The 288,358-nt window shown below is 38.9% G+C and overlaps 9 protein-coding genes, 1 long non-coding RNA gene and 1 other non-coding gene across 12 annotated transcripts; 6 read left to right on the top strand and 5 right to left on the bottom strand.

Moving 5' to 3' along the window:
• The first annotated feature begins 20,774 nt into the window (after positions 1 to 20,774).
• LOC114357907 (uncharacterized) lies at positions 20,775 to 21,906 on the top strand. Its single transcript, XM_028311705.1, has 2 exons — positions 20,775 to 20,792; positions 21,439 to 21,906. The coding sequence occupies exons 1-2, from the start codon at positions 20,775 to 20,777 to the stop codon at positions 21,904 to 21,906; spliced, it is 486 nt and encodes a 161-aa protein (XP_028167506.1).
• A 36,891-nt stretch (positions 21,907 to 58,797) lies between these two features.
• Positions 58,798 to 108,163, top strand: LOC114357916 (zinc finger protein 729). Its single transcript, XM_028311719.1, has 7 exons — positions 58,798 to 59,323; positions 59,626 to 59,723; positions 95,751 to 97,678; positions 97,853 to 98,347; positions 103,545 to 103,640; positions 107,394 to 107,550; positions 107,942 to 108,163. The coding sequence occupies exons 3-7, from the start codon at positions 95,751 to 95,753 to the stop codon at positions 108,131 to 108,133; spliced, it is 2,868 nt and encodes a 955-aa protein (XP_028167520.1). The 5' UTR covers positions 58,798 to 59,323; positions 59,626 to 59,723; the 3' UTR covers positions 108,134 to 108,163.
• TRNAM-CAU (transfer RNA methionine (anticodon CAU)) lies at positions 79,044 to 79,115 on the top strand. The gene has a single exon. It is a non-coding gene; the product is annotated as a tRNA-Met (tRNA).
• Positions 108,164 to 108,759: 596 nt separating the features above from the next.
• On the top strand, positions 108,760 to 151,735 carry LOC114357910 (ankyrin repeat domain-containing protein 29). Its single transcript, XM_028311713.1, has 8 exons — positions 108,760 to 109,124; positions 137,341 to 137,451; positions 145,702 to 145,800; positions 146,218 to 146,316; positions 147,131 to 147,229; positions 147,785 to 147,982; positions 150,876 to 150,971; positions 151,460 to 151,735. Exons 1-8 carry the CDS (start codon positions 109,113 to 109,115, stop codon positions 151,634 to 151,636), a joined length of 891 nt encoding a protein of 296 aa, XP_028167514.1. The 5' UTR covers positions 108,760 to 109,112; the 3' UTR covers positions 151,637 to 151,735.
• A 2,876-nt stretch (positions 151,736 to 154,611) lies between these two features.
• LOC114357911 (uncharacterized) lies at positions 154,612 to 156,684 on the bottom strand. Its single transcript, XM_028311714.1, has one exon. It carries the CDS (start codon positions 156,436 to 156,438, stop codon positions 155,662 to 155,664), a length of 777 nt encoding a protein of 258 aa, XP_028167515.1. The 5' UTR covers positions 156,439 to 156,684; the 3' UTR covers positions 154,612 to 155,661.
• Positions 156,685 to 158,113: 1,429 nt separating this feature from the next.
• Positions 158,114 to 161,283, bottom strand: LOC114357914 (lymphokine-activated killer T-cell-originated protein kinase homolog). Its single transcript, XM_028311716.1, has 5 exons — positions 161,017 to 161,283; positions 160,636 to 160,931; positions 160,230 to 160,428; positions 159,357 to 159,563; positions 158,114 to 158,372 (listed from the first exon to the last, which is right to left on the bottom strand). Exons 1-5 carry the CDS (start codon positions 161,114 to 161,116, stop codon positions 158,215 to 158,217), a joined length of 960 nt encoding a protein of 319 aa, XP_028167517.1. The 5' UTR covers positions 161,117 to 161,283; the 3' UTR covers positions 158,114 to 158,214.
• A 1,776-nt stretch (positions 161,284 to 163,059) lies between these two features.
• Positions 163,060 to 165,758, bottom strand: LOC114357906 (lymphokine-activated killer T-cell-originated protein kinase homolog). The gene is made up of 5 exons (XM_028311704.1): positions 165,487 to 165,758; positions 165,106 to 165,401; positions 164,828 to 165,026; positions 164,381 to 164,587; positions 163,060 to 163,064 (listed from the first exon to the last, which is right to left on the bottom strand). The coding sequence occupies exons 1-5, from the start codon at positions 165,584 to 165,586 to the stop codon at positions 163,060 to 163,062; spliced, it is 807 nt and encodes a 268-aa protein (XP_028167505.1). The 5' UTR covers positions 165,587 to 165,758.
• Positions 165,759 to 168,210: 2,452 nt separating this feature from the next.
• On the top strand, positions 168,211 to 183,112 carry LOC114357924 (uncharacterized). The gene is made up of 3 exons (XM_028311731.1): positions 168,211 to 168,660; positions 178,806 to 180,171; positions 180,348 to 183,112. The coding sequence occupies exons 1-3, from the start codon at positions 168,638 to 168,640 to the stop codon at positions 182,058 to 182,060; spliced, it is 3,102 nt and encodes a 1,033-aa protein (XP_028167532.1). The 5' UTR covers positions 168,211 to 168,637; the 3' UTR covers positions 182,061 to 183,112.
• An 8,388-nt stretch (positions 183,113 to 191,500) lies between these two features.
• On the bottom strand, positions 191,501 to 201,595 carry LOC114357917 (nuclear receptor-binding protein homolog). The gene is made up of 10 exons (XM_028311720.1): positions 201,584 to 201,595; positions 201,246 to 201,470; positions 200,632 to 200,762; positions 199,929 to 200,107; positions 199,541 to 199,715; positions 198,990 to 199,108; positions 197,316 to 197,469; positions 195,831 to 196,029; positions 193,694 to 193,813; positions 191,501 to 192,022 (listed from the first exon to the last, which is right to left on the bottom strand). Exons 1-10 carry the CDS (start codon positions 201,593 to 201,595, stop codon positions 191,915 to 191,917), a joined length of 1,422 nt encoding a protein of 473 aa, XP_028167521.1. The 3' UTR covers positions 191,501 to 191,914.
• A 2,324-nt stretch (positions 201,596 to 203,919) lies between these two features.
• Positions 203,920 to 279,453, bottom strand: Madm (MLF1-adaptor molecule). The gene is given in 11 exon segments (XM_028311717.1): positions 203,920 to 204,336; positions 206,707 to 206,826; positions 209,859 to 210,057; positions 211,376 to 211,529; positions 213,247 to 213,365; positions 213,764 to 213,938; positions 214,152 to 214,330; positions 214,855 to 214,985; positions 215,469 to 215,693; positions 278,956 to 279,000; positions 279,002 to 279,453. Coding segments are annotated over 11 exon segments (1,536 nt in total). The 5' UTR covers positions 279,083 to 279,453; the 3' UTR covers positions 203,920 to 204,228.
• A 764-nt stretch (positions 279,454 to 280,217) lies between these two features.
• On the top strand, positions 280,218 to 285,871 carry LOC114357923 (uncharacterized). 2 transcript variants are annotated; one of them, XR_003656339.1, is made up of 4 exons: positions 280,218 to 280,394; positions 281,581 to 281,689; positions 281,930 to 282,350; positions 285,793 to 285,871. It is a non-coding gene; the product is annotated as an uncharacterized LOC114357923 (long non-coding RNA). The 2 variants fall into 2 exon arrangements; XR_003656340.1 differs by having other exon boundaries at positions 281,930 to 282,346; positions 285,793 to 285,869.
• The last annotated feature ends 2,487 nt before the right edge of the window (positions 285,872 to 288,358 follow it).

Below are 288,358 nucleotides of genomic sequence, written 5' to 3'. Positions count from 1 at the left end.
TCTTTGACTATGATGATAAACTACCTACTTAGTTCGTTCATTCGTTTCAGCCAAACATTTCAACAACTAAAAACACAGGATCACAGAAGTTTAATTTAATTTAATTTTGTTTTATTCAGAAAACAAACAGCTTACAAATATATAAATTGCATAGATACAGTGTAGTTGGTCAAAGCCTATAGTTTTCACCTCTATACAACCAAGGGGTATAAAATTTAACAAATTTTAATTATACGTAGAAGTTGCTAGTACTAGTTCGTTCGTTTCAGCCGAAAGACGTCCACTGCTGGACAAAAGCTTCCCCAAGGTTTTTCACAAAAACCGTCTTGCGCCACCCGCATCAAGGCACCTCCCGCGACCTTCACCAGAGGTCTGTCCACTAGTCGGTCCACCTAGTGGGAGGCCTGCCCATGCCCACACTACGCTATACTAGTATCTATTTCATATTCATACCAACAAGTAGGAATCAAATTTGATCGCGTTATGAGGGTCTTTTGCTCAGTAAGCTTCCAATAGCAATCATAAATCCTCTATTTATTTTTCAGATTACGAACAATGGTTTTTATTTTGTTTTGAACTAGTAATCATGTTAAGATTAGGAAATATGCTAATAAATGGTGTTGTATCGTAAGCGCCTGTCACACAGCCTCCGTCTGAGCGCGCCCTACGAGCTAAGCCTCAAATTAGTTACATAATGTGAGTGCATCCATCTAGTCTCCCCCTGCCTGCGACCTGAGTGGCAGTTAATTCGTTGTCTGTCGACATTAAGCCGAGTGGGTGAAGGAGATTTCTTATTAACAACAATAATTATCATCAAAAGGCATTGCAACCCCTCCATATTCATATTTTTTCCTAAAGCTATCTTGAAAACTTATAATGTATGTTTTTTTTGCGAATTACTATTGCGTATAATTAATTATGTAGATAGGATAGAGAATATGACTTAAGGAATCTCATGTAGGTAGAGTGGCTATCATACGAGTAAGTAGACATTTTGAGTCGTCCAGTGACTTGGTCCACTTTTAGCTAGGCCCAAAGGCCCAGTTTCTTTTTTATGTGACAGGAGGCAAGCGAGCAGACGGATCACCTAATGGTAAGTGATTACCGTCGCCCATAGACACCCGCAGACCAAGGGGCGTTACAGGTGCGTTGCCGGCCTTTAAGGTGAAGATACGCTCTCTTCTTGAAAGCTAGCAGATCGTATCTGTCCAGAAACACCGCAGACGACAGTCCATTCCACAAGCCCGTGTAGGCTAAGCTAGAAGTCGGCCAAGTCACTGGAAGACTCGACATTTTAAACATAATTAAGTTTTCTTTGTTTAAGGTAGGTATCCTCTAAAGACATTAGATTATTTGCTAGATGCAGTACCTATCTCTGACACGTTCCATAACTGCGGTGCGATGTTCAGCTAATCCCATCTAGTGTCTCCGCAAACTATAAGCAACTCGCGCGAACTATCAAAGTTGCCGGCGCTCATCAGCGCCCCACCTATGTCCTCGCAGTTTCAATTACACGTTGAATAACTTGGTGCAGGACATTAGGGGCTGTGTATCTAGCCACACTAGCTGTGAACAAGTAGGTTACACTAACGCCCGTATTCACAAACGATGCTTGCTTTAGTGAAGCAGAAAATCGAACGCACAGCGTTGAAAAGAGCTCTGTGATTGGTTCGTCTGTCACCCTGTGTGTCCACCCTCACTGTGAGACTTCATAGTAATGTTTGTGGATACGGGCGTAAGGCTGCGTTGTACCATCTTACTTTAATTTTAACAATCGTCAAAAATCTGTCAAACTCAATACAAAAGACTCCGGTTGTTGTTATAGTTACGGTTAAAGTCAGGTGGTGCAACACAGCCTACAAATTAATTTGCACCACTTGCACTGATATAATTAGATTAATGTATAATAAATCAATTATTTTGAGGTAGGAATTGTTTTCTGCTGTGCAGTAAATATGACACTCTTTAATAAATTGGCAATTATTGACAGTCTGCAAAACGTGATATAGGTACTAACATGAAGGTGCAAAATCGCTAGTTACCTACTAGCTAGGTATTAGAAAAATTTCTAACGAGTTCTAAATTGACAGAAAAATCCTACGGAATCATGAAATTGCTATCCGATAGCTTCTGCAAACGAGATGTTATCCGAATAACAGGGTACCTACCTAAGTCTAGAACTCTTGGACCATCGCTGCGGGCGTCAGAAAAAGCTTTTGGCATTGGGAAAAACTCGGTTGTCTTGTTAGAGTGTGTCGACACGGGTGCCAACTCACTGCGGTGATTAGGAATAAGTATAATTTTTCAAGTAAACTCGGAAAGAAAACAATGAATATTATAATAGTGAAACATAAATTTAAATACGAGTAGCCTAATACCACAGATTAATAAGTATATGTGCACTTTGGTATCTTTTCGTTAAGAAATTCTAAAATTGTTCTATTTGTTTTTTAAAATCTATTGTCAGTTTTCGTCGAACATTTAAAATTGTATATTTGGGATTCTCAAAAACAATCAAAACCTGATGTTTTGAAGACCAACCAAATAAAAATATCTGCTGTAACATTTTGCTATTCTATTGACGAAATTATTGGTTTTATGAATTCTCTTTGTCAAGTGTAAAGTCACAGATGATGAAAACTGGAATTTTGACTTAAAATACTGCTTTTGCCCACGATTTCTTCACTTCATCACATAGCCAGGGTGTCTTAGCACCTTAACCGCCGCGATAAGTCCAATTTGCTCATATCACGCGCGCGGCTGCGTAGGGAGACTTTAAAAATGAAACGCCTAGCCTTAAAAATGCGGCATTCTCTCTCGCCGAGAAATTCGCAACGAATATTCATTGCGGGGAATTCGAAAGGCTTTTATTTAGTGTTCCTCAATCAAATTGTGAAACGGAATGGACTTTGTGTTTTAACCATTAGAAAATATTTGTTAGTGTGTCTAGTTTTAGAATTAATTGTACCTACTTCATATTGTACGTTATTAAGTAATTAGGTACACTAGTAATTACATGCTACTATTATGATAAACGCCTGACGATTAAGTTAATTCAGTTAAAAAAAAGCCTTGAAAGTTTTCTTGACAAATACCTACCTACCCAAAGTGATTTGACAGCAAGTACTTACGTACGAGGAATCTGTACCTACTACGACCTCTGGAACGAGAATTCCGAACTCTCGTACCTACTACATAGTACGGAACTCTAATGGTGTAAGTGCACATTGCACTTTGCCGTTGTTTTTTTTAAATCGCAATGTGTTAAGCGTTCTTGTTATTTAGGAGAGTTGTTTGTTCCGTCGGCATTTAGTTTCAGATGAAACGGAATTCGGTTTCAGTTGAAGTTTCAGTCAGTCATTGTTTTTGCAAGTGCGCTTGTTAACGCTTTTTAAAAGTTCGACCGCTGGCTCTCGCTTCGTAGGTCTAGGTACCTTGGATCTGGAAACTTGGTTAAACATGCAGTTAAATGAAAAGTATTTTAGTAGACTACGAGATAAATCTTTACGTACTTATTATTTTTGTATCACAAACGATGCAATGTTGACATAGAAAATGATTCCAGTGAACTTGTATGTCTAGTTGGAATCATTGATTTACTTCTAAAGGTTGTTTTGTATTTTCTATGGAACTCAAGCATTTAGCTGTAAATTAGCATCTGCGTCAATGATTTGGAGTCTATTATCTATTTTTACTACTTTGAAGGTATCTTATTAAAAAAAAACCTAATTTGCGAACTCTTTGAAGCTCAATAAACTTCCATTATGGCTATAATTCCGCGAATTGAATCCTTCCCATTAATTTGACCTTCCGAAACGCTTCGCAGAAGCAACTTCGGGGGGAATATAAAGATATCTAATTAAAGAGCGACTGTCCGTCGGTCGACCCGCCCAATTGCCTCGAAGAAGCGGCTAAGATCCATTGGACGCCACTCGGCAACTTTGGAATGTTCGCAAACTTTCTTCATATGCCTCTCGCAGCCGTTTCTGAAGAGTCCACGGTGTAAATGATAAACTGATGCGAGTTTAGTCGCCATGCCAGTGTTGTACGTTGTTCCTAAGGAGTTATGATTGTACAATAGGTACATAAATTTTGATTTTCTTGATTGATTAATAATGAAATGATAATCGAAGCAAATTGTTTCTTTCAGTGGAAGCTGTTCATCTAGCCATGATTTTCCGCAATTCCAGAAGTCTTAATAACTTCGTTTCTACTCAAAGTCGATCTGGTGAAAGTTGGGAGAGGCGCTTGCCCATAGGCAGCGCAGGACTGGTCGCCGTTGGAAATCCTTAGCCGCGCATTTGTCCAGCAATGGTCGTCTTTTGTCTAGTTACTTGCTTTAAATAGTAGGTTTTTCAAAAAAAAATTGTGTCCAATTGCTATCTTCCCACACCTTGGGCCAGCCTCCCCTATATTGTGTAGTTTTGCGCCGACTCGGCCGCCATAATTCGAGCCGCGACGCTCGCAGCCCGTTGACAACGCTCGCCAAATATTTTGTTTGCACAATAATGCTGGGTTTTTCTTTTCAGTTTCGGAAAGTCAACTTGTAGTTGCTTTTCGAGCAGACTTTTAAGGAATTGGGTCATGTTTTCTTTTGGATGTTATTTTTGCCATTATTTTGAAAATTAACACAAAGTAACATTTCAGAAGATACATGAAAGAGATTTGTTTTGTTAGCCTTTAACTCTATCGCACTATTTTGCAAATTACCTGTAGAGTATCAACCCACACTGGTTAGGACCATTATTCTGTTTCTTCGTACATATCATTGAGAAAACGGAATTTACTGAATAGGAATTACCTAACACCTAACGCCCGTCTTTGCTTTGCTTTAGTTTCAGTACCTTTAAGCATGATTGCGCTTATACCATAACCATTATCGCAATCCGAGTAACTGTTATTTTAATTAAAGAAACAGGCGCATGCTGACCCTGTCCCGGGAGCTTATTCGCAAAAAAGTATCTATTTGACAAAGACACACGATACTGTTTCGGGAATAGTGGCACCGAAACACCATCCAAAATAAACATTGCGCGGTCCACTCTATCAAACAGAATTTTTTTTCCTCGCGCGAACGCAGTGTAACGAATTACAAAATGGTCGTCGTCCCGAGCTTCACCTGTCAACTGACGCAATCCATCATGGCCGCTCCCGCCAAAATGAAACGCGCGCTTTGTCCGCGTAAAATGGCGACGTGTCTTAAATAAATGCATGTAAGCCGGTTCTGTGGCCCGTAAATGTGTTTTCGATCCAAATCCACGTCTGTGAGTGCAGATTTGTTTTTAATCGTTTAAGTGCTTTGTTTTGTTCTTGCTCCAGTTTCTGGTGTTACACAAGTTTCATTATTTTGAACGTTTATTATTGTGTCATTATTTTCAATGGACCTGGTTTTGGTCATCCTTGCCTCACCCTTAGGGTTTAAACAACATGATGGAGTATTCTTGCTAAATGATGCCTTTTCGCTTGTTCCCTAAAGACAGGAATATCTTATCATCGAAACAACGTAAATGTTAATACTATTAATTGACGTTGTTGGCGACAGACCTTTTTTATATGCGTTTTTTGTATTTTTTCTTTTGGAATGTTTTTTATATTTTGACGCTTTGTTTTTTTACTTTTTTACTTCAGTTGTTCATTAAACACCATTAGACAAAGTCGTGTTTCAATATAGTAAAAGTGAATATCTCCAAATCAATTAAATATATTATATAGGTATAGTAACGGGCACACCCGGTGCCCAACAAATGGTCCTTCGCGGTAAGTACTAGCTTATTTACTTTATAGTGTTGCCTTCAATTTTCCCTATTATGCTTACTAGAAGCAAGAGGAAAATGGCTGAGCAAAGTGAGCAACCTACCGCTACTACTATGGAACCAATGAGTTCATGTTCGTCATCGGCTTTGCCGCAATTGCCCCACACGACACAACCATCATCCGCCTCGTGCCCTTCGGGCCGCTCAGGCCGTTCTAGCCGTTCCAGCGCCACCGTGGTGGCGCAGAAGCTCGCGGCGCAGGCCGAGCACGCACGCCGCGTCGCCGAGCTCGAGCGCGCTGTGTTGGAGAAGGAGCGAGTTGCAGCTGATTTGGAACTGCAAGCCGAACTAGCTGCGATCGATGCGCATAGTGGTTCTAGTAGCCGGTACAGTAGAACAGCTGATTGGGTGGCTTCATGTAACAATGATCCTAATTTGCAGGTGCCTATGCTCGTCAATGACGATGACAAAGAATATGTGCGTAAACCGTCAGTGTCGGTACCCTTGGCGGTACTATTTCCCGGCGCTGCTACCACGGATGCGCCTTCATCGTCAGTGGCTTTCCCAACGCCGCACCAAGGGCAGCCGTCGCTTATTGAGGCAACGACAAGCGTTGCCGCGCCGGCTACCGTGCGGCCGGAGCCGCCCGCGCCTGCCGGACCTGCCCCAGCTAAGCCGCTACGTCAGCCTCAAGCATTACCTACTAGACATGCACATTACTTAGGTTTAGGTACACATACACAACGCGATTTATGTAACAATTTTAATAAAGTTGCTATTAGCCAGGATACACCTACTGATATACAACAATTAGCTGAAGCCATCACTTTTTTTTAAAACAAGCTTTATTCTGAAATGCAGTTGTTGCAGCAAAGGTTCAAAAAATTTAGAAAGCTTGTATCGCGCATATGGAATTTATTCCTCTTTTTTTCTGTTTGCGCTACATACAAGCTTTCTAAATTGTTTGAACCTTTGCTGCAACAACTGCATTTCAGAATAAAGCTTGTTTTAAAAAAAAATATTATAATTTTATTTTACACTTTTTAGTATCTCAATCTCTGGGCCCTGGTGATCGTTTAGCACCAAAGTACTCGAAAAGACAAATCCAACGAACCCAAACTCGATGAGTTTCCGCCGTTTCGTTTAGGAGTTCCTATGGCCACCTCCTGACTCCATCATCAGACCGCAGCTTAGTGGTACCATAACATTGCATTGTCATCGTACTTACATAAGTACACCAAATTTCAGCTCAATCGGTGTAGGAGAACTGGTCTTAATTTCAGTTGCAAGATTTGTCCCACACATACTAACAGGTGAAGTCAATATAAAGCTTGTAAAAAAAGAAAACGCAAAAGAGACGTCAAAATTTGGGGGGTGCTAATCGCTATGATGCGATCTCTTTCAAGCAACCTGGACAGTTTTAATAGATTTTGAATTTGATGTACCTATGTTAGGATAACTGTAAAAGATATTCCAGTTAATAAATAAATTCCAATCAAATGATGTGTAACGACCACTTTTATGTGCCACCATTGTGCGTCCAGCTTCATTAATGACATATTAATTTCCAATTTCGTTACACAATTTAATTGCTTTTAATTAAAACCAATAGAGGATTAAATGAGCGCGCAATTAAAACAATGAAAAATTTATCCATGTAGCAAATTATTTTAATTTCCCAACGAATGATTTTGTGGGAGTTTTAATAATTTTCGCAAACAAAAAATATTTGGAGTACTTGTTTAATATCATATACCTATTTCAATTTGAGTAGCTCAGCCTGTTATTAAGTATAATAAAACATTTTCTTACTCTGCTGTTTTGTTCAAAAAAATATGAGACAATATTACAAATAAATAGGCTTCAATATTCGGAATAGGGTCTATCTGTTCTGGAACAAGCCAATTTGTCAAAGCCTCGAGTTCTTGGTGAAGTGCAATTTATTTCAGATCTTCATAATAAGTTCTAGTTTCTGAATGACCGTAATAAAGGCCCTAAATTTGAAACTAATGGATAATGGGCAATGTTTAAAAGTTGGTAAGTCTTTACGGTTATATTGGCGTGGAATTGCTTTTATTAATTTATTATTCATGAAACAACGACAATGAACGACTAGTAGGCGCCATTGGCGAGTGGCAGGATCTAACTGAAATGATGAAAATGTTTATTCAGTTTCCATCATCATTTTGGGAAAAAAGACATCTTGGGACATCCGGCTCACACTCGACAGATTTGGGCTGGGTTGCACCAACTTACTTTAACTTTAACAAACATCAAAAATCTGTCAAACTCCATACAAAATGCACCGGTTATCGTCATAGTTAACGTTAAATTTAGGTGGTGCAACTCGGCCATAAAGTTTTTCATTTACGGAAATGCCACGTAAACATGCTATCACAATAAATGCTCTAGTAATTACGTTCTGCCTCTATGTTCAGTACATTATTATTCAGCACACTTGCTGTTGTTTCAGCAACAGACGTTTTCAGCGCTGACAAAGAAACATGCTAACAAAAGCAGCTGCCCATCGTGTACAGACAGCAAAACTACCTTCAGATACATCCTTACGCCCTTGATATACGACATGAAATTGTTTGAAAGCAATTCATAACTCTACTTACCTTTAGTTTAAAAGATATGGAGACAAAGTAAGATTCAGGCGTTCATTCCAGATGAAAGCTAAGTAACTCTCAAATTAAGAAGACTTTTAGCTAGATTTTTTCTTCAGATATTATTCCGGGTTGCTTTAACATCAAAGGGAATTTGATTCGAATAATTTTACGAAAAAATATAAGATTACTTATCAGACTCGAGAGTATGGGAAAAGGAGAGTCTATAAAATTGTCTCAAATGTTACCGTTTCGAGCACATTTACATTTTTATTTTATTTCCATCTATAAAATACAATAGTTAGGCTGGTGACACCATCTGTCTTTAACTTTGACGAACGTTAAAAATCCGTCGAACTCCATACAAAAAACACCGGTTATCGAGTTACGGTCAAAGTTAGGTGGTGTAACTCAGCCTTAGTGTTTGTTATGTTGCTAAGCATTTCAGCCGGTCAACTATTTCCTGCAAATAAAATTTGTCACTTTTATTCAAATTGTGTAGGTATTATAGAAATATTGTGCCCCAACTAAAACTAATCGTTGCGAACTGTATCCATTCGTTTCCGTAAGATTCTCACGATTCTTATCTAGGTAGTTCCAGGCTCCTGGGATTAACTTGTCTAGATGTAGGTTAACGAAGAAACATGGTACCTACGTTTTTTCGTTTGCTAATTTACTATAGACGGACCTTAGTAATTATCGAGAGAGAAACGTTAAGTTTTTCCTTAACGACTAGATAAGATGAAAAACGTAAAATTTGAGAGTACATTAATAAACTCCTAAACTGAAACTGAAAGAACGAGTTTTTGTTTCTTTCTTGGAAATTATTATTTATTTCTGTGCTATTTCTGTGTTATTTTTATTGTCAAGCACAATAATTTCAAAGTATTTTCATTAAAGGTTTTTCTTATCTCAAAATCATACAGATTTTTGCTATTTCGTTAGTATTTTTAATCACTAGAAATTACATTTATTTTAGCATGATAATTGTAATGCACATTTAGGCTGAGTTGCACCATAGTAGTCAAACGCTTCCTCACGAGGTCAATTTACACCGTCCAATTCCGACCAACAAACTGTGGAAGTTGGGAGGAAGGGACAGCATTTCTTCTTTACGCCTTGAGCGGTGCTTTGTCTTTGTCTGTCTTGTTGTGCACATTTTTGGTTCCACTCACATACTTTGTCCTAATTACAGTAATTCATCTTCCATAACCACAAACCACGTTTAATTACGTGTAAACGTGTAATATTTGACGTGGTAGCTAGCACGCGGTCAGGGATGAGGATGAGGCACAGACAGAGCAGAGACACGCGACGCGTTTTTCTTTTTACGCAGAGTTCCTCTCATAGAGAAAAGTAATATCTCGTGTCGTCTGCCACAGATTATGTGTGGCGCGAGTGCGATGTTCGGCGATTCGCCCGAGTCGCACACCGAAGTGTGAGCGACGCACTCGCTCGAGTAATGGGGAGATAGATTGTGTTCACACTACTGCGTCTTGGCCAATTTCCTGCGCAGAGTGCCTGCGTGAATAGAGGGCGCTTTTGTCGGTGCTGGATGTCTCCGATTTTACTTTAATATTTATTGTTTTAGTTTTATTCCCGTTCGTTGACTTATTTATTTATTTATTAGTATACACTCAAACACTCAACACGTCACCCACACTAACGCATTGATGGCACGTTCAGGAGCACACACACAACACACTTACATATTCTTAATTTAGTATTTTTCTTGATTTTGTCTTTAGCTTAGTGTCTGTAATTTTATTTTATTTTTATTGTTTGTTTATATGTGAGCAGAGCGCCACGCAGGGCCTCGACTGTTGGGCATCCCCCCTCCGCTCTTTATTATCCTAATAAAGTTTTAATAATTAGTTTGTTTGGCGGACGCGGTTTGGGTCCCAACAGCCGAGGCCTAGGGAAGGGTACTCGCTGAAAATCAGCGTCGGGACTTTCACATAAGTCCCGAGTATCGCTGAGCGGGCGCCTTTTTGGCTCGGGATCTTTACTGGTCTTGCTGGATTATTTTACTGTTTTTTATTTATTTTTTTTCTTCTTCTTTATGTACTTTTTTACACTTGTATTTGTCATTTTTTGTCCCGTGCCAAATAAAGATTTTTATTATTATTATTGCTATCATGGCTTTGAGGCGATTTATAGCTAGAAGAGGTACCCCCTCGCTCATCTACTCCGATAATGGGACTGCTTTTGTTGGAACTAACAACAAGCTAACAGAAATATACGACTTCGCTGCTAGCAATAAAATCGTATGGAAGTTTATACCACCAATAACTCCATCGATGGGAGGAGCGTGGGAACGGCTGGTGAGGTCCGTCAAGACTGCGCTATCGGTAACCCTAAAAGAACGATCACCCCGCGAGGAGACGCTGCACACGCTTTTACTGGAAGCAGAAGCGTTGGTCAATTCGCGTCCACTTACTCATGTTCCCGTGGCGCCGCACGAAGATCAGGCCCTAACACCATTCCATTTCCTTATTGGAACAGCCACGAATGAACCAGTCCTGCGTCCTGTTTCAGACACAGACCTTTGGGGACGCACCCAGTGGAAGAAAGGGTTAAGGTTAGCTGACCATTTCTGGAAGCGATGGGTTGATGAGTACCTTCCAACACTCGTACCAAGGCGCAGCATACCCCCGCAGCCAAAGGTTCAGCTGAAAGTTGGCGACCTTGTCCTAATTGGTGATGGAGCTCTTCCTAGAGGAACCTGGCCCCGAGGCAGAGTGACCGCCGTGTGGCCTGGATCAAGGGGAGTCGTCAGATGCGCTGACGTTGCCACGAAAGGAGGCACATTACGTCGCCCCGTCAGGAAGCTGGTGCTGCTGCCGACTGTCGCCTGACTGCTTTATGGTTGCTTCACACCGCGGGGCGCCATGTTGGCGACAGACCTTTTTTATATGCGTTTTTTGTATTTTTTCTTTTGGAATGTTTTTTATATTTTGACGCTTTGTTTTTTTACTTTTTTACTTCAGTTGTTCATTAAACACCATTAGACAAAGTCGTGTTTCAATATAGTAAAAGTGAATATCTCCAAATCAATTAAATATATTATATAGGTATAGTAACGGGCACACCCGGTGCCCAACAGACGTATTAATTGTCTGCTGCATTTTCCCATGTCTAATTCAAAATAACGTTCTCCAGCACAACACGGAGTAAATTAAAGCAAACCGTCAGTTGGTGCAGTTAATTCTAACTGTAGCTGACTTAACAAACTCGAATTTAACATTTTCATATTGGTGCAATGAATGCAGCGTGTATTTACAACACAAAGCACTGGAACCATTTCATTTATCAAAGCGGCGAGCGGAGTCGAGAGCGGAGACTGTAGGATGATAGCGTCTCCAGCAGTGGTTCAGTTCAGACGTTCCTTTTATGTGTTGCACCGACTTAGCTTCACTCGATGGATGCCAAGTGAGAAATGCTAGTTATTTCTTCATCTTGAAATCATGAGTAAGGAAGAAATATCTTACATTAAACAAACGATATAATCTTTTCTTTCTAAGGAACTTGAATTCATCTCGTTTTTTCATTGCCATAAAAATAGTGTTGCTAATGATGATTAATAGTGCTGGAATAACAGCAATTTTTCCCGTAACTGGATTCGCAAGTTGAGTTTTATTGACATTCTAGCTGTAGATTGACTACACAGAGATTTTGGTGAAGATAACGAAAAAACTAGGGGTGGAAAGAAATAGTTCAGTGGTTTTGGGAGGCCCATAATGTTGACTCAAAGATCAGTTGACTTCAACGTGTCATAGACGTGCAGCAGATACTGCTAATTGTCTTGATGAAAATCAAGAATCAATAAATATTATTAAATCTGCAATACTATTCCAAACCAACTCGTGCAATGTTGGTGTTACACGTGGCACCAAAACGGCACATTCAAAACATTCTCACCACCAAATCTAGATAGGCAGTTGGGGTACATAAACAATCGCAGCAAGTTACTCCGGCATTCCTGCGAACGTGGAATCAGTATTGCAGTCGTGTATTCACAACACAAAGCGCTGGGACTGTTCATTTATCAAAGAGTCGAGTGGAGATACTGTCTCGGATATCTCGCCGTCTTGAACCCGAGACGTGGCTCAATTGTACCGAATGATTGAGTTGAAGCGTTTTGAAGATGCTAAATTACATCACTCGTGTTTTGACTGTGGAGTGTAGATCTTGGCAACAGTTTAATAGTGCAGATGAACAGCGAAATCAATCGACTGTGGTTAGTGCTCGAACAACGGCTGGAATTGGAATCTGTAAGGGGCAAATATTGTGGCTAAAATTAATACTTATTTTCTTTTATGTAAACATTAAGGGTGGATTCGTTTTCAGCCAAATGACGTCCACTACTGGACAAAGGCCTCCCCCAAGGTTTTCCACAATGAACGGTCCTGCATGAATGAATGAAGGGTGGATTGCACCATTTTACTTTGACTGTAACAAACGTCAAAAATATGTCAAACTCCATACAAAAATCACCGGTTATCGATAAACTTACGGTCAAAGTGTGGTGGTGCCACTCAGCCTAAGTCCATTAGAAGGGTATTTTGTCAGTTTAAAAATTTGTTCAAACAAGTATTATTTCTAACTAGAAATGATATTTGAAAAAAAAAACCAGACTAAATAATAACCGTCTACTGCTGTAGGTAGGTAGCTCTAAGCTCTTCGTCTTATTGGTCAGCCACTTTGCATACATCGTCGCTCTGTTATGTGAGCGTTACACCTTACGATTGTCAAGATAAAAATATTTTGTATAACGACCAAAAAGAATTTCTTTACTCTCACAATCATTGCTTTTCAACAAGTGTGATCAGTAAGCTCCTTTTATCTGTAAGCCTAGGCGCGCTGCGATATATGCTTTTATCGCGTTCGCGCCATTTTATCAATTTTAAAGCCTGGTCCGTGAGCATGTAGAATTTCGTCCAATGACCCCAAGCTACCCATCCTTATCGCTCGCGCGTAATTATGTTGCTGTCGCGCTCGCACACTCACTGCGGGTGCCAGTCACACAGTCGCGACAGCAATATAATTACGCGCGAGCAATAAGGATGGGTGGGTAGCTTGGGGTCATTGGACAAAATTCTACGTGCTCACGGACCAGACTTTACACGATAATTGTTGTCTAAAATCAACGATAAGATTTTATCACGTCGCTCATCTTACTTACCACTAACTTATTTAACTTCTGAACAAGTATATCCTAACATGCACGAAATGCAACGAAGTGTTAGTGCTTGTTTTCTCGCATCGTTGGTTGACGACTTGGAAAATCCATTCGCGAATACTCAACAATGAAATCTTGACTGATATGGAGAGCCAGATCCAAAATAGTGCTTATGTTCATTTCTGGCAACATGTATTTATAATTTAATAAACTGAACGAACAAAAATACTTTTTTAGGACAGTTGGCAAAAGGAAAATATTTTGTTCTCTAGAATTCGACGAATTGTTCTTTATACAGCATCATCTATCTATATTATAAGAACAATATGATAACAACACGAGTTTGCAATTTACCACCCCTTCTGCGAAACTTACAGCCCCTACTACGTCAGAAGGTTTCCATGTGTTCTACTATAGCTATTCCTCAAAATGCTGGTACTAATGAAAGAGACGGATGACTTCGATGCATCGTGGTCGTTTCGCGAAGTAGACCCCTGCGTTAAATATTGTTAATCTCCTTTTGTGCGGGCCTCCACAAAGACACGTCACGTCAGCCACAGAGCCTCGATTGAATTTAGTTGACATAATTTGTAGCTAAATTGGTGCGCTTTAAAATTGTTACTGGCGGCAGACCCAGCTTCGCGCGGTGTTTTGTGATTATGCAAGCAATCTTGTCTGTTACAAGATCTTATTTTAGTTGAACTATTTTTTTACAAAGTTATGTGCTCATGTGTAACAAGTTGTATTACAGTACCTCTAGCATGAACAACTTTCGTCTTCGAATCGTTTGCGTATTCGATAAAATTCGATACTCAATATTCGAATTAAACGATAACGTGACAATTTTGATTCTCTAAATAAGTTTCGTGCAACCACATCTCATACTAAGTTCACTTTACGACACGTTCACAAGGGCGCTTTTGTAGTTTTCTTACTAAATCTTTTGATGGCGATTCGAGTACGCAAACGATTTGAACTCGAAAGTTTTTCGTGCTAGCCGTACAGTGCATGTGCATCATACTCGTAATTAGATACCAGTTTTGGAAAAAATGCTGTAATATAATGCATTAGAATTACAACAGTACTTTTATTAGTCAATATTTTGAAATTATATTTTTTGTACTAACATTTTTTTACATTGAGACTCTTAACTCTATTCCTTTGAAAGCGTACCCTAGGGCAGATGTTTCAGTTTCAGTTTTTCAGTTAATAATAAAAAAAAAGAGAATCATTTTTCGTACCAAAATACAAGATTTGAAAATGCTCCGAGATCCTCGATCGCTTAGATAAAATCCGGGATTAGCAGTGACCTCCATCGCGGGGCATTTGGCACGCTCCGCCACTCATTTCCATACTGACGACTTGATTCCGATCGCAGCACCGATTGAGGGTAGTCGGTTAATTAACAAACATTTTGCAGTGGAAAGAGTTTTGTAATTTAAAGACCGTGAAACAGTGCCCTAATTATAATGAAACTAGGACAATGAGTTTGGGGCTGTAATTGGTTGAGACAGATATTTCGATTCATATTTCAGAATCGTTTCATAATGCAGCCATTATAATATGCGGTCTTATGTCAGTCAGGGATTGGGCAAGGGATAAGAGTCGTAGATAATGATTAGAAAGAAAGACAGCCGACTAACGTCCACTGCTGCACAAAGGCCTCCCCAAGGATTTCCACAAAGCCGGTCTTTGTGCTTTCTTCTTCTGCGCCGCCCGCATCCAGGCACCTCCCGTGACCTTCACCAGATCATCGGTCCACCGAGTGGGTGGCCTGCCTACACTGCGTCTTCCGGCTCGTGGTTTTCCTTTTTAATGTAAATTAATTTAGGTATGAGTATTTCATTAACCTACTACAAGTTGATGTGTTATGGACTTTATGTAGGTACCTACGAAGTACATACATACAATGTTAACTACAATCCTCAAATGCTTACGAATAATAGTCTGTAGCTTTTCACGTGGTCAAAAACATTTCACAAGTTAGGTAGGCTATTTCATCGCATTAGAAAAGCGGCAATTTGTTTTTACTTAGCGAATGTACGATTTACTAGATTTGTTTATCCCACTAAGTCGGCCTCCATCCTTTTTTGCGATTTCCCTTTTCGTACAAAGGTGAGTTTTTGCCCATTCATCCCACGACCTTCCATATTACCTGGCTCCACTAATGAACATAGCTCTAAGGAATAAACGCCTTTTTTGAGAGTAATTAACAGCAAGATTATGAATGCGTTTGTTTTGCAAAGAGATTTTCGGCCTAATTTGATGAAAAACTTTTTCCTTGTGAGATAAGTCTTGAATTATTTTCTATTGTTGTTAGAGTGGGAGTGAGATAAGAGAAAATGCTGTGTGGTAGCTATTTTTTGTTTTGGAATTTTGCCTAAATGTTTTTCACTTAGCTTTTCTTTTCATAAACTTTTGTAATATTTACTCGTTCTTACACTTTGTGCCCTTCTAAATTTTTATATCGATAATATGATAGCCAAAACTTTGTTAAAAGTGAAGTTCAAATGACAAAATGCCAGGTTTTTTTAGAACACACGTTGTTCAGTGCCTCGTGACGATACAGGGTGTGCCATTATTAATGCGCTCTCGGGCGGAGCGCGACAGTAAATGTGTTTGTGCGGGCGTCAAAATATTTGTGCGCTATGCAAAACGTTGCGGCGTGTGACAGTGATTTATAATTTTTTGGGCTACTACTTAGAGGAAGAAACATTAAGATTGCTGGGATTGTGACAACTCAGTGTTTATTTTTTGTATTTTAATACAAACGCAGATCTCAACACATAAAGATTAGTTATAGTCACTATGATTTAGATTTTAGAAAATCCACCAAATAAAGATGATGTTAAAGTTACTTTTAGAAGTTATTTATATTAACATATCCCACCCATACTAGAGTCCAATTCAGAGAGACTGAGAATACGTAGATAGACAGAATTACGCTCATATTATTAACCATTTTTGTTACATTGTCAACGGGGTTGGTATCGGTAAACAAAGACAAAGCTTTGAGTTCCAAACTCCGTCCCCTCATATTGAGTGCACCGATTCCTCTGGGAACCTGGTCGCTTATTGTGTCCAACTCCAAGGCAAGGTGGTCTACTATGAAACACGATTCAAAATCAGCTAGGTATATCAACCTCTCTTGTACATAATGGCGTCCCGAAGATCCTGAAATATTTAATGCCCACAGTTTCAGACAAAAATAGTTTTGCGTTGTGATTCCTATTTACCTAATAAGGGAAGAAATGTAGGTAATTACTAGAAAGACGATCGAAGAGTTCACAACACCCTCCCGGTGGCAAGCTGCGTAAAGGAGACATTATTAACACGAATATCTTTATCGTTTTTCAGAGTAGGACCACTTGTTAGTGCGGTCGATTACAATTATAAAGCAATGGGAATAGGTTGCCGTGTACAGGATAGTTTTGTATGGAAATAAGCGATAGGAACACGGAATTCGTTGTTCCATTTTGTACTGAATCCGTAGTTCCGTTTTGTTCTCGATGCACAACGGGGAATTAACGTCTAATGAAGATTGGATACGAAATGGAAGGAAAACTGCAGCTGTGTTCTTTTGCTGGGAGTTTGGCACCAATACCAATGAGAGTGAGGACGATTTTATCATCCGAAATGTCGCTCTGAGAAAAGTTTATTTTAGAACCGAAACTTAGAAAAAAAACAAATCGATTCTTAATCAAAAAAGATTTCACAATCAGATATTTAAGATAATAATTATGGCCTAACTAAAATAGTAAGATACGGGTCTTAACGCGACGTTTATTACCTAAGGAGTTACATGAGTTTATTTATGTGCCTGTCGTGAATATTCGAGATTTCATTTTCAATTTTTTTACTTCAATTTTGATGTAATCCTGGAAATATGAAAATTATTTTCCAAAATTGTACTATGCCAAAATGATGAGTGTCATTAAAAACATATTATATCTACTTACCTTATTAATTTCTAGCGTCTGCCCGAGTGGATTTTGTCTTTCAAGATTTTCCGGGCAATTTTTCAAATTTTCCTCTCATAAAACCTTCCTCGTTACGTTCATAACGTTGGGGCAGAAAAGTTCTCGAGTGGCGACCACGGGCTGGAAGACGTAGCGTGGGCAGGCCTCCTACTAGGTGGACCGACGATCTCGTAAAGGTCGCGGGAAGAGCCTGGATGCGGGCAGCGCAGGACCGTGCATTGTGGAAAACCTTGGAGGAGGCCTTTGTCCAGCAGTGGACGTCATTTGGCTGAAACGAACGAACGAACGAACGAAAACCTTCCTCGGTATTCAAGGTACCTATATGAAATTGAAAAAGAAATTACCGAAACGGTCCTGTTATCGAGTTTTTCGTTAAGCTTCTTATTATTGACATTTTGCTCATAGATTTTCTATATGACTCGAGAGTCTCATTAAAACTTAAAACCAAACTAACGCGTGCAGTGTACCTACCATAATTTGAGTTTACGTTAGGTGTGCTCGCTAGCGAGTACGTCAAAAATCTCTATGAAGATTTTGTTTCTTGAAAGTAGCCGCTAGGGGCGCTGCACAATATGTCATACAATTGATGTCAATTTTTTTACGCAGTCGCTAGCGAGCACACCTAACGTAAACTCATGGTAAGCACACAGATCGCCATCGCCGACGCGATCATAGGCAAATAACTAGAGATGAAAGGAATATCCACATTCATCTAATATCTCATACAGCATATTAGCGCGCCTTACGACTCACGAGACTCACGACTCCAACGAGTCGAGTCGTTTAAAAATTTGGAGTCTTTTTAAATTGACTCAGTCTAAAAATAAAACTCAAGTCATAGTCGAAGACTCCTAAAACACTCAAGACTTAAAGACTCGATTGAGTTGTGAAGCCTCATAAGTCGTCAAAACGAGTCGAGTTTCTTTTAAAAGACTTAAAAGACTAGTTCTTTCATCACTACAAATAACTATATTAATACATCTGGGGTAGTAGACCCGGCCACAATCCTATACGAGCTCTGAGCCCCGATTACGGTAATTTTTAACGTCTCCGATCCAGACGCGCTTCATCGATTCTGCGATACGATTGGTCAGCGTAATGATCAAAACAGCGTACGTCAGCTGTTTGTCGATGAAGCGCGTCTGGATTGGAGACGTTAAAAATTACCGTAATCGGGGCTCAGGGCTTAGTGTGAGTTTATATTAAACGTATTCGATATCGACTGCGAATATAAAAAAGAAGATGTTAGTTCTTGAAAGTTTCCGCTAGGGGCGCCGTACAATCTGTCATACATTTAATGTCATTTTTACGCACTCCATATCGAATACGTTTATGTAAACTCACACTAACGCCCGTATTCACAAACATTACTATGAGGTCTTACAGTGCGCGTGGACGCACTGGGTTTCACATGAACCAATCATAGAGCTCTATTGAACGCAGTGCGTTAGATTTGCTGCTTTGCCTTAGCAAGCATCGTTTGTGAATACGGGCGTAAGCCCCCAGTTGTCAAAGTATGGCCGCTCCCGTCGCCCTCCGTCCGGGCGACGAGCCGGAATCCGGGGATTAACTCCTTCGCCCACGATGACTCTTAACTAGCTTTGGTTACGTGACTCTAACGCCCACGGAGCTTCAAAACAATGTAGAATCGACAGACAGCATTGGAGTAATCAATTTTGTTCCAAAATAACACCTATTACAATTACAAAAGATGTAACAGGGTTTACCTACGAGTACATTAATGTCACATAAAATGAAAACACTTCTAAAAGATTTTCTGATTAATTATTTAAATAAAACCAAATCCATTCCAGTGTATGGCTTGTCTGTCAATTAAGCTTTTTTCCACAATAAATTGGAAATGCTGGTCCCATGTGAGAGACATTTTTTATTATTTGCTGTCTAGACTAGATATTTATGTATTGTCTGTTAAATCTTTTTGTATTTTGTCGGAATTATACTGTCCTATTTCTATCATCGGGGTACAAAGATTTCATAAATGAACATTAGGAAGCATTAAATACTTGACTTTAAAATATGTTGGTAATTTGATGCACTATCTACTGAAATAGTTTCTATATCTGTAAATAGATCGTAGTTAAGTCAATAATGTGAGTGGAAGCAATTTGAACAAGATTTCAATTTGTTTCAGTGACAAAAACTTCAATTAACTTTGTCCTCATAAAGACCGTATGTTTGCTATAAAATACAATAACTTCTAAATCACAATACTCATCTCATGTCAAGCAAATAAAAAGAAATAGTTATGTCAAGTGCCCTAAAAATAAAATACAGAAGCAAACCCGCATCAAAACCAGCCATCCGAAAGATAGAGTCTTTGGCCTCGAGACCTAAGTTAAAGCAGCGGGATAATCTAGGCGGGATAAAGCTAACCTCCATCAAACAATTGTTTGGTATTTTTGCGCTAATTCTACAAGTAGTAACGTTATATTAGCTACTCAACTCCGGGGTTGACGAGGGTAAGAAGCGTCACAGTGTAAATTCAAAGAGTAGGTGAGAGTTGCGTGCAATTAATTTAGGAGTATTTTTGAAAACTTCAAAGAATTTGCCAATAAAAAAAAATTGTGCCAATAAGTTCTTATCAAATAATCCTGTAGGTTTCTATTTGGTTAGAAATTGTCTGCGCTGCGTAGAGTCGACACAGTCTTGACGTAACATTTTACTCTCGTGTTAATTCCTCCAAATGTCTCAATTTTTTCATTGACTATATTTCAAAGTTTAGGTGAGCACTATTATACAGCAAATGAATGTAAAATCATGCTAAGTTAATAATAGTAAACTGAAAACAAAGCCTGTACTTACTTAACCTCTTGTTTAGACTTTCAAAGCTACCGACTTCACACAGTTTGGTTTTGATAAAGATCAAAAAGTGTAGTTACTCTTTGTCCTTGCTTTATGTCCAAGCAGCAACGGGTGCTGGTGCGAAACCATTAATTTCCATTTATTCGCACTGACAGCGGATCGGTAACATGTAAGCTGGCAGAGACCCTGAAAATTCTGTTTTGTGCCGTATTGTGCTGATTAATTGAATCGCTTGACGGATTATAACGTATGAGGCATTTTAAACTGGAACAAAGATATCTGTTACAATGTGTCTCTGCTTCAGTGGCAAGTGGCAAACCGGCTTTTTATCAGTCCGTCGTATCTTTTACATTAGACGAGCCGTTGTACGACTGAATATGTTGATAAATTGTTTGTTATACATATACCCACTGATCTAAACCTAGACATGCTTAAAGATTACCAAGTATAAGGACTTTTACTGGTATGTACCTACCTGCGGTACAAGTTTATCTACCTAGTTTCGTATTCGTGCAATGTCGAACTGCATTTTCCCCCTGATTAAATGACTACAGTTAATAGTGGTTTGCATTATGGTTTCATGCATAAATAAATTTTATTGTTTCTGTATTAGACCACTTCTTTTTTGTCTTTATTCTTCTTTAGACGCCCTTAGGAGGAAGTCATTGGATACAAAATTGCTCTCCGAAAGTCAATAATAATACACGTTATGAGCAATGGTTACTAAAGCATCCTGTTTTCCTTAAATTATAGATGCACCAATCTTTTTTATTGTCCCGGAAAGTCACCTGGCGCACGTTACGAGTATTATTAAGTCCATATTTGTGGGGACCGAATTTTCCGCTCACGCACTTTATTAGCATGCAAATTAGCCAGCCCACAACAACGGGACGGATTAAAACAGTGAAAGACACAGTGTAGCACAATGAGAAAATAAGTTTTTTTTTCGTGAGGGCAGAGCAAGTTAAATATCGAGTTGGTACTTACTATTAAACAAGGACACAAATCTCGTTACTTGTACAAATAACATTGATAAACGAATACCTTAGGGCGAAAAGCTAGGCAGCATATCCCTTTGGGTGGAAAACTAGGCAGCATATCTCCTTGGGCGGAAAGCTAGGCAGCTTATTCCTTTGGGCGGAAAACTANAATTGGACGACCAGCATTATGTCCTGTCGTTCCCACATCCCACCAAGGTCCAGCTCATCTGTTCAAGACAAGACTACAATACGCTCCAGGGAAGCTATCTCATCACCATCCCCGTTGGCTGCCACCTGAAAACTGCGGAATTCACTATAACAAACGACAATGATGAGGTAAAAGGACAGCCTCTCAAACTGACTGAGATACCATTTGATGTAGAAGGACAAGTCAAGATATCATCTCATATGAACTTAAACTCGATCAACCTGCAAGAACTACATAGTATACAAGACAAAATCATGATGCAGACTCCGATCAAGATCGACGACGCTCAGCTTCACACCCTGTACCACACGACTGTACCGTTTTACATAGTACTATTAAGTGCAGTTGCACNCCTTTGGGTGGAAAACTAGGCAGCATATCTCCTTGGGCGGAAAGCTAGGCAGCTTATTCCTTTGGGCGGAAAACTAGGCAGCATATCTCCTTGGGCGGAAAGCTAGGCAGCTTATTCCTTTGGGCGGAAAACTAATCAGCATATCCCTTGGGTGGAAAGCTAGGCAGCATATTCCTTTGGGCGGAAAACTAGCCAGCATATCCCCTTGGGCGGAAATCTAGGCAGCAATGTGCATTTCATGGAAGTAATAAACAGGCGGTCATAAAAAGACAGCTAGGGTGTTTAGGTGTACCTTTGTGTACCTATTAAGTACATTTAATTTCAAATATCTGACTTTGGATATACCTCTGAAACAAAGGTATAAAAAGTCACTATTCAGCCTCTACAAATAAATAACTATATTTTCGAAAACTTTGTAGCAACTGTACTATTTGTCAACCGTTACAACCAGTAGGCTGTGGTTGCTGCACCCACGTTAACGGGCGGTGAGATTGAATCTAATGATGTATAAGTATTATGCTAACGACGTACGCAAATGTGACGCATGTGACGGCCACTGCCGTTAAGTTATGGCAAGGCAAGTTAAAGGCAAGGTTTAACAAGAACCTAGTAAAGGGATTTTACATTTACTTTTGGGTTTGTAAGGATAAAGTTTTCTTTCGCTTATATTGTTGTTACTATAAAAGTTACAAACATTTCTAAAACAACGAAACCTAGAAAAAAACGGACTATACTCAATAGAACAAACAAACAACAAAGAAAGGGCCAATTGCTAAAAAATTGATAGAGCTACAAACTAATGTTTTTTCTTCTTAGCGCATATAGACAAAGATTCCTATCCCACTTCAGAACTTCCATCCATCTGACAAGGCTTTCATGTAATTATTTAATTACACATACCCGTCCTCAAGATCGTCTCAAATGCAATCCATTTGACCAAGGTTAGAAATGCTTAAGAAACTTGAAAGCAGGGATGGGGTTAAGGCTGTTAGATATCGATTGTCGATAAAAGTAATTTAATATTTTGTTATCACCTACCCAGTTACGAGTATAATACATTTACGCCCTTACTAATAAAACTTACACGCTCGTTGAACAGTGTTTTAAAGTGACGTTTAGTATTAAATGTCATTTTAAAACAGTGTTCAACAACTGTGTAACTTTTTATTAGTAAGGAGGTTAGTTATTAAACATGTAGGTTTCAAAGACCCAAGAACAAAAACATTCAATTTTTAGGCGGTTTTCTTGGTGAATGAGGAAATCGTTGAAAAACACATACTTACTACTTACTATTTTACCGCAATGAAAACACTAAAGACACTTCTCTCGGAAATTGAAACGTCAAAAGGCATTTATCTGTTTGTTGTAGGTATTATTGAAATGTTTTCAGTTGTTTCCCATAAACTACATATCGATAACCGCCTACCAGTGACATCACCAAGGCCATACAAACATCCCCTGCACAGTAAGGGCCAAATCAAGTTCCGCTAATTGCAGAGCCTGCCCGCGGCAAAGCCTCATTAGGGCTGCCTCTCGCAAATTATTCGCACGATAATAAATTAAATGGGTAATGCATTACGGTTGCGGGCTTAGAGCAAACAAGCCTTATTTATTTAGGTATAGGTATAGTTGTATTAGGATTAATTGAATTATTATACTTGGGAAACGTACATAATGTTACTTTTCTTTTTCGTTAACGTTATTGGCATTTGAATCTCTAGCAGAGCGGTAAAGTATTATGAGTCCAGTCACCTCCGAATCACAGAATCATGGCATCTTATTCTTGTCTTTTCTTAAAAAAAATGACAATGACTATTGTAGATTCTCTGCTATTATATTTCACTAGCAGAAAGTTATACGACTAGTGTAATAGTGTTTATACATTTTTGGAATAAGTTATGTAATTTTAATTTTTGCTTAGCCTGTAAGAGTGTCTTCAATTTGAAATCTGTATTCATTTCAAGAAGAATTTTCATCAGTCCTTACCTGATTATCAACATTTTGCTAACAACAATCACATCAGTAGATACTGTAAGGCGATTTATATTGCATAATTTATGAATCATACTATTAAAATGTACACTTCAGTCTAATTATGCGTGTATGGCAACCCTAGCTACCCATGACTTGTAAGCAATTTCGACCTGACTGCCACAACACATAATAAGAAAATAAATGAAGGTAAATATCGCCCTGATTCCGTCCACTATGTCCTCATGTGCTCTATATTATATCAGAATAATCATATTTGTAGAATAAATAAACCTAACTACNCTACGTAATTCAATAGCAGAAATATCGTAATTTGCTGTCTTATATTGGCAGTCTGCTTCCAAATATTGGTAATATTTGCACCAAGGTAGAGTCTAGAAGGCAATACACTAATGGTGTGTATTGGCCAACTCAAACCTTGCCCAAATGTTTGGGAGCCAACCCAACCTGCGCAGTTTCGTTTTCCTGAGATGATCAAAAGCGGAAATAGGGGAAGGAAGGCGTGTGCAAAGGTTGTAGTTATGGTGATAATTTTTCCTTTTGAAACTATTGTAAGATAGGTACACACCATAATTACATTAGCATTGTAGGTACATAATCGTTTTGACAGGCTTTTGACGAAGACATATCTAAGTCCAAAATGATTGCAAAGTCAAATTCGATACTACAGTTACAGAGTTATTTTATTACCAAAGTTGAGTAGAATCTCAAAGCTTTTATTTATGTAACCATCAATAAACTTTGTTTCAAATTGTTTCGTAAACCCTTCACCTAAGTATTTAACAAAAGTAAATTAATAAGTCGTCAACAATTAAAAACAGATTTTAAAGCAATCCTCTACCGCGAAATAATCCATTTCCAATTCTGGAAAAAAGTCCTTCATTGTGCCCGACCCGACCGCAAGGGGAACGAATTACGAAGGCTATAAAAATGCAATGTGGTAATTTGGGATACGAACGAACAATGGGGCAAGTCCGGCCGAACACTGAGCGAAATTATCACAAAATGACAACTGCACTCGTTTGCTGTGAAGCGAAACGAAGTAACCATCATAAGTGCACTTCAGCTGCGTTTAAAATGGTTACGCCGTGTAAACTATTATGACGCCGTTTATTTCTAAAGGCCCCACTTTGCATCTTCGTTTTTCTCGTCTCACTCTGACTATAAAATACTAGCCGTGCCTGTGACTTCGTTACGCGTGAAAATAGTTTGAATAATATTTCTCCCATTTTTGCACATTTTTCTTTACTGCTCCGCCCCTATTGGTTTTAGGGTGATGTTATTATAAGTATAGCTTAAAGCCTTCGTCGATAAATGGGTTATCCAATACAAAAAGAAGTTTTCAAATCGGACCAGTAGTTCTCGAGATTAATTAGCTCGTTCAAGAAAACAAACAAACTAACTATTCAGCTTTATAATATTAGTATAGATCACAAAGAAAGGATAACCACTGCGTTATGACTCTGTAAGATGCTATGTAACTTTGTTTTAATTAACCGGGTACAAAGTGGAAGAGAATTTTCTTTGAGAAGGCCTGTAGCAAAATAATTAACAACATAATGTTAGATTTNACGTATTTAGCATGCGAAGTATATTGAATAAATATAAATAGTAAATAAATAAATATCCTTAGACATTTTACACTGCGCTTCTAGTCCCAAACTAAGCAAAGCTTGTACTATGGGTACTAGACAACGGATATAAACACAACTTTTTTTGTAAATACATACTTATTATACATAGAAAACACCCAGTCCAATACAAACAAATATGTTCATGCACACAAATGTTTGTACTGTGCGGGAATCGAACCTGCTACCTCCGGAATAGTAGTCCGTTTCGAACCACTACAAGAAAACGGCCGACACCAAACTCATATAGTTTCACAACTATTTAGTACAATCGCTTTAGAACGCCCTATCATCGTCATCATTTCAGCCACAGGACGTCCACTGCTGAACATAGGCCTCCTCCAAAGATTTCCACATCGCTCGGTTGGTAGCGGCCTTCATCTAGCGCCTTAATCCAACCCTTATTGGGGTCGTCGGTCCACAAGCCAAATCATCATCATCATCATTTCAGCCATAGGACGTCCACTGCTGAACATAGGCCTCCCCTAATGACTTCTACATCGCACGGCTGGTAGCGGCTACCTTTATCAGGTCGTCGGTCCACCTTGTAGGTGGACGTCCCACGCCCAATATTCTCTGTCAATTAACCATGGAATAACACAAGAATAAAGCATGTCGTGTTAAGTAAGGCTTTAGGATTTTTTTACACTATCCAAGTCTACCTAAAGGATAAGATCCTATAAAAATCCGGGTCGTCAGCCTACAAATGAGACCTTTTCGGCACAATGACACTTGGGAATAGAGTAGCTTCTATTGGCGAAAGGGTTAATGTTTGCTGAAGGCACTCTTTGGAAGTACAAAAAAGTCTTGTACTCGTGGCTTTTGCCGCGCTTGTAAGCATTTTGCATATAAAAAGTGTTTCACGGCTGTTTGCATTTATAATGTAAAAAATGTCTCGAACATGATATTTCACTTGTAAAAAGCGACTGCCTCAGGTGGTTTACAGTTTAAAATTCGTCAGGGCAAACAATGTCTCTTGAGTTCGGTGGATGAGCAGTCGTCCGGCAAAAGGTCGGGAGTTTGGTTCACACCTCAAGCATAAATTTCTCAAATAAAATCGTCTTAATTGTTATCCATACTTAGGATTCCCATACCTAGAACATTTACATAAAATTAGGGTATATGGATGTATTGATTTTAAGAGGTCTTTTCTTAGAGCTTCGAAGGCTGCATATTTTTGTCCTTTCCTATTTTCTGCCTGCTAAGCTACTGGCTGATTTCGACCTCCTCTTAGGTTCTTACTGTCCAATGACAGTTTAACTTTCACCGGGACAAACTTAGCCTTCACTGGTTAAGTTTTTATTGGAGGTCAAACTGTAAGTAGATCCTAGCTACACAGGAGTTACAGCGATGGGAACCAGAGGTGGGAATAGTGCCGTACCTGAAACTTTCTGACCCACCACGTTGCCAATTTAGTTCAACGGATCAAAATCATCATGTTCAAAAGGTGTCCCGTCCACGTGAACAGTCCACGCCCCCTGGTGGAGGCTTATCTGTCAGATTGCGGTGTCGGTGCCCGGCATTAGCGACAATAAGGCCGACATCACTCCGACGACCCGGCGGCTATTAATTACCTGTAGCCACATGACAGACGCGGATCTACAAGAGTGCGGATGCGGCAATTGCAATCCTACGGTTACATTTTATTCCTCCAAAGAAACATTGATAAAGTTCTGATTGAAGTTGAATGGTTCATGGCACAGAAGGTTGCACTACTACTCCAAGATAACATAGCCTGATGCTGAGTGGTGGAATAATTCAGTAAGGACCAAGTAATATTTGTGTGCCTAACTGGTGAAAATTCTATTTCAATTTTACATCGTAAGATTGTAAATCAAAGATTTATTTGTGAATGAAGGTATGAAAAACTGAAAGATAACGATTTTCCCTTTCGGCGATGAGATATTTTAAGTGTTGTGTTGCTGTACACATTTTTTTCTTGACTTAGTTATACATTGAACAATACGCTTTTATGTAGTTTACAGGTCCTAGTTTCTCTCCCAAATAGCCGCATCCAACCTTCGTGGCTCCACAGGCATCAAGAGCCGTCGATTGATGGGCTCACCGTGTGCGAGTACCGTCCGCGTGTAAACTCCTCATTACAACGTGACTACCTAGTGCCTACATCCACAGTATGTGCCCAGCCTTATTCACCTAGGTATTCTTTACACGTGGCTACGCTCGACTAGATTTCGGTTCAAACAAATTATAGCTGTGCTTATAAATATTTAAATTATGATGGAAAGATAAGTGAAGTCCGAAGTTGATGGCGAAGAAGTTGTAGATCTATTAGAGGTTATTATGTAGATCTATAGAGGTAAAACTGCTCGATGGATGTGATTTGAGCAGTAGGAGTTGACTAAAGCCTCGTCGATTTAAAGGTCAGGTAGCAGTTTTTAAATAAATATTTTGTATTAATAAATGATGTTTTTAAATTAAAAAGGATTTTTCTTCAATTATTTATTACATCTAAAAAAATTTCGTTTGACTGTACATTTTTTGATTTCAGTTATCATTTACGAGTGGTCCCAGTTGCCGGAAGAATATTATTTAATTTTTACGGATCCGGCGACTGGGACCGCGGTCCCAGTTAATTGCGGTCCCAGTCACCGGAAGCTTCATTTTGACGATAGTAAGTAGTCACCTGTGTCGGGCCCACTTGTCGCTCAAACCTTATAGTAATGTAAAAAAATAATAATTTTCTTTCACAATGAAGTCATGTAATCAATGTAATCGTGCCAGGGAAGCGCTGGACGCAGGCCGCTACCAATCGATCAACGTGGAAAGCATTGGGGGAGGCCTATGTTCAGCAGTGGACACTGGACGTCCTATGGCTGAAATGATGATGATAAAGTCATGTAATGTGGATCGCATAAAAATGATACAGCTAGGAAACCTCAAAACAAATCACAAAATAAAAGCAATTATTTTTGTCTCCCCAGGAATCAGTTCAGTTGTTCCAACTATAAATCTGTGTGGTAGCTGCCGTAGCGACTGTTCCGATCCGTCTAATAGGACAACTTGAAGCCTGCGATCGGCGCAAGTTTCCAGTTTATGGAGAGACTTGATACGACTGACGCTTTTCAGAGGATTCTGGTGTAAATTATTCTAAAATTTAATTTTAACATCTTCATATTAAATAATGTATTCTAACGATCACAATCTCGAATTAAAACCAACTATTGTCTAGATAGGTATGTGTTATGTTTAATGAAGTACTCAAGTTAATCTAAACCAGTATTTCCAAACACTTTTACTTTGTCATGAACCTTGCTAAAATATTAATGCATACAGAACACAGGTTTTTTATTTGATTTTAATTAATTAGAATCAACAACATCATGTTTAAAAATTCATCAGAAAATTCACGAAAGTTTAATGTTTCACTTACAAATATTCAATAAACCGATAATGATATGCTGATTGATACAAATTCATCACCTTGTTAAAATTAAACCAAAAAGGGCAAACTGCCATAAGCTAACATTATTTATGCACGCCCCACATCGGGGCTCGTCATAATTGATAAGTTGCTGGAAAAAACGTAATGAAGAAAAACTAGCTTCGTAAAGGTTGCATAAAAATAACCATAGAATGTGGGAAACCACGTAATTTGTTAGGCACAAGTAAGTATATTCCTATTTCATAGGAAATATTGCGTAAATTCCCTGTATGTAGATTGAATTTTTATTCAATTTATTAGTTAGAAAACCAGGTGGATTGAGTCATATAATCGCCACAATGGATCAGCACGCCTATGGAGGTCTTTATAAAATGTATTTCTTCCTGTTAATATTACTCAAATTCCTCAAAATGAATACCTAAAACTCTACATTATAAATGTGTAGGTACGTAAATATTTAAGTCGTCTTTACTATAGACGGAGAGGAAGCAGGCTGCTACCAACCGACCAATATAGGAAATCATTGGGGGAAGCAGTGGACCTGGACGTCCTATGGCTGAAATTATGATGACTACAATAGAAGCTTTTGAATTTTTTATCATGACGCTTTTATGACATCCTAATATGATGGACGACACCATCAAGTAAAGCGAAAAGCTCATCATCCTAGAAAGTCACATATTCCCAAAAAAGGAAATTCAAGGACAAGGTGTTCGTTCTTTTCTATCTTGTCAAAATCTAGTTGCATCTTTTTCAAGGACCTGCAAGAGGCAACTGCAACAGATACTCCTGCGACCCCGCGCTCTCCCATGCGCGTGCGCACCGGACCGCGCGAACAGCTGACTGACGCGAATATTCGCCGCGCTCCAATGCGCGCGTCACTCGCCGGAAGTTAATATGCAATGCAAGTCTGTTTGTTGCTTCAATTTAATTACTGTGTTTATTTAATTTGCTGGACGTGGAATTAATTAAACGTAGTGGGTATGATGAAAGCTTAAGGTAGTTCCTAAACAAAAAGCAGAATCGGTGAACTATTTTGAAAACCTTCAATCTGCTCTTAAAGTAAGTCAAAAATCTGTCAAACTCCATACAAAAAACACCGATTATCGTCATAGTTACGTTCAAAGTTAGGTGGTACAACTCAGCCTCTCTACCTGACATATTTTAACCTCGGGGTTTAGAGACTTCAAATATTAAGTACATACTTCGCCTCATTGTGCACCATCTACACAATCGAGATTTAATCTGGTACCAGAAAAAGGTCACCAAGTATAATTGTGTTACTGTAAAAATAAAACAAAAATAGTATAGACTGAAACAATACAGTCATGCAAAAAAATTTGCAAGCAAAGTCGCGTCACCCAATAGTGGCAAACGTCACCGTTACTCATCGCAACAAAGACAGCTCTTAAACAACTCTTATACAGCAAGAATGATGGCTGATCACATTGTGTGCTGATTGCTATAAATCGATTTGACATATCGATCCTTGTAATGCGGATGGGATCACTCATCGGTGATGCATTTGACAGCAGTTGCTAGGTCAATAGAACTCATTGTTTATTATAACTAATGACTGAACTATAACAATGTTAAAAGATGGCTACTTACTTCGTTAGTTGGCTTACTAGTTGCACAAAGTAATGTGTGATATGCGGCTGATAAAAATTAAGATAGTGGAGTCTTCCAGTGACTTGACACACTTTGAGCTTGGTCCACGGGCCAAGTCACTGGATTGAATTTTAATGAAAAAATTCTTTCAGTAACTGAACCCACCTTCAATATTTTAATTAATTAATTAAACACCAAATCAACAAAAATCTTGTGTCTAGAATCTTAGAGTGGGCCCAGTTGCTGAAAGAAAAAATATTTGTAAATTCTATGATCTAGTTAGTCAGGAACATTTTTTGCAATACTGTGATCTGTCACAATTGAGGTCAACAGACATGGTGTCAGACATTATGACTGTCTTTACCATGGACCAATAGGCAAACCTGTCTTCCAAAGCATATGTCCCACTAGTGACTAGAGTAATAAACTTAAGGTCATAGCAGACTTATCAACTCGGAAAAGGATCAACGCGTATCGCTTCTCGCGAGCTGTTATCGCCTTAAGCGCTGTCAACCGCGAGCTGAGACGTTACAGTGCAGATAAGTGTGCGTTGCAGTATGGAGTTTCATATAAAGAATACTGTCCGCCTCCCCCAAGGATTTCCACAAAGACCGGTTCTCTTCGGTTTGTCCAGCAGTGGACGTCGCGTCATTCGGCTGAAAAGATACGATACGATACAAACACTGTCCGTCTCGAGTTGATACGGTTACGTTACGATCCCTTTCCGGGCTGATAGGTGTGCTACGTTCTTTACATAGGTTACTCTACATTCCCACTCGATAGAAGAAGACTGAAGACGCATTTACGATCAATTTTCCCAAGTATAATTGTTCGGAGAAAGATACAAAGTAGCTAATTCCAACCTATCGGTCTTAAAGTATAGATATTCATGAATCCGTCTGTCACACGTCGTGCGCCGGCGCCGGTGTTCCGTGACGCCACTTATTACCATTCAAATCAGCTGTTTTTGTTCCAATCGCGTGAGAGAGTACACTCGTCAACAACAATATGAGAGATACATTTTACTCTTTATTGTGTTGATGACATTCATATCAACACACTACAGAACTGATTGGTGCCAAATATGGCATCCAGATAGTCATTATGACGTAGAGAGATCCCCTTAGGGAATTAATTTTGGAAAATTCAAAAAACATTTTTGGAAAATTTTAATTTTGGAAAAGCCTAAGGGGATGAACTGGGGGTCTATACAGTGTGAGTCACGTTAAAGTGTACATATGAAAATAGATGAAACTAGACCTATTTTTATCGACAAAAAAGAGGTCAAAAAATTTTTGAGATTTTTTTTTAATTTTTTATAGAATTTTTTTTCTTCCAATTACTTATTGTAAAGAAAACGTAATAACTTTTAAAGTAAGCGGGATATCCTGATAAAATAAAAACAGTAATAATGCTAAATAACAGGCAATAGTAAAAAAATACATAAAATACACAAAAAATGCCAAAAAATAATAAAAAATGATACTTTTTGAAAAAAATCTGCTTAAAAATTCGTGTTTTTTTGGTTATTTGATAAATTTCTCCAAAAAATGTCCCTATAACAGGTGGTTTTTATTGTTTTGCATTATTCTCTATCGTATTACCTTTGTAAAACCAAAAGTTGCATGTCTCTATCCCTATCACAACATTTGCTATGATAGTTTGAACAAAGGCCTATCACAACATTATTCTCCTCGACAGGTAGGGACAATTTTAATTTTAACTAAAATGCTTATTTTACTTCGAAATCTTTTGTTTTTACTTGAAATCTAACTTGTCTTTATCAAAATTACAAATCTAGAGCCATTTTCAGTTTCGTGGTTAACGATGCGTTGTATGGCGCGCCCGGACAGGCTTAGTTCAAACGATCATAGCAAATGTTGTGATAGGGATAGAGACATGCAATTTTTGGTTTTACAAAGGTAATACGATGGAGAATAATACAAAACAATAAAAACCACCTATTATAGGGGCATTTTTTGGAGAAATTTATCAAATAACCAAAAAAACACGAATTTTTAAGCAGATTTTTTTCAAAAAGTATCATTTTTTATTATTTGTTGGCATTTTCTGAGTATTTTATGTATTTTTTTAGTATCGTCTATTATTCAGCATTATTAGTGTTTTTATTTTATCAGGATATACCTCTTAGTTTAAAAGTTATTACGTTTTCTTTACAATAAGTACTTGAAAGAAAAAAAATTCTATAAAAAATTTAAAAAAAAAACTCAAAAAATTTTTGACCTCTTTTTTGTCGATAAAAATAGGTCTAGTTTCATCTATTTTCATATGTACACTTTAACGTGACTCACACTGTATTTACTTTAGCTGGGTCGCACCATACTTTAACTTTGACAAATTTTGTCAAAAATCTGTCAAACTCCATACAAAAAACACCGGTTATCGTCATAAATACGGTCAAAGTTAGGTGGTGCAACTCAGCCTTAGAGTAAACTACATTATCTTGAATTTAACGTGAGGAAAGCTGTTACACATAAACGATGCCGTTCAAGTACTCGTACTCAGTTCTCAAAATGATTCCCTATCATTATTTTGCTTTTTTTTTCGTACAAATTTTTGAAAAACTATTTTTATCGACACTTAACCGTATTCTGAGCTAGTTAACTCATTTAGCGGTGATCCAGTTGATCATCAGTGTACAATTGCTAATCACACGAACAAATCAATCAACGTCACCCGACGGACTGGTTCTCTTGGAAAACACTTCTATCGAGTTAGCATTAACGTGCGATTTTACACGGATTTCTCAACAATGTTGTAAAGTGCATTCAGTGTCGCGGCAAATTAGATGATTTATTCGTCAAAATCATCAGTCTTACAAGTAAAGCGTTATAATAGTAGCAATCGTATCAAAATTTATTAACTAAGTATTTTTTCAGGACCACACTGCGAGCTATAGTAGAAAATAAAATAATGTAGGTATCACTGAAATCGGATTCTTATTTAAAATACGTAGCTACGTAATATGATTCCGTGCTTCTAGACATGTTCAATGTATGGTTATACTCGTACTATAGCCGCTAGCTACCACGTGTGTCTAAAAATAGAACAGGCACATGTTTGTTGTACGTATTGAAAAAAACAAAGTTATTTTTGTGCATGTTTGATATTAATAACCATAAATAATGCAGTTAAAAGGCCTCACTATCCACAGAATCATAATCGGATATCGTTTGTATATCGTCGATAGTGCATGAATTAGCGTCTGCGCCTGCGCACACCGTAGGGTTGCCAACCGTCATTTTTTAACCCACCGAAAAAACCCATCAATCATTAATTAATTGCAAAAAAGCAAACATATCCCTCATTACTTACCACTGCAGTAGATTTAATTAATTAGTAAGAATAAAAAAGAATTTATTAAGTACCTACTTCATTGTTTTTCTTAATACCCAAAGCAAAGCGATGAGTAAATAAATACATACATAAATGTATGTTTACCTTATTGTTCAATAAATGTTTTTCAATATAAAAAAGATTTTGCCTCAGGTGAGAACCAACTTTTGCATCATTAAATAAAAAATATAAAAAGTAAAAATATTTAAAGTAAGTACGTTTCAAGTCTATAGACAACGAATTAACAAGCTGAAATGGCAATGGACAGGGCACATAGTACGTAAAACTGACGGTCGATGGGGCAGCAAAGTTCTGGAGTGGAGGCCACGTACCGGGAAACGCAGCGTGTGACATCTACCGACAAGGTGGACCGACGACCCCATAAAGGTAGCAGGAAGGCTCTGGATGCAGGCCTCTACTAATCGCGCGATAAGGAAGTCATTGGGGGGGCCTATGTTCAGCAGTGGACGTCCTGTGGCTGAAATGATGAAGTTTCAAGTCACATGGTCCCGAAGTAAAGGTAGAGTCATAAAACATTAACTTGAGACGGTACTATTTAGGCTCTACCGTCTTTCCCAGACCACTTTTTCCGGAGATGTTAGTTCATTGAAATCTATTATATGATGAAAAAAGCGAAAGGTCACTGATTGACTGAATCACTCATAGATCTCAGAAACTACAAGTTCTAGGAGTCTCAAATTTTGCATGGGGGTTCCTTTTAGAACGTAGGTGCTTACTAAGATGGGATTTTCAAAATTCAACTTCTAAGGGGGTAAAACGGGATCCACGCGTACGAAGTCGCGGGCGGCCGCTAGTTATTAAAACAAGATAGTTTATGTACTCGTAATTAAAAAAAAAAAATCATAGCACTAAACTCTTGCAAAACCATGGTCCCACAAACTCAAAAAATACTTTACGTAAACATGTTAATTTTTTTACTACTCTGTTTTTTAAATAGGCAGCCCTACCACGTCACCTCCTGTGGTCCCGACAGGTGTCCCAAAGGTCACCGCCATCATCGGAACGTTTGAAGTCGCCTCGTCCCGCGCTTAATTGTGCACTTTTATCGGCTTCAATTAAAACTAAGACACGACGGTGTTGAGTTGGACGGATGGAACTGGACGTCAACTGTCAACGTGTTAACAGAGGTCCTGTGTTCGAGTCTCGATTGGGACACAACTTAAATAATTGTAGCTCTGAACTTGGTTATGACATCTGTGACAAAGTTAATTAACCATGTCACTTGGCCCATGAAGTTTAAGGCGGAGTCATCATCATCATAATTTCAGCCACAGGACGTCCACTGCTGAACATAGGCCTCCCCCAATGACTTCCACATCGCACGGTTGGTAGCGGCCTGCATCCAGCGCCTTCCTGCTACCTTTATCAAGTTGTCCGTCCACCTTGTGGGTGGACGTCTCACGCTGCGTTTTCCAGTACGTGGCCTCCATTCCAGAACCTTGCTGCCCCATCGGCCGTCAGTTCTGCCTACTATGTTCCCTGCCCATTGCCATTTTGTTGCTAATCCGTCTAAAGGCTAAATGCTAAGTAACACTATCTTATTTTAACATTGACAAACGTCAAAAATCTGATAAACTCCATTCAAAAAGTTATTGTTACTGTTACGGTTACTAACTCTACATTTGTTACAGCTTACAAAAAAATCATACAGATGTTTCACGTGACCAATTCACAAAGCAATCTTGTTACTTATGTGATTCGGTAACGATTCTAAGTAACAAAAAATACAAACCACGATTCAGTCGTTACCGTAACAAAGTAAGCTCAATAATGAAATAAATGTCTTAATGATGTAAAAAGCCCATCAAACCTCATAAATTGGTTTAGAGTTAGCGTGTTCGTCTCAACCACACGGCAACCATAATATACCTACCTAATAGAATGAAATAAAAAGGGCAATAGTAGAGGTCATGCTTGGCCAGTCAAAGTGCGGCCACACACAAACTTCGTGAAGTGACTCCACCTCAAAGCTTGATATATTGCGATAACTCGCACTTTCACTGGATTTTTATAAAATCCAGCCATGGCAAAAGGAAGAAGCGTAGAAAGTTCTCACACGGAAGCCTTTTTTATAGATGTTTGATAGGATTCGTGAAGATTTGTTTGGACTTTGGAGTTTTGAAAATCTCTTTTTTTTATACATTCTAGTCCCAAGCTGTTTTCGCATTATAAAAGAGTCATCGAAACGCTTAGTGCGAGCTGGTGGAATGTCAACAATATAGGGATGGTATGGTACGCTAACCTGCGTCTGGTTCCCTGATAATGGATGGATCTTAAAACTAAGCATATAGGCAGGCCTGTTCATCTCCGCGAGTTTCATCGAAAACAAAACACGCATGATGGCCCACCTACAGGATACTATTCGTCAATGTTCGCTCGTATGGGATTCGACAAGGCCTCCCATACGAGCGAACATTGACTCACGCACGCGTATTCTTGTGTATGATGGAAGAAAATAAAGAAAATGGTGTACTAAATACTGTGCAGTATGTAACTGCCTAAATAATAATAAACACACAGAATGTACTTTTTTAATTTGCCTGAAGACACTAAGAGGTAAATAAGTGGTTAATATTATTCATGATAACATGCTTAATCATGTATACACATCATTTTACCGAAGTCAGCCCTATGGCTTCGGCGCAGCACCGATCACTGACGTTTGTCAATAAAATGGTGCTTGACTCTTGAGACAAGTTAAATTACACCATACTGTTAATGAAATTGAGCATACATTTTTTTAAATACCTTCGCGAAGTAAACCGTCTGTACGTAGTACTTATTATTATTCTGTGACATAGGTACCTAAAAAACGCAAAGCTGGGCGGCGATCAAAATCCTTTTCATAAAAGCACAAACAACCGTGTGATAAGATAATAAACCAAGGAATCAGATATCATATTTGGAAGTTAGAGCTATTTCAACTAATTTCCTGTCAGGCTTGCTCTACCTAAAGAATGCCGACGTCTTCTGAGTGTTTCCGTTCATCGTTCAGTCGATATCGATCAGCAGTCGGCACTAATTAATGATTATATAATTGTTTAATTTAATTCCATAAGCGATCGAATATTTCGATAGTGTGCTACATTCATAAATAATTCATTATAGTGTTTCTTCGTTAGCGAACCATAATTCAACACGTTAATTCATATCAATTCATATCGGCGGCGCATTATACAAATATTTTTATTACATTTATTACGAAATTTGTAATTAATGGTTACAAAATATGTTGGCATCCTGTCCTGTCATAATTTGTAATGATTGGTACGGTAAACAAAGTGGTTTAACCTACATATTCCCATGGAAGATGGTGTTAAAGTAGAAGCTGATTATTTGATATATTAGCCAACTACCTGAGGCGTTTAGAGCGTAAATATTATAATTAAGACTAGCTTTCCGCCCGTGGCTTCGTCTGTCTGTCACAGAAAAACTTTATCGCGCGCGTCCCTGCTTCAAAAACCGGGATAAAAACTATCCTATGTCCTTTCCTGGGACTCAAACTATATCTATGCCGAATTTAATCAAAATCAGTTCAGTGATTTGAGGCGTGAAAGCAAGACAGACAAAGTTAATTTCGCAATTATAATAGGTATTAGTATAGAATACTAAAGGTACTCTCTAGAATTCTTTTACTTTAGGTACTGTTTTATACAACGACATTGCAAAAGTTCTAATGACCATATTAGCTTCAAACTCTTACCGAGTCATGGAATCATCGTATTTTCGATCACTTTGAGATTTAAAAGATAGAAATATCCTTTACAAACTGGAAATATCACACAAACGCTTTACCTGTAGAGGACCAATGCATTGGTCCTCTACAGGTAAATGGAGGTCGATAGCTAAGTCCTTTTAAAACTATGTCTATATAAGTCCTTTTAAAACTATGTCTATATCTACTTATTCACAGGACAAATAGCAAGAATTTAAATTCCATAACTTAGCTCTACAGTTTACATCTTGCTTTGTCTTGTTTCTTATCCTAATACAAGTAGGTTTACAATAAATATTGGAGGTTGTGTATTATTAGCATCTGAGGAGTTCGCGACCTACAACTAAACAACACAAATGCCAAGTGTAACCTTAGCGATAAATTCAGCTGAGCGTCGCAGCGATGATTTGCGACCGTCCATCCCGCGTCAGACATTAGCATAAATTAAATATCAATTAAATTGCAGGATAAATAAACGTTGATTAGAATCGTAACGTCTATTTTCGGACATTACAGCTTCGGATTATCGTTATGGGTGATATAAATGAGTGATTTATACGCCGCGACGCCGTTTGAAAGTCACAGTGACCTCACGTAACCTTATCAACGGATTGACCTCAAAACCAATTGTTGAAGCGTTAGGTATTAATTTTGGAATAACCAATATCAGAATGACATGTTTTTGCCAAAAAGCAGGTTTCATCAGCGCGCAACGTCAATATATAATCTTGCAAACATCTAAATATTACTAAAAGTAAACCTTGACTACCTAGTAGGTGACTCTGAATACAAAACATTAGTTCACCCTCTGTTACATTTGGTTAAAGGTTTATGTAATAAAATTGTTAAATTCTGTCTGTTAATCTGTAAAAATGCAAATATTTCAAGGCATAATATTACTAATAAATAAGATATGTTTTCAGATCAAAATCAACTCGTTTTCATTATGAGATATGCACACGTCCAAAACGTATCAAGTGACTATTGCACTTTCATATTGTCATAAGAAGCCTAGACAATTTTTATTACACATGTTACATTCATTGCTTGGAATTCAATTGATAGAACCCAAAGCTATGTTAACCCACAAATAAAACTGCTGAAACGAATTCTAATCATCTGATTATCCTGCCTACTAAGCCTACGTCTGTAAGCGAGCAGAATAAATTAAAATTATTAATCAAATGATTAGCCGGCGCACCGGCGCGGGCGCAGCGCGAATCGATCAGAGGAATACCAACCATTACTTACTGCCAGCCTTAAGTACAGCCTGGCAGGAACGGCCAGGCCAGTGACATCGTTTATGAAGTGATCGAGAGATGTACACCACAATTATAGTGTCAATGATCTAAAACTGAATTAAGATTTTTCAAAAGCACAGTGTCTCTACAACTACACCATATTTTTTTTTCAGCATTTAAGATTACGGGATAGTGTGGATAGAGCTTTTTGTTACGACCAACTAATGAAAGTTAGAGACTAGGGAAAATAGCCTCTAAATTCTTTTGAAACTGCTTCATGATCATCATCATTTCAGCAATATTATTATAACGTCCACTGCTGAACATAGGCCTCCCCCAATGAATTCCATGTTGAGGTAGCGGCCTGCATCCAGCGCCTTTGCAATTTTATTAAAACTGAGTAATTAAGAAAAAAATTGTCACGAAAGCACAATTTTTATCTTATCTTCGATAGATTTGACATCCATCATAGTAAAGTTCAAAATTATAGAACAATTTACAGCAAAGTAAACAAACGACTTCTTCGCTATTTCTGTTCTATATTGTCTGTGGTCCTAGTCTGTAACTTGTGGTCAGTAATTATATGGTTTAATTGGATAACGCTAGGAACAATTATAGGGAATGCTGCCGTCGAACTAAACGCAAGACGCTACAAGCACTCCTTAAAATCATTTATGTTCGTTTAGTACGACGATTTAGGTCCACTAATGGGAGATACTGAACTAAATTGATCCTCAATTTCTGCCATAAGTAATAAATAAATGAGCCCTTAACTCTCCTTTATCTTTAAAACAAGGCTCTAGCTTGAGATTGTCCGGGACTGCATTTATGAAGGCTTTAATTTTTCATACAACGTAATAAATAGTTTACTTAACTGTTAGGTGATGATGTAATTGATTCGCTGTTTTCCACAAGTGGTGCTAAAAAAGGTTTTCTGACATAGTGCATGATAAGGAATCATGGATCAGGCCTTTCCTGTAGGTAGGTCGCGCCCGTTTCTTCGTATTTTTGTAAACATTATCAACTTTCAGCTTAAAGCTTTCATGGAATGAAAATTTCAGCCCGTCTCATGAGTCATGCTATTTTTTCATTAAATTATGAATTTCACACCATTTTTGGGAACTCCATATGACTAATTCCAAATAAGCAGGTACACGCGAATCATACTGACAAATGATCTTCGCGTGTTTTTTAATTCAGCACTCTTTAAGGGCCATGCGTGCCTCCACAGGATGTCGTCATGACACTGTCAAATGAAGCGCATTTACCAATGTCCTGCGAGTGAGACGTCACAGCTTATCGCTTAATCTTTGAAGGACTCCTTGTGTGTTCCGAGCTGAAGATAAGGCCTTTACGTAATTGAAACGTGTCGTTAACGTGTTATTAACGTTACCATACAGCCCTTATGACGGTTACACGTTTACGTTGTATGTCAAAAAAATGCACATGAAAAATCGCCTAGGTTTGTCTTACAAACTGCAATACCTAGTTTTGTCATTACAAACCCAAAGTGCTGTGGATGATTAACTTTTTAGCAAGGATGTATGTGTTGATGAAACTATGAGGGTGGCAAGGCAACATTTCACGAAAAAAAACTATTCTAATAATAAATGACGACATTATTTCCAAAAGGGCAACACGTGTATAAAAATGGACAAGGCAATCCTAAATCCATCAATTGAATAACTATGAGTAAGTTTTATTTTTCCATATGCCTGTACTAATTACAACAAGCCTAAATCGAATAATTTTGCAAAATTACATTTTTTGGGGCCGATCAAACTTGTTCCCAAGAAAGTAGCATGTTCTGAACTCACTGTTAGAGTATTTGTCAACTGTTCCTTACACCTTACACACCAATGCTTCACCAGCTTACCTGGCTGTAATTTTATACCCTACCCAATCCAACTACCCCGTTAAGTACAATAAGGCTCGCCGCCCAGTGGACTACTTCGTGATAGCTCACGCTCAGTGTACCTGCCACCGCGCGCTATCGGCTCAGCAGCTGTCGGCGCACGCGCACAGTGCGTTTCCATTGTAGGTAGATATAAATCGTTTCATCCACGAAGACGCGCCCCACGAATTTTTGGTCTTGGTCGCGCGGGGTGCGGGGAGTTTGATCCGAGCAATCCGAGCGTCATTATCGAGTGTGCGTGTGCACTCATGGATGATTTAGCGTGTACCGATAACACACAAACATTAGCGGAAGAATGGCTATACTCGACAGCACATCAGGCGACATTTTTGTTGAAAATTAACTCGTATTACAACTCTATAAGATGTCACAGCTTGGCGATTTCATAAATTTCATGATCCGCTTTCAATTTATGATCAGAAGTCTAGCTTGATGCACTGTCGATAGACACTTTTGACAGCATGACGTAAACGCACGATTTTCGTCTAGTCAAAAAAAAAGCATTGAGAAGACTGGTTGATGATCTCTAAGAAAAGACTGCGATTCGTAAGGAATTTCCCATCATTTACAAGTGGATTGTGACAGCAACAACAGCAGCAACAGTTGAGAAGAGTAGAATAGGATCAGCCTCACTCTTCCCGTGAACGACGTAAAAGTAAAAGAGGCGACTAAGGGAGAAATATACGAGCATCAAGCCTTCTAGTAAATTAAAGAGAATCGTTCTCCTGCAGAGAAGTCCTGATGGTGATCTGGCCTACAGGAGCTTTTACCGAGTCACAAGTGACAGTGGAAACGTTCCCAAACAATGTCCACGGTATCAGATGACGAGGCCCGCGTTGGATCTTATTTATGCGGCGTATCGCAACCGCCACTTACACGTTGCGCGCGCAGACAGCTATCGAACTTATGCGCGGACGCTGATTTATGGCCGAAAGCATTCGTTTTTAACTAAGAAGCACGTTCCGAGCGCAATAGATAATTGTTAGGTTATACTTTAGCGCGGAGCTGAAAAAGGCCTGATAAAATTGAGCTACGGCCAGACTAACCCAGGCCAGTGTCATATAAAATTGTAGGAAATTATCTCCGGTGCAAGCAGTAATGATGGAACAAGTACAAAACCAACTTATCTTGTAGGACTGAGCAGTAAAAGTGAGAGTTCGGCACTACACAATAGTGACATGACAAGGACGCTCAAATGTCTGAGCTAGGGGAATCCGACCTCCTATAATTCTACTGGCATAACGTCCACCTAAAACATATGAACATCAAACTAAATTATTGAATTTCTACAGCAATCAAGCGCAGCAACAATATCTTTATCGGCCGTTCCCAGCAAATCGCGTGTTTACGAGCGACAGGTCGCTCAATAGCTGGAATGCGGATTGTGGGACAACAGTTTAATTCAGCCATCAAGCACCGGTTGGCTTCGTGGAGACCTGGCCAGGAGTGGACAGCCTACGGTCTAAATGTTTGGAAAGTATCAACAATAACATCTCTAACTTGACCTAAGACGTCATAAAGAGAGGAAAAGCTTCCACATCTGCTAAAAAACAGTCATGTTGCTATGAATGCCATGGTTAATGGGGGTCAATACTGGTAACACCATTTTTGTAACCTGCGCACTAATGAATCAGTCATCTATAAACCTAATCTCAGATCTGAGCTTGAGAGCTTTTACTTGAGCTTTTTTCAGCTACTTAACTGATACATTTTTTTTCTTCTAAATATGTAGTGTTTCCTTCTAAGACCTACAGTGATTACTATATTAAAGTTCGTTCCGCGTTTCTGCGCATTCGTTTCCGCCAAATGACGTCCACTGTTTTAATGGTACATACATACATACCTAGGCACAACCTATTTGTTATTGAATCACTAAGCCTATCCACAGACTACCTAAGCCTAGCTAAAGCAACAAAGTACCAACCGACTGCCAATCCCTGACCTAAGCCAAACAGTTGCGAAAGCAGTCGCAGTCACGCAAACCCGGGCGGCCGAGTATCTTTTGGGCTCGATAATTAATATGCTAATGGCAGCTTTGCCCACCCCAAAGGACGTGACGCGCATACGCCGGACATAGACTATGCGCGCAGACACGTCATCCCTTTGATGATCGGAGTTAACTACCTATATTTTATCGTAAAGATAAATAGGAAATTTATTTGGAATCACACATTATACGAGATTTGCAATCTTTATGTATTTATAAATTAATCCTATTCAAAATAAATTCCATCACATTATTAATATAATAAGCTCTTAGAACCCGTCGTTTGTGACACCAAAGGTCAATTATGGTTCCGTGATTCAGCTCAATGAAGCTATTTAAATTATAAATTGCAAATATATGCATGACAATAATATTTGTCTGTCACAGCAGGATACTTTAGGCATTGGAAAATAATATAGCATTAAATATCACTAGGAATAGAAATGATTTGGATGTTAGCTGTAATTTGATTACAATAAAGCCAGAAGAATGGGCGTCAGTGGTTAAATGGAATGTAGGTTGAATAACAAACAACTTGCGCGTTTAAGATATTTCAAATAATGTACATTGTCAAATTACTTTCATTGACAATTTAGACAGAAACCATAATAGGTATAGATCGTTTCATCCACGAAGACGCGCCTCACTACTTTTTGGTCGAGGGAACAATAATGACACAGTAGATATATGAGCTACGCTCGGCATGATTGGATCAAACTCCCCGCATCCCGCGCTTCCCTTGACCAAAAAGTGGTGGGGCGCGTCTTTGTGTATAAAACGATCTATAGTTGAATGGTCCTGCTTTCATGTTATAGACAAATAGCCTAATGTTTTTCCTAATAATAGGCATGAAACTATGTTACCACATTACTCTTTGCCCATATGATTTGCGTGCGCGCGCGCTGTAAAAAGTTGTGATTTACGCCCGACATGTGACTGACGCACCACGTGTCTACTCGGCCGCGACCGACGCTATTGGAAATAGTTGCCAATAACACCGATAAATTAGACCGCGGTAGGTAAATATGCCATCATGGCCCCATTAAATTATCATGAATCGGTCACTGACGATCGGCTAATGCTAATGAATAGGTAGGCAAAGTATAAAATTTCCGTCAAATTGGTTTTTTGTCACATGTTCTAAAGCCTTGTGCAATTCTTTTAAAAATAAGCCTGGAATCTTTGTTGTTTAATGTGAAAGCTTTAATTTAAAAAGCAAATTTTCATCTTAAACCTATCGTATTGGTTGAAAGGAAACAATTCATAAGTCTAACGGCCGAATACTGAAACACTACTCAAATCTGTCACTCAGCTGACGGGCTCCTAAATTTAAGTATCCTTCAATTTTAAATGGTATTCTCAAACGCTACTCAACGGATTTGAAGCCGTGATCAGCTAAGCAGCTCTCAAATGTTTACACAATGGCAACATTTACCAAAAAAAGTATGTTTTCATTTACACAAATGATAACTTTACGTCTTTTATGCATTACACGCAGCATCGTTTGGTTATGTATTGTCTTTTATGGAAATATACTCAATCAACTTAACATAGAACAGTTTATTTTTAGTTTCTATTATATATAAATCTCGTTTTATCATATAAAAAAATTAATGCTTGCATTTTTATTTAATTAAAAAAATAATTTTTAAGGTGATACTTTTTATTGTTGAAATCTATTAAGTGGCGATCGTGGACCGAAACGTAGCCACAATTGACATTTATCATTGTTGACAGAGCATCAAATTGACAAATCAACAACTCTTGGAAATGCTGCTATGCGATGTCCCCTTAATCCTCAGAAATAGGCATGTTTATGTAAAGCGATTTCATAGCAGCTATTTTGGTTGTTACTTCGTGCACTATACGATGCACAGTTGGCTGTTAGATTTGGAAGATATCACCTAGTACACGTTCATAACTTCCCGTTGCGTAGAATAGTAGGGTTATAATAAGTATTTGGTCCACTGGTTGTATGGCATTTGGTGAGGGGTTTCAAAGAGCTTCCAAATTATGAATCCAGAAACAACACCGTTTCTTTAGAGACGCGGAACCTCGCTCGGAATTGCATGTCATTATAATAATATTTTTCAATAGCGTTCAGCCTTATTGCGTTCCTGCGATTAGATCTAGGTATTTCCTCGAGGCTCGAAAGAAATGATAACGATGACACACATTATTTACCACTATTTAGGTCGTTTTAGGTATAACAATAGGATTTAAGATACCGCGCAAGCACTCTCAAATTTAACAGCTGCTTAAGACGATTTGACAGTTGTTTGAGTAATGCTTAGCGTTGAATGGCGTTTCAGTATGCGAAAATTCATTTAAGTGGCGTTTGAGTGCAACTTAATTTGAGAGGTGCTTAAAAATTGAGAACTGCTCAGATATTGTTTTGAGTATGCGAAATGTAAGTTTAGGAGCTGCTTAACTATTTGAGAAGCCGTCAAATATTTAAATGGCGTTTCAGTATTCGGCCGTAACTTGTTTAATTTTACTACGTGTGGGAATGTATTTTTCCCCAAATGAACTTTCGGAAGAGCTTTCTTATTCATGCCTGAGATGTCCTAATGAAACTGACAACAATTACACAAAATGATTGCTCAACTCATGTCCCATTTGGCAAGACCTACTTACTTACCAAAAAAGTCTCAAATTCGTAGGTCTAAAAAATAACGCTGCACAGGTAATATTTATCTGAACTGTGTGTGTGTTTATAACCGTTGGTAAAAGTAGACGAGTTCATAAGTTCGTTCGTGGCATTGAATTGCAGACATATTGATTAATTTCTTACTAAATAATGCCCTCGAGCGAACCTGCGTCTTTAAAGTATCAATATTGGTTGATTATGAAAACATCTGCCCAAACCAATTACACCGTACACGAAAAAACACTCGGTACTTGCAGCTTGACAAGTATCAATATAAACTACTCTACTGTACTTCAGGATTACCCTGATTCTGATTAATTGTCGCGTAAAAAGAGGAACCGCACTGCACACAAGTAATTATTCCGTTTTTATACACACTGTATAAAACGTATTCATACTAGGGTGTCCACGCGTTCTGATAGAGTCAATGTTGCCGTCAAAAACAAGCTATCAAGTCTATTTAATAGAGTTCAGCTACTCATAGCATAGGACCAAGGACAGACTGGCACTTTACAAAGAGGAAAACTGGGTCAAATAGGCATAGAGAGAAAAAGGTCAATATTATCACGGAGTAAAAGTTAAACTTTACTAAAATGTCTATAAAAACTCTTGGCCAGCAAACTCTGTTTAGCAATGACCCTCTTCAAAGGAATGTAAGCAAATATTTACCTATCATACAGAAGTGCCGATAAAATTAAACTTTAATATCAGAAAAGGTCACGTCCTCACACACACCGCGCTTGCGCGGCGCATCTACCCTACCCAGCCTCGTAACGGTCTAGTCCAAGCCTTTAAATAATTACATATCATTAAAAAACACCTCATTTGCGCTTATTTGGACTTGTGAGAATATATTTGCTAGCATAGATGCCATCGTTAATGGCCTGCATAATAACCCCAGACGTTGCCCTAAGATACAGAGCAGCTGTCTATAAAATTGCACTTTTATTGCGATTCTGATAATGTTTTATTTAATTGGTATCGAAAATTAAATGTTTACATGCTGCAGTCAAAGGGCGAGTTCAGATAATCTTGGGCTCGGCTAGTTTATCGCAAATATTTCGTTGCGGTTGAACTATTTAATGGCAGTATTCTAAGATTTTGAATATAGATTCCGAAAAAAAAACGGTTGCTTTGACCAATGAAGGTCGGCATGCGAGATAAGAGTGGGTTTTTTAAATCATTACATCAAAGTAAATATTATATTTCAAGCTATCCTAATTCCTATAGTATCTAGTGTGCTGAAAATCGCTCTGAAATATAGCTAATTTTTTTTATGTCCAAAAATATTAAACATTCACCCAGTTCACCTATTTGACGATATCTAGTTCACTCTGCTAAACTTTTAGAAAATTTAATTGCTAAAAAGATAATAAATAAATTTTAGTAAACTTTTGGCGACATCTTTCAACTTCCTCAAAGACTTTTAGCAAAAATGCATTATTTGTTCTATAACCGCGACACAATATTAAAGGTATTAAATACCTACTTAATTCGATGTCCAGTAATAAAAATAATCAAAATGAAGGCGTAGTTTTAACTGCATTATAAATAACGCGGGCCTAGCGGTTGGGTTTCATGGCAGTTAACCTCGTGCTGAGGGTGTTGATGGCAGTTAAATGGTTAAAGTGGTTAAAAGGCCGGTGAGGTGTGGCTACACCGTGCGCTGTGTTCTGTACATGCAATGCTTCTTGTAGTGTCGACAACAAACCTATACAGCGTCAGCCCAAAACTCCGCTACAAGAGTGGCGCTGTCAGTAGCAATAATTAAATCTTCCTGCGTGCAGTTGTTTGAGCACGCAGGGCACGACATCATGTGCTTCATTGACTGAGGAACCAAACCGCACCTGCACTCCAAGTTTGAGCCATTCAAGAATCCCAACCCCACCTACCTACAGTAAATGCAGTCGCGACCTTGACCTCTCTAAAATGTATGCTTGAAATTGAACCAAGTTTTGATCTTATTCTTTTCTTTTCCTGCTATCCTGTATCTTTTGTTAGACTTATCAGACTTACGAGTACATAATGTGATGAATCTGACAATACGGCTAAATAATTTGTTTGCTCTTCGAAGCACGAATCTCACCAAAACGAGCAAAACAATTAAATAATGACGCAAGCATTTGTGTCTTTTTCAATTCGTCCAACTGGGAATCAGATCGAAAAACTGCGACTCATGATTTATTAATCTACCACCACCTCAATGCAAAGTTTTAATTTATACCTCTGCTTCTTTTACTGCAAAAATAAATTGAGAAATTAATATCAAACCTCCCGAAACTACACTCCATATCTCGACGGATGCATTATGACGTAAGCGTGAATGAATTTTCGATAAAAGTGTAATTGGCAGCGAACAATCAAAGCCGCCGCAGTGATATACAGGGTGGAATTTTGTAATGCCATCTGAAGGGAAAGTACTCTTAATACTGTAGATAGAAATGTTTACTCAAAGAAAACATTCCTTTATTTTTGGAAAGAAATGGAACTGCATTCAAAGATTTCCAAAAATCTGCTTGCTACACCCGGGAATCGAACCAACTAAAATTTGTTAAAAATTACACCCTGTATTTTTATTGCATCGATCGTTAGGGTTAAGTATAAGGATGAAATCTCTCAAACAATTGATAAATCACATGAATGGAAAACCATGAAATCTTAAATTATTGTAATTATTTACAGAAAATTGTATGGCATGGGGGTAAATTTTCGAAAATCTATGAATGCAGTTCTTTTTCTTTTCAAAAATAAAGGAATGTTTTCTTTGTGTAAAATTTTCTATCTACAGTATTAAGGGTACTTTCCCTCCAGGTGGCATTACAAAATTCCACCCTGTATACCCCTCAATCTTTCCTAACTAGGTTTAATAATTTACACAAACACTAACTCAAACGAAAAAAACATGGACTTGGTATACAGACGATAAAACACAGTTCCATCTTATGTAGTTACTATAGATGCTATTTTACTACAAACATTTCATTTTGATGACGACTGTACTGAATGTAAGAAACCAATTAAATTTTTAAAGCAATTAACCTAAGTTGGCCGTTCGAATGTTATATTTAGAAATTATTCCTTCCCATTTATCGCATTGGCGGAATCTGACGTTTTTAATATTGAAAAACAGTAGCCTAATGCATTCGTGAATATGTAAAGTCCCTAGTTGCAACTATCTTCCGTGACCTTTACATTAACGTAATTAAATACAGTAACGCAGGTACTTATTTTAGATTACCGGATAACTATTTATTATTTCATAAACTTGAACAAGTTTTAATCGTAAAAAAACACTGCCCACCTAGTCGATAGAAAAATAAAAACATCGCTGAAATTCTAAATTTGAAACCAAAACATTGGGCGCGCGTTATCGACAACCGTCAATTCGCGCTCCGGCCGTCACGTTTGACAAGCGCGCCGTCAAAATCAGCTGACAGCGCCAGTCAAACGCCGGCGCGTTCTAAATTTAAATAAAGAGATTGACGTTGACGCGATATGGAACTGCCAGCGCTGTCACGGCGCTTTCAGTTGCGCGTCATACCGCCGGGTTATTTTCACGGAGATGGTTTTCGTTCAGCTATTTCGCATATTTTATTTATTTTCTGGTTTTATTTTAAACCATTTGGAAATTGCGAAAGCTATTTAGTTGATTGTTATGCCTTTCCTAGTTAAAACACCCATAGTAGCAAGATAACAGATACAGAACTTCGCATGTGGGTTCTCTCGTTTGCGTGCCAGCAAAGGTGCTAACCTTCCCGACAATGTAAGTATCTGATCCTTATAAAGTTCCGTGTGAGCAGGTGAAAGATCTACCATCTCAACTATTGTACTTATTGACGATCGTGACTAGTATATGTAATGCCAGACGTTTTAGAAGATAACTACACTTTGGGGGTCTAAGCAAAAACTAGAACCGATAGGATTTTCACGAAAAGAAACCAAAATTTTTACCTTTGACAACAGTTTATATTATTATGTTAGACGATAATAAGTTATGTGAACCAAGCCATTAAAGTAGGCGCACACCGTTGATTTTTCGTCGGCCAATAGTTTAGTCGGGCAGTTGATCAGTATGGGTATGTATGGGAGTGAGTGTGCACACTACGCCGATTCGATTTGGCCGATTCTTCATACAATTTAAAATCGGGCACAACTATCGGCCAACTAAAAATCAACGGTGTGCGCCTACTCTTAAAAAGAAACTACCCCAAACAGGGTTTGAAATCAAAGACAAAGAAAGCATAGCTTATTTGAAAAATAATCACACAAAACCTACCCTACCGGTCAGATAGAAATGCTTAGAACACAAAGTCGAACGAAAAACAAAAGAATCACTCCAATTCCCAGCGACCATACCTTTCATATTAAAGGAGCATTTCATTATTCGAGTCACCCATCAGCTGGTTTAAATCAAAAATAGTCGCCGTTGACGTATCGGGCCGCAAATCAGGTGCCTTAATAAGGCCCGGGGGAGGGGGGCCTTATGTGAACGAGAACAAAACGAAGGGACAGTGTTGATGTAGAGTTACTGCGCGCTGTGCTCTACTGGACTGACCTGCCTAAAAATGCGTGGAGTCGATTTGGGACTGAGATTTTTTTGGAAAATTATGAATTCTACAAACGCCAGCAATGTTGTATGGAATCATCACGTAGAAGTAGAAGTAAAATGTTAGTTACTTATACAGTTGAGAAAACTCAAACTGAAAATGATGAAAAAACATGTTTCAAGAACTCATTTTACGGTAATTCTGCATTTTTATAAAGCAATTTACTAATGGTCCAGATAAAAGAAGAATAAGAAGATGCATCTTAAAATTTTATTCAAAGGTTAGACTCATTCAATAACAAAGTGATTAGAAGTAGAAACAGTTTTACAGTCAAAATAAGACAAGAAGAAGTTTTGTTGAGGAGACCTCATAGTTAATTACTTCTTCTTTCTCAGCTTTATTGAGCTTGGAATCTCTTGTGGGAAAAAACATAATTATTATCAGTCCATGTCGTCTCCACAGTGCACCCTGTGCCATTATTTGAGACAGGATCGCGGGCGGCGATAGCGCGCCGGCAGACATTTTTTACCGCGTCTTTTTGTTGTGTTTGTGTTTCGTGTCCACATACGCTAATGTCGAGTCGGATCGCAGGATGGATCTAGGAGCCAGTTATCTTGCGGAATGGGCAGCTCTTTAATTAATGTTTGTTTTTATGGGTGTGCTGATGAAAGGATTGCATGTGTTCCTTATCGGAGCTCGAATTCTATTCAATTCTCACGTCCCTGTCGCCGTTTTAGTGCTCGTCTGTCGCTGTCGCTCATGCTAGTATTTGGCTTTGAGTAAGAGGGATGGGGATATCAGGAAATACAGATAACTTATGTAGAGGACGACTGAGAGCTTAGGTAACCTTCTCGAATCTACTACGATACCCTATTTTCTATAGGGGACCATACTTCAGTAAATGTCCCCGACTGTGTTTTCACCAAACCCTTTCCTTTTTCTCAATAACAGAAAGAAGAATAGTGTTTTTAAAATTCGAATTCTTGCAACTAAGAGCATCGTCATCAAACATTTGTCAAACCTTGTTATCTTTATCAAACATTTCTTCGTAGCCACTTCGCCCAACCTTTGCCCAAACATTGGCCCATCTACGCCCGCGCCTAATAGTGGANAACAAATAGACTCCTGTCGTCCCTTTTTTAGAAAATATAATCTGTTAACTTTACCTTGCCTTTACATTTTTGACTGTTGTTTATTTGTCCAACAAAATCAAGACTTGTTTATTCAGAAATTTCAAATTTCAAATCGAAACCTACGCTCTGTATACAGAAATAAACTAGTAAGGCCTCAGACAAAATTAACACTAGCATCAAGGAATGCTTTAATTATGTGTATAAAAATATATAATAAACTACCAGACGATTTTAAAGAACTAAAATTCTCAAAATTTAGAAATGTTATTAAAGAATGGTTAACTAAAAAATGTTTTTATAGTGTACAAGAATACCTAGATTATAAATAAATATGTTTAGATATAAAAATTAAAAATGTGTATACGCCTGAAAGGGTAGGACCAAGTGATACTCTGTAATTAATTTAAGATCTTTCTGTAACCTTGTTTCTATACACAATAAAGAACTTACTTACTTACTTACTTACTCATTTTACGGTAATTCTGCATTTTTATAAAGCAATTGACTAATGGTCCAGATAAAAGAAGACGCATCTTAATTTTTTTTTCAAAGGTTAGATAGAGTCATTCAATAACAAAGTGATTAGAAAATAAAACGGTTTTACAGTCAAGATTTTATAAGACTAGAGTCGAGTCGTACCTTAACGAGAAGTTTTGTTGAGGAGACCTTAGAGTTAGTTAATTACTTCTTCTTTCTCAGCTTTATTGAGCTTGGAATCTCTTGTGGGAAAAAACATAATTATTATCAGTCCATGGCGTCTCCACGGTGCAACCTGTGCCATTATTTGAGACAGGATCGCGGGCGGCGATAGCGCTCCGGCAGACATTTTTTACCGCGTCTTTTTGTTGTGTTTCTGTTTCGTGTCCACATACGCTAATGTCGAGTCGGATCGCAGGATCTAGGAGCCAGGTATCTTGCGGAATGGGCAGCTCTTTAATTAATGTTTGTTTTTATGGGTGTGCTGATGAAAGGATTACATGTGTTCCCTATCGGAGCTCGACTTCTATTCAATTCTCACGTCCCTGTCGCCGTTTTCGTGTTCGTCTGTCGCTGTCGCTCATGGTAGTATCTGGTTTTGAGTAAGAGGGATGGGGATATCAGGAAATACAGATAACTTATGTAGAGGACGACGGAGCTTATGTAGGTAACCTTCTCGACTCTACTACGATACCCTATTTTCTATAGGGGCCCATACTTCAGTAAATGTCCCCGACTGTGTTTTCACCAAACCCTTTCCTTTTTCTCAATAACAGAAAGAAGAATAGTGTTTTTAAAATTCGAATTCTTGCAACTTAGAGCATCGTCATCAAACATTTGTCAAACCTTGTTATCTTTATCAAACATTTCTTCGTAGCCACTTCGTCCAACCTTTGCCCAAACATTGGCCCATATACACCCGCGCCTAATAGTGAACGCGTAATACTTGCAATTAACCGTTGTCATGGCAACTTTACACGCTCGTACGGCCATTATAAGCCCTTCAGGCCCGCTGGCCTAACGGACACCCGCGGGGTTATGGTTTGGCGGTTTTTAACGCAGGTCTGGTTTGTTATCATTAGGTAGAAACAGAATGAGGTTAGATGTATTGAATTTTCAGCGACTGATAGAGCCGAAGCCGAAGTCAAAAGATTACTTTGATTTTGAGATTCTGGGTTTCAATCGTGTTTCGTTGAAGACCTAAATGAGTCAACTTCCGATCGCAATTTTTTCCACAGCTTCGAAACAATAATGTGGACCAGTGTAAAACTAAGCAGCACAAGAAATCCAATAATGATTGCCCATGATAAAAAGATGTTTGAATTGCCTGTCTGGGAGGGTCAGTCAGTCCATGTCAAATGCCTACAGTGCCCCATAAAGTTTCTGACGTCAGGGCAGTTGCTTGTTACTACAGCCCACTTAAATAAAAATGATCGACTATTTGAACATTTTCTTAACAAGGTGGTACGCAAAGTAGCAATTAGATTAAAAAAGAATACTGACTGGCCGTGGATTGATGTGAGCTAATTTATCATGCTAATAAGTTTTGCACAATTTTATAATACATTGTAATGGGCAGTAGAGTGCGTGACTCGATATTGAATAAAACTTCGTTTATTAAAGGTAAATAAGTATTTTATCTAAACATGGAAACTTAAAAAATGAGCGTAAAAACGTTGCATGTGAAATTAATTAGGATTCTCAAAGGTCTGAAAGCTTAAGTAGATGCCATAACAACATAAATGCCGACCACACAGGACTCGCGTGAAGGACAATAAACGTGCCTAACTGGGTACACGATTCATTAGCACTTTGTTTTTATGTACAACTCCTGCGCAAGTAAATGCCATTTACTCCAAACCGGCACCACTTGACTTCACATTAAACATTTCATTCCAAAGCTATAAAACTATATTGGTTATAAATTAAGCAATGCCAACTGCTGTACTCTGCTCATTCAAAAATGTATTCCACATCGACTCAGATAGCTCCAGTACACCTGGATGCATATAAAAATTCCTTAATTTCGCCATTATCTTTCACTATTAAGGGCCACTTATTTTAATGGCCACCGCATTGTGGGAGATTTAATCGCGCGCCGGCCAATACGGAGGACGCGTCCGCTCCCGATGACAGATAGCGACGGAGTGCGTTTAAAATTTTAAACTTGGAACGTGGCGGTGCGTGCGCTTGCGCATCCACTGAAATTCCGTAATGAGCAGGTGACTATGGTATCGCGACGGCCGCTGTCAACTTAGCGTCGCAGAAATGTTAAAACACAAGTAATTAGTGTTCGGCCCGCTCGCGATGTTTAACAGTCGGTTATAATTTAAGTTTGCAAATTGCCCGTTTCAACATCATTGTTTGCTAGCTTCGTTCTAATGGGTTTATTATTTCTACACGTTTCTATTTTTCACCTGTTCTAGTGAAATTTCAAAACTGTTAATTGTATCAGCACTATCTGTGGATCCATTGTAATAAAAAAGTCGATTTATCATAGGGCTCTTTCATTGTATCGTCGGACAAACGTGCCCGAACGCGAGTTAATTTCCTTTATCGATAAGAAAATTGCTGACTATTGCGTTAACACCTTGGCTGACTATTTAACTTTATAATTGAGAAAATAATATCCAAACCTTCATACTTCACTTTTATTTTAATAGATCGGGTCGAATGCTTTTGTGATATTAGTATCCTTAGAGCTACATTGAGTCTAGGAAAATTTTTCAGGCGCAACGTTTGAAGCAATCGGATTAATTGAGCCTTTTCAAGTCTCATAAAGTCTGACAACAATGTAGTATTGTGATTGCAGTTTAAATACACCCCACTCGAAAGAAAAAGATAAAGTGTAAGTAATCAACTAATAATATAACAAATGAGAACATTGTAGAGCAACAAGTTTTCATTATTTTAAGTACTGTTAGTAAACATGATACATTCTTCTTCATCACATGTCATTATATCGCGGATCTACATATAAGAAAAACATCGATAATCAGGTGTTCCTTCACACTGATAGCAGCGGCCTTGGTCTTATCAAGTGACAGACGGACAAATCAATCAAAGTCACGATGCATTTCATCTTCGGTATCAATGTTGATTGATAGAAGAACGCTGGAATGTTGATATGTCAGTGTCATCGTTGATACTAGATTGATATGATGTGGCTAAGGGCCAGTTTCCACTAAAGCTGAGCGGAGCGGAGAGAGTGGAGAAGTGTGGACTGTGCAATCTAACTGACTGACTGATTGACTGACTGACATAGTGATCTATCAACGCACAACCCAAACCACTGGACGGATCGGGCTGAAATTTGGCATGCAGGTAGATGTTAGGACGTAGGCATCCGCTAAGAAAGGATTTTACGAAACTCCACCCCTAAGGGGGTAAAACGGGAACCACGCGTACGAAGTCACGGGCGGCCGCTATCAACGCACAGCCCAAACCACTGCACTGGACGGATCGGGCTGAAATTTGGCATGCAGGTAGATGATATAACGTAGGCATCCGCTAAGAAAGGATTTTACGAAACTCTACCCCTAAGGGGGTAAAACGGGATCCACGCGTACGAAGTCGCGGGCGGTATTCTATAGAATTTGACAGCGGCGGCAGCGCGGCGGAGCTGTACAGAGCGGAGAGAAGAAGTGGAAACAATGAAAATAATTAAATCTGATTGGTTATTATTCAAAGCACTTTTCCGCTCTGCTCCGCTTGGTTCTGCCTTGGTAGGAACCAGGCCTAAAGCCAAAGTTACCTCGTGAGACGAGTCTTAACGTTCTGTTGGTTTGTTTCGAAAAATGTGTTTCGTTTAACTCAGCTCGACGTTTCTTAGAATCGTCTTCGAATCGTTAATTAATTAAGCTGCTGTGTAATTTTCGGAATATGTTCGACTCATTGAGAAATAGAGGGTTCAAAAAGCTCAGTTCAGCAAATAAATGTAATATAATCATAGTTCGTCGTAATCGCGTAGTGTGGTTTAAGCTTTATTAAAAGATGCAATTTTATTAGCATGCTAGCATTTGCCTTCTTTGTTGTTTGTTTTATTCAATTTTAGTGGACTATCCAACAATTATTTTAAAGTAACTATGTAGTAATATTGTCCTTATTTGGGACTGTTGCCCTGGGCCCTGCAAATATCCTATCTTATGTACAAATGCAGGTAGACTAATATACAACATACAAGTATTTCGGATATTATTATAGCTGTAGTAGAGATAAATATATCGTACAGAAGAAAGATCGATGATTCCCTTTAAGCCTTAGGGTTTATTATTGATGACTGATGACATTTCATCAATGAGATAAAGAAAAATATGGATATGTTTCGGATGGATCATTTCATTTTTAAAAGATAGCCAAAAGAACTTTATATGGCTTTAGTCATTCCAATTTATATTTATTAATTTTCAACGATGGAACTGCATATTGCATACGAGTGTACCTACTTATCGGTAAACGAGAGAATCACACTCTAAAACCAAAGATTGAGACTTTCTGACTGAAGCTATCTGAAGCAATGTACGTTAGGCTCTACCTAAAGCCTGAATATTAACCAAAGTGATGACAAAAAAGGTTACCTAAGACGGTAAACTCAAATTCCGCGCGAGTAAACATCGCACAAATTGGAAAAAAAACCGCCGAATTCCAAACTTAAAAACTCGAATTCCGAAAATCAGCGCCAATGTCGCCATAAAAGTGCAACAACTACGCACAGAGAGGCGATTCATTAAAAGTTTGCCAGTGATGACCGCGTATTTATGCGGCTGGCAACACCAACGAGCCAAGTTAGATTGGGCCATAACGGCCGATACCGAGGTGCGAGCTTTTTTGGCCGATGTAATTTGTTGTAAGTGTTGGTAAATAAGATTGAACACGTGATGGAATTTTTGAGGCGAAAAGAGAAAAATAAGACAGTAATTTAGTTAAAGAGATAGGGTCCCGTTTTGAAGGGTGGTGATTTACCTCGCTGCTTCGAAACTTTGCTACAGCAATTGAGTCTATGTTAAGCTCCAGAAAGCATATGTCTTAATAATAATTATAGATTCCTTGTCAGGATTACGGAACCCTAACAAGAAACAGTCCACTCTTATTTTCATTCAAGGCAAATAATAAATTTTCAGTGTCTATTGACTTTCACTTAGTCCTACCTACCGAAACTTTATTAACGATTATTAGGCAGATGGACATAGAAAAGTTTAAATTGTGTAGCACCTAATTGCTGTGAAAATGAATGAATGTCTAAAAAGTACTTTTTTGGGAGAATTTTCGCTGAACTCCTGAGAGTGGCAACACTAGACGAGCTAAGTTAGATTGCCTGGAGGTGCGAGGTCGGGCCATGTAATCTGTTGTAATGCTGCGTTCTACACGCGTGATGAGATCAGGCGAAATGAAATTTTTTGTCCCGAAAAATGTGGAAATCTTGTCCTTTTTTCGAAAGCTTTCAGGGAAAACTGCCAGTTGTCTAATAATTTTGATGAAAAATAAATAAACTACTTTTCTAAGTTGGTCGAAGGAGGTCGACCAAGAAATCATGTCCTCGCAGCCTCTCGTAACCATGACTATGAGTAAACAAAATAACGGTGTAAGTAGTAGGTATTTCGGCAATTATTTTTTAATTGAATAATTTTGTACCACACACACAAATAGCAAGTAGGCAATGTGTTGAAAATGACAACTAAATAATATCTCCTCAAGATGTCATTTAAAACTTATCTCTCCATAGATAAATAATATCATTACTTTTATGCAAGTTGTTTTACTAAATTATGACTTTTGAGCCTCAGATTCTCTTCAAAGAATAACCTTTTGTGAGCCTTGAATTCCAGTTTTACTTTTATAAACTAAATTATTTTTCCGTCTACCTACAATGTTATGTTCTCTTCGTGCGGCATTTGAACTCCACACTTGCGAAATGAGGGGCTTATTACAATGCAATGTTGAAAAAAATTGTTACCTACTACATAAATAAATCGAAGCACAAAAAGATGTACGTAAGTAAATTAAAATAAAGTGAATAATTTTATTCCTTACTTTAATACTTACCAAAAAAATCGAAGTCAAAATTATCAAAATATTAATAATCTTAAATAATTGTTATCGGGTTATATGTATTGTCTTAGTAATAAAATATTCCACTACTAAAAAACTTTATAGACTTCCCTAAACATCAAGTTTACATTCAACACCCCAACTTTGAGAACCGCTAGCGCCATCTATCGGAAAACGGCGTACAAACGGAGTTCAAAGAAACAAGGAAAACTGCATTCTAATTTCAAGATAAAATACGCAGGGACGTATAAATTTCAACACAATAAAGAGGATTTTATAAAATAAAAAAGTTTATCAACGTGTTGGAATATCTAAAAGGTTATTCGACTTACAACAATAATGCCTATCAGCCAGAAGTCGATAGCCTTTATTNCGCGGTACGGATTTGTCAATGTGTGCAATTTGGAATAGCTCGGCACGGATTCAAATCGTAATTTCTATGAACGTAACATATCTATAGTTCTTTAATATCATTGCTCAGACTCCTTTTTATAAGCCTTGACTTCCAGTTTTACTTTTATAAACTAAAAAGTTATTTTTCCGTCTACCTACCAACAATTATTATGGTCTCTTCGTGCGGCATTTAAATTTCACACAAGCGGAATCAGTAGGTAGTCCACTAGTGTTCATTAAAAAATGCAATGTTGGAAAAAAATGTTAGGTAGGTAGGTACTACATAAATAACTTAAATCGAAGTAAAAAAGTTGTAGGTAAGTAAATTAAAATAAAGTAAATTAAATATTGTACATTAATACTTACCCAAAAAAAATCGAAGTCAAAATTATGAAAATTTGAATAAGCTTAAATAATTGTTAGCGGCTTATATTGTCTTAATAATATTGCACTTCTATAAAAACTTTATAGACTTCCCTAAACATCAAGTTTACATTCAACACAGCAACTTTGAGAACCGCTAGCGCCATCTATCGGAAAACGGCGTACAACGTGGAGTTCAAAGAAACAAGGAAAACTGCATTCTAATTTCAAAATAAAATACGCAGGGACGTATAAATTTCAACACAATAAAGAGGATTTATAAAATAAAAAAGTTTATCAAAGTGTTGGAATATCTAAAAGGTTATTCGACTTACAATAATGCCTATCAGCCAGAAGTCGATAGCCTTTATGATTTTGTTTTATTTGCAATGTTTAATTAAACGCATCGGCGTCTGGATGGGCATTGTCCGACTTACCTGCGCGCCGATTTAAATCCGCTGCCGACCGGTTAGGCCGCGTCATCCACCTTTTATTTTCAATAATTTATTTACTTCTCAAAATACACCACAAGCACGCATCATTCAATACAAATACGCTTACAAAATATATTTTCTTTTGCAACAACAACACGCACGGTCATGTTTGTTTGCTCAACGACGGTGAACTGTCATAAAAATAGTCAACATTTTAATTACCTCTTTATTTGGCAAAGGCATACCCACATACAGTCTCGAGTTTACTTCGAGATTCGAATTTGGAATCGTATCGCTCGCATTCCGAGCGTTTGATATTCGCGCGCCGCGTACAAAACATTCGGCGCGTTTCGCGCGTCTGCCGCGATGTCCGTCAAACGCCGGGGGCGGACCCGAGGGCCGGGCCTCGACATCACTCGGCTGGATTCGGAAACGCTCGCTCTGTAGTGCAGCAGGCGAGCTGAGTCACAACCGTTTAGTGCTCCTATTTTTATTCATTATCCGATTACTGACGACTGGTAAGTTATTTTCTGCATCACGATTCGATTATAACAATTAATTAGAGTGCTTTCTGTAATTTATTTGCTTTGTGCTACGCTATAAGTTGACTAATTCACGATGTTTTTGTCAACAACGAGTCTGTACTTTCTTGCATTGTTTTGATTTGTGCAAAGTCCATTATACGATAGAATTTTCTGAAAAATCGTTGCATGATAAATCTTTGGATCTTATTCTAACAGTGATAAGACTTGCGAGGACTTCCAAACAAGGAAAAAGTTTTATTTATTGAACATAACCTCAAAGTGATTTTGTTTGACAGGTGCAGTTGTCGCCCGCTCGCCGACAGATGGCGCCGCGTGGAGAGGCGGAGTTTGTTAACTGCGATCGCTAGACGTATGTCATTCGCGATAATTGAAGGTTAGTTTGGAATTGTCGAAAATTTTAGATAAAACGTAGTTTATTTTATGGCGTCGAACCACGAACCCGGCGCGGCTCGTAAATACGCGGCTCAGTAATGGACTGGAAGTTTTTGAAATCTCTCTTATTTATTGATTCATTTGTTTTGTTAGGGCACAATAGACACTTTATCATTCTACGATGTATTTTGCCTGGATCTCAAACATACAGTTTTAGTATTAACACGACCTTTTTGTTACGTCTAGTCTGGGGTTACTGTATTTTTAAACACTGCAAAATGTTTTGAGTTACAAAATGTTCAGATTTGTTGAAAGTCTTTTTATGAACTTTTAAGATGCTGTCTTTTTCTACTGTTAGCTTACCTTTCTATATTATTTACACTATTTAAGGATTTCATAATTATTCATTTTAGGGGTTAGAAACATGTTTTTAGAAACTTATTGATATAAAACCTACAAATGTATGCTCTTTGAGCGGAACATAGTGATACTACCTAATGTAACATTTCACCATTTTACCTATGATTCACAATAAATGATTTTGTATTTGTATTTGTATTTGAAATCTAAAAAGCCTCATGTGCCAAGCAAACATCGGTTGCATGATTCTTTCGGAATTATAGACATTGTTTATGTTTTTATTTTATTGTCAATAGGTGTTAAGTAGATACTTACTTCTGTAGCTTCACCAGACAAACGTGGCCCGTGGGGTAGTAAAGAGCCTTCAGCCTTTAAATTTCACACTAATGCAATATGTATGAAGTTAATACTTATCTACTTTTTATCCTCTGTTCCATTGTGGTTGATAGAACAATTTCATATTACATTAGCTTTTGCCCGCGCCTTCACCCGCGTGAAATTTAGTTCCACAGATTCGCATAAATTATAGCCTATATGTTAATCTGGGTTACAAATAATAATACTGTAAAGTTTTAACCGTTTAATCCGTTCAGTAGTTTTTGCGTGAAAGAGTAACAAACATCCAGACACAAACTTTCGCATTTATAATATTAAGTAGGATAGGCGTAAACTACTTACTTTTGTAGCTTCACCAGACAAACGTGGGGTAGTAAAGAGCCTTCAGCTGCTTCAGCCTTTATATTTCACATTAAAATCTCCAAAATGCAAAATGTATGAAGTTAATACTTTTTTTCCTCTGTTCCATTCGTCGTTGATGGAACAATTTCAAGTTACATCTCATGGCCACACTGAATGCTGCCCTTCATAAATGGGTCACTGCAGCTGCGAACTCCCTCCGACCTCGGTACACTCAGTCCCTCTTCATCAGTTCTCTGCTGTTGATCCACTGCGGCCTCCTTGGGTAGCGTCGGCAGAAAACTGATTGGAATGGATTTTTTACTTGGACAATTTATTCGGTAGATCTTTATTTTGTTTTTTTTTAATACAGATGTCATCACACATATCTGGATGATTTTTATGATTTTCTGATGCAGGTTAAATATTCAGTCTATCTATGTGCCAAATGGTATGTAGGTAACTCTTTATAATAGTTTTATAAAATTAAANTTATAAAATTAAAAATTGCCAGCGAGAACATAAAAATGACAGGTTTTCTTCTTTCGTCTCAGTTTCTAATTCACCTATCAATCTAGCTTCAACTAGAACTTCTACCAACTTACTAGCTTCTTTCAAGTTCTTATCTAAATAATATGTTAACTCTCATGTGATAATGACATTCAAATTATTTTTAATCCTACCAAACTTACGATGCACTTAAGCCTTGCTTGTTGCGTCCAGCATTTAGTAAAAGCAATAAAATATAAATAGATACGTAGAAAAACGTTGATGCGGTGCGGACGGTCCAAGTCGTCGCCGGGGGCCGCCCGTGACAGATTTATGGCGTGCGTGGCCGTTACTCCACGCACCGCCCTCCCCGCCCCGCACCCGTCTCGAATTAAAACGTTCCATTTTCAAAATTCTTCTAAATCCCGCACGATTGAATTTATTTTATTTATTACACACACCTGAGTTTCGCTGTTGACCGTACTTTTTTTGCGAATTTCAATTTATTTTGATGTTTTTCCAAACTTTTTAGGTACCTACCTACTACGTGTTTTTTTTTTGTTTTTCGACAAGACTTATCCAAATCTGATTGAATCAAGGGTTTCCAGTAAAGTGGTTTAGTAACAATGAAAAACTTGAAACAATGAACAAAGCACTAATTCCTCAAATGATATCCCATTATAACTTTAAAAATTTATCGCCCCAGCCGAGCCGAAAACAATGCAGCCCGCAACGGTACATTTTAAGCTAAAAGAATTAAAATTTATGAGTAGGTACAAACAATGAGGGTAATGCATCACTCGTCATAAAGGACAGATTACGTCTGTCCCGCGTGACAGATTTACGGCCGATTGCATAATAGATGCAACTGCGTGCTTCTATGGCAGTTATGGCACAAAAACATCCACGAGATGGGAAAAAACTTTCACTGCTCATCCAATTTTGAATATTGCAATTGACAACGGAGCGATGAGAAAAAATCGTTCAAAGAGGATGCGATGTTTTCGTTTAGTTTTTGTTTTCTTTTGTTTGTTCAAGATAAAAAAAAAAGTAATCCTAGACTTTGAGACTCAAACTGGCAGAAATTGTGTAGATGGACTAATAAAAACTCTGACTCTTTGACGTAAATAAAACTGTTAAAAAAATATACCTCAAATTAAGAAGTTCACAACACGAAATTCTCCGTTTAAAAAAGTTTTTGAAGATGTGATTTAAAATTTGAAACTTTTTTAGTTAACGTTAATTAGTATTAATTTGTTATTATTCAATTTGACAATATTATTATTGCCTGTTTGGATGCCTGATTTGTACCGTCCACAGAGTGAGTCTCACAAATATACAGGTGGATTAAAATTTAGAATAAATTCGTTAGAATAAATGCGGGCTAATTAATAATAAATCAAGTGTCCCCGGATTATCCGTGACGTGGTAGGACAAATGTTTCCGGCGGGGCCGCCATTTTGTTTATTTTATTATTTTTATTTAGGGAATAAAAATTTATGGGCTGAAACGCCTTCGCTGAGATTGTCATAGACTCCGCGTCCGATCTCCGTTGAATTATGAACGGTTTTAATAGCTTGCGGTGTGCACGTCGAAAAAGGACCAAATAATATATCGACGTTTAAACGGCACGTTTTAAATTCATGTTGGTGGGTCGACAAGTGGACATTCGTTCGGCTTGTTTATTATTTTTATTCCGATATATGGCTCCCACTTCCTATTCGGAGCTAGACTCTCTTCATTTGCTTTCGACGGATTTTTGAAAGCTTTTTTATATTGGGTGTCAGTCAATTTATAGCTTTTCTACAAATGCAAATAGGTACCTACATAGATTGATACCAAAGAAATCTCAGTTCAGTCAGAGTATCCCTGAGTCAGAAGATTATTCTACACCTTGTTGAACAAGTATTCTACAGATGCGATGGAAGTTGGGCTTGGGACAGCTTTAACATGCAATGTACTATATCATCTTCAACTTTTTCAATATAATAATATGTATCTGGTACTAGTATCAAAACAGGGTTTAATAGTGAACATTTCGTTCAATGACAGAATAACCTCGCAGAAATCTCCATCACGGCAGCCATTTGAATCCTCGCTGCGCGCGCGCACAATCGGCTTATTAGNCTTATTAACCAGAGAAAGAAACACTATCTCGCTCAATTTATCTGCAGCTGCCTAGCAACGGAGACGCGTACGCACGGACAAACAATAACTTGTAATACAAGGCTGCGTACAAATTTAGTTATCCTCCCACTCGGCTCGCTCGATTATTTATAATAAAATCTTTTTATACATTTTGTTTCCGATTCAACATAAATAAGATATGTTATTTAAAGCCAATATATCACTTGACAGGTGGTAGGCAGGTCTGCGTTTTCCGTCACGCCAGTTGCAACTCAATCAGGCGCAGGTTAAGGGTGGTATTCGGCTGAGCGACGAGTTGGGTCGTTGGGTCGCAGCGGACGTTTCATAAGATTTACACATATATCAAAGTAAGGCTTTGTGTGAATGTAGTGAGAGATTTTAATCAACGTCCGAGCAGGCAATATGTCGGCCGCGATGCACCGGCCGTATCGCGAGTGTACTTGGAGTAATTAACTTTAAACGATTAATTAACGAGATGTGGTACCAATTCTCGGTATCGATCGATGTGGTACCAATTCGACAAATGCGACGATTAATCCGATGCCAGAGATCACATTTCGCGATCGTCGACCGACACTTGGCTACTTAAACGTCTATAAATTCTTTTAAAATATCCTCTGAGAGACATAAGGACAGTTTTTATTTTAACACCAGTAATGAATGCATTATAAATGTCGTTTAAAGGCACTCGGAAACGTGAAACGGCATCAAATAAAATATTTTATTGGACTTTAAGTCAATGTGAATGGTTAAATATAGAGATGAAACGGATATCCGGCAACTATCTGGTAGGCCGGATATCCGGCCTAAATTTACTATCCGGCCGGATACCGGATAGTAGCTCACTATCCGGCCGGATACCGGATATTAAAAAAACTACGAAAATTTCCTATAATAAAATGAAACACATTAATCTTTGAGTCAAATATCAATAAAATGGCTTATAATAATGACGGTTTTTATCTAAAGTCCAAAATGTTACAAAAAAGCCATATTAAGGCCTTTCAAAAACTAATTTCTTTTCTGAGCTATTCACTCTAATGACGAATACATAAATAGTAAATACATATATTTTAATGTCGAAATATTGCCAAATAAAATAGGCGATCTTTTTTTTCACTGATGGTCTGATGACATACAGGGTGACTTTGAAATCGTTGGACTACTCATGATACATGGTGCATTCCCCAAATATGAGACAACTCCAATGAGATTTTTTGTCATTATTTTAACTATGTATTTGTATTAGTGTGCTCTTAAAAAGAGTTTAAAACTATTGTACAGTCAACAGCACATCATCCTATACAATTTGTTGCAAAATAATACTTAATACATTGAAATAAGATGCCACAATGAAGATTGATGTGCTGTCGTCTGTACAAGATTTCAAATATTGAAATTTTAATTCATTTCATATGACTCATATTTGGGGAATCATGAGTAGAGTCTTATTTTAAAGGGTGAATATCAACAAACTCGATTTTTGCCTAATTCCGGTGGCGAATTTTAATTTCCACTTTCCAAAACTTTTTTGTGGCAGAAATAATAGTAAATAACTTGTATTATTCAATGATATGGTAGAGATCAAAATATTATGAATACTTCTCGAGATATGTTAATTTGAAATTCTCAAGAGCCACCGAAATTGTATTTGAGCCACCGGAATTAAGAACCAATCCACCGAAATTTATTTATACAGCGGAATTCGGAATGTTATGGATGATTGTCTCAAATTACTTATTTATTTGTAATCAAGTAAGTATTATTATCCAGTAAAGATGTTTATAATTAAAAACAATATTCAGGCCTGTGTTGTGACCCTAAAAAAGCATCAGATCTTCCCATGTGAGTCGTAAGAGCCGACTAAGCAATCAAAATACTGGAGGGTGGGCTGCAGCATCTTTCCAGGTATACTACCATACTGGAACTACCAACCAGCCTGCTAAGCATGGTGATAACGGCAAAATCCCTCCATAGAGAACAAATCCAAAACTTTCTGGCTCTAGCCGCCAACAGCCCCGTTATTCTAGACTCATCACAAAGACATCATACATGACCCTCAAACCCAGAAACCAACTCTAGTCCCGGGAGGGCGACCAACTGCCCCAGGTTGGTGTTAGGTTTATCTTCCATAAGTAAAAATGTTGGTCCAGGCTAGCCAAGTTTTCATGATGGTATCATACCTATCCTACACTCAGAATTACGCAACTAATTATTCGCTAAAGACCATGCGAACTGGAGATTAAGTATGAAGATATTTCTAGATCTATACCAGCTACTGAACTAACACATTACATATTTGTGAGTTAAATGAAAGTAGTACAATTAAGAAACGGAGGACTAAATCCAGCCAGCTTCATGGAGAGAGAAGGCCTAGCAAAACATGCCAGAACTGTAAAAGCGTACTGAGCTGCACCCTAATAGTACTGCAAAAATCAAAATGTAGTAATCATTTTTAGACGAACAGGCAATTTAATCACATGTGCATTCTCTGATCACCACACAGCTTATGACCGTAGTCTATGGAGGAACACTATCTGCGGTCGCGATCCTCATCAGTGAGGGACCGAGGAAGAAGAAGAAGTGATCACCGAAATAGAAGAATGCCGAATAAAAGATGCTCAAAAGATGTCGACTGATGAAGTCTAAGCCACGACCAGTGCCAATTCAGCTCCAAAATCCCACGAATTTTCAGCTCGAATGGCAGAATAGATTGCAACCTACGAGACTAGGGAAATTTTAGCTGTTTCAGAACTATTCTCATCTGTTTTTAAGATTCTGCTTAGTATCGATGTATAAATAGCTATCCAAGTCCTCACGCTGATACAAAGTGTATTATAGAGATGATTTTTTGTAATAAATCGTAAGTATGTATTTGCGAGGACCAAATTGAATATACCAACATGAATAATGAGGATAGCAGAACCATTTTGGTAAATGCCTAAGCAGCTAGGAGAGATTAAGAAGCACTACTAGTAATTAGGCTGAAGATCGAGATTATCCCGACACTTTAGCGAAGATATCCTAGACTTAAGCTTGAGCGAGATTAGAATGCCCTATTAAAAACAACAAGGTATGAACCAGGAGATAATGAAATCACAACTGAGCTTATAAAATCAGTGGTCGCTTACTATGGGCCTCATAAGAAGGCTCACGGTTACCCAAAGGGCGATGGAGCGGGCTATGCTCGGAGTTTCCCTGCGTGATCGAATCAGAAATGATGAGATCCGCAGGAGAACCAAAGTAACCGACATAGCTCGCAGAATTGCTAAAATCAAGTGCCAGTGGGCGGGGTACATAGCTCGTAGAGACAATGGCCGTTAGGGCAGGAAAGTTCTCGAGTGGCGACAACGGGCTGGAAGACGTAGCGTGGGCAGGCCTCCTACTAGGTGGACCGACGATCAGGTAAAGGTCGCGGGAAGAGCTTGGATGCGGGCAGCGCAGGATCGTTTATTATGGAAAACCTAGGGGGAGGCCTTTGTCCAGCAGTGGACGTCATTTGGCTGAAACGAACGAATGACCATGCAANCTTAAATGTGTCAACTGTGTGAAGTTTGCACTCGAAGTGGTGTAACAGGGTGTGAATGTGTGCGTGCCGGCCTGTACGTACAGGCAAGCTGGTGTATCCTAATGTCACAGTATTTTGTTGATGAGAATCCGTCCGACTTTTTTTATAGGTCCATGGCTTTATCTATCTCCGTATCAGTTGTTACTTTCCCTGCGTTCCGGTATCACGTGAAAAATCACGTAAAATATCACATGATAAGCAAGACATCCCTACTTCGAGGATCTGCGGATCCACACGACGAATGATTTCAATTCTAGATAAGTAGATTTGGCCGCCATATATTTTTTATTATTAACGGCGTTCGATTTTTAAATCACGTTTATATGAGTGGTAGTTACTTTGCGAAGACTAGCTGAAAAAAAAACGATTTACATTTTTTGGTAAAAAAGATTTTACAGTGTTTTTTTTTTTATTTATGCCGTATTGCGTGTAGTGTTAAGGATCGAACTGCACGAAAGAAAAAAACAGTGAACTCGTATTTCTGACCATATGTCGATACAAATTAATTTTATTTTTAATTGAAATGCATTGATTGATTTCACTTGCCATAATACACAAAATATACAGTACCTACTGTAGAATCGCTATTACTATCACATTGGTAAGATGCCGAACGAAGAAAGAGTTAAGAACGTCTAAAGTTGACGAGATTAAAAATAGTTACCGAGTCTAAGTATTCGATGAAATTTGAAAGTTATTACATTCCTTTGTCAGACTTCGAATTAACTGAGTGGAATTTCATCTATTCGTAAAAGGGTGAGAAAACGTAACTTTCTGCTATCTATAAATAAATATCTTTGAATATTTTGCATTGCGCGAAGTCCCTAACGAATCTATTATCTAAAAATACCGTCTTGAAAAATGTACAGGTTCCTACTGACTGATAGAACTGACAGGCAGTGTACTAAATCAGGACATAGTCAAAAGATCGGTTCTCGCCACGGGTTCACGCTCACCTAAATCATGAATTTGATTGTATTATAGTGGTAAAAAATACTAAAATTTAATAACATTTCGATATTTTATGATAGTATCTTTCCTCTACTTTCAGTAGGCGAAGCTTCACGGTCGAAGTATTTATTGAAGAAACACATTAGCATAACCATATGGCGGGACAAATCCTATTGAAAATGGTCTGAGATTAAAAAATACTTCTGCCGGCCTTCAAGTTTAAGTAACTGGATTCAACTTACATAAAGCTTGTTATATTCTACAGTTACCAATTTCAAGAGGCCAAAAAATACGCTCAAACAAACAAAAATTTAGAAGAATCGCCGTAAAATGGGACCTTACACGCAAAATAGTATTCCTACGAATATTACACGGGGAGTCCCCTTTTCAGTACGGCTCCTTGCCACGTCGGTATAATTTGAATCTGAATGGCGCAATTTACAGCCTGATATTAAATGTAAGAACCGTCACGAGAGGCTTGTTCACGATCATGAGCGGACGCGAGAGCGGGGGAACTACTCGTATGGTACCTATGTGGTACCTACCTATATACATTATACCCAATACATAATGCGTCCATAAAATACATACCCACAATCGTTCGTTCATTTCAGCCAAAAGACGCCCACAGCTGTCCTCCCCCGATTTCCACAACGACCAGTCTTTTTTTACCCAAGAAAATGGAGTCCTGCGCTGCCCGCATTCAGGAACTTTTCGCGATCTTCACCAGATCGTAGGTCCACCTAGAGGAACATACCCACAATGCACAGAGAAACAGAAGGTTATACAACAGTCCTCTCTGTAAAAGCGAAGTTTAGGTTGTTTGTATAAATTTTTTGTTGAGTAAAATTAATACAAGGAGGACATAATAATTCTTAGGTACGTCGCGTCGGTTAATTAACTGACAAGGTCGAGACTTCAGTTTTTGCAGTTCAAGACTTTCCAAATTTGAAGTGTTTTAAGGGTCAATTTTTTAAGTTTTTTCCGACACTATTTATTCAAACAATAATACCTTAAACCCGATATTGGCAGTCTATTTTAATAATATTAACAACTGTATAAGTACATTGTTGGTTATGAAAGTAAATTAAAGTTAAGAAATAATAATAATGAGAGACTTGAACATTTCTGCTACACTTAGACTCCATACTTGCAGTGAATTTAAACTACACATAATGTATGAGGTTTAATTATCTATTTGATGAGTACCTTTTGTTGCGAAGCAGAATTATTATTAGTGTTATACAACGTTAATTAATAGCGATGATGAGATTGTGTGTGCAATCAGGCCCTTTTGAAGGGCCGCACGTCTGATCCATTTCTAATCCATTATTAGTGCGACTTACTTGATTAGAATGTTAAATAACTATTCAATTAATACGATTTCAAAGTCACCCGCTTTGAAATCGTTGGCACCCTTTTAATATAAGACTGTGCTTTATATGTGCATTTCCAGAAATTGCTCAACATTTTATTTCTCAAGTAACAAAGGCAATATATATATGTTCAGCAGTGGACTATGATGATGATGATGATGAAAGGCAATATTGTTAAAAAATATTTTATGCATTTTGTGTGCTCATGTAATCATCAGTTTTATACAGGGTGGCCAGGGAGTTGACGTTCAAAGCTAAAATTTAGATTCCTTGGTGTATCTAAATCGGTTCTATATTGGCTCACATAAAATTCTAAAGCCTATTCTTTGTCTTACTACCGATTTGTGTTCATAATAATCTCTCTTCATAATTTTATTTTTCATACTTTTTTTATTCATACATTTTTATTACTACCATCGGAGCTCATAACAGTTAGTAATCATAATTTTTTTATCAATACTGTTACTACCAAGAACCATTTAAAATACATAATTTTTATTTTCAGATCTTTTTTCTTCATAACATGCATTGATCATATTGTTTTAATTAATAATGTTGTTACTAAGAACATACTTCAACTCATAATGTTGTTCTTCAGAATAATTTACTTTATAACAGACATACTCGTATCTTTAAAAAAATCATATATAATCTAATAGAGTAGATAAGCATGGAGAGCATGCAGCATGAAACTAAGCATGCAGCATGCATTGGTATCTCCTCGTCTCCGGCGCTGCGGGATGTGCAGCCCTTCCGCCCTTGCGTAACGAGGCTCAGGCACCCACGCTTGCTTCCGCAGCTTCGGCTTTTTGGACCGCCATCGGCGCCTTCGGCGCCTCGGCGACCAGCCTCAGCCGCTCCAGCTCGCCCGGGCGCCTGAGCCTCGTTACAGCGGGCGAGGCCACCGAAATTGCGCCACCGGAATTGAAAAACTGTTACAAAATTCAAATTATAAAGAAAACTATAATTCTGATCAATAATTTCTGTATGCAGATACAACAAAACACCAAACTTTAATCATGTTAAAGAATCGTTTAGCATCTAAGTAAGTAGCTTTCACTCATACACTTGTCACCGGAATTGAAAAATTTTGTATTCCTGTGCCGCTGATACAAATATTTACGGGTCTGCTGGAAAAACAATACCACAAGTCGCAAGTCTTTATAGCCCGATCAGGAGGACACAGCTGTGTGATGCAGGGAAAAAGAACTCTACGTCTCTCAAAGATTCTTTGGAGATGTAAGAGAGTGTCGAAATTGAGCCACTGTAATTGCTTTTTTTCGTGGGACAGTTTTGAAAGGCTATTTAAAACACTTAAATTATGAAATATCACATTTCTTTCATATCATTTGGAAGTCTTATTTAATGTATTTTATGGCTATACTATTCTTAAATTACTAGAATCCCCGAGAAAGAAGGAATTACACAATTTATGAGTAGAAATAGAGTTAGGACACGCCACCGCAATTAGATTTTGGGTCTTTGAAAATTTTTTTTGTACATAAAATAACTACCTATTGTCCTGAAGACTTTGCTATCGTGTAAAACGCTGTTTAAACTATATACAGAAAAAAAATCATCGCTCTAGTTACATTTCTCCCATCGATTCTCAGCTCCGCCGCGTAAAAAACGTGCTTGGGATATTCACCCTAAAAAGAATGCCAACGATTTCAAAGTCACCCTGTATAATGCAGTTCATTCAGATTACGCAGCAAGTAAACTAATTGAATTTTCGCTATTCAATCACATACTCACGATGGCAACCGGAATCGCCCGAATTGATCTGCCCCTTAGACGAGTGGCAAAATCATTCTATTCGAACGAATTCGATTTTCAAAAAGTGTGACTTGTATAGTCTACTAGACCTACTGATCGCGTTTCGAAGCACCTGTACAGCGCTAAACTCGTTACGACATGCAACATGACAATGGGACAACTATCCGGCCGCCGGATATCCGGCTATCCGGCCTAGCAGCTCGCCGGATATCCGGTATCCGGTATCCGGCCAAACAACTATCCGTTTCATCTCTAGTTAAATAGCTAGTTTCGTTATTTTTAAACGCAGTTCAAAAGTAATCGCACTTACACACACTATTATGTGCCTAGGTAGTGCAACTATTTGATGTTAAAGCCATTGGAATCATAGAAATAATACTTAGGTAGGTACTCATTGAATCCAAAGATACAGTTTCGTTTTTACATTTTTATGTAGGTAGGTAATATACACAAAAGCAATCGCCATCAATCTAAAAATATTAAGATCGTGCTACTTAAACATAAAGAAACACAATTTTGGAAGTCGTATGTTAAAATATGGATCTGTATAAGACCACTAACGCCATCTAGCGGCGGATTAGCAGCAACTCCGTCGGGGTGCATGGGCAGCAGTTTTTTGGGAGACAATTACCGCCTTTAATTATACATGGGACATCGCTAACGTGTTGTTTGGCGACGAAAGTGTCGGCGAGCGTCGGCGGCGTGCGTCGGCGATCCGACGGCCACGCGCGACGTCGGCGAACGCTAATCGATGCGCGCCACTGCGCTGTCTTCCTACTGCGGCCATTACGCACCTTTATGGCCACCCGGCCCGCCCGCGCCCCTCCAAGGCGGCACATGACGAATCAATATGCCGGCTACCGACTCAACACTTATTTATTTCACACGATTTATTAGCCGAATGCCTGTAAACTTTTATGCGCCCCCTCGACCCCCATGCTTTATGATGGACACGATAAAATTCTATGTTTACCCCCGCCGCGCGGGCGGGAGCAGATGTCTGGAGACTGTCACGAATCATGCAGTGCACCACGAAACTTCTGAAACTTGCCCCGGCTTACCTGGCCGGCAATAACAGTTTCTTTTTACAATTCGCTTCATTAATTACAGTTTTATTTTGCGAGCGGAGCAATTAACGTTTGTTACTTTTTTGCGGGTCGCAGGCGCTCCTCTAGACAAAATGTCGGCCGGAAATGTGTAATTTTTTCACAAATATTGCGGAAGGAAGGCAGCGGCGACGCTTCCGGGCTGTTTAGGTGGTTTTTATGGTAATCGCGAGATTTGCTGGGTTTCTTTTGGAGCGACGATTATTCATGGTGCGCGAGCGCTAAGAAATTAGCGCGTGGTGGGCGCGGGCACAATGGCGGCTCCTAACGTCCGAAGCCTTGCCCTATTTCGCTGGAGGTCGGGCAGCTTATGAATATCACGATCTGTGCAAAGGAACTTTGTAGAAACAATGGTAGAGTCTTTGAGTAGATACAGGATACTGTTGATTGTGAATTTCTTTAAATGATCTCATGCGGCTATTTCCTTTTTTAATACTGGAACTTCCAAGAATCCAACGAGCAAGGAAGGATATAAATTAAATTGGTGCGAGCTTTTTGTTTTCTCAGTGATTGGATGGAATTCGCGCCACGTAAATGTGGAAACGCTCTTTTTGAAATATTTTTTTAATATAAATGTAACACGATTTGAAATTGTTAAATTATCACACATTGTCTAATTTAAAAATCGATGTTACTAACTCGTAAATAAATAATAACTTTTCGAAAAGTGCTGAAAATCTTTGACTTTATTGGGACAAATTACGTGCGTAATCATTGACTGAAATAAGTAGTTCTCACCATTGAGTTATAATCATAGCTGGGCACCGTTAATCAAATAGTTAACTTCGTTAATCGTTAAACCGTTAATAAAAAAGTTAACTTCGTTAAACGTTAAAACGTTACATTTAGCAAGATTTAACGCAAGTTAACGTTAATCGTTAATCCGTTAACACATGATAATAAAACGAAAAAAGTAATTGTATGCAAGGTTCAAATAATTTCGAAAGCTTGTATCGCTCACGGAATTTATTCCTCTTTTATGTTTGCGCTACAAGCTTTCGAAATTATTTGAATCTTGCATACAATTATTTTTTTCGTTTTAGTAACAACTACATTTCAGAATAAAAGCTTGTTATTAAAAAAGTATTTTATTATTATAATTTTATTTTACACTTTTTAGTAGTAGCTGGGCCGAGCTAGTGAACGCCAGACCTACGTCATTTTATACAAGCTGAAAGTTTGTCCGCGTATGTTCCCAATATAGGATAGAATGTTGGTGAATCATGAAGTTTGGGTCATCGTGGCTTTAGCAGCTATCCTAAAAAAACTGTCTGGCAAGGAGTTGGAACTGTCAAAACTGTCTGACTGATGAGGAAACTACTTCTAATTATTGCCCTAATATTTTATATAAAAATCAGCTTTTATGGTAAACGTAAGCCTAACTTTTACGGTGGCTTTTTCTGTAAGTATATTCAATTGTAATTCTACTTACGTTACTACCATAAAATCTGATTTTTATGTATAATATTTGGGCAATGATTAGAAGTTGTTTCGACATCAGCCACACAGTTTTGACAGTTCCAACTCCTTGCCAGACAGTTTTTTTAGGATAGCTGCCAAAGCAACGATGACCCAAACTTATAATCCACCAACATTCTAACCTATATTGGGAGCATACGCTGACAAACTTTCAGCTTTTATAAAATGATGCATGAACGCCAGACCTACGGCGTTCACCAGCTCTTAGTCTATAGTATCTCAATCTCAGAGCCTTGGTTTAATTACAATACAATTTAGCACCAAAGTGCTCGAAAAGACAAATCCAACAAATCCAAAGTCGATAAGTTTCCACCGTTTCGTTTAGGAATTCCTATGGCCACCTCCTGACTCCATAATCAGGACCCTGGACATAGGGTTGCCAGGTCCAAAGACACAAAAGCCGGACTTTGTGCTTCATTTGGTCGGACATTTCACCCTAAATGCCGGACATGTGAGGGGGGGAGGGGGGTGCAAAGCTCACGAGTGAGTACAATCATCATCGGTTGCCCAACCATCCTGATGCGTGCGCCCCATATTATTCTGGGGCTCGACTTTCGCCTGGCGCGGCAGCCAAATAAAAAGCCGGACAGGCCGGATAAGGCAATATTTGGCCGGACAAGACCGTAAAAAGCCAAACATGGCTAAAGCCGGACACCTGGCAACCCTACCTGGACATCATCTAGTATTACAGTGCTCGAAAAGACAAATCCAACGAACCCAAATTCGCCGTTTCATTTAGGAGTTCCTATGGCCACCTCCTGACTCCATCATCAGACCAGCTTAATGGTACCATAACATTGCATTTTCATCGTACTGGTTTCTACAACTGGTCTTAAATTCAGTTGCAAGATTTGTCCCACACATTACTAACAAGTGAAGTCAATATAAAGCTTGTAAATAAATTAAAAAAAAAACAGCATTTTTATATCGTTTCGTTCTGGTTACAAAAACTGTTGTTTTGGGTTCTGCTGGAAGTTCTGGAAGTCCGAACGTACTTGTCAGAACGCGTTGTTCAGCGTGCCTGCTGTATCTTTTTGGTAAATAGTAGGTACTGGATTAACGATTAACGGACTTAGGATAATTTAACGGAAGTTAACGAGTCCGTTAACATTTTTTAAAGTTAACTTAAAAGTTAATCCGTTAATAGAAATGTTAACTTCGTTAATTAACGATTAACGGATTAACGAGTTAATGCCCAGCTATGGTTATAATGTGTTCTTACAAAATAATATGTCATTGAATAATTTGATCAATAATATGTAGCACGAATAACAAATCATTTATACCAAATATCAGTCAGACATTCCGTCAGGTACGACCATGACAGGACACTTGTCTCAGTACCTGTAAGAGAAGGGAATATGTCTGCGCAGCAAACGTTGTTTTTCCAATAATCGTAATCCCCAGAATCTCAAAAGTTTTAAGTGATTATTGGAATAAGTTCGACTTTATTAATATTTGTATCTTGTGCACATTTATTTTTATTTTATATTCCACTTCAATTCTGTCCAAAGTTCCAGTGTTCCAGTATCGATTACAATCTTGCCCTTGCTCCCACCGAATCCTAATATAAGTTGAACTGCGTTCTGCACCAAATCATTTCTTATCAGACTCGTTCGCTCAAATTTGTTGAACATTCAAATGCGAGGAGCCACTTCTCAAAATTGCGCCCAACAATATCTTGAGGCATGCAATACAGACAAACAGGCTAATCCGGCATATCGTAAATAGCCAGTTTATGACGTGCGCGATGGCAGGGAGTTTTCTAATTCCGACCCCCTCCCCCTGATGCGCTAATTCGTGTAAGCAGTTTCTGAACGCGTTGTTTCGACTTCACTCCAATTTTCCCACTGGCAACACTACCCTCCCCGGCCTTATCCACAAAAAACAAAGTCCAATTTCGCACGGACGGCTACCAGAACACTTTGCGCGCTTATCGTCGGCCTTTACATAGAGTTGCGCAATTTACATACATTTGTTTGTTCGGTTTTTAAATTGGGAATTAACTGTTAATCGCGCAGCTAAACACTCGGTGCTTAATTAAAAATTGAAAGTTATGTTATTAGACTCATTGAGATCTTGAAAAATAGTAAACAAATTAACTCTACGGTGATTAAGTGGCAACACAGAGCGCTTTTGATCCGACATACTTTCCCATTGAAATTATGATGTAGTGTAGGATGTTGAGACAAAAAAATAGATAAATCTAACACTAATGAACGGAAACGCCAACAGATACGTCTCTGTCGTCGAGTTTTTAAATAATCCGTAATTTACGCGTGGCGTGACGTTAAGCCATTAATGAAATATTATTTATTTCGGAACGACAACATTAAATTTATTCGGAGTCGATAAATTCAGTGGGTTCGTCGAGGATGTTCGCCGCGGACGGAGCTCGGACAGCGCGTTGTCCGGCGCATATCAAAGCGCGCGATGGGATCGCCGCTCTGCGCCCGCGCATCAGCAATTAATACTCTTCATTTAATCGATTCCTTCAATTATTCCACGTTGATATATGTTAATCCATTCGGGGCCGGCCTCCCGGGATATTGTTGGCTATAATTACGTGGGAGGCATCTTCTATTGACAAGTATTGATGTTTTTAATCTGATATTAGGATAAGACATTAGTATGCGCTCGTCCGCGTTGATTTGTGGCCGGCCGGCTCATTGCCTCGTAATTATTGGATTCGGCGCGATATTTATTGGCATTTCTTCTCACAGCCTTGATTTATCACGCGGCTGTCATGCGCGGAGATATATAGCGACGCCTGCTCGTCGCGGGCGATAATCTGTTTTTTCGTTTATTTGCTGAATCCCTGAGGTACATCCAATACGTCATATTTCAATACGTTACGCGCCAGGACACGTGATCACCGCCATTAGGCGCTCCCGCCGGATTAGCGCGTCACCGCGGAGTAATGAGATGGCGAAAAATATTGGAAATACAACAATAATGACGCGGGCGCAGCTGTGCCGCCAGGGGCGCTGTCGTCGCGCTGAATGATTAAAATCTATCGGCGTGCGACTGTTTATGTTATAATTAAATGTTAATGACGTCGTTTTTGTTTTACGGCCATTACTCATCGGCACTCGTTAGCGTTTTTAATGCCTCCGTTATTGCCGTTATCAGAGATTCTGTGATAGTAATTAGGCGGTAGAACACCATGATAATTTTGTAACGATAATAATTTCAAAATGTTTATACCGTGTCTATTCATTATTCCAGTACTTTTAATATCACCGTTAATTTTATAGAATAGTTTTTATGTTCGATACTGAAATAGTTTAAAGTAACCTTTTTCTCGATCTGATACAGTGTATCAATTGAAGTATAACAAAATTGAAATTATTGTTATCATTAATATTCTAAACGTTAATTTAATTAGTCGTGAACTTTAAAAATATTGATTCGTTCGATAAACATTTTCAACTGCTAACGCCATCTGTTATGTTTTTTCCGCACTATGCACTATTAAGTATGCAATACTTTTTAGATGCGAAATGAGAAAAAGTTTAATGAAATAAGAATTTCACTTAGGTACGTTATTTTTTTAAACTAAACTTATTTTAATATTTTTAGTCACAATCTTAGGAATTAATTTATCAAACTTACTGTAATACCGCAAAAATATCTACAAATTAAATTAAAAAAAAATTTAAGCAGAATGAAGACATTTTTTAAAACTAATAAAGTAAAACGAGTAAGTACTCGTTTTACTTTATTAGTTTTAAAAAATGTCTTCATTCTATTAAAATCTTATTAAAGTCTTATTTCTTCAATTTATAATGTAGCCAACAATTTCCCGCCAAAATGATGGATTAGCGTCAAGCGCGCGCTTTAAAAACGCAAACAGGAGCGATATTGCACACGGCTAATACGCCGCTAGGGCTCGCACACTACAAAAATAAATACACAAGTATTTTTCATGATGAAATTTAAGCATTAATTCCACAAAAACACTGTGTGTGTTACTTAGGAAATTAGCCTTATGATATCAATTATCAAGTCTGACTTAAATGCTACAAACCCTAAAGGCTAAAACCCTAAAATAGTTTTTTTTTCTTTTTGCCATTTTAAAGATTATATTTTTAACTGGTTGGCATCCATTAATGTGTAGTTTCATTGTATGTAGTTTTGTTCAGTGAGAATTGTAAGTATTAATCATATTTATCTAATTAATCTTAAGACTTCTCTTAAAAATAGTTCTTTTGTACGTCAGCAAAATTACGTCTACTGCTGGACAAAAGCCTTCCACAACGATTTCCATAACGGCCGATCCTAATATACGCTGCCCGCATCCAGGTACTTCCCGCAACCTTCAGTATTCAAAGGAACACTGAAAAATTTTGAAACTTTTACTTTAAGAAAGTACTTCCTCCTAAGCCCTTGTGCAAGCCCTGCGCTGCCAATCACGTAGCTCAGTCAATTTTCAATTTTCTCCGTTAATAAGCGCGTCAACGCAGCTACATTGTTCTGTTTTTTATTGCGCGCACAAGACGCTAGCTTTCGCGTTATTATGGCGACATCGACACATCGCAATGTGATTGGTAGGTACACGTATGTCAATTTAATCACAATGTTTTAGGGTGAGAGTAATTTGTGAAATTGTTTGGATTAAAAGCCTCTTTTGGTAGCTGGAAATTCGGATAAAATTGTGGGTACGTTGTAAGAGCTTTAAACTGGCATCAGTAAAAAGTGGCAGTTGACCTATGCGTATTCAAAAATATTTTGAAACCTAATTTACCACTTTTCATTCAACACACAAATATACCTAATTTCAAACTAGAATCTAAAAAGTAATTTTATTCATAAAATACTTAGAATCTTATTGACATTGATTTTAAATTGGCTTACCTACCTTGTTTTTAAACTCCATAAAGTAATTATCCACTAAAAATAAAAAATAATAAAGAATCTGAAAATAAAAATGGTAGAACAGATTTTTTTGTGGTAGAAACCAGGATTCAACACTGACGCCCGTATTCACAAACATTACTATGAGGTCTCACAGTGCGCGTGGACGCACAGGGTCACACAAGAACTAATCACAGATCTCTATTCAACGCTGTGCGTTCGAGTTGCTGCTTCACATAAGCAGGCATCGTTTGTGAATACGGGCGTGATTCTCGTCATAGACTTGAGTCACACAAATACTGTACCTACCTCTAGTAGGAAAAACTTTCGAGTTCGTTTCGTTGCGTATTCAAAGTGTCATCGAAAAATTTTGTATGAAAAATTAAACAGCGCCCCCTATATTATAGCCGCCCTAGGGGGCGCTGTTTAATTTTTCATACAAAATTTTTCGATGACACTTTGAATACGCAACGAAACGAACTCGAAAGTTTTTCCTACTAGACGTACTGTTCGATAATTTCGTCGCTTCTGTCACAAGCAGAGTGGCGCAGTGGAAGCGTGCTGGGCCCATAACCCAGAGGTCCGTAGATCGAAACTACGCTCTGCTAAAATCTGTTCTTTCAAGGTTTCGTTTTTGTTTTTTTTATTTATAAAAGTAAAGGAAGATGCAATTGTTTCTAAGAATACAATCAATTTTTTTTTTATTTAATACCAGTCACTAAGAATAATTTTATCGCCGTCTACTAATGAAGTTAGATGAAAATTGTATTACATACTTTAAATTATATTTTTCCAATCCGTATTAGCCATTGTAGATTTTAATGAAAGATAATTATAATAATAATAATTTATTTTAATTTATTGAAACAATGCTCAATAGATTGTATGAGTGAGTAAGACATTTTTTTTATAACTTAAAAAATTCAAATGCCTGTGGTGTTCTAGGTAACAAGAATCTTGACTTTTTGACAGCTCATAAACTGAACGGTAACGTCAAAATTACTAACGAATCCAACTGAATTCAAAAACAACCAAAAAATTGTCCCTCTTTTAATTTAGAAGCAGGATTATCTAAAATTCTAAACCGTACTTAACTAAACCCACAATAAGACCACCGTGCAAAGCTGTATCTGTCAGTCACAATTTCATAAAGTTAGCAAGTCGTATATATTTTCAACAGCGTCCTGTAAATACTTGCCCGGTGTAGGTTTTCAATTCCTTCACTGTAATAGAGATAATAAATAATAGTAAACAAAACTCAGTAGTAATAACCGCGTATATTCCCAGAGCGCGAGAGATTTATGTTTAATTGAAACCTTCGCGGTTGTGGCCGGTCGCGGTCATTGGGGGAAAGACGGTCGTTCGATGATGTGTCTGATGAGAAAAAATCTGTATCTTTTCTAAATAAATTTTCAGTTTCAAAACAATAAATTTTCTACTGTGTACAGGTAGGCCTAGTTTCTCGACATTTACGTAAGACTTGAGCAAAAATTTGCAGTTTTCCGTTTTTTGAAAAATATACCAAATTAATTTAAAAAATATGAATAAGTTGGGTTTTTAGGAGCACTTAAAGTATAATTAAGTAAAAAAAAGTATAATGTCAGACTCAATGCTTTCATAAACTTGATTTAGTTCCGATATTACACCATCTCTACATAGAGACAGAAGCTAATTGAAATACGAACTGCAAAAGGAAAAGTTTTCTTCTGTACCTTTTAGATGTTTTTGGTTCAAAGCGCATTACTAAAACAGCCAATTCCGCACAATCGCCGCGACATCGCCAAGTGTTGCCGTGTCGCCGGCGGCGGCGCGCAACAATCGACATTGTTTGATTATGACCCACCTAGTGAGATGTTCCGATACAAATCAAAGTCTTCACGAATACCCAGAATACATTCTTGAATGCAAATACAATCCTTCAGGCACAATGTACACTTGTACGCCATAAATCCGTCACGACGTGCTGAATAGAAATCGGCTAATAACGTACCAATATTGCGAATATTATTATCGTGTCTACTTCTCAGCTGACGGCTGAAACATTTAGGCTTAGTTGCACCACCTAACTTTGACCGTAACTAAAACGTTAACCGGTGTTTTTGTATGGAGTTTGACAGATTTTTGACGTTTATCAAAGTTAAAGTAAGATGGTGCAACCCAGCCTCAGTAATTTCATAGCGAGAGACGAATATCTGCCTGATGGACGGATGACCTGATAAAGGACACTCGTGGTCAGCTAGTCGATGCAACTTGTTTTTACCATGGCCTTTTCTTTTTTTCCATCTTTGCCGTCTTGATCACTACACTTTTGTCAGATTTTATAAACTGTCACAGACATCCGATATAGGCACCTAATCTCAAACAGACCGATAGCTTAACATGCCTTTAGGACGTATTACTTACGGAATTGTATTCTAAATACAGAAAATAATTGCAAATTACGAGTATGTAGGAATCAATCCTCCGAAGACCTTTACTGTAGCTGTTGTGTAGCTTATGAAGAAAGAAACAAGTTTTGAACGACATTCACAAGGTCGATAGCTTATCAATATGGTAGTTGGAAAAACAGCAGTCTCAGCAGAGGGTCGAAGTGATATGACGCTTTATGGAAGAGGCCAGTCGTTGCCTTTATCAAAGCATTTGATCTGTCAAGTCTGGGGTTTGATAATTGATGATTAGTTAAGAGATTTACATTATGTATGGTTGTGCGTGAACAAATAGGTGGTTCGCTCTTGCTCACGACTTTGATCTGAGGAGCAAATACTACACTTATGTAAGCACACCGCGCAAATGCATGCAATACATAAAATCGGCCATTACAAGTCACTAATGCCCTTATATATTACGGACAATGGGTTCAAAGGTGGCGATCCGTCATTGGTTTAGTGCGCGGGCGTCATTAGTCCGCGTCGGCGCGGGCGCATCCCGCCAATCAGGGCGCGCGCCCCGTCGCGTAGTTAATAGCGCGCGCCCGCGCCTATATCTCACGCGTCAACGTTCAAAAGCCCCTTTACAAACGTATCTCTTATTCGTCATCGTTACAACACCAATAAATACAAAAACGAGTTATTTATTAACAGTAGTGCTGTCTTTTTTACGTCTGACACGGATTTGTGGAAATGGATGCGATCGAAAGGATGACCTGCGCGAGCGATGATCGATCCTAACTTCAAGTTGGATGAGTTTAAAGTTTAAATTCCTTTGAGGGGATATGAGCGTGTTTATTTTTCTGTAATAAGAAGAAACGCGTGTCTGTAGGTTTGATAATAATATTATTCATACGAGTTAATGAAAAGAAGACGTCGCGATATATTCTGTGGCGAGCGTGTCTCGCTTTATTTATTCATGAATTATGTTAAGATAAATATGTAGTAAAAATGGCTGCAGATAGCTGAGGAGCTGATTAAAGGCTGTTATTTATTAAGATTTGAGAAGTTTGAGTCTTGATTAAGTTCTTTGTCTGGGTGAAGATTTAATCTCAGTTCTGCTGTGAAATAGGTTCGTCTGATTGCTTTATCTCTAAAACCCAACTTGTTTTCAGTGTCTTTAGAGAAATATTATAATATTTTGTATTAAATGACGTCATATTTAATGAAAATTCTTCTCTAAATCTCAGCTCTATTATTTTCTTTGCGTATTACCAAGGATAGAGATCTTAAGTATCGAGTAATCTTAGGATTTATGTGATAAAAGGTTACAAGTTCGTTGAAAGTTCATTTCGACAATTCATTATTTGATTAACTCATTTTATCAAAGGAAAGCCTTAAGTCCTACACATAATAATCACAAAATTACTCTACATTCTTAATATATACCACGCAGATGGTTTAATTTAAGGCCTGCTTCACCACTAGTTTACAAACTTCCCGATAGCTTAAGCAGTTTATCTGCAAGATAAACTTCAACTTTTGGCTTCACAGGTCTTTGATAGAGATATCTGACAGTTAAAGGTAGGCAATCAGCCACCTTTATTTACGTACGTAAGATACTTAAGCTTAAACTGGTTTAATTTTCACAACTACAAATCAAATGCGCACTTTTCCGATAAACCGGGGTAATCCTTCAAAGCAAAGTTCCCTGGGTCCTGCAGTCCGGTAACGGATCAGTCCTGGGAGACCCGACGGTATGCGCATTTTAATTGATCAAGCACGGAACTTGGCTGGACGGTAATTATGCTGTGATGGAGTGACAGGGTCGGGGGTTCCTTGGGCTCTAAAAGGGATGAAGAATGAGCGGGTAATATTGTGAAGGATGGCTTTCAAAAGCCAAAATTCATTTTTATGTAACACACTTACTTCTTGCCTATATTGACCGATATTTGTTTTAGTAACACTATAATCTAGAGACTAATGAAAAGGAATTGTTTTTTAGGAGTTAAAACCAAGCTTAATTTCTATATTAATTTGACTGTGCTCCGTAGAAGTGAAAATTTTATATGTATTTTCCCGTGGGAATGTACTTACCTCGTTGATCATGTGATCTACCAGAATTGCTAGAAATATGAAAATAAACTATAGCGATAGTATAGCTAGTCTGGTTGGAGGCGTCAACTTCTATATTCGCTAGTAATTTCGCACAAGTCAAAAATACGTCACCCCTAATTCAAAAATACGTACGTCGACTATAATGATGAAGATGATAACGCATAAGTAATTTGCATGTAACCGCCTCTGTCTAGTGGTAAGACCACCTGCTTCAGCACGGTGGGCTGATATTAGAGCTTCATAGACTTAGCGTCGCTCAAAAATCAAGTGCCTAATTTTTAAAAAATAAATATGCCTATGTGTTCCTTTACCAAAAAGGAATATTTTATGTTATGTAACGTTTCTTGATAAAGTTATTATTTAATAAGTTATTGACAATTTCCTTTTTTTTTTGTATGGAGCTCAACATTTATTTTTATTTTATTCGTTATTCTTAAGCTTTCTTAAGATATTGACTTTTGTATTACGTAATGCAACATATAAGCTATGTTATCACCAAGTGTCGCACTTCGAAAATCTTCGGAACATTGTCATTTTGGACTTTAAAATAAAAAAAATAAAAATTTTAAATAACTGCCAAATTTTGTAAAAATAACTATGCCAATGTGTTCCTTTGCCAAAAAGAAATATTTTATGTTATGTAACTTTTCTTGATAAAGTTATTATTTAATAAGTTATTGACAATAATTACTATTTTTTTGTATGGAGCTCAACATTTATTTTTATTTTATTCGTTATTCTTAATTTATATTTTTTTTATTTTAAAGTCCAAAATGACAATGTTCCGAAGATTTCCGAAGTGCGACACTTGGTGATAACATAGCTTATATGTTGCATTACGTAATACAAAAGTCAATTTCTTAAGAAAGCTTAAGAATAACGAATAAAATAAAAACAAATGTTGAGCTCCATACAAAAAAAAAGGAAATTGTCAATAACTTATTAAATAATAACTTTATCAAGAAACGTTACATAACATAAAATATTCCTTTTTGGTAAAGGAACACATTGGCATATTTATTTTTTAAAAATTAGGCACTTGATTTTTGAGCGACGCTAAGTCTATGAAGCTCTAATATCAGCCCACCGTGAGACGCAGAGGTGGTTCGATTCTCCGTGGGGGCAGATTTTTCTGTTCAGTTTGGTTGGTAGGGCTTGTTCTAAGTCCGCCCGGCTAGCAACCACCATCTTACCTAAGTCTGTCGCCATAACAACAACAGCATTGTTGTGTTCCGGCAGTTAGAGGTAAGATAGTGGTTGAGGATTCCGAGTGAAGCTCGCTGCCACCTTCAGCCTGATCATCACTTACCATCAGGTGAGATACAGGCCAAGAGCTTCCTCGTTGTGGATAAAAAAAAAAAGTTCGCATGGCTGAAACCCTATCGTGCTCAGTCCCTCGCCCTTTCCCACTACTCCTCGTAACTTTGTTTATTGCAAGTTAGCCCTAGTGTACAGTCGTCCGACAATTTAATTCCGACATTACTATCAAACGTACGTCGGTTGGGAGGGAATCAATTATAATTCCCATTAGGGCAGGGCGGGCCGAATGATTTACGCGCGGTAAAAATCGCCGCGGCTGCGCGGGCGACGCACCTTGCATTCCGCCTGACGACTGTATTAGGGAATTGCAGGGAAAATGTGGAATTTGCATCTAGTTTATAATGTGTATAAATTGCGATGTTAACAGTGAAAAAAACGAGGAAATTGAGCAAAAAACGGACGAGGTAGAATAATATTAGGATAAACTCTATGCACATTTGATTTTGGTTTGTCACCTAAAAACATGAAAAAAAGATAAAACCAAAAAAAAAAATACGATGTGACACAAAATAATCCATAGTAGATTGCATTATTAATTTTGGGTTACGCAAATGCATAATGTACCTACTGATTAATTATTTATACTCACTGTTTTCATCAATATTTTAGAATCAACCTCTTTCATATTTATTAATCAACATCTTTCAGTGTACCTACATGAATATAATTAAATAAAAAATAGCATAAAAGACATCATAATATTAAGTCCGTTCCCGACATTCCCGTTCCTCTCACGTAAACAGCTTTTCTTAAGAAGTGCGGACCCAGGTGTTACGTCACTATTTAACTTGGACTCGAGTTCTTTGTGAAGCCAACAAACGGCTACAACTCATCACAATAATCCAGTCAATAATAAAAGTCTAGTAGATGTCAATATGGATGGATACCTAGATGGATGGAACGCAATTATGGAGGTCAAATCTACAATACGATTACGATATCACTTGACCTTACCTACTTACTCTAACATCCTTCGATGAGTGTAAAATGAGAGAATGTAAAAGTCAATTGTAAAAATGTAATAAATAAATTCCTGAAGGATGTTTGTAGCTCCTAGAAAGAAGACGCTTCATCTTATGCCTTTGCTGAAAAAAAAAAAGAAAACTTTAAAAAATATAATATGTAGTAAAATGAACAAAGGCAGTATATTACCGGGCAGGGCCGGGTGTGAACACTCACGCGTACCTACTATGTAACAATGAGATATTAACAATAATATTGTGTAATTTGCACTTAATTAAGACCTCGCAATTATCTTAGTACGCTCATTAGCATAATGTATGCAAACACAATAATTGCACATGCCTGTTACAATTTATTAGTCGTTTTAATTAATTATAAAGTTGTAAGGAAAAATAAATTTTATTTGTCTAATAAAGTCTTAGAAGCAATTTTTTTTAAGTTCCAAAGCGCCTATTAAAAGTCTACTTGCAAAAAATAAACGACTTTATGGCTGAATTTATGCAATAAAAAAAATATTATAATCTAGTTTTATGAACTTATTATCATAGGCGGATTGAAAAAAAAACACAACTGTGTATAAACACGAAGTGCATTCTTTTGTCTACCTAATGCTAAAACGTATGATACTAATTTACTTTTAAACAGTTACTAGTCAGCCTGGAATCTGGACCTTCATGTGTAAAATTTGGGCCTGTTTCTTATCTTTATTTACTTTTTAAAGAGTTTGCAACTCAAAAAAATAAAACCTCTTCGAGCTGCCAGTACCACCCTTAAATTCCCAAGTTTATACGTTCTACAGCAAAATAAAAACAAAACACCATCCAACCCCTTCGTCAGTCCAAAATGCATGCCTTTGCCTAACAATCGCGCGTGTAACTTTTTAAAGTTTTTTTTTAAACACTTCAATCGCCGAGGTGACGGCGGGCAGCGCGCGCCGATCGATGCCGACGCCGTTATTCGGGCGACAGCCTTTGACGACGCTGGGTTCGCTCCACTCCGTACACTTTTTGTGCCTGAAAGAAAATTTTAAATTTTGAATTTGGAACCATTTTTGCGCATTGGCAACTCATTAGGCGTTCATATATTTCACACCATTTGCAACAAGATATGGCTCACGGGCAAATGGCCCTCTGAATGGTGTCACACAGTATTTGTGCCCCTTCATAAAAAAGGTTCCACGAAGAAGTGTGGCAACTTTCGGCTTATTGCCCTAATAACGCACGCTAGCAAAATAATGCTGCATATCATAAACGAGCGACTGAAGGCATATTTGTCCAGAGAAATTGCGCCAGAACAGGCCGGTTTCGTTAAAGGTAAAGGAACCCGTGAACAAATCCTCATCGTACGTCAAATTATAGAGAAGGCTCGAGAGTTCAATAAGCCGACATATATATGCTTTGTTGATTTCTCTAAAGCATTCGACTCTGTAAAATGGCCAACTTTATGGAGAACTCTACTGGAAATGGGAACCCCGCAACACCTCGTACACTTGCTCAGAGAACTCTACGAAGGGGGAACAGCTTCAGTGCGGACGGATGACCTCCTCTCGGATAGTTTCCATCCAAGTGCGGGTGTACGACAGGGATGCATAATATCACCTTTACTATTTAACGTGTACACCGAGCTTATAATGCGAATCACTCTTGAAGACTGGACCGATGGTGTTGCAATTGGTGGATACAAAATTGCGAACTTGCGGTATGCAGATGATACTACCCTATTTGCGAGTAACGCTGACCTTATGGAAGAATTACTTCTCAAAATGGAGCGCGTTAGCCTTACGTTTGGGTTGAAGATTAACCGATCGAAGACCAAGGTTATGATCGTGGATCGCTCTAATGAAAATTCGCCCGAAGTGACACACATTGCGAACTGTGACGTAGTTCAGACCTACGTATATCTTGGAGCTCTCATCTCAAATAATGGCGGCTGCGTAGATGAAGTAAAACGTCGTATGGCCATAACCAGAACTGCGATGGAGAAGTTAAGGAAGTTATGGAGGAATCGCAACATTACCAAAGCCACCAAAGTTAGACTTGTGCGAGCGCTTGTATTCCCCATCTTTCTTTACGCAGCAGAGACATGGACAGTACGCGACTTGGAAAAGAGGAAGATAGATGCCCTAGAGATGTGGTGCTGGAGAAAGATGCTCGGGATATCATGGACAGAGTTCCGTACCAATGTGTCCATACTCCAGGAGCTCGGTGTCACTCAGCGTTTATCAACCGTAGTACAGTCGCGCATACTGCAATACTTCGGACATGTCTCGAGGCGGGATGACAACTCCATAGAACGACTGGTCGTCCAGGGCAAAGTCGAAGGAACCCGATCGCGTGGCAGGTCACCAATGCGCTGGACTGACCAAGTGAAAGCAGCAGTAGGAGACGACTTATGTGACTGCACCAGAAAGTCTGCCAATAGAGAGAGATGGAGGGAGATCGTGCGGAGAGTTGTATCCGCCTCTACAACCGATGTGAACAACGCCTCAACGTGACCACGACCGCTCTGCCAAGAGCGTAACGACTAAGAAGAAGAACTCATTAGAGCTGGATAGAGGCAGTACGTACGGCAGTAGAACTCTATATCGTGTTGTGTTTACTTTTTACGGAAAATCTAAGTCTTATGGATTCTTTTCTGTTAGACAATGCCCTCTTTTATTCATAATATGCAGCCAGGAAATATAAATTGTGAATAGTTTTTTCTTTGCTTTGCTCCTTGTTCTGGATAACAATTCCCTTGATTGTGCTTTCCCTTCAATATCATCATCATCTACTTACTCATTACAAAGTTTAAGTTTGAAGTTAAAATTTTCTCTTATAGTAATGTCTCGGTCCTGTCCCTAAGTTTACTTAGCCAATGTTCAAATTACTGAACATTTTATTAGACAATTGGTACGACATAGAGTGCCAAGTGGAACACAGCAGTTCGGACGACTGACAGACAGACGCGTCAAGAAGTTCAAACCGTTCAGCTCACAGCGCGGAGTAGTCGGGCGAATATAATAAACACAAAGATCTATTTTATCATAGTGTTGCCATTTATTTTTACTATCTTTTATACGATTCACTCCTTAGGATCTCAGCTCGAATAATTTGTTTGTTCTTACTATAAAACAAAGGATATTGCGTTGACTTATAAAAGAAGTTGACTACATAGCTGATGTAGGTAGGTGAAAAATCTTACTAAAAGTTACTTAAAAAATAAACCTTTCTGAAGAACACAAAATTACCTACTTACTTATACCACTAACAAACAAGAAACTAGATCTAGTAAAGTTCTTCAGTCAAACAATGTAGATAAATGGTTAGTCTTTTCAAATAGTTTCCATTGCTTTTTTTAAACAGTGACCTAAAATAACAAGAGCATGTACTTTTTGGAAAAAAATCCTTTTCTGCAAGCAGGTGATAAAATAACTAGCATAGTATGCGCCCCGCTTTTCACAGATAGCTGAAAGAAAAAATAATCTTCACAAAAATCTATACCTGTACAGTTTGAAGACTGCATTCTGCATAGCTTGCTTTTAAAACTTGAAAATTCTAGAGAGTGCGATTCTGTATCTTTACATTTTAAGAGAAAATTTTAAATAATTTGTATTTAATATGTAGCTTGATCGTGATCCTAAATGAGAACTCTAAAATAAGTTGAATAGATCACTCGTGAATACTGTGCACTTACTTTGAAAATAGATTTCACTAGAAGTTGCTGAAAAACTTTCAAACAACTGTAATGTTTTAAAGAAAAGCAAATGAAAATATGTCCCACTGAGCTACCGGTATTGCCCCGTTAAAAATGCAGGCAATTCCTGGCAACGCTTATGTCACTCGTCACTGCTGTGACCCTTCGAACTGAGAATGGAGAAAGCATACAAACTGCCTACATCACGACGATTTAACTTTTCTGCACAGTTTATGCTACGATTATTAAAAACAAAAACTAAATTATTGACTATTGATTGCGATGTTTTTGTTTCGAAACCAAATTGGCGAAGATATCTTCCATAGGAATGAAATCATAATATTTAACAGTTGAAGTCATTTCCATGAAGGAATATTCCCACCACTCGTTCCCACTGCTCCTGTGTAGCCAGAGCTCAAGCTTGACCGCCAATAAAAATGAAGTAAGTTAAGGTAAGACTTAAAATGACTAGGATAAAAAGGTTTGAAGATATACATTATACCTTCGCAAANTGTCCTTTCGACAATTCATTATTTGATTAACTCATTTCGAAGAAAAGCCTTAAGTCATACACATAATAATCACAAAATGACTCTACATTCCTAGCAGATGACACGTAGATGGTTTAATTTAAGGCCTGCTTCACCACTAGTTTACAAACTTCCCGATAGCTTAAGCAGTTTATCTGCAAGATAAACTTGAACTTTTGGTTTCACAGGTCTTTGATAGAGATATCTGACAGTTAAAGGTAGGCAATCAGCCACCTTTATTTACGTACGTAATATACTTAAGCTTAAACTGGTTTACTTTTCACAACTACAAATCAAATGCGCACTTTTCCGATAATCCTGTGGCAATCCTTCAAAGCAAAGTTCCCTGGGTCCTGCAGTCCGGTAACGGATCAGTCCTCAGAGACCTGACGGTATGCGCATTTTAATTGATCAAGCACGGAACTTGGTTGGACGGTAATTATGCCGTGATGGAGTGACAGGGTCGGGGGTTCCTTGGGCTCTAAAAGGGATGAAGAATGAGCGGGTAATATTGTGAAGGATGACTTTCAAAAGGTGATTTTTTTTTATGTTACACACTAATAATTTTTAATTGCCTATAATATTCGGAAATTAGTAGGTTCGTTAATTTGGAAAAAAAATAACCACACAAAAGTCTAAACACTGAAGCAGTTGGATCGGTTTTTCAGGCAAATTAAGACAAAATAACACTTTATTCTAAGCGCTGAAACCCCTAATGATGCACCTCAATAGATTACATATTACTTGGTAGGGTCGAGTCGATGTAACTTTTTATTGAAATCAATACGAATCTAGAGAGAGTGAAAGAGCGTAATTTGACAACTCATAAAAAGTGCCAATTAATTGGAAGTATTAACTTGCCTATTCGCTTGTGAATTCGCACAAGTCATTAAGTAGTACTAAAACATTACCCCTAGCCCCAGTGAAACTGATGATTATCACTATAACAACACATGACACAACATTCTTCAGTTCACATGGCTCAAAACCCTATCGCGCTCAGTCCCTCGCCCTTTCCTACTACTCGTAACTTTGTTTAATGCAAGTTAGTCCTAGTGTACAGTCGTCCGACAATTTAATTCCGACATTACTATCAAACGTACGTCGGTTGGGAGGGAATCAATTATAATTCCCATTAGGGCAGGGCGGGCCGAGTGATTTACGCGCGGTAAAAATCGCCGCGGCTGCGCGGGCGACGCACCTTGCATTCCGCCTGACGACTGTATTAGGGAATCGCATGGAAAATGTGCAATTTACATCTAGTACAACAATGTGTAAAAAATTTAGATGTTAACAGTGAAAAAAGCGAGGAAATTGAGCAAAAAACGGACGAGATAGAACAACATTAGGATGAACTCTATGGACTTTTGATTTTGGTTTGTCACATAAAAATCCAAAAATCGGTTAATATTCCAAGGTATTTAAAAAGTGTGATATTATAGTTTTCTATTCAAATAACCATCGGCTTTATAAAAATGAGAAATGTAATTTTCATTTCAGTATTTTTTCAATAATTTACTTACCAAGATTTTAAACATAAAAATCAGTATTTATTAATCGGAATAACTTCTTTTTCTTCTTTTCGTGTCGACAACAACCCTACACAGTGTAAGCCCAAAACTCCGCCACAAGAGTGGCGTTGTCAGTAGCACTCATCAAATCCTCCAAATCGGAATAACTATGAAAATAACACAAAATACTAATAAGTCAATGATAAATTATCGAAAATCTGCCGAGGTGAAAAATACTTAAGATCCCGTTCCTCTCACGAAAACAGCTTTTCTTCAGAATTCGTGCGGACCCAGGTGTTACGTCACTCTTTTACTTGGACTTTTTCAAGTTCTCTGTGTAACAATGGCTACAACTGATCATAAAAACTCAGCCAATAAATTCGGTTTAATAGATTTGGAACTTAATAATGAGGATCTACTTTACAAAAATACGATTTCGATATCACTTGACCTTTCCCTCTCAACACACACTGACATCCTTCTATGAGCGTAAGAATGTAAAAGTCAATTGTAAAAATTTCCTGAAAGTTGTTGGCAGCTTCTTCTAGAAGCTGACTGAATTGACGCTTCAATAGACAATTTGACACCATTTCCCATTAATTCGAAATCACAACTTTTCCAAAAAGACACTTCGTTCTGGTCTTAACAACTTAATTAATTTTAAATTACCTGTAAATTACGATTTTTGATCGCATTTTAATTGAAAAAAGTAGTTTATTAAAATTCACAAAATAGTGACGTCACTTGCTTGTAGTGCCATACAAAATCAATGGGAGAGTTTCGTTTTGACAGTTTTAAAAAGTACGTCAATTGATTGGTGGTGTCAACATGTCTATTCTTATGCCCTTGCTGCAACATAAAGAAATAAACTTTTAAAATATTATACTTAAATTAACAAAGGCAGTATATTACCGCCTGCCCTGCCGGGTGTGAACACTCACGCGTACTATGTAACAAATAACAATGCGATATTAACAATATTGTGTAATTTGCACTTAATTAAGTCCTCGCAATTATCTTAGTACGCTCATTAGCATAACGTATGCAAACAATAATTGCACATGCCTGTTACAATTTATTAGTCGTTTTAATTAATTATAAAGTTGTAAGAAAACAAATTTTATTTATCTAATAAAGTATTAGAAGCAATATTTTCTAAGTGCTAAAGCGCCTTTTAAAATTCTACTTGCAAAAAATAAACGACTTTATGGCTGAATTTATGCATTTTATGCAATTAAAAAAAATATTATAATCTAGTTTTATGAACTTATTATCATAGGCGGATTGAAAAAAAACACAACTGTGTCATTGTCTATGTAAATATATCTACGCTTTTCAAAGTGCATTCTTTTGTCTACCTAATGCAAAAGCGTATGATACTAATAATAATTTACTTTTAAACAGTTACTTCTAGATAGCCTGGAATCTGGACCTTCAAAATTTGGGCCTGTTTCTTACCTTTATTTACTTTTTAAGGAGTTTGCAACTCAAAAAAATAAAACCTCTTCGAGCTGCCAGCACCTTATCGCAAAAATACGTGCACCCTTAAATTCCAAACTTTATACGTTACATTTCAGCAAAATAAAAACAAAACACCATCCAACCCCTTCGTCAGTCCAAAATGCATGCCTTTGCCTAACAATCGCGCGTGTAACTTTTTAAAGTTTTTTTTAAACACTTCAATCGCCGAGGTGACGGCGGGCAGCGCGCGCCGATCGATGCCGACGCCGTTATTCGGGCGACAGCCTTTGACGACGCTGGGTTCGCTCCACTCCGTACACTTTTTGTGCCTGAAAGAAAATTTTAAATTTTGAATTTGGAACCATTTTTGCGCATTGGCAACTCATTAGAGCTGGATGGATAGAAGCAGCATTTGAACTCTACATCGTAATGTGCTTATTTTACTCTTTTATGATAGAAAATCTAAGTCTTATCTTATGGTAATTTTTCTATCAGATAGTGTCCTCTTTTATTCATATGCAATATAAATTGTGAACAGTTTTTTATTTTCTTTCCTTTGCTTTCCTTCTCGCTCTTTCAAAAATTTCCCTGGATATTACTTTCCCTTCAATTTCATCATCATTTACCTACTCATGAAAGTTCAAAGTTACAATTTTTTTTTATACCTACATAACAACAAGGTAACAAATCAGGTATTTGGCAGCAATCGCACCTGATGCTGAGTGTTAATTTCCTCTTATAATAATTGTATGTAGTAATGCCTCGGTCCTGTACCTAAGTTTACTTAGCCTTCGTTCAATTATTACAGAACATTTTATTAGACAATTGGTACGACATAGAGTGCCAAGTGGAACACAGCAGTTGAGACGACTGACAGACAGACGCGTCAAGAAGTTCAAACCGTTCAGCTCACAGCGCGGAGTAGTCGGGCGAATATAATAAACACAAAGATCTATTTTCTCATAGTGTTGCCATTTATTTTTACTATCTTTTATACGATTCACTCCTTTGGATCTCAGCTCGATTCATTTGTTTCTTCTTACCTACTGTAAATATGTAAAATACTTTGTGGAAAATTTAACCTTTTCTGCAGGCGGGTGATAAAATGACTAACATAGTATGCGCGTCGATTTTTAGAAGGTAGATAAAGGAAAAAGAAACTTCTTGAAATTCTACCTTTACAATTTGAAGCTTGCTTTAAAAACTTGAAAATTATGTTAACAATACAATTCTAGAGAGTGCAATTCTGAATCTCTACATTTTAAGAGTTTGAATAATTTAAGTATCTCTTAAAAATATATTTAAAATTCATAATAATTAAATGTTATTTTATATGATCTTTTTAATGACTTGTACTTGTATGTGTAGCTTGATTGAGAGGTTTCAGTTATGTTAAATTTATATCCAGTTGTTCTCATCACTCGTGAATACTGTGCACTTACTTTGAAAATAGATTTCATTAGAAGTAGCTGAAACAACTTTCAGAAAAAACTGTAATGTTTTAAAGAAAAGCAAATGAAAATATGTCCCACTGAGCCACCGGTATTGCCCCGTTAAAAATGCAGGCGATTCCTGGCAGCGCTTATGTCACTCGTCACTGCTGTGACCCTTCAAACTGAGAACGGAGAAAGCGTAGAAGCTACCTATACGACGACAATTTAACTTCTCGGTGCCATTTATGGTACGATTATTATAAACAAAAATGAAGTTCATAGTGAAATTAAGTAATGATACGACTTTATTGACGATTGACGAATGTTTTTAGTTCTGAAACCAAATTGGCGAAGACATCTTCCATACGAAAAGGTTTGAAGATATACACCTTCGCAAATGTGAACTGCGAGTGGATTTACTTCTACGCCATTTCTATCTCCCTCTCTAACAATAGTAAAAATCAATACGTCATGTCAGCGGCGAAAGACGCGGGAATAATTAAAAGTTCCACGAATGTGACGGTAATGACGCGTCATTTGTCACCGAACAATGGTGTCAGGCGGCGATTGACGCGCGTCACCGCGGCTGTCACTCGGACTTATGGGGTTTCGCTGGAAACACCGTGAATAGGGTTAAACTGAAAACACCATGTGGTAGAGACGAGGAAAACCTATTGAGAAAAGAAACTCGATGCTCGTTATGTGTAGTTTTAAAAAGGAAATTTTCAAAATCAGGTCAGGTATTTTAAGTGAGGATTCAGATTTTTCAGTACGAGATTTTCTCAACCAAATACAAATGAACTACGAGTCGCATCATACCTATTATGTCATCAATTCCTCGTCAATAGTACGTTCATTCATTTATTTCAGCCAAATAACGTCCACTGCTGGACAAAAACCTCCCCCAAGGATTTCAATAGTTCACTAAGATGTCATTTGGTTTGGTTGGAGTCCCAACGTCTAGTCAGACGGCACAGTGTAAAAATTGTCTAAAGATAATTGTGTGTTCGTGGAACCTCACTTGTTTAAATTGTCGTTTTCATAAAATAAGGTTACTACACGAAGTTCCTTACACCGTCATCATTCATTCCGTTGCAGCTTTGTAGAGCTTTTGCGAATCAATGCTCAAGGAAGTTTACGAATGTAGGTCATGGCAGGGCAAGGCTTCCTTTTATTTGTACTCAGTATATTTATAGTCATTGAGTCTTGCATAATTTATACGTAAACACATTACATACTTGCATCAGCTATGTCGGTCAAGAGGTAAATTAAGGCGCTGATACGATTTACGGAATCTAGTCATATAAGTTTAAGTTTAGACTAATTAAAGCATTCTGTCCAAACGTGAACCTATTTGTAAGAAAGTTGGAAACAGTGTCAGAAAGAAATCACAAGGTAGCGATTCCTTTACTGTTGAATTCGTTAATTAATTATTCTTCTTTGCAACTCTGTCAAACCCATTGAAATATTTACTCGTCGAAACACAAACCACATTGCAGTCTATTAACCACAACTATTCCCTAACACAAAACAAAGAAAACCAATAAATTACCGTTAATAGAGTGATAGATCGCCCCATGCAAATATTCTGCAATCGGAACTTAGTCCCGTAATGAGCCCGCGCCCGTAGCGCATACATTATCGATCATCACGAAACAACTAGGTATTCCGCAGTTAAATAATTCGAAGCGGATTTATTGGCCTAGTTCGCTGACGGCGACGTCACCGCTAATACCGCCTACCCACGCGATTAGCGGCCATTACCGCGCGACGATGTCACCGGCTCACCCCCATCCGTCTTATCTGCCTATCTGCGCCACTACTCACACCCTAACTTCCACGTAATATCAATCACTAACTTCACAGATGCTGTCGCCGAGAGACGACGATGATGACGACAGCCACCTCTGCATCAAGTGCAACGCGACCATCGTCGGCCTCGACAACTACGTCAAGCACAGAAAAGAAAGATGCGGGAAAAACAACAAATCCTCCACTTCAAAACCAGAACTCCCGAGCATTGACAGTTTAGACCCGACCTACAGCCTCGGCGCTGATGTCTTCTTCCAATCGTTAGAACTGCAAAGTAGTGTCAAGAAGTCCTCACTATCAAGACTGACTCCACCTATATCTAAAGCAGTACTTGACACAAAAACAACTCTATCCGAAGCATCCACATCTAGGGATATCCCACGCATCAGTCCTTTGACCAACTTGAGAGAAGAGGACTGGATCGGAGAGCCTAGCTTGAGAATTAACAGCAACGAAGACAACCAAACAAAACTAATCAATGCGGTTGCTAGCATTAGCGGTAACGTCAAAAAAGTTGTGCCGACATCAACGTACAGTATATCAAATTATAATGACTACAAAGCAGACGTTGACTATGACGAATCTGATGACTCAGAGGAGGATGATGAAGAAGAAGTTCATAATGTCAGTGAGAAATGGAAACCACCTCCAAACTATACCGGGGGAAAATGGCGACCGGATTCTCCTGATCATGAAGATTGGGATATGAGAGAGGAACAAGAACATACTGGGGGCAAATGGAAGCCCATAATGACTGATACTCATGACAGAGACGACGATTATGATGCACCACCCCCTGGGCACACAAAGGGCAAATGGGTGCCTGGACACGAGAAAACCCAAATTATGCAAACTACGATTCAAAATAAAGGATCGGTTCAATATTGGTGTGGACCTTGCAATAGACGTTTAGGCTCCCGGGCGATTTATGAAAAACATCTTATGTCCAGCTTGCACATGAGAAAAGTTCTTCCAGAACATGAATTAGAATTTTCTGGCCATCTAGAACCAATTCGTCCCGTCGACAAAAGGCTATTACGCCCTTCGCGATTTACTAACGATACTATTTATGCTGGAACGCAAAAGAAAAAAACAAAGACATCTAAAGCTAAGCTGAGCGTTAAAATAGAAAAGAAAAAAAGAAAGAGGAAGCCGGCTTATGTACACTGCTCTGGTTGCAAGTCGCGTGTAAAATTACATCTAATGGGAAAGCATCTGATTTCACACTACCACTTCAGGAAAGCAAATAACATTAAAAGTGAGGCGTACCAGCAATTGATTCTAGACAACATAGACGCAATAGTCCATCAGGCGCCATTCCAATGCAGCCCATGTAAATTTTACACGAATTGGCTTTCAAATTTCATGCAACACTGGTATTCAGAAGAACACAAATCGACAACATCTTCTTTAGATGGTAGATACTGGTGTTCATTTTGTAAATTTGAGTGTATTACATCTCAGGAAATGTTGGAACACATGACAGGATCTGACCATAGCGAAGTAGTGGCAGTTATAAACAGGTCTATGCCAATTATCATAAGAAAAAGGGCGATATTAAAATGTGAAATTTGTGGCGAGGAATTTCGATATAATATAGAATTAAAGCAGCACAGTAATAAAACTGGTCACAAACTATCGCATACAGCTACTGACGGTTATCAAGAACTTCACAAATGCCAATTCTGTAAAGCTAAGTTTAAAACTTCCTTGAAACTAGCCGCACATTTGAAATTCAAGCACAAACAAAAGGAATTTCTCTGTTTAGTGTGTTCAAAGATGTTTACCAACTCATTAGAAGCGAAACATCACCGATACACGTTAGAGCATAGAATAAGAAAGCATGAAATAATAAAAGAGAAAGGACTATCTACCAAAGATTTGACAAAGAAATGTCCATACTGCACTGACGTAAAGATATTAAAGAATGTTTTGGTACTGAAAGAACATATTCGTCTCGAGCACCCTGACATCAAAAAGAAGTGAGTAAAGTGAAAACACTTAAAGCATTTGACTTGTCACTTATACTGTACCTGCTTAAAATCTTTTTAACGTGACATTGGCGAAATCATGGTTCTCAAAACAAAGCCGTTGCCATAATAAAAGAAGAAGAAGAAGAAATCTTTTTAAAACTTAATCCAGTTGTTTGGTTTCAGTTGTCCCAAGTGTGGAATGTCCTTCATCTTCCCACAAGAAGTGACCTGGCATCTTAGAAACAATGCTTGTCAGCTCCCGAGCACAAGTACTCTGAGTTCCTCGATTGTCTGGAACTGCAGCCAGTGCCTCTTCACCACCGACTCCCAAGCCGAGTGCTACTACCACGAGACATTGCACGGGGACGGGATCAAAGAGTTTCGGAATGTTTGCGGGAAGAACAAAGAAGTCCTAATGTACACCTGCCCTTTATGCCCTAAGGTCTTCAAAAAGCAGTCCCTCCGAACCCACCTGAAGCAGCACACATACGAAAGGCCGTATGTCTGCAATACTTGCGGAGCCTCCTTTTGTAGACAGTCCTCGCTGGCGAACCACAACAGGATGGTGCACATCAAAGGCGCAAGGAAGGCGAAGGTGAATAAGATCGTGATTCCGGTGCCACACTCGCTGAAGGACACTTGGAGCTGCTCGAAATGTTCAAAGACCTTCAGCAATCGGTAAGTCTTTTCAGTTAGATAATATTATTTATTCCATGTTTACAATACAATCATGAATGGAGACCACACGTACGCGGCTTATGTTTCCTTTTCTGGAGGACAACATGTCAATTAAAATTCCATACCACCAAAGAACAATTGTTATTTCGGGAAATCTGACATAAGGATTCAATAACTCCTGAATCCGAGAGAGCATTGATTATAAATAAAGTACGGATCACCGCGCGCGGCGGATGCGGCCATGTCACCTGTCACACAACTCGCGCAAATGTCGGGAAACATTCATAATTTGACGCGCTTTGACTGCGCGCGCGCTGCACGACGCGCCGACGTTTTTATACCCCGCTCCCATAAATTCCCCCCGGATACACTATATTTCTGGATCAAAATATTAGTGGATCCCCACTTTATTGTAGGCACGTGTTGTAAGTGGCGGGCTTTGCGAATTGACGCGTTTGATTCGGTTGCGAAACCGCCACTTTATTGCGTTATTTATCTGTTGAAAGTTCGTAAACACGACCGAGATTAGTGCAGGCCGGGAGAAAGATTACTGTGACGAATATACGACGAGTACTGAAAGATGGATGTATGAACAACAAAGTGCGGTATTTCTGGATGTTACAGTCGTCCTCAGAGACTCATTGCGTTGCGTAGTCATTATCTTTTACCCTTTTTGTGACATTGTTTGCATTTCGAAATAATTTTCTGTTGCCTGTTCGGTAAATTTCACTGCCTGCTGATGTCTTGCCACAACATTCACATGACAACCAATAATAAGGTTTAATTAATTGCCATTGCCAATCAGAGTGCTCGTCACACCACACCTCTGAAGCCAAGTGCGTCATCAAATACGGCACTTAGCACTAATGCAGCGGACTCTATCATAAAACGGACTTACTATCGCGAAGTTGCGCCGTAATATGCAAGTGGAAGCCTCAAAACTCGAAGCGGTCCATTAGAATAATATCAAACCCCATACGGCAACACCAAATGACTTGCCGAGTGCACTGTATTAGGGTCACACTACACCAAAAATAAGTTGTAGTATCAATAAGTTTCAAGCTTTTTCTAATTACATCTTCTTATTCCTTACAAAGCTTATTCCTTATAAAGCTTAGCCGTGTGGTGACGGCAGAGTAGAATACATTTGTCACCAACCCCTACTCTTCCCGCGGGTGTCGTAAGAGGCGACTTAGGGAATACACATCAAACAGAGAATGGGCAGCAGCGCTCTCTGAAAAACATCAATCTTTTAAACTGCGATCTCCAACCCGCCTGCCAAGCGTGGAGATTATGGCAAAATCCTCCACTATAGTGGAGGAGGCTCGTAGTCCAGCAGTGGACTGTAAAGGGCTGTTGATGATGATTCCTTACAAAAATCTATCGTAACAGTACGTAGCGCTGTATGGCATTGCTACAAACACACCTAGATAAAAACGTAGCCTTCGAGATCTATCGCAGAACTGTAGCATTACGGTAGCACTCAAATAGTAGCACGTAGCAGTACGTAGCACTGTATGTAGTGTCGTCTACGCACTCATGTAGCAATTTTATCGGACTGCTACAGAAAAACCTAATGCAGTTATGTACTGTAGCATTAGTTTACCGTAGTTCAACTACAAGTAATCAAATTGTAGCACGTAGCAATACGAGTACGTAGCGCTGTATGTGTGTCGTCTACGCACCTATGTAGCAGTTTTATCCGACTGCTACAGAAACACCTTAATTAAAACCTAGCATCTTGTAGCGAGACCGATCGCAGTACTGTAGCATTAGCAATTACCATAGCATAGTAGTCATAGCATAACGTAGCAGTATGTAGCGCTGTAGGTATGACTGTGTAGTGTCACCTACGTGCCTTACGTTTAGCAGATCTCACTGCTACAGAATCACCTACCGTAACACTTTGTAGCGTACAGCTTCGTAGTGTATCATTGTATTGTAGCCTTCTTCGCCTGCTAATATCGTAGCCCTCGCTACTCCCTAGTTCCGTGTGGTGTTGCCCTTAATGCAGCCATATGGCTAAGATATCGCCCAAGTTGGCCCATCGCGGTGGTAGACGGGCTGCGGTCGCCCAAAGATACGCATTGTCTTCAGAGTCCTAATGCCGCGGTCAGATCCGAATGGGCTCTTAGCAGGAACGATTGCAGTTCCTAACGATGCATTCTTGGTGACGAAAGCTTTGGGAATCTACCAACTACTTCAATGAGGATCAGTACTGTTGTAGAAAATTCAATAAAACTAGTATCTACGTTAATCTTTAAGACATAAGAAAGATATATCTTTTTGAATTATCCAAATCGGACCATTACTTACGAAGATATTAAGTAATAAACATAGGCCGTTTTTGCCGCTAAAAGTCAACGTACGCAAGGCCGCGTGACGTCATTATATCCGAATCGAGCGCAGCCGGCGTACTAATGGGATGGAAAATATTTTTTTCCGGCTAAACTATCAGTTTTAGAAAAAAACTTTTAATAACATTTATTCTTCAAAATAAAGTAACCTATCGACCAGTAATTTTTCAAAATAAAAATTGTGAAAAATAAGTATTGCTATGTCCAAAAACCACATTTTCATAGGATTCGATGCAATGCGGAGACGCGGTTGGGGTGAGTGTAACTTAATGATTGTTTGTATTGAACATAATAATACATAATATGATGCTAATACCCAGTTTCTGGCCTGGGGGGGGGGTAAGTCATACCCAGCTTCTGGCCGAGGGGGAGTCATATCCAGCTTATGCTTATGGCCTGGGGGTAGGGGCAAGCCTTACCTAGCTTCTGGCCTGGGGGGAGGCATTTTTACATTTTTATATTTTACTTGGAAGAAGATATGACTCTAACAACACTTATGTACACTTTATTTGAATAAATCGCCAAATATACCACCGCGGAGACCCCAATCGCGTCTCTGCGTGCCATTGAATCGTATGAGCGTATGGATTTTTTGCGTTATTTTTCACAATTTCCATTTTTAAAAATTACCTATCGATAGCTTACTTTATTCTGATGAATAAATGTCATTACAAGTTTTTCTCTAAAACTGATAATTTGGCTAGAAAAAAATATTTTCTATCCACGCAGTACGCCGGCAGCGTTCGGATCGGATATAATGACGTCATCGTCCCCGCGCCGGGCGGTCAGTGAACTTTTTTAGTAATTTGGCCATAACTTCGTCAATTTTTGTCGTAGAACAAAAATTTTTGCACTGTGTATTAAGGATTTCTTAGCCCTATAAATCTGCATTCACAGCTAAAAATCGAAATGATCCTCATTACCATAATACAGGGTGTTAGATAAATGGGTTTATAAGCCGACACCAGCCCATGTTAACATATGATGCATATAAATGCAAGTCAGAAAATTGATATCATCATTTTAATTATTTTAATTTTCATACAAATCTGATTTTATAAATTTTATTTTGTATGACAATTAAAAAAATTAAACGATGATATCAAATTTCTGACTCCAGCATACCATTTATATGCAATAATGTTAACATGGGCTAATATCAGCTTATTAATAAACCCTTTTACCTAACTAACATCCTGTATATGACAACGAACGACAGATTTAACTTCTTTTTCTAGTTAGGTATTATAAATCTGAGTAAAGTTATTAATAACTACGACCACTAGGTACTTTAATGTCTATTTTATATCACTCTGAAATTAAGTAAGTAAATATTAAGGTCCTCTAGACTAGAAACTAGAAAAAAAAAGACTAATAACATAAACACGTATGACGTAACATTGTAAAAATATGTGTTAGCTAGGTACTTTTAAAAATATGTGTTAGTTACTTTTATCTGTCCGCACAACTTCATACGTTTCTCTTGAAATAAAATGTAAATCGAGTTCCTCATAACAAGTACAAATCTATTACAGCGGTAATCTTGTCACAATAATATAACATTCCGCGGATCCCTGCTACAATGTTGAAAGTGCAGGGGTCAGCCGCGTGCACCGTGCATGCGGAACCCGGCTGAAAGAACATTGTCATCAACCACTCCTACGCAAGGTGCTTAGTCTGGTACCACTCGACTATCCTGCAATTAGTGTTCTTTTCGACTTTTTCATAATCAATGTAATAGGAAATTATAACTGCTTACCTAGGTACACAAATTTTTCGTTTAATATCCGTAATTTTATGTATTCTATCTAATACCACAGCGCTACAAATATTTTCAAAGATTCTAAAGTCTGAACAGTTCAGAAATATAACTTAGTCTTAGTGGGTAGGTAACTATGTAGGTACCTAGAAAAACTGCGACAAATGTAGCGTCACATAGATTCGCGAAGAACCAAGGCAACATGCTAGTTAACAAAATACTAAGACTAAATAATATAATAGATTGTTTATGTGTAATGACAGGTTTTGTGAAAATTAATGGAAAAATAAACCACATAGTTAAATCTCTGCTTCATTACAAACAACTCTAGTCTTTAGAGGCTGAAGTTAGTAACTAAAAATTGTTGAGATTAATCAAATATTAAAAGAAAAAAAATTGCCTACCATCATTCATTTAATTTTTTTCTATTTTCTTTCGACACCAAAATCCCACCCCTAGAGCACAAAAGCATGCAGTGTGAATATCTTGGCTGGGTGTCCAGTGGACTTATGTAATTACTGGCCGCCCCGACTTGTTTATGGCGCTTAAATATTAGCTACTTTTCCGTTTTTATGCGCGCGGTAATGGCGCTAAATGTGTGACGCTGCAGTCGGTCATTTAGGGAATTTAAAGAGATGAGGTCTCGCGCGGTGTGAGAATATTGCCCATTATTCTCTAGGCTGGACGCCGCTGATTTAGCGTGAGTTAGATGGAATGCTATGACTGTGACCACCCAAGTACTTATAAGAAATGGGGAGATGGTGCTAGCTAGGCAAGTACGATTGTCTGGCTGGGGACAAATAAATGACACACAGGAAAAAACAATATCTACTACTACTATACTAGGTACCATCATAACTATTTATTTGAATTAGTACAAGAAATGTATAGTGCTATGATGTAGCTTACTTGGTTGAGCACAAGCAGTCTGTCCAGGTTCCTCTATTGTTCAATAAATAGATACTACCGATGTTTCTTAGTGGTTTTTTTACGTTACATAGCATGTTTCCTGGGGAATATTCTTAATTACATTAATTATTAACTATTATCCGTTATTTTTACCAATGTCCTCTATTTCCAGGAGTGCACTGAGCCGGCACGAGTGTAATTTAGGCGAGCAGAGGTGTCCTCACGAAGGCTGCGAGTTTGTCGCCGCCAACTCTTGCGTCCTAGCCAAGTAAAATTATTATCAAGTATTTTATTAATATCTAACTTTATCGCATGTTTCATTCAACAATATTTTTGAAAAATATTTAGAAATACCATTTTACGTAAATAACGCCATCTATTGTGTAGCGGACGCATGACACACTTAAATGCTAGTGATGCCGCGCGATGGGACAGCGTTGCTATTACTTTTAGTACTATAATTCGCCAATAGATAGNGTCACACAACTCGCGCAAATGTCGGGAAACATTCATAATTTGACGCGCTTTGACTGCGCGCGCGCTGCACGACGCGCCGACGTTTTTATACCCCGCTCACATAAATTCCCCCCGGATACACTATATTTCTGGATCAAAATATTAGTGGATCCCCACTTTATTGTAGGCACATGTTGTAAGTGGCGGGCTTTGCGAATTGACGCGTTTGATTCGGTTGCGAAACCGCCGCTTTATTGCGTTATTTATCTGTTGAAAGTTCGTAAACATGACCGAGATTAGTGCAGGCCGGGAGAAAGATTACTGTGACGAATATACGATGAGTACTGAAAGATGGATGTATGAACAACAAAGTGTACTTATTTCTGTATGTTACAGTCGTCCTCAGAGACTCATTGGGAAGTCATTATCTTTTACCCTTTTTGTGACATTGTATGCATTCAGAAATAATTTTCTGTTACATGCTCGGTAAATTTCGCTACCTGCTGATGTCTTCCACAACATTCACATGACAACTAATAATAAGGTTTAATTAATTGCCATTGCCAATCAGAGTGCTCGTCACACGTCTAAAGCCAAGTGCGTCATCAAATACGGCACTTAGCACTAATGCAGCCGACTCTATCATAAAACGGACTTACTATCGCGAAGTTGCGCCGTAATATGCAAGTGGAAGCCTCAAAACTCGAAGCGGTCCATTAGAATAATATCAAACCCCATACGGCAACACCAAATGACTTGCCGAGTGCACTGTATTAGGGTCTCACTACACCAAACATAAGTTGTAGTATCAATAAGTTTCAAGCTTTTTCTAATTACATCTACTTATTCCTTACAAAAATCTTTCGTAGCAAGCAGTACGTACGTACGCATTGCTACAAACACACCTAGATAAAAACGTAAGTAGCCTTCGAGATCTATCGCAGAAATAATTACTGTAGCACTCAAATAGTAGCACGTAGCAGTACGTAGCGCTGTATGTAAGTCGTCTACGTACCCATGCATGTAGCAGTTTTATCGGACTGCTACAGAAAAACCTAATGCAGTACTGTAGCATTAGTTTACCGTAATTCAACTACAAGTAGTCAAACTGTAGCACGTAGCAATACGTAGCGCTGTATGTATTGTCGTCCAGATACTCACGTAGCAGTTCTATCTGACTGCTACAGAATCACCTATACCGCGACACTTTGTAGCGTACAGTTTCGTAGTGTATTGTAGCCTTCGTAGTCGCCTGCCAATATCGTAGCCCTCGCTACTCCCTAGTTCCGTGTGGTGTTGCCCTTAATGCAGCCATATGGCTAAGATATCGCCCAAGTTGGCCCATCGCGGTGGTAGACGGGCTGCGGTCGCCCAAAGATACGCATTGTCTTCAGACTCCTAATGCCGCGGTCAGATCCCAATGGGCTCTTAGCAGGAACGATTGCAGTTCCTAACGATGCATTCTTGGTGACGAAAGCTTTGGGAATCTACCAACTACTTCAATTTCAAGAAAGACAGATTTATTTTTCTAGTTAGGTAGTATAAATAAATACATAGGTCTGACTGAAGTTATTAATAACTACGACTACTACTTTAATGTCTCTATTTTATGTCACTCTGAAATTAAGTAATTATTGGCATTAAGGTTCTCTAGACTAGAAACTAGAAAAAAAAAAGACTAATAACATAAACACGTATGACGTAACATTGTAAAAATATGTGTTAGTTACTTTTATCTGTCCGCACAACTTCATACGTTTCTCTTGGAATAAAATCTAAATCCAGTTCCTCATAACAAGTACAAATCTATTACAGCGGTCTCTTACCTCTTACAGTATCTTGTCACAATAATATAAACATTCCGCGGATCCCTGCTAGTCTGCTACAATGTTGAAAGTGCAGGGGTCAGCCGCATGCACGGTGCATGCGGAACCCGGCGAAAGAACATTGTCATCAACCACTCCTACGCAAGGTGCTTAGTCTGGTACCGCTCGACTATCCTGCAGTTAATTGCGTTCGCAGCAATGTAATAGAAAATTTGAATAACATCATTTCTTCGTATAAATCTAGTATAGGTATAAGAATTCATAGGTATGAATTCTATCACAAGGAAATTAATTTCCAAAACCTTTCAGGATTACTAAACCATTCCGTTCAGAAATTATAGGTTTTATAGCTTAGATAGAAACACTTAAAATTACGTCATAACATTTTTTAAGAAATTTTTATTTGAGAAAGAATGAAGACTATCTGCTGCTGGTCTGGTCAGCTAAATAATATCGCCCTTAATGATAAAATCTGTATTATACAGTGATCGATATAAGAAAAAGTTTGTAACTTTATTAATTTAAATTAATGAAATATCAGGAAAAAACAGTATTTTTTCCTTAGCATGAACGTCGCTATTTATTTAAACTATTTATTTTTTCTTTCGACACCAAAATCCCACCCTTAAAGCACAAAAGCATGCAGTGTGAATATCTTGGCTGGGTGTCCAGTGGACTTATGTAATTACTGGCCGCCCCGACTTGTTTATGGCGCTTAAATATTAGCCACTTTTCCGTTTTTATGCGCGCGGTAATGGCGCTAAATGTGTGACGCTGCAGTCGGTCATTTAGGGAATTTAAGGAGATGAGGTCTCGCACGGTGTGAGAATATTGTCCATTATTCTCTAGGCTGGACGCCGCTAATTTAGCGTGAGTTAGATGGAATACTATGACTGTGACCACCCAAGTACTTATTATAAGAAATGGGGAGATGGTGCTAGCTAGGCAAATACGATTGTCTGGCTGGGGACAAATAAATGACACACAGGAAAAAACAATATCTATATTCTACTACTACTACTATACTACCATCATAAGTATGTTTTTGCATTAGGACAAGAAATGTAAATAGTGCTATGATTTAGCTTACATTGAGCACAAGCAGTCTATCCAGGTTCCTCTACTGTTCAATAAATAGATAAGATTACCGATGTTTCTTATAGTGATTTTTTTACGTTACATAGCATGTTTCCTGGGGAATATTCTTAATTACATTAATATTATTAACTATTATCCGTTATTTTTACCAATGTTCTCTGTTTCCAGGAGTGCACTGAGCCGGCACGAGTGTAATTTAGGCGAGCAGAGGTGTCCTCACGAAGGCTGCGAGATTGTCGCCGCCAACTCTTGCGTCCTGGCCAAGTAAAATTATTATCAAGTATTTTATTAATCTTACTTTATCGCATGTTTCATTCAACAATATTTTTGAAAAATATTTAGAAATACCATTTTACGTAAATAACGCCATCTATTGTGTAGCGGACGCATGACACACTTAAATGCTAGTGGTGCCGCGCGATGGGACAGCGTTGCTATTACTTTTAGTACTATAATTCGCCAATAGATAGCGTTTCATTTATCAATTTACAAAATATCACGATAGATGTCGCTGCTAGTCTGCAACCGAGTCAAACTATTTTCTAAGAAGTAACGATAGAGGTCTCTAGTTGTTTTAACAAAACTAAAACCTAGTTGAAATATTTTGATTACAGCACTAATATCAAACAATTTCTTTTAAGGCACAGAAGAACTCATGGGGAGAAGGTAAAATACCTTGAATGCAAGCTGTGTCCGTTCCAGACGGACCAGTCCAGCCATTTCAAGCGGCACATGAGGTGCCATGACGGCGAGAAGCCTTATTTATGCCCACACTGTGATTTCACCTGTGGGAGCTTGGTAAGGATCTTGTGATGTTAATAATGAGACAAGTTTTTGTTATAAAATGTTCAAAACGTTTGTAAAATAGGGTGAACACGCTAATACGATATGCGCTCACCAGTTGGCGCTACTGGCGAGTAGACTAGGGTCCTATGATTCTATCAGCCTATCACTACAGATTACTCAATATTTATCTCACTCGCTGGAAGACGTAGTATGGGCAGGCCTCCCACTAGGTCGACCGACGATCTGGTGAAGGTCGCGGGAGGCGCCTGGATGCAGGTGGCGCAGGACCGGTCTTTATAGAAATCCTAGGGGGATGCCTTTGCCCAGCAGAGGACGTCATTCAGCTGAAAGCAAATAAATACAGTACTTAGTAATCATTGATTAAACCACTTGATTTTTACAGGAGAACCTTCGCAAGCACGCCCTCAGAAGCAGCATGCACTCAAACGTGTCCCTGTACCAGTGCAACGAGTGTGCCTTCCACACCAACATGGCCGCCGCGCTGCGAAAGCACCTCGTTGCTGAACACGCTGCCAAGTACAACACCAAAAATGTCACGCACGATGTCAAGATGTGGCTCATGAAGAAGGAATAACTCTCCAGATGATTACAAGAGTGACTAATTTAATTAAGAATGAAAGACTGAAGAATTAAAATTTTGTAATGTATCTTATTACCCCACTTACCCGATATAACATTTAAATTATTAATCTTCATTCATAACATTCATCATCATAATTATTCTGGAAATGTTTTAACCACAGATATGAATTAGGGTTTTAACAATATGATTTGATTTGCTGATAAGGTATATATCTTTTGTCGCAAAAAATATTTCTATTGATTTTGTATTACATCGTAAGTATTTAATGACTAATACCACTAATACTAATAACAAGAAATAAAATATTTGTTTTAGGACTTTTTGTTTCTGTGATTTTAGTCTAGTTGGACTTTAACATAATTAGATTAAGGGTTAAAAATACAAAATGCGAGCTGTGTGCTGGATAAGACCATATTTTCAATAGCGGCGTAAGATGGCGCTAGTGTCTTAGAATAATATTTTTTACGAACTAACCATAAATATTTTAAATGAAACAAAATTAAGTATATAACTATTATTTAAATATTATGTCCAATAACTACATCAAAATAATAAACTTTATATTTTAAAAACAATCTATAGTAGTAAATGAAAATTGATTATGGCAATATTTTTTCCCGCTTCCAAACGTCAAACCGCCGGGCAGCGGACCAATGCGAGCCAAGTGCGAACGGAAAAAAATAATCGAGCAAGCGCGGCAGCCGCGAGCGGGCTGCGTATCGGTGTCTTATTTTGTCAGCTGATTCTGAATTTTCGATCGAATTTCCTCGCAAACCCGACAATATTAATGTATTAAACATTTTACAAATAATTACTGTGAATCACACTATTTTAATACAAGACTTGTTGTACAAATATTGATTGAGTGAGACTTGCAAATCGTTGAATTGTTGTGCAGTGCAAAATTTTAATTGATTTAAGAATAATGACAGTTGTATTTTCCGTGTAGTGGGTGACCTTTTTCCTGAAAATGTCGTTGAAGGTAAGATTTATTATTTTCAGTAATGAAAACAAATGAATGCCTACCTCACCTACCTGCCATTATTTTCTCGATTTCCAGTAGGTTTCCTACCTACCGTTTTTTTTTAACTGTAGGTAAGGTAGGTATCCTAAAGTTTTCAAGGTAGCTATGCCTAGATTTTATCTACTTTTTAATACTTACTTGATTTTTTTAAAGCATGTCCCAAGTGTAAATTAAAACATTCTGCAAACAATAACAAAACTGCGTGCGAGACACATTTTTACTATAATAAAAATTGCGCACTTCAAATTTTCACATTTTCCTGTAGACAGTCTATCTATATATATAAAAATGAAACCCGTTTCGCGTTGTCACGGCATCACGTGTGAACGGCTGAACCGATTTCGATAATTCTTTTTTTTAAATGTTTGTGGAAGTCCAAGGATGGTTCTTACGGAAAAAAATATTAAGAAAATCTCTACGCTAAGGCGGTACGAAGTTCGCCGGGTCAGCTAGTTTTAAATAATTTTGGGCATTACTGAAATAAAATATGTTTAAAGGTTGAACCATGGACCTATGGCAAATCATTATTAATTTGTCTGATAACTAGGTTTTGAAACTGTGTAGCTGTCTGTTTTAATGTTAATTTCTTTGATTTAGTATAGGGTTATATGTACCTATACTATTATGTTCAGTAAAAAAGTAAAAATTCAATTTATTTATTTACTGACATGGAAAAGAGAAGTATTTACCTATTAGGTATCAGTGAAAAAATATCCAATTTGGATTCAGCATCTCATTCAATATCTTATTGCATTGTAGGTAATAATGAATTTTTTAACTGTAATATTCAGATTTACCCATTTATTGTCCCGAAGCAGTGGTAGGGTTTTAATACTAGGACGTGTAAAAGTGCTTTTTAAAAGCCTATTTGCAAAAAATAAATGAGTTTTATGAGTTATAACTGCCTATATTATTTTATACCCTTTACAAAATATGATTTATGTAAGTAGATAAATTATGTGACAGTGAAAATTTATGAAATTATAAATTCATAAACATTTATGGATGCAAAAAAAATGTCTATGTAAAGACTTCTCAGCACTAGCCAATAGACATGTTGACACCACCAATCAATTGACGTACTTTTTAAAACTGTCAAAACGAAATTCTCCCATAGATTTTGTATGGCACTACAAGCAAGTGACGTCACTATTTTGTCAACTCAATCAACCACTTTTTTCAAAATTACAATGCGAACAAAAATCATAATTTACAGGTAATTTAAAATGAATTAAGTTTTTAGGACCAGAATAAAGGGTTTTCTTTTTAAAAAAGTTGTGGTTTCGAATTATTGGGGTATGGTGTCAATCTGTCTATTGTTGTCCTGAAGTGGTGGGAGGGCAAGTTATATTTGGGATGTGTATAATATTATAATTATAAGTGCCCTGGCGAGGGCCTAAACACTGAAGCAATGAACCGAAGCAGTGGTTTAATACTGGGACGTGTAAAAGTGCTTTTTAAAAGCCTATTTGCAAAAATAAATGAGTTTTTTAGTTTTTAATAAATGTTTATTATGATTATCCGTGAAAGAGCTGCATTTGGTTCCACCTATACATATAAAAATTATTTTTCTACTAAGAGGATAGAACATTTTGAGGTGGGTAATTATTACCTATCTAATAATAATTTTTCATATTATTATTTTCATTAATTGCTTAATTAATTAATTATCAGTTGGTGTAAAGATAACTTTTACATGTCAACCTTAATGACATTAACCCTACCACAGCTTAGAGACAATAATACCTAATTACAGCCTAATCAATAAAACGATTATTTTTTTTATTTAAAAAACTTAAAATAAGGTCGCGTCCACACGATGCGTACCTACTTTTGGTGCGGACGCGATATTTGTTATCCAAGACTTTTATGACCTTTATGAGGAGGATATGTTTTCCTTAACGCCGAGCGCATTCAAAAAGCGAATTATTGAAAAACTTTAATTATTATATTATTATTATTATTTTATTTATATACTAAAACTTTGGAGTGGGTCTGTAATATGCATGCTTACGATTACGATAAAATTACTTAATGTGACTAGAATTTGAAAACTAGAGAAACAGATTAGACACTTGAATGCGTGGGGTTTCATTGTTGTTGTCCGATTCAGTGTTGGTACTCTCTTGTTTGCCGCAGATCGTTTACAGTTGGTTCTGTAAGGTATCATGAAGTTCCATGTGGCCTTTGCGTTTTAAATAAATTTAAAAAAAAAAAAAAAACTTGTCAAAATAAGAATTTTCTACGAGTAGTTTCGGCCCTGTCTGACAGGCTGTAAAGCCTTCTTTCTAGCTAAATGTCAATGGGAATTACCCGAGTTATTTATTGATTTATTGTCAAGCGTCGCGTCAGAGGGATCAGNCAACATAATTATCTACACTAATATTATAAAGAGGAAAACTTTGTTTGGTTGTAATGAATAGGCTCAAAAACTACTGGACCGTTTTTAAAAATTCTTTCACCATTCGAAAGCTACATTATCCACGAGTAACATAGGCTACATTTTATTTTGGAAAAAAATAGGGTTCAGTAAAATATTTGGGTTTTTCAGAGTCCACGCGGGCGAAGCCGCGGGCGGAAAGCTAGTAGGCTATAATTTATGACGATATGTGACAAATAAATTTCAATAAATAAATAAGACGTGTCTAAAAAGCGCAATCTATCGTCATTGGTTAAAATCTACAGCGCTGGACAAACTACTGTTTTTGACGTTCGTAAATATTCATGCGGGGGAAGCCGTGAAGCGCCATCTATCAACATGATATCAAACAACATATTTTACGAACTAAGGAGTAAAACGAGGTCCACGCGTACGAATTATTTATAAAATTAATAATATTTGTATTCATCTGGTCTTACTTGACTTTTACTTTATGTATGTCATGCACGATGACATTTGTGTTAATATTTGTGTACGTCACCACTGGTGACAATCGATATTATTTATGCCATTTATCCTCAGTGGCGACAAAGCTAGTGTCGACAACCGAGAATAGACGCCAGTTGCGAGGTGACCATAGGTCCCAAGGGGAAATGTACGTGTACGTGCACCANGGGATCACAGACCTAAGGCCTCAGCCTCGAATTTAGCGGGCCGCGGAGCGGGAGCGGCGCGGCGGTGGCGCGGGAGCGCGGCGGGCAACGCAGACCCGTTCTCGAAACAAGCGGGCAGCTCGCGCGGCGCTTTAGCGGCGAAATGTTGTGTTCGGGGTTGTGTTGTCGAGATATTTGTTTTTATTCGCAAACGAAATGTCTGAACAACGGCGACAATTTTATTTCGATTCTTTATTTCTAACGCTCGATTTATTGTGGGCAAAAGAAGGAGTGCGCTGCCCGTTCGTTGCCCGCTCCCACGCCGCTGCCCGCTCGTTGCCCGCTCCCGCGCCGCTGTTTTCGAGAACCGGTCTATTTGATTTTACGCATAAGATCCTGCCGCTCCCGCGCCGCTACCGCCGCCGCCCCGCTGCCCGCTGAATTCGAGGCTGAGGCCTAAGCATTTGACATTATTTTACGAAACATTCACGAGAAAAGGCTCGTGCTCGTGATACTGAACAAGGAAATTATCCTCAGGGTTCCTTTTTTCTTTTGAGTTTACAAAACCCTAAAACACTAATCATTGTCTTACCCTTGTTGAGTGTAGCAGTCATCTGAAATAACTAATTCATACACAAATTGGATTACCCGACAGATTGGCGAAATAGGAAGGGCGGGAACCCCACCCCATCCCGTTTCACACATCTGGAGACGCAGAGGCAATAAAATATATAACACGAGTTTAAATTAAAATCACAGCAGCTACACTGCTCCACTACTTAAATTAAAAATTCGTAAAAATTACTAATAGGTAGGTACTTGCTCCCTAATTCAGCCCACGTATTCTACGATAAAACCTCTACGATATCTACCTAACTCTTTACTTTTTGTAGACACACCAGTGCATTATACCTACCTAACCAGCCTAATGAGCAGTGCAGACAAGAACATCCCATTAAAAATTAACGAACCACATGTTCGTCTTGTGAATTACAACACGAACGAAGGTAGAAAAGAGGAATTTGCTAGTTTTTGTTTTAATAAAAAATCCTATGCCTTGTCTAACCTATCCATCAACTCATCAACCATCAGGTTCTGTCGACGCGACAGAGGTGTGGCGTAACTGCCATTATTTGAGTCCATCTTTTACGGCTAATGAATTCGCATAATGTATCTGGAAACTTGATGCCGTACAGCAGGTTGGCTCGCATCATTCAACCATGATGTAAAAATGTAAACCTGTTATCTGAAGTGATTATTTTTCGATGCAGGACTCAGAGCCTGTTTTAATAGCATTTGACTATCGGGCCTAGCACGAATAATGTCAAGGTTGTGCTGTCATCACACATCTATTTGCTAGTAAAAAGTTCTTAACCCTATACTTGGCAAAGACGGTTTTGGTTAATATTTGTGATTTACACTATAAATATTGGATTTAGGACGAGTAAAAATCATGTAAAAAATACGAAAAAAAATCTTAGGTATGTAGTTTTGGAAATATAGTATGTATCTTTAAGTGCACATTGCCAGCTTTGTAGTAAATTAAAACATGCTTTATTTGTTAGTAAAAAATAGTTATTTAAATGAAAATTACTACAAAACCTTAAGCTATTCCTTATTTGAGAAATAAAAAATAAGTATCTTCTACAAAAAACTGCTGTTACTTAATGGCAAATAAAATGTTTGAGTTTGTGCTTTTAACTTCACGCTATCAATTGTGTCTGATTCGATAGAAGGAGCTGTTAGTATGTTTCGTCGCCATATTAGCTTAAAATTATTTTTCAATCTTGCTTCTGCTATTATTTTCAAATCACCACTAACCAGCCAAAACAGCTTGTACCTTCCACAAAAGAAGTTAATAAACGTTAGCCGTTACATTATTAATGTCGAAAGCACCCATAAACGTTTTCCTTAAAGATGTCGCTTGCTTGACGTATCAGAAAAATAAAGCCGACATCAGAATGGCCTGTTTTTGCAAGTTTGTCGCATCGGTTCTGCGTAGGTGTGTGTGTTGATCCGCGCATCTTTCGCCGGCGCGCGCGCCGCAAACCGGTCGGGTGCTGGTGGTGCTGGATAATGCCGTGGTCACATTGGTGACTGACTGGCTGACAAAGGTGACTGAGATTCTTCGGTCTTCCGCCACTTCTTCTCACCACCAGCCCATGTCCCGAAGTGGTGGTAGGGCAAGCTATATTTGGGACGTGTATAAGACAGTGTCCTGGAAAGGGCCTATGTACTGAATAAACTATTTCATTTGAGACATCTTTGGTCCTTGGTTCCAAGATTGTCTTAAAAACCGTTGCTCCTCACTTAGAACCCAAGACGATCTTAAACCAAATCTCTAAATTTCGTTGGATCGATTGAAGCATTTGGATTCTGATCTTTGAAAGATACTATTTAAGCATAAATTATGACAGTTGCAATGAAATCTCCATGTCGCCAATCACAATCTAGTTAATGGTGCGTTGGTTGGGCCCGATAATGATACTTGCAATTATGGCTGATGTGTGATCGCGGCACGAGAACCAGTCGAGAGTCACTGAACCGAAGCTACTCATGTTACGTCCCGCCNATTGGTGACTGGCTGACAAAGGTGACTGAGATTCTTCGGTCTTCCGCCACTTCTTCTCACCAACCCATGTCCCGAAGTGGTGGTAGGGCAAGCTATATTTGGGACGTGTTTAAGACAGTGTCCTGGAAAGGGCCTATGTACTGAATAAACTATTTCATTTGAGACATCTTTGGTCCTTGGTTCCAAGATTGTTTTAAAAACCATCCGTTGCTCCTCACTTTGAACCCAAGACGATCTTAAACCAAATCTCAAACTTACTCTTTTCGTTGAATCGATTAAACAAAGCATTTGGATTCGGATCTTTGAAAGATGATATTTAAGCATATTATGTATGACAGTTACAATCGCAATATTCATATCCATGTCGCCAATCACATCTCGTTAATGGTGCGTTGGTTGAGCCCGATAATGAATACTTGCAATTGCAATTATGGCTGATGTGTGATCGCGGCACGAGAACCAGTCGAGAGTCACTGAACCGAAGCTACTCGTGTTACGTCCCGACAGTCCCTTCTAGGGTAGCCTTGCTACCCCAGTTTTAAGTTTCAGCCATGAGCTTGTCATTTTGTATTTTGATAAGTTGAAGTAAGACTACTTGGTCTTGGTGCTAGTCTTCTTTGGATCCTGGTGCGTACATGTCAAATCACCCACCGCTTAAAATCACAGTGTAGGTACCTACTAATATCATTACGCTAAAACATGCTGCACCCAACTGGACATTTTGAAATGGTTGCACAAGCCAATTTTACAATACAGCTTCATACATCACCGAGGGCCTGTTGCTTATGCTTGGCGCTTGCCGAGTGATCGACTACTTAAAGTTTACGTAACGCTAAGTACGGATACCCCCATTAATCTCAATCAAGCGATTATTATATCAGCATTACCCACTCAAAAATTATATCATCGATTTGTAATACCGCCGAAGTCGAATGGTACAAAAAGAACATCGATTGTCTTCGTGAACGGTGAGAATTTAGGTGCTTCTGTTAAGAAATAAATCGGTTGAAAATAGGACGTTGAATCTATGTCATCATCATCATAAAACTTACAGAATTATGACTACATCTTCCAAATGACCACTTGTAATTAATTGCTGAGCTATAAATAGTCAGGTCCCCGATAGAATTTCTAGATTGTAACCTAGATCGATCACGAGATCGGCGAGTAAGCGCCTACGGTCTAATCTGTTTAGATCATTCAGAACTCCATAAACGAGTGATGGGCTGCTACCCACGCTTTTCTAACATTTCGTTACTTACTAGTACCTATTTCGAGAAGTTATTTGTTACAGTACTTACCTCAGTAGTATAAAACATAAATTATGAGCATAATTCAAATAATATTTATATCAGCTACTGTGATCTTAGTTAGGATGTTATTCTTGAGTTAAATTTGTATTATGAAGGTCAAAAGCTCTCAAAAGGGACGAAGACCTCTCAATACAAATTATAGATGAAGCCTATAATAACATGAACATTTAACCTTTACGCCCGCAAAGTGCTTCAAGTCTCGTTTTACACGTTCTATTCCCGTTTAGGTCATCTATAAATACACTGGAACTGCTCGTCTGCCCACACCGTCTGGATTCAGGTCTAGACTGCGGATTAGCACAGATTTCGTGTTACGAAGCAATAATATTTACATTGAATGGCTATGGGGGTGTTTTGATATTTAAAGGACAACCTGACCATGTTACTTGTTTGAAAAAACGTTAAAACAAAAAGAGTTAGATTCTCCAACTTGTAAATTCTATCGTCGTCCATACAATTCAAATGTATGGCCAGGAAGGTTGACACATTCGGTTACAATGCTATGCAAATTATTTTCTGCAATTTAACCTTCAAATAGTGCGATGTCACCTTGCATTTTAAGTAAAGTTTTTGTTATAGTTCTTGTACCCCCAATTCGTAGGAAATTCTCACGCCAAAGAAATCTGCCAGTCTTGTAAAACATACATCCATTTATAATGATGCTAATACTTCCTCGGACATGCGATCTCGCAGTCATTAATACCATTTAACTATAAAAGGACTGCCTCTTTCTCCTCATGATTAATTGGACGTCTTCATTGCTAATCGATCAGTTCTCGGTATGTTAATACATTTAAATGGACACAATCTAAGTTTCATTATGGAGAAATTGGATTCTTGGAAACCTGACGTCTTCCGACTTAATGGAATCGATCTTTCTGCATTCCCTGCTAACGACGCGAGATGAATATGTCTAGACGTTTCAGATATTTACAACTAGATTGCTGCGAATGGTGATCACTTGATCAGCATACCAAATCCAATTGCAGTTATGCAGTACTTTCACAGTCTAATAAGTGTACCTTGTCTTGATGGACTGGACACCCTGAATAAGGCATATACTTGCTCATAAACGAGGCCTTTACGTCAATTCAGGAATCTGGAATAGTTAACTCAATGTTTATGAAAGTAATATAAAAAGCAGGCTACATTAATTTAAATGGAAGACTTGCATGAAAGTTACAATAAGTATTTTTAATGACATTTAAATGAATGAAAAACGTCTTGAATCTTCATCCTCTTCCATGGGGACTGTTAAATCTCTGATCAAACTACTGAAAATACTAGATTTGGTTGTATAATGCTCGAGGTTACTTGTGAGGATAAACCGTCTTCCCACATGTTAAAATTTGCGTCAGCGGGTTGTGATAATGCTATAAAATAAATGAATAATTCAAATTAATTTACACCCGGACTGTGGGCGAGCGGTGGATCCAGCCGAGTGCGGATCGTTGGTAACGATACAGTTTACGGGCCATAACCGCCCGACTGGGGAAATAACCCGGAGACACTTTTATTGTTTTCAGACGGACTTTATTTTTTACCTTATCTGGGAAGCAGTTAAAAGTGTTGTGGCAAATAATAGTTATAGCAAGAATTTTACGACTTTTAGCATACCTAGCGTTCTACGTGATTCAGCCTGCAACAAATTATTAGCAGTCAGATTGAATTAGATTTGAATTGACCAGGATCGATTGGCTTCTGATCTTAAGGCTCATTGAAATGGCTGGATGGAATAATAGCCTTATTATACTAGACTAGTTGCCTATGATTTATACTATGACCACTAGAAATGTGTATGTAGTAGTACATTAAAATTTGTCCTAGCTTTCAGTAGCGATTTAGAGTATTAGACTAACTATCCGAACTGTGACGAAACCTTCGATGTTGATCAAATTCAACGTAAATGTTGATTTCAACGTGAATGTCGTTTACAAGGACTAGACGCGGTCCCACTAATCTGGAGGTGCCCTACTTCAAAGCATGTGTAAAGGAAGCTACTGTACAAATTGTTTGCGACGGACAGCCATTAGTTCTAATTAAAACTGCCCTTAATTGCGCCTTCTCGACTGTTAGTGCTTTGACGTTAGCGGGCCCACGCCACATTGCGCAAGAGACAAGTGACAAGTCTACAGAACATGTTAACCACTTGTGACAGTAGATACAGTAATAGATGAACATAAGAATCATCCGCTTCATGAATATGTATAAACCCTACTTTGTTTTAGGAGTGACATGGATCTGGTGACTGGTTCATCATTCATGTTCACGTGCGACCCATTGTCAATAAATGGAGTTACAGAAAACGTCTAGATTCCATCATAAACTAGTGTAGGTTAGGTAATCTACTTAAGCATCACATCATGCAACTGGTGTAGATATATGGCACTAGTTTAAATGGCTCCTATCACGCTGCAGTTTTAAAGTTTTACTACTGGAAACTTCGGTACAGACAGCATATCTACAGGAGTTGCGGAATACAGTGATGGGATTTGCAACGAGTTGTTAATGGAGGGTATGTCTGTTTTGTCCATGTTCAGGATGTATGTCAAATAATTTCGCTCTTATAAAATGTAATGAAATAACGCTGATAAGAAAAAGAGCAGTGTATAAATTGATATCGTTTTCGGAGTCTGTTAAACAAACGCACGCCGCAGTGTAATCAATGGAGATAACAGATGTTGCAGTGCCTACCGCCTGGCGCCTGCTGACCTTAGTGTCGTGTCGTGACATTGCGGATTAACTTTAATATTGTGTAGGTTATTTCTCTACATAAGCCTAGGCGCACGCAGACCACCGATTTTTAGTTGGCCGATAGTTGGGCCCGATTTTAATTTGTATGAAGAATCTGCCAAATCAAATCGGTGTAATCTGCGCACTTCCATACATGCCCATACTGATCAACTGCCCGACTAAACTATCTGCAGACGGAAAATCGATGGTCTGCGCCTAGGCTAAATGTTAATAATTTGACTGAGCTTCATAGGTAGGCAAAGAACACGAGGGAAAAATATGCAATTAGGACGAAATTAAATCAAGTCTCCATTGTTTTATTTAGAACTTTAGGTTATATCGGTGTTGTTTTTCGCTGTTGGTAAAGTGACAAAAAATAGTTGCGATATTTTGACGACTTGATAATAATATGATAATATTGTGTGCTTGCTAACAAGAAAACGACGTAAATAGAATCATTTAGTTCGTGAGCTGTTTATGCGCATGACGCGATACGTTTATGTAATCCGCGTAATATGGTTGACCCTGTGCCATATTAATAACCACGTGCTTATTCTTCGCGTTGTGAAATATTGTCTTCGTTTTTAGGTTTCAATTCCCCATATAATTTGACGTTTGGTCTTGCTGCTAGTGCACACTGGACTATTATTTATAACTACTATGCCAAAGATTGCGGAAAAACAGTTTTGTATGGTGCAATCCCCTGTCAAAGTCACGCAGTTTTCCTTCAACCGAACCTTGCTGTAGATTCCTTCTCAGATTATTTGCTTATTACTGTAATCGGCTTACCGGTAGCCTTTATGGCGTTAGTTTGAGGAGCTGTTGTGACTCGCTCGGCGTAATTTAAATTAATGGTCAGCCTTGGGGAATTTCGGTAATTAACTTGAGTAAGTATGTGCTTGTGAAATGCTTGGAGAAGCAGTAAACCTCATTAGAATTGGCCGCGACGGACAATAAATACCTGACTACATGGAATAGTAACAGGAAATCACACGAAATACCAAGGTTATAAAATAAATAATAGTCGGTATTTAAAATTTATGATCTGTCACTATTAAATCAGATTTTTTGAGACAAATCAAATCAATAAGCAATTTGTCCGCGCCCAAGTTCGACTGAACGTCGCTGATTACATTTCCGCTCTGCAGAATATTATTTATTATGTTGTAATTCGCAATTTTAAATATCAGAACTAGAAATCAGTATCACTTGAAATAAAATTCTACTTAAAATCCTTGAAAGGATAGCTTGTCGCCTTCAAACAAGTTCTAATTGGAGCAGCCATACGGGTTAGTGAAGGTTGCAATCGATTATGAACGGAGTAAATACAGCGAAGTCACAGGTAAAACATGCTAACCCGCCGTGCAAAAAGGCCTGAATCTTTTCAGCTGGCTCGCGGCCAAGAGCCATGAAAAGCGCTCGCTCGCTCAGCTTTGCACCATTCACCGGCGGCATCAAAGGGTGGTAGGGCGACCACACTAAACAACACAGGAGTATCTATCATCTTTCGCATTCCACTTCAACTAAAATAGAGAAACACGGGTTTGTTTGTAAGAGCCATGTTTCTCTATTTTACCTCACATCTGATTCGGAGTTCGGACCATCCTTTTCACACAACTTTGGTCAACTAAAAGCTGCATTTATATGATTACCATGTCCTTTATAGGTTTTATGCTTGTTAAAGCCATTAATTACTCTAAGCTGTTGCCTAATAAACCAGTAGGACGTAACATTGTAGGTAATGTTGTGGTCACCCCAGTTCTCCATCGGTGTAAGAGGCGTATTACGCGATGCATAGACAGTAATGCAAAATGCAAGTGCAATATTCTCCTATGGTATTAAATAGTCTTCTGTTTCGACCGCCTCGTATTTATTTACATTACATGGTTTATTTTATTTACTTATCCTGTCAGTACCTACTACAAGTTCTACAAAGTAAAATGGTAAAAGGTCGTAGTTTGAAGCCTCAAGGGGACATGTTTGCGTGATGAAATTAGTATTTGTTTATTTTGTGACGTGTTAAAGTAGTTTTAATATGATTGATTATTATTTACTGAGTGCGAGTCACTAGGCCAGACGGCCGTCAAATTGAATATATTAACTGATGTTTAAAGTGCGATATTGAGTTAGGCAGTAAATACCTCATTGATTTGTATTTCTTGGTTATATTTACACTAACGAAATTTCCTTTTTATATCGTCTGCTCTTCTTCGAATTGACGATCACCCTTAAAATAAAGGCCACCCTAGACACACGAGCCATTCCGGATTATCCGACGATATAAACTGCAGCGGATCTTATATCGGCTATAAGACACGGCTTCAGCTAATCCGAATTACAGGTGTGCCAGTAATGGACTGGAATGGACTTGGATATCTCCCGCTTAACGCATTGATGAACCTTGACAAATAGTGTGCATTTTGCTAGTACGTGGATCAAGGACTGGACGTAGGTACCTACCTACTTTAGATACCACCAACCACGCATCAACATAGGAACAATATTCATAAGTAAAAAAAACCTTTGGTAAAAACAATCACCCTCCGTCTGTGTTCAATTAACGAGGATCAGCTACCCACAATGTGATAGTTAATATTCCGACTATCTACCTATAACTTATCCTAAATTATTTTGAAAACAACATTAAAAAACTAGTTCAAAATGGTTCAAAATTGTCTCCATCCGACATAAAAGAACAAAGTGGCCGACAAAAGTCAAACGTCTTATGTTTTACGAGAGGAAGCATTTAGGCAATTTCCTCATTAGCTTGTTGATACTATTTCCAAATATCCTGCTGCGAACGCTTATTCCTTTCCTACTTTGTCTTTAGAGTCGTTGGTGTAAATCATTGGATTAATTTCATCTAAAAGAGAACTTTAAGTTGAAAAGGATTTATATTTAAACTATTTCCACATAATTTTCGTAAACGATTGGTAAAAAAATTAGAGGGGTTGAAGCCACACTCATGTATTGTGCTCTAGTTATAAAGAAAACTAACATAACTTCAAGGTAAACAAACAAATCATACTTGTTATTCGATTTTGGCTTAAAGTAATGCCAAAACTTTCGGCACGATCTTTCGATCTGTCGGGTCGGGAACTTGGCAAATAGCCTAAGCTAGGAGCGATGTCAACTTAGGATTTCCCTCGAACATGCCAATATTACTTTTTAGAAAGTTTTTCTTACATATCCAATAATATCCTCTACCTATACGATTTATTTTCTTCTTTGTTTTATATCTTTTTTTATTGTTCTTTGCATTTTGTTTCTTTAACTTACCTACTCTTGTTAGCAAAATCTAGTAATGAAGCTTTAACAAAGGAAAAAATATTATAATTTCACTATTTCTCTTTAATTCTATTTAAGGTCCTGTCTTGTTCCAACAATATAATATAAAGATTAAGTAAATATGACCTTGTCTGGACCATGATATATTTCACCCCCATTTGGCACCGCTGCCAAGAAAGGAGCTGGTGGGACCGTCTGAATGTCAAGGTTCCTCACTAGAAACTTGCAGACCTTTATCTACTTTTGCAACGAACACATTATGCCACTAATAGTTTTTGTTTGCTTGTTATTTCCTTTGTATTTTAAGCATTTGTTCTGAACACGCAATGTGTTTAAAGAGATTTCGAGATTATTCAAGAACGTACGAAACCCTAGGGTTTTACTCACATAAAAATAGTAAATAGGTATCGAAAACTGTAAACAGTCGAAAGTAAATATGTTAACCAAGGTCGTCTCATTATTTTTCCGACCATTCGAATACAGAAGTGAGTATTTGTTTGAATCGATCGTTCATTACAATAACAATCGACTGTTTCGCAACGCGTCCCAGCAAATCAGCGTTGCAAAACACTCAACGAAAAAATAATGAAAAATATTTTTCAATTATAGGTAGAAAATGTTATTAAAATTTATTGTCATAGAACTTGCGTAGAACAGAAAATAGAGAGTCTTCATCGACCACTTATTATCTTATTAAAACAATATCAAACAGGATATAATATACTCGTAATACATACTGTCAAATTCCAATCGACATAATTTGAAAATATGGACCTAATTAATTATACTTGGATTGATACAAAACACTGACGGCTTGACGGATTTTTATTACATTCTACGTTCAGTAAAGAACAGTGTCGGTTGTTTACTTTTCATAGAAGTCACTTAGTTCAAGGCTGAAGTTTCTAAGTTTGCTTTCGAATGTGCTCTAGCTAGAGCTACACACAGCGTACACAAAAATCCTGGGCTGTCAATTTTATTTATTTAGACGTCACTTCTCAAATCGTATGTAATTCATGGTTGACAGTTGACAGGTGGATCCGAGACCGTACACTTGTCTTCTTAACCGATAAAATAAAATTAATTGGATACTGATACACCTTACGCCTATTTGAACAGAGCTGCACAAATGCATTCGCAAGGCCGACCCATTCGTTCCGTCTTTTGCTCGCCTTTTTTCATTGAAATGGCTGACGCAATGCGGTTGATCCTGGCCCTAGATTTTTCTACGTCTATTTTACGCTACCATGCCAGTCCATCTTGTTTACATTTCAAATCAACGAGCAATTCGTGACGCGCTGTCCGTGTTTTTTGTTGTATCCGTTTATTAGTCGTTCCTACTCTGATATAGAGATTGAGATGATGGAATATAATGTAAGTAATCATTATTGCCCAAGCTAATGATGCACTTACCTATGGCATAGGTTCCTATAGTTCATCTCTCCTCCTCCATCTTCTGCATTTTAAATGGAGTTAATTTTCACATTATCAAATTCGTAAACATGAATTTAATTGCGGGAGGTCACGTTTTCTATTTACCGTTATTTGAACGCCTATACCCAAGATACGCTTCTCCTTACTAATGTTGTCTGAAATCACTTTTCTTATTCCAGTCACGATCTCAACACTTGGCGAGATGTCTTGGCCAATCCTGGCAATATACAAGTCTAGGAATTTATTGTCACCATTAGTGTTTTACGTGTCTCCGCAAGAATGTTCTAGAATTCAGACGATACTATGTAAAGTGGCCATTATTTACGTATGTATGTAGAGTGCTGTGTTTTTGTCTGCAAACAATCGTGCATGCCATTAGGGCTGGTACATGTCAACGTGAATGAAAGCACTGAATGTGTAGTCATCATTGAACGAGCTAAATCATCCGTATAATGAGGGGAAATCCTTTATTTTGCAGTCGCGCCGGTAGGGTGGATCGGGAACACTGGGAAAATATCTATCTATCACTAATACTTACCAGAATCAGTTGACATCATTGAATAGTAATTGCCTTCTAATGAACCTACAATTTGATTACTTGTTGAGATATTTTTAGTTAGTTCATTATAAGGTATTTTTATTCCGTCAAAAATAACATAATTCCTTATCTCATTCATCTCGTATTGAACTCAATTCGAATTACATTGCAGCTATCGCTTGCATTCCATTCCATCACATTATTCGATTGCACCATCGGCGTTACATTGTGCAGCAGTGCAGCTGCCAGACACAAAAATTGGATCCTCTTATGTACTACATATTCAAAATCAGTCGGCCGTTTGGTGTAGTGGTTCGAAACGGACTACTATTCCGGAGGTTGCGGGTTCGATTCCCGCACACTACAAACATTTGTGTGCATGAACATATTTGTTTGTATTAGTGATGGGCCGACTATGGTCTTTGCCGACTAACCGACTAGCCGACTAATCTGTTTTCAAATTGCCGACTAATCGGCAATGCCGATCATTCTAATACCTACTTGTCCGAAGAATAATATTTAGATTTCTTAAAGAAATAAGAATATCTAGATTTCTAAAGAGATAAATATAACTTCTTGAGAAATTAGATTTCTTTAATATGAGAAAAAATAAAAAGCAACATTACAATCACCTAACAGTACCTAAGGTAGATGTCATAATTTTCGACGGCGGAGGGGTCAGAGGAGGTGACAATATGATTGACTCCTGCTAGATTAGGATGCGCGCCGTGATATATTATTCTTACTTTAATTATCGACGTCAAAACGTATGGGCAAACTTGCGCTTATCGCGGCACGCATCCTCGGTCCACTGATTCCTCTCCACCCTCCACGGTGATGGTCAGCGAGCTAGCGGCGTGGGGGGTACCCCCGCCTGCATAGCACGGACTATCACCACCGTCGGATAGGCAGGGCCCGCCATACAGGTGGGCAATTGCCGGGACGGACTGTGATAGTTGATGGCTTTGTCCGGATTTCCATAGTTCTTCACACTAAGGCGATCGACGGAGCTCAGGGGCTATTATTTATGTGGGTATTCCTCATCCTTCCGATGAAAGGAGCCCCACATAATCTACCACTTCCCCGCAGGATAGGTATGCAACTCCATGCATATTTTCCCCGAAAAAAAATGACATAATTTTTATATCGACAAATTACTTAAACTTTACACATTTTTGATGATTTCCTGGTAATTTTAACTAATTTTAACTTTGTATGAATTTAGACTGATTGGTAAAATTTTAAATCTGGTGAAACCACTTTTTACTGATTTTTTGCAGTCAAAATTGGTTTAGACAAACGCCCTTGGTCTACCTCATAATAATTTTCGTGATTATGAGTTTTATTTCATTCACATATTTAATTTTGTAATGCGCCGATTATAATCGGCATATTTTGCCGAGTAGTCGTCACTAGTCGGCCGACTACAAATAATGCCGAATAGTCGGCTTTCCCGACTAGTCGGCGACTAGTCGGCCCATCTCTAGTTTGTATTGGACTGGGTGTTTTCTATGTATAATATGTATGTATTTACAAAAAAAAAAGTATTTAAGTATGTTTATATCCGTTGTCTAGTACCCATAGTAGGTACAAGCTTTGCTTAGTTTGGGACTAGAAGCGCAGTGTAAATGTCCAAGGATATTTATTTATTTTATAAAGTCAATATTATTAGCCCTTGAAACATGCCTTCTTACTACGCTCCCCTGAGAAATTCGCGTTGTAAAAGTAGGTAGGTCATTTATATTTTTTTGAACTGAATAGGTGCCGTCGCACGCGCAGTCGCGTTTGCCTTTAGTAAGGGAACATTGCCCTTTGTGGCTGCGCCTGCGCACGAGAGCAGCGGGCTCGGCTGCATTGAGCTGCATCTGTCGGACCTTGAACGAGAACAAAGTTGTGTAATAACAATGCCTTTATTCTTAAGTTGTAAGCCGACATTGGCGGTGGGAATAAATTTAAGCTTCTACGAGTAGTATTCCCATCTACACCTTTCAGGCTTGCCAGCGGGGTGATGATTGGCAATAAATAGATGGATAAACGCCATTCCCATCTGCCCTCAAATACTAAAACTAAAGTAACGAATTCAATGCTATTTCGGTGACTTTGTTAATCACTGTCTCATCATGTTGCTACTAGGAAACTTCTTACATTTACCTTACTCTTAAACATTCAACAGCTCTGGTCCATGTCCTAACTCCGCTCCAAATCAGAAGTATCCTTTTTAAGGATTGAAAGTGCGCGATTGATGGCTCATTAACACAAATTCACAATTCATAACGCACGAAGAGCGCGCGCGCATCCACTTTTACACTTTCGCCGCTGACTCATCGCCATCACTGACCCGACCTCGAGAATCCTCTCTTGTTCGACTTTAAACGACTCAAGTAGGTAGGTACTACTTAGTATTTATTCTGGAATATTAGTAGTGGAGTTCTTTAGTTTCTTATACATATTCTTTTCACGATAAAATTGTTTACAAAATGAAGCCCTTAATTCGTTTGTAGCGGCCGTCGACTTTGTGAATCACGTACAAAATTGCAAATGCTTATCACGAAACCTTTGACCTTTGTGGGATTCGTAGTTCCGGCAACTGTAAACATCGTGGTTGCTTTGATCAATTTGTTTTGGGATTATTTGTAGGTCTAGGTACTTCATATGCTACTTCGATTGGATTTTGATTTCAACCTTCTTTTCCCAATTTCAGCTTTTGATCTATCTCCTCCTTGGGTTTCGATAAGATCATAAAATTATATTTTTAGGCAAAGAATAATTAATTGAATTCTTACCTCGAAGACATTAGGAAGACATAGCTAAATTAGAAAAGAAAGTGTAACAAAACTAACAACAAACATGTAAGGCCGGTTATTTTAGGAGTCAGAACATGTCTGCTATGACAAGCGGTGATTGATGCTGCTCCCGGTGATCTCTGGCTTTCTCGGCTTGACGACTTAATAAATAGTGCTCGTTGAAAAAGTACCGTTTGCGTAAGATGTGGTAGACCGTATATGAATTTGCTTAATTAATGGTAGTTACGTTCGCTTTTTAGAATTTCTTCAAATAATAATTATATCCATTAGAACAAAATTCCGTTCGTCATGAGAAAGGATCTCTATCGGTAATTGAAATATTTTGTAAGTACCTAATAATAATGTATGTTTTTTGTTAGAGTGATTTGGCATAAAGTATCTTCGAACTGTTTATAGCCAAATCATGCAGCACCGTTACACGTACAACTAACTGTAAACACACATAAGGCATGCTATTTAAATTCTCAAATACATAAACGACAGAAAAGACCAAACTTAGTAGACTTTTAAGCCCAGGCAGGAGGAAAATTTCCAGATATCAGATAGATAAAACTAACCAAAAAATGATAAAAATACTTTCATCTCTTCTCGGCGGCTACAAATGGCTCATAACTCCCCAAGTGATGTCTTCCACACACAACGAGAAAGTTCGATAAGAATCCTTATGGGTCGCGTCGTGTTTGTCCTCGTCGCGTCAAGATTTGCCAATGCTATGCGTTCTGCAAACAAAATGCTTGGCTAGCATAATAAGTCCTGCATGAAAATAATCTGCTGCAGGCTTTTTTATCTAGAATTTTAGAGTCCATAATCTGGACTGGATAATGGAAACCTACTCCAATCCCGTTAGCGGTGTATATTAATTCTAATGGTATCAAAAATACCAACAATGCAAAATAGCACGTGTCGTACTGTCATGTCCACTCCGTTCGATCAATGATGACTTTCCAACACATTGATTGACTGATTGATGCAAGCGATGTCACCTGCAACACCTGGGGAAAGTCGCCCGATAAGGACACCTCGGGTCGTGTTCGCGCTAGATTAATCCACACGTCAGCCCAGTTAGGGCATCGACTCAAGCAAGACTTGCGATAAGTCACAGACTGGTAAATCAGAAGTTACTCTAATAGTTATAAATGAATTAATCATTTAGCTTGATGAAACAAATTACAACCACTTGCCGGGTTTGAAAGAGATTGATATTGATCAATATTCAATTGCAAAAGACCCGTGATTGTCCAATCCTTGGTGATAGAGATATTAGTTCAATAACGTTAGGATAAATAATAAAAGTGTGCGCAGACAGCCTTATCGATAACGATGCAGTGAAGTGACACGTTATCTGCTTGCAGAAAAGTGTAATGTCTAATTAGTTATTGCTCATGATGTTAATCTGCCATGGGAATTTACGAGTTGCTGCGACACGGCACTTATCTCGAATCTAGACAGTCAACATGTTTACTAGCTTTCGCTCTGTGACCTAAGAATTTTAACATTGTTCGTTAGAATATTTCTTGAAGAATTATTTTTTACTCAACGCATGAGTCTGACCAGTTAAAATACTTATACAAAGAAATTGTTGTTTATAGTAAACAGTAAAAACTGAAAGCCTACGGTTTGGCTTTAATTTGGCTGAATCACGGAAAGCCTATTTCAGTGAGTGCTACTAACATTAAAAACTAGTGACGGTAGTTAAACTAATTTGAATGACAGTGACTGTGTTAATTTACTGTACATTTTCACCATCAAATTACAAACTTTTTCTAAGATTAAAATAATGTTTTATTTTAGTTTGTTGTGATGAATTCAGTACCACCCTAAACATTATAATTATTTTCACTAATTCGATCAAAATAAAAAACATGCGTAACATCTGCCTTCTGCACAGTTTCGTTACGATTACTTGAAGCTTTCTCTAAAAATATGACATTATTTGCGGTTACGACAATAATATTATCATCTCGGTGAGGTGTGAAGTCATCAAGCAAATGTTAGCTGCGCCTGCGCCTAACCGCGGCATTAAATGTGTAAGTGCGTGTGAAATCAGTGCGTTGCCGTCCGTCATGCTTGCTAGCGGGATGTTGTCTTAGTGCTTCGCACACTAATTTGTGTAATGACTTATTTCTAACACTGCATGATGTTTTACTTTCAAAATAATCACAGACAGGCTTAGGCAGTGTGTGTGCAAGTATCTAGAAGTTTTCTCATTGTATATTTCTGAAACATGGGGAAGAAATTGAATTTTAATACTCTCGACCCCAATCTGCAACCCCAAAAATCTTTTGTAGAAGGAAGTTTGAAGGGTTTTTTATACATCCTTCGGAATTCATATTTGAGAAATTTTCAATTTATAAAAAGGGAAGGGAGGGNAGAAATTTTCAATTTATAAGAAGGGAAGGGAGGGAAAATGTTAGTGAGGGTTTCTTTTTATAAGAGGGATAGCAAAATAGGAAATTAAAACGCGCCGAAGTTTGCGAGTGTACGGCCAAACATTATGTTAATGTTTAGATGTAATTTACTTTCGATGTTTGGATACTTATGCGTTTTCTATTTGTATTATGTAGCTATCTTATTTCTGTTAGAATCAGCGTCATCATCAGTAATTTGCCAGTCATCTTTGCGCGGCTCTCGTTCTGTTTTCGAGATTGTAAGTGCACTTTTCCTCCAAAGCAAGGGGCTCGTTCAGAAGCGCTGACCTGTGACATGAGTGTTTCTCCGTGATGGAGTGCAAGGGCGCATTTGCTTTAAAAGCTTGCTTTCAATGAGTTTTTAGTGCAGCTACTTTTACAACGCCCTTCTATTCAAGAGTCTTACGATATTGATTTGATACATTGTTTGTTCCGTTATACAGCTACCGTTATCGTTGGCTTTGTTTGAGTTTATATTTATGATAGCAATACAAAACTTACTGAAATAAATAAAAAAGCTTTTCCTTAGTTGTTTACAAAACATCGGCTCTAATCTAGCATAACGGCTACATTACTATTATTTATTGTTCTATCGATCCTCAAAGGCTCCCGCGGCCCGAGGCATGCTATCGAAATAGAGAGTTGTTTACATCCGCGTTTTTGTCTATGGCAAAAAGTTTGTCGGTCACTGACACAACACAATGCCCCGAGTATTGCTCTTCTGCGTCACAACACCATGAAACTGGCATTAAAGTGAAGCATTGACTTTAGCTTCTGTAATGGCTGTCGGTTATTTCGTCTCGATACGAGACTTTGGTTATTACTAATTACACTGACGCAATAGTCCGAACAAAAGCTCGATAGCTTTTTTCTCACTAAGATTAACGGATTCGCACTCCTCCTAAGTATGTTCTTCTGATTAATTTCGTTGAGGGTCCAATGACAGTTTAACTTTTCCCCGGGATAAACTTACCTTCACTGGTTAGGTTTTTAAAAGCGGTCACGCTGTAGATCCTGACTACACACATATGAGTTGCAGCGATGGGAACGAGAGGTGGGAATAGTCCCGTGTGTAAGATTAACCGGATATTACAGCTTTTGTACGATTTTTTATGGTTTTTATGTTCCCAAATCCCAAAACACCATTTTACAGTAAATTGCCATATTAGAATTTCTCAAAAGATTAATTTTATGATAGTGCAACGCCTAATTGCCTATCCAAGTATGCCCTCTAGTACGCCATTACGCAACGAAGCTTCATAATTATCGCCGTCGGTCTGACGGACCTGTGGGAAAATTGTGGAGAGAGTTGGCCACGCCGTCTAAAAATCAAAGTTTCGTGTAATTGAAGCTTTTCAATTACTCCGTGACTCGAGATGTACGTGGATGATTTGTCGGTTCTGAATGTGATTATGCGAAGCGAATAGCTGCTTATAAAAGCTTCATCATCAACAGCCCTTTACAGTCCACTACTGGATGAGCCTCCTCCACTATAGTGGAGGGTTTTTCCATAATCCCCACGCTTGGCAGGCGGGTTGGAGATCGCAGTTTAAAAGATTGATGTTTGTCAGAGAGCGCTGCTGCCCGTTCTCTGTTTGATGTGTAGTCCCTAAGTCGCCTCTTACGACACCCGCGGGAAGAGTAGGGGTTGGTGACAAATGTATTCTACTCTGCCGTCACCATACGGCATAATCCCTATAAAAGCTTACAAATACAATTTCTGAAATGTAATTACCTAATACCTACCTACTATGAATTAGTACACTTGTTCCTTTAATTTTTCTAATGTATCGTATGAGATCTACCTACCTCGTCTGTTCCGTTACTTACGCTTTACATAATAAATGCATTTGATTCATAGGATCTATAAGATACCGATCATGCATATTTAGTTATGATAAAACAATTCACTTTAATATTGCCGTGATCAGAACCACAGCCCGTGGAGCGACCGCCATGGCGTGACCAATCTAAATTCTCGAACATGGTCACAGCTTGTTAACTCGAAGAATTTATAATTTCATTTCGCAATTTAACTTTAAAATCCCTTCCTTGTAATGAGGCATTAATTCCGCGCCGGCTGCAGGAGTTTTAACAAAACAGCATTGTCAGACGCGCTCTAATAACTTTGCTCTTGTGGTTTGTTGTCATTAATCTTAATACCTTTGCAATCTTGGCGAAGAAAATCTTCTTCGGTATTGTCTTCATTATTTGTTTTACAATATTATTTAATGTTTCCTATTTACTTTTTGTCTAATATACTTATTTAATCATTCAAAGACAAACATATTTGATTGAATAGTATCCGATTCTTTACTTTAAATTGTTTCAGAACAGGTGAAATAATTTTTAATAGACTTTAACTTTTGGAAATCCGTCTAATCATGATGATGACGAGAATCCGAATAAATTCAAATGTGTCGGACGTGTCCAAGACAATGCCAGCTTTGATCATAAATGTTGAAGTTTAAATATAAGCTATTACCGAAGACGCCATAAAAACGCCAAGCTATAAAACGGGGCAGAAAAGTTCTCGAGTGGCGACCACGGGCTGGAAGACGTAGCGTGGGCAGGCCTCCTACTAGGTGGACCGACGATCTCGTAAAGGTCGCGGGAAGAGCCTGGATGCGGGCAGCGCAGGACCGTGCATTGTGGAAAGCCTTGGAGGAGGCCTTTGTCCAGCAGTGGACGTCATTTGGCTGAAACGAACGAACGAACGAACGATAAAACGAATTGAGATCTCAGATCTTGGTCTGGATCAAACATAAAATATCAACCATTTGGAGTAGGTATTTCGAATTTATAATCGACTCTGATAGTATCAGCCTGATACATTGTTATAACTTCGCTTAAACATGTTAAATTGTAAAATAAATGCTTTAGTAGCACCTATATTTTTGTATTAGATTGTTTTCATTCATATTTGTTATTACAGTTATCATCTCTTGTTTTATTTATTATTTTTAAAACAAATCAATTTGTTAGTGGCGAAACTGGGCGCTAAGTATTATTTCGAGTTAAGGAATTGTACATGAATTACTTTACTGTAGGTAAATATAAATGTATAAGAATTATTGTAACTTTTTGCCTATCATCAATCGCACTACTCGGATCTTAGTTGTCATTTTATACAACTCAATTTGTATTAAAACATTACACTTCACATTTAATAGTCTGGCATCAGTCTGCTTAACGTCACACAGATGTCTGCACATCCTGGAATCAGCACAGATAACGCTAGCGCGCGCCATTGCGTTGATTGATGGCGCATTACTGTTGCCGGCGATTGACGCGCCGTAATGCGCGTGCGCACCGCGGAAGCTGCGGCAAATGACGGCCGCGCGGCGGGTGTTTAGCGATCAGTGGGCATTTGCCTTTATCGGTTGCGCCGTTAATTATGCAGGTAGACATGAAAGTGCAATTACCGTTTTTGTTTGAAAGCAACTAAGGATATATTTACTACCTACGTTATTATTCAAAGATTGCAGGAACCCGATACTCTAAATTTACTTTAGCCGCTCATAAAAATGTAGGTGTTTGAGAATTTATTAACATTTTACAACACCGGAATATCTGTATTTAACTTCACATTTATGCTTACTTATGTCAAGTATTTGAATTCATTTGTAAATCTTACGCAAAATCGCCTCGTTAATTATATTTATTATTTATAGTATTTCCGACAGGTAACGATGATCGATGACTTTATGATGACTGTCTAATTAAGAGTGATACTTGTGTGATTATGATATTGCACTGACGACAGCACACATTAAACTTTACACTGGCGTCGGTATAGGTGTCAATTTTAACAATGGTTTTTGGTGTGCGCTTAATAATCCTAGTGGCAATGGTAACCATAAATAAAAAAAACGACAATGGCAATGATGATAATATTACTAACTCCTCACCTATCAGTACCGACCGATTGTTACCGAATATCATCTAAATTAACAGGTTGTCTCATTTGATATTATGTGATAGATAATATCCAAGGTGACAAAACTGGAAGGAGTTGCTTTACTAGAATCACTAAAACACGCGTAAAAGACCTTGAACTTGTGTTAAACTGAGGACAAGCAAATACACACCTGACTGGCGAGGACGTCGCTGATCAAATAACTGGCCTGACGGCTTCTGGTCCACTTCCGTGACTTCTAAAATTCAACGTTTTGCCACAATTATTTGAATTCAGTGTTGTTAATCAAATTAAAACTAATGGTGTGATATCACGAAATGTTACAAGTCGTCGACTAGGTATTTACCTACTAATTTCTGCTTTGTTACTATTAATCTTAAAACAAATTTACGCAACAAACCACACCCTGCAACGAATGTTAATCAAACAGTTATTAGATTGCAAATTAACTCGCGGGCAATAAACAATGTTAACGGTTGTTCTGAAGTGAACATAATATTTACATACCTACCTACTTCCAAATTCTACATTTATTATATCCGGAATACTGATTATTATACATGAAAACAAGAAGAATTCAAATTCGTTTGCGTGTCAATGATTGTGGCTATTGCAGTAATAGAGGGTGTCCAGTCCGGTGACCACGCACGAGCGATCATTCCAAACACGTCATTTGCGTTTCACGGGAGATGAAAGCTTTCGATAATAGAGAAATGACAAACGCACTCTAATCATGGTCGTGAACACACGTTTGAATGGAGTATTTCAATGTCACCATGTCTTCAATAGAAGCTTATGACACAAGTTAAGAACCTACTCTACTAAGTACTTCGATGACATCATTGTGTTTACGAAGACATAAATAAATCGTGAAAACTGGTAATGGTAAAACGCGTCCTTGACAAAATACATTAAATTTAGGTACACACATCGGAAAAATTCTGGCTCATTCGAAAACTACGGATATGTGGGTACTTCTTGCAAAATAAGTGTGATTCATCTAGCTCGGCTTCTCACAATGCAACTAGGGTACCAAATATTTACACAGGTAGACGACCTCGTCGCTTTATCTGTATTCCGCTCGAGTTTATCCTCCGCCTCCTCTGTCACATGACACCCACATTTTTTCTTTTATTACGTTCTTTTGCATAAAATAAACTGCAAAACCCTCCTTTACGTTTATTTATTAACAACCGCTGAAATCCGTTTAAATGTAAAATAGGTATACTTTGCGTCCATTTCCAAGAGATTATCTTGAGTATTGTGGTAGCAGCAGTAAAGTCTTTATCATTTGCTTTTATTACTGTTGGCCCGTATTACTTTACCTTTCTTGTAGCTAGCGACTGAAGCATTTAGAATACTATGTTATAGTGTTCCAACTGTGCAAATGGCTGTTTCATTATAATCTTTGCATCTTACAATGTTTAAAAAGTCGTTGTGGAATTAGAAACGACTTGTGTATAATGCAGGTGGTAAAATCAATAAACAATTCTGAACCACGGTTGGAATGATAGCACTGACATCAAACAGGTTCCCTTTTATGGCGCTGAAAATACCCACCTTTAAAGGGTTCAATGTGTTGAATCGAAGGTGAAATCGGGTGCAAATGGGGGACGCCAAATGTGAGGCCGTTAATCTCTTCAGTATCAGGCCTTCGGTATTTTCTGGTTTTCCTCTTACGGCTTCAATAATAGTGTTAAAAGATGGGCTTTTACCTTTGCGGTTTTTTTGGGATGATTTCTTTTCTTAAGGCCCTTCGTATAATATGGGATGCTAAAGACACACTTTACAGTTGATATTTTATGGTCGAAGTGTCGTAAGTTTTTAATAGTCCATTGTGAGTCGAACTGATCAAACACTCTTAGTCTTTACTGTCTCTTGAATTGTAATCAGGCTTTCTCCAACACTTAACGAGCAAACTTTCAATAAAACAAAGGCAGTTTAAGCTTTCGAACAAAGCAGCGGGGTTTTCTTAGCGTCATGTCGGCAATAAATTCCGATACATCACGCATTAGCCGATACGAGCTGATACCGTAATCGCGGACTACAAGAAACCCAATATGCGACGGGAGAAAATTGTGAAGTAGGGCTGTCGGAAGATTGTTTTCTCATAAGCTATGTCGCATTGTATCATCAGCTATGTCGGTACTACATTTGTTGCGATAATTTTGGCAATTTAATAATTATGTAGATTTAAGAATATCCGGTGCTTTAGTGATTAGCCACCAATTTGGTAACGAGTCATGGACGTTTTAAGTCCAAAAGGAATTAAAAGGTCCATGCCAAAAATAACTGGAACAATGTCTTGCTTCAGATTCAGATTTATTTGCTATTCAGCAAGCTGCATCCTTGAATGGCTTCCAAAATAGCGACAGTTTTGGTCATCAATGGGTCACTGGGTGAGGAAATAAGTATTAAATTCGATATTCTGCAACCCTTTGCTCCGGCGAAGTTATGGAATGGTCGGATCGCGTTTCCTGGGTACATTAGCGGCACCGGCCCGGTACACGAAAGGCTGCCCTAATGCAGCCACGACTTGCTCGTTCCAACTTCAGTTCTAATTGATTGCCTGATGCGACCGGGATATTTACAATTTTCTAGGAAGTATAACCACGTCCGCTATAAACTATTATATTCAATTAGTACTAAGCTCATAAGCTTATGGTACCTCCTACTCAGCAGGAAAGAGTAANAATAGCTATGACACTCCACTCCACAGTCCACATCCATTTGCAATAAACATTACGACAGGAATATAATTAATTAATTTGTATTGCCACCACTACCAAGTACCTACTTACCTACCACGGTCGAAGAACCTATGTCCGTTCAAGGCGTAGAAGATTTTCTTTTAAGAATATTCTTTTTGGTTCGCACTTTGTACTCGTAGGTTTTTCTATTAAAACGTGACTGTGAAATGAACTAAATTATACAGGCTTTTTACGATATAGACTAGCTAATAAAACAAAAACGATAAAAAAACTAAGCTTGATGACTCCTTTACAAAAACATAAAATTAACGATGCTATATTTTAGGTCAGAAAATCTTTTGTCTGAAAGTTATTTGAGTAAAAACTGCAATTTGGCGTAATTTGCATGAATACAGCAGTCACGCAAAACTGTTTTCGTCTGATCTTCCACAAAATACTATTATGCGTGGCTACAAAAAAAGAAGTGAGTAGGTAAAGTTGAAGAAAAAAAAGTGCAGCGAAATGATTGAAAGTTCAAAAGTTACCTGAAAACTAACTAGTGAAGTCACGGAAACCGATGTAAATGGACAACTGAAACTTGATTTTGTAAATGCGCAACGGGAGACTAGTTCGAAACTTGAAAGAAAACAGATCCTGCTATTAAACTGTCGAACTCATGATAGATTGGGTTGGATCAATTACTCCGTCCACCAATCAGAGTCTTGGTAACTTAGTATTAATCTGTTTACGTATTCTTGCGTGTCAACGGTGATTGATCCTAAAGACTTCCTTTATATTCTGCCGAGTATCATGACACTGCAGTCTCATGTCGAAATGCTGGCATTGGTGAACAGAAGAGACCGAATTTTATAGCTCCTCTTTTCCCAATTTCATCGGACTTTCGTGGCTATGTCCAAATAAATATTCACACCTCTCGCTTTATAAACAGTTACTTAAGTATGGTTCGCGCGAGTTGATCACGCGAACATACTCCGCTGATTACTGCTCATTTGCAAAACTTAATTAGCAGACAGATTTCCGAGCTCGTACATTCAGCCAATGACGTTTTTTCTGCAGCATTTGTTAAACGCTTCATTATTGCATTTTCCTTATTCTGCAGTTAATTACTTTAATTCTCACTGCATTTGCATTCAAAAAGTTTCTAATTTTATTACCAAACGATGCATAATTAAAAGGATCGTCGTATCGATTAGCGTTATTTATTCTACTATAGGGGTTTCCAAGATATTTTGTAGCTTTTATTTTTGTACTTGAAAAAGAAAAAGTCTGTATCTTCAGTTTTTGGAAGCATGTTTTTGAACAGAAGTGGATATAACCTGCATACGAAAAACACAAATAGAGCAGGAATTAGAGCTACATACTACGTTTGTCTTTTGCAATACTGTTTGTTCAATCTTCATTTGTTTTATCCTTTGTTACAGAAAGAATCTCGCACTGACGTGCAGTTCCACCTGGCGGCGCTTCGAGGAGACTGCGAGCGGCTGCGGCAGCTGCTCGACACCGGCAAGGTGCACATCGACTCCAGGGACAGGGTAAGTCAGACTGAACAAATTCAAATTCTCTATTAGCCTCTTCAGGGCACTTATACGCGTCCCAAACATAGCTTGCCCTACCATGGGTTAGGAACACCCCTTCCAGAATAAAGCAGCAGCGTAGGTACATGGAAAAATTGTACTGTGAACTTCAGACACCTGATTCAAATTCAAATTTTTCGTGTTACCGACTTCAAAAAAAGAGGAGGATCTCAATTTATCTGTTCTTCGTCGAATCAAATTATTTTTCCATGCACATCGCTTATTAGTCTTGGCTATACGTAATTAATTTACCAATAAATATTTGCAATTTCATCAAGGCTGAAATATGGGTTCGTAAGGAGCGTTGAATGACCATTTAATAATGCAGCAGTAGCTACGTGTCTCCTGTATGAACCCTTATTCTTTCCCGCACCTGAGGCCCTAACTGTACCCGGGGGTAGAAAACCATTGCTACTGCTCGTATGTTTCATTGAGTAAATTAAACGTAAAAACTTATTCATATTTTCCAGTTGGATATTTGTAGGTATTTTTCAATTGTTAGATTTTTCTACACAAACCCGTCTTACAATATCCGTACTAAACTTACAACCTTGACCTACTTTTACTCAATTTTCCACTGTCGTTCTTCATTCACCGCGCGAATACTAAAATCTGATAGTAAATTCATTATTAATGGTAGGTACAGTCAACTTAACAATACCGATTGTTAATAAACTATTCTAAATTGCATTATTTCTAAAATTATAAAGTCCAAAGTTCCTCAGCAGTGCTGTTTATAGTTATGGCATAGTAGTGTATTCGGCACTCACGTACTTACTATTCAGCTACCCGCTAAACAATCGAGCTTTCGTACGAAAATAAAACGTGCCCCACTTTCAGCCGTTTGCTATTCTATAAAATTACTTTGAGCTTGGCGCAAGTGATGAGCGGACAATATTTACCTGTTTCAAGATTTCCTTCTCTTCAAGAACGGGACCATTTTCCTCAATCCTATTGTAAACTGAAGTGCTCATTATTAAAACTTTCCAAGTTCCAACATCACGAATGGCTGAATGTTCATTAACATCTGAATAATTATTATCTATCACCATATTTACGGTCATTCCCTTAATGTTTGATGTAATTATTTGAAGTTGAACCAGTTTTACTAATTCTTGTTTTCCTGCTCGCAATTTTCCACCGCTTCAACTCCTGCTTCACCCCAACCCCAAAAGTTCGCAGTTTGTTATTTTGCTAGTTTCTCGTCGTCTCCCTACGCAGGTCGTTGCGTAACCCTTTGATGAGGTTTCTCGTCATAATATTTGGCCTATTGCATAACGGCTCTGGGATTGCCTAGTGAACGGACGCATTGTTTTATTACCCTCGTTAAAACTGATAATGTTCAAGAATTGGCACATTCTATGAACCATCTTTTGTAATACAGAAATTGTAAGATCTTTAAATCTTTTTATGGGAGAGCTTTTTCTCTTCTCTTCTCGGCTCTTTATTTTTTTAGGGTTAGAAGATTTAAGCCTGCCCAAACCAGTAAGATTGGATTTCCCGGGCAAGGCAAGGCAAGGCGATGGTATTTTTCTGTGATTGCTTTTACAAAGGATTCGGAAAACGGATTTTCTCAGCCCTTATTATGCTGACAACACAGAGCTTTGCAAGCGTCCGTGTAATCAATTTCCAAGCAATGGTCATGACGAGAATACTTGAACTACGACAATCCATGAAAGCAATTAGTGAACAATAGTCATCAATCCATTGCATTCAGTGAATGAGACGAGTAAAACCAGAAGCAGTTAATCGCTACAGCGATACGCAGAAGTGGAGCGCACGCGCAGCGGACCGGTTCTACAGTTAGTGCGCTTATGGCGTGTTTATTGCACTGTGAGTGCACTCGTTTGTTCTCGAGATAAATATAGATCGATGCATTTGATGTTAGGTTATAGATTGGCCATGGTTTATGTTGAAAGAGATGTAAGATGAACGCTACAGTCCATTCATTCAGAAATAGCATGAAATGTTTCATCCGGTATCAATCACATCATTCACATCTTACAATCACTTTCATAATTCAATTGTATCACGAAACGGTAACGTTTTGATTAGATAGCAGCGTTGCCAGTTTTTTTTTTTCGCCAAGTCGGGACTTTGGTACTTTTTGAGTGAAAATAGGGTGCAGTCCTGTTGTCCCCCCTGCTTGGCCCCCCTAGGGGAGCCAACAGGATTTCGAAATCCTGTTGTCCCCCCTGGCTAGGGGAGACAACAGGACTAGATTTTTAATCAATGATTTGAGGACTGTTGTCCCCCCTGGCAAAAATGATTTAAAAGCCATAAAATTTTATAACATTTAAGTTTAAGAAGGACGGGAGTATAGATGACCCACGCTGAACTGTCCCGCCAAACTCAATGACAGGGGGGCGCTACCATCGTTCAACTTTATGGTTTCCAACATGGCAAAAATCGGAACCAGCGATTCGGTATTGACGGTGGCGCCCCGCTGTCAATGTCATCGATAGGACAGTTCAGTATTTTAGAACTATACCTGAATGAATGCCAAATTGACAAACTGAATACCTAAACGTATGTCAAATAATATTAACATTTGGATAACGAAAAAAATATAAGTTCTTGGTACCGGTACTATTTCAGACAATTTCAAAATCTGCTTTACTTGCTTTTGACAAAATCGTTTTGAATTATCCCTACTAAATCTTATATATATAAAAGAAAGTCGTGTTAGTTACTTCGCTTATAACTCAAGAACGGCTGAACCGATTTAGCTGAAAATTGTCAGGGAGGTAGTTTAGAGCCAGGAGAAGGACATAGGATACTTTTTATCCCGTTCGACAGCATTCCCGTGTGATTTGACATAAAACGTCAGTCACTATAAAACGTGGTACCTATAACAAAAAAGATTCAGACTTGGAATAACCAACCACGCGGGCGAAGCCGCGGGCGGAAAGCTAGTAATATTATAAATGCGAAAGTAACTTTATCTTTTTTTATTAATAAATACAAACATATAGCGGACAAAGCCGTAGGCAAAAGCTGAGTACCTCTATTATGCTATTCTCATGTATAAAAAATATTATCTAGGTAGGTACTGTAAAGTTTATCAAGTGTAAGTAAAAATCCGTTTAGTAGTTTTTACGTGAATGAGTATCAAACATCCATACTCACAAAGTTCCGCATTTACTTACAACATTAGTAGGTAGAATGCTAAAACTGAATAATTTTAAATCTATACCAGGCCTGGCTCACTCCGCGCGGTACATCCGATAATTACCTACAGCGAAGCGCCCCGCCGGCGGGTATTATATCAGTCGAGTGTCACGCGCGCCCTCGTCAGGACGCTGGCGTGCGTTGTAGTATGATTATAATTCTATGATCGAAGTATTATTTAAAAATGGACATAAAGAGAAAGAAATATTGTGCGGCGTTCGGGTGTTTAAATTCGAAAAGTAATCTACCGGATTTATCTTTTTTTTTCGCTTCCCAAAGATGCTGAAAGGTATGTTGGCCATGTAGGTAATCAATAATTCTTAGGATAGTATAGGAACCTAACCTACTATGAAGGTTTTCCATAATGAATGCATACTTACCTACATACGTACCTCATTACAAATAAGTAGATTAATTATTTTTTCACTAGACAGCAACCCTAACAGCGTAAGAAGAGTTCAGAAGTCCCTAGTTGAGTAGCTTTATTGATTACAATAGGAAATTGTATATAATTTAATAGTATTTACGTGTGGTTTTTTGGCTATTTTCGGCACATCGTATTAAGCATCTTATAATTATTATTTTTTTTATGCTAGCCAAGGCAGGTATTTGACCGCAATCGCACCTGGTGTAATATAAAGTTAATCTGCATTTGTGTTAAGTTTTACTCCAAATCGTCAGTCCCTAGAGCGTCAGGCCCTAGCTTTAAACGGCACTTGGGACTAAATTACTAGTTAGGGAATGATGTTTTTTATATAGTGATAATAACAAAACAACTACATTATGTATATTAACTTATCTGTAAATGTAAAGGTTATAAGTTTTATACTTTATTAGAAGTCATATAGGAGTAATGTAGTATGAAAAAATTGAAAATTATAATTTCTCCTAAAATAAAGCATAAAGTGACTGGCCCTTTTAGACATAACATAATTAATTAATAACCTATAATTTACACTTATAAAGTATTGAAAAGCATCTTAAAAAAGTCACGGATAAAATGACGTCGAAAATATACAGATTTTTATGGAATGACCCATTTACTAAATACTCGTAGTTATATGCAAATATTGCAGGAACCGGATACTCTAAATTTACTTTAGCCGCTCATAAAATGTAGGTATTTGAGAATTTATTAACACTTTACAACACCGGAATATATGTATTTAACTTCACATTTATGTTTTCTTATGTTAAGTATTTGAAATTTGAATTCATTTGTAAATCTTATGCAAAATCGCCTCGTTAATGATCTTTTATTATTTATAGTATTTCCGACTGGTAATGATGATCGATGACTTTGTGATGACTGTCTTAATATTAAGAGTGATAGGTAGTTGTGTGATTCTGATATTGTACAGCTACAGACGACAGCGCATTAAACTTTACACTGGCGTAGGTATAGGTGTCAATTTTAACAATGGTTTTTGATGTGCTGTTGATAATCCTAGTAACCATAATCAAGAAACGACTGGATGGTGGCAATGATGATATATTATTAACTCCTCATCTATCAGTACCGATTGTTACCGAATATCACCAAAATTAACAGGCTGACTCATTTGATATTATTTGTTAGATAATGTCTGGAAGGTCTGGCTGCCGACCTTGGGCACGCGGTTGAAGAACAGCAGCTCCATGCCAGCCCAAGGTGACAAAACTGGAAGGAGTTGCTTTGCTAGAATCACTAAAACACGCGTAAAAGGCCTTGAACTTGTGTTAAACTGAGGACAAGCAAATACACACCTGACTGGCGAGGACGTCGCTGATCAAATAACTGGCCTGGCGGCTTCTGGTCCATTTCCGTGACTTCTTAAATTCAACGTTTTGCCACAATTAGTTAGATTCAGTGTTAGTAATCAAATCAAAACTAATGGTGTGATATCACGAAATGTTACAAGTCGTCGACTATTTAGTACTTAATCATTGCTGATTTGTTACTGTTCTAAAAACGAATTTACGCAACAAACCACATACTGCAACTAATGTTAATCATACAGTTAGCCATTAGATTGCAAATTAACTCGCGGGCAATAAACAATATTAATTAACGGTTGTTCTGAACATAATATTTACATATCTGCTTGCAAATTCTACATTTATTATATCCGGAATACATGGAAACAAGAAGAATTCAAATTCGTTTGCGTGTCAATGATTGTGGCTATTGCAGTAATAGAGGGTGTCCAGCCCGCTGACCACGCACGAGCGATCATTCCAAACACGTCATTTGCGTTTCATGGGAGATGAAAGCTTCGGATAATAGAGAAATGACAAACGCACTCTAATCATGGTCGCGTCGTGACCACACGTTTGAATGGAGTATTTCAATGTCGTCATGGTCTTCAATAGCACCTTATGACAAAGCTAAGAAGAACTACTCTACTGAGTACTTCGATGACATCATTGTGTTTACGAAGACATAAATAAATGTTAATGGTAAAACGCGTCCTTGACAAAATACTTTAAAATTAGATACCCACATCGGAAAAATTCTGGCTCATTCGAAAACTACGGATATGTGGGTACTTCTTGAAAAATAGGTGTGATTCATCTAGCTCGGCTTCTCACAATGCAACTAGGGTACCAAATATTTACACAGGTGAGGTACACGACCTCGTCGCTTTATCTGTATTCCGCTCGAGTTTATCCTCCGCCTCCTCTGTCACATGACACCCACATTTTTTCTTTTATTACGTTCTTTTGCATAAAATAAACTGCAAAACCCTCCTTTAGGTTTATTTATTAACAACCGCTAAAATCCGTTTAAATGTAAAGCATACTTTACGTCCATTTCCAAGAGATTATCTTGAGTATTGTGGTAGCAGCAGTAAAGACTTTATCATTTGATTTTATTACTGTTGGCCCGTATTACTTTACCTTTCTTGTAGCTAGCGACTGAAGCATTTAAAATCTATAATATATAAAGCTCGATTACCACTCACTGACTGACTGACTGACTCACTGATCAGGGGTATTTTTGGGGTATTTAGAGGGGAGAGGGGTAAAATTGTTAGTGTTTGTTTTTTACTAGATTTTTTGACTGACAGCTTTACCACATTTTTTGAACCAAAAAACAAAATGGCGGCACTTTTTGAAACACAAACTTTTCTGTCTTTGGTCCTGAATTTTTTCTTTTTTGGTGGTTGGTTGGGATTGCCAAGGTGTGTTCAAAAATGTGAGAAAAAAACGGAAAAACAAAATGGCCGCGCCGCCATCTTGGATTGAAAATGCGATTTCGAGGTGTTTTTAGGGAGGTGTCACTCCGAGATGCGCAATTGTTTTTGAAAAATTCTTTTGAGTGTTTGTGACTTATATAGTCTGCTTCAGAGCCCCATTCACAGATTATCAAAAAACAAGATGGCGGCTGAGCCGTCGGCCATTTTGTTGCGATCAAAAAATTTCTAAACTTTGACAGCAATTTTCCGGGTAGTAAATAATATTTATTTTATTATTAAAATTGAATATTTTGATATTGATAAAATTGAATATATCTTTCGATTCAAATTCCGAATATTTTTCAATCGATAATAATTATCGAGAATTATTAATAATATTAAATTAAAAGTTGTTCAATCCCTAGTCATGCATAGACTAAGACGGTAACCATGGAGATAGTTAGTTTGGTAAGTCACGTGTTAAATGTCAAGAGTGGAAAGTAAACATAGGATTCATGTTATTTATTTACGTGCAAAATGTAAGTAAGTAAATCATAAAAGTGGAACGCCGAGCTATTTCCAAAACCCGTCCAATATTATAATACAATTTGGCTGCGACAACTACAATACAGAACATCTCCCAAATCGATGTGCATAAAATAATATAATAAAATACTAGTAAGTAAGAGGTTATGATAACAATATTGCTATTAATAAGTTTATAGAATTGGTCCGCCAGGAATAATTGTTCTTACATAAAGATTTGTGTCATTTAGAACCTAGAAAGTATTATTTCGGCACTGTTGATCTAACGGCGAACAATGTATGGAGAACGAACATTGTCCTTTCAAGTTTGTAAGTGTTAGTTAATACCGGCCGGCACCAATACCTATCAAAATTGTAATTATTACCTTGACAAACGTTTAGGTATTCAGTTTGTCAATTTGGCATTCAGTCAAATACTTCAGTTTTTCATAAATTATGCTATAAAAATTTATGGCTTTTAAATATTTTTTGCCAGGGGGGACAACAGTCCTCAAATCATTGATTAAAAATCTAGTCCTGTTGTCTCCCCTAGCCAGGGGGGACAACAGGATTTCGAAATCCTGTTGGCTCCCATAGGAGGGCCAAGTTGGGGGGACAACAGGACTGCACCGAAAATAGCGGGATTCTTCCGTCAGAAGCGGGACATAGTAAAAAACGTATATAATCAAAGGTTTTTCAAATATTTATCTTTTTATTTGACTTAAAATTACGTTTACGTGACAATAGATAGCAAAACTAGCCATAGAAAATGTATTTTAACAAAAAAATAATATTTTAAATCAGATTTACTCTATCGTTAAATTTGTGTTTAGAATAAAAAAAGAAAAAAAAAAAACAAAAATCGAAATAAAAAAATATTCTTTAGAATAATATGGCGTTTCAAACAATAGTCTGGTGAAGTGAGTGTCTCTCTCCGAAAAGCGGGACAGAGCCTGTCCCGCGCGGGACATTTAAATTTGTTTTAAAAATCGGGACGTCCCGCCAAAATCGGGACGTCTGGCAACGCTGTTAGATAGCTACAGCGAGTTTATAAACGAATCACTGAAACAAATTGAAATTGATGATTTACAACCGCACGAATTTCACTAATCCATTAAGAGCAAAACCATTTCCAGAATCTAAATAAAGACGCCGGATTCATACATCACCCTGCGAAACATCCGACACTCGCTCAAGCCATCGACGAATAAATCACAGCTAAGCCGGCTGCAATTTCCAGAAACGTTATTTCGCGAATTCACTTGGGAGTTCCTCAGGGCACAGTTTTAGGTCCGCTGTTGTAAATGTTAATTTAATTTATTCAGTGTTTAATGTGATTGGTATTCCGTTTCAGGATGGCACGACGCCCTTGATCCTGTCTGCCGCGATGGGACACACAGAGTGCGTGAAAGAACTTCTGGCCCAGGGGGCTGATCCCGCCTGTTGTAGAACGGTGTGTAAAATTGTGAAACATATTATCACTTCTGATATTTTACATTTTTATTGATTAAACAAACTGTTAGCTGAACAACTTCAACTAACTTGCTAGAGACTAAAAAAAGGTTATGACAGTTCTTTGAAGGTATTATTTAAGATTAAAGATAAAATCGATCTATTTGTCTTGATAATGTAGACCTATTTATTATTGAATAACCCTAATGAGATGAAATGTTATGAGATAGGTAGGGGAGAGACCGTGGTGAGTTGTGACACACTGTTACGAGTTCGCTATTAGTTAATAACTCCAAAAAAATCGACAATATCACAACTCTCCTCGGTCTCCGCTACCTTTTCGGAAGCAAACCTTAGAACTCTTGCTTTCTTAAATTACAAGAATAGAAGAATAAAGTAAAAGTCGTGTTCCCGCTAGACAGGAACGAGCGCGCTGTTCTTCGCGGCGCAGGGCGGCTTCCTGGACGTGGCGCGTCTGCTGCTCGACGCCGGCGCCGCCATCGACGCGCCCAGCACGGTAATTACACTTTTCAAATTCCATTTCTTTGTCTGGTCCGGGAGCACGTAGAATTTTGTCCAATGACCCCAAGCTACCCATCCTTATCTCTCGCGCGTAATTATATTGCTGTCGCGACTGTGCGACGGGCGCCCGCAGTGAGTGTGTGAGCGTGACAGCAACATAATACGCGTGAGCGATAAGTATGGATAGCTTGGGGTCATTGGACCAAATTCTACGTGCTCCCGGACCAGACTATAATAACTTGAACAAATTGAATTGCCTATGGTGGGAATCGAACCCACCACGATATTTCGCTTGCTGAGCGAATTCTAATTCTTTATTAGGATTTAGACCCTTTCCAGCCGGACTAGGATGCGCGCCGTGTAAAATCTTATCAATGATTTTAGACGACAAACGTTTGTATGGGTTATCGCGTATAATCGATAAAATTACGTGAAACTTATCACGGCGCGCATCCTAGGCCTACAGGACAAAAACACGTCCAAATATAAATTGTCCTACTGCCACTTCGGTAGTAATACTTTGTTGGAACTCTGGAACTTCATTGCTACAGCGAGAATTCTGCTTGACTACGACGCAGATAGGTGTATTAAAGCAATATTTTATTGCTGGGGAGGTTAACACCCAGCATTATTAAATTCGATTGTTTGTATGAAGAGGAAACAGCAATGGTCCAAGAAATGTGCCCTGTAGCACTCCCTAAAAAGTAGTACTTTCTAAGATTGCATGGCTCCTAGAACCCTAAAATATGCTTCAAACTACATTATGTGTTTAGTTCGTTTTCAAAAATGTTCCGTTTATGGTTTTGCAGGATGGTGGCACCCCATTGTTCGTGGCTTGCCAGTGCGGTCATTTGCCTGTGGTCGAAGAGCTTATCCGACGTGGTGCCAACGTGAACGCTTGTATGAAGGTTCGTTTAAATCAAATTAATAGAAATGTGTTCATTTATGGCCAAAAGTCATACAACAATGTTCTGGAGCAGGTGCAGATTATTTTCAATGCATTTATTTATCCCCTTCAATCCGTCTCGCTAACGAGTGTACCTACGCCAAATCCTCCATTATGATTTGCCTCACTGCCCACACTTTAAATTAAAGAGGGTCGTGTTTCTGTAGTGGATACAGTTACCTGATGGTGATGATGACGACATTTTCTAAATACTTTAACTTTCAACTTCATTTACACGTTCGTTATCATCTCACCTTGTAACTTGTCATCGAACTTCTATCCTTGTAAGACCGTCGGTCCCTTTAAAAGACCCAAATTCTAAAAGTAGTTCCGTCCTAAACATTTGAAAATCAATCTAGTGTATGACCGAAAGTCCTTTCCAGTGACCAAAAATGGCGCGACAGGATATAACATATTAGTTCTTTATGAAGGACCTTCGGCCTTACCTCTTATAAAATTTAATCTTTCGGTGTTTCGAGGCTCTCGAACCCCGGCTTAAGACTGTCTACCATTCCAGGACGGTGCCAGCCCGCTATTCATCGCAGCACAGAACGGGCACGAAGAAGTGTGCGTCACATTACTCCGTCACGGCGCGGCCGCGGACGCCGCGCGGGCCGACGGTGCCAGCGCGCTGTGGATCGCGGCGCAGTGCGGGCACGACCACGTGGCGCGCGCGTTGCTCGCTGCTGGCGCGCCCGTCGACCAGCTTCGACAGGTAACAACGACCATCTACTATAGTGGATGTCTGGCAGACCTGTGTCAGCCGCACAATGCCCTACAGGGCCCTACATAAGAATGTTCTACCTAGGTCTTTATAGAGAAAGTTATACATCACACTTCTTTCCAGTGTGGTTTCCTCCACCAATGCCAATGACAAAAGAATCTGTCTGACGCTAACCGCTGAGAAGGAAGGGTTGGAGTCACAAACAGAGAAACTCATCAAAAACCTCTCTTCTGGATTGAGGTTGAAGCCTGTGATGAGTCACTACATATCGAATTTTGTTAGCTGTGTCTGTAGTGACCTAACATAACGGCTACCCCTGGCTAGTAAATGTAATCTTGCAAAGGTCTTTCAGCTAATGTCAGACTTAAGGGGTGACTCAATCCAACTTACCCCTCTGCAAAATAAAATCCTAACGTACGTTTATTGGTCGCAGGACGGAGCCACGCCGCTGTTCAAGGCGGCGCACAAGGGGCACGCCGCTGTGGTGGCCGAGTTGCTCAAGTACAAGCCCAACCTCGGCATCCTGCCGGTAACTACATTCACTACTTACTTGTACACTAACTCAAAAAGCGTTGTTTATTTTTATAACAAGTCATTGCAAACGACTACAATATTTACATAGATTCCTGACATTTTTATAGTTAGCTGACGTTTCCACAGATTGCTGACATTTCCAGAAATCGCTGACTTTTTTTTTATGTGACAGGAGGCACATTTTTTTGTGTCCTTAGTTCGCTGACTCATAGAATAAGAATAAGAAAAACTTTATTTGACACAAAAAGAAAATAAAAAAACAGAAAAAAGGGACTTAAAACTGTACACGCAAATTTTTGTACGTGTACAGTTTTAAGTCCACAAAAAGGCGCCCGCTCAGCATTAATCGTGCCCCGACCCTGGTTTTCAGCGGGTATTCATAGCTTGCTGCGGGATAAGTTTTGAACGTCAGTAGTAACACTAACCTTACTTAACCGTTTCCCTAATGATTAATTTACGGTCACTACTCCTCAGAACGGTCAGTCCGCATTGCACGGCGCGGCGATGTTCGGTCAGCTGTCGTGCGTGCGGCTCCTGGCGCGAGTGTCGCCGCGCGCGCGCTCCGCCGCCGGCCTCACGCCGCTGCAGGCCGCCGCCGCCGCGCGCAAGACCGACGTCGTCGCCTACCTGCGCCGCCTCGAGCACTCCTGATACAAGCGCACGCAAGCTGACGCCTGATCAACGACGCTCACCTCATGCTGACGCCTGGTCAACGACGCTCACCTCATGCTGACGCCTGGTCAACGACGCTCACCTCATGCTGACGCCTGATCAACGACGCTCACCTCATGCTGACGCCTGATCAACGACGTTCACTTTATGCTGACGCCTGATTAGGAGGCTCGAGCAAGACCGACGTCGTCGCCTACCTACGCCGCCTCGAGCACTCCTGATACAAGCGCACGCAAGCTGACGCCTGATCAACGACGCTGGCCTTATGCTGACGCCTGATCAACGACGTTCACTTTATGCTGACGCCTGATCAACGACGTTCACCTCATGCTGACGCCTGATCAGGAGGCTCGAGCATGAACCTCTCTGAATTCAAACCTGTGACTGTTACGCCGCCTCGACCACTCCTGATACCCACGCGAGCCGCATGCTGACGCCTGATCACGACTCTCACCTCATGCTGACGCCTGATCAGGAGGCTCAAGCATAAAACACTGGATTCAATCAAGCCTGTGACCGTTGCGCCGCCACGACCACGCACTCCACTACAAACGGTTTTAAATTGTAGAAGCATAATGATATACTTACGTTACTTTTTACTGAGGTGTGGTAACTGGTATGCCAACTGACACAGCGAAGAACAGCATTTACGCACCATTATTTATTATTATTACATGAATCAAATATTTACAAAACGCACACATTCATCTTTCTTTACTAGAACTATCTCAGTGTATAAGCCAAATCTCAAAAAAATTGATACATTTTAAATTAATATATGGGTAATCTCGAATTCAATGCAATCTTAAAATATCTGATGTAATTTTTTAATGTATTTTATGATATTATTAACACGAACTCTCATAATAATTAATAGGGTAAAATCATAAGACATAAAAGTATACTATTTTGTATATTATACACTTTAGCCACTCGCCTTATGCAAGAATACCTCACACATTACTGTTATCTACTATTTGTTATAAGCAAATGGCGGTAGATGTTACTTTAACTTGTATTAGTATGAACTTAAATTTTATTGTTCTTGAAAATCAGTTAACTTTTAAAAATTACCCAAAATGTCAGTTAAAAAATAATCAATTATTAATTCTATAGCATATTATTAAACTATTATGTTGTATTACAATACCTTGTGGCAATAATTATTGCACATCTACCGCCGTTTTTATCTTTCATGAATCTTATGAGCGTTGATTTGTGGTGCTGGTAGCATAATCATTTTTCGTTCGACTAGTCACACTAGCTATGTATTTACTTGTTACTTGTATTTATTTTACACCAATTGTTCTATTTTAAGTTTGTTTCTTAATAAAATACACATTATATATTTTTAAAATTGATTGATTAAATAAATACTGAGCTTATCACCGAATATACTAAGCAACAGCACTTGTACTTATGTACACTGTGATAAAATAGTCAATTGGTGTGAAATATATAAAAAACTAGAAACATACACTTACCTTTAGCCTAGGAAATTGTATTTTGCATACAAACACATAGGTAAATGTTGCATAATAATCGTAGGTTATAAGGTACTTTGGAATCTGTCTGTTGTATCGATATTTTAATCGGAGCATGTAGTTGTAATTTATTTTTAGAACAGCTTTTGTTATCTATAGTTTCNATCCTAACGTACGTTTATTGGTGGTCGCAGGACGGAGCCACGCCGCTGTTCAAGGCGGCGCACAAGGGGCACGCCGCCGTTGTTGCCGAGCTGCTCAAATACAAGCCCAACCTCGGGATCCTGCCGGTAACTACATTCACTACTTACTTGTAGTAGACTAACTCCAAAGTTTTGTTTATTTTTAACAAGTCATTGCAAACGACTACAATATTTCCATAGATTGCTGATATTTTTATAGTTAGCTGACGTTTCTTTCCACAGACTGACATTTGCAGAAAGCGCTGCCTCTTCCAAATTTTTTGATTTTCCATAGCTTGCTGACATTTTCGTAGTTTACTGACATGTCCATAACTCGCTGACATTCTAATAGCTTGCTGCGGGATAGTTTTTTAACGTCAGTAGTAACACTAACCCTAAGTATTTAACCGTTTCCTAATGACTAACGTCCGTATTCACAAACATTACTATGAGGTCTCACAGTGTGCGTGAACGCAGAGGGTTACACACGAACCAATCACAAGAGTTCTATTCAACGCGGTGCGTTCGATTTGCTGCTTCACTTAAGCAAGCATCGTTTGTGAATACGGGTGTAATTTACGGTTACTATTCCTCAGAACGGTCAGTCAGCGCTGCACGGCGCGGCGATGTTCGGTCAGCTGTCGTGCGTGCGGCTCCTGGCGCGAGTGTCGCCGCGCGCGCGCTCCGCCGCCGGCCTCACGCCGCTGCAGGCCGCCGCCGCCGCGCGCAAGACCGACGTCGTCGCCTACCTGCGCCGCCTCGAGCACTCCTGATACAAGCGCACGCAAGCTGACGCCTGATCAACGACGCTCACCTCATGCTGACGCCTGATCAACGACTTTCACCTTATGCTGACGCCTGATCAAGTCAGCAAAAGGTGAATTGCTGACGCCTGATCAGGAGGGTCAAACATGAACCACTCTGGATTCAATCAAGCCTGTGACCGTTGCGCCGCCTCGACCACTCTCCTGATACCCGCGCGAGCCGCATGCTGACGCCTGATCACGACTCTCACCTCATGCTGACGCCTGATCAGGGGAGGCTCGAGCATGAACCACTCTGGATTCAAAGCCTGTGACCGCTGCGCCGCCTCGAACACTCCTGATACTCGCGCAAGCCGCATGCTGACGCCTCATCACGACTCTCACCTGATGCTGACGCCTGATCAGCAGGCTCAAGCATGAATCACTCTGGATTCAATCAAGCCCGTGACCGTTGCGCCGCCACGACCACGCACTCCACTACAAACGGTTTTAAATTGTAGAAGCATAATAATATACTTACGTTACTTTTTACTGAGGTTCGGTATGTAACTGGTATGCTAACTGACACAGCGAAGAACAGCATTTACGCACCATCATTTATTATTATTACATGATTCAAATATTTACAAAACGCACACATTAATTTTTCTTTACTAGAACTCTCAGTGTATAAGCCAAATCTCAAAAAATTGATACATTTTAAATTAATATATGGGTAATCTCGAATTCAATGCAATCTTAAAATATCTGATGTAATTTTTTAATGTATTTTATGATATAATTAACACGAACTCTCATAATAATATTAATAGGGTAAAATCATAAGACATAAAAGTATACTATTTTGTATATTATACACGTTCATAGCCATATCGTGCAGCTTTAGCCACTCGCCTTATGCAAGAATACCTCACACATTACTGTTATCTACTATTTGTTATAAGCAAATGGCGGTAGATGTTACTTTAACTTGTATTAGTATGAACTTAAATTTTATTGTTCTTGAAAATCAGATAACTTTTAAAAATTACCCAAAATGTCAGTTTAAAAGTCTTCATTTATTAATTCTATAGCATATTATTAAACTATTATGTTATTATTATGTTGTATTACAATACCTTGTGGCAATAATTATTGCACATCTACCGCCGTTTTTATCTTTCATGAATCTTATGAGCGTTGATTTGTGGTGCTGGTAGCATAATCATTTTTCGTTCGACTAGTCACACTAGCTATGTATTTACTTGTTACTTGTATTTATTTTACACCAATTGTTCTATTTTAAGTTTGTTTCTTAATAAAATACACATTATATATTTTTAAAATTGATTAAATACTGAGCTTATCACCGAATATACTAAGCAACAGCACTTGTACTTATGTACACTGTGATAAAATAGTCAATTGGTGTGAAATATATAGAAAACTAGAAACATAAACTTACCTTTAGCCTTGGAAATTGTATTTTTCATACAATCACATAGGTAAATGTTGCATAATAATCGTAGGTTATAAGGTACTTTGGAATATGTCTGTTGTATCGATATTTTAATCGGAGCATGTAGTTGTAATTTATTTTTAGAATAGCTTTTGTTATCTATAGTTTTAGCTGTAATATCTGAAATTGAAGAAAAAATAATAGGTTGTATTATAATAATAAATATTTATTTCTTTTTTTTATATATAAAATTACTAATGTCATCCGTAATGGGCGGCTGAGCGCTCAATTATTATAATAATTGTTGTATATGTCTAAGATATCGTAATTATGAGATATAATGTGTGATGAGGTTTGAATCTTAGTATGTAATAGAAGTATGAAACTAACACTACTTGTTTTAAGATTATAAACTCGCATAATTTTGTTACCAATCGTGTATTCTTTGTCTATGAACCTCGCAAGGATTATAATAATCACATTTATTTTGTTATTTATAATACCACTATTCACCACACGAGGAGTACGCAAATAAAAAAAACTGTTTTATACAATATTTACTTTATTACATACTAATAACTAATAATATTTTATAGTAATTATATAATCTTACTTTTATTGTCATGATATTTTAAATGTCATTTTACATGGTATGCTCTTATATTCCGAAAAGTAAAAATCATACTATTCGTGTAGGCTTATTTTATTCATAAGCATTTGCATAAAGAAAATACAATGTATTGCAGTGAGTGAATGTATGTGTAATAATAATTATTAAGTACACGAGGGTATGGTGTTTGTTGAGTTTTTATTTATTACGAAATATAGTTGTTTATAAACCTATAATGGCATTTTATTAATTTGAAGAAAGTCACCTTACTTTATTCGCTGTTTGTTAAGTTTCTAAAAAGTCAGAACGAGAATTATAATACATTAAATAAGGAGCATCTGTCATTTAGAGTTGGCATTTATTGTAAATTAAACTTAGCCTAAAGATATCCTCGTAATACCGTTAGTCCCTTTAAAAGAACCAAATTCTCAAAATCGTTCCGTCCTGTACATTTGAAAATCAATCTAGTAGGTGTGACCGAAGATCCTTTCCAGTGACCCAAAACTTCATCATACATATTCGTTTAAATTTTCGCGCCAAATGTTGATTGAATTGTTTTATGACTTTGAAGTCTTGAACGTGTATCCAAACGAGCTTCGATTCCTGAACGCACTGACAGCCATCAAGAAATGTAACTTTACTTTGACAAAATGGAGCGACCGCGCCGATGTGTTAAGAAAATATTTAAGTATTTTTACTTACTATAAAATAAATAATAAATAAATAATAAATAAATAAAAGTTTATTTAACAACTTTAACATTTTTTTTAACATTGCTTACATTGCATTGTTGTACATACATTTCCTTAAAGACCCGTTTAATGCTAAGGTTGTACCGACATACGCTTCAGTTCATAAAGTAACTGTACTAACGTAAGAAGAATCCTTAATTAGAAATAGTGATTGACGTCGCAAGTCAATGTTTTTTTGTTTTCATTTAATGTTCCGATCTCTATAAACCTTCAATTTTATAGTTCACTATAAAGGACCTTCGATCGATATAGTTTGTCATGTAAAAAAAAATGTTGGTTGGAAAAATCGTAAAACGATTATTAAAACAAAAACTTCAAATATAAATAACGACTCCTTCACCTCCTACTAGATGGATCGACGATCTGGTAAAGGTAGCGGGAAGAGCCTGGAATGCGGGCAGTGCAGGACCGTGCATTGTGGAAAATCTTGGAGGAGGGCTTTGTCCAACAGTGGACGTCATTTGGCTGAAACGAACGAACGAACGAACGATATAAATCGATAACCTATTCTTGCTAAAACCCTACAAATGAGATTTCAATTTTAACTTTTTAGTTTGTAAAACCATAAGTTCCATATGAAAATATGAAGTAAGTAACAAATCAAAATTTTAATTTGAAGTGCTGGGACTGACCTATAAAATATTAGTTCTTTTTGAAGGACCTTCGGTCTTACCCCCTTCTTGTAAATTTTATCCTCTCGGTCTTACGAGGCTATGTGCCTTTTAAATAAAATATTTATTGAACCTTTAAAAAGTGCATAGCACCTAATAAACTCATAAGGTATGAAATCAATATTTAATTATAAACCGTACTTTTATACCGTATATTTTAATCAAAGTAGACGGATTAATATTTAATTAAAAACAATTTGAAATAACAATATTAGAATTTTATTTATTCCTAAAAAGTACATTATTTATTTATAACTGTAATAACATAACAATTAAAAAATTCTACAAGTTTACACGATAAAATTAAATGTTTGTAACACAAGAAAGTTAAATCTATTAATAGTTCATTTAACATAACATACAATTAAAGTTAATTACCTGGTTTAAATAATAATTAGTAGGTACACAATACTTGTAATAAGTTAGAAGTTACCTAAGCTTACCTAAGTTAAAATTAATCAGTACACTCAGTACTCACTTACAACTAAACGTCTAAAATCACATCCACCTACATATTTCTGCCAGTTTCATCTTCCAAAAGTAGGTACAGGAACAAACACTCTTCATTCTTCCACAACACTGATGCGATTTTTCCAAAAATCAGCCAAATCTCTGAACCTCTCGTTGCACTGCCGCTTCCTCCTCGGGCTACACTTCACCGGGTTGTTCAGAACAGAAGTAAACTTGTGCACGAGGGTTGTGACAGAATCTCGAGTGGCATCATCGAATTCCACGTCTCCGTTGGCCACGCTGGCAATGGTCGAGTTGAGCTGCTCGAAAGCTTCATCGATGTACCGGTCCACGTCGTCACTGTCGCGCTTCTCCCGCTGCGAGTCCTCAGTGTCGTCGAAGGACAGCCCGTCCACCGACATGCTGCAGTGCACCACCTCAGGCAGCGGCTTCTTCCTGTGACGGATGGTGCTGGTCGCGGAGCAAAGCTTCTCCACCGACTTGAAAATATCGTCAATCTTCTCGCAGATCTCCTCCACCGAGAACGCCGACAGTATCTGACCGCTGATGTAGTAAAACTGCTTCTTTGGAGCATCTTCGGGGATGTCGTCGTGCAGTTCCCGGATGAATTTCTTGTAGTCGATGTTGGAGGACTTTTTTGACAGCTGCCTCCCCAGCTTCTTGCGGACGGTCTTCATGATAAACGACGAGTCAAAAGTCGAACGCCGCAGGTCGAGGGAGCTGAATACCGGCTTAAGTTTCGAGGGCGTCAGGTCTTCCAAATCCTCTGTATCCAGGTCGATAGGCTTCCCCCATTTTTCTTCAAGTTTCTTCCACTGCTCGTTGTACGATAGCATCGATTCCGGGTCAAAAAAGTAGGCACCGCTCATTTTTAATGTAATATCGATAACTGGACGTTAACCGCGCAAAAATCGGGTCGGGACTGCGAGCAATGTGCAAGCGCACGTCGTGTCGTTAGTAAACTGTTTAATTTGCGATTTTTTATTGAGCTACCTTCATTAGATTAGTTATTCGAATAGTAGCTTTTTGTTTTGCAAAATATTAACACTAATGATATCGTTATGAATTGGTAGATTAATTTTTAACGCACATTAGATTGTTTAATAATTATATGTATGTAATAATAACTTTTTTGTTAATTTTAAGTTTTTCAATGACTTTCCGAGATAAGTTTGTGTTGTTTTGTTGATAAAAGCATTTCGCAATTACATTTCAAAACTGCTTGATGAATGAATTAGACTTGAAACTGTCTAACTTACTGCTGTGGAACTTGACTGGTTATTAAAAAATATACCTACCACATATTGGGAGTGATTTTACGCCATGTCTCGGAAATTGGTTCAAATTTTTGTCCTAATATGTATACAGAACAGATTTAGTAAAACATAAACACAATATTTATCGAAACTGTGACGAAAATAAATGTAGAAAACTCTAGAAAGAACAAAGTAAACAATAACTTACCTCCTCCTGTTTCACCTTTTAAGTAAGTCATCTTACTAATCTAAAATACTAATGGGCATCTTACTAATCTTACTAATATTATAAACGCGAAAGTTTGTATGGATGTCTGGATGTCAACATGTTTGTTACTCTTTCACGCAAAAACTACTGAACGGATTTTGATGAAACTACAGTATTATTGTTTACTAGCTGACCCGGCGAACTTCGTACCGCCTTAGCGTAGAGATTTTCTTAATATTTTTTTCCGTAAGAACCATCCTTGGACTTCCACAAACATTTAAAAAAAAAGAATTGTCGAAATCGGTTCAGCCGTTCACACGTGATGCCGTGACAACGCGAAACGGGTTTCATTTTTATATATATAAGATAAGAAGATAAGATAACCCAGAATAACATATAGGCTATAATTTATGAACGGGTGAAGCCGCGGGCAAAAGCTCATAAGTATATTAATATATTTTTAGGATTTTTAATGGTTTACAGTTATAAATGACAGATACTCCTTACATCTAGTGCCGATTAGCAAAAAATAAAAACAAAATCACAAAACCATACGCTATTTATGCAATAAATAATGTTATAAGTAAGAGTGTGTTTCACTAATTTTAATGCATATTTTTTTTGTATAAAAGAAAAACACTAGTGATAATAATAATAATAAATACTTACAGAAGTGGTCAGGTCACATAGTAAAAAATAAGTCTGTTACAGTAGGCAACTGTAAAATGATCTTGATCTTGTAAGCAATAGTTTTTCAAAATGTATATTCACGGACATGTCTTCATGTAAATAGATACTGTTGGATCACATGTCCATAATGGCTATAAAAACGCATTAACAAAAGAAGAAAACTTCTGTCTGTCTTCTTCAACAATACACACGAAATAAACATTTTTAATTTTCACATGGGATGGAATGGAATAGGATAGATTTATTTGGTTTTACACGTAAATAATTATGTCAATGCCGAAAACAGTCATAAATGCATCCAGCACTATATCTGTACAATATAATTCGCGAGCATCTTTGCAGAGATGTGATCTAATATTTCTGACAGAAATTCACAGACTCAATCTGTGTCTTTATGCTGTGGCGCAGCGATAAAACGCCACGCTGTCAAAGTGCTAACAATACAATCTTATCACTACAAAACTGCTCATCCCAACTTATAGATAGCCCACTCATCTGTCAGCCTGGTCCAACATATCAGCCGCCGCCGTGGCGAGGTGTCGAGCGCTGGGCCGCATGGATGCCATGGTTTCTGTGCAGCAGTAGAAGATGGCGAGAGCGTGCGCGTACGCCTGCTCCGATATGTTGCCCGGGACTGGCGGACGCGTTCCTGGGGAGAAGAGTTAGAGTAGGCGCACACCGTTGATTTTTAGTTGGCCGATAGTTGTGCCCGATTTCAAATTGTATGAAGAATCGTCCAAATCGAATCGGCGTAGTGTGCGCACTCCCATACATGCCCAATGCCCATACTGATCAACAGCCCGACTAAACTATCGGCCGCGAAAAATCAACGGTGTGCGCCGCTTACTCTTAGGATGAGTTTAGTTAGATGAATGGTGGGTGAATGAAGGGTGAATTTCTTTACACGCGTAGCAATGTAATTTTGGTAATTATGTAAATTTTAATAGTGTACTCATTGTTGAAAAACCAAAATAAATAAGTATTCGTGTGCATTAATGGCTTTATTTTGAAATGTAGGACAATTTAGGTCCATTCCTAGCCTGGACTGGTGGCTGCAAAGACAATTAAAGTTATAGATTCAAGTAAAGTTGGAAAAAGTAAATTTTTACAATGATACATGAACAGAGCACTAGCAGCATAGCTTTTCACCTATAGAACTCAGTATTAATGAGCATATTTTTACATCATCATTATTATTTCAGCTACAGGACATCCACTGCTGAACATAGGTCTCCCCCAATGATTTCTATATCGCCTGGTTGGTAGTTGCTTGCATCCGGCGCACCTTCTGGGATATTTACATAGTAGCACAATATTTTAATTAAACAACAAGATAACAATTATTTCCATATTTGCTAAACATGGCAAAAAATTGGGGCGGTGAGATAGTGGCGCCATCTTGTCAATTTCAATGTTTTGATTATTATTGCTTTCTTTTTTTAATTTAAAATATAGGTTGGAGTGGAGAGCCGCCCGCTGAAAACCAGCGTCGGGGCACGCGTGGCTCGACTAATGCTGAGCGGGCGCCTTTTTGGCACAAAAATATGCATGTATAGTTTTAAGTCCCTTTGTTCTGTTTTTTATTTTCCTTTTGTGTCAAATAAAGTTTTTCTTATTCTTATTGCTCACTCACCATATCTCTCAGAGAAGTAATCTTCTTCCATGCTGGCATCCGTGTCATTAAGCTCCACGACACTAGCGTCCATAGTCTCGTCCTGCTGTGTGTGCGGAGGCATCAGCGCCATCATCTCCCATAGAGTGAGCCCGAGCGGCCAGATGTCTGTTTTGGTGGTGATCTGCCCACCGTGGATCACTTCCGGGGCACTCCATGCTTCAGTGCCTGGAATAATTCAACAATATCTTTTATTGAACCAAAAAAATATTAATTTGATTACAGTAGAATCTCGATTATCCGGACTCATTCTTCATGGTTTCTAATTTCCGATTCAGGATCTGGACCCATAAAAACCGAAGGCGCCGCCACCGTAACATGGTAAGGACGTCTTTTTAGTTCATTGTTAAAAGAAATAGATGACCTATGGCCTAAAATTAAGATTTTTAGACTCTAAAATGATGTAATTGAAAACCGTAACCGTATATTTGTATTGTAAAAAAGTTAATTATTGTTTGATTTTACTTTGAAATCGATTATCCGGATTTTCGAATATCCGGAACACCCCTGGTTTTAATTGATCCGGATAATCGGAATTCTACTGTTAAATCCACTGTAAGTACCTACTTGTGTAATTTAAAGCAATAAATGACTGAATTACTGTTGTATTTGTGTATTTTTTTCTATGTATAGTTCTTATTATTATTGGTTCATACCATAGATCAAAAACTAAAGGTTGATGTGACAAGGGGGTGGGGCTTTTTGATTACTTTGTGTGTGTGAATTTCTAATGCGACACTGGGTTTCGAACTCAGTTCATTAGTTGGCATCTCTCTAGATTTCTATGGTTCATACAAAGAAAAAATATTTTAGAAAAATAGTATTATAACATACCAAAGTAAACTGCCTTCTTCCCAGCTTTCTTCTTGTCAAAGACACCATTCTCGTCAAGTGGCAGAGTGACTCCGAAGTCGCACAGTTTGCAAATTACAAAGTCACCGTTCACAAGTATGTTGTATGACTTCATGTCTCCATGCAAAATCTGCATCTTCGTGTGGAGGTAGTCAAGTGCCTCTGAAATGTCTAGAGCCACCTGAAAGTCATAAAAACAATTATTCAACACAGTTGAATAATCAATCTAAATAATAAATATCCTTGGACATTTTTTTACATTGTGCTTCTAGTCCCAAACTAAGCAAAGCTTGTACTATGGGTACTAGACAACTATAAACGGATATAAATAATGTTACAAAACATCATAATATTATACTGGAGGAAGGATTGTAATTCTAAGACGCACCTTTAAAATTTGTTTAGGAGCGAACGGCTCTCCGTCATTTTCCACTCTCTTCTCAATCATGTCTCCCAGAGACAGGTCACAGGCCTCCATGCCCAAGTACAGGATCTTATTGTTACTGAACGCTCGGAACCCAACTATGTTCGGGTGGGACATCTTCTGTAAAAGGTCTGCCTCCACTTTCAAGCGCTCAGAGTACACTTTGCAGGGTTTTACTCGCTTGTTCAACATTTTTAGAGCCCATGGAGACCGCATTTGACCAGCTCTAGGCGATCTTACTAGTTGCATTACATTCACGCCTGAAATTATGTATTAATGATTATTTCAATAGTCACTTGATATTTAAATATATCTAGCGTATAGACTAGTTAATTTTAGACGTACCTGTGCCATATCCAAGTCTGTTTAGAAAGGGAGAAGGAGGAATGGTAACAACTTCTGACTCCACTGTCTTCTTCTTAATCGGCGTCACAAATTCTGTCATGTTTGGTTTAAATATGTTCTTGTTTATGTGTAATACACTAATTTAAACTTTATATAAATTAGAGTGTTTTGCAAGATATTAATTTCAACAAAAATGTTTGTTTTGTTTTTCACTCCCACCCAACGAACGAATTTTAAAACTTTTTTGGCATTAGCCGGAAAGCGACGCCATCTTTTTTTGTCGTCGGTTGGATTAAGGCTTTGGCTGTGTGTGGTTTGCACATTACCCAATAAATAAAAAATAAGGTGATTCAAAATGATGTTAGTAAAATAAGTTTCTGTATTAATTTCTGATAGATGCGTGCGACACTTGGCTGAGACCTCACGCGAAAATTGTAGTTCGAATTTAAAATGTTGCAACATTTTCAGTTGAAACTTATCTGAATGTTTGTTTTTATAGTTGGTTGGCTATCAACTAACAATAATTTAATCTAGTCTGCGACTGGGTTACGTCAAATTTTGATCGTCCTTCAGCCCGTTTTCTTTCGACTTCGTTGACAAAAAAGGATTGATAAGACTGGCAACATAGTTATTTAATCTACGGCCTAATGTGCGGCGCGGGAATTTAAACGAGGTGGGTACACCAACGCGGCAAAGTTCGAAATGGGATTCAGAGATGCACTTTTAATACTAAAATGGCTTTGGGATATAATATTAGTTTTTGTAAGCTTTTTGAGATATCTAATAGAAAAATAACTTTGTAAACTTCTCCGTAATGAGCATGTTGGTTTATTTTACACTAGCTTTCCGCCCATGGCTTCGCGCGCGTGGACCCCTGAACCCTATGTTTTTCCAAAATAAAATGTAGCCTATGTTACTCGTGGATAATGTACCTAGCTTTCAAATGGTGAAAGAATTTTTCAAATCGGCCCAGTACTTTTTGAGCCTATTCATTACAAACATACAAAAATAGGTAGAAATCTTTCCTCTTTATAATATTAGTGTAGATGTAGATGTAATACCTAACTTAGATATTTGAAATACGATATTTAGGGAAATTAATTTGTGACATCTGACTAAACTAGTTACTGAGTGGATAATTAATGAAGAAATCTAGCCATAAGCCCAAGGATCGGTTGTTGAGACATTTCCGCGGCGCGAGCCCGGCAATGACGCGTGCGCACGCCAAATATGTGGCGTAATGTTGAAAGATATACGTGCGATCACGCACAATAAATTAGCAGACAGACTACTTATTTATTATTAATTTAGAATACATTAATTAATCAAATAAACCTGTTTGTTGGATGGATTCAAACGCTATACAGCTGTACTTAGGTTTAAAGAACTTTATTCTCATAAGAAATTTACATTTCACTTATAATGAGATACTAAAATATGTAATAAATAAGTAAATTACAAATTAGGCACGTAGTTTGAGTTAGTTAAATGACACCTTCAATTTAGCTCTGTAAACAAATCGGTAAAACAATATTTTTCGAGCTAGTCTGGTGAAGTCACAAAAAACCTTTGGGAAATGGGAGGATCTGCTGCACGTTTTTACAACTCATAAAAAGTAAATAAATTATAATAAAATAAATAAAAAAACGTTTATTGCTTTTTAACACAAGAAACAAAATACTGACTACTTAAGTACTTAGTGGTGTCAAATGGCTGAGTTGCACCACCTAACTTTGACCGTAACTTTGACGATGACCGGTGTTTTTTGTATGGAAATTGACAGATTTTAGACGTTTGTCAAAGTTAAAGTAAGATAGTGAAACTCAGCGTAAGATGCCTAAGAAACATCCAACAGAAATAGCCTCGAAATTTGAAGTTATTATACTCTTCTGTAATGTAGAAAAACACCGTTCGTCTGACTAATGAAGTGCGGATATAAGTTTATTTATTATTGCTTGTTCAAGTAATTTCCTTAAGGATGTCTCATTTAGGCACACGCACAACGCAATAATTTAGTTTAAGTACTCGTACCTATTAAATCAATCACCCTGTTGAAATTGAAACCATTAAAAATATGCAATATAAGTGTTATTCTACAAACAAATGCGAAAGTTTGTGATGAATGTTTGTTACTCGACGTAAAAACAACTTAAAAACCCAGCCAATTGCGAGTCGGACCGAGGGTTCCGTACAAACTTGTAGGTATTTTTTTTGTTAAAAACAAGATTATTAGTAATTTGTTATTGGGTACACAAACTAATAGTCCCGTTGGTCCCTCGTACTAAGCTAAATATACTTGTATCACGAGTCAGCTACCTAGATCAGGAAAATTTAGAGAAAAATCTGTATTTTTAGAGTCCGTAAAGAAATTAAAAGACACTGCCCATCGTATTGTGACGACTTATTTTAGACAATGCCCAAATAGGCCTACATTGTTTTAATTTTTTTATCCGAACTATGACTGTTGGTATCTGGGGGCACGGCAGTGCCCCCACCAAGTCGAGCAGAAAAGCGGNACCATGTCAGAAATCGTCTATAGCGGAATGGCCCTGTACATACATGCAGTACATGCATATTTTTTTTAATGTGACAGGAGGCAAACAACAGATGGATCAATGGACGGATGGATGAGATGCATATGGTGTAGACTGTAGACAAATCAATCTGAACTTGACTTTAAGACCTAATAGCTGAATATTTAGCTAATGCTGTAGATTTAAGTCTCTCTGTGAGCTGTAAAAGTTACAGCATAGTGTGTGAGAGCAAAAGCTTCATATTACATAATGTTGACCATCAAGAAGGCTTATTCTGCCACTATGAAATTAAAAATAATTTGATTTTTTTAAAATATTATTTTGATTAATTAATTACAAAGAAAGAAAAAGTATTTATTCGATGCAAGTACAAAATAAAATAACAAATAAATATTATTATATTTACTTATTATATTTATTTATTATATAGGGTGTTAGGTAAATGGGTATATGAGCCGACACTAGACCATGTTAACATGGTCATATAAATGGTATGGTGAAGTCAGAAATTTGATATCATCATTTTGATTTTTTTAATTTTCATACAAAATAAATTTTATAAAATCCGATTTGTATGAAAATTAAAATAATTAAAATGAAGATATCAATTTTCTGACTTCACCATACCATTTATATGACCATGTTAACATGGGCTAGTGTCGGCTCATATACCCATTTACCTAACACCCTGTATACCAAACAGTAAGGTACATACACCAAAATGGCATCTGCTCAGTATAAGCCGTGACAGCAGAGAGCGCGTCACAACCACTGGTATTCTGCGGATGCCAGTTGAGCAAAAGAACATTGTAATTTTATTGCACACTCACCATATCTCTCAGAGAAGTAATCCTCTTCCTCCATACTGGCCTCCGTGTCATTAAGCTCCACCACACTAGCGTCCATGGTCTCGTCCTGCGTGTGCGGGGGCATCAGCGCCATCATCTCCCACAGCGTGAGCCCGAGCGGCCAGATGTCTGTTTTGGTGGTGATCTGCCCACCGTGGATCACTTCTGGGGCACTCCATGCTTCAGTGCCTGGAATAATTCAACAATATCTTTTATTGAACCAAAAAAATATTAATTTGATTAGTTAAATCCACTGTAAGTACTAGTGTAATTTAAAGCAATAAATGGCTGAATTATTGTTGTATTTGTGTATTTTTTTTCTATGTATAGTTCTTACTATTATTGGTTCATACCACAGATCAAAAACTTAAGATAGATGTGAAAAGGGGGCGGGGCTTTGGGGGAAAAATGCTAATTTTATTAACATACCAAAGTAAACTGCCTTCTTCCCAGCTTTCTTCTTGTCAAAGACACCGTTCTCATCAAGTGGCAGGGTGACTCCGAAGTCGCACAGTTTGCAGATCACAAAGTCACCATTCACAAGAATGTTGTACGACTTCATGTCTCCATGTAAGATCTGTATCTTCGTGTGGAGGTAGTCAAGTGCCTCTGAAATGTCTAAAGCCACCTGAAAACCATAAAAACATTTAGTTAGTCAAAATAATAGTAAGTAATATTCAAGGAATTACTATAATTCTAAGACGCACCTTTAAAATTTGTTTAGGAGCAAAGGGCTCCCCGTCATCTTCCACTCTCTTCTCAATCATGTCTCCCAGAGACAGGTCACAGGCCTCCATGCCCAAATATAGGATCTTATTATTACTGAACGCTCGGAACCCAACTATGTTCGGGTGGGACATCTTCTGTAAAAGGTCCGCCTCCACTTTCAAGCGCTCAGAGTACACTTTGCAGGGTTTTACTCGCTTGTTCAACATTTTTAGAGCCCATGGAGACCGCATTTGACCAGCTCTAGGCGATCTAACTAGTTGCATTACATTCACGCCTGAAATTATGTATTATTGATTATTTCAACAGTCACTTGATATTTGAATATATCTAGCGTATAGACTAGTTAATTTTAGACGTACCTGTGCCATATCCAAGTCTGTTTAGAAAGGGAGAAGGAGGAATGGTAACAACTTCTGACTCCACTGTCTTCTTCTTAATCGGCGTCACAAATTCTGTCATGGTTGGTTTAAATATGTTCTTGTTTATGTGTAATACACTAATTTAAACTTTATATAAATTAGAGTGTTTTGCAAGATATTAATTTCAACAAAAATGTTTGTTTTGTTTTTCACTCCCACCCAACGAACGAATTTTAAAACTTTTTTGGCATTAGCCGGAAAGCGACGCCATCTTTTTTTGTCGTCGGTTGGATTGGCTTTGGCTGTGTGTGGTTTGCACATTACCGAATAAATAAAAAATAAGGGGATTCAAAATGATGTAAAATGAGTTTCTGTATTAATTTCTGATAGATGCGAGCGACACTTGGCTGAGACCTCACGCGAAAATTGTAGTTCGAATTTAAAATGTTGCAACATTTTCAATTGAAACTTATCTGAATGTTTGTTTTTATAGTTGGTTGGATATCAACTAACAATATTTAATCTAGTCTGCGACTGGGTTACGTCGAATTTTGATCATCCTTCAGCCCGTTTTCTTTCGAGTTCGTTGACAAAAAAGGATTGTTAAGACTGGCAACATAGTTATTTAATCTACGGCCTAATGTGCGGCGCGGGAATTTAAACAAGGTGGGTACACCAACGCGGCAAAGTTCGAAATGGGATTCAGAGATGCACTTTTACTAAAATGGCTTTGGGATATAATATTAGTTTTTGTAAGCTTTTTGCGATATCTAATAGAAAAATAACTTTGTAACCTTCTCCGTAATGAGCTTGTTAGTTTATTTTACATGTAATACCGAACTTAGATATATTTTGTAATACGATATAGGGAAATTAATTTGTGACATCTGACTAGACTAGTTACTGACAGTGGATAACTAATGAAGAAATCTAGCCATAAGCCCAAGGATCAGTTGTTGAGACATTTCCGCGGCGCGAGCCCGCCAATGACGCGTGCGCACGCCAAATATGTGGCGTAATGTTGAAAGATATTATACGTGAGCACAATAAATTAACAGACAGACTTCTTATTTATTATTAATTTAGAATACATTAATCAAATAAACCTGTTTGTTGGATATGGATTCAAACGCTATACACAGCTGTAAATCAAATCAAATCAAATTTCTTTATTTTCGTAATTCCAGGTACATAGGTACTTTTATCCAAAAATATTATAAGACGTGAAAAGTACGTTTGCAAGTAGTTTTGGAGTTAGTTAAATAACAGCTTCTTTATAACACCTTCAATTAAGCTCTGAAAACAAATCTGTAAAACAATATTTTTCGAGCTGGTCTGGTGAAGTCACAAAAAACCTTTGTGAAATGGGAGGATCTGCTGCACGTTTTTACAACTCATAAAAAGTAAATAGTTAAATTGTAATAAAATAAATAAAAAAACGTTTACTGCTTTTTAACACAAGAAACAAAATACTGACTACTTAAGTACTTAGTGGTGTCAAATGGCTGAGTTGCACCACCTAACTTTGACCGTAACTTTGACGATGACCGGTGTTTTTTGTATGGAAATTGACAGATTTTAGACGTTTGTCAAAGTTAAAGTAAGATAGTGAAACTCAGCGTAAGATGCCTAAGAAACATCCAACAGAAATAGCCTCGAAATTTGAAGTTAATACTCTTCTGTAATGTAGAAAAACACCGTTCGTCTGACTAATGAAGTGCGGATGTAATGTAAGTTTATTTATTAATGCTTGTTCAAGTAATTTCCTTAAGGATGTCTCATTTAGGCACACACAACGCAATAATTTAGTATAATAGGTACTCGTACCTATTAAATCAATCACCCTGTTGAAATTGAAACCATTGAAAAATATGCAATATAAGTGTTACGTATATATCTACAAACAAATGCGAAAGTTTGTGATGAATGTTTGTTACTCTACGTCAGCGGTTCCCAAATTTATTTTGTCTACTGCCCACTTTGAGAATAAATTCTTTTTAGCGCCCCCATTTGTAGTTGAGAGTCGAGTGCTCAGTCGGTGTCTAAGAGACCTCTTAGTAAATGACGCCTCCCAAGCCTCTACACAACGTCCCCATTTTTTTTCTGGGTCTCTTACCGCCCCCCTTTAAGCCTGCAGCGCCCACAAGGGAGCGTTATCGCCCACTTTGGGAAAGACTGGTCTACGTAAAAACAACTGAAAAACCCAGCCAATTGCGAGTCGGACCGAGGGTTCCGTACAAACTTGTAGGTATTTTTTTTTGTTAAAAACAAGATTATTAGTAATTTGTTATTGGGTACACAAACTAATAGTCCCGTTGGTCCCTCGTACTAAGCTAAATATGCTTGTATCACGAGTCAGCTACCTAGATCAGGAAAATTTAGAGGCTTTAATCATAAAAAATCTTTATTTTTAGAGTCCGTAAAGAAATTAAAAGACACTGCTCATCGTATTGTGACGACTTATTTTAGACAATGCCCAAAAAATAGGCCTACATTGTTTTAATTTTTTTATCCGAACTGTGACTGTTGGTATAATAATATTGCATTGAGTCTATGGTGGTGGAACGCACGCACGATTACTTACCAGAATCTAACGTAACAGCAGTTGATCGTGCTTGCTCAGACACGAAATCTTCGTTCGATTCTAAAAATTGCCACAATAAACGCAGTGAAGTGGTAGATAGAAGAACGTATTGGGGATGATTTAAATGAAATACTACTAAATGCCACAAATCACCAATCAGAGAAACTATAACTTTCATTGATATTGTTTGTTACCGATGCGTCTTATGAAGTCTCGTTACTCCACGAACACGCATCAATCTGCATTCGTTTGAATATCGATCGATGTTACAATCATTACGCGCGGGCGCATAGCGGAATCTGAAAAAGGTGCATGCATACATTATGGATACCTATGTCTTAATCCAAGCAATCATACTGTCACAAAATTACTGAATTAGCGGTTAAACCGTGTGTGAAAATGGAAAACCAAGGCTGAGGAACTAGGGTGCTGGAGTTAATAGGTGAAGAGCAAATGTCCTTAGTTCTCTAATCGGTTGGTCAATGGAAGGAAGCTCGGTGCGCGCGCGTCAGTGACTTCGCGGAGCGCGCGAGTAACGGCCGCGCCAGTGTCGCACGCTGCCGCAAGATGTCGCCGTGCAACACTTACAGGTGAGTTGCGCAGGAGTGGCGCCCAACGTTGTTTATGGGGTGTTATTTGTGGTGTGCGGTTTTAGATTAAATTGTGTAATGTTATGGTGTGATTTACTAACTTTAAAAAATTATAGGCAGGGCTCCGTTTTTAGTTTTAACTGATACCTGAAACCTTTGCAATTTGACATGTTAGTTTAGTGTTAAATGTAGCGAATTATTTAGGTTAATGTTAAATTATGTTAAAATACGAGTAATTACGTATGTACTACAAAATTAATTACACATAAATACCTAGATTTGGTATTGTGAATGTGTATAATTTATGGAATTACAATAAAATATTTAGTAGGTAATTAATAAAAATAAACCACCAGGTGCTGTATAAATATTTTAATAAGTTTTTGATCTCTGGATAAATTTTTGAGTTCATTGTTGATTCGAAAATAAAGTAAAAGTACTTTTTAAAAGCCTACTTGCATAAATAAATAAGTTTTATGCGTTTTGAGTGTCTACATATTTTTAAATAATAATCATGGAGGGCAAAGGTAACATTCAAAGGTTTCATTACATCTATATTCATCAGTGAAAAATTGGATTTATTTTCTGTTGCATAAATTCTGACTAACTAAGTATTCGATAAATTAATTCTATGACATACCTAATCGCAGATATTTACAATAATTTTACGCTGTAATCCAGGTAAGTGAATTTAAGTAAAGTTATCTAAACGTAAGTATTTGTACGAAGTTACAAAAAGTTGCTAATGATTCGTAATCCGAGTCCAACGTGCCACTTAATTACATACGTATTGATCGGATTTATCGCGTTTTTTCTTTACGGACAGTTTTCTAGTTTCCTTCGGTTCTCGTTAATTGCCGAGTCGTCGGACCCGTCGGTTACGATGCGACGCGCGCGCAGCCAGCGCGGCAACGCACGGCAAGGATGTCGCAGCGGAGCTTCGGATATAGTATATCTAAGTATATCAGATATACTTCTTTCATTTACATTGATAGGATGTCGACTGTATGATGTTCACCTATTAGTCCACTCAATGAAAGAAGCAAGTATCAAGTTTCATCTGAAAGTCGAAAACAATTCCCTAAATGGTATTCCGTGGCCTTGAAAATAAATCAAGTTCAACTGTCTAGCAGAAAAAAATAACGAATGTAAATATTTACAATGTCTCTTCTTCTTTTGATAGTCACTTGAAGAAAAACACTAGTTATGAACTTAGCGACTAGAGTCGCTTCTCAAACTCAATTAAAAAATAAACAACTTGAAAAAATCGAACTGCCTAAGGCAGGTTCATTAAACAATAGAACAATAAAATATCCTTCAAGATGCTTCTAGAAGACACTGATGGATGAGGTTATGTAGAAGATAGATAATATGATTGAAAATTATACCCGCTTATTTTATTTTTGATTATTACTTACATGTCACATTAATAACTAATTATTTTCTCTACATTTCTTTCACCTCTTATTTTTCTTTGATGTAGAGATGCACTAAGCAGGCAACCCTTGTTTGTTTTGATTAAAACAAGAACGAAGAAGTAAGTAATAAAAACCGCAACACGATTGTTTTAGTTCGCGTGAAATGTTCAGACGCCATCTTTCGGTTCATTATGTCAACATGTGCGCACACGCATGCGTAAACGCTCGTTTTCATTAAAACAGTTCAGGTTTCAAAGAAAATATTGATTTATTCGCATTTATTGAGGACAAATCAAATTTATCCAATTACCTAATGATCGAGAAATCTATTTAAAGATGGAAATCGGTTTTTATTTTATACGCGTCAGTGCAAAATATCGACAGTTAATTGAAAGTAACAATAAATAAGAATATTAATACAGATCTCTAATACTAATAAATTCATAACTACTTACCCACTGAAACACTAGGCATCCAACATTCCTAGCGATTCATCATTCACGTCGTTTAATTTTTAATTAACTTTAGTTAGTTACTTTCAATTTTTGATTTAAATGGTAATAATGTTCAAATACGTCTAAAACTCTAGATCAGTCTTCCGCAATGGTCATGGCCCAGTTAGTGCGCTCGGAAAAATAAGTTGGCTTTTAAAGTTAAATACACAACACAACGAAGAAAAAAGCCAACAGCCTAAAAACACGAGCGCACAAGCTAATAGGTAGGTATAATAATATTGTTTCGTTAGCCACTCGATAAAATATTATGTAATAATGTATTTTTCATGTAACTATGATAGGTACCTCCAAAATTTTCCGATTTCCTAGATGAACCTTGGACAGAAAAAATTTCGGGACACTGCTCTAGATGTTGCATGTAAGGTAGAGACGGTTGCACATCCACTCGATTGTGATTGACATCTTATATGTACTTTTTTACCTAAGATTCCTAAATTGAGCTGTCTTTCTTCAGTATAATATTGTCTATATCACTTTTACAATCCGCTTCAATTGATTCATGTGACGCGGCTCAGAAAATCCGACCCCAGAAGCAAAGACCTCAAGATAATGGATTGCATGTGCTAACTGCAATGTCAAGATTACTGCGAGTAGTATAATCCAATTTACTTTACGATTGTCTTCCGCCTTCCTAACAATAAACATTCTTTTATAGCTTGTCACAAATCATATAGTAAGTAGGTACGTACATATTACAAATTGTTAAATTCTTGAAACATTTGTGTATTAAATTCAAAATAATATTTTACTTAATTTTTTTTCTTCTGGAGCTCTACCATTGATGAAAATTCAAATTCTTAGTTGGATATTTAATTTTCAGAGTCTAATAATAATCGCATCGGCTGGCTGCTCTATTACACCGCACTCGCTAGTTGCGATGCCCTGTCAAAGTTGATTGAGGCTAACAACATACTCGAAAACAAATAAAACAGCCTATTTATTATTGTCTTATAAGTCGGCACTAATTGGGAAAAGAATTGTATTGTAAACAGAGGCACGCCAGGGCTCATCAATAACGCCGACCACCGGATTGCGTCAAACTTGCCAAATGCTTAATAATTAGAACAAAATGGAAATATTGGAAATGCGTGAATTTCACGCTTGGGCGGCGCGCGCGCAGAGAATGCGATTGAGTGAATAATTAATATTATTATACTATAATATTGTATTTTACTACTCGGAAGACGATATAGGCTAAACAAATGATATTATTTGACTTTCTTAATATCTCGAGATCATGTTTCTCTACCCTAGAAAAGAGAATTTGTAGTCTACAGGTCTACTACACGGGAACATCTACCAAACCACACTGCGTCTCATTTACCCTATTACTGGCTGGTCATTTGACAAAAGTTCATATTGCAACAACTAGAGGCAAAATCCTAGTGTCAAATTTCATGGGCCACTTTCTGTCTGACATGGTAACCTTGACAAACAATATGTTACCTTTAGAGTAGGCCACACCGTTGATTTTTAGTTGGCCGATAGTTGTGCCCGATTTTAATTTGTATGAAGAATCGGCCAAATCGAATCGGCATAGTGTGCGCACTCCCATACATGCCCATACTGATCAACTGCCCGACTAAACTATCGGCCGACGAAAAATCAACGGTGTGCGCCTACTCTTACAGATCATTCATATTTGGGTGTTAAACTTTCTGCCGGTTTCAAGTTGCCTAATTTAAATAAGTAGACTAATTGAAATTAAATGGATTCATTTCCATTAAAAATTTGTAAATGAACTTTGAACTGCAAATATCGTGATTAAATGAATTCTACTGCTACTTCACAACGCCACTCTTGTAGCGGAGTTTTCGGCTGACACCAGTGGCGGATTTACAAATTTGCCGCTAGTAGGCCATTCAATTTTTGCCGCCCCTACCTACTGACTTTTGAAACTCAATACGTTAGTTTAATACTGTTATTAGTATGATTGTGAACTTAATGATATTTCTGTCAGTTACTAGATTATTATTGCAACCCGCTATGTAATGAAGAGTTTAATGTTGACCTAAAAACAGCAGTATGAACTAATCCTAAGGTGGGCAAAGGCATGACTTAAAAATACCTACACTATGAACACAGACAAAATAATGTGTTGTGTTTACTGTTTGTTGTTTACTAACCAAACATTGTTTTTGGTAAATATTTTTTATTGGACTTAACAGTTTAAAAACACTACAAACAATTTCTATTAAAATATAACATGTTAACAATTTAGTTATCAAATAAGTTTTACATTATTTTCTTGCGAGATTGTAAATTTGCAAAATCATTAATTATATCGACGTATGAAATCTTTTTCATAGGTTCTGACTGTATGCACAAAAGAGATAAATCATTAATAGGCCAGAAGAATTAGATTTTAAATCGGAAATAATTCCTACAAAAGATTTTATTGCTTTAATGGCTTCATTGGTTGCCCATTAAGAGTTTCCTAGGTTTTCGACTTCGACGGAGTTGTGCTTAAGTGGTGGGGGCCCCCGAAAGGGGCGCTTTTTAGGTTTTCCGGTTATACCGCGTAAAGGACTTACCCTATCGAAAAGTGGTCCTTCTGACGGTTGAAGGAACATTTAATCTTGCATTAAATAAGACCAAATTCATATGTTTTGGACAAACCGTTCTCGTGTAAATGTTCGGCAAAGTAGAAAATATGTGTATAATTAATGAGCCTCTCCACGTCCAATGGCTAGTCACCCGTAGGCTCCCAAGCCTTGTAAAGTGTCGCCTTAACCAGCGTATTCCTGTCAAGGCTCACGAGTTGGATTCGCTTATCCTTGTTCGTCCCAGCCGTTCCTTAACTGCGGTTGCTGCACCTCTTCCTGGCACTCTCCTGAACGACTCCGTGTTACCTAATGTGGCTGCCCCTCTTCCTTGTACCCTCCTGTACGATTGCATTGCTTAGCCATATGCCTGGTCCAAGGTTCGACGCCACAAAATCAACTTCGTACGCGTGAAAATAGTTTAAATACTATTTTCCGTGCTTGCAACATTTTTCTTTACTGCTTCGCCTCTATTAGTCGTAGAGTAATTGTATATATCCTAAAGCCTTCCTCAATTTATGAGCTATTCAACACAAAAATAATTATTTCAATCAAACAAGTAATATTTGAGATTAGCGCGTTCAAACAAACACACAAAATACTCTTCAGCGTTTTAATATGAACTTGTTGTTGTTGTTTTTTTGCGTCGAACCTTAGACCAGGCATACGGCTAGGCAAGTAGTCCTGCAGGAGGATACAAGGAAGAGGGGCAGCCACAGTAGGTAACACAGACAAGGATAGGCGCATCCAGCTTGTAAGCCTTAATAGGGTTACACTGGTTGAGGCGCTCCTTTTCAAGACTTGGAAGCCTGCGGGTAACGAGCCATTGGACGTGGAGAGGGTCATTAATTATACACATATTTAATTTTTACTTAAGCACAACTCCGTCGAAGTCGAAAACCTAGGAGAGTCTTTATGGGCAACTAATGAAGCCATTAAAGCACTAAAATCTTTAGTAGGAATTATTTCCGATTTAATTCATTTTTGTGTTTAATTCTACTGGCCTATAAGCTTTTCTTGACTTAAAGTAGATCGTAGATAGTTATTAACCCGTTTTAAGCAAGAAAAGCTTCCCACCTGAACAATTTGTCACCGGTGTGCACAGCACAGAGCCATGCGAAGTGCTATATCCAGTATAATTAGCTAAGAACTACTTAAAGGTAAATAGAAAGATCAAGGCTTGGTAATACAGGGTGGCCCAGAAGAAAATTTCGTCATTTCGGAATGCGTTCGTCAGAATTACTTTGAAACCTATTTTCAATTTTTTGCCGAATGCTCAGCTTCAGTTGCTGCATGGTTGTTGGATTAAAAAAGTATACTCTATTCCTAATGTAACACCACAAAAAGTAATTTTCTGGAGTGAGATCAGGGCTTCCTGGTGACCAGGAGATGTCACCCCTGCCTGAAATTATTTTTTTGTGGGAACATGTCTCTTACCATCTAAATGCTCTCAGTTGAAGTGTGACACGTAGCCCCATCTTGATGATACCAAGTGCTCCGATCATAACCTTGCAAATCCAGTATAGCACTCTCAAAAATTAATCATCCTTTCAATGCAACAAACCAATTAAGCAGTGGTGAAATCTCACTGCCTCTAAGAAGCGCTAATCTCATTCCAGCAGACTTCTTTTTGTGAGGTTACCTTATGAGCAGAGTATACTCTAATAATCCAAAAAATCTGCAGCATTCATCCATCCTGAATCCATTTTGAGGTAACTCTAAGGCCTCAGCCTCGAATTTAGTGGGCAGCGGGGCGGCGGCGGTAGCGGCGCGGGAGCGGCAGGAGCCGCCGCTCCCGCCCCGCTGCCCGCTAAATTCGAGGCTGAGGCCTAAGGGCTCCTGCACACGACGCTGCCACCGCCGTCGCCGCGCCGCTACACTGTTCATACGCACCGAGTAAAACCGCCGCCACGCCGCCACCGCGCCAACAAAGCATAATTTCGCGCGTGGCCTTTAAATTGCAATAGCTTAAGTTCTACAAAAATGTACAGTTTTCGTTTCCTTGAATTTTCAAAAGTGAATTTTCTTCTGGGCTACCCTGTAAAACAATATACACGAAGTTGTGGAGAGATGCTAGGCTCCGAAGATCCTGTGTTACTTAAGAGTTTTTTATTTTATTTTTATTGAAATCGTTTATTTATACATATATGGATTGTGTAGGTATACGTATAATTATATTATTTTTTTCCTGTAAAAAAAATGCTAAATTTGCCGCCCCTCTAAATCTGCCGCCCTAGGCACTGGCCTACTTGGCCTATTGGTAAATCCGCCACTGGCTGACACTGTAATAGGTTTGTTGTCGATACGACAAGAAGAAGAAGAACTGAAACTGAAAAATGGTAGGTACTTGTACAGTATGTACATATTCCCAGTTCAAATACGACAACAGGAAATCCTTAATGTTGTAAAATAAAATTAATCTATCAATAAAATTTTACGAATCCTGACTCCATCAGTGAAATTTAAGTATCAGTTTTTACCGCAATAATTAAAAAACCTTTCACAATATCATTTCGATACTAAAAGCAATCCTATAATTAAAATCAGAGGAGTGAACTGTCCACTTTTCGCTTTGCCAATCAATACGCAAACAACTCCATGTTTCGGATGGCCAGTCGCACGCGCACGTGACGTAACGCGCGCAATTATTGTCAAGCGCGTGTCATCTGGTTTCTTCACGAGGCGCTGATTCGAAACCACACTCCACTAGTAGATCATTCTCGAAACTTCGCAGTAGTATGTGAAAATCCCGAGAAATTAGGTTAGAAGACACGGAAAATATTTTTCTATAGCGGATACGTAAGGCGTCATCGTTTATTGCCAGTCAGCAGCCTTCTAGCCAGCTCAATGAAATGAAGATATACGAGTAATTTATTGTACTCATCTTCTATCATTTGGGCTGCAACAGCTAAGGTCACAGACTCACAGCCATGGTTTCAGACCTTGATTGGCACCTTAGCTATTGCTATTGGCCAAAATATGCCTTAGGCCTCGCCAGAACATGAGTTCACCTGGAATCTCCGAGACAACAAATTCCAACACACAAGCGTTTATTTTTCGGGAAAGAAAGTGATCTTAAATCCTTATGGCTTATTTTATTCAACCAAACCCTGAAACTAATTAAATATCTTAACAGAAGAAAATGTAGAGTTCGCTCTACGAAATGTCATGCTTAATAGGTACTTATTTATTTTTAAGTTGATTAACTTAATTGCCTCATGCCGCTCAAGACAACGTTTTATTTGTCATTGTTTATGAAATTCGACAGTTAGCCTCACAAAAAGACCTTTAGCCGATTATGGCAATTGAAAAACTACAAAACGCCGGTAATCAGTTATTATCTAACAGACATTGACCCAAATCCCCTCACGCCGAACAATGATCGGCTCCCAGCCTGATATATCTGGCATGAGGAACATTCGGCGGTGGGAATCGAAGCCGTGACCCCCGCGAGGCGCTAGCAAACAAACACGCATTGTCTTATTTTTACACTATTCTACAATGCTTTAGGCGGCCATTATGTAAGCAAACAGCGAGCTACGTAACCCGTGGAACAATGTCCAGGCCGCTTCATTGCGGATTGTATCATAGCAAAGCAATTGATAAAACAAACACGATTGCAATTTGATTTCAATTGTAACTTTGTGAAGGGTTTGATGCAGTAAAACATTGTAATTAGTATCAATATTCATAAACATCGTGTCTACCTGAACTCGTTACGCTGCCAATATTCAAGTTTATTTTCTTTATTAATTAAAAGAAACAAAATATTTTTAATTTGAGTTTAAGGTTACTACTTCTGAATGTAGTAGGTAAGAGTAGATTTAATGAAGTTTAATTAAATTGAAAACTAGCTACATATTTGCATATTAGTTGGTATTGTTACCCGAAACGGACAAAACGTTTTACAGCACGAGGATGCAGTACATCCTGTTGTAATTGGAGACCTGGCCAGCTGGGGATGTAATTAATCAGATTAATATCCTCGATTAACCGTAGGTTTCCACTTTTCCCGAATATCCGATATCCGACACGCCACGGTTTCTGCGAAGAGCGAACTCTGCGTGTTCGCTTTGGCGGGAAGTCATAATGTGTTCAATAAAACAAACCAGGGAATATGTTCCATTAGCAGTTTAACAGTACATTATTATTCTGTGGTTTAACGAACATACATTTTTCAAGTTATTTGTAGTAAAAAAAAGTCAGTTTAATTTTCAAATAAACGATCAGAGAAGTGATAATGAAGGTTAATTGGTCGTTAACCACATATATTTTTACAAATTTCCAAATATTACCCAATAAATGTTTTGAAAATACGCGATATGGTCTATTTCCTCTAACGATTTTCAGTTTGTACTACAAGGATATCGAAATAAAAAAATGTTATGATTGAATTCGATAAAGTTTGAAACCTTCGCAATTACTTTTCAATCCGCTAATTACATGGTACTTAATGATATCAGCTTTGGCAGCGTGTATCCTTTGCCCAATAAAATACGCTGTTTATAGCAGTATTTATTATTCGAGTTACTCTAGCTAATTCATTATGAGGAGACCCGTGCCTTGTGCTAATATTAGAAGATATTTATATCTATTTTATTCATAAACCAATTAAGAAATTATGATAATGACTTCTAATTAGAGAATAACTTTCAAAACAAATAAATAATGATTGCTAAAATAGTCATGTAATATCTAGCAATTAAATAATAAGCTACAAAATTAGAAGCAAATTACGGAACTAGCGGAGGTCAAGTATATCCAATGCCATCATTGACATCGTCAGGTGCCTACCTAATTCGACCTGCCATTATCAACGTAGCAATTATTTTCTAACTAAAAATCTGCAACAATAAGAAAAACTTATAGCTGATGATAAGTCAACACTATGGTCAATAAATTAGTGTTTAGACATAATTCAAAGGGTCAAAGGTGATGTGCCAATTATGATTGATTATGCTGAGGTAAAAAACAGGACGTTAGTTTCCTTATGCACATAATATTGAAAATCTAATTATTGATAACAGCGCGAAAAAAAGGTCCAAAATCTGTTTGCTAGATATCGGTTCTTAAGGGGAAGTTACTTTCAAGTTGAAATAAAAGATGGAAGAAAACCATACAACGATAGTTTTAACAATGTTTCAGGATAGACGATAATATCACTATGTACCTATATTATGTACATAGATACGTGATTAATAAACCTTTGACAATAAAGAAAAACATTAGACGAAAGAATGTAACAATGGCGCCTGTCATAGTTTAATAAACAGCCGAGAACTGTGATAAAACTTATATAATAACACAGCGGGGGCCGCAACAGTGCGTGATGTTTGATAACAACCATTGTCCGCCGCCGGCTGACGAGGGCGCCGGTAAAAAACACCAGAAACTTATTAATGTTATAAGTAGTTTCCAGTGACACGAGGTCTCATTTTCTTTCTGGCAGTAGGAGATGATGCTTATCCAGTAGATTATACGGTGATCTCAAATAATGCATGCGTTTTTAGAATTTAAGTAAGTTTTGTTAATAGTTATTTCAGTTTATTATTCTTATTGAGAACCTTGACTATTGTTTTCTAATTTATCTTTTTTCCCATTGGATGTCGGTATTGCCGTTATTTGAAGGTTTTTCAAAATTTACTAACAATTCTGTATTGTTGTTGCAGGTCATTCGCGATTTACTTGTTAATCGTCATACTAATACCTGAATCACCGGTGAGTGCCTTCACAATCCGTAGAGCGAGGACTACTACGTTAAAGTCCGTGGATTTGGATCTCGCAGCAGAAGGAAGTGCCTTATTGGAGGTGAAAAGCGAATCGTCAAAGCTGAACAATGAAAGGAAGTACATTAAATACGGCACTAGAAAATCTTCCATCAGAAACTCGGCTAATGTTTTAGGACCAGACAATAAGTTTGCTTCAGCTGGTAAGAGAGTTGCGATACAAACTACCACGGCGAAACTGCCGAACGAGAGTGATGACGTCACAAAGCAATCTGATCACACAACGATACGAAAAAACACAGAAACGACTACACAATATGCTATTGGTAAAGCAAATACATTTAAAGCCAGAGCAGAGTCTATTGCCAATGCCTCAAATAAAAAGAACAGTTCCATTTCAGTTGAATCAACTCCACAAAGTTTAAAAATCCAAACTCAAGTAACAAATGATGACAGCGATTATTATTCAACAAGTACTGAATGTTCGGAGGCGGACAGCTCTGGTACAGACGACACACACATAACAACTACTGGATTTACAACGACAGATAACCCGACAGAAGAAACAACTACACTTGTCACAAAACCTCAAGACGACTCAATCAGCTCGGACACAACAAAAGAAGAAATCATAATTTATCAAATCATTAAAAAAAGTACTACACCGCAAACTAAATTTGAAACTGACACCACAAAATTGGATGAAGTTGAGAAAGACACCACTGCAACGGATTCTACAGCACACACAGAAGCCATGGTTGGAGCATTTTCTAATTCACCAACTAACGATCCTTCATGGAAGAAATATACCACTATTGAAAGAAAACGTATAATCCCGACTCCAGAAACTGAGGGTGTAACCACTGAGGCTGAAGAATTGGAGAAAGCCGAGTCCGTTTCATCAAGAGTAACGCTAGAAAACGCCGTAAGTGGTTCTCCAACAACACAAGGATTTAACTCAAATACGAAGACCACTGCCCTAGAAACAGAAGGTTTGAAATGGTCTTCCACATCGCAAGTTTTTAATAATATACCTGAAACGGGAACTGAGTCGTTACCCTCGACACGTCCCATAAGCTCAGAAATCAAAAATGAACAGAATCTTCGTGGTTCTCTGGCTTCAAGAAGAGCTGGCTATTTAGATTTGTCTGCAAGACAAGACACTGATGAAGCGACCACCACGGAACAATATGAAGATGGTAAACTAAATGAAACAGAACTACTTGGGTCTATGTTCGAGATAGACACACAAGATAATGATGGACCTGAACTAAAGAATTCTACCATAGTAGAATCGCAGAGTCAGTTGGTAAGTTATTACACCTACCTAGCTACTATGTAATAAGATACTTTGACAACGTTATCAGCTTATTAAAGTAACAGTTCTCAAGTTTTACAATAACTTTACATTATACTTAGATTTTGCATAAAATTAACCCATCTGATTTAATGGCTAGTTTCTTACATTGATTTGTTATTTTACAGGCCGATGATGCAATAAAAGAAGAACTAATGAAAGAAGCCGTCCTAAGCGACCACGAGGAGAATTCTAAAAGATACAGCGAAGAACAACAAGATATCAACAAAGTAAAGCCTCTCGAAAACAATGCAGACGACTCTCTAAGTGTGAAACCAATCAGTCTCGGAAAAAACGCTCTTTACACTTCAAGGTCGAACTACAAACCCATGAAGAAAATAGAAGTGCAGCCGTCGAAACCTTACATAAGACACCCCGATGACAACAGCTGGAGAAATGAAAGCCTCAGTTACCTAGGTATCGTGTTTAAAGCTAAAAACGCATCTAAACCATTCACTCAAGTACTGAAAAACAAAACAGAGGCTGAGCTGAATAACTGGTCTGAAAAGGAAAATAAAAATGAAGTACCAGATTTGAGAGAGAGGCTTGAAAAAATAGCAGAAGTAAGAAAGTCCAAAAAGAAGAAGTTAAATCAATTCGGTGATATGGTTTATAGTGACTACGAGGAAAACTCGGGTGAAACCTCAAGTACTCCTAAACAGGACGCGGTTCCTGTACCAGTGATGGACATAGAGGGGCCACTTTTCTTTGAGAGTTTTCTAACTACACCTTCAGTAAGAAAAGAAGTTGCAACACGACCCACGATTACACCCGGCGTGTACATGTACAAGGAGGAGACAGTCACTACCACTAAAAAACCAAAGAAGATGAATAAATTCGCCGAATACTATGACACCACCGACGAGTACGATGCCGATTACCTCAGCCTATCCAAAATAGACTTGAAGAAGTTTACTACGCATCTGTTCGGCAAGGACAAGGTCACAACTCCTGCCACGATGCCCACGATGTTTACCAAGCCTATGAAAACTATGTTACCGGACAGGAGGCCCACTGTGCAGTACTTCCCTCCGCGCGAGAAGCCGCGCAGCGAGCCCCAGAAGGTCAACATAAACGATTATGACAGCGATTTCCAGAAAAAAGTGAACATGTTCGCGTACAGCGAGCCACCGAAGAGCTCCCCCGTGTCCCCCTTCACGCCGCCGCCCGCCTCCATGGAGTACAAGACCACGCAACGCCTCAAGGAGACCAGCGCAATACCGGGCAAGATGCGTCAGTTCAAACCCGGCAATTTGGCGAAGACAGTTTACGATACGAGTCCGCCACGCGTAGTCGACCACAATAATAGGTACCCGGCGAACAATGACGAAACGTTCAACCGAGCGTCGTATGTCATCAGGCACTTCAAGGACCTGATCGACGAGGCCGTGAAGGACAACTACGACAAGAGCGCGGAGTTCATGCAGCCCTACACGGAGGCTCCGCTCGTAGGCGTCACCGCGGGCAGGGAGAGGGACCCGACGCGGGTGCGCCTCGACGACGATTATGATTACGACCCCAACTTCCGCAAGGACATACTGAGCAGGTTCGTGGAGAACTTCAACCAGAACAGCGAGCGGTTTAAGGTGGATTTCCCGATTTTGTATAACAACAGCGTCGTGCATATGAAGGCGGACGAGAACGGGAGGGTTCTAGCGTCGTCGACTGCCTTCCTGAAGCGACAATACGGCGGAGCGCCCGCACCTATGCCAGGTCGACCCTGCTGCGACATGAAGGTGGAGCTGTCGCCGGCCTACGAGCTGCACTACTACGTGCCCGAACAGGAGGAGAAAGAGGAGGCCGAGAAGCCCGCCACGATGCCCTTCAGCTATAGATTATGAAACCGACGCGCCCCATTAGCTTACGATTAAGGTTTTGTAGCTGTAGATTGCCATAAAAACTTCAGTGGCCGGATAGAGAGCGACGGATACAACTTTTTCACCGGGTATATTATCCAGTTGTGTTGAGTTTTCGTATTGTAGCAATTAATGTGTGCCTTATAAGTTATGAAAACTAATTAGTGCTAGTTAGATACTTTTAAAGTTAACTTAATTAGGAACCTAAATATAGGCTACACCTAAGTTTAATTACCTACTACTTAGGCGCCTGTTAATAACCGATGCTTGCGATTGGGCTTTTAAGTTGGATTTTGGAGGCATGAGTAAACATTTAATTTTGAGCTGTAACGCAAGTTTCGATTATTAATACGAGCTGGAGATCTTGAGTAAACTTTGGATTGTCAGACGAGTCAGGTCCTTTATTTGGATGTTTCAGTGCTTGATAATCATAGTAATACCACAGGTAACACGGAATACCTAAATTGCTTCACCGTTCTGTTGATATTTTTCGTCTATTACTATGCTTATTAAATACGAAGCTCCTAGCAGTAAGCTAAAACTGATTTCACTTGTACTGTAAACTACTTTTACTGTGCATTGTTGGTCACATTCAATGTTTCGTTAACAATTGTAACAGACAAATAACTAGGCATTGGTACCTGCTTTTGACAGTATGTATGTGTAGACTGAATTTATTATGTATAATGACATTGCCAAAGATGCACTGACTAAGATATTTAAGCCAAGTTAATGTTGTAAATAGTATTTCAATCTTTTTGGTCAGTGTTGGCGACTGCACTCGTTCGTAACACTAACGAGTACCTACTATATTTATTAAAGTAGTACTTATAAATTTAAAATATTGTATCATAACGTCGGTAAATGAATGCGGCTTGAAGTTATGTATTGGATTACTTGTCGTATTTGATAACAGGTATTATGTGTTAAGGTTGTTACCTGTAATTCTAGTGACCGTGTTGTGAGCAAGTGATAATAAACTTTCATGTTCGTAAGTAGTACATTACCTACGTATTGTTGCATTTTTATTGTCTACGAGACTATGGCAACGAGTATCTGGTCCAATCATATCAATTAATTCGCTTGATTGGCTTTTTTACACACCGATTAAATTAACCATTAAAAATTGCTAGAAATCAATAATGGATTCGTTAAGTGTTAGAATTGCACCNGAATTGAATATGTATTTTTTGGAGTCAGCGAATTGGAACGAATTAAACGAATTGATTCCCAAGTAAATACAATCAAATAATATAATATTAGCAAGACAGGTATAGGCACTTAGATATTTAATAACAATTAGTAAACTTACCCCAAATGGCGACCGGAGTCCGTGCGGCGACGCCCTGTCGCGTCGCTGGTGCCAGTCTCGCTTCGTTGCGGGTAGATCAATCCGACGACAGGACAATCCCATTGACAATGACGAGCTTGAAGAAACACCTGCCTGAAAAAATTCAGGTTGATAATTAGGTATCGTATAAATTAGGTACTTCAGTTCGTTGGAGAGATCGGCAAGGGCAGAGGGGCAGTACAAAACTGGACATTAAAATTTCCACAGTCATAAAAATTGTAGAGAAACACAATGAAATTAATTATTTCACTAACTTTGACAATAATAGCAGATTTAATTGTACCTTTTTTGGATGAGATACCGATATTTCGTCACAGTTGAATGCGCCATGATCACCAATGAAGAAAATGCAGGCAGTTGTTGATCGGCGCACAAATCGGTCTACCCTCTTTAAGTTTCTTCCGACGTTGGTACCACTATTCACTAACTCACTTTTAACTCGTACCTGATCTCGATAGGCTCTCGCTTCATCCGATTAAGTTATCGTGTGTGGAAAAACAAAAATAAATTAAATCGAGAATATAGATGGCCCACGCTGAACTGTCCCACCAAACTCAATGACAGGGGGGCGTTACCATCGTACAACTACATTTATATGGTTTCCAACATGGCAAAAATCGGAACCAGCGATCCGGTATTGACGGTGGCGCCCCGCTGTCAATGTCATAGATAGGACAGTTCAATAGGTATATTGGAACTATAAATCTTTTAATAAAATTTCAGACTTGGATCCGTTTTCTGAATTGATATTTCCAGCTTCAGCGTTCACCTTCTACTCAGGGATGAATTTAATATGAAAGTTCATACTTGATTATAAGATGTGCACGCTCAAGCCAAAAACCTCAATTCGGAAGACGGGCTTTTACTTATTTTTACTGATAACTACTCAAATAATCATGCAATCGAGTCTACCTATTAACTATAGATGGCCCACAATGAACTGTCCCACCAAACTCATTGACAGAGGGGCGCCACCATCGTTCAACTTTAAAGTTTCCAACATGGCAAAAATCGGAACCAGCGATCCGGTATAGACGGTGGCGCCCCCTGTTAATGTCACGGGTAGGACATTTCATTGTATTGGGTCTTTACCTGTCATAAACACCCCGAATCGGACATCAACCATCAACAAAATCAAAATTATCCTTATTTGTTTAGACTAATTAAATTAGTACTTGCAAATCGTCAAATGCTCTTAAGAAGCCTATACACGTCTCATTCTCTTTTTGCCCTACCAGCGCTTCGAGACAAACATTTGGCAAGTGCTGAGAAGAAGCGCCGCAACAAACTCAGTCACCACTGTCTGCCGGTTTAAAAATATAAAAAAGTAGGAAGTTACAATACATTCCGAAGCAAAGAAGTAAAGAAAACACAAGCTCGTTTTTAAAATACAATTTATTGACATTCTCATTTTAGAATAGTATGCAAACAGCACTCGATCGTCGGATCACTTGCAATGGGTTATACATCATTTTGAGCATAATCATAATAAGTTATAGTTACATATTACAGCTAAATCATACTCTGCGGATCGCTCACGACCGGAAATGCATTTCTGGATCCAATAAATAAATATGTTACAATCTCAATGCATAAAACAAAAAATGACAATTTTAAAATGAACACATTCCTCTTTGGATAAAATAAAAAGAAATACCGGAACACTGATTATGTACAACGAATTCGAAACTAACACCTTGTCAATGTGTTCATTTTATTGTAAAATAAAAACTTGACAAAACATGTACACATAATAACTTGTTCGACGAGACATAGGAACAAAGAAGTCGAGCTCATTGCAAAAGCAAATCCAAAAGGTAACATTTTATTTGGGTAAGTGATCTTTTGTCCAGAGTAGAAACAAAAAGGCATATCAAAGAGAAATAATAGTAATGTAGTGTCAAGCCGCAGGGAACGGAGGGTTCCTTGCGTAACTGACGCGAGACAAATTGGACCCTCATTTCTTTTAATATCTTTGCAAAAGGATAGGTTGCTGTTGTAACATAAAAATATAACGAACCAGTATACGTTAAGGTCGGTATTAATACATAATGTATTTTAGTAAGTATGGACAATAATAATATTAATTTAATATTCAATCGGAATTAATAGAAATGAGGTCACAATCCGATGTTAACGTTATTGTACATAGTGTATATTTGTCGTTATTCAAATTTATTACATCTGTCGTAGGATAATGTTTTACACATTTACTAGAGCATAGACACACGCAAGACTAAAGCCTGGTTATGTATTCTAAAATAAAGTAATAGAATATGACTGAAAATAATAACAAAGTCACGTAATAGAAATAAAGAATAAATAAAGCATGTTAATATTAAACCGTTCGCAACGCGGTCAAACACTAAAGTGAACTGTAACGATACGCAGGAGGTACATAGTTCAGTAACGATAGTAATCATTTATATTATATTTATACTAGAAGCGAATATTTACAGGGACACGCCACTCTACTAGCTAGATACCTGCCTCCCGACACGGCCGCGCCGCCTCCGACTGCCCGCGACTTTCAAAATAAATATTGTTAATTTTGTGACAGCACGAGCACGAGTCTTTACTCTGCTTTACTTATACAAAGCGAATAAGATTTTAAATGTAGTATTTTCGATTCGATTTTGAAAATGGCCAAAATATAGATGACCCACGCTGAACTGTCCCACCAAACTCAATGACAGGGGGGCGCTACCATCGTTCAACTATATGATTTCCAACATGGCAAAAATAGGAACCAGCGATCCGGTATTGACGGTGGCGCCCCGCTGTCAGTGTCATGGATACGACAGTTCAGTATTTTGGAACTATAACCGTTTATGAGTGTCACGTTTGGCAGCGGAGGCCGCGAGACGTCGCCACCGTACTCTACTCGTTACATTAGCCAGTCTTTCGTTTACATATACTACGCGCTACCGCTCCCGCCGCGTCCGTAAGTCGCTGCAAGTCAACCAGCTGGTCACCTTGGTCGCCAGATTCGATTGCTGACCACTATGTGATAATAACAAGAGCTACGTACCACTATTATAAAAATCCAGAATACGTTCCCATTTGTAAGCAAACAATCTTCAACAATACTAATCTATCTACTTTAAAATTTCCGTTTTCCACAATAAAGTCAACCAAAATTACAAAAATAATCAATGCAAGACACAGAGGGCTATAGTTTCTACACTAAATGCTTAGGCTTAGTGTGAGCTTACATCAAAGGTCAAGCGAGCACGTCAAAAAATCTATGAAGATTTTAGTTCTTGAAAGTGTCCGCTAGGGACGCTGTGCAATCTGTCACACATTGTCATTTGTTTACGCAGTCGCAATCGAAGATGTTTGATGTAAACACGCAATAAGCCCCCAGATGACACCAATGGCGTTTACATGATGACAGTGACGTCAATGAAGGTTTTCGCGATTGAAAAATCCGCCAGATGGCAATATGTAGACGCGAGGTCCAAATGCTGCATGATTGGTTATTTTTGACATGACATTGACAGATATGTCAAAATCCACCAATCACGCAGCATTTGTATTGCCATCTGGCGGATTTTTCAATAGCGAAAACCCTCATTGGTGATCGCTAAAACGATAGCTTTCATTAGGATTTGAAAACCAAAGTTCATCACTACAATAAAGTGGTACAGTAACTCACTGAAGGCATACAAGGTGACCAGCCGACGATTCTCGCAGCTGCTTCGGGCTCGGCACTCCTCTCGCGTGCACGACCTTACACTGTACAGCTGACAACCAACCTCATGGTTAGGGGACATCATCAAATAAAAGGGCGCTATACAATTCTGTCGCCTATAAAAAACATAAGCTCCTATAACACTGTTTTAAAAATTAACGTAAAAGATCGTGCAACGCGATTTCCACAGCAAAACATAACTCCGCAATACCTACAGAAATGATACAACTATATCCACAACAGTAAGACTATAGTCCACGAGACAGCGAGGACGGAACAACTAATTTGTCAACTAACACATCGTTTGAATAAAATGTTATTTGAATGTAGTGTAAGTTTGCGTTCGGATTTCGTCGATGGGACTGGCATTTGTCTTTGAAATTATGTTTTATAAAATAAAAATAATAATAGTTTTGGAAAAATCTAAATACACAGTTGATACCTCGTACACATCGTAGCGACTTAGAAAAGGCAATTGGAATTGTAGGATCAAAGAAAAATGCCATTCCCATCGATTATGATAAATGTTTTTTATCGATTTCATAAATTAAATTGCATAAATCGTGTCATGAGTTTAAAGCGAACGTGTTAAGACAAGCTGGAGGTGGCGATACGCACCTTGACGGAACTATGGTCACTATCGTATTGGCACCTCGTATTTTTGGCACCACTAGCATAACCAAAAGGACAATTTCAAATAAATTATACAAAACAATATAATTTGAAATAAATTCGGAATCAGCACCGAAACGAATGAAAACTAGGAACACGGCGACTGATCTGTATATCGACTGAAATTCACGATCAATAATAACGGACTGCACGTCACATCTTTAAGATTTTAATTCTAGCAAACGCGTGCATAGTTTTGTTTGCAAATTATGACACCGCTACGTTGTCCGCAATTTGCAAATAATGCTCCGAATATGACACACCATTTATCATTGATCGTCGAATTCTAATTTATACAACGGTGGAACATACTAACTAGCACCACTATAGCATTACGTATAACTCAAACCTCCGAACAAATGTATGTTTATAAATGCAGAAATGTTTAGCTATCATTATGATAAACATCACACGAATAACAATTGACTTTAGCCGAATACTTTTAAAGTTGAAGGGCTCCGGATGCGGTCAGCTTTGGACTGTCGAGGGGAAACATCAAATATACTTGTATAACCTCAATGTTTCATCTAAACAGGTTAGTAACAGTCAGCAGCAGAGTATATGAAATCTTTTGACCCTTATTACGTTAGTTATAAGGGAAAAAATAACAGACTCGCCGCCGACCCCGCCGAGCCNCCGACCCCGCCGCGAAGCCCCGAAGCAAAAGACGTGTAACTTATCTTCATAGTGAGTATGTTCATTTTCCGTATACTTAAAACCACATCCATAAAGCTCTAGGAGGAAGCCTCACTATACATACATATTATATTATAATTAAAGTAATCGTTCAATTAAATATTTTTTAAATATCATTTGTAACATTTACACAATCATACAAACTCTAAATCACTAAAGCGTTCTCGATGTCCAACCGACCCTCCCGAATCTTAAGTTTACAATTTACATACAATTTTCTAGAACGACGACAATTTTTACATTTTCCTTCGAAAGCGTATCAATTTCATTAATACAACGATCCGGTTGATTGGGTTCAGATTCACACTCGACTAGTAGTTTGTTTGGGCGGTGCTGGCTCGCTCCTCGACTCCACGCTAATGTAATACTATTCATTCATTGCTCGATTGCAATCGAACTGTCAAAAGGATTAACGAAACATAAATCAGCCAATTACGACGCAATTGGATTTATCGATAATTTAAAATTCAACGATTATTTGAACATTATATTATCTTGGAATGGTCGACGAGCGAGTTGCCGAGGAACATATTCGCAGCGTCGGAACGTTGATGTTTCAACATTCTCCGCGTGTTTAAACGAGCGTCATCTTGTGACCGAAACAATATTGTAACCGCAATATAAAAGCTAACCGAAATTTATTTACTATTTCAATCGTGGACGAGTCACAAGATGACAGTGACGAGACATCGTACAATATGTTCATCGAACCGCGGTCTGTCGAAATGTTTCGTATGCAAAAATACATATTCGGCGATACAAAATCTCTTCATAAGACCCTTTTCTAAGTATAAATATGCATTAATCCTAACCTAACCTAAGCGGGAGCGATTTTGAACCTAACAGTTTGATATCTTTTTTTTGTATTTTTCAAGAAATGCAAGATTTTTTTGCTAAGTTCAAATTCGTGCTCGCGTCTAGTGACTAAGATAAAACCTTGTTAAATATCAATAAAAGCTAAGTGCTTCGGAAGTATAATCATTACGTAAGATTAACGTTACATGTTCTCGCCGGGACCACTAACGAATTTGTCGACTTCGATAAAGCTAGTGATAAAGTCACTCGCACCTGCGGACCGATGTGTGGGGTCTATTTAAAGCTGAAGATCGAACGGTACACGAACCTTTTTACTCTACACTCTCGCGGCGAAAGCGTGACGGATGACGAGTCTATTTCTGCTCTAATCGTGGGGTCGCACAAGGTACAGTTATGAGTCCACTTCTATTTAACGTTAGATAAATTGACGGTAATTTCAATAAAGACGGATTTTCAAATGTTTTTATGATTATTTTGTGTTAAACGTTCCAATTATATTTCAAGTTCGTCAATTAGAGCCGGTCGGTTCTGAACACCGATTATCTATAAATAAGGATGTTAGTTAACGTCGGTGCTAGATTTGCTTACATAACTATAATTCGATCGAATCGACCGTATCTAATCGTCGGTGTTGTTTTCAATTAAAATCGCCTAATATTTTTGTTACACGCGGTTTTGTTTTCAGAACAAAGAGCAGCATCTGACCAGATATACGTACAAAGTTTTCGCGTTAGGTCGTTGTCTGAGCTGTGGTATCGGGAGGTCGCCTAGAGGGGAGGGTGGCGGCGGGCGGGGTGTGTTGTCTTGAAGCTCAATATGTGGGAGCGTCCGAGCGCGCTTGAAACAAGCACGCTTGGCTTCTAACGGAGACTTTTCTGTCAGAATTGACGCATCTTTTGTTGAATCGACTTCCGAATGCAGCTTTGAAATTTTACTCTGGCTCGGCAATCGACGCGGCAACGTGCTAGCCAGCTTGGATTTTTTCGAATTTAATTTCGATTTATCGAGACGCGACGGTAGATGACGGGTGGTGTCGGATCGTGTGGATACTTCCGAATCGTCCTTAGACTTTTTACTCAGCAAAGATTCAGTATCAGCGTGCGTGATGAGTATACGAGGTAATAGTGCGGTGCGAGCGGTATTGCTTCGCTGGAGAATACGTTTATGTTCCTGTGTAGGAGATATATCTTCACTGCGCTTGTCTGCCTGTGCACATAAGTCTTCCGAACTCTGTCCGCGCATATTGGGCCGGGTGACCGCGCGTATATGAGCTATGTCCTTAGCAAACTGCCGTGGATTAACGTGCGTTTGATCTTTAGTGCACTGAATGGGACGTATATTCGGAAGTATCGCAACGTCTTTCACATCGCGAAGCGGCTTTTCTTGTATCCGTGCAGGTTTTTGGGTTGCGTTTTTGATGCACTGAAGTGACCCCGTTCGTTTGATGCCCATCGGGTGAGCTCGCGGGTTCTGTTTATTTAGACTACCTTGGCCCCGCTGCGGCGACCTCGGTTGGATTATTTTTGGGTTGTAGCGTAATATTCTCTCGTTATTTTTGGAGGATTCAGGAGCTTCCTTGCTACCGTGTTTAAGATCTTTTAGCGATCCCGAGTGCGTCTGTGAGCGGACACGCGGCGGGAAAACTACATTTTTTGCTACGTCATCACGGCTAGTGGAAGTTTGATACGATTTCGATTGAGACGGTCCCGGCTCGCTCGTATTAACATCAATCGACTGCAATACTTTGTTAGGTTGAAACGGACGCATAACTGTCTTGTGAGTACTTTGTAATGGTTCTACATTTGTAAATCCCCGAGTCGGTTCACTCGCGTCGACGGCATGGATCAGTTCAACCGGGTCAGCGACCGCTACGCCCCGCGTGGGCCCGGCAGGTGCTACGGCCCAGCTGCTAGGCCCCGCTAAGCCCCACGTGGGCCCATCATTGAGGTCGGCAGGCACACCCCGGCTGCTAGGCCCCGCGGAGTTGACAACGCCCCGTATGCACCTCGTACTGAAGTCAGCAGGCGCTACGCCCCGGCTGCTAGGCCCCGCGGGGTCGACGACAGTAGCGCCCCGCGTGGGCCCCGCACTAAAGTCGGCAGGTGCTACGGCTTGGTTGCTAGGCCCCGCTGCGCCTCGCGTGGGCCCGGCACTGTGGCTCGCAGGTGCTACGGCTCGGTTGCTAGGCCCCGCGGAGTCGACGACGGTAGCGCCCCGCGTGGGCCCCGCACTTAAGTCGGCAGGTGCTACGGCTTGGTTGCTAGGCCCCGCTGCGCCTCGCGTGGGCCCGGCACTGTGGCTCGCAGGTGCTACGGCTCGGTTGCTAGGCCCCGCGGAGTCGACGACGGTAGCGCCCCGCGTGGGCCCCGCACTTAAGTCGGCAGGTGCTACGGCTTGGTTGCTAGGCCCCGCTGCGCCCCGCGTGGGTCTCACACTGTGGCTCGCAGGTGCTACGGCCCAGTTGCTAGGCCCCGCGGAGTCAACGACGGTAGCGGCCCGCGTGGGTCCCACACTGTGGCTCGCAGGTGCTACGGCCCGGGTGCTAGGCCGCGCGGGCCCGGCAGGCGCGTTGGCCCGGCTGCCTGGCCCCGCGACTGCAGCGGGCGGGCACTAGCTGGCGACGTGCTGCGGCGCGCGGAGGGGCGCGGGCGGCGCGGGGTCGCCGAAGCTGCCGCGTAAGGAGTCCTCCATGAGCCGGCACAGCTTGTCGCGGTCCGCCTGGAAAATGTATGTGATGCTTTAATTACGTTGACATAACACCGGTGATCGATTGACAAACTTTTTACGAACTTTCGCAAAGCTAATCAAAACAACTGTAATAAATAAAATTTATACCTCAGGTACACTACTCGCGAACTTGGCTGAAAGTCACTAATGAGTCTGCATCATAGTTGCGACAAAAGTGCTACAAACGTTGTAGCCTTACCTTATGCTGATAATCAATGGCGCGACTGAACATTAGCTCCACGAAAGTTAGCGCGACAGAACGAATCGCAGTAAGATCGCCCGACATGTTGTCTGTTTTGCGCCCGAGTCAAAGAGCCCAAAACGTGGCAAAATTTCAAGACACTATACGACTCGGGCAACTGCGGTACTTCACCAAAGGAGTAATGTAACTGATGTAAAGTTTACAGAAAAAATACAAACTTTGTGTAGAAGAAAGGAAACCCCGACGGTCAACTCAAAAATAATCTTGGCAATTTTTTACGTACTCACTAATGAGCGCGTAAAAAAGTGACATTAAATGTATGACGTATTGTACAGCGCCCCTAGCGGAAACGTTCAAGAACTAAATTTTCATACATATTTTTAACGCGCTTACTAGTGAGGACGTTTGATATAAACTCACACTCAGCCCACTGTAAAGAAAGTATGTTGTCAGATAGAAAATACACTGGTCTTCACAAAAATCGACCCTCCCGCGACAAGGACTTTCAAACGTATGCATTCCCACTTCCCATAAATGTTGGCACCATTTGAAAGCCTAGTTCTAAAGTTCATTTAATTAAAGGAAAGGTTTTTACCCAAAAATGTGTCTTTAGAAGGATCCAGAGTCACTTCTTCAAAAAATAGGTAGTTACGCTTGAGCCAACATTTATGGTTTTAATACTGTTAAGTTGAGATTAATCGCTATCCATCTGTTGAAGAGGACACGTGAGATTATTATTTGGTTTTATAACCATAAAAATTGGTCTAATTGTTCCAAGGGGTGAGCCCAAAGTTAGGTCTTTTTTCAAGTCACATTTATTGTACGAGTATATTATGTTAATCGTTTATTAAGAAATTAAATGTGTTTTTCTTTCTGGATATTTATTGGGCATTCAAATGACACCAATATTTTTGGGGCACCATGATTGTGTCAGTAGAAACGAGCTTTTCTGTAAAACGTAGGTTGGCCGATTTTTGTGATGACCAATATACACTCAACATCAAATACACCTTCCGCGACGCGAACTTTAATAAATATCCTAAAAGAAAAACACATTTAATTTCTTAATAAATGATTAACATATACCATAAATATGACCTGAAAAAAGACCTCAGTTTAAGCTCACCTCTGGTATCAATTAGACCAAATTTTATGGTTATAAAACTAAATAAAGATCTCACGTGTCCTCTTTAACAGATGGATAGCGATTAATCCCAACTTGACAGTTTTATAGCCATAAAAGTTGGCTCAAGCTTAATTACCTATTTTTTGAAGAAGTGACTGTGGATCCTTCTAAAAACACATTTTTGGGGTAAAACCTTTCCTTTAATGAAATCAAGTTTAGAACTAGGCTTTCAAATGGAACCAATGTTGGTGGGAAGTGGGGATGCATACGTTTGAGAAGTGCTTGTTGCGGGAGGTGCGATTTATTGGATGCCGAGTGTAGTTAGATTCCATACCTCGTGTATGAAGCCGAGCTGCACCAGCTCCCGTGCCAGCGCGTGCGCAGAGTCGCGGCGCGTGACGGCGCACGTCAGCTGCCGGTTCATCTTGTCGTCCATGCGCAGCAGGATCGTCATCTGCGGGTGAGGAGTGCACGGTGAGCGAGCGAGAAAGGTAGATAACGAGTTAGGTCCATAAAGTCTTGTTCGCACTAGTCCAGTTATTTAGTTGAGCTTTAGTAACTAAACTAATTGCTACTGACCAAAAAACCGTTCGCATTTTAGTCCAATACAGTTTACAAGTAATTAGTGGTTTTTATATGAACTCTACTAAATCGCCCGGTTCGGACTCCGGGGAGAAAGTGAGCAGGGACGCGTGCGGGTGCTACTCGCCTGTCAAAATGGAACAAAATGGATTGGCTCCACAAAACGATTTAGTAACCTACTAGACTAAATTTTAGGTGTTTCGACACGTTTAGCTACTAAATTACTCACCACTCGCTTAAATTACTCGACTAATACGAATTAACCTTTCAAAATCAAAAATCAAAATCAAAAATATTTTATTTAATTTAGACCACAGGTGGCATTTGTGTGCGCGTAAAAATATTGTAAATAATAAAAAAGAAAAGGTAGCCCTTATGGGGCACTTTACATGTCTCCTTATCTTTTGGACCCTACCAGCGCTTCGAGACAAACATATGGTAAGTGCTGAGAAGAAACGCCGGAACAAATAAGAATAAGATAGATAACGAATTCCGAGCTTCCATGAAATGGGGAGACGAGAGAAGAAGGCGAGACCTCACTCAGTGTGGATATGGCTTATTAGGATTCTGCCAGCACAACGCCCATAACAACCCAATCCAATCCGAACTCAAACCTGGACGTGGCGGGTGCGGACGTTTCTAATGGCTTAGTCTGCGCGTATTGTTCACAGTGATATTATATCGTCTGTTAGGTTTTGATTTGCTTGTCGAAGCGCGGCACTGTGAACGTTAAACGTCAAGATCTAAGCGCCCGCGCCCGCTCCAGGTAGTCTGATTGAGGCCTAAGATATCTGTATTGATAGTCACCAATATAATTTCGAGTAATGTGTAAGGTTCGTTTTTCATTAAAGCAGATATCAACAATTTCGTCTTTTTGTTATTCTTCAGTGGAAACGGTTGAGCAAAGCTCCACGCCTCTTTGGTTTGTTTTTTATGTGACAGGAGGCAAACGAGCAGACGGAACACCTGATGATAAGTGATTACCGTCGCCCATAGACACCCGTAGACCCAGGTGGAAGTAACTTGTTCACTATGCCACTTGTCTCTGCACACATAGCCTCGTCTCTGTTTCGGTGGAAGTCCAGGTCGCGCGGCGGCGGGTCGGCGGCGGTCGTGCTACACTACACACTGACCAGCAGGTCGGGCGGCTGGTGGTGGTGCGGCGGCGGCTGGAGGCTGCACATCATGTTGACGACGCGGCGGGTCTCGAGGTCGCGCGGCGGCGGGTCGGCGGCGGTCGTGCTACACTACACACTGACCAGCAGGTCGGGCGGCTGGTGGTGGTGCGGCGGCGGCTGGAGGCTGCACATCATGTTGACGACGCGGCGGGTCTCGAGGTCGCGCGGCGGCGGGTCGGCGGCGGTCGTGCTACACTACACACTGACCAGCAGGTCGGGCGGCTGGTGGTGGTGCGGCGGCGGCTGGAGGCTGCACATCATGTTGACGACGCGGCGGGTCTCGAGGTCGCGCGGCGGCGGGTCGGCGGCGGTCGTGCTACACTACACACTGACCAGCAGGTCGGGCGGCTGGTGGTGGTGCGGCGGCGGCTGGAGGCTGCACATCATGTTGACGACGCGGCGGGTCTCGAGGTCGCGCGGCGGCGGGTCGGCGGCGGTCGTGCTACACTACACACTGACCAGCAGGTCGGGCGGCTGGTGGTGGTGCGGCGGCGGCTGGAGGCTGCACATCATGTTGACGACGCGGCGGGTCTCGAGGTCGCGCGGCGGCGGGTCGGCGGCGGTCGTGCTACACTACACACTGACCAGCAGGTCGGGCGGCTGGTGGTGGTGCGGCGGCGGCTGGAGGCTGCACATCATGTTGACGACGCGGCGGGTCTCGAGGTCGCGCGGCGGCGGGTCGGCGGCGGTCGTGCTACACTACACACTGACCAGCAGGTCGGGCGGCTGGTGGTGGTGCGGCGGCGGCTGGAGGCTGCACATCATGTTGACGACGCGGCGGGTCTCGAGGTCGCGCGGCGGCGGGTCGGCGGCGGGCGCGGCGGGCGCGGCTTCGAGCGGGGACGCGGCCCGCCCGCCGACGCCGCGGCCCACGCCGCAGCCGTATGCCGTCAGCGGGTAGATGCCGTATCTGGAACGTTACAGCATAACATTACACTCAGAATTAAGCAATAAAGACCGGAGTCTCTTGCTAAACCATCAAGCACTTAAGGACCGCCCACACTAGCGTGTTTTGAGCGTCCTCGTTAAAACAGCGCCCGCACAGCGTCGACGAGACGCTGGCTGTCGAGTTGACAACACTTAAATAATAATAAAAAATAAAGTCCTTTATTGCTTCTTCAAAATACTTATTCTAGTTACAATAATGTTGATTGATTGACATAATATTATAAGGAAGCAATTGGAGGTGGCTCAGCTAATGCTTCCTGAAAAATACTCAGGCTGCGCTGATTTTCAGCCACTCCCATTTCTCTATAAGTCTTATGCGAGAATTGGATATTGAGGGCTAATTTAACAAGTGACAATAAAAAAAAACAAGGATTTTAACTAAATTTGCGTTTTGTCTGCACAATTGTGTTGTGTGATTGTGTTTGAAATGTGAGTGTGTTATGTGTGTAAAAGTAAGTTGATGTGTGTTATGTGTGTGAAAGTGAGTGTGTGTGTTTAATGTGTGTAAATGCTTTTCTAGAAATAGTTTTTCAGGGGCAGTGATTTCCAGTATCCATGATATAAGTTTTCCGCAGCCAGCTGTTTTCTCAATAAGGCTGCTTTGTATTTGACTTTGAAGGTTTGAGTACTCATCCTAACCTTCTTGGGAGGTGGCAGAATGTTCCAAATGCTGGCTGCTCGATACCTAAAGGATCCTCGAAACCGCGCGGAATTATGTTGGGGTATTTTCAAGAGGTTAATTGTCTTCATGCGTAAACTTCTTTCAGTCTTATCTTTGGCCCATGCGAGTTTCTCAAAAAGGTATTCAGGTTTTTAAAGGATAATGTCTTTCGATCCCTTTAAGGGAAACCCCTTAACATGCTAATATACAAAGGCTTGGTTTCTATAATAAAACACTACAACAATATCAATTTAAATGCAACTCATATGATTGAGAGAGCCAAAGACGTTAATAAAACAAAATGTAGTATACACTACAAATTAAAGCCCAAGTAGTAAAGGCCAAGTTTAAAGACTTGGAAGTCATCGCAAAGGTAGCAGGAAGGCGCTGGATTCAGGCCGCTACCAACAGGTTAATATTGAAATCATTGGGTGGGCCTATGTTCAGCAGTTGGCGTCCTATGGCTGAAATGATGATGATATAAAAACCAGATTTTTCCTAGCGGAAAATAGAGATCAGAATTGTAATCAGAAAAAGTAGAGACGTTCTGTTATCCAGCAGTGTAGATGGTTCAGAGAGACACTCACTTGACGTCCTCGACGAATTTCTCCAGCTTCTCCGCGTGCGGCGGCAGGTCGCGCGCGGCCAGCTCCACGCGCTCGCCGCCGCGCGCGCACCACGCCAGCGCCTCGCCGCTGCCGCCGCCCGCCACCTCGTCCGTTATCGTCTCCGATATGTTCGCTAAGGGGACATCGAATCAAACCTTTTATTCAAGCCCTTTCCAGCGGGGTTACTCCGAAAAACGTAATCCGAAGTTACGATATTGCCATCCCTCTCACAAAGAGATACCAGCATGAGCGACGGTAACAGATAGACACGAAACTACGTAAACAGCGTTTCGGAGTAGCCCCCCAGGGCGCTTATACACGTCCTGAATATAGCTTGCTATACCACTACTTCAGTACAACAAACAGACTGATGCTGATATAGTGGATAGAGGTGGAGAAAAGAAAGTCAGCACCAAATCACAATTCATATACACGGGATCCAACATCAATAACAAGTAAAAAGTACACAGTCTTTAAATTTTGATCCTTCGAGCCAGATCTAGGCCGCATACGCAGAAGTCTGTACTTCATTGGAAATGCGTGTGTTTATAAAGGTGCCAATTTGAAGCCGACTACACACAGCAGCACGACAGTATGTATTCCTACAGACGATGGGTTATTAGTAATGGAATGGAATATTCCATAGAGATATAATCGTTTGCTGCTGATGCTGTGAGTGAGTAGCTTCAAACTAGTACCTTTACACTTTTATGTCACTATAATTAAGCTATCCACTGTGTGGAACAGAAATCGCGAGCCTTTGGTCCTGGTCCTCAATTTCTTCAGTTAAAATTTCAAACATTACTAAAGTATCAAACACTACTATTCGGTTGTGTGGCATTGCTGAAATTCCACCATACGTGGAAAGTTTACATAAAAAAATATTGCTACCATAAAAAATAATTATTATTTAAAAATATTACATCATATCAATGTAAAGTAACGACTGCGTGATCACTTTCACTCAACATTAAAGTGTGCAAATCAGTGACAGATTACCCGCACGTTTACCGCAACTTAAAATGTCGTAAATACAGTGGATTTATCGCCAACTGCGTGTATGTTACGAGTAAAAACGATTACATGAAATAATTTAATCATGGACAATTAATTTTTCCATCCGATTACAAGTTAAATCAAATTATGAATATTATACGAGTATCACGTAAAAAAGGTGTAGAAACAAATGAAGCAACTTTTAGCCTACGCGCAGACCACCGATTTTCATTTGGCCGATAGTTGGTTCGGGCTGTTGATCAGTATGGAGATTTGTATGAAAGTGCGCACAATAGTACACCGATTTGGTATCGGCCAATTCTTTATACAAATTAGAGTCGAGCCTAACTATCGGCAACAACTAAAAGTCGGTGGTTTACGCCTAGGCTAAAATATAGGATCTTAATTCTTCTTTTTTTTTTTTTTAAAGATTATTACCAATTTGTATTGCCCAAATTACTAATAGTCCCATTAGCCCCTCGTGTTAAGCTAAATAAGCTTGTGTTACGAGTGGGCTCACCACAATAGTCGAGCGGCGGTGGGATTCGAACCCGCGTTCCTCGTATCTCGAGTCGGCCACTCCGACCCCTTCACCGTTCGGCTATCGTGGCTATAAAGTTCAAATTCAGTTGAAGTAAAGTGTGATTAATGTCTCACCAGTGGTGTTGACGAGTGTATGCGCCGCCAGCAGCTTCAGCGAGTGCACCTCGAACAGCAGCGGGTGGAAGAGCAGCTCGCGCGCCGTGGGCCGCTGCGCCGGGTCTTTGTTAATGCACCTGCAAGCACCGCCCGCCGGTTAGCGCCCGCCGGTTAGCGCCCGCCCGCGACTCACACACAGCACGGTCACAGGGTTGCCAGGTGTCCGGATAAAGCCGGACATAGTTAGGCTTTTTGATTGCGTGTCCGGCCAATTTAACCGATGTCCGGCCTGTCCGGCTTTTTATTTGGCTGCCGCGCCAGGCGAAAGTCGAGCCACAGAATAAGGCACGCACGCATCAGGACGTTAGGCAACCGATGATGATAGTACTCACTCGTGAGCTCACTAATTGTCGCATGTCCGGCTTTTAGGGTAAAATGTCCGGCCAAATTAAGCACACAGTCCGGCTTTTGTGTTTTTGGACCTGGCAACCCTTACAAGTCACAGCCACAGTCAACTCACCCGCACCACTTACCTGGCGGTGAGACGCCACAAACCTGCTCAAAAGTACCTGTATATGAAATCCTTCTGTCTCGGCTCCTCCAAGGATTCGACCGTTCGCACGATGTGCTCCTCCGTGACGTGGCTGCCCGAGTCTCCGTTCCCCTGAATCTCTAGAGCGGCGGTCTCCAGAGCGCACATTCCGAACGAGTAGATATCCATCGCTGGTGTCACCATTTGCGATGCTGATTCGAGGGAAACAAAATTGGAATAAATACGTATAGTGATGCTTCTCCTGCTAAGATCCTGGTACGCAGCTCTCGCTTTTTCTACACTGAGCAAAAAATGGCACCGATTAATCGTTTGAAAGTGTTGCAGAAAAAGCTAGAGGTAATGCAAGAATCCAAGCAGAAGAAACCGTAAGTTTTGCGGAGGGGCCGAGTGCTGGGTGTACTTACATCCGTATTCCGGGGCGATAAGGTGCATGTTGCGCATGTTCTCGCGGCAGGTCTTGACGTGGTGGTGGATGGCATCGGGCGCGACGGAGCCGATCTTCACGAGACCGTTGTGCTGGATGAAGATGGTGTCGCACGTCAGGTTGCCGTGCACGATGGGCGGCACGCAACCGTGCAGGTAGCTGTCGGACGCATTCAAACAAACCGTGACCTACTTGATTTTATCGAGAGTCAAGTCATTTTTGAAATAACTAACGAGTATGTTATACAAGCTTAAAAATAACTGTCGCATACAGATTTAATACAACATATAAAAATAAAAGACGTGGATTAGGGACAATGCAATTTTCATGGGGCAAAGAAAAAAAAATCTGTATGCGACAGTTATTGTGACCTGTGTGCTTACCATGAGTTTACGTTAGGTGTGCTCGCTAGCGACTGCGTAAAAAAATGACATTTTAATGTATGACATATTGTGCAGCGCCCCTAGCGGCTACTTTCAAGAAATAAAATCTTCATAGAAATTTTTGACATACTCGCTAGCGAGCACACCTAACGTAAACTCATGGTAATCGCACTGAACGTATATTATTAAAAACATCCGTACAAAAACACACTTGCTCATAATCCTGAGATAAAGACAATGAGGTATTACTGTTAGAAGACCTTATTCCTTTGCAGGATTGCCAGTTTCTACTGGTCTCACCTGAGCGCTGACAAGATCTGCGTGCACCACCGCTTCCACGCCTGCAGCGGCAGCCGCTTCACGTTGCGCTTCGTCCGCTTCAGGAACTGCTTTAGCGAGCCGCATGACATATACTCCGTTATGAATATCACCTGGAATGTATAAATTATTGCTTTTAAAACCAATTGTAAAGAAAATTTTATAGAAAACTTTCGGGTCTTCATCGAGAGCCAAATCAGCCGCGCCCACGCTGAAAACAAAGACGGTTATTTATGATTAAATATTCCTACCAAGGAATTTAAGGATTCTATCGTTGCAAAACCTGTTGAACAAAAATAGATTTTAATTAGGTGTTAGTGAATGGGATCATAGCTTCATTAAATTACAAGACAATTAGGACTTCAGTTGATTAAGCTATTAATAGAAGATGGAAAATGAACAACACTTTATTTTCATATTAAAATACATAGCTCTAACTACATTGGCATAAAATATACGAGTAAAACAAATCACGAAATGAGAAAAAGAGAGAAGACAGTTTGTGAAAAATATGAAATGAGCTGGTTATTAGAATAGTATAATGGTGTTAGAGAACTAGCTATTTATTATTTAAAAAAATAATGGTGTAAACTCACCCTCGGCTTGTCATTGTGTGTGTCGGTCCAGTACCGGTGGAACTTGACGATGTTGGGGTGCTCGAGCCTCGTGAGGTTGTCGAACACCATCTGAATCTTGTCCTCTTGAGCCTTGAAGTTCTTCCGCTCCGAGAACTGCACCTCGTTCCACACCACCTCCACGCCTTCTTCCGTGTCCATGGCCAGGTGCGCGCAGTCGATGCCCGGCACATCGCGTTGCTCTACCTGGAATACAAAATAATCGGAATTTTAATCGCTGTTGACTGCAGTATGGTTACTTAGTAAGAGGTTTGAAGCTAGACGATCCGTGTAAATGTGAACAGTCATATAAATTATACTGCCACTGGCATATCCGTCACTTCGTACGGACCGAGAAAACAAGATGGTCCGTCTAAGTGGGGACGGGCTCGATGTAAGAAGGTATGTGACTGATTGCGCTCTCCCGAGATTCGGCAGGATTAGTGGAGGGATTGTTACTCTTAGAAGCGGTATCGCACTATAACCGATCCGAATCTAGAAAACTAGCTAGAGAAAACGTAAACTACCATACAAATAGTACTACTAAAGTAATCCATACCATATTTTCACGGATTCAGATCGGATATAATACGAAGCCGCTCAAATAATTTTTGTTAGGCGAGCTTACATTCAGCGGTGAACGTTTTTAGCCTGGAAATAAAGGATCGACCTAAAATGATTAAATCAGACAATTTACGTAACAAATCCAATCAGAATCGGAATGAGGACCGTAAATAAACACAATAAATGGGTTTATAGCTCATCAAAGAATCCGTAAACGTTCTCCCTCCCCTAATCCGTTCATTACTTCTGTCGTGACCATTAATGTTATCAATACAATCTTTTTGTTTGAAGCCAATACTGGAGCAATGATTGTATGTATAATGCAAAAGCGAGTACAACTAATGACTTGTGGCAACGTCCTTGACTGAATTCCAATTTAATTTATGTATGGATTCATCAAGCTCCGGAGAACACGTGCCGATAAGACGGCGGAATAGTTTCATAATTTAATTACGATAACTTAAGTTCAGACATAATTCTGTTAATACCTGGGGATGTTGTCAGAGAAATTAGAACAATGACGCATTGTGTTCACATTAAACAATTCGGAGAAGATTCGCTAGCACGAATTGTAGTCTTGAATTAATTGAAATTTGTCAGCATTTTATTTATTTATTTATTAGGTATATACTACAGTTGACAATCGAGTTTTGCATTGCGCAAGATGTATACTTGTCTGTAGGAAATATCTGCATAGATNGACCAGGAACATAAAAACCCTCGCCATGTTGCGGAAAATTAATGGTACTAATTTCTTTTAATGGCAACAGTAACTGAAAACTTCATTGACATGTCACCTTGCATGTCAGTCTATTGCTGTCAAAGTGTAAACAAACTTTATTTTAAATGTGCGCAATTGATTTTGTGAATTAAATTGCTAAAATCTTTTTATAGTCGTGAAAGAAAAGTGGTTCACAATGTGTTAAAGTATTTGTCGAAGAGAAATACTAAGGGTTCGAACAATATTTTCATTGAATAATGTTTCCGACAAAGGTTGTCAAATTGACTGACATGTTTATCGTATAGTACAGTCCACTATGAAAATTAGCTATGGTTTGTTTCAACTACCTATTTTAAAAAATTTTGTCACTTTCTAAGTGTTGAATTTTATGGAATTGGGAAACAACTACCGAGTTTGATGCGTTCATGAGCAGACATTGCAGTTGAATATTCAAGTTCTGAATTTGATTATTCATTATTAATAAAATAAATCCTACTAGCTCGATTGATGGTTTCATTTAATTTATTTAAACCAGGTTACCTATAATAATATTTTTTCGTTAATTTATGAAAATATCAAATTAGCCCGTAATCCTGAATCCTGATACATAAAGTTAGCCAATTAATTTAACACAGGTACGACTGTACTCAGTGTTGCACTATCAAATGCAATTGTCGCGCCTCTATGCCAGGGTTTTTATGTTCCTGGTCAGGCTATATAAAATTAAATCATCTATTTTAAGTACAAAAATGAAAATATTTTTTATATAACGAATACTCTAGCCTATCAAAAATTCCATGCTTTGGTCTGAGGCTTTGGTACCTACTGTACCTAGAGATGGGTAGTGGGTAAAAACCCATTTCACCCGATTGGGTTTAAACTGGGTGATTTGGGTAAAAACCGGGTTTTTAACACTTAAGCTACGGCTTGGTTGCTAGGCCCCGCTGCGCCCAGCGTGGGTCCCACACTGTGGCTCGCAGGTGCTACGGCCCGGCTGCTAGGTCCCGCGGAGTCAACAACAGTAGCGCCCCGCCTGGGTCCCACACTGTGGTCGGTAGGTGCTACGGCTTGGTTGCTAGGCCCCGCTGTACCCCGCGTGGGCCCGGCAGGTGCTACGGCCCGGCTACTAGGCCCCGCAGAGTCGACGACGGTAGCGCCCCGCGTGGGCCCGGCACTGTGGCTCGCAGGGACAGCAGGTGCGACGGCCCGGTTGCTAGGCCACGTGGGCCCGGCAGGTGCTACGGCTCGGTTGCTAGGCCCCGCGGAGTCGACGACGGTAGCGCCCCGCGTGGGCCCCGCACTAAAGTCGGCAGGTGCGACGGCCCGGTTGCTAGGCCCCACTGTACCCTGCGTGGGTCCCACACTGTGGCTCGCAGGTGCTACGGCTCGGCTGCTAGGCCCCACGGAGTCGACGACGGTAGCGCCCCGCGTGGGCCCCGCACTAAAGTCGGCAGGTGCTACGGCTTGGTTGCTAGGCCCCGCTGCGCCTCGCGTGGGCCCGGCACTGTGGCTCGCAGGTGCTACGGCCCGGCTGCTAGGCCCCGCGGAGTCGACAACGGTAGCGCCCCGCGTGGGCCCCGCACTAAAGTCGGCAGGTGCTACGGCCCGGGTGCTAGGCCGCGCGGGCCCGGCAGGCGCTGTGGCCCGGCAGCCTGGCCCCGCGACTATAGTGGGCGGGCACTAGCTGGCGACGTGCTGCGGCGCGCGGAGGGGCGCGGGCGGCGCGGGGTCGCCGAAGCTGCCGCGTAAGGAGTCCTCCATGAGCCGGCACAGCTTGTCGCGGTCCGCCTGGAAAAGTTATAGTGTGGTGCTTTAGTTTCGTTGACACCGTGACATAACACCGGTGATCGATTGACAAACTTTTTACGAACTTTCGCAAAGCTAAAATTAGATTTCAAAACAACTGTAAGCCTAGGCGCAGACCACCGATTTTATTTTATTTTATTAAAAAAAAGTACACATACAGGTTACAGTCATTTACATATCAAAATACATAAACAAAATGAACAGTGTCTAGACTCCAACCTACAAGTAGCGTACATTTGAGTAAGTTACGATGATTTTATTTACGTTGCACAATTAATAAACGAGTGTTAGCCGATAGTTAGGCCCGATTCGATAGGCAGATGTGCGCACTTTCATACATGTCCATATTGTCCATACTGATTAACAGCCCGACTCGGCCGTTTCTTCATATAAATTAGAATCGGGCACAACTATCAGCCAACTAAAAGTCAGTGGTCTGCGCCTAGGAATTTTCACGCCAGCTCCACTACTCGCGAAGTTGGCTGAAAATCGCAGTAAGATCATCCGACATGTCGCGTTTTGCGCCCGAGTCAAAGGGCCCGAAACGTGGCAAAATTTCAAGACACTATACGACTCGGGCAACTGCGGTACTTCACCAAAGGAGTAATGTAACTGATGTAAAGTTTACAGAAAATACAAACCTTGTGTAGAAGAAAGGAAACCCCGACGGTCAACTCAAAAATAATCTTGGCAATTTTTTACGTACTCACTAATGAGCGAGTAAAAAAATGACATTAAATGTATGACGTATTGTACAGCGCCCCTAGCGGAAACGTTCAAGAACTAAATTTTCATACATATTTTTAACGCGGTCACTAGTGAGGACGTTTGATATAAACTCGCACTCAGCCCACTGTAACGAAAGTATGTTGTCAGATAGAAAATACACTGGTCTTCACAAAAATCGACCCTCCCGCAACAAGCACTTTCAAACGTATGCATTCCCACTTCCCACAAATGTTGGCACCATTTGAAAGCCTAGTTCTAAAGTTACCAGAGTTACTTCTTCAAAAAATAGGTAGTTACGCTTGTGCCAACTTTTATGGTTTTAATACTGTTAAGGTGATGCCTTGCGAATATTGGGCGTTTTAAAGAAGCGCAGAATTAGTTTTAATCGTACTTTTCTTATTACTTATGTTTTTATTTTGAAATATGTCATAGTTGACTAATAAATCTAGTGTCTGGTCGAAGCCGAAACATGAATGGAAACAATTTTCTCGATAGAAAAAAAATCCAAAGATGACCCTTCTATTACTCGGTTTTTCGTTTTATAAGCAGATAGGCTAATATTTCAATACCAAATTTTGTATATTGGTAAGGTAATAACATATTATAAGTACTGGTCGAGTTATTTTCTTTAAATAGTGTTTGGTTTTTCAATAAATACATGATTTCCGATTTTTGTCGCTTACGTTATTTTATTTCGCGCCGCGCGCGCTATTGCCTTTCCTCGCGTGTGCGAGGCATTCAGTCGGCCGAAAACTTTTACGAGGTAGCGCCTTAAGTTGAGATTAATCGCTATCCATCTGTTGAAGAGGACACGTGAGATTATTATTTGGTTTTATAACCATAAAAATTGGTCTAATTGATCCCAAAGGTGAGCCCACAGTTAGGTCTTTTTTCAAGTCACATTTATTGTACGAGTATGTCGAGTATATTATGTTAATCGTTTATTAAGAAATTAAATGTGTTTTTCTTTATGGATATTTATTGGGCTTTCAAATGACACCAATATTGTTGGGGCACCATGATTGTGTCAGTAGAAACGAGGTTTTCTGTAAAACGTAGGTGGGCCGATTTTTGTGATGACCAATATACACTCAACATCAAATAAACCGCACCTTCCACGACGCGAACTTTAAAGATTTTCTTCTGACACAATCATGGTGCCCCAACAATATTGGTGTTATTTGAAAGCCCAATAAATATCCTAAAAGAAAAACACATTTAATTTCTTAATAAATGATTAACATATACCATAAATATGACCTGAAAAAAGACCTCAGTTTGGGCTCACCTCTGGGATCAATTAGACCAATTTTGATGGTTACAAAACCAAATAAAGATCTCACGTGTCCTCTTTAACAGATGGATAGCGATTAATCTTAACTTAACAGTTTTATAGTCATAAAAAATGGCTATAGCGTAACTACCTATTTTTTGAAGAAGTGACTCTGGATCCTTGTAAAGACACATTTTTGGGGTAAAAACCTTTCCTTTAATGAAATCAAGTTTAGAACTAGGCTTTCAAATGGTACCAATGTTGGTGGGAAGTGGGGATGCATACGTTTGAGAAGTGCTTGTTGCGGGAGGTGCGGTTTATTTGATGTCGAGTGTAGTTAGATTCCATACCTCGTGTATGAAGCCGAGCTGCACCAGCTCCCGGGCCAGCGCGTGCGCGGAGTCGCGGCGCGTGACGGCGCACGTCAGCTGCCGGTTCATCTTGTCGTCCATGCGCAGCAGGATCGTCATCTGCGGGTGAGGAGTCACACGGTGAGCGAGCGAGAAAGGTAGTGTACGAGCATGATTATATTATACATCCTGCTGCACCGTCAGCATCGACCGCCGGGCGACCCATGAACTAGGGATGTGAAAAAAATAATCGATTATTATAAAATAGAATTCGATTTTAAAATGTGTTTTTTTTTTAATTTATAATCGATTAATAATCGATTTTTTAAAATCAACTTTTTATAATCATGCAATAAATGCACCCCGATATTACGTTTGGTCTTCTGGCTCGGAGCCCAGAACGCGAACTGCCAAACTATCTACATTCATTTGCATTGCATTCATAGCTCCATAATAAAATTGATTTTTTTCTTAGGAAAAATCGATTTTTTTCTTAAGAAAAATCGATTTTTTTTTAAAACAGATTTTGACTGTCCGTCGTTGTGTCTCATTTCCCCCCGCTGCGGCCAAGACACCCTTAGGCCCTTTTCACACGTCCCGGTTGCCGGCTAACCAGCGCCGGGTACCCGGTGTATGGGCATGCCGGATTAATTACGCCGGAACATGTGAAAGCTACGTACCATGCCCATACACTTCACCACCGGGTACCCGGCGCTGTGAAAAGGGCCTTAGCCGTCGCTATGATCAGTCCGGTGAGTCTGCCGGGCTGGCAGCGGGTCCCCGCCGCCTACCTGCCGTCCTAACACTGCTGCCCTGGGCCACTTGGGAGCGGCTTCCTTCCTATCACACCCTTATTATGTTTAAGTAGGTATCTATTGTTAGGCAGGGCTAGGGCTCTAGGGACTTATGTCCCTTTTCACCATCAATCCCTAATTTTTAAGTGACCCCTATGAAAAGAAAATTCCTATTATGTGTTACCATAAGGGTCATGCATTAGTGTCTTAGGGAATAGGGACTCTAGACTCTCTAGGGAGTTAGTTTCCTTCCTGACCACATATCCCTGGCACGGGAGCGATGCCTTACAATCTTAAGGCGTCGATAGTATTAGTGAGGCATGCCTCGCGAGCCAACCTCGCGGTGTAGAAACGCGTTTGCTTCGCGAGTCAATAACGTCGCCGTCCAAGAACAAAGTCGTAAGCAGCCTGGCGAGCAGGGTGGCTGTTGGTGCTTCTCAACACGTCGGGCTTCATCGGCATCGATCGGCCACCATCGTTTGCGTGTGCAGCGCCGGCACACTCTATATGTGCCCGATGCCCGTCCACTCAGCCTCTCGACCACTGCACCGGTATCAGACGCGGCTCTCCCACGTAGGCGTGAACTAGTTATTTTACCTACAATATACCTATGAAATAGTCTCTCCGTCCGAGTTCGTTTCAGCCAAATGACGTCCACTGCTGGACAAAGGCCTTCCTCAAGGTTTTCCACAATGAACGGCCCTGCGCTGCCCGCATCCAGGCTCTTCCCGCGACCTTTACCAGATCGTCGGTCCACCTAGTAGGAGGCCTGCCCACGCTACGTCTTCCAGCCCGTGGTCGCCACTCGAGAACTTTCCTGCCCCAACGGCCATCGTCTCTACGAGCTATGAGCTCCGTCCGAGTACGACTCTATTATTTAAAAGACAATGCCGGAAATTGGCGTCTTTTTTTTTCGCGCGGCCATCGACCAAACCTAAGAGAAGTTTGATGATTTTCATACTAGATTTGCTTTTTGCGCGCAAGTTTTGTAAGAAATTGCAACAAAATAGTGGTAATTGTATGTGTAAAAAAACAATACCATCCATTAAAGGCATCAGTTTGCAGCAGAATCAGCGCAATAAAAAATTAGCGCAATATTTTGTTGCAATTTCTTACAAAACTTGCGCGCAAAAAGCAAATCTAGTATGAAAATCATCAAACTTCTAATGCTCGTAACTCAGTTCAGACTGAGTTTAGAGGTATACATGTCATAGTAAGTTTGGTTTATTACACTATTTTGTAATAAAAAAACATGGTTTGGTCGATGGCCGCGCGAAAAAAAAAAGACGCCACCTTCCATACAAAATCTGGCATTGCCATTTTGTCTAGTAAGATCCTAACAGTGGCAATGTCAATACACGCCTTCAGTCCAGCAGCAGGACATCATTGGTCGTGCTACACTACACACTGACCAGCAGGTCGGGCGGCTGGTGGTGGTGCGGCGGCGGCTGGAGGCTGCACATCATGTTGACGACGCGGCGGGTCTCGAGGTCGCGCGGCGGCGGGTCGGCGGCGGTCGTGCTACACTACACACTGACCAGCAGGTCGGGCGGCTGGTGGTGGTGCGGCGGCGGCTGGAGGCTGCACATCATGTTGACGACGCGGCGGGTCTCGAGGTCGCGCGGCGGCGGGTCGGCGGCGGGCGCGGCGGGCGCGGCCTCAAGCGGGGAGGCGGCCCGCCCGCCGACGCCGCGACCCACGCCGCAGCCGTATGCCGTCAGCGGGTAGATGCCGTATCTGGAACACGGCATANACCTAAGAGAAGTTTGATGATTTTCATACTAGATTTGCTTTTTGCGCGCAAGATTGTAAGAAATTGCAACAAAATAGTGGTAATTGTATGTGTAAAAAAACAATACCATCCATTAAAGGCATCAGTTTGCAGCAGAATCAGCGCAATAAAAAATTAGCGCAATATTTTGTTGCAATTTCTTACAAAACTTGCGCGCAAAAAGCAAATCTAGTATGAAAATCATCAAACTTCTAATGCTCGTAACTCAGTTCAGACTGAGTTTAGAGGTATACATGTCATAGTAAGTTTGGTTTATTACACTATTTTGTAATAAAAAAACATGGTTTGGTCGATGGCCGCGCGAAAAAAAAAAGACGCCACCTTCCATACAAAATCTGGCATTGCCATTTTGTCTAGTAAGATCCTAACAGTGGCAATGTCAATACACGCCTTCAGTCCAGCAGCAGGACATCATTGGTCGTGCTACACTACACACTGACCAGCAGGTCGGGCGGCTGGTGGTGGTGCGGCGGCGGCTGGAGGCTGCACATCATGTTGACGACGCGGCGGGTCTCGAGGTCGCGCGGCGGCGGGTCGGCGGCGGTCGTGCTACACTACACACTGACCAGCAGGTCGGGCGGCTGGTGGTGGTGCGGCGGCGGCTGGAGGCTGCACATCATGTTGACGACGCGGCGGGTCTCGAGGTCGCGCGGCGGCGGGTCGGCGGCGGGCGCGGCGGGCGCGGCCTCAAGCGGGGAGGCGGCCCGCCCGCCGACGCCGCGACCCACGCCGCAGCCGTATGCCGTCAGCGGGTAGATGCCGTATCTGGAACACGGCATAGACAAACATTACAATCGAACAGATTAGAGCAATAAAGACCAGTTTCTTGATAAACGCACAAGCATGGTTAAACGACGACGCTCGAAAACTAGCGTGTTTCGAGCGTCGTCGTTTAACCATGCAACGCCCACGCAGTGTCGACGCGGCGCTGACTCAACGCCGCGTATGTATTAGAGGCAGCCTAAGGCCCGCCATACACGGACAGCTTGAGCAGTTAGTCACTGATCAACATACACGGACCACTCTTGTAGTCAAGAGTCAACAGCTTGAAGCTGCCAGTGATAACTGCTCAACAAATCACAAGCGCGCGCCCCGTGGAATAAAGAAAGTGGGCGGAGGTAACTGCGCGAGAGCTGTCGACAACTCGAGCAGTCAGTGTATGGCTGGCGACTGTTGACCGCACGATGAACATTCACCGTGCTGTCGACCGCCCGAATCAGTTGCAACTGCTCGAGCGGTTCGTGTATGTGCGTCCATAGAACTCTGCAGTTCACTGTGCAGTCGCAGCTTGAAGCTGTCGACTCTGACTGCTTTAAGGGGTCCGTGTATTGCCAGCCTTAGACCGCGCGATACAATATGGCTCGACTCACGGCGAATTTGGCTCAGAACGCGGCAGATTGAAGCAGCGTCTCTACTTGCTCTGCCTCAGGAGGTAGACGCTCGGCCCGAGGCTGCCTCTAGCTAGTGGATACGCGACCAATGATGAGCGACTGCCGAGACGATGACACTCGAAAGACCAGACGAAGCAGGGGGTCCTTACCATGCTATAGAGGCTTGGTTTCTATATTTTGGGGGCGCTTAGGCATATTTTTCAGGTCTGCAATTAGCGTCATCAGTATTTTTTATGGGCATATAAGGGGCGTATGACATTTTTTTTGCTAGGCAACTCAACAACAAGGTAAGGGGACTTCTTGGCGGGAATCTGAAGCGTCATGTTAGCGGTTTTGTTTTATTTCCTCAAATTCGTGTTTGGGCGACTATTAATGTGTAATAATGGTGGATTATTAACCATTAAGTGTTCGTGAACGTGCATGAGTGTGGGCAAGTGAAGCAAAACAGTGCATCGTGATTCTTCTGGTTCTCTAAAGTTGTCCATAGGAGGTCTCAGTAAAGCACCACAACTTTACTGAGACTCAAAGGGTGGGAAGGGGTATCATCTATCATTCTTCATTATATCATTACTTGATCTCATTTTGTAACTCGTATCACTTATTTACTTGAAAATGGCACAAATCAAGTCGACCTCGACGTGTATTGCCAACATCATCAAAAAAGAAGAAGACGAACAAGGTGTTGCACTCACTTGACGTCCTCGACGAATTTCTCCAGTTTTTCCGCGTGCGGCGGCAGGTCGCGCGCGGCCAGCTCCACGCGCTCGCCGCCGCGCGCGCACCACGCCAGCGCCTCGCCGCTGCCGCCGCCCGCCACCTCGTCCGTTATCGTCTCCGATATGTTCGCTGAGGGCACATCGCAACTCAGTTACACCACTGTTACTTAAGCTTTAGAGCCTACGCTAAGACGGCACCATCGCAACTTAGTTACACCACTGTTACTTAAGCTTTAGAGCCTACGCTAAGACGGCACCATCGCAACTTAGTTACACCACTGTTACTTAAGCTTTAGAGCCTACGCTAAGACGGCACCATCGCAACTTAGTTACACCACTGTTACTTAAGCTTTAGAGCCTACGCTACGACTTGCATGGGGCATGTACCAGATTCGGACGTCCGGAACACGCAAGGTGTGTGGTAACCCGTCACAGGCATCCGCTCTACACTACTCATAAAAACATCGCTATTAGCACATACATCCCGTGACCAAGAGACAACTACGTGACCAAGAGACGTGACATTCAACATCAAATAGCTGTAGAGGTAAAAGGTCACATCGCAACACAAGTTACACCACTGTTACTTAAGCTTTAGAGCCTACGCTAAGACGGCACGGATCATGTACCCGCTTCGGACGTTCGAAACACGCAGCGCGTGTGGGAAACCGTCACAGGCATCCGCTCTACACTACTCATAAAAACACCGCTATTAGCACATACATCCCGTGACCAAGATACAACTACATTCAACATCAAATAGCTGTAGAGGTAAAAGGTACACAGCCTCTACATTTTGGTCCTTCGAGCCGGATCTAGATGCCATGTAAGCACATTTACTTGACAGCTTTAATATTTGATGGAACATGTGTGTTTTTTAAGCTACAAATTCAGACGATAAGTGTTAACCTAGCTGTTGCTACTGCGAGTAGTCAACTCCGAACTTGTACCTTTACACTTTCATGATCACTATCATTAAGACAGCGGAATTCGCGAGCAGATTATTCTGTTCGGTAATCTGTAATCTAACTGTTAAAACTCATTGCTGAAATTCCACCAAGCAAAATACGTAGAAACTTTACAGAAAAAACATAGTTAACATAAAAAATAATCATTATTTAAAAATGTTACATCATATCAATATAAAGTAACAAGTGCGTGATCACTTTCACTCAACATTAAAGTGTGCAAATCAGTGACAGATTACCCGCACGTTTACCGCAACTTAAACAGTCGTAAATACAGCGGTTTTATCGCCAACTGCGTGTACGTTACGAGTAATAAAAATGATTCCATTAAATAATTTACATATCTCGGACAATTAATTTGTCCAGCCGATTACAAGTTAAATCAAATTATGAATATTATACGAGTAGCACGTAAAAAAGGTGTAGAAACAAATGAAGCAACTTTTAGCCTACGCGCAGACCACCGATTTTCATTTGGCCGATAGTTGGTTCGGGCTGTTGATCAGTATGGAGATTTGTATGAAAGTGCGCACAATAGTACACCGATTTGGTATCGGCCAATTCTTTATACAAATTAGAGTCGAGCCTAACTATCGGCCAACTAAAAGTCGGTGGTTTACGCCTAGGCTAAAATATAGGATCTTAATTCTTTTTTTTTTAAAGATTATTACCAATTTGTATTGCCCAAATTACTAATAGTCCCATTAGCCCCTCGTGTTAAGCTAAATAAGCTTGTGTTACGAGTGGGCTCACCACAATAGTCGAGCGGCGGTGGGATTCGAACCCGCGTTCCTCGTATCTCGAGTCGGCCACTCCGACCCCTTCACCGTTCGGCTATCGTGGCTATAAAGTTCAAATTCAGTTGAAGTAAAGTCTCACCAGTGGTGTTGACGAGCGTGTGTGCCGCCAGCAGCTTCAGCGAGTGCACCTCGAACAGCAGCGGGTGGAAGAGCAGCTCGCGCGCTGTGGGCCGCTGCGCCGGGTCTTTGTTAATGCACCTGCAAGCACCGCCCGCCGGTTAGCGCCCGCCCGCGACTCACACACAGCACGGTCACAGGGTTGCCAGGTGTCCGGATAAAGCCGGACATAGTTAGGCTTTTTGATTGCGTGTCCGGCCTGTCCGGCTTTTTATTTGGCTGCCGCGCCAGGCGAAAGTCGAGCCACAGAATAAGGCACGCACGCATCAGGACGTTAGGCAACCGATGATGATAGTACTCACTCGTGAGCTCACTAATTGTCGCATGTCCGGCTTTTAGGGTAAAATGTCCGGCCAAATTAAGCACACAGTCCGGCTTTTGTGTTTTTGGACCTGGCAACCCTTACAAGTCACAGCCACAGTCAACTCACCCGCACCACTTACCTGGCGGTGAGACGCCACAAACCTGCTCAAAAGTACCTGTATATGAAATCCTTCTGTCTCGGCTCCTCCAAGGATTCGACCGTTCGCACGATGTGCTCCTCCGTGACGTGGCTGCCCGAGTCTCCGTTCCCCTGAATCTCTAGAGCGGCGGTCTCCAGAGCGCACATTCCGAACGAGTAGATATCCATCGCTGGTGTCACCATTTGCGATGCTGATTCGAGGGAAACAAAATTGGAATAAATACGTATAGTGATGCTTCTCCTGCTAAGATCCTGGTACGCAGCTCTCGCTTTTTCTACACTGAGCAAAAAATGGCACCGATTAATCGTTTGAAAGTGTTGCAGAAAAAGCTAGAGGTAATGCAAGAATCCAAGCAGAAGAAACCGTAAGTTTTGCGGAGGGGACGAGTGCTGGGTGTACTTACATCCGTATTCCGGGGCGATAAGGTGCATGTTGCGCATGTTCTCGCGGCAGGTCTTGACGTGGTGGTGGATGGCGTCGGGCGCGACGGAGCCGATCTTCACGAGCCCGTTGTGCTGGATGAAGATGGTGTCGCACGTCAGGTTGCCGTGCACGATGGGCGGCACGCAACCGTGCAGGTAGCTGTCGGACGCATTCAAACAAACCGTGACCTACTTGATTTTATCGACAGTCAAGTCATTTTTGAAATAACTAACGAGTATGTTATACAAGCTTAAAAATAACTGTCGCATACAGATTTAATACAACATATAAAAATAAAAGACGTGGATTAGGGACAATGCAATTTTCATGGGGCAAAGAAAAAAAAATCTGTATGCGACAGTTATTGTGACCTGTGTGCTTACCATGAGTTTACGTTAGGTGTGCTCGCTAGCGACTGCGTAAAAAAATGACATTTTAATGTATGACATATTGTGCAGCGCCCCTAGCGGCTACTTTCAAGAAATAAAATCTTCATAGAAATTTTTGACATACTCGCTAGCGAGCACACCTAACGTAAACTCATGGTAATCGCACTGAACGTATATTATTAAAAACATCCGTACAAAAACACACTTGCTCATAATCCTGAGATAAAGACAATGAGGTATTACTGTTAGAAGACCTTATTCCTTTGCAGGATTGCCAGTTTCTACTGGTCTCACCTGAGCGCTGACAAGATCTGCGTGCACCACCGCTTCCACGCCTGCAGCGGCAGCCGCTTCACGTTGCGCTTCGTCCGCTTCAGGAACTGCTTTAGCGAGCCGCATGACATATACTCCGTTATGAATATCACCTGGAATGTATAAATTATTGCTTTTAAAACCAATTGTAAAGAAAATTTTATAGAAAACTTTCGGGTCTTCATCGAGAGCCAAATCAGCCGCGCCCACGCTGAAAACAAAGACGGTTATTTATGATTAAATATTCCTACCAAGGAATTTAAGGATTCTATCGTTGCAAAACCTGTTGAACAAAAATAGATTTTAATTAGGTGTTAGTGAATGGGATCATAGCTTCATTAAATTACAAGACAATTAGGACTTCAGTTGATTAAGCTATTAATAGAAGATGGAAAATGAACAACACTTTATTTTCATATTAAAATACATAGCTCTAACTACATTGGCATAAAATATACGAGTAAAACAAATCACGAAATGAGAAAAAGAGAGAAGACAGTTTGTGAAAAATATGAAATGAGCTGGTTATTAGAATAGTATAATGGTGTTAGAGAACTAGCTATTTATTATTTAAAAAAATAATGGTGTAAACTCACCCTCGGCTTGTCATTGTGTGTGTCGGTCCAGTACCGGTGGAACTTGACGATGTTGGGGTGCTCGAGCCTCGTGAGGTTGTCGAACACCATCTGAATCTTGTCCTCTTGAGCCTTGAAGTTCTTCCGCTCCGAGAACTGCACCTCGTTCCACACCACCTCCACGCCTTCTTCCGTGTCCATGGCCAGGTGCGCGCAGTCGATGCCCGGCACATCGCGTTGCTCTACCTGGAATACAAAATAATCGGAATTTTAATCGCTGTTGACTGCAGTATGGTTACTTAGTAAGAGGTTTGAAGCTAGACGATCCGTGTAAATGTGAACAGTCATATAAATTATACTGCCACTGGCATATCCGTCACTTCGTACGGACCGAGAAAACAAGATGGTCCGTCTAAGTGGGGACGGGCTCGATGTAAGAAGGTATGTGACTGATTGCGCTCTCCCGAGATTCGGCAGGATTAGTGGAGGGATTGTTACTCTTAGAAGCGGTATCGCACTATAACCGATCCGAATCTAGAAAACTAGCTAGAGAAAACGTAAACTACCATACAAATAGTACTACTAAAGTAATCCATACCATATTTTCACGGATTCAGATCGGATATAATACGAAGCCGCTCAAATAATTTTTGTTAGGCGAGCTTACATTCAGCGGTGAACGTTTTTAGCCTGGAAATAAAGGATCGACCTAAAATGATTAAATCAGACAATTTACGTAACAAATCCAATCAGAATCGGAATGAGGACCGTAAATAAACACAATAAATGGGTTTATAGCTCATCAAAGAATCCGTAAACGTTCTCCCTCCCCTAATCCGTTCATTACTTCTGTCGTGACCATTAATGTTATCAATACAATCTTTTTGTTTGAAGCCAATACTGGAGCAATGATTGTATGTATAATGCAAAAGCGAGTACAACTAATGACTTGTGGCAACGTCCTTGACTGAATTCCAATTTAATTTATGTATGGATTCATCAAGCTCCGGAGAACACGTGCCGATAAGACGGCGGAATAGTTTCATAATTTAATTACGATAACTTAAGTTCAGACATAATTCTGTTAATACCTGGGGATGTTGTCAGAGAAATTAGAACAATGACGCATTGTGTTCACATTAAACAATTCGGAGAAGATTCGCTAGCACGAATTGTAGTCTTGAATTAATTGAAATTTGTCAGCATTTTATTTATTTATTTATTAGGTATATACTACAGTTGACAATCGAGTTTTGCATTGCGCAAGATGTATACTTGTCTGTAGGAAATATCTGCATAGATGCTATAAATAAGGACTAAGGAGTAGGTGGTATTTCTGGAGATTCGACTGAACTAAAACTATTAGATGAGCTTCAAGTGACTTTAAACTGTCTTAGATGATTCGCAGGCCGTTTCACGAGCCAGTTGGCGTGTTCCATTTCCATACAAACAGGAGGTGGGCATTTGCACACAAAGAGCCGGCGACCTCCGGCGATCGCGGCGGGTTGCGCGACTGGGGCAATCATCCAATTGCTCGTCTGGCCGAGGATGTTGGGATTTATGCTTGGATTAATACAGGATTGTTTATTTATTGGGCTCAAGGATACGATAATCTTGATCTATGTGTGCTGACATAGACATGGAAGCGTAGGTAGCGAGTAGGAGCACTACTCTTTGAGTCTAAATCCAATTCAAACCCAATTTTCAAGCAATAGTTGCTTAACTATAGCCGTTAGGATTTAATTAAACTTCACCGATATGTGGTGTAGATTGCAGAAGGCACTCAGCCGTAAACACCTGACTGGATAACGGACAGTTCATAAACAACAGCATATAACTATTAGTCATAGTGGTCTCGGTATCAGTACCTCCGTTTGTGTCGTGGAATAACAGGCTGCCTCAGTACATAGTGCAAGTTAATTTTAACTGTAAACAGTCGCACAATTAGATAAGTTATTATTAGCGAGGTGCTTGGACGATAGCGGCATTATCGCGGGAGCGCTCGCGAGCCCGCGCGGTCATGATGCGGAAATTCGCAATGCTACAATAGTGAGCTATACTAGCGGGACTTGAAGTTCATTGACTGGTAACATCCTCATCTATTGATTTCCATTATTATGTAGGCTGAGGGGATTTTCAATCACTTAATTACTAGCTCTAACCACAGGCCGCTACCAATCGATTAACATGGAAAGCATTGGGGGAGGCCTATGTTCAGCAGTGGACGTCCTATGGCTGAAATGATGAATTACCAGCTGTTTCAATCAGCAGCGCTTTCAATGCACAACATTCACTTGACTAACCGTTGAGTTGCAAGAGAATTTAATGGTCTCTCTTTTTTACATGAAATTCCTATCTTCATGTTTAACGAATGTTTAAGCAATTTTTTTAAATAATCAAAATTATTTTATCTCTCAAGGAAAGATTCCTCGTAAATCGTGTATGTAAACATAACAACCTAATCAGTAATCCTGGCGCTGTGCCGGATTACCGCTATCATATGCTATCAGCTGTTGGAATGTTGTCATTTTACGATTTTACATAAATCAATATGGACTCAAATCCTACCACAAATCAAATAATCGCAACAACTAATCCTAGATACTTCAACAATCGCTCTACATTTGCACGTGACAGAGACTTGTCTGCGCGTTAAAAACGCGATTTCAATGATATTTTAAAGTTGCTGCGTTGCTGAATAGCTTTCAAGGGTTTATGCCCTAGGTTAGTAAGTTATGGATACCTAAAGAATTAATATCTTATCTAAGACAGACTTATGGCCGTTTTCATTAATTTTTAAGTGACCCCTAAAACAAAATTCCTGTTATGTGTTACCATAGGGGTAACTTAAACATTAGGGATTGATGGTGAAAACGGGCATCAAATTACCAATTAAAGAGCATTAATGTGTAGACCTTTCAGTCACTCTTAATACTTTTAAAACCAAATTGTGTAAACCCTTATACCTGAAAAAGAGCACATAAAATGTATCTGATTCTGAATCAACTCGTATGAGAGTGTGCTCGATTACAATAACTCATATGTTCTAGTTAAATTATCTTATTGAAATATAGTATGAGGTGTTTAGTTTAATTGCCGTATTAATGGTATTTATGGCGGATACAATTCGCAATACAACTGAGCAATGAGAGTATGTAGGTCGTAACTAATTGTTACGATTTTAATTACCTGCCTACTTACTTGTTTAAAAACAGTTTTCTTTTTTACCATTTTCCTACGGTTTTATCGGGAAATTATCTTTTTTCGAGTACAATATTACCTACGAGTATAATAGCACAGATCTTGAAAAAAAAAAGAGATTAATTTTACAAACAAACTATTTTTATCATTTAATATTAATGTTATTGATCTGATAATTAATACGGTACTCACTCGTAAATAACTTGTATTTTTGTAATTAATTAGATATTTGTTGTTAATTGATTGAATAATTGGAGCATCATAATGGCTTATTAGGAACCTTTTATTGTGTAGGAGATGTGATCGATGTAGTTTTGTTCTTGGTAAATGAAAAATCCGTTTTATTATAAAAGATGAAATACATCTATACCAATATTAAAAAGAGGTATAGTTTGTGTATTTGTATATTTGTTAAATGGTAAGGGGTAATCTCGGGATTTACTGAACCAATTTTAAAAATTCTTTCACCAATAGAAAGCCACATTATTGCTGAGTGTCATAGGTTACATAAAAAACCGAAAAATTCCAAGCATGCGGAGCCGCGGGCGGAAAGCTAGTCTTGTAAGAAGTTGCTACCATAGCATCCTATTACCTATATCACATAGAGTCAAAGACATAAGACTAAACTTGTGTCTGTTTATGTACAGATATCTGATATGACCCCATAATCATGCATACAAGATACTGTTGTCCGTGTTATGACTAACGTCGGCACCCGAACCCGCTCAATAACGGGGGATCTCAAGCAGGATGAAAATATCCGTCGCGACAACAGATGGTCTGGGCAGATGCACGAGGCTTATGTTTTTATCTGTTTTGTTTCCAGAAGTTTCATTTTCTGTACATTTGCTGGGGAAAGTGGAGTTTCCAATTTCGACACAATAATCTAAAGGCTGGTGGTCTAGACTATCCGAAATAATTACAGAAATTCTGAAATTTTACTTTATCGATATTCTGAATTGAAGCCTGAAATAGGTTCAAAGTCAAGCAATTGATTTCAAGGTTTGTCGAATTTTAATCACTCGTAGATCAATCACAGGCTTGAATTTTATATACTTTAAGTTAAGTGTAGATTTACGTGACGTTACATATTGAAAAATACCTACATCTTTATTTATAAACGGATTGAAATATAGATTAAAGCTTAATTGTACTACAAAGCATCGCTATGCAACACACCGCGAACACTGACAACGGTTGCCGTTGTGGTATTAATCACTTTTGCATGCCATTAATAGTAATTTATGACGAGATGCGATCCAGCGCCTATCTTTATTCATGAGCGCGATCTTTAGTGAAGCATAAAATTATCTTTGAACATTTCTTTGGATCAGCGAACACAGATGCCTATTGAGGACAGTTGGGATCGGGTCAGGTGGGTTTCAGTGATATTGAAAACAATATTTAACCTGCAATGTATGTAATAACTTCGTGTTCGTCATTATCTCAAACCTCATGCACTTTTATTGGACTTCATCTGGGGGCACGGCAGTGCCCCCACCAAGTCGAGCAAAAAAGCGGCACGGCCGTACCATCCTTTTCTCGAAGCAATTCAGGCCATTTTCGACCGCCTGTAACTTCGTTGTGGATAAAACTAGAAGGCTGAATTTTCATTAGCTATGCAGGCATTGTAAAGACACGGTATATTAAAAATTTCATTCAATTTGAACCAGTAGTTTAAGAATTATAACGGGTCAAAGTTACTTAATTTTGTNATAAAAGTTGGCTCAAGCGTAACTATCTATTTTTTGAAGAAGTGACTCTGGATCCTTCTAAAGAAACATTTTTGGGGTAAAAACCTTTCCTATAATGAAATGAAGTTTAGAACTAGGCTTTTGAATGGTACCAATATTGGTGTGAAGTGGGGATGCATACGTTTGAAAGTGCTTGTCGCGGGTGGTGCGATTTATTTGCTGTCGAGTGTAGATAAAGCTTAATTGTGCTACAAAGCATCGCTATGCAACACACCGCGAACACTGACAACGGTTGCCGTTGTGGTATTAATCACTTTTGCATGCCATTAATAGTAATTTATGACGAGATGCGATCCAGCGCCTATCTTTATTCATGAGCGCGATCTTTAGTGAAGCATAAAATTACCTTTGAACATTTCTTTGGATCAGCGAACACGGATGCCTATTGAGGAAAGTTGGGATCGGGTCAGGTGGGTTTCAGTAATATTGAAAACAATATTTAACCTGCAATGTATGTAATAACTTCGTGTTCGTCATTATCTCAAAACTCATGCACTTTTCTTGGACTTCATTAGACTTTTTCCATCCATCCATTAGATTTAGCCCATCTTCCTCCGGTGTCGGTGTGGCGTGCTAATTTATTTATTTAGGACACCCTGTATTTGTTTATATGCAAGCCAGTTGCTCATTTTCCCTTTGCCAACCCATTTTTTTGCAACATGTAGGTACATATATCTAACTTATTCATTCATACTCGAAAAAGTTAGACAGTAATTTTCGTTACCTGTCACTTCTCTCTCAAGTAAAATATCTACCGAGAAAAATTTTGCCTCCATGGAGGTTTTATCCGAGGTTTTATCCGACTTATTTACGGTGTCACTTCTGCGACGTCAAATGGAATTATTTATCCAAGGTCACCATTAGTCCTCTCGTCGCTTCGGTCACTCCTGACTCCAAGTCGGTCATCAATTCCCAAGAGACGGTGCTAGTTTGGTAGCTATCTGACAATTTTTTGCGTGAGCTTCAACTGTATCTTTTTGTATTTATTGGAACGTTTAGGCTGTTTATTGAAATTGATGTAAAAGGCCGATTAATCGTAAATAGTGATATCATATTAAATTAATTTTGATTCCAAAGAAATTATGTTTATTTTTATTGCACGCGTCGAGCGGCAATTTTGTTAAGAATTTATTGCTTGATGTAGGTGTGTTTTCGTAACAAAAAAACTGGAATTAGGCCGTACTAACATTGTGGTAATGACTGCCTTCATTATAGTCTTTTGATATGCGGGCACCCATAAATACTTGGCTATTTATAAGGCATCATCTCTGCATATTAATAGTAGAACCATTGAGCCCGTGTGTATGTAATTATGAATTGCGCAGTGCATCGTATCAGCAGGCGTTATCGGCGCACGCGCGGAGTTCGTTCACTTTACTTCTAACGTACTACCTTATGTACTATACAGTTTTAGGTTGCGCCTAGGCCTTGAAACAAGTGTTGCGCACTGCAATAGGCGGATTATTCCAATATTTAGCTTCTTGCGACCATTAGCAGTAATAACTCAAAATCTCAGCAAATGTCTCTCAGTTTTTTTCAAATAGTCTGTTATTTCCAAGATGTTGAGTAGTATAGACGTCTATAATAAACCTTTTTGTATTGTGTACTTTTTAGTTTGTAATTTTTATCACATTTTGTGCTGTTTTTCCAACCACAGACAGACATTACGGTTTTACTTATCGTACTAAAAATAGTCGGCATATAGGAAACGCGTTTATGTGTTTGTTTGCGTAACGTGAGCGAGGCGAATTTTATGGCACATTGCAGGTTGTACCATTGGGTCCGCAGTTACAGAAGGCTTACTCGGCACTAAAGAACCGGCAGATTTCTCGTTAACCTAATGTTAGAAATGATGCATCTAAAAGAAGACTACACAATTTCGTAAAAAAAAAACAGTATTAACCCTACCACTGCTTCGAGACAGTAAATGGCTGACCCATTTTGAGAAGAAGCAGCGCAAGAAACTCAGTCACTATTGCCAGCCTCTTTTCCACATCGTAATTTATTTGGGAATAGTGTAAATCTGAATTATGTAGCTATTCCAGTCATGGCCATGGCTACTGGGGGACTTATTGTTAATTGACAGTGACATGACATAATAATCCGTAGGCCTACTAAATCAATCTATATTGTACTAAAGCATAGCCCAGCCGTCGGAAGATTGTTAGCCCCCGGCTGTATTTGCGGGCAAATCCGATACAAACGCCGTCTATTCCATTCAACTTTGCGGCATTTTATTCAAAAGCACCAGCACATTGCAATTTCACTCAGCTCAAACCGTTCAATATCGAAGTCGGAATTGCATTACGAACGCTAGAAATGGTTTTGTTTCTTGGCAATACAAGGAAGAATTTTGGCACACATTCTAGAAATACTGCTTTACAGACTGTAAGATCCGAATTCAACATTTCAGAACTCGTGAACTCAGATTTATGAAATACTCCTAAATGTCCAACAAATAGCTAAGAATTACATCAGCTCCACAGCCTGTAGTTCTTAGCTAGTCCATCACTGAACTATACATAGATTCATGTATCTAGTAACTCTGTGCTAGCTCTGTGCAGAGCAAGCCTTTAACAGTGAACTAACAATATTCCTCGAGTCTGGTTCCGACCAAAACAAACATACATGTTCACCAGTTTCACTGGAAGTTAAATTCAATCCTTTTGACGTGTATATCACTGCCACTTTGAGTCGGGCTCCCTTTAAGGCTGAATTGTGTGCGCGTAGGTGTGGACACGCAGGGGCGTGTAAATGTGAATTCGTTAATATTGGGACTACGGATGCATTCTGGATTCTGGGAATAGCCGGTAATTATTACAGTATTGGATTTGAATTAAAAGCACCCTTCAAATCAATCAAATCAAATCAAATCATTTATTTGTAAAACATAGGTAAATGTATAAATCAGGTGGTACATAATAATATGTAATATGTAAAATGTAAGGACTGGATTGAAGGAGCCTTGACCCGTATGCTTATCGAATGAAGCGTGTTTTTGTATTTATTATAAAATTATATGGACACTTTTTGTTACAGATTGACTAGTTGACTTTTAAATATTGCTAACCGTAAAGATAAAGTAAGAGAATCAAAGTATTGAAATCAGAAATTTTATGCAATCAATAGGCTTTGACTGAATGAAACTTTGAAATTAGAAATCCTGTCAATATAATGTAGCTGCTGAATTTAACCACCTATTTGCTGTCGTCCGAATTTTCCAGAAACGTTGAATTTTCAGGTCCATGAAACCGCGTTTGTGGTTTCATTGAGCGGCAAGGTCAGAGCGTAACTATTGAATCAGTCCATTAATCAGCCAAGGAATGGCTCCGAAAGTCATGAAACGAGTAGAGTTCTAGGTCACGGCATTGGGCTGAACGCATTGATCAAATCAAATACATAGCAGTCACGCATGTAATGCTTCTGGCATCAGTCCGCGAGCAATAAGACTTTTATTATCTTCCAGCGAGGTTGCTCGAGCATGTACCTACAGTGTAACTGTAATACAGTCAGTCAGTAGACATGGGTGTCTTAGTCCTGCAAAATATAATGTACTGGGCTAAACCAGGCCTCCGTCACTCGCCTATGCCGGCCGAGATAATTACCTACAGCGCGCGACAACTTCAAGTTGCAAATCAGTCCGGGCCGCCACGCGCCTGTTTGCACACGTGTATCTATACACGCTCGGTCGATCATAGTCGCAATCAAGGTTTATTGTTCCAACAGCACTGTTATTCTTCTTGAATGAAAAATTGTAATATTTAGGAATAATAATGAACTGTAGTGATTTAAATAATAAAAAAAAACTACACTTTTTAAATAATAAATTATTTTGAAATACTTATGACAAAAAACTATAGCAAAAAAATTATTTTAGCTAATAAAAACATTAACTTTACTTCATTACTTCACCGTGTCTATTTTCCGACACTACACCAGTNATAATAATCGGCGACGCGTCAGCAATTTATCTTTTTCCCCTGACCGTCTCCTCTTTATTGCCTGCTAACCCGAAAAGATAAAATTGATAACGTCGTCTAAAAATAGCCGCTCGCTCCAAAGTCAAGGGCGGGCGTAACCGCGGGCACGCAACGCCGCGGCGCGAGGCAATGTCAAGACCGGCGCTATTCTCGGCTGGGAGGAAACTTGTAATCTATTACGTGGCGAAGCATTGGGGACTTTATGATCCAAACTTTTAAGATTTGCTGTTGCGAGATAAGCCAGGTTTGCTAACAAAGACCCTGCCCGCAGGAAGAATTTTCAGAATCCCTCTCTCTCACTCAGCATTGGATGCAGGCGTGTGTGAAAAAGAGGGTTACAGGCTCTAATATTACATTATTTTTCCCATTAATGTGATGACATAAGATTCAGTGGATTTTATGAGGTTAGGCTTTTAACGTAATCCGGCGTTCACGTCTCGCTTATTTTATTTAGTCCCTGTGTTCGTGTAATATCACAAAGTGGTAGCCTGAAAAACAAAGGATTCTTCTAATGCGTCACAGCCATCCCTAATGTGTCCCATACGCCCACGCACACGGCGTATCACATTAGCCGATTTAATAATACACATGTCGTTGCAGTGACGCGGTCGATACGTCACGTCACACCTGATTAATGTTCGCTATGAGCACTTGGCAGATGCAGGCCGCCTCAAGCCGTGCGTGAGTTATGTGATCATCCCGGACACACACATGGTGCATACATCACAGAAATCAGTGATATTAACAGTCTATTTGTGTCCTACGACTGAGCAGTAATATCCATCATCGAGATCAAGCTCAATGATATCTGTTCTGCTGTAATCAGAGGCATTGCCAAGTTGAAGTTGGATGACACATGACATTAACTTGTCAGCGTAAGATAAATCATACATCTGAATGCTCTATTAAAGATGACCCACGCTGAACTGTCCCACCAAACTCAATGACAGGGGGGCGCTACCATCGTTAAACTAAATGGTTTCCAACATGGCAAAAATCGGAACCAGCGATCCTGTATTGACGGTGGCGCCCCACTGTCAATGTCATGCATAGGACAGTTCAGTATTTTGGAACTATAACAGGTGGTAACCATAAAACATTGAAATAATAGTAAGAGCAAGATCTATTGCTAGAGATGTTTATGTGACACAGCAAGCCTATGAAACAACAAAAGATAATAGCAGTCTAACGGAAAAAAAACAGACAGTCGTCTGGATTGAAGGGCAACGTTTTTAAAATCCAGGGACTCGAAGGTCAAAGATATGCCTAAAGGTTGCCTTTTCACAACAGGAGTTGAATAAAGTGGTTACACAAAGAGCTGAATAGCGTACGCATTATAAAAGAGTATGGTGATATTAAATTTAGGGAACGAGATAAAATGACTGTACTCGATATGGGTACATGTTTAGTTTTAAGATACATACAACAATGTAACATCCGATGTACTACATGATGCAATTAATAAATGAACTATGAATAACCGTCCAATATTTTACGAATTGTAGACGTTTTGGAAGTAGTAAATAAATAAAAATGTACATTTCGACAACGCAAGTATCACGAGACCAGACGCCACTATGTTTAGTGTTTACAGACGCTGTGCATCACTCAAAGATATAAATAAACAACCAATTTTAACATCATAACAACTCAGTGCATGGCTGATTGTATCTAATCCGTCATCGCTGTGATATATTCGGATCCGTCAGCTCCTAGTTGGCAAAAACGAGGAAGATGGGTATCTAAATAATTATTTCCTGGTTTCTGAGCTCATCTGTCTAAATTAGAAACTTGTCTCCCGATGTTAAACCTATTGTTTACATCAAAAATAGAGATGTTTAAAAACTAAGATAATCAATAACCCACAACCACATTGTGCAGAATTGGCGTCTGATTTTTCATGAATGGATCTCAAAAATGAGGGAATCACTGCAGAAAGAATCCACGTATTCTACAGTAAACTGCATTTACGTAATTGTCTCAAACCTTCCCAGTTTGAGCGATCGAGCCGTCGGAGTCGTCGACCGAGCGTCCTGCGGGAACTATTCGCGACAATACTGGCAGCACTCCAAGCGCCGGGCGTCGATGCGTCGCTCTCGCTGCGCATGCAATCGCCGGCGCACGCGCACAGCACGGGGAGAACGGCCAAAGCGAGTTATATCGACATTATACTGTATCCAGATCATTATCAAAGTAATCGGCATAGCCCGCAGAATCACCAAACTCAAGTGGCACATAAATCGTTAGAGCTGATAGCCATTGGCGCAAGAAAAGTTCTTGAGTGGATATCATAGGTCGGAAGGTTGCGGAAAACTCATGGATATGGGCAGTACAGGACCAGTTGTAGTGGAAGTCCTTAGGGGTGGTGGGGTTTAATCCAGCAGTGGTCGTCATTGGAATGAAACGAAAGACAGAAATTGTAATGTATGTTTGTGGTTACAGAGGTGCTATGCTAAAATTGAGATTATTTATAAGCAAGATAATTCTGCTAAGTGCTAACTCAAAGTGAGCATACTGAATTAGTTGAGTTATGAATCTTATGCCTAAATCGATTCGTGACAGCTAATTAAAATATCATCTTTATCGTTCACAACTTAAGGTGCACGATGAAATTGCGCGGATGCAAGCCAAAAGTTGTACGTTAGAGAATTAGCAAAAGCGCCTGCACCATCCGACTGTCCTTTGATGTCCACGTCGAGGAAGCAATTACGGATGTTGTAATATCCACGATATGCAATTTAAGGCCCGCGCGTGCAAACGATACAGTTGCTGTGGAATTGCAAGCAATAAGAGACTACCTACAGATAATAAAGTACAGTGAAAAAGCATCTCCATTTGCCGACGACTGTACGACGCTGTCACAATTTAGATGTCTGCGGATCTTGCCAGTGCCAGTGCCCAGTATCACACCTCGACAAAATAAGAAGAGGAAAGTTATCGGCATTCCCCCGAGATGGTGCCGGCATAAAACGAGTTATCGATATAACTTTGATTTGCAGACACTTTTCCAACGACAGAGAAAAACGGAGGCGTGACGTCCATGTGACGTGCAGTTTGCGTAACGCCGTGATATCATGGAAATTCTTGCCAAAATAAATGACGCTATAAAACTATCTGTGACTATGATTTACATTAGGACTAAAAATAAGCCCAGTCGAGTAAACATGGATTTTTAAAATATGACTTCATTCATTCTGTAGGCACTATGATCCAAAGAGTATTTTTTTATTGTAAAAGTTGTGCTTTCTCACTGAAACATTTCTTAGTTTTAATTTTTGATCAAGTTAAAATTTGCAACTCCCACCAATGGGTTCTTATGAATAACAAGGAAATTGGATTTTAATAACGAAGGGACACAATAGTTTTATTGTTATGTTCAGCGAACAGTTTCTAGGAAGTCTTCTTTGATATTTTCATGCCATAATTTGCATAGAACTGTGAGATCTGGAACATTTAACACGATTTATTATGTCATCTTCGTATTGTGCATTCCTATTAATAGAATTTAGGTAAAAATATATTAGTTAAGTTAATTAGTTAATTATTCAGTTGAATTTTGGTGAGTTTGTAAATAATACTGCAGAATTTTAATTTCATCAACAACATTGCCTGATAATGTTCGTCAATAGGGAGAGTCAATCAGACACGGTTAGATAGCCACCAAATTAGGCAATACATCAGTTCGATCGGGTTCCTCGATCGGTCCCGGTCCCGGGCCCGGTCAAGGCCGCGCTTGCCAAGTGTGTCGTCGCACGTTACTGCTCGTCCGCGACGCCGGTTAGGTAATACCCAAACCGTAACATATTTGGCAACATTACAATACTAATGTGCACAAAAATACTGTCTGCTCCGATTTCTGAACTTCCTGTTAAATGTTCCAATTTGTGTTAAATTGAACTTCTATGTAGTGAGAGCAAAGAATGCTAGTTAATCGAGTGTCTGCAGAATTAGATTGATTAAAACCAAAGTTAATTAATTGTATCCTGTCAATAACGCTGTAGAAAGGAGCGACTGTTAATCGCCTTGCATTAAGAATCAAATTGGCATGTGTGGGGAATGGTACAATTACCAGTGAGGAGCAAGAAGCGGCGCGTCTGTCGCGCACGCTTTGGCGCGCCGCTGATGTATGTAAGCGGACTGTTGTTTTTGCTCGAACGGTTCGGAAAGAGATATCTTCTGGGTTTTGTTGCGTNGAAGACGGAAAAGGGGGCGGGGGTGCGCGGCTGCGTGCTGTTCAAGGTCAAGAGCGCCGGGCGTCGGCTCGCTGCACTGCCGCGCCGGCGACCGCTCGTGAGCCGCGCCGGTGCTACGGCCGCCGACGCCGGGACTTACCGGCCTGGAGGCGCCGCTCCTGCAGCTCGATGAAGGATAGGTGAGAGTATGCCCCCTTGAGGTACGCCGGTAGCAAGGTCCTTCCACTCCGAGTATGCTCGACCGAATCGCACCGCCTGTCTCCGACCGTGTAGATAGGATGAGAACCATTCCGCGGCGATGTATGTGGTTTAAAAAATCTTGTAACCAGAAAATTAGAATAACATGCAAGCTGCAGCAAGATATCTGCTAACTCAAAGAGAGCATACTGAATTAGTTGAGTTATGAATCTTATGCCTAAATCGATTCGTGACAACTAATTAAAATATCATCTTTATCGTTAACAACTTAAGGTGCACGATAAAATTGCGCGGAAGCAAGCCAAAAGTTGTACGTTAGAGAATTAGCAAAAGCGCCTGCACCATCCGACTGTCCTTTGATATCCACGTCGAGGAAGCAATTACGGATGTTGTAATATCCACGATATGCAATTTAAGGCCCGCGTGTGCAAACGATACAGTTGCTTTGGAACTGCAAGCAATAAGAGACTCTACAGATAATAAAGTACAGTGAAAAAGCATCTCCATTTGCCGACGACTGTACGACGCTGTCACAATTTAGATGTCTGCGGATCTTGCCAGTGCCAGTATCACACCTCGACAAAATAAGAAGAGGAAAGTTATCGGCGTTCCCCCGAGATGGTGCCGGCATAAAACGAGTTATCGATATAACTTTGATTTGCAGACACTTTTCCAACGACAGAGGAAAACGGAGGCGTGACGTCCATGTGACGTGCAGTTTGCGTAACGCCGTGATATCATGGAAATTCTTGCCAAAATAAATGACGCTATAAAACTATCTGTGACTATGATTTATATTATGACTAAAAATAAGCCCAGTCGAGTAAACATGGATTTTTAAAAATATGACTTCATTCATTATTTAGGCACTATGATCTATCCAAATACTTTTTTTTATTGAAAAAGTTGTGCTTTATCACTGAAACATTCTTAGTTTTAATTTTTGATCAAGTTAAAATTTGCAACTCCCACCAAGGGGTTCTTATGAATAACAAGGAAATCTGAATTTAATATCGAAGGGACAGTTTTTAACAGAATAGTATGTTCAGTGAACAGTTTCTAGGAAGTGTTCTTTGATATTTTCATGTCATAATTTGCATAGAACTGTGAGATCTGGAGCATTTAACACGATTTATGTCATCTTCGCATTTGTACATTCTTATTTATAAAATTATCTAAGAGGATATTTACATAAAGTTTCGGTGTAATTTTGGTGGGATAAATACTGCCGAATTTTAATTTCATCACTAACATTGCCTGATAGTGTTCGTCGTATCAATATGGAGTCAATCAGATACGGTTAGATAGCCACCAAATTAGGCAATACATCAGTTCGATCGGGTTCCTCGATCGGTCCCGGTCCCGGGCCCGGTCAAGGCCGCGCCTGCCAAGTGTGTCGTTGTCGCACATTACTGCTCGTCCGCGACGCTGGTTAGGTAATACCCAAACCGTAACATATTTGGCAACATTACAATACTAATGTGCACAAAAATACTGTCTGCTCCGATTCCTGAGCTTCCTGTTAAATGTTCCAATTTGTGTTAAATTGAACTTCTATGTAGTGAGATAAAGAAAGCTAGTCAATCGAGTGTCTGCAGAATTAGATTGATTAAAACCAAAGTTAATTAATTGTATCCTGTCAATAACGCTGTAGAAAGGAGCGACTGTTAATCGCCTTGCATTAAGAATCAAATTGGCATGTGTGGGGAATGGTACAATTACCAGTGAGGAGCAAGAAGCGGCGCGTCTGTCGCGCACGCTCTGGCGCGCCTAGGGCATGCAATTCGGATATCCGGATATCCATATTATTCGGATATTCGCCACATTTATTATTCGAATAGCATCTATACAATTATTCGGTCTTTTCGAACAATACGAATACGCCTTTCCTATTAAAAACTTGTAAAAATATCTTACCGCAAACTACATAATAAAACTTAAAACTATTAAAACTGCAGGCAAGAAGTTAGCGGTAAGGTTAGATGAATAACCAAGTGCGCGCAATCGCAAATATCCCTTCAAGTGCCAACCAATATTCGCGAAAAAGGTTAAAGTGCCAGACATATGGTTTCCGATGGTGTTAGTGTTATGGTGTAGTTATCTCCTGTTGTAATGAGATTTTTTGTTTGTTGTAAATCAGCAGTGACTTAGTTGCCCTCAGTGGTCATGGTTTCTCAACTGTCCTGGAATCTACTAAGGAGACTCTTGACACTAGCTCTTTGCAGTCTGCTGAATAGGAAGCCTTCAATGGTCATGAGTTGTTGGTCTGATGAGTTTGGATTATTTGAAAATTTATCCTTGTAGCGGAGTGTGTGGCACTTTATTTCCTCTCTGACTGTGGGCAATGGCAAGTCCTGATAGATGAGCCTGTTGCTAATATACCAAGGGATTTGGTAAATCAAACGTATGGCTTTTGTCTGGAAGCACTCGATTATGTCGAGATTGGCAGCTGTTCCCCACAGCTGTATCCCGTAGGTCCAGATAGGTTTGTAGACCATCATTTTGGTACTGGTGTTCAGCTGTGACTGGCCTCCGAAAAGCCACATCATGTTTCTTAGTTTGGCATCTAGGTGCTTCCTCTTTGTCCATATATGCTTTCTCCAGGTTAGCCTGCGGTCCAAGTGCAAGCCCAGATACCTAACGTCCTCAGCGGCTCAGCCTGAGGTATTTGGATACCATTAAGTTTAACCGGTGGGCAGGAGTTTCTTCTGAGAGTGAAGGTACATGAACATGCACAGATTTTTCTCCGTTCGCTTTAATACGCCATGAATGGTACCATTTCTCCATTTCCGCCAGGCTTTCCTGTAGATAGAATGAGGCCATGACTGGATCGTCGTGTGTTGCCATTGTTACATTGTCGTCAGCAAAGGTTCCTGTGAATGTATTTGCAGTTGTTGGCAGGTCTGCGGTAAACAATAGGTATAGCACGGGCCCCAAGACATTACCCTGGGGTATACGGACGTTATGTTGCATAGGGCAGAACAAGAGTCTCCAGATCTGACTTCAAAGCATCTGTCTTTCAAATACGACCTAAGTATTTCGTAGAACGGTCATGGGAGGTTCTGTTTCAGTTTGTACAAGAGCCCTTTATGCCAGACCTTGTCGAAGGCTTGACTTATGTCCAAGAACGCAGCTGAGCAGTATCGTTTCTTTTCTTCTGAGATGGTGTTTATGGTTCTTTAGACATGTTCTTCAGTTGTGGAGTGTCTTTCCCGGAAACCAAATTGGTGTTCAGGTATCAGATCACCGATCTGGGGCTTCATTCGTTTGAACAGTATTTTTTCAAATACTTTCGATAGCAGCGTTTTTTTTAAGTAGTTATTGAAGTTAGATGATTGTATTAAGCAAATTGATCCTTATTAAAATGATTATAGACAAAAAAGTGTTTCTTTTAATTTACATTATTTTGAAAATAGCAGTATTCGAAAAAATCGTTTTATCCGAAGTATTCGAATACCATAAATTTTAGTATTCGAAATATTCGAATACCAATATCGAACGAATAATGCATGCCCTACCGCTGATGTATGTAAGCGGACTGTTGTTTTTGCTCGAACGGTTCGGAAAGAGATATCTTCTGGGTTTTGTTGCGCCTATACGGTATTTGCATTTAGAAGAACACAAAGCGAGCACAGTGGCGATGATTAAAGTCGATTCGTACTGTGCATGGCGTGAACAGTATATTTCAAACGTCTACGTGCCTGCCAGCCATGCAACAAATGCGAGGATGCACCATTTGTAAACCTAAAACATTTACAGAAACCGTTCTGTGCTTCTGCATATTCTAATACACTCGCCGAACCATTTACAAAATTGCTTGGCAACTTTGTAAAAGGAATGCGGCTCATAACGAAAGTAACGAGAGTGGAATAAGACATAAGCCTGACTCACTTATGATTCAATCCCTTCCACATACCCCATTTGCTCCCATTTGTGTCCAATGACGGGCACCTTCTAAAAATAACTACGGACTAGTAAAATATTTGGCGTTCCACAGAGTTCAAACAAGAGAAAAACTACGCTGATTCACTTGTCAGAACGGGCTGTTTGCGTGATGTTCGGAGGGACCGCGGTTCAAACGCAAAGGGTTCAGAGTCAGAGTGACGTGTTGTTTTAAACACGAAGGTCATTGATTAAAATGTTGCTCGTTGAAGCTCGCGTGTTTTCCTAATTTTGTTGGCAGCAAAACGACAATTTGGTAAGACAAGTTGCACTAGAATTGTACAAAAATAACTACAATTTGTAAATCGTTCTATAATCATAACAAAATGTAAACAGTACATACTCATAGAGTAGAAACCATTGACGATATTGAAGTATGGGCTCCCGAACTACCAAATTATAAACACATAAATAACAGCATGGAAGAGTTCAGAATATCGTTTTTGTACAGCGTTTGAGTGAAATATACTGGCTGATAGTGATACTGTTGTAATTTATAGTTATTGCTTATGCGAAAAACTTATAGCTAGCTAGTAGACGATAAGTGGCAGATGGAAATAAACCTTATAGTTTTGACGTAAGAAAGAGTATACAATCAAATTATGTATGTATGGGGTAGTATAGTTAAAATATTATAGCAAGACTAAGCAAGATTGCAGGAATACCATTTCTTACAAAAACTGCACCTCCGTCATCGGAAAATAGAGCAGAAGAATGGAATATTTATGAAGAGAATGAGTAAAGAAAATCTGTTTTCAATGTTGAACATTTTTCTTCGAAATCCATCGAACGTAAACGTACCGTGTAGGTACATAATCGTTGCAGATGTTTTGTAAACAGTTTAAAAAGCTTTTATAGTCGCTTTAAATAGCCTATTAATAGGCGGAATATGAATGTCAGTAGATAGTGCATGAAATATGGCAATTAGAAAATTAATNTTATAGTTGTTGCTTATGCGTAATACTTATAGCTAGCTAGCAGACGATAAGTGGCAGATGGAAATAAACCTTACAGTTTTGACGTAAGAAAGAGTATACAATCAAATTATGTACCTATGTATGGGGTAGTAGTATAGTTAAAAATATTATAGAAAGACTAAGCAAGATTGCAGGAATACTGTTTCTTACAAAAACTGCACCTGCATCAGAAAACAGAGCAGGAGAATGGAATTTTTATGAAGAGAATGAGTAAAGAAAATCTGTTTTCAATGTTGATCATTTTTCTCCGAAATCCATCAAACGTAGACGAACTGTGTAAATAATCGTTGCAGATGTTTTGTAAACAGTTTTAAAAGCTTTTATAGTCGCTTTAAATAGCCTATTAATGGGGGAATATGAATATCAGTAGGCAATGCATAAAATATGGCAATTAGAAAATTAAACAGTCATTAATGGAACGTTCATACATCTCAGTTCCATTATAAGTAATGAATAACGAATAGAGCCATTATAACTGAGGCATTGCCACATTAGAGTGTGATAACTGATGCGATCGCGGCTGTAAATGTGTTTTCGCCTAATTACATTATCAACCGGAGTATGGCACAAATGCGCAGTTCGTAACGTAAACAATTTGTGTTGTACACATGGGTAATCACTTGTCAAACCACAAGTAAGAATATTATAAAAGTGTAGACGATACAGACAAAAATGAAAATATTTACCACGAGAATTTTCCATTTCGGATTCGATTTGCTGGCTTCATGTGCATTTAAGTCGCGGCATTTAGGAAAAAACATTCATTCACTAAAGAAATACTAGAATAATTCAATATGATGTTATGTTTTTCGACGCAGTATATGAATGTTCATTTAACATCATCGGCAAATAGATAACTTACCTTAAATAGAAGCTATTCAAACATACTTGGGTCAATCTTTGCTTCGAGCTGTCAATGCAAATGTTACACCACTTTGGAGAACATTCTGATCAATTTACAATTCAGCGCCAATTGTAAGGTGTTAGAAAAACACGTCGCGCAAATTGTGATATTTGCTTATTAAAACGAGTCCTTGTATTTCGTATTTAAGCACTCAAAATATTTTAAAATTCGTCTTTTAAATAATAATATTAAAATTAACATTCGTTTCAGTACTTGAAGTAATTACGGTGTATCGTCGGAGTTTCTAAAGCGAACGCTATAACATTATTCATTAAACCAATTTATGGCCACCAGGAATATTTTATGGCAATATTTATGGGCATGAAGCCGCAGTTTCTAACTATGCAGCCAATATAACGGCCTCGGAACTGTACAGTCGACTTCGGTAAAATCGTACTGTAGGTCTAGACAAAGTGCAAATTATAATCGCAAACCAGTCGAAAAGTGGTCGAAAAGCCCTTTTATGTATGGAGTTTAACCAGATTCGATTTTCGATTCGATCAAAAAGTGTATTTTGTCTAGGGGGCAGATAGGTTATTATTTATTTTGAAATGTCTCATCTAATGTAATAACCATTTATTATCATATTATTCTGTTTGTATTGACATTAAATCGTAAATAACAAAGCCTTTTTCGGAATGTCGACTCTTAAGACCGATGACAACTTGAAACTTTGAAAATGATCGCGTATATCCGATGTCATCCGCTCATGTCAGATTTCTAGTTGAGATTTTTAGCTGGAACGTGCTCATTTATGTGATAACTAGCTGACACGGCGAACTTCGTACCGCCTTAGCGTAGAGATTTTCTTAATATTTTTTTCCGTAAGAACCATCCTTGGACTTCCACAAACATTAAAAAAAAAGAATTATCGAAATCGGTTCAGCCGTTCACACGTGATGCCGTGACAACGCGAAACGGGTTTCATTTTTATATATATAGANTGTGATAATAAATATTTACTAAGACCTTCGCGTCATAACATGATGGTGTTTCGTGAGTTGACTGTACAATTGGAGGCTGTCCAACGATAACCGAGGTGGACAATGTAGACTATATGTTTATTTGTCTGTTTTACGACTATATTTATTACCGTCATTTCAATTGTTTGGGCTTTTCTTGACGCCCCTGATAGTGCTGGGTTAACAGAAAGTTTTGAATGTTTTTCTAATCATATAACGACTTAAAAGAAATTAAATAACATACTTGTTATATGTATACGAGGGAGATAGATAAGTATTCATATTCCCAAAACGATATTGTTCGAGCTTACGCTATACCGATTTCATTAACGTCGAGATTACAAATTCGCATAATCCCAATAATGAAGGGTTCAATTTGGAAAGGGCGAACGTTTACGAAATTACCTTTTAAAAACCCTTTGACTGGAAGTCCCTGCTCAAAGTATTATGAAAAATGGACGACTCGTAGCTCCGGAGTGGCTCGGTAATTGAGCCATTGAGCCATCGGGGAGATGCGGTTTGATAACGGCCAATGGCGACGGTAGTCGGGGGCTATTGTTGTCGGGATTTTATCTTCAGATATCTAGTTATCGCTTGAATTATCTGTATCTATCGTTTGATCAAATATTGATGGATTTGATTATGTTTATCTATATTTTAGTTTATCTATCAATTTATTATTAATAGGTACGATATCTGTCGCTGTACTGGTTACATAGCACCACTGGGTGCCCACGACACAGGTTATTCCTAGTGTGGGACCCGCAGACAAAGCAATATAATGTTTACCGATTGTATTTGAAGGTGTAAATAAAATATTTGTATTTGATTTCTTGCTTAGTTTCAGAACTCCATGAATAGTGTTCTTCAGGATTAGATTTTTCTATTAATATTGCAAATGGCGAATAAAACAAAGCCTTAATAAACTAAGTGCACAGGCAGTGGTAACGGCTCCTAGACACGCGCTAGGTCATACAACACCACTTAGTATCCGAGTTCAACAGCCTTTGAAACATGAACCTTTACAATAATTGCAAAATATGATGTACCTAATATTATACAATATGGTATTGAATTCTGCTGTAGATGAATGTTGAAAATAATATACAAAAGCCCTAGTCTATTAAAGTATAAAGAAAAGACAGAAAAATAAAGAACAAATGAGAAAATTGACTGAAAGTCATAATACAAATGAGTTAAGAAGTCATTCAAGCAGATAGTAAATGGGAGACCAACAGGTGCTGTCAATAGGATAACATAAGAGAAAAAAACGTAGCAAACACATAATACATAGTTATGTAGTAGATCAAGTGCACCACTCTATCTTACTGACGATTTTCGAAACAAAAAAAGTGCGAGATAAAACAGCCTTGATTTATATTGTATTTAATAAACATTTTTTTTTTGGCTGTAACGGGGATAGCGGCAGAATTAATTAATTTAATGACAAATTCATAAAAGCTCTTCCATTAAGAGCTTTCGGGTTTCCAATTACTTAAAATCATGGCGGACCTCGCGTGATCAGTCTTTAAATAAAGTAGTTGTAGTAATTTGGAAGATTTTAGGAAATTACGCTATTGTAGCTGTGGATGGATATTTTTATTGCAATTTGGGTAAAGTGGTAGTGTATTGCATAATTCGATGCGATTCCTTTTCATGTCTTTCGCCCGTATTCTCAAACGATGCTTGCTTAAGTGAAGCAGCAAATCATACGCACAGCATTGAATAGAGTTCTGTGATTGGTTCGTGTGTCACCCTGTGCGTACGCGCACTGTGAGACTTTATAGTAATGTTTGAGAATACGGGCGTTATTTTCGAGATAAAATGTGAGATTTAATCGAGTTTGGTAACAAGAAGGCTGTCAATAACCGAACTATCGGATAAGCGGTCGTGATATACGGCCACTAAAATGAAACAGCTGGTCGGCACGTCATAGAGAAAGTAACTAGATAGTGCTTTCGCTTATCAAGTGCAACGATAAATCATGTATAACAGACCGCCAGAGATGTGAAAGGCCAGTGTGGGTTTGAAAAGTAGGTAGTGCATGAAACTAGTATGAAATGAGCTTTCAATTTAATTAAGTCTTCTATTTCACCACAGCCTCCCGGACTATAAGCCAGCCGGGATTGCGAGCTCAATCTCGCAACGGGAAAATAAAAATCACAAGTGTTTATTTGTGTTATTATTATGTTTAAGTATCAGTTATCTGTACTCTCTGAGATACTATTAATTAATTAATTTATAATTGACAATTATTTTCCGTTTGACGTAGATTGTAGATAAGTTTTGCATTAATATTTGTGATTGTACGAAATTATATTTTAGTAGCATACTTATTCGGTCAACAATAAAATATACCACTAGAGTTATATCCGTGATAGTAAGTAGGAAACCAACGGCAATATTTTTCTAATATTTTAAGCAAAAATTAGACTTAGGTAAAAGCAAAAATAAAATTATTAACAATGCACTTGAACAACAATTAAAAATTCGTAACAAGGCTATTTTTAGAAAATGTTTCTTTGTAACGGTGCTGAACTGAAAAATATCCGGATTAAGTAACCCAGTCACGAAACCGTGGCACCAGTTGTGTGAGGTCAGGAAGTTGTGTGTGCCTGACGCCTGTGCGATTATGTTTTTGCACCGTTTATGTGTATTGACGGTCGATATTGTTCAGTGGGCATGAAATCGCGGGAAATGTAGAATTTTTCAGCCGTGGCCACACTGTTGCACTGTCGCTGGAAGATTTTGTATAATCCGAGATAAGATTAACATTTTAGTAGCACGTGAGTGTTTTGATAAGGTTAGGGTTTTGATAATACAAGTTAATGAGCAATCAAGAATCGTTATCTGGGAAGTAGCGTGTTTTACATTTTACAATTGTATTTATTTGGATATTTTAATAACACAAGTGTATAAGTATAGGTAGACAATAGAACGAATTCTGAAAAAGATGTTTTATACAAGTTAAAAAAGTTGATACTTTAATTTTAACAGACAATAACTTTCCCATTGAAGTGCTTCTTTAGGAATGCTAATTGCCAATTTACGGTCAATTTCTACCAACTAATATCAGTCAACGAAATAATACAAAACATATAGAATAAACTAAAAGTAATAAAAGTACGTAGCTACTTAGTATAAATGAAATAAAAACATACAAAGACGAGAGGACAACAATGGAGGAAAACCTGCCACTCAAACAGCTCAAGGATGTACAAGTTCATGTTGCTAATAGAAGTAACAGGGACGGAGGATTTCCCAGAAGCGGCTATTCGCCTTCTTGCCCGTTCTCTTCGGAACAACATCTTTGTGTTGACATAACAAACTAAAATAATCATTCCAGAAACTCTCAGGGTCTACAGTGAGGTGAGGAAAACTACCTTCTTCAAATATAACTGTTCTATCGATTGAATTCAAGTAGTATTGTGACTGTCCTTATGCGTCCTATCAGGAGACGTCATTGCAGGACTATTCCCACCTCTCTTTCCCACCGCTGCAACTCCTGTGTGACCAGGATCTACAGCTTGACCTCCAATAAAAACCCAACCAGAGAAGGTCAAGTTTGTCCCGGGGGAAAGTTAAACTGTCATTGGACCCGAAACGAAATTAATCAGAAGGACATAGGAGGAGTTCAAAGTAAAGGTTTGACGTTCCTCTAGTGCAAAGCGGATGACAGGAGACAAAACAAAAGTTAAGTAATCTTTAAGAAAAGATATGCACCAGGAGACGTCATTGTTATTTTATTACTTTACTTTTAGGTTGGCATTCAAAACACCAACAACAAAAACTTGGAGGACAGACAATAAACTTGCAAATATGAAACGGTCCCAGTAATATTCCTTGTAAGATTAATCTTAATGAGCTTACATTATTTAGAGCATTCCTAATGACTTCCTCTAGAGAAGGCTTATCGGGACGAAAACTTTCAAGAGCTTCCTACAGATAAATTAAGGTAAATTACGTCGGCATCCTAAACAGTTGTAATAATTACAATTTTGTAACAATGATCAGAACCTCCTCCTTTTTGTTGAAGTTGGCTAACAATGTACCTACCTATAACAAAATTATTAATTACAAAATCGTACTGTAAAAATATAAGTTTTGCACCGTCCAAGCAACCACAGCATTTCTGACCCATTCAATGGCTTCAATACGGACTACTCTGATTCAATTATACCTACTACATAATATGCAAAGCCAGATTAATTAGCCAAACCTTCGAACACATCGTGACCGGAGCGTGATTAGCGTTCCGTGAATCGATTACTTTTTTGGCAAATTACCTGTTTGAAGTCTTAATTGGTTAAGTAAATATGCGCGACATTCCTAGGAAGTAGACGGTTTAAGTCGGACGCTCCAATGTAGACATAAGCTTTTATCAAATAGAGAACTTTATTTTTCACAAGACACATGAGAAAAACATGCTACTTTTATTATCAGTATTGATGAAAATGAAGTATGTACAGCGACAACATAAGAAGTCAGAATGTTTATAACCTTTTGTGCCCTTACCTACCTATAATCCTAGAGTTTACCCTATATTTACAACAATTTATTGAATCTAGTTAATTAATTGGGTAGGATAAACTAAAAGTACAGGAACATTCAACAGCCTCCCGAACAGATCGATCGCTAAGTATCCCTTACACTTGTACTTGTACCCATCACGGCTCTTCTAAGTAAACTTACTACTCAGCGTAACCTTACAACTCCTTGATGAAGTTATCGGATAACTACTTGTTTGAGTGATTCCCTTCATCAAAGCCGAAAGATCCTCTCAAACCGTCCACTTTGCAAACACTCTTGATTAAACACGAGCGAGATATTCAACTAGAACTAAATGAAACAGGCTTTTATAAAACTTTTCAGTACCAAAAACTCTTTCAGCACCACTTTTGTAGCGGAGTTTTGGGCTGACACTGTATAGGTTTGTTTGTTTTCAAGGCGAGAGTGAATAGGCACTTACAGGGCAGATATGTACCATCCTAGACTGCATCTCACTTAACACCAGGTGCGATTGCGGTCAAATACCTGCCTTGGCTAGCATAAAAAAAAAAAAAAAAGGTTTATTGTCGACAGTACACGACAAGAAGAAGAAGAAGAAGAGAAGTACCAAAAAGGTAAAATTGATCATGATGGTGTGATTTCGGGGGGTTTCACCCATTTCAATTACTTAAACTGTTTTTGGGTGACTGACTGTAACGGATGCACCCAAAAACAGCGGGACTAGAAGCTCTACTATCACCCCATCACAATAATTGTCAACTGTAAGCTCCCGCTGTCCCCGTATTTGGCTAATTCCGTTATAATAGCTTTGAAGATATAAGTAAACAACAGATTAATTTGCTACTGAACAGATCCTATATTCTGTATTTGCGATTCGTATCAATTTCGCTCTCTCGGTTCTTTGTGTTTCTATATTATTATACTCATATGAGGATTCAATAATATTTACCAATTGTATCAGTTATCTGAAGGGCGTCACGTGCGTTTGTTGTTCTGATAATAAAAATATCACAAACAGTGAGTCACAGGGCAACTGTGTCGTCGTTAGAGAATGCATTGAATTTACGGAAATTCCTCGACATCTGTCACTATTGTTTGAGCGTAAATAACCACGTTCACACATGCCATGAATCACGTGGGCGATATGGTTCGTAACTGACAAACCTCAACAATTCATCTGGCATTGATCATCTTTAATGTTTTTTCTAGGCTGGCTGTGCCAGAAACTTCGTATAAATGGATGTCATTTTCCAGAACAGCCTGTATGTATCATACCTTTGATTCACATACACTACATAAATGGGGTAACAACTAACAACACCTCTTCCCTGTGTAACTGTCATCGCACACCCATTAGCGACTGTGTCGTGTCGTAAAGTTGGAGCTGACTCCATCGCCAATTATTTGTTGTACCAACTCTGCTGTTTGGCACCTAAGTTACTTCGGCAGAGTTTAAGGCAACGACAGACGCAAGATTGCATCCATTATCACGTTGTTTTTGTTTTGTATATTATTTACTTGCCAATGCTGCTATTCGCCTTTTTAATACTTCCTTCCTTTTGATTTACTTCTTAATAAAAATTTTTCCATTTAATCTGATTATGCAACATTGACTTTAACTTTAATTTGATTTGATTGATTATGCAGTACTAGCTTTCCGCCCGCGGCTTCGCCCGCGTGGAATTTTGTCTGTCACAGAAAAACTTTATCGCGCGCGTCCCTGTTTCAAAAACCGGGATAAAAACTATCCTATGTTCTTTCCCGGGACTCAAACTATCTCTATGCCAAATTTCATCAAAATCGGTTGCGAGGTTTAAGCGGGAAAGCGTAACAGACAGACAGACAGACAGACAGAGTTACTTTCGCATTTATAATATTAGTTGGGAAGTTGGGATAGGAAAAACGTCAAATTTTATAATCTAAGGCAGATAAAATATGTTCATAATATTAAAATAAAGAACTTATCACTTAAGGTCAAGATTTTTTCAAGATGGCATAAAACCGTTTTGACCTGTGACATAACCGTCCAAATATTGACACTGGTCGTTTGTATAATTCTAAAATAAGATAAAAACCGGTCCTGATTATGGATTCGCTGATAATTTAAAAGTATTGGAACAATCTAGCAATAAGTGGACTAACTGTGCGTGACTAGCACTTAATAAATGATGCAATATCTACTCGCAATATTTCGGTAATATTTCGTGAATTGCCCGCTTCTTGGCGTTCAAAGCCGCAACTTTAACCGCAAAGTTCAGTCAAAGAAAACTTATAATGATTGCGCAGCATCCCCAGGCAATTACTTAAATTTCTAGAAGATACCTTGCGGCATCGTGATACAGTAGTTCCGGTTCCGCATCATACCTGCAACAATAAGAACAAACGTAAGAATTTATTGGAAACATGATGGGAAATTATCGTGCAGTACGAACAGAATCATATTATCGTCCGTGACCTATAAATGCCTTTAGCATCACTGACCACAATAACGAACAATTGATTAATTTCCAACTGAATGACATTCTCGGTAGCACTGGAAAGGCTTGCACGGTCTGAATAGCAAACAATGAAAATCCGGAGTACAACGCTTCAACAAACCCATCGAGAGCCCGCCTACGCATGTCTCTGAAATAATACTGTTAGGGTTCAAAATGGAATAAATTTATGCGTGGCCGATTCTATGGACCACAATGCGGATGGTATAGTCCCAGGTAGGGTAACCAAACCATCCATCCCACGTTTCTCCGGTTTAGGCATTGTTCTTAAAATTTCGCGCACGCTATCTCTGCAAGTGACCCAGGAAGAATACAATAGAATAGAGTACTTTATTACATTAACAAACAGTTACATTAAGGGTACAAGAATGTTTTATAGAATATAGTGTTTTTTTATGTCTGTAATTTTTCAGGACTTTCCAATTTTTCAGATGGTAACCCAGTATCACACCTGCCGCAATCCAATAGGGTAGCTCTGGCCGACAATAGGGCACCAAGTTATTGTGTTACAGTATCCAATAGAGTTACTGTAAAGGTCGGCGTTTCACAAAACAAAGTACAGGAGTATTACAAACCTTTCTATAAATGAAGGTAGATAGGATTTTGGAGAGGGACAAAGTGGACCTTTGTGTAAAGAAATCACTGTTTTTTCTAAGCTTGGTTTTGGTGAGTAGGTCTTGATAATAGTTATGTGCTTTTTCGATGTACATTTTTGTAAAAGCTTTACTATATGGTTACAGCTCGAAACATACAGAAGAAGGCTAGGACGTGGACGTATAATTAAACGATGTCTTACAACAATTTACTATATTTCTAACCTGTCGGGTCGGTGCTTGGGTTTACAAGTGGTAGGCGCCTAGAGGCAAGTCACTGGATCCGATGTTCGACCACAACCGCAACAACTACAATAGGTTTTGTGTTACAATACTATCGGGGTTTGTCTAGGTTGTCGCAAAAAGCCTAGGAACAAAGCTTTTTATAGCCTGTGGTTTTAACGATGTGTTAGAGACTGCCTGAGTAATTCTTGCTAAAGATAATTGCAGATTTAGAGCTCGACTCGCGGGATGAACCCATTAAAAGTGATATTTACGGATAGTTTTCTGAATTTGTGTGCCCAACGATTTGGTAAATTAAAACTGACATAAAACGAATTCTACAACACAAAGATAAAACCTAAATTCAAAGCCTTTGATGCTACACTTGCCGGCCAAAGTGGCTACCTTTGTAAAAGTGAATTGTCAAAACTGATCGCAGATTAAATCTGCGCAGGGTCGCAAAGCGGATCAGGCCGAACTGATATTATAAGCAAAACATTGGGCCGTAAAAAACGGATAGTTTTATGACAATGCGGCGATGGAAATGTAGTAGACGGACGGGTCGATACGACACACATTTGCAAGGAGCATAAAATGTCTATGGAACGTGTCAGTAACATGACATAAAATATACTCGCAATACAAAAGACGACGTACTTTGTTTTGGTCAATGGAATAAGAATGAGATAATTATTGAACAATGGAAGAAATACTGCGCAATTTTCTTATAATACGTTCAATGCCTAATGCAGATTACATTGAATTGATTGAATCAAAATTGTGGAAAATGGAGAGAGGACAAAGACAGACACATTATTGTCTCTCCTCTCGTATAAACTATAATAACATTTTTTTTTACTTCTGATTAGTACATAATACCATAGTTTAATCATAATTTCATTTCGAAGTTTGGGTTAACTAGAAGGTTCAATTTCAGTAATTTTCATAAATATTCAGCTTTTTACCGTTCGCTTCGCGTGTCGTGCTAAGAAAGTGGTGAAGATATCGTCAAGGTAAACCTAGGTCATGCACGAAGGTCCAATTATAATTTATTTTATTAGCGGTATTATTAATAGCACAATATTAACTTATTTAAATTATATTTTTGTTTGATATACGTCCAATGAATATTGAAACAAAACAAACTCAATTGAAAAATAAAAAATAATGGCATGAAAAGAAAATTGACATTTCCGTGTAATGTAAAAGAGCTTTTTAAAAGCTAATTTGCAAAAATAAACAAGTTTTATGAGTTTTTTAATGAACTTTTAAGTAAAACTTTCGTCCTGTTCTGCATTTGACTGAGGTGGTTTAAATGTGTGTTAATCGGTAATTATGTTATGCAAATAAAGTGCATGTTTGTGTATGTAATATGTTTCAGCTGACGTCATCCCAGGTGAATGGCTGCCGGTGTATCGCGTGTGCACTGAGACCATAAGGAGTGCAGTTGCACTACTTGCGGTTTGGACTGTGTTTATAAAATTGGATTTAAGTTTTTGTTATCATACAAATCCAGATTTTGAGATTTGAAAACATGACGAATAAAATAATACTGAATTGGTGATATCAATCGTGGAAATTAGACTATCAAACAAATGTTAATTGAACAATATGAATTCAACATGACGTATGGATCAATGTTGATTCAACATTGTATTGAATAATCAACTTATCGTGACAAATGATAATCAATTGAAGTTTGCAATGTTAGCATAAAAGTTAATTTACAATTTAAAACTTCTCTATAGGTACCTACGTCAAATTTTATATCTTTAAAACTCTTTTAAAAAAATAAATTAAATCCCCCATTGTAAATTAAGTACACGAAAATACGAAAACAATGCTTCAATTAAATCACATTCACAACACAACATAAGCGTACATAATGTTTCCTTTGTGAATGAAAAAGCTTTATTAATAACAACGAGCTCGTTGCTGATTCTGACAGAATCGAAATATTTTCGTTTTAATTAATGTGCACTGGATGGTGTAAACACAGACAACTTTGTCTGATAGACGCTGGAGAGCGATCACGATCACAAATAGATACCAATCGTACAATATCGACTGACTAGGTGACTAATGACCGTTTTCACCATCATTCCTTAATTTTTAAGTGAACCCTTTGGTAACACATAAATAACACGAATTTAGTTTTAATTTTTCACTATAGGGGTCACTTAAAAATTAGGGATTGATGGCGAAAACGGGCATAAGCTACTTAACAATCAATCCATTTCCTAGCTAAAACAGAAACGAGACGTAAACAATTTTAGACCAGTTAGGCATCTCATTATGATAGGTGCGAAGGAAAATCACCTGATTTCAGACAAAAGTCATTTCAGGTATGTAATGTAACATTGGTCGAGTGTGTAAATTAAATAATAGGTCACAAAAAGCGTACTATATTGTAATATTGTATACTGTTTTGTTACTATTTGACCTGTTTGGGTGGGTTGAGATTTATAACCAAAAATTTTTAATTTCGAAAAATGTAATTAAATTTTCAGATGAAAAATAACTTATGATAACAAATATGTGAAAACGGCGTGTTTTATTATAATACTGAATGTTTGGCGAAATTGTCTGTAGAGCGGAAAATGAGATGAACACGCAGATTCATATCATAAAGTTACAAATTATTATGGAAGCTACATTGGAATATTTTTAGTTTTACATGTGCGAGCTACTTCCATTATATTAAATAATATTACCTAGTTTTAATGTAAGTGTACAGAATAATTAAGTCGTTGAGGAAATCCTTGGGGGAGGCCTTTGTCCAGCTGTGGACGTCATTCAGTTGAAACGAACGAACGAATCAAATAATTAGATTCGTGTAAAGCTCCCTGAATTTGGAGAGAAGCGGGATTAAACCCGGCAATTGCAACAAGCGCTGTAATACAGCACGAACCACCAGGGCATGCGGCATTATACCGGTCGGCTGTGCTTTCAAGCACTAGGGCAGGGGTTCCCAAACTTATTTGATACGCGCCCCCTTTCGAACATACACAAATATCCGCGCCCCCATCCTCCAGTCCAGAACTCCAGATTATTTATTGGTCGTATCGAGCAGTCTGGAATCTCTTTTCTCAGCGGTAGCAGGTTTTATAATACTTAACTACCCTGATTGCCTAGCCTAGCCCGACGGATTAGCAAGCTGGAGTGGCAATGGGCAGGGCACATAGTACGCAGAACTGACGGCCGATGGGGCAGCAAGGTTCTGGAATGAAGGCTGCGTACCGGAAAACGCAGCGTGAGACGTCCACCTACAAGGTGGACCGACGACATTGTAAAGGTAGCAGGGACGCGCTGGACGCAGGTCGCTACCAATGTACCAATCGACCAACGTGGAAAGCATTAGCGGAGGCCTATGTTCAGCAGTGGACGTCCTATGGCTGAAATGATGATGGTGATGATGAACCCTGATGGCCTGCGCTTCCCCTGGGGGGCGCACCCCCCACTTTGGGAACCCTTTTACTAAGGCGATAGCGACGGGCTTGCACGTTAATAGGATAGGTCAGTTAGTCCGCCGGCGCACATAATGGATCCTCGGTGGTTTGTGGAGCATTTAATCCTTTTTATTCTTTGTCAAAAATATTTTTTTAATCCTCTAGATGATTCCCAATCAGAATGAGGCAGGTAGTTGTTGACAAGAAAATCTATATTAGAGGTCTACAGGGTGTTAGGTAAATGGATATATGTGCCGACACTAGCCCATGTTAACATGGGCATATAAATGATAGAGTTAAGTCAGAAATTTGATATCATCATTTTAATTTTTTAAATTTTCATACAAAATATTTTTTATAAAATCCGATTTGTATGGAAATGAAAATAATCAAAATGAGGATATAAATTTTCTGACTTCACCACACCATTTATATGCCCATGTCAACATGGGCTAGTGTCGGCTCATATACCCATTTACCTAACACCCTGTATATTGTAATGATGTTTCCGTAAAATTTTCTATCGATCCATCACTCAAAGGTAGTTGCTGGCATGAGCAACATCGAAAGATAGATGTGAAAAATGCTGTCAGGAGCAAGCAGCCCACTTGTCTGTAGTGAATGTCTTTAGTTTTAAATGTCAATAATTACGAGTTATCGACGTATAATTTAATAATTTGTGATGTCGAACCGTAGTGATAATTTGCTAATCATGTCGAGGTAATTATACTTATTTCAATAAGCCGTTTATTAACTTAACTAACACCCATTGTCTGAATTAGGAATAGTTATTCACGGGCATGTTTATTCATACACGATAGCAATTAACAAAACACTGTGGTTACGTGTCGAGGCACGAGACGACAGTGTCATTGAGGCAGCGCTAGACTATTTAATTTTGCCACTCGTCATTTTTTTTAATTAGTCGGTGCAAATTGGACAGTAATGTGTCAAGCCACAGGTAGCGCCGCTGCGGGGTAGTAGAGTGACCTATTAGTTTATTATCTATGCCAGTAAACTGGGCCCAAGTTGTCGCTAGGTTGGCTAGCTGATTAACTATTATCAACAATATTTTATATTTTGCACTGCATAGCGACAGCCGACTGATTAACCGCCTAAAGCTTAGAACAGACGACTTGATTCAAAAACGATNAATAACCACGTTCACACATGCCATGAATCACGTGGGCGTAATGGTTCGTAACTGACAAACCTCAACAATTCATCTGGCATTGATCATCTTTAATGTTTTTTCTAGGCTGGCTGGCCAGAAACTTCGTATAAATGGATGTCATTTTCCAGAACAGCCTGTATGTATCATACTTTTGATTCACATACACTACGTAGGTAAATAGGGTAACAACTAACAACATCTCATCCCTGTGTAACTGTCATCGCACACCCATTAGCGACTGCGTCGTGTCTTAAAGTTGGCGCTGACTCCATCGCCAATTATTTGTTGTACCAACTCTGCTGTTTGGCACCTAAGTTACTTTTGCAGAGCTTAAGGCAACGACAGACGCGAGATTGCGTCCATTATCACGTTGTTTTTGTGTATTATTTTTACTTTCCAGTGCTGCTATTCGCCTTTTTAGGTCAGTTTTGTATTAAACCTCAAAAAATAAAATTATCGCCAAAAATAACACACATTAATGCTGAGTTGCTCCAACTAACTTTAACCGTGTAGAGTTTGAAAGATTTTTGTCGTTTGAAAAGTAAGATGGTGCAATCCAGCCTTATTAAAGTTATTAAGTTAAAAGTACAAATAGGTATAAATATTAAGTTGCCCTAAGCGACATGAGCGTTAATATTTAACCTCGGCAGCCACGGTCTTTTGAGGCTCAGAAAATGACTGGGTTTTGCTTTGCGTTTGAAGTGTTAAGAACTCAGAGGTTCTAGAGTTCGGTCACCACACGAACGAAGTCCAGTTCAACTTTTAATTACAAGTGTTTAAGTGAAGCTTAACACGTGTCAGAAATGCAACGTAATGAGGCTTCACAAACGAACGGCTAACGAGCTGTGGGAAAATATTTCCCTGATGAAATTAATTATATGCTTCTTTTAATTAGGTAGAGGTGAGTACAAAATTATTGTTTATTTAACTTTTTTTACAGCTCAGTAATTTTCATCGCATCACCGGTAGGTATGTGCAAAACTTTCACTCGACTATAACATGTAATTCTGTTTACCAAAATTTAAAAGTTTTGTTTATTGTTTCGTTTTCGAAAGTACCTATTCATTTATTGTAAAAATATTAACTTGGTGCAGCAGTAGAAACATGCGCAGTAAAAAAGGAACTACCTATGTATTTGGTTCTAAAGAAATAGTGAATAACTTTTCTAGGTTTCTGAAATACCCGACCTATTCACTGGCTAACTTTTAGGATATACATAGATACTGCGCGAACTTCTTGCGGTCTCAAGTAACTTAACTTTTGCAGAGCTGTTAAGTTTTGCTGCTGCTAAGTTTTGTATGTGGAATCGAAACCTTTCAAGCCGAAGCCGAATATAACACGTTGTCTGTTTCTGCACAGAAGTTTATAAGATTATAGGAAAAACGTCAAATTTTATAATCTGGCAGATAAAATATTATCACATAAGGTCAAGATTTTTTCAAGATGGCATAAAACCGTTTTGACCTGTGACATAACCGTCCAAATATTGACACTGGTCGTTTGTATAATTCTAAAATAAGATAAAAACCGGTTCTGATTGTGGATTCGCTGATAATTTAATTTTAAAAGTATTGGAACAAACTAGCAATAAGTGAACTAACTGAGCGTGAACTTAGCACTTAATATGGTGCAATATCTACCCGCGGTAATATTTCGTGAATTGCCCGTTTCTTGGCGTTCAAAGCCGCAACTTTAACCGCAAAGTTCAGTCAAAGAAAACTTATAATGATTGCGCAGCATCCCCAGGCAATTACTTAAATTTCTAGAAGATACCTTGCGGCATCGTGATACAGTAGTTCCGGTTCCGCATCATACCTGCAACAATAAGAACAAACGTAAGAATTTATTGGAAACATCATGGGCAATTATTCTGCAGTACGAACAGAATCATATTATCGTCCGTGACCTATAAATGCCTTTAGCATCACTGACCACAATAACGAACAATTGATTAATTTCCAACTGAATGACATTCTCGGTAGCACTGGAAAGGCTTGCACGGTCTGAATAGCAAACAATGAAAATCCGGAGTACAACGCTTCAACAAACCCATCGAGAGCCCGCCTACGCATGTCTCTGAAATAATACTGTTAGGGTTCAAAATGGAATAAATTTATGCGTGGCCGATTCTATGGACCACAATGCGGATGGTATAGTCCCGGGTAGGGTAACCAAACCATCCATCCCACGTTTCTCCGGTTTAGGCATTGTTCTTAAAACGCGCACGCTATCTCTGCAAGTGACCCAGGAAGAATACAATAGAATAGAGTACTTTATTACATTAACAAACAGTTACATTAAGGGTACAAGAATGTTTTATAGAATATAGTGTTTTTTATGTCTGTAATTTTTCAGGACTTTCCAATTTTTCAGATGGTAACCCAGTCTCACACCTGCCGCAATCCAATAGGGTAGCTCTGGCCGACAATAGGGCACCAGGTTATTGTGTTACAGTATCCAATAGAGTTACTGTAAAGGTCGGCGTTTCACAAAATAAACTACAGGAGTATTACAAACCTTTGTGAAAATGAAGGTAGATAGGATTTTGGAGAGGGACAAAGTGGACCTTTGAGTAAAGAAATCACTGTTTTTTCTAAGCTTAGTTTTGGATGAAGTAGATTTTGATAATAGTAGTATGTAAGCTTTTACGTTGTACATTGTTGTAAGAGCAAGTTGTACAGCTTGAAACAGATAGAAGAAGGGTAGGACGTATTTAATTAAAAGATGTCTTACAACAATTTACTATATTTCTAAACTGTCGGTGCTTGGGTTTACAAGTGGTAGGCGCCTAGAGGCAAGTCACTGGATCCGATGACCGACCACAACCGCAACAACTACAATAGGTTTTGTGTTACAATACTATCGGGGTTTGTCTAGGCTGTCGCAAAAAGCCTAGGAACAAAGCTTTTTATAGCCTGTGGTTTTAACGTTGTGTTAGAGACTGGCTGAGTAATTCTTGCTAAAGAATATTGCAGATTCAGAGCTCGACTCGCGGGATGAACCCATAAAAAATTTGAAAGTGATATTTATGGATTTTATCTCTGATTTTCTGTGCCCAACGAATTGGTAAATTAAAAGAAAGAAAAGAAAGAAAGAAAGAAAATAATTTTATTTTGACAACAACAGATTCAGGGAACAAAGACATACATAAAAAAAAATTACTTAGTTGCCAAAAAAGGTCACCCACTCAGTAATATCTTGACAGTGTGACTGCCAAGACACAGATTTTCAGTGGGTGCCTTTTTGCAGCGCTATTTAACAAAAACAGAAAGAAGAGTAAAAAAATATAATAAAAACCATAAATTAAATAAATTAAAACTGACATAAAACTAATTCTACAACATTAAAGATAAAACCTAAATTCAAAACCTTTGATGCTAAACTTGCCGGCTAAAGTGGCCACCGTTGTAAAAGTGAATTGTCAAAGTTGAACGCAGATTAAATCTGCGCAGGGTCGCAAAGCGGATCAGGCCGAACTGATATTATAAGCAAAACATTGTGCCGTAAAAAGCGGATAGTTTTATGACATTGCGGCGATGGAAATGTAGTAGACGGACGGGTCGATACGACACACATTTGCAAGGAGCATAAAATTTCTATGGAACGTGTCAGTAACATGACATAAAATATACTCGCAATACAAAAGACGACGTACTTTGTTTTGGTCAATGGAATAAGAATGAGAAAATTATTGAACAATGGAAGAAATACTGCGCAATTTTCTTATATAATACGTTCAATGCCTAATGCAGATTACATTAAATTGATTGAATCAAAATTGTGAAAAATGGAGAGAAGACAAAGACAGACACATTATTGGCTCTCCTCTCGTATAAACTATAATAAATTACTTTTTTACTTCTGATTAGTAAATAATACCATAGTTTAATCATGATTTCATTTCGAAATTTGGGTTAACTGAAAGGTTCAATTTCAGTAATTTTCATAAATATTCAGCCTTTTACCGTTCGCTTCGCGTGTCGTGCTAAGAAAGTGGTGAAGATATCGTCAAGGTAAACCTAGGTCATGCACGAAGGTCCAATTATAATTTATTTTATTAAAGGTATTATTAATACCACAATATTAACTTATTTAAATTATATTTTTGTTTGATATACGTCCAATGAATATTGAAACAAAACAAACTCAATTGAAAAAAAAATGGCATGAAAAGAAAATTGTCATTTCCGTGTAATGTAAAAGAGCTTTTTTAAAGATAATTTGCAAAAATAAACAAGTTTTATGAGTCTTTTTAATGAACTTTTAAGTAAAACTTTCGTCCTGTTCTGCATTTGACTGAGGTGGTTTAAATGTGTGTTAATCGGTAATTATGTTATGCAAATAAAGTGCATGTTTGTGTATGTAATATGTTTCAGCTGACGTCATCCCAGGTGAATGGCTGCCGGTGTATCGCGTGCACTGATACCATAAGGAGTTGCACTACTTGCGGTTTGGACTGTGTTTATAAAATTGGATTTAAGTTTTTGTTATCATACAAATCCAGATTTGAGATTTGAAAACATGACGAATAAAATAATACTGAATTGGTGATATCAATCGTGGAAATTAGACTATCAAACAAATGTTAATTGAACAATATGAATTCAACATGACGTATGGATCAATGTTGATTCAACATTGTATTGAATAATCAACTTATCGTGACAAATGATACTCAATTGAAGTTTGCAATGTTAGCATAAAAGTTAATTTACAATTTATAACTTCTCTATAGGTACCTACGTCAAATTTTATATCTTTAAAACTATTAAAAAAAAAAATTAAATCCCCCATTGTAAATTAAGTACACGAAAATACGAAAACAATGATTCAATTAAATCACATTCACAACACAACATAAGCGTATAATGTTTCCTTTGTGAATGAAAAAGCTTTATTAATAACAACGAGCTCGTTGCTGATTCTGATAGAATCGAAATATTTTCGTTTTAATTAATGTGCACTGGATGGTGTAAACACAGACAACTTTGTCTGATAGATGCTGGAGATCGGACGCGATAAAAAATAGAAATACCAATCGTACAATATTCACTGATTAGGTGACTAATGCCCTCTTTGGTAACACAATAGGAATTTTGTTTTCATAGGGGTCACTTAAAGATTAGGGATTGCGAAAACGGGCATAAGCTACTTAACAATCAAGCCATTTCCTAGCTAAAACAGAAACGAGACGTAAACAATTTTCAACCAGTTAGGCATCTCATTATGATAGGTGCGCCGTGCGAAGGAAAATCACCCGATTTTAGACAAAAGTCATTTCGGGGTATGTAATGTAACATTGGGCGAGTGTGTAAATAGGTCACAAAAAGCGTACTATATTGTAATATTGTATACTGTTTTGTTACTATTTGACCTGTTTGGGTGGGTTGAGATTTATAACCACAAATTTTTAATTTCGAAAAATGTAAGTAACATTTATTTTCAGATGAATAATAACTTATGATACCAAATATGTGAAAACAGCGTGTTTTATTATAATACTGAATGTTTGGCGAAGTTGTCTGTAGAGCGGAAAATGAGATGAACACGCAGATTCATATCATAAAGTTACAAATTATTATGGACGCTACATTGGAATATTTTTAGTTTTACATGTGCAAGTTACTGCATTCATTGTTACATTAAATCACTAGTTATAATTAAAGTGTAAAGAATACTTAATACGTTGTGGAAATCCTTGGGGGAGGCCTTTGTCCAGCTGTGGACGTCATTCGGCTGAAACGAACGAACGAGTCAAATAATAGATTCTTGTAAAGCTCCCTGAATTTGGAGAGAAGCGGGATTAAACCCGGCAATTGCAACAAGCGCTGTAATACAGCACGAACCACCAGGGCATGCGGCATTATACCGGTCGGCTGTGCTTTCAAGCACTAGGGCAGGGGTTCCCAAACTTATTTGATACGCGCCCTCTTTCGAACATTTATTTATTTATTGAGGTATACTAACAACATTACATACAAAGTAATTACATGAGAATCTTACATATAGAAGTTTAGTGTGTATGCATGACAATAACAGGTACACACAGCTTTGGCTAATATACTTGGTTTATTTCAATTAATAAGTAGATATGAAGTACAGTCAAAATATCCCAACATACAAAAATATCCCCATCCTCCAGTCCAGATTATTTATTGGTCGTATCGAGCAGTCTGGAATGTATTCTCTCAGCGGTCGCAGGTTTTATTATACTTTACTACCCAGATGGCCTGCGCCTCCCATGGGGGGCGCACCCCTCACTTTGGGAACCCTTTTACTAAGGCGATAGCGACGGGCTTGCACGTTTATAGGATAGGTCAGTTAGCCCGCCAGCGCACATAATGGATCCTCGCCCGCCGATGGACGATTAGCGCCCATTCTGCGGAGGTTTAATTAGAAAACTACTACCTATTCATGGTTTGACGTCAAACTGTTTCAGTGGAAAGCTGACATATGAGCCTAAGTGGGTTCCATTTGAGTGCTCTACCTGGGTTCAAGACTGAACAGCCTACCGAGTCTAGGGTTCCCAACCCTCCCGGATTGCCCGGGAGACTCCGGAAATAATGGTTAACCTCCCGACCTCCCGGAGAGCAATATTTTCTCCGGTATTTCTAAAAATTAAATGCATCCATTGCTGCTCGTACTTGTTTATAAATTTTATCTTTAAAAGAACCAATCACATGGACCAGCATTACTAAACTCCAGGAATTATTAAATATTGACATAGATAGTGACAAAGTGTACGATGAGGTTGAATTTTTGCGTCAGGTGCAACCACATCTTATTGAAGAAAATCGAGTGGATTTACGCTGGGTTGACTTCTTTACGAAATCGAAAGACAGAAATCTCTGTCCTGAATTAAAAAAATGTTCACGTTTGTTCTTTCCATTCCTGTCTCTATTAATGCTTCATTCGAGCGCGTATTTAGCGTGATGGAGCAACTATAGAGCAAGAACAATTCTCCCGGATTGGTCCTTTCAAGAGTTGGCAACCCTAACCGAGTCCAAAGCAATACTGGTGTGTGGAGCATTTAATACTTTTTATTTTTTGACAAAAATAGTTTTTGAATCCTCCAGATGATTTCCTATCAGGCAGGCAGTTGTTGATACAATATAGGTTTTTTTGTCAATCTACGGAAACATCGTTGTTTCCGTAGAATTTTCTATCGATACATCACTCAAAGTTAGTTGCTGGCATGAGCAACATCGAAAAATAGATGCGAAGAATGCCTTCAGGAGCAGCCCACTTGTCTGTAGTGAATGTCTTGAATTTTAAATGACGATAATAATTTATTACGAGTTAGCGACGTATAATTTAGTAATTTGTGATGTCGAACCGTAGCGATAATTTGCTAATCATGTCGAGGTAATTATACTTATTTCAATAAGCGCTTAATTAACTAAACTAACACCCATTGTCTGAATTCGGAATACTTATTCACGGGCATGTTTATTCATACACACTAGCAATTAACAAAACACTGTGGTTATGTGTCGAGGCACGAGACGACAGTGTCATTGAGGCAGCGCTAGACTATTTAATTTTGCCACTCGTTATTTTTGTTAATTAGTCGGTGCAAATTGGACAGTAATGTGTCAAGCCACAGGTAGCGCCGCAGCAGGGTAGTAGAGTGACCTATTAGTTTATTATCTATGCCAGTAAACTGGGCCTAAGTTGTCGCTAGGTTGGCTAGCTGATTAACTATTATGTAGTACTTATTATTATTCTGTGCTATTATCAACAATATTTTATATTTTGCACCGCATAGCGACAGCCGACTGATTAAACGCCTAAAGCTTAGAACAGACGACTTGACTCAAAAGCGACGGAACTTCACCTGGTGTTAACATCTTGTGGGTTACAGCAGTTCAGGTGGGATTTTCATTATTTTATCTTGGAGTTAGTAGACGTAGATCTTGTAAGTAAAACATCTCTACCGCAGACACGGTAAATTGGTATCATTCTCTGTGTAATATCATTCTTCTTCGCAGTTGTGTGTTCTGAGCCTAACAGTGGCTCACATGCACGGCTCGTTAAACCCAACCAGAGCGGTTTCATTCATAAACGTTGCTAATTAAAAAGATTCGGATAAATTACGAACGCACACATGATTATAATTCGATGTGCTGTGAGACCGGGACGGTTATAATGTCCACTAATATTATGAAGGTGTTTTTTTGCCGTAACTCCGTAAGGCAAACAGAGATTAACCGAAATATCACACACACTAATAGTCCTACTAGTCCCAACATCCTAGGAAATAAAATAACTACATACCTAACTATATTATAATTTATTGAAACAATTAATTGATATATTTTGACGGATAGTTTACCTAACTTCAATGCATTTGTGTCGGGTTAATTGCAATAAAATATAGCAATTAATTTTAGTTTATACATTGCAATTTTAGCTCTCATCACCTACAAGAAATCAGATTATATTTTTTCATGCACCGTATCTTATTATATTGTATTTCTTTTGTTTCTATATTGTGAATTTACTCATTATTATTGTTTCTATTGTAGGTATCACCATCGTGGTACACACACTATATTAATAGTTTTATAGTGACATGCCTTCTGACGTATTCACTAGCCCCGTAGCCATCGCGTCTGTTTGCCATCTCGAACAATAAAAGCCAGCGAATGCTCGCAAATGTGCACGCTTTGTATGCGCAAGTGTTCGCTACGTCGGCCATTGTGGCCGCTGACTTCACAAATAGGTGCTAATTTGATTTGCTTTGACGGCTGGAGGAGTGCCTCGTACAAAGGGGAATCGTAAGCGATGAAACAATTGGGCGAATTTAACGAGGAGAATAAAATAAACGACGCACTTGTTATGATACGAATTGCAGACATAAACACCTTCCCTTATTTAACAAATCAATCTGGAGTGTATTAATCTAGGAATCTAGGATCATACAAATTCTCTTTGATCTTTTAGAGACATTTGCAAAGTTGTTCGTTAAAGCACAGGTTAAAGGCAGGCTTGTAATTATTAATAATTGTTATGATAGTTAAATTGAAAGTAGCTTCAAATTATTCTTCTTCTTCTACTTTTATTGTTGATGGCGACGTCAAATTGTTCACCAAATTACTTTTGTGACAATTAAGTACAAGACTTTAAAATCAAATCGACTGATTGTGCTTTAGCCTATTCATTGTTTTTAAAGGTTTCAGCGGCCTGTTCGCATTCCACGAGTGTTGTCAAGCAGGCAGCCTGATCGATCCCCATTACAATGGTAATCCGATTACAGCGCTACTGTAATCCGAGCGCGGATTACGATTCGCGCCTGACCGGCAGACGGGTCAAAATTTTCGATCACGTTCGCCATTTTTGATTAGAGCCTCAAATGTTTTCTGGGGCTGCCAAATGATTTGCACTTTAAGCGAGCGCAATCTACCCCTTTTACTAATTTAAGCATTTCTAGTGCCAAGTTTCTACTGCGAATTTAAGCAAAGCAAAGCAAGACTTAAGAGTACAGGAGCATGAGAATGTTACCTACACAACCATAAAAAGTTACAGTACCTACATTGATGCTTTTACAAAGCTTTGAATCATTATAGACAGTTGAAGGTCATGATTTGCGATAGAAATTAACGTGCACAGTGCACACTTTGAAATAGCCGCGTGCAATTAAGATATCCAATTGCATTAGCAATTGTTATTGCAACATCATCGGGTTGCCGTAAACTAGCAAATATACAGGGTGTTTNTTGCTTAAGATAGTAATTCATGCTTCCAAAATCTTAGAAATTCGCACGAAAATGTAAAATGGCTCTTAAGCGAGCGCAATCTACCCCTTTTACTAATTTAAGCATTTCTAGTGCCAAGTTTCTACTGCGAATTTAAGCAAAGCAAAGCAAGACTTAAGAGTACAGGAGCATGAGAATGTTACCTACACAACCATAAAAAGTTACAGTACCTACATTGATGCTTTTACAAAGCTTTGAATCATTATAGACAGTTGAAGGTCATGATTTGCGATAGAAATTAACGTGCACAGTGCACACTTTGAAATAGCCGCGTGCAATTAAGATATCCAATTGCATTAGCACTTGTTATTGCAACATCATCGGGTTGCCGTAAACTAGCAAATATATTTTTCATAGAAAATCTTCTTTACAAGTTGAAAGAGGACAATCTCTGGGTACATAGTAAAACCGCCTCACATTGAGCAAAAACCTATTTTGATGTATATTTCTGTCTAAGGACTGTCTGATCCGTTATTATACGTAATTCAGCCTGTTATCCTTTGTATTTTGATGTCATGTCACGTTAATTATTCATAGTACCAAATGCCAGTAACATCTTACCGCTGGAAAACGTCGAGTCACCATTATCTTCCATTCGTTCATGTACAATCGTTATTACAATGCCTACTTAAAGCTATAAAACATTTGAGCACATAAGTAAGTAGTATATCCGTTAAGCTAGCACCCATAACACAAGCATTAAGTTGCTTACTTTGGGGCTAGCTGGCGCTGTGTGAAATTGTCCAAAAATTTATTTATTTATTTATTAAAACGAAGGCATTGTGTTTATTTGCGTAAAACCAAAAGGCTCGCACTCCTGGGAAGTATATTATTTAGATATTAGAGCCTCAAAGTTCAGGCTTTTCTGGCAATCGAGATTTTTAATTTATATCAGAATTGGAAGAGGGATCAGATACTCCCGTTATAAATCGAAACAGGTTGTTTTCACGTAACAATATAAAAAAAATACAGCCACTCACTAATGTCCCATTCCCAGTAATAACAAGTACCTAATAACTCCAATATTTTTTTAAATACCACGTACAATTTTCTAGTTTTACTATCTGCAATAGATTAACGTGTATTTTATTTTAATAAAGATAATGGTTTACCTGTAGGTGTCAGCCCTACAGCCAATGCCACAAGCACTGTCACTCGTGGGAACCGATGCCGGAAGAGCCAAGTTCAGCGCAATAACGAGGCAACGCGGGTGTGTAACGTAAATCACACCGTGTTACATTTGCGGAAGTCGTCGCGTACATAATACGGAATATCATATATTGAATTCATACATTGTGACATTGACACGGTTAAAGAATAACACGATGAAAAAACTAAAAAAACTATTTGTCTGTCGATTTTGGTGTATTTTTGCCTGTCTCTCTTGTCTTTTACATCCCTTATCAATTTGGTGAGTAAAGGTATACAACTTAGGAAGAAAAAACAAAGTACGTAAACAATGTGGTGTCATGACGACTAGTTCTAGTTACATGGTAACATTAAAATTGAAACACAAAACCCAATCAATTAGAATAATTAATGCTATGCTAATATTTGACACCGCATCGGTAGGCGGTTTGACGTCACTTTAGGAAATAAGTACATATTATGTATTCTGTGCCGACACTTAATATATATATATATAAGCCTTTATTGNGGTATTTTGGTGAAATTACTAAAAAAATTAATATAAAAGTAGCCGCCTGGCATGGAACGTGTTATGGTGGCTGAAAATATAGGAAATGACCCATTCTATCCGCCAAATCATTTTGGCACACGATGCGCCAAACACCCTGTATTTTTCATAGAAAATCTTCTTTACAAGTTGAAAGAGGATAATCTCTGGGTACATAGTAAAACCGCCTCACATTGAGCAAAAACCTATTTTGATGTACATTTCTGTCTAAGGACTGTCTGATCCGTTATTATACGTAATTCAGCCTCCTTCTTTCATCCTTTGTATTTTGATGTCATGTCACGTTAATTATTCATAGTACCAAATGCCAGTAACATCTTACCGCTGGAAAATGTCGAGTCACCGTTATCTTCCATTCGTTCATGAAACAATCGTTATAATGCCTATTTAAAGCTCTAAAACACTTGAGCACTTAAGTAATTGGGTTGATGTTTGTATTTGTTCCTAAATGAGTTTGGACCAGTTAAAGACGCGTAAAACATTATTGGTTTTATTAAAACGAAGGTTATTGTGTTTATTTGCGTAAAACCATAAGGCTCGCACTCCTGGGAAGTATATTCTTTAGGTATTACAGCATTTACAGCCTCAGAGTTCAGGATCACATGCTTTTCTGGCAACAGAGTTGTTCAATTTATATCATATTCAGAAGAAGGAACAAGCTATTCCCGTTATTTATAAATCGAAATACGTTGTTTTCACACAATTATATAAAAAAAATACAGCCACTCACTAATATCCCATTCCCAGTAACAACAAATCATAACTTTCACGTACCACCTCATATTTTCTAGTTTTACTATCAGCAACAGATTAACGTGTGTTTTCTTTTAATAAAGATAATGGTTTACCTGTAGGTGCCAGCCCTACAGCCAATGCCACAAGCACTGTCATTCGTGGGAACCGCTGCCGGAAGAGCCAAGTTCAGCGCAATAACGAGACAACACGGGTGTGTAACGTAAATCACACCGTGTTACATTTGCGGAAGTCATCGCGTACATAATACGAATTATCATATATTGAATTCATACTTTGTGACATTGACACGGTTAAAGAATAACACGATGAAAAAACTAAAAAAAAAAAAAAAAAAATTCTGTCGATTTTTGTGTATTATTGGCTGTCTCTCTTGTCTTTTACATTTCTTATCAATTTGGTGAGTAAAAGTATACAACTCAGGAAGAAAAAACAAAGTACGTAGACAATGTGGTGTCATGACAACTAGTTCTAGTTACATGGCAACATTAAAATTGAAACACAAAACCCAATCAATTAGANTGGTGAGTAAAAGTATACAACTCAGGAAGAAAAAACAAAGTACGTAGACAATGTGGTGTCATGACAACTAGTTCTAGTTACATGGCAACATTAAAATTGAAACACAAAACCCAATCAATTAGAATAATTAATGCTATGCTAATATTTGACACCGCGTCGGTAGGCGGTTTGACGTCACTTTAGCAAATAAGTACATATTATGTATTCTGTGACGATACTTAATAAGTGAAACGCAAATTACGCAGATTTACGCACAGCGCAATTTTGAAGCGAAACCGAAGCAACAGCAATCGTATAGAGAAGCAAGTATGGAGAAAACTTCGAAGTCATCTGGTTTCCCCCAAGTATCAATCAACCTGAGGTATCAAACTAACTATTGCGATAACTCGAACTATTAGGGGTGGATTTATTCGTTGATAAGGTTAATTACAAATAAATGAAGATGAATGAGAAATACTACACAACAATCGCAAGTCCTAATTTGGCTTACTTTGAAATGATCACTATCCACATACTATCAATCGTGATGATTCTTTTTAGCGCATGATTTATAAGTATAAGGTGTCAATTTTGTTTTGTTTCATTTCAATTTAATGCTTCAACGATTAAATTGGAAGCATTTCCTTTCCCTGCAGAGTTAGCCCTGGGGCCTCTACCAAGTTAGAAAGTTACAAACTACAGTAAGTAGGTACTTTTGGTACAATGCACCCGACAATAACGTTATCTTATCGAGTGTTGACGCAAGCGCGTATAGAAACTGCAAATTGAAAGTAATTGGACACTGACTATGGGAATGACGCAACCAAGGGTTCGTTGTTTCGAGCACCGCACTATGGAGCGAAATTGAGATTTATGGACATAGCGATTTTTTTCACAATTTCTATTTGAAAAAAATACCTATCGATAGGTTACGTTATTCTGANAACGTAACCTATCGATAGGTATTTTTTTCAAATAGAAATTGTGAAAAAAATCGCTATGTCCATAAATCTCAATTTCGCTCCATAGTGCACCGGCTGATTGACGTAACGTATGATATTAAATGACAAGTCCACGGAAACGAGCAAGTAACTGCGGTAATTAAAACCCACAGCAAATTACGACAAGTGGTAACTAATAAATACACAGTTCCTTTCCCTTTAAGCTAACAGCATACCTTTAGAACATCAGCAGATCATCAGCTTAAATGCAAGTCCCTATTAATCATTAGACAGTTATTCGTCATCGGAAGAAACGACTCCACCATAGATTAAAATTCCATAGCATCCTGTCGCACAAAATTTTAATATATTCCCAAGAGAGCCCCGTTAGATTAAAAAAGCGGGACCGCGCACGCCCGCCGAGTCACGTATACCGGACCAGAGCCCTAGGACCATAACGGAGATTAATGCAGCATCTCTAGTCTCTGCTGACTTCTTCTTATTATTTTCCCTTGCCCTTTTTCCCATTATTTGGGGTAGGCTCTCCTTGTTCTGAGGCGCCAGGAGTCTTTCCTGGGTTGACGAAATGTTTGTCGAGGCACACTGTATTAAGTCCTTGGCTACCGACTATGTTCTAATTATCGTTGCACAGAAACTACCAAACTTCTAAGAAAATCTGGGAATAACCAGCATTGTTATGAACGTTTTTAGTTTCATATCTCGATAGAGTATCATGATACAATTATCCTTATCCATAGTTACCCTCTTCATTGCTGATCAATAATTTCTGTTTTGATCCTTCCCAGAATTCAACTAACATGGTCTCTTCTATTTTTGTTTATCCACAACAAGGAAACTTTTTGCCTTATTTGTAGTAAATAACTGATAAGATAAATCAAATGTGTACACAATAATAACATTACGATTACAAATGGTGATTAATGGATTTAGTGCACACCTACATCTAAAGTGCAGGCGGTTTGTTTCAGGAGTTGTCTTTGTAGAAAATTCTCGGAGGAGGTACCAGAGTCCGCAGTCGTTACTACTCTTGGAGACGACACAGAACCGCACATCTTTTGCATGAGATAAAACAATTTTTGAATGAAATACATCAGACAAGTATAAAACACAATCAGAAAGTGTGGTTAAAAACTTTTTGTCTTCGCTAGTTATTGGCAGCGATCCAACTGAATTTACTTCAACTGTGGTGTGTATCCAGACAGCTACCATTTGTCACTTTCAACTGATCCCACTATCTATTGTGTTGGGCTTAGGGGGACACTAAACAAACATTTTAAAATGGAGAGCGCGCTTGAAATTCAAAAATTCGCTTTTCGGCTTTGTTTAGACTAGTTAGATCCAGCACTAATAAGGGATTTGGAAATTTATTAACACCTTTCATTGAGTCATACTGTGACTTGTCACATGAATTCTAGAGTATTTACCATTCACATTATAAACAAAATTAAATCGGAAAGGATTATAGATGCAAAGCGTTCGTCACACAATGTCAGGCTCAACTCACGTACAAATTCAACTAAATGGATGAATTAAAGTACCTATGCATATTTTAGTCAAATGAATTTACTTTATATTTGCCTGCTCATGCATTTATGAACCAATTAATTTTATACTACACTTTCCCGCTTAAGTAGAGAGTATGAACGGATATCCTTGATATGAGGTTATGTGGCTTTATTTGTATCGTATAAATCAAAATGAAAATACTTTTATTAAATAAACACTTTACAATTACAAGATATGTGCCGCTCTCGTATAAGGTTAACCTGTGTAACGAGAGTCAGGCTCCTCCTCAAAAAAACATAAGACTAGTGTTTAGATTTAATTTTATCTTTTAATTTAGAAAATAATTTAAATAGAAAAACAAAACAAAAATGTGTGTGTGATAGTGTGATCGTGATTTTGTGTGTAAGTGAATAAGTGTGCTAAGAGAAACTAGTAATTGTCTGGATTAACTTTTCTAAAGTGTCGTACGTATATTGCTCCATCCATTTTATAATAAGTTTTTTAAACGTTACCGAAACAAGTTGTGTGATGTCTTTACTTGTTGCAAGTATTTTGTTGTACAGTCTAGGGGCCATGTGTGAAAAATGCCGTTTGAGTGTGTTATGGGAATAGTAAACGTAGGGACTCTCCTTTTGTCTAATGTTGTATGTGGGACTATTTTGTTGTGGAATCTACATAAGGTTAATAGTAATAATAGCATTACTTATAAAGTAGACACTAGAACATTAGCCTAACGGTATCTAGTGAAAGATCACCGACGTTCCGTTGTACGCTCGTTAAACATCGATTATGATAAATGAGTCACGTCAATTTGTGTAATGGAACGTTTCCTCGGCTTCTTGGGCGGAGCGTGCGCGCCGGCGCCGATCATGGCGCTCGCTTTTTGCGCAACCGCTATCTGCGCAGTAAAAAATACTATACGATATTGCTAGACAAAAGATCAAACAAAAAGTTTAATACCTCTTTAATTTCTGATCACGCTTTCATTTTGCTGGCGAAACGCCAATTTCCAATTTATTATGTACACGAACAGACGCCCACTGGGTGGTTTTTATTTATATGAGAGAATTATTGGTTGCAAGATTTACGGTTAAGGAGATTTACAGAATAATGCGTTGTAGTCAGTTTATTGCCAGAGGAGCGATAAAAGTACGAGTACGTGTACGACAGACGGACGTAAGTACCTACCTACAACGTTTAATCCACCGATTTGTCCGACATGATTTATGTCACATAAGGCAAGATTTCGCGAAGCTTTCCATTTGTCTCGTCGATTCGTTAGTGCGGCTTATAAAAATATACCATCACCGTAACAGTACAGGGTAAAGCCTACACCTACACGATCCTCTACGGTTTTTTGGACCTCCAATAGGCTCATCAAGAGGCTCAGTTCGCCATCGACTGGCACATAAACCAAACGGTTAATTCGCATGAGTCACCTCACCAGCCGAGCCGACGCGTGCCGCGGGTGAATCACGGCCCGACATTGTCCTTATAGAAAAACTAATCAGCAGATACACGAGGAAATTAGCAGCATTAGTTAGATGACTGGATAATCGTTACTACAGTAATTAACACTAAAAATAACAGTAATACATTCGGACAACTTCATTTTCAATTATACTAGCCACAAACTTAATAGAGCTTGTTGAGACTACCTGATGAAATAACTCATACATTTTGAAACATACAAAAACGTCCATCCTGATGACGATTGCGTATGCGAACCACCAATGTTCTAAACCCATTGCGGAAATCCATGATGTGCTGTTTTCCTTAGCTTTGTTTAAGAGTAACAACAACTAAAATCGTCATGTAGATATTGTTATTAAAATTCAAGAGGTGAACTTCGGTAATCCTTACAGCCTACAGCTTAACAAACACTATAATGCTAGAAATAGAACTGCATCGCAAATCTTGCAATCTTTAACCCTTTCACGCTCAGGCACTATTTCCTATTAATAGTCTTCCATGTAACAAGCGATGAATAAATATTTACTTGTCGATTACTTATCTAATATTCAAGTTTCGTTCCGTCGCCTCCCGTCANAATGCGTCGATGAAACATTGCTATAAAAAATTGTATAGGCGAAAATAAAAAAAAAGAAATTCATATATCTCTGGTACAAGACACGATCCACGAAAGATAAAAACGATTCTATATAGAGGCCATACTAAAGTATTGTTCAGTATGAAATAAAATTGCGGATTCCATTTAGGATGGAAGAAAAAAAATAAAGTCTAAATAATGAAAAATAATTAAAATCTCTGGAACTACTTGACTTGTAGAAATGAAATAAAGTTCAATACATGCGTCTTTTAATGATCAATCGAATCAGCTATATCACAAGTTTACAAACCCTCTTAATTATAAAAAAATTTTTTTTTTCATTTTTAGGAATTTTAAAAACGGCCATCTTTCACAATTTTTTTCTCAAAAACCAAGTAAAATGAGCACACGTGAGTTTCACTCTTGTGATTGAAACATAAGACGCTATCAACTCATGGCAATAACTTAATCATGTCCGATTTTGAGGGTTTCTAAAACACTGTGCGTCAGTTGGGCTGATTGTAACCCAAGACTTGAGGGATAGGAATGAATCAATGTATGCTGAGTGTAGCGATGAATCAACTCTATGATGCATTATTCGTACGAGTATGTGAATATAAATAAAAACACGATTTTAGTTTTTGTCATCAGGAAAAAATGTAAAACAAAGTTTTTACTTGAGCTTAATTAAGTCACTGATTTTGGACAATAAATATTGCGTACTTCGGTCAATATTTTGGTCTGGTAGGCACTGATTACGTGCCATATTCCTTTTGTTTTTTTGGTAACCATCAAAAACTTCCCAAGAAAACAGAGCCTTATTAATAAAAATGCTAACGATTGTCATCAAAATATTCATGCCCCAGTCGAAACGAAGGCAGGAGGAAACCGAAGCCCGGAGTCAACCATCCGTAGTCTAATCAAGGAAACTTCAAGAAGGCATCTGCAAACTCGTCGAAAGGTAGTGTTTACGACGCGCGAGCAAGTAGTGATGTGCTGGTAGATATAACGATGCTCCATTAAACAGGCGAATAAAACGAGAATCTGTACAACGCAAATAAGATATATGAATCAACTGAAGACGGTTGTCAATAACATTACGATGTCGACAGTGGAGTAGCTACATACTCCGGTTTTTTGTTAAGTGGCGCAGCATGAATTAAGATTTCTGTGCAGGAAAAACAAAAGTAAGGGATTATACACAAGTTTAATTTCCTCATCATTTAATGAAGCTGGTGGCGTGCTTGTTAAATGTAAATACTAAGCTTAAAACTCATCGCGTTAGTATTCAGGCACCGCACTAGGTGCGAGCCGGGCTGCGGCGATATAAATAGCCCTCTGAACACGACGACAAATCACCCGGTATACTTAATTAGGAAATCTTGGGCTCGAGTCTACTAAATTACACTTCAAGCGTTCCACTGACACTACTACAGTTACTTTTGCAATTGTATGCTCATAAATAAGGATTTATGGCTCAAAATATGCGTCGGAATTTTGTATTCTGAAAAAACAAACAGTAGATCTATCAACATTAGTTAGTTGTCTGTCCTTGAATTCCTTGTCTCATTACATTATGAAGTACACATCAGACGCAGTAAGTACTGAATTTATTTTCGGCTTCACTTTAATTGAACGATATAATAATTCTGTCTGTGTTTGTATCGTAGCAGATCCGTCGCGTTTTACGACAAACTTTTATTCAAACAAATTACTTGGAGAAATCTTTATCCTTTAGTAATTCCTCGTTAAATTGTAATCCAGAAAACTTGAGCAATCAGCTTTAACAATGACAGTAATTTTGAGTGGGCTACTGTTTACGGTAGATTAATTCTATGTAAAGTGACTGCTGTCAAGTCATGATTTTGCAATATGTTTCCCATTATTCTGGCATCATTGCGAAAAAGTTTTACTGGAATTATTAGGTAGGTAGTAAGGGTAGGTAGGAGGCCATACTTCAGTTAATAAAATCGAGAACACGCAAAATTCGCAATCTCCATCCATCACTATTACCATTATTTGCACCCAATAAGAAGGCAGGAGCGCTCGATAAATTGTAATATACAACCGACATAGATCCCGGCCTGGATAGATACTGTACAATGGCGACGTGGGCGCGCCGGCCAGATAATGCCAATGGGAACTTTGCCCGTAATAACTTAGAAGAAACTTATCGAAGGACCATTTAATTGCAAAGCTACAATAATACAACCACTAAATCACACACACGATCGAAGCAATAAATCTTGAGAACTCAGGGCTAAAGGACATGATTTACGAGGTAACGAAATCAAATATAACTTTAATGGAGATCGAGAGACCGACGTCGCTATTTAAAATGTTACTTGAAAAATGGAATATAAAATATGTCTAATGCTATTGCGTATTGGCAAACTGCTTTACAATCGTATTAATAGCAATATAATCTTTGTCTCAAGAACGTTGCATGAGCAAATACAAACGAACCGGTGAAATCCAACCCCATCTTAATGGAGATATAATCATGGCGTAGGTATCGTGTTCGTGAAACAAAACACGCATTGCTGTGTAATTCAAACGTGTGTTGTAATTTTTGATACGCAAGTAAAATGACACAGTCCAATTTATTAAACACTAGATTTCCTGTTATGCAAGGTTCTAATGATATGTAACAAGCAAGTGTCATGTGATAGCTTAATTTACAAAATTACCCTCATTTACGTCGCTGCAATAAGCAGGCAAGGTACTCAAGTAGCACGGAGACGGAGGTCTTGTTCAACTTCAAAGACCCGGTGCTTAGCAAGTAATGTTAATGACGCAGTGTCTCACATAACTTTAGCACTGGTTTTCTAGCTACTCTCAAGATGCTCATTCGCCATTCCGCCACCCACCGCCGCTCGTCCTTTTCACTGCTCATGACAGAACACATTTTCAGTGATGAAACGTAGTAAACTTCATCTTTGTTTGCCATATGTCTTGATTTGGAATTTCTATAAAATTCTGGAAGTTGCTCAAGCGTTACCTTAATATGTTCAGTATGCTCTCCATCGCCTTCACTTGTGATTTGTGCCTTACCTTAATATGTTCAGTATGCTCTCCATCGCCTTCACTTGTGATTTGTGCCAACCAACATCCATTTTTAATATCACCGTCTTTCTAAAAATAAGTTTTTTCTTTTTGGCGTTATCGTTGTCTTTGCCTCGATATTTGATTTTTGCAAATCCAGGCTGATGCTGCATACTCGATGAAGCTACATCATTAGCAAGAGTAGGGTTGGTTTCTTTTGGATAGTTGTGGAATTATCGCTCTCTTCTCGTGTATTGTGGCAGCCACCGTACCGCACACCAAGGCGCTGTTGCGCACTTTGCAGGCAGCTGCCGCGAATTTATCGCCGCCTTCAACTTGATCTGCAGTGTGGCCGTGCTGTTGCCTCAATGTTACATCCCGAGTCTCCAACTGGTGCCTGGTAATTTTGTTTTCTTTTCTTTTTGTGATAGGATTGAAAAATGCCAGCCATTCCGATTGTCGCTGACAGCGCGTCTAATTGTTTAATACTTGACTCTTCAAAGTATTAAGTTGAAATGAATATTGGACAGCTCATTTGATATTCATTGATTTACTTAGATCCATACCGGATAGATCCAATAACTCATTGAATATGTATATTGCATCGATCACTGCTGTTTGATTTTATCGGAAACAACACAATCTTTATTTAAATAAACTAAGCTTATATGGATCTTTCAAGATCTAATCCCATTTGCGATTTAATTTCAAGTCCTTACAAGGAGAAGAGGCAAGCTCTGTTATGTTATCTGCCGATATAGGTCTTGCATTTTGCAGGGAAGTGATGCGATTTAAATGGAGAAATCGATGTCCTTACTTGGTGCAGTGCGCATGTTCTCAATGATGCCGGTTATTAGGTGCAGCCGGTATCGCGAGATATGGCCAGATCCGGGCGATGCCGATGCTGCCACGTCACGGACCATTGGTTGCATTCAATGCCACTCTATCGAGCCACAACTACTGTGCCGAGAGTAAATGCGAAGGTTGAACTATTTTCAGTTTGCTTTTCGATATTCTTCTTCTTCTTTCGATAAATTACAGAACAGCAAAGTGTAAGATCAGTAAGTATGTTTAGTAAAACCTTAATCCAATTTCTGACAAATTAGAAATAGATAGGATTCCAATTTTTTTTTCTTACCTCCAGCTGATAAGTTTTGTAGTCCATCATCATTAATGTATTGTTGTTAATTTAAAAGAGTGCAGTTCAGAGAGCGCAGAGTTTTTCGCACACCGAGCAAACATTATCTGTTGCATGGGCTGTGGCAAACAGCAAAGGCACTGAATATAGCCTAGCCGCGAATACACTCGCATAACCTCACGGACTCGCCTGCGCCGGCATTCCGTCTTGTAGATAGCCCACGCGCACCTTATTAGCACTTGAGCTGTGCATTTTATGCGACTCGCATTTTCTCGGAAAACCACGACAGAGATAGTGAATTCTCCAATGCACGAGCGTTTTACACGCATATTGACACCGCGTATCGCTGAATGCTATCTGCATATTTGATGCTGATATCGTCGAGCGATACATGGAAAAAAACTTGCTAATTACTATGTCAGTTTGATCAATCAATGTGAATTAGTGCTCAGTTTAGCCGTTTTACACTTGGTCGTGTCGACTTTTGTTGCAGTAAGTTTCCATTACGGAAACATGTTATTTTCTTTGTAATTGACAAGGATATCCTTTCGGAGAATTTTGCCGTGTTTTCGCACTTCCAATAACAGTTGTTATCTTTTTATACTAATAACTACTAAACGATCGTAACATTCAGGGTAAAATAATTGAACTTGTTTTTTTTTTAATAGAAAAGCGGTGACGTAACCTAAAATCGGCCTCAGATCATTGCACCCACCGCACCGTGCCTACTGGTTGCTGACTCACGAACCTTTCTCTTGTCTGCCGCCCGTCTGGCCTCGCAGCCATGGCCGACTAACTGATAGATGGTTCACGACGTTTAAACTGATGTTTTCTGCCTACAAGGTTGCTAAAATTCACGAAACTTCCGTTCAGTGTCAGCTGTTAAGAGCAAGGACTAAATACAAGGTGAATGTTATCCAACGAAAGCGACAATAGTTTACACGCATGTAAAATGAAACTACAAGGTTATAGATAAAAATAAAATGCAAATTGCAATCAGTATGCACGTGTTTGTCGATTGTTGGTCAAATATTAAAAAGAAATCACATTGCAAATTGGGATTCAGTGAACATGTTTCGAAGGTAGAATACAACATGTCCCATATTAGGTGGATGATCTACGGCGAGGTGTTAGGCCTCAGCCTCGAACTTAGCGGGCAGCGGGGCGGGAGCGGCGGCGGCGCTGGAGCGGGGCGGGCAACGCAGACCCGTTCTCGAAACAAGCGGGCAGCTCGCGCGGCGCTTTAGCGGCGAAGTGTTGTGTTCGGGGTTGTGTTGTCGAGATATTTGTTTTTATTCGCAAACGAAATGTCTGAACAACGGCGACAATTTTATTTCGATTCAAATTTATTCCTAACCCTCGATTTATTGTGGGCAAAAGAAGGAGTGCGCTCCCCGCTCGATGCCCGCTCCCTCGCCGCTGCCCGCTGCCGCGCCGCTGTTTTCGAGAACCGGTCCATTTGATTTTACGCATAAGATCCATCCGCTCCCGCGCCGCCGCCGCCGCCGCCCCGCTGCCCGCTAAGTTCGAGGCTGAGGCCTTACGTAGTCTTCACGGCTGACATTTCAGGCTGATGGCGCAACCAACGACCGAACTTTACGGTCCGCTTTCATTGCCGGGTTATTTAGGTCTATAAAGAACTTACTAGTGTCCGACCGAAACTAGTTTTACGACCGAAACCGAAACCGAAAACGAATTTCGGCAACGGTGTCTGTTTCGGCCGAAACCGAAACCGAAACTTCCTTACAAGGCTCATATTTTGTGGGAAAAATAAAGAAAACGTTATTATAATCAGTCAGTCTTCATTGTTTTCTCTTTCAATTGCATTAAAATTGAACTTATAAAGCGCCTTTTCGAATCGCTAAAATAAAGTGACAGTGGGCGGGGCACATAGCTCGTAGAGCTGATGGCCGCTGGGGCAGGAAAGTTCTTCCACTAGGTGGACCGATGATCTGGTGAAGGTCACGGGAGGTGCCTGGATGCGAGCGGCGCAGGATCGGTCTTCGTGGAAATCCTTGGGAGAGGCCTTTGTCCAGCAGTGGACGTCTTTCGGCTGAAACGAACGAAAGCGCCTTTTTACTCTAAAAGGTATCAAATTAAGTACCTATTAAAAATTAAAAAAGAAAAAGAAGGATTTATAAATAGTCTAGATTTTTTTAATTACTCGCAATATTCAGGACATCTACATAACCCGTCCCATGGTCGGGTCTTTTACTTTAATAATTTCTCAATACAAAATTGGTAGTACGTAAGTTAGTATCTACTGTACTTGCCACTTGGATACCTTGGTAATAAATACTAAAATGAACTTTGAAACTCTGAATCCATAATTTTATCACCATGAAATGCACTATAGTCATAACTAACTACCTATCTAATGTTTGTTTACGTATAGCATTTGCGAACCAAAAAAAATTTAAAGGTTAGATTAAACTTGTTTATACTTTTATCAGTCATATTGAATTATTTTTTTATGTTTACGACCCGCTCTTGTTGTAACGACATAAACCGAGATAAAACTTACCAAATTCAAAATAAATCACTCGAAAATTCTCCACCACAACAAAACAAAACTAACAGCAAACAAACAAGCGAGCGAATCACGACATTGGCTCTGATCGGGATTGGATTCATTCCTCATTCAACGCGCCGAACATGACCGATAACAGCGCGGAAACTCCCGAATGCACATTCGGTTTCGGTCGTAGTTTCGGCAAGTTTGCCACCGAAAACGAAACTAAACCGAAACTCGTGTTTTTACCGAAACTCAACCGAAAACGAAACCGAAACCGAACATTCGGTCGGACACTAGAACTTACACCTTGTCGACACACCTCTAGAAGGACAATGAAACAGATAGTCCAGCTGACTATCTGTGTTGGGAATAGCATATGAGACAATATTTAAGCTGCAAATCCGATATTAATTTTCAACACAGATTTTTAATTAGGTTACTTTTTATCTGAGAAATCACCGAGGTTTTGTCACGAATAAAGAATCACGCAAGCAGATTTCGCCTCGGTTAGTATTTTCATGTTTGAAATAACAAATAATTGATCAAGTAACTTTGACTCTCGTCACTTTCACGTTCTTTTGTAGCGAAAACAAAATTTATTGGGTTTTCCTGGCTCCGCTCTCATAGAAACATTTTAATGAGGCAGCTAATGGTCCCTAGCGAGAACCGGCCGTTTTTATTAAATTGCGTGACGAGAAACCGATCCAGATGGAGCCGAAGCGCAGTAGATTGATCAGGTTGTGTGGCAACACCACTCATTTGTTAATTAATACTTAATTAAAGCCAGAGAAGTCAGACGAATTCTTTGAATAATTTATTTGGAGGCATAGATTCAAATATGCCATGATGACCCAGTGGAAATTAATTGAGTACCTATTTTTATGTCAGAAGATTAAACGAAAAGGGTTGATTCTACCACTCAAACGCAACAAACTTTCCCCATGGACCGAAATTTAAATTTTAACCTGATACCTACCTAAAAAAAAACACTCTTCATAGAGTAGAGATGATTATTTTGCGAACTAATCTACTTTTCGAGTGGATCGATCTTCTTTGTGGCATATAAAATGCAGCAAAAGAGACATTTCCATGAATTAAATATCAAAACATTTCTTGCCGGGCTTCCGTAGCTTTCAACGTAATGACAATACAGGCTTTGTGCCACAAGAAAAACACCGAGACGACTACATCGAGCTAAACACAGGGAAAAAGGGAACAATCGTGGAACGACAGCCGAGTCCATTAGAACAAGTAGGCCACAAGTAGACAGTTTCAAGTTCTCAATAAGATTGCTAATAATATTAAATTCATTCCTTCATCGTTCGGAAACTTGTTCGAAATAGTTTATGATCTCTACTTTCAAAACTCTCGTCACAAAACGTTCTTATGTCACCAATGTTACATCCTGATGAATGAAAATATGGTATTCAATTTATTTTAGATTGATTAATTAGTTTACATGATATTATATTTGAATGATAAATAGTAACATTAGGAAACGACAGGCAAAGATAAGAAATGACGACATTTCCATCCCAGTGTCCGACATTCGGCACTAATGGTTTCCAGTGGGTCGAATATCCCTAGCCTGGTTCTGAGGAGGTCGGGTCATTGTTTGCCTGCCTAATGGACGGAATGCTTCGATTATTTCTAACAAAGACTTAATTCTCGTTTAGGACAAATGAAAGTACTTACTAACTGTTGCCCGCGGTTTTGCATGCATGATACACATAATATTTTCAAAAACAGTATAGGTAATAGGTACATTATTTATACTAATTCGTTCGTTCGTGCGAAATATGATATTAAACTGAGTAACTAAATTAAAGGAAGTTGTCTCTCACTTCACTACGTCTGCGGGAGAGATTGCCAAATATTACACAAGTCCACTTTTCACTTTCTATCGCCAATAAAAACTCTTACCAAACTCTTGGGTAATGATAACGTTAGCGTCTCAAGCTCATTCAGCGATCGCGAGCCGTATGAAAAGGCTTTCACTGCTGCAAGACCAGATTAAAGCGCAAAAACGATCAACTTTCATCCAGTGACACCGCATCAGTCATCAGATATATGTGGAGTGGTTTTCACTTTCGTACAAAAAACTCAATAGAAAAAGTCCCATAGAGCTTCGAAACTGTGCCATTGACCTTCCGATGAAAGTGTGCTACCAGAAACAAACATATTGAATTCCAAATGTGAAATAGTGGACTCTATGACGATGGCGATAAGGAGAGTTGGAGTGAAGTTACATTTGGTATTAGTGATAAAAAATTATAGATAGTAAAAAATAGAGACAGATAAGAAGATATTATGATGATGAATGACTCAATGAGTGGCCTCATAGACGATGAGAGCACGATTATTTAGAAAGGGGTTCGAAGAATCCTTTATTAAAAGTTGTTTGCTTTCTTCATTAGCGACTTTGATATTTTTTTCTTGCGGAAAATATTGACACATATTCATTCATATATCTGAATATGAGTCAATATTTTGCTTGCTGACTACATCTAGCATAAAACGATCTAGAAGAAAGTATGGCCCTGAAATTAGCAATTTTCAAATGTTGCACTGATCAGACATTTAAACACGTCTAGGTCGGAAATTAGACAATAGTCGACGAAAGCTGCGGCCGACCTTAGAGGAGACGAGGTCGCTCAGAAATAGAGACTACAAATACATCAGTTAATGTCCTACCGCTGACGGGAAGGCGACTTACGACAACAAAGTTGCGCCACAGTGTAAGTGTGAACAGCAGAGTTTCCTCGCGCTAACAATTAAACCGAATCAGGCCACAAGCACTTAAGCTGAGTTGCACCACCACCTAACTTCAAACGTAACTATAACGATAACCGGTGCTTTTTGTATGGAGTTTGACATTTTTGACGTTTATTATATTTAGAGTGAGATGGCGCAACCCAGCCTTATTTACTGAACTTTGTCGAGTAAGAATTTAGTCCGAAGATTGGAAAACAGTTTGACAGAATTCCAAAATGAGAGTTCGTAAACTGGTCACATCACTATTATTTTAAAAGAAGCATACGAAACTGAATGTTATTTTATAAATAAACGCTACAACACAATTCCTTGCCTATTTAAATACTTTGTGTATATTTTCAGAGCATGGGCGGTCGATTACTCTAATGTACATACTGCGTTCACTTTTACTGTGGCGGCGCGAAGTGCGCAGTTATCAACTGTGTGTGTAATCTCAACTGGTCAGTCATTTGTTCCATTTAGTTGTTAAACGAAAACAAATTAAGGACACGTTGTCTGCTTGCCTAATTAAGCCCACCTCATGCCCTTGGACCTTGAAGCAGATAACGTGGGTTAAAAATTCTAAACTAAACATACATTTGAGTTTTGACACAAACTGGAAATTTCACATACTATAACTTGAACTATATTAATGAGTGTGATTTAAGCAATCTTTGTTACACGCAGTATATCAGCTCGACCATCAACATAGGTACTCGTATGTCGAGTCATTTAAATATGCTTATGGAACCGAGAAATCTGATCTTATCTTTCTCAGCATGATGATCTTAAATAAAGCTTACAATCGAACGAAAAGCAGATTAATTCAGATATCACGATAACGTATTAACAAACTGATTTCCAGACGGGCTTATATACTTAGTAGGTAGATAACAATATGTCCTTGCTTGTCCATTGTGCCGAGGAAAGTTAATATCCAGAAATATGGAATGGAATAGGTTTCCATTCCATATTTCTGGATATAAAGGCGTTATTTGCGAATCGAATGCCAGGACCGGCGCGGACGCCTCGATGGCCGCCAATACCGCAGGCTGGAAATGTAATTCATTCAGACTTTCTTTATTTGATAATATCTCAGATAGACATGATATATGATAAGGTAGGTAAATAGTTCTTTGTACGTAATAAGGAGCTTATCTACAGCGTGGGCCTTGGCCATAATTATTATTAACTTTGATGGGATATACAAATCTAGAGGCGTTTGAAAAAGATTGGAGAAATCTTCGGCTTTGGACTCAGGACATTAACTGATGATGATGACTCCCATTTTCAGTGGCTATATTACAGTAAGTACCTATCTTGTTAGCAGCCTGGAGACGCCTTATTAATCCCAAAGTGGTTGATGATGTGACCAATTGATTGAATTAAGGTCTGGCATTCAGACTGCCTTGAACCACTCATTATGCGAGGCCTGCGCGCAGACGGCAGGACAAGACATCCCATTGTTTCACAACGTTTTTGTCACTTTTCTTTTTAAATCCAATTACAAAACGTCATTTACTTTTTATGGCATTCAGCGATTTGGATGGTAAAAGATTGAGCTTGTCAGAAGACTGCGCAGTGAGCACGTCTGTTAAGAAATCTCAGGCTCCAGTAGGCCTAGGAAGCGCGCTGCGATAAGCGCTTATCACGCCATTTTATCGATTTTGCACATACATTTTGACGTCGACAAAGTATAATATCACGGTGCGCATCTTAGCTCAGCCGATGGTTTCTAGTCATCCTCAACCTGAAACCTCTTGGGCCGCTTCCGCATGGGTTGTCATCAATGAGTTTAGGCCTAGAAAGCGATGTGGAGCGGGAGCGAGAGGACGACCCCTCCGCACCCCCGCTTCGCAGACGGAGAAGGGGAGTTAGAAGGCGGTTATACGACCGTTCGCTTCTTCCTCCCCTTGGTGGTGGCCAGCAGGTTGAAGGCGCGGGGGCGCCTCCTCCTGCACTGCACAGGCTACCACCGCCGTCGGACGGGATTGGCCTCGTGGTCCCGGCTAATCCTGTCGGCCCACCATTAAGTGGGGGCGTGTTGAGTCCCGCCGTGTAGGGCGGGACGTCCGCGGAAGGCGCCTTGGTCGTTTTTAGTACCCAAGGCGTCGACCACTATGCGGCAGAGGGAACACCCCAGGTTTTTAGTGGGTTCGAGTCCCACATAACCTACCGTCCCCCGGCGGTAGGTATGGATAGGCCATTTTCCTGGGTAAAAAAAAAGGCCTAGAAAGCGATAGTGATTTGGTTGCGCAAGAGTCGAATCTCAGGCGGTCGTTGACCGGCGCGACGCGGGGAAAGTGTGTACTTAGCATGTAACACACTTGCGCGCAATTACCTCCCGTGTAGGGTTACCATCTGAACATTTTGAGTGCTGAAAAGTACCCGGAAGTAAAAAAAAACAGGTAATTTTAGTCACGGAATGGAAATTAATCGATGTGCAATGTAAGTTTAATAATTAGATTTCATGATCGTATTGAAAATAAACACCTGGAATTTATTTCTGGACAGTGGAAAGTCTGTCAAATTCGAATGAATAATCCTTCTCCAAGCATGTGTTCATCCTTACGTACATGCTCTAATGCATCATATAATTCAACTTGGATAACCAGATAGCATTAATGATGAACAGTATCTTCAAGAACATAAGATTTATATCTGAATGATCCAATCCATCACCTAAATGCCATCGCAATTATTACATAAAATATTATCTAGCGCTGCATAAATGATGACGTACAAACATAGGTTATGCCTGCATAAAGATAATCATCAACCAATATCAAGTGGGACACATTGCAATTATACAGTAATTCACACTTCAAAGTTTTAGAACTAAAAAAAACTTAAAGATTTTTATTTAACATTGAAAACCATGAAAACAGGAAATTCTGAGATTTGAATTTTAAATATAAATCAAAAAAACATTAATCTTTTGTTACATTAATGAATTAGGTAATACTTTCAACAACATTTTAATGCAGTGGCCGCTAGAACGGACAACTGTCTGTGAACCTTCCTTTGGCAATAAATGAAATTTTACTGTCTAGTTATTAGACAAATTTAAAAATTTCATAAAAGTTATCATGTTTTTAAAATCGTTGTAAGCACAAATCAATTTTCCTGATTCAAATTAACCAACTATTAAAAAAACTAATTACCTGTCTATTACATCACCAACTAATTTAGCTAATTTAATAAATAATAATTGATGTTAATTTTATGCATTATGTTGCCAGAATTTAATTGAAACAAGGTTCTCACATTAAAATCTTACATAGTTTAAGATAAAGTCTATTCTGTTGTCTGTTCGCTCAGATCTTTTGAACTACTCTGTTGAGTAAAAGAAGGTTTCTAGGTATTACATTGGAACTGAGCAAAGCCGGGCAGGTCACTATTTAAATAAAAAAGATACACTGGCCCACTGGAATTAATGAACAGTGGGCTTGCGAAGTGCTTAGCTCAAAGATGAATTTGTCTTGTCATGTTCGGGGAATAGTGAAAGATAACATTTTAGGGAATCTAGAGTTATTGTTACAGCATATTGAGAAATAAGATGTAGCTAGAAAAACTACCAAAGCGATACAATATCACAAGCTTTAAATGAAATTACTACTCTGTCTCTTTCATAGTATGCTCGCTGACAATGTCATGACTCAGTAACACTTTCACTGATGCTCACGGAGCAGATAGTATCATAGTAGGTATTCTAGCTAGAGATAGATTATAATTAAAAAATTAAAAATACCATATGTTTTCTAAGAATTTAGATTTCATTGCAGGCCCCTTTAGCGCTAATGTTGTGTGATGAACATTATTTAACACCTGGGGAAATATAACACTGATTCGATAACACTATTTAATTTAGACAGGACGATAGTTTTATTTTAGGGTTTTTATGCTAAAAAATCCTTTTAAATTTAGAGAAGTAATAAGTAAATGTCTTGTTTTTATGGTTCAGTGATTGAATATTTTACCAACTAATAAAATAAAATTTTGAAAGATTTAGGTATGTTCTAGACTATAATCTAAACCAATAACAGTAAACCATACTTATATTCTGCAAAGTAGGTGTCAAATGATGTTAGTACTGCATGTATTGACAAATTCCAAACAATAAAATCAATCGAGCACTACTATGGGGAGCGTTTTAATAATTTTTGATCAGTCTAACCTTGTAGATCAGCTGACAATCTTTGTCCAGAAACACCTGACTGTTAAAAACATAACAAGTGTTCAAACGTGTGCGAAAACAAAGAAGCAAGTCGACTTACCTCTTCCCGTCGCTTGAGCCAGCGGCCGCAGGGACTCTCCTCCAAAAATTTCACTCTCATCTTCAGAATCTTCGCCGCTTTCCCTAGGAGATTTGCGCTCCTTGTCGATGCTGCGTCCACCAGACATAACACTGATCTAACAACACCACTACGAGGAACAATGCCACCACACAGTCAACTAATATCTCACAGACGTTTTCAAGCAGAAAACACTGGATATATTTTCAAAATACACTTTTTCTCGTAACCATAATACCCAAGGTTGTAATACTTGTAACGCGAGACGTCACTAAGGTTTCATCCCAAACCATTATTCGGAACACGCCACTCGTTAGAAAACCACTACTGGTTGAACAACAATGTTTGAGATTCACTCTACAATAAGTGAGAACGCACAGCCTCTGCAACGAGCTTACTCATTATAATTGAAATAAATTGTTCACCGGCGCAGCTCTCGACGTATTTCTGTTCGACACAAATATAGAACCATAGACTCAAACGTCACTTTTTTCCTCAATAATTTCCATAGACAATAAAGACTGTGTGGTCTGTGTTTTTTTTTAAATGAGGTTTATTGTTTTCTTTGAAAGTTTTCGAATATTTTTGGCCTAAAAGTTGCATTTTAGTTTAAATTGTATTGCATTTATTGCTACCTATTATAAAACAAATTGAAACGACCGCACTGCCATCTATCACAAATCTGTTACATTGAGAGTGAAAACAGCAAGGCCATCTAGTGGTTGGCTGAATTAGTAAGCTTGTTCTGTGAGAATAGTTCACTTCACCTTATTAGGTGGCGCTATTTGCCTACAAATTCTGTAAATTATTATAATCCTTTTACAAAAATTGGAATTAGCCAGTATTGATTCTGTGGTATTGATAGTAGCGCCCTCCTGTAAATGTCATAACTTATATGAGACTCTTCAGTGTGGTCCAATGTGGCAAAAATCGGAACTAATAACTTAATATCATAGCTAGCTAGCGTCCTCTTTAAGTTATAAATTTTATTGTATAGATTTGAATTTAATTTAATAAATAATGAAATCACTAATGTAATAAATAAATAATCTTCTTGCGCTTTCATGGGTTTGTGTTCGACGAAAGTATGCCAGCGCCACCTAGCGAAGCAAATGATTTTTTGTTTTTTATTTCCAATTCCCAGATCGAACGTGCAACATTTTTTTTGTCTGTGGTAAAAAAAAAGTTGGGTCGGCATCTTTGTCGGCGTCTTTTGATCTTGTGAAAGAAAGATGTCCACTGCATTTATTTGCAAAGAACAGAAGTGCAAGTGCAGTAGAAAGAAAAAACCTATTGATAGGAGAAATTCAAGGTCCAATCATGATCATGATTACTTACCTTCTGCTTCCTACCTAGGCTACCTGCCGCCTGACTCCTGCGCTTGCTGATGAACTATCCAACTGCAGCAGCTCGTTGTGAAGGTAAGTGATCAAAGTTCACCGTATTTTATAATTTGTTACATTTTTTCCTGCTGTGTCGCTAAAAATATGATATTTTTGACAAATATTTTCCATGTAAACTCTGTTGAATCCACACAAATCGTTGTAGGTTGTCGAAGTAGGTATANACCCTATACTTAGTGTGATAGCACGTCGATTATTAGCTTTTAGGAAAGATGTATTCCTCAATTTATTTAGTAAGTTTTACATTTTTTCGGGTAAGGTAGGTAACGAACGACGCGCCCAGTACCTGACTTACCTACCCTCAATTTTGCACATATAGCATCGAAATAGGATCGCTTGTTATTTTCTCCCGCGGATACTGCCTTGGACGTCGCCCTTGTGGATTTCAAAGTAGGTAGGTATGTAACTAACAATAATAAAATTTTAATGAATTTCTTGCTTTTCATAAATAACTAAATTTCGTTCCTTACATTCCCATTTTGCTTCTTCAGGTTTTCTTGCGGCAAAATGTTGCAATATGCAACATAACATTTCTGTGACCTAAATGTCCTTTGTCCATCTACAAACAAAATGCATTCAATAACTTCAAGACAGTCTAGATTTAGTGCTTCACAGATGATTTTAAGTTTCTTTGCTTCTACTTCTACTTTGTTAGCTCAAGTAAGTAGGTACCTACCTACTTTGTTATTGTTATCCTGATCCAATGCAAACGCGCCAATTTCCACTCCTTTCGTTTAATTACGAAATAAAAGTAAAAGCTGCGATGTTAAAGGAGCCTCGCAATTTAATGGATCACGAACAATCAAGAGTTCGTCGCTTTTTAAACAATAATGTTTTAACCCGAGATTTTTTATGGCGAGACAAGATTATTTTTATGGGGCGAGCATGGGGTGTCAAGACAACAGAGAGAAACGATAGGGTAATGTTTAGGGTAGACCTGAAACAACATTGGATAAAAATAAAGTAAACAATGTATGGATCCTCTGCAGGCACTGAGATAGAAAAATACCTCTTATTCTATGACCATGTATTTTTTGCGGCAATCGCCAAATGCTTGTTACGATCCGTAAGATCCAACTACCTATGATTTAATCACGAATTTGTTATACGATATGTTTTTATATCTGTTTGTTTTAGTTTCGTCATAATTCGTACCTGTGTTCGTACCAAAATACCTGCTTATACATACTTATTTGTTGAACAGCAAAACATGGCGCGGATCTTCGCGAACTTGAATCCGGCGTCTGGCGAAACCGCAAAAGACCGAGCCAAGTGCCGTCATCACGCTGTGGGTCGCTGAGCCATCGGAGTAAGTAAGTAGTACTGGCATTTACCCTGATAATTTGTAAAAAAATGTAGGCACGTAGGACATACAATTCGTTTACAGCAGCCAGCCGTCTGCAACGATATTTATTGCCGACTCGTTTGTGTGTCGCGCTCGCGGCGCCCCTAATATTCTCTCTCTAGATATTTAACTAGTTATCCCAAAGGTGTTACCAAAATGTTTTACTTCATGACGTATGATCGTTGAAATTTACTTATTTGTTGAACAGCAAAGCACTCGGACTGGTTGAACTCGGATCTTCGCCAATTTGAAGCAGACAGGCGACTACCTTGAAATCGCACAAAACCGAGGCAAATGCCGTCATCTCATATCGGAGGGAGGCCAAGACATCGCGAGCTTGAAGCAGGCAGGCGACTGGCTTGAAACCGCACAAGATCGAGGCAAATGCCGTCATCTCATATCGGAGGGACGCCAAGATATCGCGAGCTTGAAGCAGGCAGGCGACTGGCTTGAAACCGCACAAGATCGAGGCAAATGCCGTCATCTCATATCGGAGGGAGGCCAAGACATCGCGAGCTTGAAGTAGGCAGGCGACTGCCTTGAAACCGCACAAGACCGAGGCAAATGCCGTCATCCCTTATCGAGAACAAGACAATCTTTGGATTGAGCTGAGCCATCACAATAAGTAAGTAAGTAGAACATTTTTATTCTGTGGTTAACCTCATACCTGACCATTCATTTACCTACATAGGTACTTACTCGATTAAGTGTGTAGGTATCCTAAGGTGTTCTTATTTTCTATTTGATCCATCATAACATTTTGGCGCTTTTGTCTTTCTGTAGTCAAGCAAGATGATTTGCGGAGGACCACTTCTAACAATAGTTCCTAATTTAGGGCAAAATTCTACTTCCATTTGCATTTTGACTTCTGTAATGCCTCTAAATTCGTATGATACGAAAATAATTATTATCTTTTGCGTTATTTTTTAAAACTGTTGACAAAATTTCCCAGAACATTGTCCCTAAGGCTCGTCCACACGTAGCGAATGTGCCGGACTTGTAATTAAATCGTCTTTGTTTCTGTGACCCGCATCAAGCCCGCAACCGCAACAAAGGCACAAAAGAAACTGCCGGGCTTCTGAGAAACACTTGTAAAACAATACATTAGGATTAATGCAATAAGTTAATAAGTTGTTGTAATTGAAACTTATCTACTTACTTAGTGCTAGTTGAAAACGTTATGATATTAATTTACCAATAAATAACATGAAGTTATAATAAATATAACTTAGTTACCTATTTGCGTTCTCAAATGCTCACGGAATTTTCCAAACTTTTCCTCTATTGTAAATGAAAAAGTAAAATCTTCACATGATCCACTAAAATGCAGAGGTTCTTTTTGATTTGATTTGTTCTATTTCATGTTAGTAAGTTTAATTCAGTCTAGACTTTAGACCTGGTGAAAAATAAAATTCCTTTTATCAGAGTTGTCGATAGTTAAATAAAATGTGCAATGTCATCAGAAAGAATGCTATGTACTTCGAAGTTAGCTATTGAGAGGATTTATGTTTTTTTTTCGGCATCAAAGTTTCTCGCCCAGCTTCAAACCTCTGCAAATTATAAAAAATCTTTGATATTTTTTTTCCACCCCTAACCAAATTGTAGCGTTACTTGCGAACTAAAACAAACAAAGGCAGGGTGACGCTGGAAGAATCAGTACCTCTAGTAGGAAAAACTTTCGAGTTCGTTTCGTTGCGTATTCAAAGTGTCATCGAAAAATTTTGTATGAAAAATTAAACAGCGCCCCCTAGGGCGGCTATAATATAGGGGGCGCTGTTTAATTTTTCATACAAAATTTTTCGATGACACTTTGAATTAAACAGCGCCCCCTAGGGCGGCTATAATATAGGGGGCGCTGTTTAATTTTTCATACAAAATTTTTCGATGACACTTTGAATACGCAACGAAACGAACTCGAAAGTTTTTCCTACTAGAGGTACAGGGGGTCTACTCCGAAGGACGTTATTCGAAGTTTCGAATGTTGCCATCCTTCTCACGCTAAGCGAGATGCCACCATGAGTGACGGTGACAGATATATCCGACACTACGTAAACAGTATTTCGGAGTAGCCCTGCAGGCCTATTGTTTGGAGTAGGGCCATGCAAAGCAGGGCATTAATTAGTTCTAAGCCTCTTTCACACGTTGCGGTGTGGGGACTTTTGTGGACTTTATGCCGAAGGGATTAAGTTGACTTTCAACCGCGACACTAACGCTTGTAATTAGTAAATAGAGGTAGTTCCAGTAGGCTCATTATGAAGTAAGTTATATTTTGAAAAAGACAGTGAATAATTTGCAACTTTTTTGATCAGAAAAAATAATTTTGCAGCATCCACTCTGGAAAGGCAGTGGGCCAAAATCCATACACTAAAAACCCAGATTCGACAGCAATGACATTTTTACCAGCGGGTAGATTAGAATAGACATTTAAAGGTAACAAAGGAACAACCCTGAAATCCGTAGAGTATAGAAACTATACCATTTTAAAAAAAAGTATAAAATTGAATTTATGTTGTTTCGTTTTCATGCTAACGCCATTTCAAACAATATTCAATCATATATTTCAAATTCCTTTTTAACCTCTTCCTAGACATGGTACTATTACTTATTCTGTGTCCTAGGTCATAATTCCATTAAACTAGAAGTAAACAAAGGATTAAGGATTTCCTTCGGTGTGACATGGGGATGGGGAGGCTTTTCATTTCATGGGTTAGGTGACTACTGAGTGTCATTTTACCACAAACTTATTCAATTTTTAGAAAAAGTGAGCAGTGGGAAGGGAAATATAGGTAGAATTATGGCGGTTTGATAGGCTTTGGAACGAGCCCATTAAAATCAGCCGCGTCGATGGCTAAGTGCGGTCAGTTGCCTCTGAAAGGAGCTTACGTTTTAAGGGTTAATTAAAATGCCTGGTGTTATTATGCGAATTTCAGGGCTTTATAAAATTGAGTGATTTAACTAAAATCGGCTTATCTTATTACGCAGTTAGGCCCAGAACAGACGGTGAAACGCCACTGCAACGAAACTACAACTTTGTGATGATTCTGATGAATGAAACTGAAACTGAAAGTATCAAACTGGACGCGTCATGTGTGGTCTCTCAACGGACGCTATGGCAGAAACTTAGATGCAACTCAAAAGTAACTAGCAGGTGCAGTTGCGTTTCACCGTCTGTTCTGGGCCTTTATATTTACTTATGTTTTACCGCGATATTAGCTTTATCAGTGGCTAGGTTATTTTATTTCTAGCTAGGCGAGCTTGGTCGCTAATTTTAATTAAAACTGGCATTACCAGGTACGAACTGCCTGTTTAGGTTAGGCATCAAACGTCCATTTCCACTCAGTTTTCGCAAACTACGAGTACCTAGCTAGATGCAAACAACTTTTTGTATTTTTGGTGCATGCTCCCATAGGATTCTTCATGATGTGACCTGATAAACTGCTCACCTGTATATTAGGTACTTATGTTAAAAATGTTGTATTTTAGTTCGTTCGTTCGTTCCTTTCGGCGCAGGATCGGTCTTCGTGAAAATCCATGGGGGAGGATTTGTCCAGCAGTGAACGTCTTTCGGCTGTATTTTAGTTAAATCTATTAAACCAGTGTTTATTTAATGAAGTAGGTAGGCTTGTCACATTCTGATGATGCTAACCTTACTCTTAACCGGTACGTACCCAAATAAAGGGAAATCGGATCGGATCGTACTCGTAACTAAACAATTGTCCCGGGTTTGTCCTATCCTTTGATTGCTAACAGGATTACGAGTAATTCATCAAACGAAAATGTCGTCGTGTGTATGGACTGTAAAATTAAATAAAGTAATTATGGAGATTGTTGCGGGATAAAAGACGTGATTCGTTAAATATACGGGTTGTATTCCATCTGTACCACTTATCTCTTCCTTTACATCATTTAGATACAAAATGTATTGACAAAAATCTTATGCCTCATTTAGGACTTCAACAAGAGCAAATGGTCATGCATTTGCTGCTGGGAAACTGCCTTGACGTAAAAATAAAATAAAAACAAGCTTGAGTTGAGCAAACAATAAGTATTACAATCAGATTTTCTTACCAGGATTTGGCTGCGTGTCGACGTCACGTCTGAGCCTCGAAGCTGCCGCGACCAGCGCCAACTGACGTCATGCCGTCCAGCTGCAATGTAAGTACCTATTTATAGTTAATACCTACTGAATATTATATTGCAAAACCGTAATTACGTGTGTGTGCAGTGCAGAATTATACCATCCGAGGCCCGTGGCAAATTCAGTGCATGGGGTCCTTGGTGTTCTTTTTCAGGGGGGTCCCGGGAAAATAGCGAGGGGAGGGAGGTGCGATTAGGGTAATAGTATTAAAGCATTTTGCCCTATAGTTACGCGCCACTTTACGTGTGGATGTTACGTAAATGAGACCAGTGTTATGGACTCTGTTAGGCACGCATATTAGGGGCTAATAATGTATAGCCAATGTAGTGTAGTCTTATAATGTATAGCCAATGGTGTAACACTAGCCTATTCGAGACCCGAAGAACGCTATTTCGATTTCCGTCGTCAGCTTGGCTGCACTATTGTGATGAACCAACTCCTATATCAACCTATCTATTTAGATTACTTCTAGGGTTTATTAAAAGTTTTTTTTTTGTTTTGTTTACGTCAAATTGCTAGTAACCCTTCTACAATACTAACGATATCATAAGTAGTATCAACAGTGTCCTAGGTTCATATTTAGTGCATTTGTGGCGAGGATGCAATACGATAACTCATAAGATCAGGCAGTGCCAGGTTCATAATTAGTGCATTTGCGGCCCAGGATGCTGGATGATCGTTCACGGTAGTAGGCAGGGGACCGCAGAACTAACGTTGAGGGCAAGCGGGCGTCTGCGGCCAGTTAATATTAACAGCTGTGTTCACAGCTGCGGCCAGTGCCAGTAATGCACCGGGTAGGGCTGCCAGTCGGTTCTAGGATTTATCTAATTTCAATATTTTGAAGATTACTCGCGCCTTAAATACAGGATGTCCCAAAAAGTAGTGTCAAGCCGAAGCCCAGATGTAGAGCATCAGGGCCCCAAGTCTGCTATTTATTAATTAAATGACATGCTATTGTTATTCAATTTATATTCAATTACGATTCCATTACGATTCCATTACGATTGAGACGAATTTGGTATTCTGCTAAAACTTGTATACAATATGTATGTTCTACTGTCTACGTCTAATGTCAGACGTCACATCATTTAAGTTTGACTTTGTACTCTGTGTTTTATGCTTTAAAGTTTTACATAAGTAATTATTTTGCCGTTGGCATCCCTAACTATGTCTGCCCAGCCGGCAGTAACCATGATTCCAACTGCACCATCACGGGGATGTTTGCATTGCGCCCATAATAATATCTTTGAGCCAACGGCTCTGCGCACACGCGCGAAATGCCACGCAGCGGCTATTTACTTGAAATGGTGCTTTTGAAAGTCCGTAGGAAAGCTTGACTTCTTTTCAGCACTTAACTTAAACCTAAGACTAAGAACTCTTTCGATTGAGGGCCTTTGTCCAGCAGTGGACGTCTTTTGGCAGAAACGAACGAACGTACACTCGTATAGGTACGAGTACATTTATTTTGAATTCATTTTCCCAATTGCATGCGAGATTCATAGAAATATTTTAATTAAAATCCTAGCGCCCTCTGGAGTCCACAAATATAAAATTTTATTATTTCGTTGTTCTGCTAATTTTAAAATACATTTTCCATTTTACAAACTAGATTTACAGCGCCACTGAGGTTAACAGTATCCAGTTTTGCGGGTTTAAAATATAACAATAGCTTTTGTTAAACATACTAAATGACATTCCTAATGGATACCTACTATTATAGTACAACAGACATGTATTTTTGATTTTGAAGAGAACTTCTACTGAATAAATAATTTAGAACTACAGGCATACTTAAGTATTTAGCGGCAGACAGTAGTTAGTTACGCGCGTTGGTTCGTCGCCATATTTTTTCGGTTAATTTGGTCATAAAGATTAAGTCAGTCAGTCAGTAGGCATTTTACTGAATTATTGAATTTTGACTTCGAATGTAGATACTTATCCGAATGCGTTCACATAGCCCTTGATTAGAAAAGCCTTCTGTACTGTGTTGGTTTATCCATTGACTAGGTACAGACGACAGTGCATCAGACTAAGAATACATTTTTGTTGCAAAATAGCCTGTATTATAACCAGATAAGACCCCACTATGTTTAAATGCGCTGTCTTCCATACTTCGTGAGTTAATCATAGCTTCGGGTGGGATGCTATGCTACAATGGGAACTAAGATCGTGCTAGCGGTAATGAACTCCTAAATTCCTTATCGATACCTACTCTCGCGTTCGCTTTTGTTTTCTTCAGACTCTTATTGGAACATCCTTGTGTTGGTTTATCCATTTGATTGACTTTACTTCTAAACTCGATTTCCCCGGTCAACAGTCCGCGAGTTAATCATAACTTCGGATGGGATGCTACAATGGGAACTAAGATCTAGCTGATAAAGTAATGCGATTTTTAATGAACTTGTGATCGGTCCTCTCGCATTCGTTTTTGTGTCATTTTTAGCCCTTGATTTGAACAGTTTGTGTGTTAGTTTATCCATTTGATTGACATTACTTCTG

The sequence above is a fragment of the Ostrinia furnacalis genome, unplaced genomic scaffold (assembly GCF_004193835.3).
Source record: "Ostrinia furnacalis isolate ACB-3 unplaced genomic scaffold, ASM419383v2 OfSCF3544, whole genome shotgun sequence".
In the NCBI taxonomy this organism is placed as follows: Eukaryota; Metazoa; Arthropoda; class Insecta; order Lepidoptera; family Crambidae; genus Ostrinia; species Ostrinia furnacalis.
This window is presented reverse-complemented; position numbering and strand designations above follow the sequence as displayed.

What these genes read in the sequence shown, in the direction of transcription:
- LOC114357916 (XM_028311719.1), top strand. Translation starts at nt 95,751, where the DNA reads ATGCTGTCGCCGAGAGACGACGATGATGACGACAGCCACCTCTGCATC. An exon ending in CACCCTGACATCAAAAAGAA is followed by an intron (nt 97,679 to 97,852) that starts GTGAGTAAAGTG and finishes GTTTGGTTTCAG; the next exon opens with TTGTCCCAAGTGTGGAATGT. An exon ending in ATTTCACCTGTGGGAGCTTG is followed by an intron (nt 107,551 to 107,941) that starts GTAAGGATCTTG and finishes TGATTTTTACAG; the next exon opens with GAGAACCTTCGCAAGCACGC.
- LOC114357910 (XM_028311713.1), top strand. An exon ending in ACATCGACTCCAGGGACAGG is followed by an intron (nt 137,452 to 145,701) that starts GTAAGTCAGACT and finishes ATTCCGTTTCAG; the next exon opens with GATGGCACGACGCCCTTGAT. An exon ending in CCGTCGACCAGCTTCGACAG is followed by an intron (nt 147,983 to 150,875) that starts GTAACAACGACC and finishes TGGTGGTCGCAG; the next exon opens with GACGGAGCCACGCCGCTGTT.
- LOC114357911 (XM_028311714.1), bottom strand. Translation starts at nt 156,438, where the DNA reads ATGAGCGGTGCCTACTTTTTTGACCCGGAATCGATGCTATCGTACAAC.
- LOC114357914 (XM_028311716.1), bottom strand. Translation starts at nt 161,116, where the DNA reads ATGACAGAATTTGTGACGCCGATTAAGAAGAAGACAGTGGAGTCAGAA. An exon ending in CTCCTAAACAAATTTTAAAG is followed by an intron (nt 160,429 to 160,635) that starts GTGCGTCTTAGA and finishes TATGACTTTCAG; the next exon opens with GTGGCTCTAGACATTTCAGA. An exon ending in TTACTTCTCTGAGAGATATG is followed by an intron (nt 158,373 to 159,356) that starts GTGAGTGAGCAA and finishes TCTTCTCCCCAG; the next exon opens with GAACGCGTCCGCCAGTCCCG.
- LOC114357906 (XM_028311704.1), bottom strand. Translation starts at nt 165,586, where the DNA reads ATGACAGAATTTGTGACGCCGATTAAGAAGAAGACAGTGGAGTCAGAA. An exon ending in CAGACTTGGATATGGCACAG is followed by an intron (nt 165,402 to 165,486) that starts GTACGTCTAAAA and finishes ACATAATTTCAG; the next exon opens with GCGTGAATGTAATGCAACTA. An exon ending in CTCCTAAACAAATTTTAAAG is followed by an intron (nt 165,027 to 165,105) that starts GTGCGTCTTAGA and finishes TATGGTTTTCAG; the next exon opens with GTGGCTTTAGACATTTCAGA.
- LOC114357924 (XM_028311731.1), top strand. Translation starts at nt 168,638, where the DNA reads ATGTCGCCGTGCAACACTTACAG. An exon ending in TCGCCGTGCAACACTTACAG is followed by an intron (nt 168,661 to 178,805) that starts GTGAGTTGCGCA and finishes TTGTTGTTGCAG; the next exon opens with GTCATTCGCGATTTACTTGT. An exon ending in TAGAATCGCAGAGTCAGTTG is followed by an intron (nt 180,172 to 180,347) that starts GTAAGTTATTAC and finishes GTTATTTTACAG; the next exon opens with GCCGATGATGCAATAAAAGA.
- LOC114357917 (XM_028311720.1), bottom strand. An exon ending in CACACAATGACAAGCCGAGG is followed by an intron (nt 200,763 to 201,245) that starts GTGAGTTTACAC and finishes TATACATTCCAG; the next exon opens with GTGATATTCATAACGGAGTA. An exon ending in AGCTCGGCTTCATACACGAG is followed by an intron (nt 192,023 to 193,693) that starts GTATGGAATCTA and finishes TACATTTTCCAG; the next exon opens with GCGGACCGCGACAAGCTGTG.